The sequence below is a fragment of the Acomys minous genome (genome assembly GCF_964271855.1).
Source record: "Acomys minous genome assembly, chromosome: 2".
NCBI lineage: Eukaryota > Metazoa > Chordata > Mammalia > Rodentia > Muridae > Acomys > Acomys minous.
Window position 1 is genome coordinate 29,050 of NC_140484.1, and position 263,313 is coordinate 292,362.

Genomic DNA, 263,313 nt, shown 5'->3' on the forward strand with positions numbered 1-263,313 from the left:
ACCACATAACATCCACACACTTAACCATTAGAATTCTGCTGAACATTGGTAAAGATGCCAGTTCTATGGTATTTACACCGGCTGTCAGCGAGTGACCCAGCCTTCCCATGTCCCAGCAGGTTAGGGTTAGGGTTAGGGTTATTACCATGTCTTCAAATGCAATGTAACTAAGTATCATGCACAACACCTACCTGAACAAAGTAACTCTTTTTTTTCTTTTCTTTTCTTTCAGTTTTTTGAGACAGGGTTTCTCTGGGTTGCCTTGACTGTCCTGGACTCACTTTGTAGACCACACTGGCCTCGAACTCACAGCGATCCACCTGCCTCTGCCTCCCAAGTGCTGGGATTAAAGGCGTGCACCACTATGCCCAAGCTCAAAGTAACTTTTCTAAAGCTAGAAGTGTAGACTGTTGACATCAGTGATTCACTGAACTAGGATGTAACAATCATTAAAGGGGACGATATCCCTCACAGCAATTTTTCAGTTCCTATTAGGACCACCTTCACATATGTGGTTTATCTTCCATCAAAGCATCAGTGTCTGGCAAATGACTACAGACTAGCTTAATCTTTAGAAAGTTTAAAGCACTAACAGATGTAAAGTGAACAGCATAGGCAAGTTGGCTTCTGCCCTAACTTCCTCTACAGGCATGTTCCTTCTCAGTCATACCTGTTCATGCACACAATTCATACACTGCATGGCTCAGTGTTCTGTTGAAAAGACCAATTATTTTCTTGCTCTCTCTCTCTTCCTCCCTCCCTTGTCCCCCTCCACCTCCCCCTGCTTTAAAAGTAGTAAATCTACTGTCAAGAACCTGGAAATCTGTGCCAAAGCCTCTAAGAAGAAACACCATCTTCACAGACCCTCTATGTGCCTTGGACCTCTCCGGCCCTCCCCACTGGTTCCAAAGCTTGCCTAAATCTTGTGGAGAAGACAGTGAATCATTCGTTGTTTCTGCCCCAAAGAGCTACAGAGAGCACCTGACTCTGTTGTGTGTGTAGGAAACCTTGAGTTGAACTCCCACCTTAGGATTTGTAAACTTGGACAACTATCCTGAATGAACATAAATACGGGGTCACTGCCTTTCAACTACTGATGGGCCAGCCTCGGAAGTGCCCAACAAAGTAACAGAGCCAGGGAACAGACAGGGACGGCCCTCACACACATGCAAAAGGCTTCTCTGCCCCAGAGACAGGTGTCCCAGCTTTGAACAATTAAGTACAAACTGATAATACAACCAGAGATCGAAAGGAAGCACAGCAGAGACGCCAACCGTTGATGCCAATCAAGCATGCTCCCCAGGTTTTCCAAGGGGACCGGTGAGCGCAGACACAAGCTAGGGTCGCCTCTGGCCTCCCCTCCACAAAAGAGGGCAAAGGCGGTAGCTTGGCGGCCCGGGTAGCTCAGAGTTGGTCAAAGTTTGGGACCGTGGCTGCACCCCACCAGCGCGCTGAGTTCAGTGCGGACCACGCTCCTGGTGAGAGCTTCAGAGAACTGGAACTGTGGCTTTCCGAGCGCGAGTCCGTATCCCAGGCGTCGGCTCCACTGTGTACCGGAAGCCGCATGAGGATGTGGACCCCGAGGCTCTGCTTGCCAACCTGGGTCATGTCTAGCACAGCTTCGCCCCAATCGGCACCCGTCGGCCCCGTTTGGCTCCCGTCCCCTCAACTCTTCTCCCAGGCCCTACTCACCTGCGGAGTCGGGGGCTCTGCTTTACGAACTCTGAGTCCGGATGCTGGCGCCAGGAGCCTAAAGCAAAGCTATCCTGGAAGGGTCCCTCGGAAGCGCATCCCTCCGCCGCTCTTCTTGTCAGGCAGTATAGAGCCCGTGTCTCCCAAGGCCTCAGGGCGCCACCCTCTCATTCTTGCGGGGTCTCCCCAGGGAAAGGGTGCAGTGACCTTGGGGGCGGGGCTTGGAGGGGCGGGGCAAGGAACCAGGATGACCCAAGGCCTTTCAAGAAGAGAGTACTATAGAGTGGAAGGCAGCCACCGACCAGTAAAAGGAACCTGCCATAACAGAACGTGGTGGCGCAGGCCTTTAATCCCAGCACTTGGGAGGCAGAGGCAGGCGGATCACTGTGGGTTCGAGGCCAGCCTGGTCTACAAAACAAGTCCAGGACAGCCAAGGCTACACAGCAAGACCCTGTTTCGAAAAACTAAAAAAAAAAATTTTTTTAAGCACATATCATCCAGCCTGGTCTACTAAGTGAGCCCAAGACAGCCAGGGCTAAAACAGAAAACCCTGTGTCGAGAAACAAAAGAAAAAAAATTACGTATCATACTCTGATCAGCAATTCTTTGGCTGGCTGCCCCAACCAGTGATAGACACACCCTGTGGCAGAGGTGTAGAAGAGGTGCATACAACAGAACCCTGCTTCCTTCTAGATTGTAATATGGGCTTTCCAACGCGTGCTGTGCCATAGGTGCCACTGTGAAGAACCTATTTTGTTGGGACCGGGGAGATAGCTTCATTCCCAAAGGCACTTTCCTAGCAAGCCTCATGACCTGAGTTGAATCCAGAACACACGTAAAAATGACAACAGGTCCCAGAGAGATGGCTCAGCAGTGAAGAACGCTGGCTGCTCTTCCTGAGGATCCATGTTCAATTCCCAGCACCCACATGGCAACTCACACCCATCTGCATCTCCAGTTCCAAGGGATCCAGGGTCGTCTTCTGGACTCCTCAGACACCAGGAATGCATGTGTTACATGGAAAAACATACAGGCAAAACCCTCATAACATATACATTTTTTAAAGTTAGAGGTTGAAAATAGACTCCACAGAACTTTCCTCTGACTATGAGACACGGGCGCGCGCAAGCACATACACATACAAAGTACATGTTCTTATACACACACATACACACAGAATAAGTATTTTTTTAAATTTTTTATATCTTTTTAAAGACTTATTTTTATTATGTATACAATGTTCTGCTGCATTCCAGAGGAGGGCAACAGATCACATTATAGATGATTATGAGCCACCATGTGGTTGCTGGGAGTTGAACTCAGGACCCTTGGAAGAGCAGGAAGCACTCTTATCCACTGAGCCATCTCTCCAGCCCCAATAAGTTCTTAACATGCTTTAAAAGACTGTGTGTGCTCTAAGTCTCCTTACACTGTTTGGGTTTATCATGTGCTGCTAGAAAATGAGCTGATGTTAGGTGACAAGAGTGCAGGGCCATTTCCAACATGCTGGACTTTATACCACCCAGGAACTTGGTCTCTGGGGTCTTCACTTTCTTCAGCTGAGGAGACATGAAAATACCCGTTTGCAGGAGTGTGAACTAAATAATACAGTCACATCAGTGCCACATTAGCCACACAGCAGTGGCGCCTAGACAGAGAGAAACAGAGCATGTTACTGCATTCCCCTAACTGTAGCAAATAGCTGAGATAAGAAACACACACATACACACACAAACACACATCTATATACAAAGGTTTCTTTGGGCTTGCAGTTTTAGAGGTCTCAGTACATGATTATTTACCTTTGTAGTTTCTGAGCTTGTGGTAAGCCACCACATCAAAGCTGGATGGCAAGGAAGGAGTGGGGAGGGGTGCCAGAGTCCCTCAGGGGCTCCTCATCAATGACTACAAGACCTGGTGCTAGATCCCAATCCGAACACCCCAATAGCATCACATCCTGGTGGGTCTTCTCTCTGCCAATATTTCATTTGTTTCATTTTAAAGGTCATTTAAAGGTCAATTTAGTTAGTGCATGTTGGCAGAAGCACATATGCTTCGTGGAGTGCACTCTTGTCCAGCAAGTGTCTTATCAGCCCCATAAGGTAGTATATATTTAAAACTAATTACTTCCCATCACTTTTTAAACACGCAAACAGTAGAGCACAGGCCCCCAACCCATCCCTGAAGGAATGGCATTTGGACCCCATCCTGAGACTACCAGATTTCCCACATGAAGAAAGTCACTTTTCCAGACAGAGATCTACATTCTCAATTTGCCCTGCAAATCACTTTGACAGACAGATTATCTTTGTCTCCCCAGCAAGAAAAACTGAGTTGTCATAGGACACAACACAATCCCCTTACGTGTGTGGACCTGATGTATCATTTTGAAGCCAAGGATCTGGGAAACAAGGCTCCTGCTAGCAGCCCATGCTGAGACCTTGTCTGTTCCCAGCAGCTCAGCAAAGCTCAGCAACATGCTGGCTCAACAGCCTGATCTGGCTGACTCACCGAGACTGCTCTCCTTTCATTTCATACACTCTTTAGCAGTTGTTCAGTAAACCCTCGAGGTAATATTGCTCTTTTCTTTTCTGTGTGTTTGTTTGTTTGGGTGCTGAGCAAAACTGTACAAACTGTACAAACTGAAGTACAGACTTGAGTTTGCTGAGCATGTGTTATCTCACTGATAAACATCTCCAGGCTTAACATTCTATTCTCGATACAGGATGAAATAAGAAGCAATAACACAACTTAGTTCTAGTCCTTGGACTGTGTCATCTTTGATTCTTTGTATTTTGTCTTCTTGTTCCTGACTGAAGCAGGGGAGGAAATGGAAGCATGTCTGTAAAGGTCTTACAATATCTTTGAGCAAGAGGCCGTTTTAAGAATCTCCTTATAGCAACACTCGATATGAGTGACCTTTGGTTTTGGTGTTGCAGATTGACTCCAGGGCTGTGAGCGAGTAGGTATATGCTCTACCACTGAGCTTCACTCCCAACGTATAGGTGACCTTCTAATTCCCTTCCACCTTCCCTCCCTTGATTCTTCTCCCTCCCTGCCTCCCTCCCTCCCTCCCTCCTTCTGCCCTTCTCTTCCTCCCTCCCTTAATCACTGAGCTATATCTAAGGAGGCATTTTTTTTTTGGCTTTGCGAGGCAGGGTTTCTCTGTGTAGCCTTGGCTGTCCTGGACTCACTCTGAAGACCAGGCTGGCCTCAAACTCACAGTGATCTGCCTGCCTCTGCCTCCCGAGTGCTGGGATTAAAGGCGTGCGCCACCACGCCCGGCTAAGGAGGCATTCTTGCCCAGTATTTCTGGTATCATTTGGCCTGTAATGTGTGGTTCCCCTCCCCACACCTGGAATTCTTCTCCCCTTACCTTGTCCTTCTCCTCCTTCATTTTGGGAGACAGGTTCTTTCTATGTAAACCAGGCTGGTCTTGAACTTGCATTACTCCTGTCCGAAATGAGTTCATCTTCCAAATATCAGGATTATAGGTATGTACCACCACACTCTACTCCTTTTCTTCTCTTTTGGTTGTCTAGCACCTGGAGCATGTGGCAGGGATGGGGATGAAAGAGAGTGGCAGGCCAACGAAGATGCTGCCTTAGTCCAGTTTTTAAATACTATAGAGATACTTGCAGCTGGGCAATAATAAAGAAAAGAGTTTAATTGAGCTTAAAGTTTTCAGGGCTGATGGTTGATGGTCATGTGGTCCCAACTGAAATTGGCTTATAAGGCCACACATGGGAGGCTACAGAGTTGTCTCAGTGCTTAGGATGCTCTTCTCCCAGAGGACCACAGACTAGTGCCCAGCTCTTGTATCTGGCAGCTCCTGACCTCCTGTAGCTCAGCCAAAAGGGATCTGATGCTGTTCTTCCTAAATGGTGGCCGAACCCATGGTCTTTAATGAGTCTACATTTAAGACAGTGGAAGCCAGATTCAATAACCTTCAGCCAATCTCCTCATGGAGAGCACAGCCCTGTGGTCCCCTCCTCCAGGTAAATCTTATGTAAGTGATTCAGTAGAGAATACGTTATGTTTATGAACCAAGCTGCCTCCCACTGACTCCAGTATGTCCACCTATCAGATTGTGTTCAGATCTGCACACATAAAAAAGTCATTATGTTTGTGTGTGTGTGTGTGTACTGCCATTCTCCTCTTCCATTGTGTGGGTTGAATGCAGGTCTTCAGGCTTGGTTGACTTCATCAGCTGAGTCATCTCCCTAGCCCCAGTTCTGTGCATTTTCGAGAAGACACCCCACACACCTGCAACATCCTGTCCATTGAGGAAACTGCCCTGCTCTGCCATTTCTTATCCTGTAAGTGCAGTGCTGCTCAAGCCCACAGTTCATCTTAATTTCTCCAAACTAAATTGAAAGGCTCCGCCATGAGGGATGATGGGCTGTGCACCACATCTCTCACAGCACCTAGCAGGAAGTCTGACAACACTCAGGTTCCATGTTCTACTTAACCCTGTGATAGCTCTGACAATGATTCCATCCATGAGGACTGGAAAAACTGTTTCTATAAAACAGGCTTTTTCCCTATGAAATCTCCAGCACCATGAAATATATGGAGTCAAGACATGCCAGCAACCTTTACACAGTTGGGCTTGGACAAATGGCCACAGAGACTGCATCTTGTTTTTTATTTCGCAGTGCTGTTAGTTCACATTCATCTTCCATGGGGGCAGTTAAATAAGAGCTATCAGAACTGTATTCTTGAAAATAGAACTTTATTCTTTTTTTAAAAAAAATGTTCAGGCATGATGGCACACACCTTCAATCTCAGCACACAGGAGGCAGAGGCAGGTGCATCTTTGTGAGTTTAAGGCCAGACTCTAATACATAGTGAGTTCCAGGACAGCCAAGGCTATAAGATAGATAGACCTAGAATGTTCTTTAATTTTAGTTTGTCTGGCTTTAACTGATGCTTAGACTAGTGTTATGTGCTTGGAGGAAGAACCAAAATAAGTATCTTTGCCATCGCATCATATGAGGTAGTACTTAACAGCCATGGGATTTCTTGAGGACAACATTTTGCTTTGCTGCCTAGACTGGTTGGATGAAACATGAAAAGCTCCAATGAGTGCATTACAAAGACAGAATGAATTGTTTTGTGTTCTTTATCGTTAAAGTGTGTGTGTGTGTGTGTATGTGTGTGTGTGTGTGTGTGTGTGTGTGTGTGTGTGTGTGTGAGAGAGAGAGAGAGAGAGAGAGAGAGAGAGAGAGAGAGAGAGAGAGAGAGAGAGGTCTTAAAAGAATCACACATCTCAACTTTAACAAACCATTTCTAGCCCGAGGTGCCCATCTACTCATTAACAAATTTTGTTTTTGTTTTTGTTTTTTCAGAGACAGGGTTTCTCTGTGTAACAGTCCTGGCTGTCCTGGACTCACTTTGGTAGACCAGGTTGGCCTCCAACTCACAGCAATCCACCTGCCTCTGCCTCCCAAGTGCTGGGATTAAAGTCGTGCACCACCACACCCGGCTCATTAACAATTTTTATCAAATCACGTCAAGGAAGCTGAGGGCAAAAATAGGAATAAGAAATCAATCCTCTAGAAGTCCAGCTTCCGTGACAGAGTCATGTCAGCTAGTGGTAGTTAGGGCACTGTTTTTGCTTGTAAGACTCAAAAATTCTCTAGCTCAGCTATTAAGAGTGTACTTTTCTGAACCTCAAACTTGCTAAACAATCAGTTTTGCCAAATTCTTTGTAAGGGCAGTGGTCATTGCTAACAATCTACATCTCTGAGTTCTATCCTTTGTTTTTATTGTTGCTGTTGTTTTGGTTTTGGTTTTGTTTTTTTATTTTTTGGGTTGTTTTTGTTTTTTGTTTTTTTGGAATTGGTTTTTTTCAAGACAAGGTCTCTCTGTGTAGCCTTGGCTATCCTGGACTCACTTTGTAGACCAGGCTGGCCTCGAACTTACAGCGATCCGCCTGCCTCTGCCTCCCAAGTGCTGGGATTACAGGCGTGTGCCACCACTCCCAGCTTTTTGTTTGTTTGTTTGTTTCTGTTTTTTATTTTGGTTTTTCAACACAAGATTTCTCTGTGTGTCCTTTGCTTTCCTGGACTTGCTTTGTAGACCAGGCTGGACTAATCTGCCACCATACCAGAATCTCTAAATTCTTTCCAAGGGTGGTGGTCGAATCATGAATGTGCTCTAGCAGCAACACCTGAAAAAAGATCAAACACTCACTTGTTAATGGCCGCCTATGGCTCTGAAGAGGTTCAGGGCGGGGTCTCAGGTGCTGGACACAGATGCCCTTCCAGTTTGCTTCATCTCTTGGGTGGCCAGAGCTGATGGCTCAGGCAACAGATCAGGACTGAAAGAGAAAGGAGGGAAGGGGAAAAGAGCCCAAGGTTTCGTCTCTAGTGACTGGCTGTACTGCGGCTGAGGAGAACTTGAACTGACCATAAATTTTCTATGGCCGAGGCTGTAAAAGTGGCTTCTGGCTAGAAATTGCACAGGGGGGTCATAAAAGGAAGCTCTTTCATCTGTAGATAGGCCTCTTTGGAGATCTCCAATAAGTTGGCGTAAACTGAGGCTTATTAGCAGTAGAAGGCTGAAGGCCTTGAGTCTGCTAACTTATTTGTGAATCTACAGAGAAGTAAGAAGAGAGCGATAGAAAATAAACCACTCACACACATGCATTTAAGAGAAAAGGAGGATGAAATTAGGCATCTTGACTTCAACTGAAGTCAGGTTTCCCAATTTCAGCACATACATTCAAGAGAAAAGTTTCAAGAGAAGAGGTGGATGAAGTCAGGCATCTCAACTTTGACTGAAGCTTCCCAATTCTCCAGGCATGTTTATTGTAGAAGTATTTATACTTCTGAGAAAAGAGGATTATCTCATAGTCAAAAGAGTACAATTAATCACAAAAACAGATGAATTCTAAAATATAACAGGTTACATGTTTTAAAATCTAAACATTTCTTATCTATGTATCCATTACATAAGTTCATAGTGAGTTCAGGATGACAAAGGTTGACAGGGTCTAAGGTTAATAGGGTCTGAAACCTACAAGAGTATACAACTTATCGATTAGGAAATGTAAGACCTGGGGGCTAGGTCCTACTTTCCAGAGCCCAATGAGACACAAGAGTCCAGTCTGAAGCAAACAGCAAGGGATGCTTTATTGATCCATCGTGATGGGATCTACCAAGCTCTATTGAGCTGGAGACCCTGAATAAGCAAAGCTTGGATATTTTATACTCTTACAGAAGCAGAAGTGGTGGTTAAGCAGAGTTGTTGGTCCATGGTGGGTCTTAAGAATGCCCTTTAAAATGATTGGTTACTAGTTATTTTATCCCTAAGGGGGCAAGAGCTCAGCTTGGACATCATGTGCTGTCAGGTGTTCAGGACAGGTATGAGGGTGTGGTTTTTCTCAGAAAGTATAGAACAGCCCTGAGGCCATCTCAGAAGGTACCGAGTGGCCGGGGTTGAAAAACAACTTTTCTATCTTTTCAGACAGACATAACTATACATTATCCAGCTATCTCTTAGTTCATAATGAGCTCTGGACAATAATTTTATCTGTCTTTCATTTTAAGAAACAGAGTAAATTCAGACATCTCTAGGTGACTTTATTCATACATGAGAAGTTTAAACAAACTTGCCTATATTTATGGTGAAATTACAAGCATTCGTGGTACCATCTGCAGTGGAGGCTTATCTGAAGCCACACATCTGCTAGTAGGCTATCCTTAGCAAGGCATCCAGAGGTCCAAAAGGTATTTATTGCAGCCATAAACTAATTTTAACTTTTAAAACTATTTGAATCAAATTGGAAATTCCATATTCATCTGAATCAGGGATTAATTCTTCTGAATAACAAACAGTACATCTTCAATAAAGTCATGTAGGAAGTTTGCTCAATTATAGCTGGTCAGGACTCAGAAAATAACAGTTCACACCAATGCCAGATGTATTTACTTTTGGTTTTTCAAGACAGGGTTTTTCTGTGTAATCTTGGCTGTCCTGGACTCACTTTGTAGACCAAAATGACCTTAGACTCACAGTGATCCACCTGCCTCTGCCTCCCTGGGTCCTGGGATTAAAGGCGTGCGCCACCATGCCTGGCTCTAATGCCAGAATTTAGAGAGATGCAGCAAAACGCAATTGACAGGGTAGTCAGTGGTTGGAAGCAATTCTGGGGTGCATCACGATACAGACATTGCAAATGCTGCATCACCTCCAGAGATCTCTCATGCCTACTGGACTTACCCAAACCAATGGCTCCCGACAGCATGTCAGGGGCTGGAAGGAGTTTGGTGGTGCATTGTGGTACAAGACCTTGCAAACACCAGATCACCTCCTAGACAGCCCACATGCCTAGTGAGCTCCCTTAACGGGGTGGCTCTTGGCACTCACTATTATTTATTGTAAGTGCCAATGATACTGCCCCTACAAGTTTTCATACAAGTCATAGATTACGAGGGGGTGAAGACTGCAAGGGCAACAAGCAGAGTAAGGGATGCTGCAAAACAGCATGAACTCCTCAGGACAGGCAGTCCTCCAGGCTCTGCAGAGCAGAGGCACACCCTTTGTTGCTGTGGTAGCTAGTGGGGTGGGGCTACAGGGGCCTCAATGAAGGGACAATTCTCTCCTCCCCTCCCCCCACCCGTCCACACCAGAGACAGGGTTTCTCTGTGTAAAATCCTTGGCTGTACACCAGGCTGTCCTCAAACTCACATAGAGTCCCCCCAGACCTAAATTCCCCCTCCCCCAGAGTCCACCTGCCTCTGCTTCCCTGAGTGCTGGGATTATAGGCATGCATGCTCCATCATGCACAGCTGTAAGGGATATTTCTTTATTGCAATATCGTCCTTTCCTTCAATTCAAACTGTAACTGAATCATAGGCCAGGTTGGCCTTAGAGTTCTGCTTGACTCTGTCAATACTGTTGTGAATTTCCCTACTTTTGAAAACATTTATCTTACCTGTGAGATCACTCAGCTCATGATAAAAACAAACAAGCAAACGAAGAACCAAAAACAAAAAAACAAAAAACCAACCAAACCACACCCTCAGAAATTCAAAAACGAAACAAAAGGAAACAAAGCAAAAAATAAGTAAATAAATAAATGAAAAGGAAAAATAAAAAAAAAATAATGGAACCGAAGGCCAGGAAAAGAAAAGAATTTTCTCTATATATAAGCAATCCTAACTTGTTATATCATTCCTTCTTCGTAGTTTTGGTTTAACTTTGTGTTACTAAGGGAAAATATACAGTACTGTCTTCAAAGATTAGCCAAATGGCTCTTTGTGTGCCTGATTTAAATTTTTTTCAAAAAGCAGGGCTTGTGGGCAGGGTAGGGTGGCACACACCTTGTTTGAATCACAGCACTCCGGAGGTAGAGACAGGCAGATGACTGTGAGTTCTAGGCCAGCCAGTCTGTCTCAAACAAAACAAAACAAAACAAAACAAAACCAAAAAGCAGGGCTTGCAGTGGGTTGGGCCATATGAGGACAAGCCTCTTTCTCCAATGGAGTCTCACAGGGTGTGTCTATAGACCATAATGAGTTTGGGAATAGGAAACTATGATTGGAATGCATTGTAGGAAATAAAAATTCAATTAAAATAAGAGCCCACTTCCCCAAACCTAATCGACCAAACAGTCAGTCAGTCAGTCTTGAAAGTCTCAGGTAGTCTCTATAGGTCAACTGTATACTTTCATCAGTTGGGGTGTGCTTGGTTAAAAGAAACAGAAAAAATAAAGAAAAGAAAAACAAAGATGGGGGCCTGGAGAGATGGCTCAGTGGTTAAGAGCACTGTCTGCTCTTCCAAAAGACCTGGGTTCAATTCCCAGCTCCAACATGGCAGCTCACACCTGTCTTTAACTCCAGTTCCAAGGTATCTGACACTTTCATGCATGCAGCACCATGCCTGGCTCTTATGCCAGCCCTTAGAGAGATACATGCAGCAGTGAGTGGTTCTTGGAGGTTGGAAGCAGTTCTGGAGGTGCATCATGGTACAGGATCACATCCTAGAAAGCCCACATGCCTAATGAGCTCTTTTAACAGGATGGCCCTCGGCATGCCTGGCAGTTGCGTGCAGCTGAGCCACAGAGTTTCTTATTGATTGAACAAAAGCCCAAACCCTAACGCTGAGATGATGATGTAGCTGATGTGCCTGAAATAAAGATATAGTTATGTGACCCAACAGGAACAGGTCTCAACAGCAGGGGAACTGAACCTATCTTGGTCTCCACTGGTAAGGATCCCCACCCCCGCACCCAAACTGTGAGCTACAAGGGGCAGCTCTCTCCACACACCTTGCACCTTAAGATGGTGGAAAGTCTAGCCAGCACTCACTCTGGAGGCAGAGACAGGCGGATCTCCATGAGCTTGGTCTACAGAGCGATTTCCAGGAGCTGTCACACAGAGGAAACCCTGTCTTGAGCCCTGCCCCCTCCCCAAAAAGGTGGAAAAGTTCACTCCCACTTTTTTCTTTTTTCTAAAGACTTATTTATTTATTTATACTGTATACAGTGTACACCTGCACGCCAGAAGAGGGCACCAGATCACATTCTAGATGGTTGTGAGCCTGGAAATTGAACTCAGGACCTTTGGAGGAAGAACAGCCAGTGCTCTTAACCTCTGAGCCATCTCTCCAGCCCCACTCCCACTTTTCTTTGGGAAGAAGTGGACACTAACCAGTCTGCAAAAAGGTGTGTGTGTCAGGGGTGGGGGGCGAGGGGCTCCTCTTTACTTCTAAATGAAACAATGAGTCAAGCAAAGCCTTCCATTGATTTCTATTCTCACACAGTGGGATTAAATTGCAAGAGGACGACTAGAGGAGCCAGAGGTTCTTCTAAGCCCAAGTAAACGTTGAAGACCAGATCTTCAGCTGGAGCGAGCGCATTTTGGGGGGGTTGGTTTTTTTGTGGTTTTTTGGGGGGCATGTCTAAAACATTCACTCTGAAAACAAACTGAACTCATGCAGACAGACATCTTGCACCACAAGAATCACGTCTCAGCAGTTAAGAGCACTGGCTGTTCTGACACACTCCTCATGGTCTCCGTGAGTACCAGTAGTCCACAGACAGATGCACGCATGCACACACACACACACACACACACACACACACACACACACACACGCCACACACAAGCACAGTCATGCAGAGACAGCCAGCAGCTCAGGACAAGCCGAGAAACAAATACATAACTGGAAACTAATTCTTCATCCATTTATTCACTTTATTTTATTGAGTCAGGGGTAGTGAAAGAGGGCAAATGGGCTGGGAGGTAGGGAGAGTACCACCTGTGAGTCAAGAGGGAAGAGTTGCCTTCTTATGCTGGGAGGATGAAGTTTCTTCTTTGGGAAAGAGGGTGGTCAGGGCTGGGGCAAAGTTCTGTGGCTTTTATCTTCAAAAAGAACCTTCCTTCTGGCCTCCCTCTTGCATGGAGGCAAGGAAGCAAGCAGAGAAAACAGCCATTGAGTTGAGACCCACAAAGCAAGCATCCATTCCACAAATGCTGACAGTAGAGAGAACTGAGTCTGGCACACACAGTCATTTCACAGCCACCTTCCTTCCCACCCAGATAATAGAGCACTCCACTTGGAGTTTTAGGGAACACAATGCTTCCCAATGTCTGTCTCCTCCATGTTTCTCTTCCCAACCTTCAGCAAACAAGGCCGCCCCTTGCCCTGCATGTCTAAAGAGAGAGAGTGTGATTGCATGTCTGCGATCAGACCTGGAACAAAACACTGGACCGCTCTTCAAGGTGATCTGGTGTCCTCTTCTGGCCTGCAAGTGCACCTGCAGATAGATAAACATAAGTAATGAATAAATAAATAAATAAATAAATAGTTCCAGAAGAAGTAGAAGGAGGAGGAGAAGGAGGAGGAGGAGATCTGGTGCCTTCTTCTGGCCTGCAAGTGCACCTGCAGATAGACAAACAAAAAAGGAGTAGATAGGTAGATAGCTAGATGAATGAATGAATGAATGAATGAATAAATAAACAAATAAATAAATAACTCCTGGAGAAGAGATCTGGTGCCTTCTTCTGGCGTGCAGGTGTGCCTAAAGTTAGACAAACATATAAATAAACAAACAGATGAGTAGATAGATACGTAGATGAATAAGTAAATAAATAGCTCCAGAAGAAGAGGAGGAGGAGGAGGAGGAGGAGGAGGAGGAGGAGGAGAAGAAGAAGAAGAAGAAGAAGAAGAAGAAGAAGAAGAAGAAGAAGAAGAAGAAGAAGAAAAAGAAAGAGATCTGGTGCCCTCTTGTGGCCTGCAGGTGTACATGCAGATAAACAAATAAAGGAGTAGGTGGGTAGATAGCTAGATGAATGATTAAACGAACGAATAAATAAATAAATAAATAAATAAATAAATAAATAAATAAATAGCTCCTGGGTGTCATTTTCACAGAGAAAACCCTGTTTGGGGAAAAGAACAAAAATAAAACAATTAATCTTCATAAAATGACTGATTACGCAGTTATGCAAAAGGGACAACTGGTCGACCTCGACAATTCTTAGGACTCAATTCGCCTTTTTATAAGAGAAAGCGACAGACAAATGGTCTACTTACTGTTTGTTTATAGTTTAGAAAGTCCGGAGTAGACATCTGGTCGACCTCTGTTCCACCGTTCCAGGGAGGAGGCCTGGGAGGGACATCTGGTTGACCTCTGTTCTCCAATGGAAAAAAGTTTAGGACCAAACTGGACATCTGATCGACCTGGATCCAGGATAAAGCACAGGACTCCCCGTCAGAGTACTGGTCTACCCGGCCTCTTGGGAGGTGGTGGGAAGAGGGACCACCCAAGCCTCACCCAGAAGGCAAGGGCAAGGCAAGGCGTAGAGGGGCAGGCTGCTGAGTCCCCGTGTAGTTCCGCGCTGCCAGGGAGGCTAGAGAAAACACAGCCCCATGAAGGAGGTGCTTGTCAGGCTTCCACCGGAAAGAGAGGTGAAAGGGGGACTGGCGTGGGGAAAACCTGAGCGCCCCCTCGCCCAAACAAGGACCGCTGCGCTCCTCCCACCCTGTGCAGGGAGACTCCCAAACTCTCGTACCTCCCGGGCCTCCCATGACCCCAGGGAAGAGAACGAATGACCCCTCCGCGTCGGGGCAGGAAGCAACGAAGGCACGAGCGAGTGAGGCACGGATGGAGAGAGAAAACAGAAATTTCACTCTACCCCATCCCTCCCCTCCTCCTCCAGCGAGAGCTCCCCTGGCCTCTCCAAATTAATTCTTAGTTTCATTGTTAATACAGTTGTGTTAATGTGAGTAAAGATAACAAAAGGTTTTGTTGAAACCAGTCAGATTATATTAGGAAAATCCCCATAATTTGAGATATACTGTGTTTTGAGTCTTTTTGAGATAGGCTATCTCTACGTAGCCATCTTAGAACTCGCAATGTGGACCAAGCTGGACTCAAACTCAGGAAGTTCGCACTGCCACTGTCTCCCAGGTGCTGGAATTACAGGGATGCGCCCCTAATTCCAGCTGAGATGCTTTTAAAAAGACCTATCTTTGAATCAGAGAGTGAAAGGACAAAATAAAATTTAAAATGTACATATAATGGTTCTTGAAATTGTACAATAATAAACTGGCAAATCATTTCATATGTTTCCAATAACTGGGTTATTTTGCTTTGTTAAATCCATCCATTTACAAATGTTTGAACTGTGTTTGTGTGTCATGTGTGTATGTGGCAGTGAAAGGCCAAAGTATTGCTGTCTATTATCTACTTCCCTATGTGAATTCTAGAGATGAAACCCAGGGAATTGATTGGTTCAAGTGACTTTATTGGCCCATATTTGGGTTTAAAGAGTATTTAAGTGTATGCTGGAGTGTGAGTGTGCATATGCCACAGCCCAAGTATAGAGATTAGAGAAAAATTTGTAGGAGTGATCTGGGTCTCCCAGAGATTGAACTCAGGTCATCAGGTTCATCAGTGACCAACCTTACCCACTGTGACAATTCTCTGGCATTCATTTATGGTTCTAAGAAAGTATAAAAGCAAATATCTACTGCTATGAGTAAATTAACACGTTCAAAAAGAAAAAGAAAAAAGATAGCAGTATAACATTTTCATTTGCAAATATAGTTTATTATTCAAATTATCCTGTTTTATGCCATCCTTAGATGACAATGTTTACAATAAAAAATAAGATAATATTTTACTGATGTAAAGTTTCAACTAATCATATTTGAGCATCAGTGAGATGGCTCAGTAGGAAATGTCTGTGATGTGCAAAGCTGGCAACCTGACCTTGATAACCATATAAAGATGGCCAAAAGCAAGGCCCATAAAGTTGTCTTCTAGTCTCCACATATCTGTCATGGCCTAAAAACCTATAATTACATCACACACACATGAAACTGAATTGTTTTAAAAAATAAATATCATTGCTGCTACATTATCTAATATCTCTAGATAATTACCTTAGAAGAGATACTTCAAGATGAAGCACCAAATTCTACCTAAAAATGGGCCAGTTTGGATGCAGGCAGAGTTGATGGCCAAGCTCTGTCAAGACAGGATAAGCAAGTCCTCAGTAGTTTCTGCCTCATAAATATGTCTGTCAGATATATTGGGCCAGAAGGCTGAAGATGATGCTCCAACGTAATAGGGAGTTTTAGGTGACTGTTCAGGCAGCAAACTCTCTATCATTTTTTTCATTTTGGAAGCTGCTAACCTGCACTTCTGGTTTACTCAGGTAATTAACTTTGATTCCTTCTCAAGTTTCTGATGGGGTTGAAGACCAGTTAGTTTAGTTTTACAATTAAGATTAGTTATTTGGGGGTTAAGATGTTTTTAGGTATAGGTAGATGTTTTAAGTTGATAGAAATGAGATGTGATAGATATTGATTTACATTCAGAATTTTAGACTTACCAAGATCGGAAAGGTGGGTTTTTTTTTTAATTGCCAAATACAAATAGCCAAAACACTATGAATGTAACATTTATATAATTCCTGATTGTTTCATGGTTCTTCTTGATGTACATAGTTTATTTTATTTATGTGTAATAATATAAATGTATATGTGAAAAAGAAATATAATAAAAAATTAAATGTTATCGCTTCTTCTGAAAAAGAAAACAAAAGATAAAGCATCAAATAATAATGGGAGCATGAAGAAACATGAAATAACAAATACATATCCATTCCAATCATGCTATGTTGTAAGATAGTTGACTGCTGGTTATTCTTGCTCATTTTATCTTTACCAGATGGATTTAAATGATGTTTTATGGGGTCCTTAATAAGCATTTTAACATTAACATTGTTAAAATGTGTTGAAAAACAGGGCACATTGGGGGTGCATCTTCTACCCTTATACTTTTATTCAGGAGGATAACACACAAGAATCAATAGTTCAAATGTAGCCTTGACTAATTACTGACATGCAAGCCAGGCTGGATAACAAACAACATCACAACATAATTTGTGAAAAGAAAACAGAAACCCATGACCAGGTTTTATCACATTGATTACATTTGTAGAATTTCTCTCCTAAATGTGTTCTTTCATGTATTCAAAGAAGACTGTGATATGCAAATATTGGGAACAAGCAAAAAAAAAATGAAAACAAAAACAAACAAAACAAAACAAAACAAAACAAAAAGACTTGTTTAAGTACTGCCTTTTTGTTATTAGCCTCTGTCTTAGTTAGAATTTCTATTGCTGCAATGAAATAACATGACCAAAAGGCAAGTTTGGAGGAAAGGGTTTATTCATCTTACACTTCCAGATTGTAGACTATCACTGGGACGTTAGGACAAGAACTCAAGCAGGGATGGAACCTAAAGGCAGGAGCTGACACAGAGGCATGGAGGGCTGGGTTCGCTTTAATGGTTTGCTTTCAATGGCTTGCTTAGCCTGCTTATGGAACTACCAACCCAGGGATGGCACCACCCACAATGGCTGGGCCCCACCATCATTGATCACTAATTGAGAAAATGCCTTATAGCTGTACCTCATGGGAGCATTTTCTCAACTGAGGCTTCTTCCTCTTTGATAACTCTAGCTTGTGCCAAGTGGACACACAAAACCAACCAATACGGCGTCTATTTAATCATAGTTTGAAACTAAGTTCAAGTTCCCAGGGAGCTGGGGACTTCCTAATAGCTCACTGTTATTCATCATTTGTCCCCAAAACATAATGACTGTTCCTTACCATGACTTCTCTTATTCACCTGTTTTGTTTTGTTTTTCGAGACAAGGTCTCTCTGTGTTAGCCTTGGCTGTCCTGGATTCACTTTGTAGGCCAGGCTGGCCTCAAACTCACTGTGATTCACCTGCCTCTGCCTCCCGAGTGCTGGGATTAAAGGTGTGTGCCACCACGCCCAGCTTCTCTTATCCATCTTTTGCTCCTCAAACATAACATCTGTTCTAACCACAAAAGAACAAATAGATATGATTGGTTAGACTATAAACCTTACATTTTGTATCAGTTGACATAGATCAACCACATAAGGAAAGCCCCTGTCCCTAAGTCCTGATTGGTGGAAAATGTAGCTGTTACAAGTTACAGCACACATGTTTATAGTTTTCAAGTTTAAAAGCTCTGTAACATTCTGGATCAGGGGTGAAGGTGTGTGTGTCGCAGTTCAGCTCTCAAGTATGTTCTGTGGCCCTGATCAATCAGTAGTGGCTTGGTTACAATAAATTCTTGTCATTTTCATTGACCTGGTGTTTGAGCTGTGTTGGATTTCAGTAGACCCCAAAACACAAAGGCCTTATCACATTCCTTACATTGACAGAATTTCTCTCCATCATGGATTCTTTCATGATAATGAAGACTATAGAAATGTACAAAGTGTATTTAATATGAGGAAGCCTTTGCACATTTCTATAGTCTTCATCTTTATGAAAAGATTTATACTGGAAAGACATGACGAATATATTTAATATGGTGATGCCATTGCACATTTCTATATTCTTCATTATTATGAAAGTATTCATACTGGAGAGAAATTCTATGAATGTAAGCAATGTGGTAAAGCCTTTATGTTATGGGGTCCACTGAGATCCAACACAACTCAAATACCAGGTTAATGTCAATTACAGGGATTTATTGCAATCAAGCCTCTACTGATCCAGCAGGGCCACACAAAATACTCAGAAGCTAAACTGTGACACATCCCACCTCTATGCTCCCTTCCCCACCCAGCCAGAATGTTATAGAGCTTTTAAGCTTGAAAACCACGCACACCTGTGCCAAGTTACATTTACATTTTTCCACCAATCAGGATTTAGGAATAGGGGCTTTTATTAAGTAGTTGATCTACATCAACTGATATAGAATGTAGGTTTTACAGTCTAACCAATCATACTCATTTGGGTCTTTGTTTGTTTGTTTGTTTGTTTTGGGTTTTTTTTGTTTTTTTTTGTTTTTGTTTTTGTTTTTTGCGAGACAGGGTTTCTCTGTGTAGCCTTGGCTGTCCTGGACTCTTTGTAGACCAGGCTGGCCTTGAACTCAAAGTGATCCGCCTGCCTCTGCCTCCCGAGTGCTGGGATTAAAGACGTGCGCCACCATGCCCGGCTGCTTGTTTGTTTTTGTGGTTAGGAACAGACATTATGTTTTGAGGAACAAAACATGAATAACAGAAGCCCTGGTTAGGAACACTCATGATATTTGGACAACAAAGAATGAATAATGAAAGCTGGCCTGCTTGAGAAATTGAGCTTAGTTTCACCCTATGATTAAATGGAGGCTGATAACAATTGCAGCAAACCCCATAAATGTAGGCAGTATTGTAAAGTCGTGCACTTCCTGATCTCTTTATACAAAAGTAAAAACCTTTAGTGTGTAATTAGTCTGTTAAAGCCTTTGCATATCACAGTAGTCTTTGAAGACCTGAAAGAACTCATACAGAAGGGAATCTATGACTATAAAGAATTTGGTAAGATCTTTAGCCAACACACTTACATTCAGTTACACAAGATTATTTATTCTGGAGAAAAAAAATGTGACTTGTCAAAAATCTATTAAAACATTATGATGCCCCTCTTTATGGACTAATATGGACAAAAGTACTATTTATTCAAACAATAGGTAACTTTTAGATTTCATAATTCAATTACATGAAATAATTAATCAAGGTGTAAAATTTTTTCCAAGTGTAAAACGTTATGGGTGTATATTAGTGCCTTTTCTGTTGCTGTAATGATACATAATGTCTAAGACAATTTATACAAGAGTTTAATTAGGTTTATGGTTCCAGAAAAATATGGGATCATTTTGAAAGTGGCAACACAAGTGTCACACATGGCAACTAAAGCAAGAACCTCAGTGCTCACATTCTCAACTGCAGCAGAAAGCAGAAATTGGGAACTAGAAATGGTGTGTGTAAACCCTCAAGTCCACAAGTGAAAAATTACCCCCAGCAAGGCACCATTTTCTAAATATTGCCAAATGGTACTACCAACAAATAAGGATAGATTTTTCTGACTTCAAGCCTACATGCTTGTTTTCTATTACCTGAGCCAATTCATGATGAAGAAAACTCTGTAGGTAAGCCTTTAGGTGCCTCAATACTTGAGTTATAGGAATGAATGTTTACCCAAGAAAAACATTCATGAGTAAAAATTTATTTGTTTAACATTTGTTTAGCTTTAATTATGTGATATCAGTGTGTCTTGTGTGTGTGTGTGTGTGTGTGTGTGTGTGTACATGCATGCTGGTTCCCAAAATTAGTCCCTTGGATCTTCTTGTAGCAGGAATTACAGAATTTGTAAAAAACCTGACCTTGATCCTGGTAATAAAGTTGTCTTAACTGCACAGTCATGTCTTTAGCACTGTATATATTTTAAAGCCTTTATATATCATCTTGATGTCAGGAAATATGAAAAAAACTCAAACAAGAAAAAAATTCTATTCATGTAGATGATTTGCTAAAGACTTTAGACATCATAGTTGTCTTCCATTTCAAAGGGGGGGAACCCTTGTTTCATCTCTTCTTCATCATATCCTTGAAGGAAGTAAATTGTTTACCATGTCCACTCAAATGCAATGGAAGCGATCACCAATTGTTATGTTTTGTATTTTGAAACATTTAGAGTAGGTATTGAAGTTTGCTGCCTGTGTGACAAATCCACTTACAGAAATGTATTAGGCAGTTCTTATATTCCTTCTGTGGCTTCTGTTAATCTTTAATGAGCTTTCACTTGGTGATAGGCATTCTTATGCTGCAATGTATAGAATGGGGTGTGTGGAGAGCCACAGAGCCCTTTGTGGACCTCGCCACAAGATGGCGCCTGGCATGCAGCCAGAGCTGCCTCGGTGGAGGTAAACAAGTCCTTATTTGGAAGACGCCCGCTGCTGGCATTAGCTCCGCCTCTACGAGCCTATCAGCGTGTGAGACATGGCTTAGTGTGATTGGCTGTTTGGGTGGTATAAATGAGCGTGACGGGAGTGGCTCGGGGGATTCTCCTGGAAACAAAGCCTGAGTAAAACTGCTTCAGAGAAGAACTGGTGGTCGCGTCTTTCTTGATGGTCGAGCGAAGTGTGACAGGGGTGCCCATCATTTAAGTCATTCATTGTTTATTTAAACATCAGGCAGTGTGATACTTCTCAGTTAGGGGTGTGTACAAAAGGGTAGCTGGTGGTTGTTTTTGTTTTTGTTTTTCATAATTTCACAAATTCATTTAAGATGTTTATGCTTGATATTCAGCCAGCTTGAACATCAGTAGTCAGGATTACATTTGAATTTTTGATTCTCATGTGTCAGCCTCCCGAGGACAAGTCCAAGAGTTGAAGATGTACCCCCAATGTGTCCTATTTTGTCAACACATTTTAACAATGTTAATATTAAAATGCTTAAATACCTCATATGTGTATCCAAAGCATTATTTTTATCTATCTGGTAGATATATAATGAAGTAGGATAATCAATCAACTCTACATCTCACAACATAACTTGATTGGTATGGGTATATATATAATATTTAATGTTCCACACTTCTTCATGTTCCTATTAGTTACCATTTGGCACATCATATTAAAGTACACCTTCTAAGGGGATTATTTAGAGATGCTAAATAATGTAACCACAGATGAGGTTTATTTTTGAAAATTTTCTGGGGCAGGTATGTGCATGTGTGTGTGTTGTAAATATGGATTTTTAGGCTATGACATATATGTGTAGACTGAAAGACAATTTTGTGGGGTCTAATTTGGCCATCTTTATACAATGATCAAACTCAGGTTGCCAGAGATGCACACCACAGACATTTCCCACTGACCCATCTCACTGTTGCTCAAATAAGAGTAATAGAAACATTACATTAGTAAAATATTATCTTTTTTCAGATTGTAAACATATTATCATCTAAGGATAGTGGAAATATGACAAATTGAATAATAAATCCTTCTTGTAAAATGAGAATGATATATTGATATATATTTTGGAATGTATTAGTTTATTCATAGTCGTAGAGAATTGCTGTTATACTTCCTTAATCACAAATGGATGCCAGAGAATTGTCTCAGAGGGTAAAGTTGGTCACTGCTGGGCCTGATGACCTGAGTTCAATCTCTGGAAGACCTATTACTCTTACAGGTTTTTGTCTAATTTCTACGCTTGGGCTGTGACATATGCACACTCACACTCCAGCGCACACATAAATATTCTTTAAACTCAAATAAGGGCCAATGAGGTCACTGTATCCAAATGCCTCCCTGGGTCTTATGTCCAGAATTTGTATAGGGGAAGTAGATAACAGACGGCAATGAGTTGTTCTCTCACTGCCACATGAACACCATGGCACAGGTGTGTACATACACACAAGCACAATCAAAAAAATTTTTAATCGATAAAATTAGTAAAGCAAATTATTGAGAACATATGAAAATATTTTTCAGTTTAAATTATTGTAGGATTTCAATAAGTATTACTTTTCATCAAAACAATGATGGCTCCTTCTAAATCTGATTCAAAGGTAGGTAATTTTGAAAAACATGTCAGCTGGGCTTAGTAGTGTATCCCTGTAATCTCAGCACCTGGGAGACGGTGGCAGGCCAGCTTGGTCCACATAGTGAGCCCTAAGACAGCCATGGTTATGATTTTTCTTAAAAAGTGGAAAATGTATATCAAATTATGAAGATTTTCCTAATATAATATGACTGGCTTCATTTTTTGTTATCTTTGCTCACATTAAGACAACTGGGCTGGGCATGGTGGCACATACCTTTAATCCCAGCACTTTGGAGACAGAGACAAGCAAATATCTGTGAGTTCAAGGCCAGCCTGGTCTACAAAGCAAGTCTAGGACAGCCAGGGCTACACAAAGAAATCCTGTTTCAAAAAAGCAAAAACAAAAACAAAGACAAGTGTGTCAACAATGAAAATAAGAAGCAATTTGGAGAGTCCATTCACAGAGAGATAAAAATCCAGTGAATCTTTCAACAAGCATCTAGCAAGATCACCTTCTCTGCAAGATCAGCAAGGCCTCTTAACTGCTGAGGCATATCTCCTGCCTTACATTGCTTATATACCACCAAGGTTAACATTGCTAATATTTTCATCTGTCCATTTATAACTGTTTAAACATGTTTTCTTTTTTAGTAAGATTTTATTAATATTACAGTGTAAACTGGGGCACTTCTGGTTTCTGTAAGATGAATACAGAACTGGAGTGAATGAATAGTTCTTTGTAGGAACTTCTTCAGTTAAGTGTTCTGAGTTCTTTATATGTTTTTTGTTTGCTTGATTTTTTCAAGAGATACAGGGTCTTAATATGTACCTCTGGTTGTCCTGGAACTCATTGCACAGACCAGGCTAGCATTCAACTCAATGAAATATACCTGTCTCTGCCTCCTGAGTGCTGGGATTAAAGGCATGAAAAAATACACTCAACTTGCCCATCTTTTTATTGTTAGTAATTATTCAAATAATTTCTTTAATATGTACTCACTACTGTTGATATTTTTTCTCATCTATGCTCATTAATAAGGCATTCCTCTTGCAAGGCTATATCTTAGTGAAAGGGCACAGAAGCAACAGGGATTAATGTCCTTTTCAGTTTCCCTCTAAAATGACTTGGCAATTATGTTATAACATCCATATTATGGAATAAGTAATTATATGAGTATAGTCAATAAAGTATACATTTACAATACTTCCAGTAACAATCTTTCTGTTGTACACACAATGGGTTATTTTAGGGTGCAATGATCTATGATGATGTGTATGTGAACTTCACTGGAGATGAATGGGCCTTTGCTAAATCCTTCCCAAAATATCTCTACAAAGATGTCATGCTGGAAAGCCATGGTAGCCTTAGTGCTGTAGGTAAGACTGTGAGTAGTTTTCCTTTGGTTTTTAAAATGAGAGGATAATTGATGCTCTTATGTAATATGGATTGAGAATAAGGAAGAATGTGGTGAATAAATCAAGTATAGTTCTAAGGTTCACTGAATATAGCAGTTTAAATTTCACATAATATATCATATATACATTTTCTGGTACTATATTTTAGAACCAGAAATTCAGAATATTTTCTGATATTATAATTGGGAAGGCCATAATATTGAAAGAACATTGTCAAAGTTCTAGAAGACATGGAAGGTAACTCATGTGAAAGCTGATACAAGTCTGTCCCTGCAGACATTTTAAGATGTCCTAGATGTTTTAAGAAAAAATGACAGTGTAAATAAGCACAGATTTAAGTATATTTATGATCCATGAATTCTCACAAAATCATGTACCTTAAAGTTGAGTAACTGATTTGTGATTGAAAAACACTCCTCTATGAAAGAAGACAAGGAAACAATGCCTTAACAGATATCATCGTTTGAATCATAGCCCCATGAGAGCTATGCTGTAGAATTGACAATATGTTTAATTGCCACTCAGGTATCACAAAGGGCATGCATGTTTAATAGATTATAAGTATATATCCAAAACCTTCTAATAAACATGTACTCCATAGTAAAGTTAGTTATACTTGTAGTGACTTACCAAACTTTAGTGAGAGAGAAAATTTAAGAGAATCAAGATGATTGTTCTGGAGAAATCTTAGTATCTGTACCACATCTCTACTAGGAACCAAAAGTTAAACTATGTGAATGCAATGTGAAGATATTTTATTTGTTATTCTGTCATTCTGTTATTCTGTCATTATGACCATGTGGGCATAAAGGATTAGGGAAGAAACAATGCACCTCTGTCCCTCCTGTTGTGGTTAATTTAAAAGTATGGCCTAATAAATGTTATTATTAGGCTAATTATTATTATGGCAGTATTTTCTAACCCACTAGCAATCAATGAAAACACAGACACCTGATGTATTTAGAACAAGCCTTTTCCTGGGGCAAGGCAGATAGTACCTCCTAAGCCATCCTCCAATAACTCCCGATCTCCATCTCATGCCATCTGCTTCTAATGATTTCTATTTGGTTTACCTCCCACCCATAATCCCCAAATAAGTGCTAATGCTCTGCATCTCTTTCCATGTGGAACTTCAGCATCCCTTCTCTGGGCCATGTGGCTCTATTCCTCTCCCATGGCGATTTTCCTCCTTCCTCTTCCTGTATCTTGTCTCTTCTCCCAAGATTCTCTCCCCACCCCCCACCCCCAAAGCCCAAGGAACCTTCACTCCACCCCTTCTGCCCAGGCATATTTACTTAGCCAATCAGGGAGGCAAAGTTCAGGCCATTAACAGGATCTTGTGAGCCTGCAATTAGCATCAGAATTCATCAGAGCAATCTCTAACACCCTTTGCAGAACAATTAGAAAGGATATAGTAGTCCTACGTCTGAGTAAACCTTCTGAATGTGATACAACTTAGAAAAGCTCCAGAGAACGCTTCAAGTTACCAATTCCACCTGCTGCAGTTGCAGTCACCTTTGCTCAATGGCTGGTTTGCTGTTTAATGAATCTGCTGGAATTCTGACAATGCAGAGTGGAATTGCTACAAGGAACTGAGTCTGAAAAGGTCTGCTCCTCCTCTTCCCTTAACCTCTTTTCTCTTCTCTCTAGGGTAGGTGGGTTGGAAGGGAGCAATAAGTATGAAATGACCCCAAATAAAGGAGGTTTGAAAAAGTCCAAAGCATACAGGTGACACCCATACGTGGCTTGGGTGTAATGGGTAACTTAACTTCTAAAGCTGTAGGGGACATTACAGGCTTTGAAGGTATAAAGATACTGTTTCATGGTGTTAGCAAAATGACAGCTTCTAATGCAGGGTTTTCTCCTGCCTTGTACCCAGAGAGAGTTTTTGGTTTTTGCTTTGTCTTCTTCCTGTATTCTGTTTTTAAAAAAAGATTGGAAAATGACTGATGAGATAAAAACCAGATGTGTCACTAAATTCTATAGTTCTGGAAAAGATTTCATACTTGGCAATATAACAAAACAGTCTACAGGTACAGATGGAAGCAATTGGGAAGCAAATAGCACCTCTGATAAAGGGAGAAAAAAAAGTGTTCAGATCTGGTGGTAACTAAAAATGAGAGTTCTCTGCTCCTGCCACCCCACCCTGTTCCATGTGCCAGGTATTCAGAGCACCTGCATGTGGAAGGGGGTGGGGAAGAATGGGAATCCAGGCAGGACAAAAGGGTTTTAGTAAAACGGAAAGCTGGACAGGACAAAAGGGCTTTGAAACCAAGTGTGCCACTAGAGGAATTATCTAATGCTACACAGACACCATCAGCTTTCCCAGTCTTTGTGCAACGTGTCCCTGCTGCTGATGGTGGTGGGGCTTATGGTGAGAGGGCATGGCGTCCAATAGAAATGCTAGATTTAAAGCATTTTAAAGAATTTATTTTACATTATAGAATGCATTCATCTTTTGCTAAACAAATGCTATGTAATTTGACTACTCAGCATAGATTTATTCTCCAAGATTGGAAGGGATTGGTGTCAGCTGTGTTAGAAGCTGGTCAACAGTTACAGTGGTAATCATGGTGGAGAAACAAAGCCACAAAAATAGAACAAACTATAACAAGGGGGACAAATGTTGCTAAAGATCATTGCTTGGTGAAGGGCATAATGCTGACTTACGAGAACAAATCTAATCTGAATATGTAGTAATTGAACAATATCATGTTGCACCCTTAAGATCTTGGAACATGGGGCTGGAGAGACGGCACAGTGGTCTCTGCTCTTCCAGAGATCCTAATTCAATTCCCAGCAACTACATTGTGGCTCATAACCTCCAATAATGAGATCTGGTGCCCTGTTCTGGTATGTTGGCAAACATATAGGTAGAACATGGTATATGTAATAAATAAATCTATTTGAAAAATATCCTGGAACATGTTTGAGGAGCCTGGTAAAACAACCACCTTCATTTACTAAGGTAATTCAAGGCCCTGGAAAAGCCCTGGAGACAGGCGTTGACACAGATCATAGCATATGAGAATGCAAATACTGAGTGTAAGAGAGCAATTAGACCATTAAAAGCATGAGGAGCCCATTAAATGAGCTATTAAATGCACCATTAAATGATGCTCTCAGCAGCATCAAGCCAATATCACAGGACAAGCCATAGCTAGAGGTCTCAGATATCAAAACACCAGTGTTTTAATTGTGGTAAATTTGGCTATTTTTAAAGAAATTGTAACATTAAAGGCTCCAGACCAAAACTAACAGGTACATTAGCTCTGGAGAAAACAGTACTCGTAGAAGAGAACAAGGAGGTTCTGGCTGTGATGGTAAGGGTATGCTAAGACTTCCAGGGTATTGTAGCCACTGTGGGAAGGGAAAACATTGATCTAGGGATTGCCAATCCAAGAGAGACATACAAGGTAATCTCTTGCCATCAGGAAATGAAAGGAGGGGCTTGCCAGTTCAAGGCCCTGCCGCAAAAATACAAGCCACCTTTCTTTGGTCAGCCAGGAGGTAACAAGCTGGCAGGAAGACAAAACCTATTTATGATTTAATGCATGCTACTGAAGGCAGTGGGGTCTTGGATCTGGCCTCAGTTACATCTCTTACACTGTCTCCAAGGGTTGAATGTTACAAAATAACCACTGGTGTTTATGGTCCTTTACCTTCAGGATAGTAGGAATAATCTTTGGAAGAAGTGGAGTGGCCTCTCAAGGCTCTATTGTGCATGCAGGTATTATAGATGGGGATTGTAAGGAAGAAATTTAAATTTAAATCATGGCATATGTAAAAAAAAAGGAGGTGCAAATTAATGCAGGGGGTAGAATTGCTCAGCTGTTACTGTTTCCTTACATTAAGGGCAAAGCCACATCAGTAGAAAGAACAGGTGAATTTGGAAGTACGAGAAGACCGTTGTTCTGGAAAACAATGGTTAATGATCAGAGACCCAAATTAATTGTACAAATGAAATGGTGTTGAAATGGAAGATTTAGTGGATACAGAAGCAGAGGTCTTCCAAAGAGTCTTGGAATCCAAAATGGCCGCTTCAGAAGGTTTATACACAGTTTATGGTAACTTATCTCAAATAAGACAAAGGGTATGATGGATTAAATGTGTGGGACCAGAGGGGCAAATTGGGAAGTTGAGAGCCTATGTGGCTGATGTACCTGTAAATTTATGTGAGAGGGGTCTTTTACAACAATGGGGTACTCAACGTAAATATTCCTGCAATCACAGAGGCAGACAATGATGAAATTAGGGGTGAAATGGTAGATGCTCCTGGGGAAGGTATTGATATGTGTAATCAAAAACAATCACAATCTATGCCATTGTCCAAACACAAAACTTCACAGGTATTGAGTTTCCAAATTTATAAAGGTGGCCACTGCTGACATACCAACAGCCTTGCCCCTAAAATGATTATCAAACAGACCTGTGTGGAAAGAGCAGTGTCCCATAAGAAAAGAAAAAATTGCAGGCACTTGATCAACTAGTACAAAAGCAGCTGCTGATGCAACATATGGAAGAGTCTAGCAGCCCATGGAATTCCCCTGTATTTGTTGTTAAAAAAAAAAAATCAGGGAAATGGACGATGTTAATGGATTCAAGTGCAGTGAACATAGTAATTCAACCAATGGGTCCTTTACAATCTGGAATTCCTTTTTTACGTAGGTCATGGCCTATAATAGTAATTGACCTAAAAGATTGTTTTTCCACAATGCCCTTGCATGAGCAGAATAGGGAAAGGTTTACCTTGTCAGTATCTATTATGAATAATGGTGGTTCAATAAGGAAATACCATTGGAAGGTACTTCCACAGGGAATGAACAATATTTTGTGCAAAAACCATTAGAAATAATTCTTAGGCACTTTCCTCAATCTATCATTTACCATTACATAGATGATATTTTGTTGGTTGAGTCTGACACAGATACTTTAGAGAAAATGTTTAAGGAAGCACAAAGAATTCTGCCATGCTGGGGATTACAGATGCTCCAGAAAAAAATATAAAGAGGAGGTTCAATGACCTATTTGGGCTATAAAATAACTCAACACAAAATTTGACCACAAAAGGCACAGATCCACAGAGACCAGTTGCAAAAATCTTAATGATTTTCAAAAATTAATGGGAGATATTAACTATCTGAGGCCTACAATTGGATTAGCTACTTATGAGTTAAGTGATTTGCTTCAAAAAGTACAAGGAGATTCAGATTTAAACAGTCCAAGGTGTCCAACTTGGAATGAAGCAGAAAGAGTTAATTCTGGTAGAACAAAGACTACAAGATACATATGTGGATAGAATTGATGCTAAACTTGATTGTATTTTGGTTATTTTGCCTTTAGCTTATTTTCCTACTGGGCTCATTATGCAAAGGGAAGATAATATTATGGAATTGATTTTCTTAGCACTTACATAAAGTAAAAAATTGAAGACATACATAGAAAAACCTTCTGAATTAATTATAAAAGGTAGAATAAGACTATGTCAACTCTAACACGAACTCTGGTGCCCCATATTTGACCACTTCCCCTTGGCGGGGAGGCCTGGTGACACTGAGAGAAAGGATAAGCAGGCTACCAAGATGAGACTTGATAGCCTATGATCATATATGGGGGAGGAGGTCCCCCTTGGTCACAGACATAGGGGAGAGAAATAGGGTGAAAGTGGGAGGGAGGGAGGAATGGGAAGATACAAGAGATGGGATAATAATTGAGACGTAATCTGAATAAATTAATTAAATTTTTAAAAAGGCTGAGTCAACTGTCAGAAACAGATCCAGTTGAAATTGTAGTGCTTCTTTTTAATGCTGAGATTATGTCACTGTGGGTAATCAATGAAGATTGGCAAACAGCTTGTAGTAACTACGCGGGAAAAATTAATAGCATATACCCCCAAAGCAAATGTATACAGTTTATAAAAAGAACTAACTGGATTTTTCCACATATTGAAAAGAGAACACCAATTGCAGAAGGACCAACATTCTATACTGATGCACACAAGATGGGAATGGTAGGTTATAAATCAGATAAAATAAACAAGGCGATCAAAAGCCCCTATACCTCAATTCCAAAATCAGAATTGGATGAAATCCAAAAACAAACAAACAAACAAACAAAGGAAAAAGAAATCTGACCTTTGGGAAACAGAAAAAAAAAAAAGAAAAAAAGAAAAAAAAGAAATAAAACCCAAAACCCTTGAGAATCAGACTCTATGCCACAGGAAGGTACCCTGTGGAAAAAGTTAATCATCTTCACCCAAAACTCAGCCAGGATTTTTGGTTATTGCTGGTTATGCTTAGACACCTGGCCTCTGTATTACACAAGAATAACAACTAACAAGACTGTCAGGCATTTAATTGACTGACAAAATTCATTGTGACTGGAGGCAGCCCAATTTAATGTTAGAGGACTTATAAGAGGTAAGATGTGTCTAATATCCAAGATTTTTAAGTTAGGCACTTTCTCTTATTCTGATGCCTGCTAGTCTGCCTTATAGGCTAATTCATCTGGATAACAATACTCACAGGCCCCTGGTGCTATTTGGTGGGCATGTACCAATAGTTTGACTATGCCTTCTCTGATGCTTTCCAAACTAAATATACAGGTTGATCTGGACCTAGAGGTATTAAAACAACAGTTAGATTCCCTTACAGAAATTATCCTACAAAATTGGAAAGGCTTACTTCTCCTAAGATAAAGAAAACTATGTCTGGTTTTGGGGGGAAAAACTCTCTTGTTTCTATACTAATTGATCAGGAGTAATTTTTTTTAATGACATGATTGAGAAAAAACTTAAAAGGAAAACGAGACAAAGACATATATCAGATAACTGATACCAGTCCCTGTTCTTTTGGTCCCCTGGCTTACAACTCAGCTATTAGCATGGATGGGCCTTTAATTTTTATTCTAATTGGATTAACTGTGAGGCCCTGTATCTTACACCAAAACAGGATGAGTTCATGATTGGACTAATTCACTAAGGCCAGTGGGGATCTTAACTGGGACCCAGACTTAGTAGGCCCCAAGACCTTAGTCAACTGACTCCATGATGGAAATACCATCCAGGCTGTAAAACTCAGAACATAGATAGCAACACCTGCGAAAACTAAAACAAAGGCCCAATCTATACATTCCATAGTTCCTGGAGTGTCTCTAAATGTACTAACTTTGCCTTTTGGCTTCTGTAGTTCTGCTTCTGGCAAACTGTTCTTGTTAACTGAAGTATGTAAACCCAGAACATGGGTTTTGTGCTTAAAATTTTATCATTAGAAATGTTGGGCACTTTACTGGGATCCTGCACACCCAGTGTAGTCTCCAGACAGCTAATAAAAACTTTCTGTTGGCTTTAACCCACGTCCAAGCAGTCACCTCTGGTGAATGCCCCACAATGTGGCCATTTTTTTTTCTGTTAATTTAATGGTATAACCTAGTAAATGTTTTTTATTAGGCTTATAATTTATTACAGCAGTATTATTTAACCCACTTTCATAATCAATAAAAACACACATGATATATTTTAGAATAGCCTTATCACGTGGGGCTTGGCAGGGTAATTCCTAAGCTACCTTTCATTATATCCCAGACTTCATCCCATGCCATCTGCTTCTAATAATTTCTATTTGGCCTATCACCCATCCATAATCTCAAAATACTTGCTAAGGTTGTTCGTCTGGGCCTTTTCTTTCATTGTGGAACTTCAGAGTTCCTCATCTGGACCCACATGGCTCTTTCCTATCCTATAGCGATTCTTCTCCTTCTCATCTGGTACCTGTCTGCTTCTCCTTCCCAAGATCCTTCTTTCCCCAAGCCCAAGAACCACTGCCACACCTACCTTCCTCCAGCCCTGCCCAGGTATCAACTTTCTTAGCCTAACCCTAACCCTGAGCTGTCCATTGGCTATATCTGAACAGGGGGTCTAGGTTCTCTGCTTGCAATGTCCTTGGTTGGTGCATCAGTTTGTGCAGCCCCCATCTCAACCCTGGGTCCAGATCCCTCAACCTCAATAGTCTCCTTGTGGAGCTCCTGACAACCCCTGCCCCACCTCCATTCTATCATCCCCCAACTCTTCCATACAACTTGCAGCACTTCACCCAGAGTCCAGCTACAAGTCCCAGTATCTGTCCCAATGCCCTGCTGGGTGGAGTCTCTTAGAGGACATCTATGTTGGGCTAATATCCACTTACAAGTGAGTATATACTATGGATATCTTTCTGGGTCTGTGTAACCTCACTCAGGATGAGCATTTCTAGTTCCATCCACTTGCCTGCAAATTTCAAGATTTCCTTGTTTTGATAGCTGAATAGTATTCAATACAGTTCCTTTATCCAGTCTTCCGTTGAGGGATATCTGGGTTGTTTCTAGATTCTGACAATTACGAATAGAGCTGTATGAACATAGTTGAGTAAACGTCCTTGTTGTGTACTGGAACATCTTTTGGGTATATGCCCAGGAGTGATATAGCTGGGTCTTGAGGTAGAACTATTCCCAATTTTCTGAGAAAGCACCAGATTGATTTCCAAAGTGGTTGTATAAGTTTGTACTTCCACCAGCAATGCAGGAGTGTTCCCCTTTCTCCACATCCTCACCAGCATGTGCTGTCATTTGAGTTTTTGATCTTAGTCATTCTGATAGGTGTAAGATGAAATATCAGAGTTGTTTTGATTTGTATTTCCCTGATGATAGCATAGTTCTTTCAAATTCTTTTATATACTGACCAGCTGAGACATCCAGCCTCATGGACTGAACAACTACTCTGTTTTTCAGTTTTCCATTGGTAGACAGCCATTGTTGGACTAGGTGGAGCACACACCAGGAGACATTCTAATAAATTGACTTTCTACATACATAGAGAGATTCATTCTAATAGTTCTGTTCATGTACAGAACTTTAACTAATAGTGCTGTGTGTTTCTTTTCACCTACCCACTGAGTAAGATGTGCAGGCTAAGAATGGTGCTCATAAAGACATTCTTTCTTGTTCCATTTTTCTTTGAATATTTATTTTGCAGTGAAGATTACACTTTTTATTATTATTCATTTGTGAAAGGATTCCCGGAAGAAAACTCCTAAAGCAATGGAGCCATCATCCATCCTTCTGGTGGGAGAAAGACCTATCATCTTGTTTGTGGTCTGGCTCCTGATTTTCTCTCATGGTTGTCTGAAGTCTCTGTGGCTAACAGGTGAGAAGCACCTTCAGTTCACCTGACCTCAGTGTGAAGCCACAGAACAAACATCTCCATTTTTGTCCTAAAATTTCTCTTTAATTGTCATCCTTCCCACTCCATTCCACACTGTGTAATGGGCAGTGCATGCTAGCTACACTGTGTTCAGGAGAAAGGAGAAGTGCCTGTGGAGAGCAGAATAACAGCAGGGTCTGACTATTGGATGCCAGGGGTAAATGCGTATCTCTGCAGGTCTGGGAAAGGACTGGCCTCTGGTGAGAGCCACAGCCAGGAACCACTGTGCTGGGCCCTTTCAGAACATAATCCTAATGGAGGTGCTCTTGTCACTCAGTCCTCACTGGACATTCAGAGCCTCCACGCTGACCTGCCAGGCAGAACTGATGCCAGGCTGCAGGCTTGGCTTTGTGGCAGAGCAGGCATAAGTGAGTGCAGATGCAGGAAGCTGTGATGGGAGCATAGGTTTAGAAACCAGGGCATAGTGAACAAGGGTCTGATGTCCTTAGTGCATAGAAGAGGATGGTAAGCTGCAGGAGTCAGAGTGGTGAGTCCTCCTCAGGGCTAGATAGGAACCTGTGGCCAGATTCAGTGTCCTGTGAGTTCCCATCTGTCCTTTCAACTCCCTGGAGCCAGGTGCTGGCCTTTGAGTAACTTTGCTCTATGGACGTCATCTGTGCAGAACATTGCTAGCAGGGAGCTTTGTGTACAAACATTTTTGTTTTTACTCAAAGTCAACATGCTTTTGGTGTATCTGTGGAAGGCAAGTTGCCGAATTCAAAGAGGCCTAATATCTCTACTATCTGGCTTCAAGTGAATCTCTCCAATTTTGGTGGAACACCCTCCTTGGCCACCCCAGTGTCTACTATTAGCAAAGGAGAGAACCAGAGTGCACAGGATGAGTGCTAGCAAGTGATATCTTGTGTTTGGATTTGGGTTAGAATATTGTAGTTCTTGCTTACGGGACCATGGCATATTTGAAGGTATGTCTGTGTCTTGTCAGTGGTGCACCCATGCCATGTGATTTTATTACATATACTCTAATATAGTGTTATTTCTCTAGGAAATGATGGACTTACACAAATTTTGCCTTGTGGAAATTTTTCTGTTATGTATTCCTCGAGTTTTTATTGGCACGGGACACTTTCTGTTGGAGAAACAGTTTCATCTTTCTCTTCTTGATCTTAGAGGCTCCCCTATGCACATTTCTTGGTATATCTGTGTTTGTTTTTATAACCATTGTTTTTTCTACTTAAGTGATTAATACACTGGTGTTGAGTCTTTAAATTTTTGTTATATATTATTATCTCTTTGTCCTAATTAGCCTCATATGTGAACATGACATAGCCTACAGTCATCTAAGGGAACATCAACTGAGTGCATACACAGATCAGAATGGCAGGTTGTTATATTTATAAGATTGTGTTTATTGATGTAGGAGGGGTCTTACACTGAGTTGGCAATATCTCTAAGTAGGTGGGCCAGGAATGGATAAATGGCTGAACATTACACATAGACCAAGCAAGAGAGAAAGCTAGGAAAAAATGTTTCCCCATGATTGCTGTTTACAGTTGCTAGCTGAAGTTTCTATCATAAACTCTAACCCTAATCCTAACCTTAAGAACCCTAACCCTAAACCCTAACCATAACCATAACATTACCTCTAACTGTAGAACCTTAATCCTAACCCTAAACCCTAATGCTAGCCCTAACTCTAACCTTAAGAACCCTAACCCTAACCCAAACCCCTAACCCTAACTCTAACACTAAGAACCCTAAACCTAAGAACTCTAACCCTGACCCTAACATTAACCCCTACTTCTAACTCTAAGAAGCCTAACCCTAGCCCCTAACCCCAAGAACCCAAACCCTAACCCTAACTCTAACCTTAAGAACCCTAACCCTAATTCTAAACCTAAGAACCCGAACCCTAACCCTTAACCAAAATGTTAACCCTTAACCCTAATCCTAACTCTAATCCTAAGAACCTTAACCCTAACCCACTAACCAATGTTGGCTGAATGATTTTTCAAGGGTGGGGAGTGGCCAAAAAGCCTGATTTCACCCTCAGAAGCTATTGATCAGAAAGAAGTTGCCCTGGAGGAAAAGGTTATTATTTCTTTTGGTGTATGTTAGAAGCAAATCCATAAAATAACCAAATGAAGGAGTTCGCAGTGCTGGGGAAACTGAAAGGTCCAAATCACTTTATTAGCATTTTCTGTGGCTTGGCCTCTGGGTTCCTAGACTCTGCCTTTCTGGAGACACCTGAGGGCTGGGGTTTGGCACATACAAGATAGATCTTTTTTCAAAAGAAAAGACACACTGGGCTGATGAAGATAGGTTTATCTATCAGGACAGAAAGACACAGAATCTGAAAGCACAAAGGAAAACAGAAACAGAGAGGCAACACACAGTCAGCCATGAGGAGGAAAAGAGTGCAAGTGAGATGAGGAAGGGAACAGCCAGGAAAATGTTGAGGATCATCTTCTTAAGTTGTCCCTCTGAGCCAAGCCCCCACCCTAAATCAGCCTAAAGAGTCAGGTGTAGGGCTGAGGAAGTGAGGTATCTGGAATTAGCTGACCTTGGGATGCCCCCTGGGGGTGTTTGGGAGAATGACCTGCTGTCCATATCAGGAAAAGGAAACAGATTCCCTGCCTACCTCTATGTCTTCCCCAGAGGTTAATAGAGGTGAATGGATTCAGGGGCTCAGGGGTACCAGTCACACTGGTCTAACCATCTGCATCATTCACTGTGGTGGCTCCTAGGAGGAAGCAAACCTGACTGACAGAGGCTTCTCTCCAGAAGGCAGGTGTTAACCTCCAGGACCTAGCTGGTTCTAAGTCTCTTTCACACCTAGACTCACAGCAAGAGTTGTTTGGGCTCAGAGCAATGTGGCCCCAGGAAGTTGAGCAAAAGGGCTCCACATCTGCACCAATGATGCTTCCATATGGGGTGGGAGTTCTACACACACACACACACACACACACACACACGGCCCTTGAAGTTCTCAAGCCACCACAAGGGACAACTACTGTAGTGAAAGCAGCTGGACAGATGAGGCCCCAGACTCAGGGAAATTAAGACACTTGAAGAGATGGCTCAGTGGTTAAGAGCACCATCTGCTGTTCTAGAGGTCCTGAGTTCAATTCCTAGCAACCACATAGTGGCTCATAACCATATATAATGAGATCTGGTGCCCTATTTTGGTGTGCAGGTGTACATGTAGGCAGAACAGTATATGTAATAACTAAATGAATCTTTTTTTAAAAAAGTCTTTAATCCCAGCACTTGGGAGACAGAGGCAGATACATCTCTTTGAGTTCGGAACCTGCCTGGTCTACAGAGAGTCCAGGACAGCCAGGGTTACAGAGAAACCCTGTCTCAAAAAACAAACAACAAAAAACCCATCTCCCCCAAAAATAAACCAAAGAAAGAAAGAGAGAAAGAAAGAAAAAGAAAGAAACTTGCCCAAAGTTACACAAATGTTAAGCGAAGAAGACATAGTCAGAGCTTAACTGTGGAGTAAAAGAGGAAATGTTGTAGATGGGAAGATTTAGGTTTTAGGGGATGTTCTTGGTCTGTTTTTGTGTTGCCTAGAGTTGAGTAAACTATGAAGAAGAGTTTGTTGTGGCTGGTGGTTAGGAGGGAAGAAATTCCAAGCTGAGGCAGCCACATCTAGTAAGGTCCTTGTGCTATGCCATAAAATAGCACATACAATGACTGGAGTGCATGGGAGGTGGAATGTGGCACGCGTAGAAGAAAGATCACATGAAAAAAGATGAAGCCCAATAATGACAAAGCAATCTCTTTCTATTTGCAGCAGCTATTTTGAAGATAGCTGACTCAGTCAAGGAGACCTAGCCCATTCTTTTATTTATTCTTGTTGCTATCATCATCATCATCATCATCATCATCATCATCAGTAGTAGTAGTATGGATTATTTTCCCAAATATTTTACAAGATGAGCCATCTCCCAAACCCCTAACCCACACCAGCCAGTGGCATGATGCTTAGGTATCTAATATCCATTTATTGGTCCCAACCTCTTAAAGATGCTACCACCTTTCATTACCATTCATTGCACTGGGGAGCAAGCCTTCAGCACCTTGCAGTAACAAAACATTTAAAACAATAGGAACATTAGCAACTTGTTTCAGTCCATAGAGCCAATGGTTTGCAGAACCTGGGTTCACCAGTTGTCTTGGCTCAAAGGCCCATACTCAACACTGCACTAAGCCCCTGGTATTTCTTTTCTCTGGCCAAGAGTGTCAAACAGGCTTCTGCTTCTGTGTTTGCCTTGGCTTGCAGGATACTGACTGGGGTTTTCAAATGGAACTTTACTGAAAACCCACAAAGACCAAAGAGAAATAAACAGGGGAAATAGGATGACTTATATAATAAAGTATTGAGCTTATAAAGTATCATCTTTTCTCTTTTAAAGGAGTATTGCATTAGCTTCCTATGGATGCTCTAACAATTACTACAAATTTGGTAGCTTGCAAAAACACAAATTCATTTTCTTGGTCTGGAAGTCAGATTCCTAAAAAAATCAAGGCATTAGTGTTTGATAAAACACAAGTAAGAATGAAAATAAACTTAATTTTAGGCACAGTACTTTATCTCAGCTCCTACACATCAATCTTGCTGGCTTGAAGAAAGTGGGAGGGAATACAGGAAAAGAAAGTATGAAAAAAGTATCCACAGGCCAGTGTTGAGAACTAGCCCACTGTTATACTGGATGATACAGCCTTGGAAAAGAATATGAACACCATATGGTACCAGCTACATCATGGCACCATGTGGGACCAATTCCCTTTTCATCTTAGTGTTGTAGAGTATCAGACACTAACCACAACAGAACCCTCTCTTGGTTTGAAAATGAAATGCCCCCTATGGTGGTTTAAATGAAAAAATATCCCTCATAGGCTTATGTAATTGGAGACTTGGTCCCCAGCTGGTGGTGCAGTTTGGGAAGGTTATGGAACCTTTAAGAGGAACTATGTCACAAGGGGCGGGCTTACATCCTCGCCTCACCTCCTACTCTCTCTCTCTACTTCCTGTGTATGGATGACAGTGTGATGAGCCAGCTTCCTGCTCCTGCTGCCATGGTCAAAAAAGGAAATGTAAACTAGAGAACAACGTACAGGTTCCTGTGTTGGGTGCTTGGTCTCCAGCTGGGAGGTGTTATTTTGGGAAGTGCAAGGAACTTTGAGAGGTGGAGCTAGGCTGAGTGTACCTCTGAAAGTTGCATCTTTCCCTTCCCCTACTATTTCCATCTGTTTCCTGTTTATCTTGATGTTCATAGTTGTCTATATCACAGCTTTCCCAACACACATCCAAAATACCTGCCTCAGCTCAGACCCAATGCAATCCAGCCAGCCGTGGACTGAAACTTCTTCTGAAACTATGAGCCAAAATAAATCTTCCACGTCATGACTTATGGCATGGATTGCAGACGTTGGGGCCACAAGGATGCGTGCAGGCCCAGAGCAGAGAAGAAGCACTCCTATTCCTCCTGGTCTCAGAATGAGATTTTTGGGGTTTAAACAGGTATGGGTCTCACTCTTGCTCTGGACCAGCTTCTCTTGGTCACATGACTTCCTGGCCCCAAACTCGGCAATTTTCTTCTTGTTCCAGGAAAAACTCTTTTTCAGTTATAGATGAGCCTTCCATGCCACCTTATTGTTAGGCAGCACCTACACAGAGTTTTTGTCTCAATTCTTCCTTCCATTAGAAAGGTGTCTTCTTACAGGAGCCAGGTGACCAAAGTCTTCCATGGGTGATATGGACCCCAGAGCTCAGGCTGGGAGAGAGGAGCCTCAAATATGCACTCCCTTCTGTGCACTTCTACCAAATGCTTGCTGGGAAAGCCCCTAGTTCGGCTACAGAGTATGTGAACAAATGTGGGCTCTGCCACCATCCTCACGCAATATCAAAATGGATCCAGAAATAGCCAGAAGACCTGGTCCTGCAGGGCACAGGCCCATGGGTTGGGAATCCCTCAGGGTCCTTTAGGAGCCACGGGGTGTAGCTCTGACAGGTGAAGGCCCACAGCAGTTTGCTCAAGATCACATAGCAGTTAAGAAGCACTGGGCTCTAGATCTGGCCACCATACATAAAAGCTGAACAGTGCTCTCTACAGAGTCTCCCACTTGTGAAGTCTCATCAGGCAGCAAATGTAGGTGTCTCCTGGCCTTGTCCCCATGGCTAGAACCTGCTGAGTTTGCGTTAAAACCCAGATGGCCTAGTAAGAATTCTGCTGGCCTCCTTATGTACTGGGCCATGTGATAGCAGCTCTGGGTATGGTCAGTGTGGGGGCCAGATTTGGGTGGGGGGTGGAGCTGGCTTGAGAAAAGGCTAACCGAGAGAACGGTCACAGCAGTCAGTATGGGCATCTTTCAGGCAATTGTCACACAGACACAGAGGTCAGTGCCTCCACAGAAGGAAAGAATTGCAATGTATGTTCATTAAGGAATTTATTTCTCTTTATAAAACAGTGGTTGTGGCTAGACACAGTGGCACTGTGACATAGTGAACAGAACATAAGAGGTTCAGAGCAGCACAACAGAAGCTATTATCATTGACATTAACCTCCAAGATGGAGACACGTTCATTCTTTACTCCTAAAATCTCCCTGAAAAAAATAGGAAACTTTGGATAATAGAGTATTATAATAATGCCAGTAGCCACAATGCCCTTCTAATGGAGAACATTTACTTGTGATCTATTATAGAATGGTGTGTCAATGAACCAGAAAAACTCCCAGCACCTTCTTTTAGGGTGAAGGATACTAGGTGAGCTAGCCTGTCACATGCCAAATCATTGTCCTGAGTCAAGACTTTGCAGTTTGGGCCAGAGGCGGCACCTCATGTGCCTATGGGGGATCTGGCCTACCTACCTGTCAGCTTCAATAGCTGAGTGGCTGGTTGTGCAACAGGTACAGAAGGTGGCCCAAGGGTGAGGCTTACCAACTGTAGTCTGGAGGAAGATATTTTATACCGCCTTTCCATTAGCAAAACCTAAGAAGTTAGAAAGTCTTATCTCAGCTTATTGGGTTATGAAGATAGAAGACACTTGGAAGAGGATGAGGATACAGACAGAAAAGCAAGCACACAGTAACCCAGGAGGAGAGTCCAGTGTTGCTTGGATCAGCTTTTTCTCATCCTCTCTTGGGCCCTCTAGTTGTACAAGAAGCTGCCACCACCATTTCCTATGTGGAGGCTTAGAATGCCAAGGTAAGGAGGCTGCATTTACCTGCTCTATGTTGAGGTTAGTAGCTCAGTGAATTTGCTGGAAAATAAAGCCAGCCTTTCAAGAAAGAACATGGTCTAGAAGAAAATTACAGATTTCAACAGTGAGTCTAAGTTCCTTAGAGAAGCACGGAAATTTCCTGATCATAGCTTTCTCAAGGGCAGGTTCCTATCTGACTTGCATCTCTAATGCAAAGACGTATTATGCACATAAACTCATCAGAAACATCATGGGGCAGTAACACTGAGGCACGCTTGTCACTGGGGTCACCTGCCTTGTCTGTGTGGCAAGCCTCTTTCTGCCTGCCCCTCCAAGAGACCAGCCCTGTGGCTGTAGCCAGACTCAGCCCCTAGAAACCTAGTGATTCAGGCTCAAGAAATAGTAGCGGCTTGACACCATTTTCCTGGAAGGTGGGGTCATGTTTAGAGTCCCTCCATCCCCAGGGTTTAACAGAAAAGTGTAAGGCGGAATGATCATAGACGAGACCATATTGTTTACTTTGGACAGAGGCCTATCTCCCAAACAAGAAAAGCTGAAACGTTTCTCACTCCAAGTCACTGGACTTTTGGTGAGAAAAATGTAGGATTTGAAGAAAGGGTCTTTTGCAAAGAGCTCAAATGCACAACAGAGTGTCATATGCTCATTGTCCACATATAGTTTTTCTTGTTCTCTTGGACAGGTGAATGTGCAAAGGGCTCATTTTCTTTTTTTCTTTCTTTTCTTTTCTCTTTCTTTCTTTCTTTCTTTTTTTTTTTTTGTGGGGGTTCGAGACAGGGTTTCTCTGTGTAGCCTTGGCTGTCCTGGACTTGCTTTGTAGACCAGACTGGCCTTGAACTCACAGTGATCCACCTGTCTCTGCCTCCCAAGTGCTGGGAATAAAGGCGTGCACCACCACACCCGGCTTCATTTTCATTAAACAAACAAAAAGGTCTAAAAATGCAGCTATAGAAACAAAGGCAAGAGGAAGACTCAGTCAGGGAGGAGGGCTGGTTTTCTGGTACTGTTCTCTTGTTATGAAACCATGAGTGGGCCACAACAAACTGAAAGACTGAATCACGTGACTGCCCTAACCTCCTCAGGCACTCAGGTACATTTCCATGCACAGGCCTTTCAGGACCTGATGACGGGAAGACATGGAAGCCAGACTTGCATTCTCTTGTTAGCTTCCCGGGATTCTTTACTGCAAATAGACACTGTCTTGACTTGGAAGCCTAAGGAGATAATGCCTCCTGAGAGTTGCCCACTAGACAAGGGCCGATGGCTGTGGATGGAAATAGGAACAAACCTGTGAGGAGGAAAAGGTAGGGGTGTCTGTGGCTGAGGCTTATGACCATCCCAGGAGGATGACAATTCTTCTTTTCCTCCAGGAAGAAGCATCAGCAAGAGCTTGATGACCTGGAAGTACTGAGTGTCCTGGTCCCCAGCAGAACCTAGATTTGGTCATTTGTGTTTGCTTCATGCTCAGCCCAAGGAAAGTTCAGAAGCAGGCTTGAAGTTAATCTTGCTCCATGGAGCCTGGCTGTTTTCTTTCTCATGGTCAAATGACTTCAGGACGATGGGTCCCAAAGGCCGGGTTCTTTTCTAGCAGTGAACCCTAGGAGAACTTGGGATCAGAGATTAAGCTTGGGGTGTGGCCCAGGAGTCTGATTTTAACAGGATATGATTCAGGTAGCACCTGGTTCACCCTGCAAGAAACCCCAGTAATCGGTGGCTGAGACAAGTTTTGAGGCAGAGTCTTACTCAGAGCCTCAGCCTCCCAGGGAGCAGTGAGACTAGCTGCTCACTCAGCTCTGGTGGGAAGGTGAGGGTAAATCTGCACCTTGTCATCCCCTGGGAAATCGGGGGCTGGGCAGCAACTCCTTAGGGATGTAAAGGTTAGTCCATCAAGTAGTCTTATTGGAGTGACTTGTGCCTGTGACTTTGAGATGCCCAATTAGAACCAGCCTCTGGCCCAACTCTCCTGGAAAAGTGACAATGAGATTGTCTTACACTTCACCGGTGCCTGGGTTTCCTCTCAGGCATCCTATTTTCCTGGAGAGATGACTGCCTTCATGTCACATAAACCAACAAATATGTGGGGCCATGATCGGGTGACCATTTTACTGACCAGCCAAGGCCTACGCAGGCTTGGAGGTAAGCACTCAGAATGGACCCCAGTTCATCTTCTCCATAGTCCCATGGCTGGGAATACTAGAATTTCTACAACTGGTCATTATCATCAGTACAAACTCCTAAAAATAATATATAACAGAAACACCCAGCTACAACAGAAACCTCTTGAAAACCACTGGCTTTAGCAGCCAAGAGCTCTAGCTTAGTGATTTAAGATTCCTTGTCCTGCATGCTGGACACCCTACATCAGGAGGCCAAGTGAAATGGCAATGTCAAATGCCTGCCCATAGAAGTACTCTTACCAATGATGTCATAGCTCACAGAGACTGTTTGGGTGGGGGGGATGTCCCAAGTGCATTTTGGGATTTCATTCAGATTGTTATAAGTCACCAGGAGAGTGATAGCAATACTGAGGGGAAAGGTTAGAGAGAGGAATGCAGGTAGATACAATCAGGACTTTAAAGGTAAAAGGTGAAACATTTTCTACATTTAATAAAAACATTTTCTCTTTTGAGGCTCTGGAAGTCTAGAATCACATTTTTTATAAACCACCATCCCCCCATCTAAAATGTCTTAAAACACATGGCTTAACAGTGGCTGCACAGAAAATATACACCCTCAAAGTCTGACTTTCATTTAAATACAAATATACAAAATGTAAACAGAGACGATAGAGAAATTTACAAAACTTTCCTTTAAAAATAATAAAGACAAAATTCCATTCTACTTAGGATGCTATTAAAATCCGTGCAAGCTGTCTTATCCCATTGGGTTTCTATTGCAGTGTTCAACAAGGACAATTCTAGTCCACCCCAGCTTGGGGCCACCTTGGAAAACAGACCTGAGTGGAAATTTCTTTGAGAAGCTTGGAGGCTTGTTGGGGTGAACAGTGTCCTATCCTGGTTCCCAGGGGAGCACTCCAGGCCTCCCAGACACAGTGGAAGCTCCATTGGTTACAAGTTCTGCTTCCAAGGAGAAGGGTCTGAGCTGGTTCTGACATCAAGGCCAGAGCTGAAACTAGCTGCTTCCCGTGGAGTTTGAATTGATGTGGTTTGAATTTATGCGGTGGTTACAACCGGTCTTAGGAGTGGGTGAACTCTTGGAATTGTTCTGATGCTGGGGAGAAGAAAGGAGAGAGTCAGTTCTTGGTAAATTCAAAGCCTATGGATGCTATAGTAATGATAGCTATGGAAGTAGGGGAAGAAGAATCCAGAATGTTCCAACCTGCTTCTCTTTGCTTTTTTGCTTTTTTGCATTCTCCCCAGCAGACCTGAGTCTACAGGCTGCTCCTGGAGCAGAGGGTTTGGTCTGGTGCCTGGGAAGGTCCATGGAATTAAGAAAGCCTAAATCTGTGAGCAGAGGAAAAGGGTAATTTCTTTCTAGAACTTGTAGTTTTACTTGATGGAAACCTTTAAACATTTCATTGTATTATAAACACATGAACATATTACAGAGTAGGATATGAAACTTACATGAAGTTCTCATAGAAAACACACAAACTTGGCAGGGGGTGGTGTGCGGAGCTCAGTCTGCACTTCCCATGAGCCTGAAGATGCTTCCTGCCCTGTGGGGTCACCAGATGTGTGACCTAGGGTTAAGTTCTTTGGCTTCTCTCAGCCTCAGTTTCCTTAACTGAAATAGGGCAATGGAAGCACACACGTGTTCACACTTCACAAGGATACCCATAGGTAACCCCTCTCCTGGTACACGGAAGATGCCTAAGATACAGTGACAGAATGAATGCGTTGTTGGATGGAAGCCAGGGTGTGTAGTGTCTCATCCATATTGCACCTCTGTAAATAATTAACTTAATCCCTGCTACCTGAAGGAAAGAGTTAAGACTTCAGGTCAAGAGACCACAGGTGCACCTGGGGTCAGAGACAAGTAGAGAGAGGCCCTCAAGCTCCAAGGTGGGAATCATGGCCCAGGCCAAGAGGGTGCAACTGCAGCTGCCTTTGTAACCGTGGAGTGTGGAGCTTCTGGGTTCTTACAATCTGGCTCATCAGATCTTCCCCAGGGCTGTTTTTCCATTTGGTCCATATCAGTCCTTACTTCAGGGATAAGCTTTGAGGGGAAAAAACAGTCTATTCCCAAGGAGAAAACTCTTTAGGCTGTAGCTAGTAGTGGGGAGAGGGTGGGAACTGAACAATGGGACAGTGTTCCCAGTCAGAGGTAGTTTTGCCCCACAAGGGACATTTAGTGGTGACCATTTTGAGAAGAGATGCTGAGCTGGGTTTACCTCTGTGTCTAGTGGGTAGAGGTTGGTAATGTTGTTCAGCATTCTTCAGTATGTAGTACAGCCCTGTGATAAGAACCAGCTTCTCCATGTCAACAGTGTTGACATGGGATCCTGTCCCTTCTGCCAGAAGAGGATTCCATCACCAACAGGGATGTTGGGTTTTGGACAAGCTAACAATCCCAAGTGACCAAGCCACATGGCACAGAACATTCTGAAGCTCTGGTGCATGGGAGTGGGCTAGAGTCCTAGAGCTAAGGCCAGGCTGACTCACCTGACGCCTGAAGAGTCTGTGGAACAGCCCTTTCTTTGGTGGTTCTGGAGGCTGACTTCTGTTCAGGTCTGGTGAGAGGGTACCATTGGGTCCAAACACATTCAGCTCCTTAAAGCATTCTGTCTCTATCATCTGGAGAAGCAAAACAGAAACACCACTGTTACCGTGTGGGGCCTCCCCCTGAGACATTAACCCTGTCTGCTGGCTCTGCCCCTCCCCCAACAAGGCTCCTCTGTAACTTGCTGGGGAACTCCACTAAGCAGAATCTACCAGAGGCACACTCTTCCCCCTCCAAACCATCTCTTTATACCTTACTTGACCATTATCCCTTATAGCATTCTGATCAGCTGACTTCCTCAATTTGATGCTTGTGCCTCCAGAAAGCACATCGCTTTTCCTTCTATTTCAAGCAGACCTCCTGGGAAGGCACCTTGCTGCTTTCACTATGTGTTCTCTCTCAGATACACTTTTGGCTTCTACACCCACCCCAGAGCCATCGCTGCCACCATACCCAGTGGCTCTTCTATCACTCTTGCACTTCCATTCTCTGACTACCCATTCCTCTTGGAGAAAAGCTGGTGGTATGTTCTGCCCACCTCATTTTGCCATGGGATGGGCACGGAGCCTGTGGAGAACTTGGAGTAGAAGTCATCATCTGTATGGTCCAAATTTACACCTTTCACAGTGGAGAACTGCTCGATGTCCAGCACATCCTTGCAGTACACAGCCCGGGGCTACAAGAGACAGAGGGCTCCATCACATGGGCTCTCCCTGTGGCTGCCAGGTCCCCACGCCTGGCCCTTAGGCTTTTGATGGAGAACAGTGGGGTCATCTTCCCAAGCTTCCCACCATTTGGGTCCTCAGACCTGAGCTTCCCTCTCTCAGATCCTCCAAGGGGACCTGGTTCTCATAAAAGGAGAGCTGGGGGTGCCCAGATGCACAGCCCAGAGCTCCTTCTTACCACAGCTTTACACACAGACCTGTGGCCTCTTTCTAGGTAGGTCCAAGTGAATGAGAGGTTACCTCTGTGTTAAAATTCATGCTTTCTGGAATCTCTGGGCACTTTACCCATCAGCTGTCTTGGCTACCAGGAAGCCCACAGCATCAGGAAGGTAGCACTGTTTCATATATGCTCTCTTTTGGACGAGGGGTTGCAATGATCACAGTTTGAGATTTATGGTCCATTCCTCTACAGAGAATGGAAGCTGTGGATCCAGCACCAGAGCAAAAGCACCAGAGGGACTCTGCCTCAGAGCCATAAAGAGAAGACAGCTTACGGAATACACGGCACAGCCCTGGCAGGATTTTGTTGCGTCTCCTCATGCAGGACAATCAGTACTGCCCAGTGTGAAGCTTCAGAGCCTTGGAAAAAGCCACACGTGTCAGAGCCTTAGTTTTCCTCCTGCAAATGGGGGTAATGCAAACACCTGGGCCATAGTGCTGCTGAGTGTTACTGCTGTGTTGAGTATAAGCATCTGTGACAATGGTGGCCCTGTTTGTCCTCAACTGTCCATCCAGCAGTAGTTGGATGCCTATTCCACATACACACAGAAGCCAGCTTGGCTGGGTTCTGCCCTCTAGGAGGGCAGGTTGTAGAAAACTAGGGTATGGAAATGTGAACTTTAGGGGTGACTCCAGGTTGAGCAAAATATGTCTATCTAGAGATAGAGGCGGTTTCTATGCAGGCTCTTCAGGTCTGGCCTAGGGCCCAGCACAGATACCAGCTAATTAAAGGGTCATGAGTCACTGCACAAGCTTGACAGAGACTGTGATCCCTTAAGAGGCTCCACCTCAGGGCTTAGGCCTCAACATTTTCTAAGGTTTTTCATTCTTTATATGCAATGCATGAGCATGTGGTTTGAAGCCACACAGCTAGAACAAACCCCTGAAAGGTGGGTGAGCAACGGCAGAGGTCCTCATTGTGTGGCTGCGCCTCTTCTCAGTCTTCGTGACTGGGGGGAGTGAGTCAGGTGGCATTAGGACCAGCTGCATTATTTACAAGGTCAAGATAAAATAAAAACTTATGGTCTCCTACTCAGAAAGTATTAAGAGTTTTAAAACAACAATTAATGGGGCATTGAGTCAAATAGGGCCAGGATGTCTACACATGCCAAGCCCATGTAGCTGGCCATGGGACGTGTTCAGGCCCTCAGAGATGCTGTGCCCCAAGCCGGACAGTGTCCTGAAGCTGGTAGGCAATGTATATCTTCCTACATACAGTGAAAGGGACACCCTTTGAGACCCCTGACCAAGGAAAGGCTCGGCTTTTGACACATTGGGAGCAGATGGACTATGGACTATGGACTACAGTTTACCTCCTCCCAAAAGTTCCTCAGCATCTCTCCTACTGTACTCTACTTTCTGGCCAGTTTCTACACCAAGTATGATGCTGCTCACTTCCTCATCAACACTTCCTCAGTGTGCTGCTGCCTAAGCTGCCCCAGTTCCATGGGGTTCATTTCTTTGGAATCAACAAATACTAAAAGATGGGTTGAGAATACTTCAGGCGCTGAGGGAAGACACTGGAAGTAAGAGATATGATTTTCCCTCCTCCACACTATCTTCTGTGTCTTGGAAGCTTGAGACATAAGACAAACCTTGCTAAACTCCAAGAAGGAAGAAATTGGAAAACGGGGTTCCTGGGCCCAGCCTTCATAGGGTCGAGATTCTCTGAATCAGGAAAAGTGGACAAGGTTAAGGGCCGCACCATTTCCTCTCCTCTATCTAGCGAGAAGCCATCAGTGTTTCGGCAGCTTTTCTGGTGATTATGTTTTTCTGTATCTTCTTTTTTTTTTTTAACTTTAAAAATTTTTTTGCATTTATTATTTTACGTATGAGTGCTCTATCTGCACGTGCACCTGCCTGCCAGAAGAGGGCATCAGATCCCAGTATAGATGGTTGTGAACCACCATGTGGTTGCTGGGAATTGAACTCAGAACATCTGGAAGAGCAGACAGTACTCTTAACCACTGAGCCATCTCTCCAGCCCTTTTCCGTATCTTCTAAACTACCACCTTCAAGTTCTGTTTTGCTGTATATTTTCCTTGAAATAAAGTCTTTTCAGTTATTGCTGAAAATAAATATTTTGTGCTGATAAAAGTTTATCTTAACAAACCAAAGCCTACCTTCATATAGCTATTATTTTCTTAGAGAAGTTTTCTTTTGAAATACATTTATTTCAGTTTTGAGAAAAGTCAAATGAAGTGAAAAAATGAAGCCAGTAACCCTGCCTATGGGATGTGAATGTGGCTAAGACTTGAAGGTGATATGAGAGCCATGAATGAGTGGTGCAGACAAGATGGGGCAGGTCACCCTCAGGAGTCTGTAATGGTCTTCACTTTCTAGGGCCTACAATCTTCCCTCACACCTACCCCAACGTCTGCAAAGGGCCTCAGCTGCCCAGAACAGGGACCATATGCCATGTGGACCATAGGGTACTGAGGAACAGGGGTAGGGAAACGTTCACCTCCATACAGGACACTGAGGAATACTGGAGCCTAGTAGGGGCTTTGTCATACCCAGGGTAACCAACTCTCCCTGCCTGTTCATAAGACTTTCAGTGCTAAAAAACTGAAGACAGCCCTAGATGGCTAGTTGCATTGATTCCCAGAGATGCTGCCACCCACTCATTACTCCTTGACCTGGAAGATTTTCCTCTCAGCCCACCCAGCCAGTTCTGTGAGTATGCCTCTACTATCCCTCACCCAGTCTTTTCCTGTGACTTCTAATCCCACTTTAACTTAAGAGGTGTTTTCTGACATTTCACTTCTTCAGACTGAGATTTCCATAGTAGAAATAACCCAGTATCCTATTCATCGTGCATCTCCTGGGGCCTGGCTCAGAGCCTGGAGCATGTGGAGAGGCTGAGAAATACATCCTGCGTCATGAGTGATCTTACCCCATCACCATAGCAATAGGTAGCCCAAGGCCAGGAGGATGGCTGTGGCTCTTTTGGCAAGTCCCAGCCTACAACTGTTGTGTCCTTGCTGTTACTTTAGACATTCTCTAGGGATGCTAAGCAGGGGCTGTACCATAGCTTTCAACAAACTTAAAAACATCTACCAAACAACAAACAAAATTTGAAAACTTCTAATGGACCAGATTTGGTCCAAGACCATTAGGAACCTGGGTACACAACTGGTATTTCTTGTGGGGCAGAGTACTAGGGTACAACCCTGAGTGCCATCCGCAGGAACACCTTCAGTGATGGTATTACAAGCACAAATCCAACGTCATGTCCTCATGCTAGCAATTCAAGCACTTTACTGATGAGCCATTTCCTCAGCTGTTCTCCCCCACTTTTTGAGATAGGATCTCATGCAGCTTAAGGTGGCCTCTCAAACATGCAATATAGCTAAGGATAAATTTGAATTTCTGATTCTTCTGCTTCTACTTCTACTTGCTGGGATTACAGGTGTGTACTATCACACCTGGTTAGTATGGTGCTAGGGGTCAAACCCAGTATTCCACTCACGCTAGGGAAGCATTCTATCAATTGAGCAATGTCCTCAGGCCAGTATCAGTACTTTTCTTTCTCCATAAGTGATTGCAAATGGGCAACCAGTTTTGAGGGTCACTGCTATGATTGGAATTTCCTGCACCAACTGCTGAACTTCCTCTCATGTGGAGTTTGCAGCACTTACTGACAATCTTCCTAATTCCCTGGTCAGACCTATGACATGGACGTCACACCTGGGTACAGGGGTCTCCAGTGGGTGACTGTGGACACTGTTCAGCATCTAGCAGCTAGTCCCAACTCCCCACATCTGCTGCTGCCCCCCCAACCTGATGATCAGGGAACCTTCACCTACAGGAGGATGCCAAAGATGCAAGGACTATTCCTCACTTCTTTAGTGCTGTGCTAATAAATGGTTAGCAACTGGTTCTGGGAGTGGGGTTTCGGAAAGCTCTGATTTGTATTATTTGCCAATTGCTATGGTGTCAATATTCCCAGCCTTGTCCTAAGGTGACTGAGCAGGGGGCTGGGAAGAGATGTGCACCACATCTGTCAGCTTTCATGAGCTGAAACAAGGCAATTCCCATCCCCAGTGTTCCTGTAGCTTCCACAGTTCTTGGCTCAACTTCCGGGTTCCAACAAGGGTCCTTAATCTGAGGTGACTTTGAAAGTGCAGAGGCACAAGAAGACATTGCTGCGTGGGGCTCCCTCTGTGGGTGAGCTGAGTGTGAACCTGAGCTATCCAGATTGGTGGCGCATTTCCAGGGAGAATTATAACTTAACTGGACAGTAGATGCTCAGTTAAACCAAACTGAATGTGGTGATCCTCATAACAGCATTTTCCATTTTGGTCTCATTTCAACCTTCAATATCGCTGGCAGGTTCAGGGAAGGGAGGTGTCTTGGACAGAAGAGGACCTGAAGGTTGTCTAGGCCCCTATACTGGAAAGAGTATCTAAGTCTCTGGACAACCAGTGTGGGGATCTAGGGCTCAAACCCCCATCTGTACATTCTGAAATCGAGATCTGTAGCATTGCCACCAAGTAGCCAGAGTGTAGGAAGGGGCAACTTGGCCCTCCAGAAGACAGCTGGATAGGCTAACTTGAGGCATTGTGTGAAGCACAACTCTGGGTCTGATAGAGAACATGGCTGGGAGAGACGACTTTAGAGCTGCTGGGAGCAGTGGTGGCTACTCACATCTGGAACGAAGGGAGGGTCCAACATCCCAGCCTCCAGGCGCTTAAAGTTCATGTTCCTGAAGAAGGGATGCCTCTTGACCTCGGCAGCCCCCTCCTCCTGGCAGCCCAGTCTCTGCTTCGAGTCTTTGGTGAGCAGCTGTGACAAGAGAGTCCCATGAAGCCCATGATGGAAGATTGGGCCATAAGGGCAAGGGAGTATTTGTGGCGGTAGCTCTTCCAAGTGTCCCTCCTCCAGCCTCCCCAGTGCTACCTCCTAAATTCCCAGTCTGGAGGGGGATGTATTCCCAATTAGAAGAATTGAAGTGGCATCAGAGCAGAGACCAGATCAGATCTTTGTAAAACTAAGTCATGTTCTCAGTTGCCTTGGGGTACGCTATCAGGCTGGTGGCTCAGGTTTGCCCACATCTGGGTTTCTCTTTTCTTTATTATTTTGTTTTACAATGTTGTTGTTGTTGTTGTTGTTGTTGTTGTTGTTGTTGTTGTTATTATTATTATTATTATTATTATTATTATTATTATTATTATTATAGTGTGGGGGTATATGTGCCACAGCATGTGTATGGAGATCAGAGGACAGCTTTGTGGAGTCAGTTTGTCCCTTTACCTGTCACATGGGTCACAGGATTTGAACTCAGGTCACCAGGAATACATTTTTAAAATGCTTTGCCTGTTGAGCCATCTCTGGCCCTGAGTTTCTCTTTTCTAGATGTAAGTAACTGGGCTATGCTCTATCTATTGTAAGAAACACCAAAGAAGCAAGGCTGTGCAGTAGCTGAGCCTGTCACTGCAGCCCTGAGAGCCTACAGTGCTGGCTAATTGGTAGCATCATCAAGGATAAGATGATAAAAGAAAGAATGAGAGGTAGGGCTGGGTTGCTTACCAGCTACTACTAGGAAGGAATGACAGATAAACAAGACTTTTGCATTCCAAAAGACATGCTAGAAAATCAGGGTTTTTTCGTATGAAATCTCTTCATTTGAAAAGGTTGGCTATTAAGTTAACATTTGACTATTTCTGAAAAACTAGTGGAACATACAAGTGGAACAAAACAGTTTGCAAGCATGCTATCACGTGTATGCTAACATGAAAGAAGGCGTGGGTGGGGTGGGAGAAGGCACAGTAGGGTCCCTGTGTGTGGACTACATGTGATGTAGAATGACTGGGGCATTCAAATGGCTGGAGGGCTCAAGGGCGGGTGGAAAGGGTACAGAGATGGGACTCAGCAAGGGACTCAGCTTCAGAATTGCAGCCAAGGGATAAGGAAGTTGGCTGCATGAACTTCTAGACTTCAAGGGGCATGGCTGTCAAGAAGGGCTGGAGAACAACTTCACTGCTCTTTGTGAGGCTACCTCCATTATTTACAGGCCAGGCACTGCAGTGGCCTGAATCAGCACCTGTTAGCCGAGTAAGAGCAGAGTGGCCAGACTGAGATGCCGTGAATTACAAAGAGGATGAGGTCCAGACCAGAATCCAAGAACCCAAGAGAAGAGAGAGCAAGACTTGAGGTTTCTGGTGATACTTCCATGTGGCAAAGATGAGGGCTCAATCATTTGGGACTTTTTAAGCCACAGAACAGAGTGTAAGGCTTAGCCAACACTTTTCCCTCCATGGCCACAAGAGGGCAGGAGAGGGACAGCAGTGGCCCTGGTTATTATAGCAAGAGCTCCAGCTCAAAGCATGGGGTTGAAGAGAATTGTGGGGAAGTTGGATGGTGGTCATAGTGATAGTGGTGCTAGAAGTGGGGGTCATATTTGCTTAATTCTCTCAGTCTATGACACAGAAATGGTCAAGCAGGGGTGATTGCAAGAAAGGGCTTCTCTGAGGGTGGGGTATCTAAGCCCAAGGGTTCCCTGGCTCTCTGAATGTAAACACTGAGCTACTTCCCTTCAAGTTTCCCTAATCTCTACCCTGGGCTATTTGTGTGTATACACTTGAACCTGCCCCAGGGCCACTCTCAGGGATGCGAGGAGAGGCCCCTTTCAGGCTGGACGTCTCTATGACCCAGGTGCAGTATGGCACCAGGGGAAGGTAGCCTATGGGCTTGCAAGTGTGTTAGAGCTAGGCACTCTGGTCCTTCCTGTCCCCACATGCTTGGCATCAGAGAGACTTGGGAGCCTGGAGCCAGACAAGATCAGGAAGTAGCTGACTCCACACAGTCAAAGGAAGGACCTAAGGACCAGCTATGGAACATGGTCTCCACCGAGGCTGAGAGGAGAGACAGCACTTCAGAGAGGACCTTCTGGCTCCTACCACTCTTTCCTCTCTCTAGCTGTTCAGTATCCATACTTAGCCCTCATCCACTCCGGCCAGTCTAACCTCCTCGCTGTGTATGCTGCCTATCCACAGATGCTGTCAAACAGAGCCTGAGCTGTGACCATTGTTCCATAGAGTGGACAGAAAACTATGAGAATATGTTCAAAGACTTCAAGAACATCAATACCCATCTTGCAGTTCTTGCCCTCAATCCAGTGTCTAGAATCCAGAGCTGAGGGAGCAGGAAGCCCAAGTTCAAGGGTAGAAACTTGCTTGTAAACCAACTTAGGCTTGGGGCTGAAGAGATGGCTCAGTTGTTAAGAGCACTGCTTGCTCTTCCAAAGGACCCTGGTTCAATTCCCAGCACCCACATGGCAGCTCACAACTGTCTGTAACTCCAAGATCTGACACCCCTACACCAAGGCACATAAATTAAAAATTAAAAAGAAACCAACTTAGGCCATCATCCCTATTCTTTGCTGACTTCTTCACAAAGCTACATACCTTCGTGGGTGTTTACCTCGACCCCCATTCCTTGATTCATGGGGTATCCTGCCCAATATGCTAGGCTTCCCCTAATTCCTTTCTGACCATCTCACTCACATGAAGGAGCACCGGCCAACCTGGTGTGGAGGGCCGTACTACCCACTTTTATGTACTGTTCCTGTCCTTTCAGCCTGTCCGGTGTTCTAGGCCCAGGCTGGAGCCACCCCTGGGCAGCATCTGGCTCACCAGGAGCTCACCATGTTGCAGATGGACTTGGCTTCCTCAGAGAACTTGGGGGAGTAGACCTCCTCAGTCTCCAGCACCCGGCGATCCACCTCTTCCCGCTTCACCTTCTCCTTGCGGCCTCGAAATGGTGACTGGCCCTCGATCATCTCATAAATGAGGCAGCCCAGGCCCCAGTAGTCAGGGCTCAGGCCGTATCTCTGGTTGTTCAAGACTTCTGGGGCTGAGGACAGAAGGAGGGGAGAGAGTGAGGACCAGCTGGCAGCAGAATGCAGCCTAAGCACACAGGCCACACTCCTCCTCCCCATCCCAGTGGTACCCAACAGTGACACCATTCTCACAAAAGGACTGGAGTTTTAGGCAGGAGCTACTTTCCTTTCAACCTCCAACTGCAACCCAGCAGGCGTGTAAACACTACTTTGTCCAAAAAGCCTTCCTTGATGGTGCTTCACTCTGCTCAAGTCTGACAATGGCTTCAGAACCCTGATTATGGTGTATGAAAATGTCTCCTCAGATAGAACACAACGACACGGTTTTCAATGCTTTGTCCCCATTGACAGGCAGGGCTCCCACACACAACATACACTGCATACATATTTATCTCAAGAAAGAAGGGTTTCTACTTAAATTAAAGATTATATTTAATCTACCTGGACTTTGGATCATCTTTTGGGGGGCAGGGTTGAAGAGATGGCTCAGTAGTTAACAGCACAAACTGGCTGCTGTTCCAGAGGACCTGGGTTTGACTCCCAGAACCCACAAGGCAAGTGATTCCAGTTTCAGGGGATCCAATACCCTCTTCTGTCCTCTGTGGGCACTAAGTACCCACAGGGTACACAGACATACATGCGGGCAAAACACCCATAAACATAAAATAATATAATCATCACCACCATCATCTCCTAAAATCTTTTACTGTATCTTCCCTACCACTTTGACAAAATGACTCATAGATTCACCACAGACATACAAAAGAGACAGCTACATGTCTTGAGGTCATGCAGAATAAGAAGCATGTACACATGATATGCACCAGTGGACACACGATAGAGCCTGTGTATAGACAAAGCAATCAGCATTGTCCAAAAGGAGAGCAATGCAAACATGTAAGCAAAGGGCTGGAGAGTTGGCTCAGTGGTTAAGAACACCATCTGTCTTTCCAAAGGACCTGGGTTCACATGTATACACAGATGTCCATGCAGGTACATGGAAGGTTTATCTATATCTATATATCTGCCCATCTGTCCATCCATCATATATCCACCACCCATTTCTCCATCTATCCATCCTTCATCTGAGAGGGTTCTTCCAGGTGTCATACGGGAAAATGAACCATGCAAAGAGATAAGAATGAAAACATGGTACAGATGGACTTCGTCAACCTGGATCAGCCTTCAGGGAGTCTAATAATAGGCAGTTTATTCCCAATGTATTTAATTTGGAAAAAAAGTTTCCTGGTGTAATAGAGCCGGTGCACAAGAAACATAATTACATTGAAACTCAACTCTGGGTAGCATCATTTCTTCCAAGAAGATGGGTTCTAAAGATAGGCCACCTGTACTAGCTTAAGGGCCTAAGGTTCTGGCCTGGTCTCAGTCACACAGATAGCGTAGAGGTCATTTGGGCTATTAGCCACCTCTGATCCTGGTTGTGGGGGCTTGGGGGATCCTCTGGCTTTAAGAGTCATCTAGATTACTAGCCACCTCCAGTCTTGGTTGTAGGAGCTTGATATGGCCCGACCCAACAGATAACAGAGGCTGTTAATCACTTCCAATTCTCAGCTTTCTGAATGGAAGAACAGGTTTTTCATCTTTCCCATTGGAACGACAACCCTGTGTGTTTAACAGTCCTGGTTTCTCTGGAGATCTGTGGCTGCAAGGACTTTTGTGCTATGCTCTCAACACCCCTCCATCTTCTATGTATCTCTCAGACCTGTCAGATCTAACTATCAGAATTCTCATAGTAAATACACATACACTCATGGACACAACCCACAGGTTGCCGAGTGCTATGTAGTATGGGCCCTCAAGAACCAGAGAGAATGTACTGAATGCTACACATCATCTGCAAGTGCAGGCGTGGGCAGAGGGCAACAGAGACAAAGCCTAGAACTTTCAGGGGTCCCCTACATCCCCTGGGGATATAACTGGGGACATATACAGCAGAATGTAGAAGGAAGCAAGAGATGCTCCTAACTGATAAGAGATTCTAAGAGTTCAGCTCTCGGTCTCTTCCCAGCATGTTAGTCTTGAAGAAGGCTGAGAGGAGGAGACAGGGCGGTCCCTAATTAGAACCTTGGAAACATGGCAGGTTTCTCTAATTTTAGAGCCCCTCTTAATGTCCTCTTTCTTCTCAGGGGTTTCCCCAGAGAACTCATTCAAGTAGGTCCTACTTTCAACAAGGGCTCCCCTAGAAATGCCAGTGTCAGGATATGGTCACTGAACCCCCGGGATGCCTTATTTTTGAGACCTACGTGGGTTTCTGGTTGAGGACTGCAGAGAATTCAGTTTAGGTCACACCTTGGCTCCCAGCATACCACCTGACTGAGGGAGGCACAGCAATTTTGACCAGCAAAACACAAAGAGACTCAGGGAACTTAGGAGTTGATGGCCTCAGGGAGTGCTCAGTGTGTGATGAGCACAAGGTATTACTCACCCATGTAGCCAACAGTGCCTACCCGGCCACGGATAAGGTCTCCCTCAGGGATCTTCACAGCCAGTCCCAGGTCTGAGATCCTGATGTGGCCTGTTGGGGACAGCAGGATCAATGAGTTTCTGTGGTCCATAGACTCTCAAGGCTTCTGTCCAGTGAAGACCTGACCTCAGTCTGCTCTCTCAGGGTAACCATATGACCATGGGAGAGAATAAGTGAGATGTGTAGAAATTGCACATAATAAGGGGAACATTAATGAAGACACAGAAGGATGCTTGGACGGGGCTGGCCACTGGCCAACCGGCCACATTTAATACCCCAACGAGCTTCCTGGAAGACTGAGGTCATAGAGTTTAAAATGTCCTGGCTGATTCTGGGATTGCTTCACGGAAAAAATACGAGGTTCTTAACATTTTACAACAATTTGCTTAAGGGGATAAAATGTAAAGTAATTTGGGAAGCCACTCCCCACCTTCTTGACTAGCTTGTTTTTGTTTTGTTTTGCTTTTTGTTTTTGTTTTTTCCTCTTTAAAAAGAAGGAGAAATTAGAAGGACAGAACCTGGCCTGGAATATGAGCTCAGAGTCCAAACTGCCCCTCAGATGCAGGCAGCACACCCTGAGGGTTCTACTTCTGCCTCTGACACACTTACTAGGCAGGATCATGGCTCCGTTTCACATTCAGGAAGGAACACATGCCCTGTCCATCTGTCTGGCCTGAGTGGCTAAGACGGCCTCCAGCTCAGTGGTGTCTGACAGAAACCGGTAAGAGAGTATGTGAGTACCAGTAGTGGACTGCTTCTCTGGGACTTCAGTGTGAGGAGTTCAACGAACACACTGTGGCCCAAACCTCTCAGAGGACCCTGTGCTCCCTACACAGCTCTCTCCAGGTCACCAAAAGAGTGGGGGATGGGATTTGTGTGTCCCAGGAACATGCAGAAAACTTGGTAGCACCACTGCCAAGGTCAGGCTGGTTCCTCTGAACCTCAGGCTTATTATGTGCCAGATAGGCACTTGGATGCCACCTACCCTTCTGTGGAGATGGGAAAATCTGGTCAGGTGCATGAGAAAACTACTCTGTAGGTGAGAGGGACTGAACTGTGTGAGGGGCTGCTACCCACACGTTCACACCCAAGAGAAAGTAACAATGATAGCTAGTGACATGTTCACAACTAGCTGGAGTCAGCAGGCTGCTTTCTGTGGGCCGTCATGTAGGACCCTCACTTCACGGTCCTCCCCATGGTGGCCAGGGCAGTCCTGGGGTTTCTGCTTCACAAATAGAACAAGGAGCAGGACAAGTGACGTGGACATTCAGTGTAAGCCAGAGCCTTTACATGTTAGGGCCTTTAGTTGGCATTCTCTGTCACTGACACTGGCTCTGATCTCAGAGTCAGCTGTCATCAGGGTAGAAGCCTCCCTCGGGCCCAGGAGTAACGAAAAGGAGTGGGGTCCTCTACCCTCTGGGTCTCCATCCCTTCCCATGGTCATGGCCCAACCCCCTCCATTCCTGAGAGTCTCTGCAGGCCCTTGTACTGGGTAACTTGGGACATTAATCTCAGATACTGTAACAGAAAATGTCCCATCTTCCAGCCCCTGACTTACCATAATCATCCAGCAGGATGTTTTCAGGTTTCAGATCTCTGCAAGGTGAAAACAACAGGCATCTGAGCATGGCCATTCCAGGCAGCAAAGACACACTGCATCTGGCCTGACCCTCTAGTGCTAGTCATGCCCAGGTACCACAAGATGTCTGCCTCCTACCTCTAGGCTGGGGTAGTCTGGTCTGGTCTCTCTGGGTCAAGACCATTGTATGCTCATCTCTCTCCTCCAAGTAATTTAACACAAATGCTGAGGTTTGCCATTGGCTTTTTTCTTTCTTAGAGAGTGACTAGGAGGTTAGGAAAGGCCAGTTCTGGTGCTTATCCTCACACAGGTAGTCCATGGGACAGAGGACACTGGCTAGTACTGTCAGAGACTCCCTGGAAGGCTGGGAAGACCTGACATCACAGAATACTCTGTAGGCAGAACAAACCGTGGAAACAAAAAGAGGTCACCAAGCCCACAGCATTAGTTCTACTATTGGGAAGCAGGTGTGAGATGGGCCAGTGACCCCTGTGAATGGAGTCCCAGGAGGCTGGCACACCTAAGTCCTGTTGTGCCAAAGCCTGGGGAGAAGCTCAAGGCAGAAGGAAAAGCTGCAGCAGAGCTGCTTCTCCTCATCCCCAGTGTCTCATCTCTTCAAGAACAGCATCTTAGTCACAAAAGAAAACAGAGAGGGAACAAGCAGAAGACTGGATTTCCCAGTGAATGCTGGGTAAAGGAAAAGCTTTAGCTCAGGACGTGTACCATGTTGTCACATCCCAGGTATGACAGTGCTGACATCTGGACAGAGGCTCCAGTTTGCACCAAGCCAGCTTTGCTTAACTGGTGGCTGCTGTCCTTGTGGGGTGTGATACATGTACCCAAATCCTGGGCAGTTTCACCAAATGAGATGGGTATTTGAATACCCTTCCTTATTTACAAACCATCTTTGCTTATTTTTATTATTTACATGGATTTCTTTTGATGTTCTAGCAATTCCAAATAAGGGCAAGAACTTTCAGCTCAAGAAACCAGTGGCCACGGGTTGAAAACAACAGCTTGCTACAGACTACTGGACAGGATCAAACCCATAGACAATATAGGCCAGGTGGTCAAGACAAGGAGGAATACCTAGGCCAGTGGTTATCAGCCTGTGGGTTGTGACCCCTTTGGGGGAGAGGTGTTGAATGACCCTTTCACAGGGGTTGCCTAAGACCATCGGAAAACACAGATATTTATATTACAATTTATAACAGTAGCAAAATTACAGTTATAAAGTAGCAATGAAAATAATTTTATGGTTGGAGGTCACTACATGAAGAACTGTATTAAAGGCCATAGCATTAGGAAGGTTGAGAACCATTGCCTCTAGGTCTTTGTTGCCCTAAAGGCAGAGAATTTGGAACTCCAGGGTTCCCCACCCTCACCCCAAAACACTTTTTTTAAAGTGAAAGGTAATCAAGGATGTTCTCTGTTTTTAGCCTTTAGGGGAAATCTTCTGACTACTTACTTCAATTACAAAAAAACAAAACCACAAAAAACAAAACCACAAAACCCACAAAATTAAAACAAACAAACAAACACTAGCATTTGAGGTAGGCGCTATTGAGAACATTCTTTTATCTCTGAAAACCTCCTGCAATCCCAAGATAATCTTTATCCAGTAATCCATGCAGAGTCATCAACTAACTGACTGTGGGTCTGTGAGGACTGACAGGGTCCCACATGCTGGCCCTGCCTAGTGTAGAGTTCCTAACATCAGTCCTTATCTTTCAAGCACTTATCACAAGTTTTTTTTAAACAGATGATGGTGGAAATCAACTTGCTACAACAATTAGATTCCAATGAGTCCCTTGGGAAATATGATGTAACTGGCCAATATCAAACATCAGCACTTTCTCCTGAACATATAAGAGAATAATTCAATATTCATTCAAAACACAGGAGGGGAGGCAGAAGAGACAGCACTTAATACTCTTCCAGAGGACCTGAGTTTGGCTCCCAGCACCCATATCGAGGTAGTTCACAACCACCTGCAATCCCAGATCCAGAGGATTTAATCCCAGTCCTTCTGAATTTAGCAGGCACGAATACAGACAAATCCACAAACACATATGTATACATGTAAATAAGAATTTTTTTCTTAAAGTGCAGCTTTTGGCAATCCTATGCATGTTATGAAGATAACAAAGTCCTGCTCACTGTGAGAAGCATCTTGGCATGGGGTTCTGTAGAGTCCAGGCTATGGTGGGAGTGAGATGAAAGGGAAGGAAGGTGAAGGTTACAGCAGGCTCGAGATGGGGTTGGGCAGGACATGTGCCAATGCGATGCCCTTGGACAGTGACTCTCTCTACATCTTGTTGGGACTGGTTGCAGATAGTAGCCACCAGGATCCACTGAGTGTCCCTGGGTACAGGGTGACAGGGTGGCGGTGATCAGTCTCTCCTTGGAGGAGGAACATGGAGAATACCATTTTATTGGCTTCTCTAATCATTAAAGGCCAACGACACCACAAGGAGAGTGGTCCATCTCACTAGCTGGGTTCCTGGGAGCCCTGTATTGCTAGAGGAATGCAGGAGCCCAGCCCGACTCTAGGAGAACAGCTCACCTGTAGACAGTGTTCTCACGGTGTAAGTCTTCCAGGCCACAGAGGATCTCAGCTGCATAAAACAAGGCTCGCTCTTCCTCAAAGCCAGGGTTCCCCATGTTGTAGATGTGAAACTTCAGATCACCTCCATTCATGATGGTCAGAACCAGGCACAGTGCATCTTTGGTCTCATAGGCATAGGCCAGGTTGACCTGGGAACACAAGAGCAGCACTGTGGTAAGGTCACAGACATCTCCTTAGATGCCAAAAAAGCATTTGACAAAATCCAACACCTGTTGATTTTAAAATTCTTGGAGGGATCAGGGATACGAGAAACATACCTAAACATAATAAAGACTATATACAGCAAGCATGACTAATATTCCTTTCCATGGGATCATTAAAGCTGGAGGGCATGGCGAGAGGAGGGTATAAAGTAACTCATACCTTATGCCCAGACCTCCTCTCAATGATCTTGCCTGCGTTCTTTCATACCCAGTGAAGAACTCATGCTCATATCTTCTGACAAGTGGCTCAAAGTAAAGGGCTGAAGGGAACATGGGCAGGTAGAACCCTGACCTTACAGCTAGTCTAGCAGGGTGATGAAAGCTCCTATACCACAAAGGCACATGCATGCATTAGTTTGCTAAAACTGGATGTTGCCTAGTTGGACAATCAAAAAAGGAAGGCATAGTGGCCCTTCATGCTACAGAAGAGGCAATGAGGATTTGGGGGAATAGAACACAGCCTGGAAAAAAATCTATGTGGGATATGTCAACAAATGTGTGTCTGGTAGATTCCTAAAACCCAAGGTGCAGTGGATGGGCAGGTGGCACCGTGTTGAGGCAACTTACACTATGCTGTAGTCTCCACCTTGCACAAATGAAATCTGGCCACTGATGGCCAGGCTTGGGATAGGCTGGGCTGTAAAACTTGGATGTAAACATCAGGAAGAACATATTTATTCTGGTGTGAGCTCCAGGCACTTAGTTCCATTGCCAACTGCTGAAGTTGACCCTCTTCCCTCCACACCTGGCCAGGTGAGCCCCAGGAAGGGTCTAGGAGGTGTGTCATGTTTTGTATGGTTTCTTAATTTGTTTTTTTTTGTTTGTTTGTTTATGGCACAAATTAAGCAACAACAGGGCTGCTTGATGTCAGATGGGAACCTCCAGAATTGGAAGCCAAAATAAACTTGTCCTTTTTATTAGTTAAATGTCTCAGGTATTTTCTTATGGTGGCAAAAGCTGACACCAAGTGTTACTGTGGGAACTCTCTACCACAAGTAGTGGATGAAAAAGGTCTAACTATCAAAAGCAATGGACCTTGAAGATGTGCCAGCCCAGGCTTGTCAGACATACCATGCTTTTCTGAGTAGGACCCACCAGCACCTCCCTCACAGATGGGGGCTCCGCTGGGTATCATCAAGGTGACAATTCAAAGTCAAAATGGCCCAGGCCAAACCAGGCTGGTGTTAACTTTGTCCAAGACCTCCTTTGAAGATCACTGAATTCTCTACTCCTCTCTAAGGACAAAGATAGCAACTGGGGCAACCTAGAATGAGACCCAAATACCAAAACTTCTGTCCTGTTTGAGTATCACTTCATAAAGCAACCCTCCCCTGAGGAATGACCGAAGGTTGATGATGGTATCCCTTCCTTTGTCACACAGTTGCTGGGAAATTAATTGGAGCAAGTCAGTTGGGAAACAACTGTCAGCAGAGCCTTTAGTATAATGATCCCTCTGCTATGACTCGAGACCCTGGCTATGTTCACAGAAGCACACCAGGGGATGTTTGAAAGTGGACATCATAGCATGGTTGGTAGAGGTTCACAAGTAAGAAACAACTTCACTTTGTGGGGATGGGTTATTCAGAGCAGTGATATACAACTTTTTTTAAGGGAAGAGCTAAGCTGTAGTTCTAGACAGAGAGGGAAAAATAAACAACCTTAGGGTAAAAATCATCCTAGCATAAGATGTATAGGATGGTCCTGTTTGCTAAAAATAAAAGCATATACATGAATAGAGCATGACTGAAATGACTACTCAAAGAAAACTGTATTTGCTTTTATTGTGTATCATTTTGTGTCATTTGAATTTTACCTCTCACGTATATTAGCTTTTATAAGACTGGAGAGAAGGCTCAGTAGTTTAGAACATTGGCTGCTCTTTCAGAGGACATGGGTTCAATTCCTAGCACCCACATGGCAGTTCACAACTGTCTGTAACTCCAGCTCCAGGGGATCAAACACCCTGTTCTGGTCTGTACATGCATGCACTACATGTAGTGCATGAAGGTAAAACATAAACACCCAGAAGATAAAAGTATTCGTTTTTTATAATAACATGCGGAAGAAGCATTTAGAGCTTACCAAATATCCACGCGCCTCCATGCTCCCCAGCCTCCTCTGCAGGAAGCGTGTCCCTGAGATGACAAGCTGTGACCAGTGGACTATGGGTGAAAGCATGGAATGCCAGTCCAGCTGAGACAGTGTCCCCCCACACCCCAACATTCTTTCCCACCTTTAATTGGGGAAGCCAATAAAGTGAAGAGGGTGGCTCAATCTGACTGGACTTGATGTGGCTTTTGTTGTGTGCAGCTACATAAAGTTGGGGCTAATTTATTACTTGGGTAGAGCCTAGTCTAGACTGAGCAGGAGGCACACTAACAAAATAACACCTCTCTAGGAAACTCCACCATGATGGTCTCCATCACAACGAATCAGCCAAGAGCATCTGTGGAACCCAGAGATCCTAGTCTGGACCTAGAGTGGCCTTGTTCTGTGCATTGAGGAGTTTTTAAGGTGGCCATATAGAACAGAGATCCCAGAGGAGGGAACTAGCTAGCTATATGGGAGGGCTATCACTACTTGCAAGGGAAGAAAGTCCCAGTCACCAGAATAATGGGCCTGTGACGGGGCCCTGAACACTCACCACAAACCGGCTGTTGACCTTCTCAAGAATCTGCTTTTCATTGAGTGCCATGGACTCTCCTTTCCTCTTTTTGATCCTCTTCTTCTCTAAGCGTTTGCAAGCATACATTTTACCAGTGGCCCGAACCTGGCAGGCACAGACCTGCAGCAGAAGGCAGACACTCAGGTCACAGGATACTACAGTGGTCTACCCAACTTCAAGGCCTGACATCCTGGCAAGGACAGAGCAAAGGGATCCTTCTGAAATCACTACTGCTCTAAAAGTGGTGGGTAAGGGGAGCAGAGGCCTAGTCCCTTCGATGGAGACATTCACTCACCTCTCCAAAGCCCCCTTTGCCCAGAACTCGATACTGCCGGAAAGTGTTTTTGGTCACTGGTTGTCTGAAAAATATCAAGAGTCCGAATTTTTCTTTTGAAGTAAGATTTAAGATCCATAAGAAACAGACAAGAATGTCTGGCAAGGAGCAAGCCCAGGGCGTGTAACGTCTTCCTCTGAGGCTGTGTTAGGAGACCCAGACCTCTGGCTCTGGGTCCTAGGAAGCTAGGGGCTAAGCCACTCTGGTTTGCTCACGAGGGGAGGAAGAAGGTTTGGAGGAATAAGCCCACAGTGCTTAGCCATGTTGAGTAAGGGTTCTCTCTTCCCTCTGCAGGAGCTCAGCCCAATCCAGGCAACTAAAGGGTGATGGCAGTTACCCTTTCCCTGACAACATCCCTCTGCTCCCTCCCAATTGACTGACCCTCTCTCTTGCTGCCAGACCTAGAAGGAAACTCTGCCTGGGGTGTGCAGGGAGGGGGTGGCCTCTGAGGCCATAACAGAACATACAGCCCTCCCAACACCTGTAGGGCTCAGCCTGCCTAGCAGATGGTCACACTCACTGTTCTAGGCACCCAAGAGTGAGTGCACCTCACTTAGAGCAAATGTCCAGGTACTCTAATCATGAGCTCTTAACCTTTTCTTCAAAGGGACTACTTTGTTATATTTCCATACATCAAGGATACCAAAAGATCCTGACTGGCTAAAGAGCTGGTGATAAAATATCCATCATTTTCTGTCTCCAGCTTCTCAATTTAATGAGAAGAGCCAGTGAACATGTCTGATCAGACAGAATTTCTCATCAGAAGGCATGGATGGTATTCCCGAGAGTCAACAAATAAAGTCATCTGGCTCTTTGCCAAGAACTCCAAGATGGAGTTTTTAAGCTCTAGTTTGGTTAGCAAAAAGCCATCAAGGTAATATTGGAAAGCCACCTCTGAGGTCACAGAAACTATTTCTGAGAAGAGAGAGAGAGAGAGAGAGAGAGAGAGAGAGAGAGAGAGAGAGAGAGAGAGAGAAGAAGAAGAAGAAGAAGAAGAAGAAGAAGAAGAAGAAGAAGAAGAAGAAGAAGAAGAAGAAGAAGAAGAAGAGAGGAGGGGAGGGAAGGGGAGGGGAGGGGAGGGGAGGAAAGGAGAGACTAAATCGGTTAATTTGAGGAGGACCTACAAGCCTCCAGCAACTCTTGAACATTCATATCCTCTCAAGAGCTTTCCTGCTGACAGACTTGGATTTCAGTGAAACTGACTTTTCATACTATAGTTGCCCTTCGGATAACCCTGAAAACCCAGAGAACTCCAAGGTCTTCATGTGTGTGACACACTTTTCTCTTTGCTGATCCCCATCAGATGCACAGGGCACCCCACCACAGAACCCCTCAGTACCTGGCTTCCTACTTAGCACTAAGGCCCCTCAGGTGTCACAGAGAAGCCTGCTAAAAGCTAGTATCTAACACAGGGCTGATACAGCCACAACACGAAGGCAGAAAAGGTTATGCTAGCATAACCATTAACAATACACTGAGAATAAACAGTCACTACTACTGCAGATCTCCTCTGCTAGAAAAATGACTGTCCTGCAATTTCCTAGGAAATTCTTGGTTAACCCAGGGAGGGGAAATCCCCTAAATTTTTCGGTAGCACAATGTAAATAGGTCATGATTGAGGGGAAAAGCTGGAGACGTGGGGAATTCCTAAACTAGGATCTTATCTTCCTGACTCTAAGAATTTACTACCTTCCAAAGAGTGTATTCTTAACTTGCAGCAGTCAAAATGTCCATTTTATGAAGCTAGCACAGATAAGTAAAAAGAAAGGCAGTGAACACAGCCAAGAGTCAATTAGAATTGGACTGCTGGGTAGATTGAGGACCAAGGATTTGAGTGAAAGATGTTGGGTTTAGATTCTGACCTTTGTCAGGCCTTGGCTGTGTGACCTAGGGCCAACCTATCGACCTCTCTAGGCCTTCCAAATTTAGTGAAATGGAATAATGAGAAGGCAAATATGTCATTATTTGTAATAAAGAACATGGCTGCTCTGCTGATTTCAAGCTGACAATACCTGCTGCTGGATGTTCCTTGCTCATTGGCTCTTGCTCATTGAATGCAAAACTGTGACCTCAAAGCTTACATGTTGAAGGCTTGGATCCCAGTGCTGCCATGATCAAAGGCGAGCCTCTGATCAGGTCATTAACACTGGTCAGTATAGAAAAACAGTGGCTGTAAGTAGTTGCTTTCCTGCAGAGCATCCTGAAGTGTGCAGAACAGAATGTACCTGGAGTCTTGAGATGGCTCCTGGCCCATGGCCTTTAAGTATCTGCAAGGGACATGATCCATGAGTGCTATACATGCGCAGGCCACAGAATAAAATGGCTTCCTGCTCCAAGCATAAAGCATACCACTGGGGTACCAAGCTTCGATGCACAGGGACCCCTGAGCTAAGTATGCTCAGGCCAGCATGCTTTAAGCCAGGTATAAGCTCTGGCAATCATAAAATGGTCCTGGACTATCTCCACCACCCCCTTAATATTGACCGGCTTACTCAGAGACAGATAAGTCATATCTCTTTCATGACTCTTGCTTTCTTATCAGTCAGAGAAGCTACATCTGCCCAAGTGAGAGCCACCCATGAGAGCACTTTGAAGAGACCAAGGCAGCAAATAAACCACCGACAGATGCCCAGAGAGCCACCTCATAATTAGTGAGGTGGAAAACAAGGAGCAAGGGTACCCACTGCTCATTAGTGCGGAGGAAAATGAGAGCAATATAGGGCACAAGGAGGAGGGGACTCAGGCACTGGCTGGGAACTGGACTGACTATTTTGGAACTGAGGGGCAACTGAACAGCCCCTCACAGGTTATAATTGGGTGCCTTTTGAGACTGTATTGCCAAAATTACACAGAGTTTTAGGTACAAAGTTATTCATTCCTTAGGGAAGGGTGCAAACAGACTTAGGACTAAGAGCTGGGGGTGTAGTCAACATGTATTTAGCAGGTGTAGCATCTGATCTCAGACCAGGTGGGTGGAGGTGGGTGTTATCCAATAGAGAAAGAGAACCAAAGAAGCATGAATAAAATATGTATGTGGGCACAACACAGAACCTGCTTTCTTGAGCACATAACATTTTTAGAATACCCAAAAACTTAGTGGGAGGAGGATGGCTGATTTGATTGTTTTCAGGGGTCCATGGAAGGTATCTGATCTCTGTATGAATTATCGTACATATGAACTGGGTACCCTCCCTTGCAAACATGCAAACTCTCATGTGATGAGTGCATGGTACTCACCTTTCTAACCACTTCCACTGCAGAAAACGGTCGAAATACATGCTATCCAGGTACTCATGGAAGGGGTCTCCCTTCAAGTAGTCATGGACAGACCTAGTCCAGCGTGACAGAAAGATGAACATGTTATAATTCCCATCTTGAAGAAGCTAGACAGAGTCTAGTAGGCTACTGTCTTCAGACTGCAAACAAGCCAGGCCTTGCAACAGACACTCAACATCTGGACAGAGGCCTATTTGTTCTGCCAATGGTTGTTTAAACTGGATATGAATATTGTAAGTATTCATAATGTCCCTGCCATGGGCCAGCATTTGTTTCTAGTCCTGTAGGGACTAGGGTTGGATACTCAAGGGGGGACATAAACAGAAAACCACGAAGTTTAAGTTAACAATTCCAGAGATGAGCTATACTAAATTAGAATTCAGGAACAACTTTCTGAAGAGACCATGAGCTGAAGTGGGATTAGATGCAGACTCACTGCAGTAGAGGAGGGGCTAGGATTCTGAGGTGGGGAAGGACAACGTGAGATACAGTCCTTCAGAACCTGCGCTTTGGGTTTGCTCTGGAACCAGCAAAATCACTGTCTTTCAAAGAAGACAGGGATCTGCCCAGGAAGGCATGATTTGCCTGTGTAGGTGGGAGTCTGTTTGGGTAGGTAAAAGTCATCCCAGGCAGGCAAAGGTCTGCCCAAATAGGCATGATCTGCCCAGGTGGTCAGGGCTCTTGCTCAGTTAGGCAGAGCCAGATGGCAGAGCACTTACTGAACACAAGCAGAGAAGAGTTCTTTGCCAGGCCTCTGCAGGAGCTTCGTCTCTGTCTGGGAGGCCAGGTCCTGGCCAACTTGGGCAATGAAGACAGGGGACTGGAAGAAGGAAAGGATTGTTGTCAGTGAGGGGGAAGGAACAGGATGGCTCAGGCTTCCCCCACAGATTCAGGGTCAAAGACAAGCCAGATACCAGGTGATAGTAGAAAGATGTAGCTACCTGTCCCCACATATGGCCTCCTGCCCTCTATCTGCCCCTGCCCCTCCCCTAACACACAACTGGTGTAGGATATATGGGCAGTGTTTAGTGTTTCAGGGAGGTTATTAGACTGGATGGCAGTAAATAAACCCAGGCTTAGTGTGAGGTTTCGGGTTGTGTGACTTCATGGAGGTTTTTCAGCATTTTAAAGTCTTGTTTCCCCAGCTTAACCCATCTCCTCCCTGCCATTCACCCTTGGCAACGGCTCCTAGGACTTGACTCACCAGCTAGATGTCAAGTTAGGATTTTAATAAATTACAGGGAAAATTTGAGAAGACGGCAGGGTGTAGACCCCGAAAAATGTAACGTGAGTTATGAAATCAGCTACAGGACTAGGAGACTTGCTATGGACCATTAGGCAGTGCCTCCCAGGAGTGGGCCTGGGGGGGTGGGAGGGGCAGAAGCAGCTGAAATGTCCCTATTGAATAAAGGTGGTGTTCTACTTTCTGCTCTTTACAGTTTCAAATGCTGGAATCCATTACTTTTTTCCCAGCCCTGCCCTTTGTGTGGGCTCATCCCCCTTGGAGACTCTCTCCTCAGCTGACTGGAAAGGCCCCAACCCTCATGGAGATGGCCTTTGGTGTAGCTACAAAGCCATTTTTACCAAGCTCCAGCTGGAGCACATTTTCCACCATGAACTGTCTTAGGTGGTAGCAGTTTCCTCTGTCTACTTCGCACCCTGCCTGGTCCATTCCTGTCCTCTTCCCATTCTCTGCTCCAGGAACCTACAGTTGTATCCTCCAGAAATGTTTACTCTCCTGTTGGAGCCTATACCACAGCCAGGGGCTTAAGCTACTTTTCACCTCTGACTTTGCCATCCTGTGGCTCCATCCCTTTCTATGGAAGGAGGGAGGTGCTCCAGAAATGCTGTAGTCTCCTTTGAACTTTGAGAATTGATGATTTCTTAAAAGTTTCCCCCTATGAAGCATATAAATTTGTTTGGGGGTACAGATTCTGGCAGTTAAGTCTCTTCAGAGACAGTAACCACAGGCAATGAAACAGGACAAGCCATTAGCTGGACACAAACCTGTCTGTGGAGAAAGACAGCTGACTGTTAGGCCACTTGGATTTGTGGGAAGGGATATGCCTGGCAGATGGCTGCTCACTGCAAAAGTGTCAATCATTGTGGTGACAGAATGCCTAGTGTCATGGTATGATCTTTGTCTAGTGTGAGTCAGCAAAAACAACACAGAGATGCTGACTCTGGGAGCTGTGGGGAAGAAGGAAGCCATGTTTTAGCTTCACAGAGGAGGGGCCCAAGTTGTCAAACTGTCTGTACAAGGTGCACACCTCTGCCAGGGTCCATTGCTTTTTACCTACACAAGACCCAGCTTGTTCCTTATCTGTCCAATTGACAGCTGGCATGAGAAGCATGGGAGAGAAAAAGGTAAATAAAGCCAGTGTGGTCTTGACCTCAAAAGTTATTCTCCAGTTAAGACATGCAAATGCTGTAACGTAAGGTAGCACCCTACCAGAAAAGTCCCAGTGTCCCCTGGTTATATATAGTGATATACAAAATAAACTAACACCAGAATTTGATGGCCTTTAAATTTCCTTAGCTCCTGACTATTACTTATTTACAAATGAAAATTGCATACAGATCTAACATTGAAAAGCAAAGAAAAAACAAAAACAAAACCCCAAAGCCCTTTAACAATGTTTTACATACATTAAAATGCAACCCTTGTCAATAATGAATTGGAGGTAGGGGGCGCAGAGAAGGAGGCATAGGTTTGTCCTAGGATAAGGCAACCAACTGGAATTTAACTCAGCACACACACATTATTTTATTTAATTTATACCATGTCTCTGTGAGGTAGGAATTACTATGCCATCCATCTTGCAGAATATGAAAGTTCAGAAAGGTTAAGTAATTTTCCCAAGATCATTCGGACAAGAAGTGGCAGAGAAGGGATTTGAACCCAGGTTGGATTATTCTTGGTTGAGATATGACTATAAGATCATCTGGTACCATGTTCCACCTCCCAGTATGACCTCAGCCTTTGGGGGCTCTGCCAATGTAGAGGATAAGACACTGTAAGGTCTGCTATCAGCCTATAAGTTCATCTGGGAAAGACTTTTGGGAAGATGAAGTCAGAGACAAAACAGTTCCTAACCTGAAGCCTCCTCGTCCCTCTTCAGCCTTTACCTGTTGATGGTGGCAACAAACAGGGTTGTCAGGGATGAGGTGACCCATCTGTGCACATGACGTCAGCAGCCCTCATAACTGGGTGTGGCTGCCCACAGGCAAAGAGCCTTGGCAGGGAAGCCACAGAATAGCCTGATAAAAATGTCTTGGCTTAGTAACTATGGCTTTAAATTTAGCTTATGGTTCAACATGAAGAGATTAAGTTATTCAAACCAAATCCTCTTTCCAGTGACTCCAAGAAAAGGCTTTTGCCAACAAGAAGGGACAGGTCTAGACTGGAAATCTGAGCCAGACAGAAGATTCAGACAGAAGATGCCAGGTCAGTATGCTCCTCGCCTGGGGACGACCCCTTCTGCTATGTTCCTCACTGCCTTTTCTGCCCTGTTGATTACTATTCCTGAGGTTTCCTCTACTTGTTCTTCAAAATTCTAGCAGCTCCCAACGCCTAAGTTTATCAGAACATATCTTTCCAGGCAGAAAGAGAGAAAAGATTCATGTAAGAGTTTTCCTAGTCACTACTATGCAGAGAAAAACTCTACTCTGTTCTGAACCAAGGCAGGCCCCTGACGATAGGTGGTCTTGTCCCTTCATTTCTATCTAGGTCTCTTTCCACCCATTTATCCTTACCTCCTATGCCATCCACTCTGTGACCCTAAGCTTCAACATGCCAACTAGGAGCACGGCCACTGCAATGCTCAAGTGTGGCACTGGTGGCCAGTCATGCATGATGCAGGGGCAACAGGCCTTGGGATGTAGATGGCTGAGGTAGTGATCTGACTGGATGGAAGAGTTGGGGGATCCCGGAGCTGTGTAGGTAAAGCAATGAGTCTGGAATGAGTGCATGCTTGGTTGGGGGTGGGGGGAGGTGGAAAGTATGTAGAAAGTTTACAACTTACCCCATCCCAGTGACCTGGGAATTGCTCTGTGCAATGCTTGGCCCTCCAGAGTCCCGCCTGTGGTGTCCCACCTGTGGTTATTATTAACTCATAGCAGAAGTAAGCCTGAGAATTTTGAGGACTGAGGAAGGCTGAGGAGGAGGCGGGGCGCAGAGAAGGAGGCATGGGTTTGTCCTAGGATAAGGCCACCAGCTGGAATTTAACTCAGCACTCAATCCAGGAAACATGTTTAGATCACCCCCACACCCAAGGCCTCTGCTGACACATGCCCACTTCCGGATGACCTTATACAGAGATAGATCCAAACCCAAGGGCAGCTAGCAGCCAAGCCAGTTCAGCTGAGGCTAGCAGTCTAGCAGCTGGTATGAAGGCAGTGCTATTGAGCCCCTCCAGTACTGCTTCCTAATAAAAGGGAGAGGGCACAGGAAACACCACAGGACCAGCCAGCTTTTTATCCTCAGATGTGGGGAGGCCTGAGGAACACACTGGAAACAGTCACCCTAGATCACTTTCACCCCAGCAGTAGAGCCTTTACTGTAACAGTGAAAGGGAAGAATAACTGATCAATTTGGGAAGGGGATATTAAGTGGTTTACGATAAGAGCTGGACCTCAAGGGAGACAAAGGATTTACCAGATAAAGAGGGAGTGCATAAAACACAGACACAGAAAAAGAATGGTGGGCAGGCAGAGACTGCAGAATCTTTAGCCTGTAGAGGACATCCTTAAAGTGGAGCCACTGATGACCTCAGTGGTGCCATGGTTCTCCTGAGCACTATCCCTAGAGACATGAGTAACAAAAAAACAAAAAAAACCCAAACAAACAAACAAACAAAAAACAACCAACAAAACAAAACAAAACAAAAAAGGAAAAGACTGCATTTTTCTTATCGGAGAAGGTCCAAATGACTAGAGCTCTCATGATCAAAGCCTTGTCCCTCCAGCAAAGACTTTTGTTTCAAGAAGTTGAAGTGGAAAGGAGCTCATAAACAAGAATGTGCTCTTTATCGTCAGACTCCTTTACCCATATCTCCTCAGTGATCATTAATAGTCTTCTGCTCCTCTCTGGGTCATCCTAGAAATATACATCCTACAAATGGTGTGAGAAGCTTAGAAGAGCCCTTGAAGGAAGACACCCCCCCTTGGGGCTCACTCTTTAATCCACCATGGCAAACCGGTATAGGAAAACTGAGAGAAAAGACCCCTACTGTCCTGATGTCTGCTTGTGGTAGAACTAAGGGGCATCCCACTAGGCCATGGACTTTAACCTCTTAAGTCCAGTTTCATGGGAAGGACAAGACTTTGACTTCGTCATCTCTACTCAAAACCAGATTGTCTGCATTGTACAACCCCAGCCACACAGGTCCTAGTGTCTCTCCTCCTCCATCTTAGCACTCTGGTTTCCGGAAGTCTCACCCTGTAGACTCCCCCTAGATTCCTGCTAATCACTTGTCCCAAGTTTGACATCAAAGCCCTCAAAGGAGTTTTCTTATACACCACAATATCTATGATCCTTGTTGTCTTCAGGACCAAGTAATGAACCTTTTTGGAGCTGTCCCTAAAATACCCTTCCAGACCTGCTTTCTCTTTCTGGCTTCTCTCCCAATCCCCTGGCTATTTCCTGAGTGAGCTCTGGACTTCCAGCCACTGGGCCTTTGTTCCCATGGACAGAACTCTTCTCACCCATCACGGTACCTATGACTCCAGAGAGGCTTAAAACAAAAAATCCTCTGAGCAGCTAGGGCCACCCACGCAACCACACCTCACAACAGTAACTATCAAGGTCATTGTCCTCACGGTGACAGCATGATGAGGGTACCACATGCCAGGTATGGGGGCTGTCTACAATGTGATCTTGTATAACTCTCTCAAGGCAAGTTTTATTATTACCGCCACCTCTAGTTTACAGATGCAGAAACAGCTCAGAAGTTAAGTGACTTCCCCCAAGGTCATACAGCTAAAATTTTAAAACTCAGTTTAAAACCTGACAATTTGGCCAGAGAGCTCTGTCTCTAAACAGTAACATGATGTGAAGGCTGCCAAGCTCCTTCCTAGGTAGTATGTAAGAATGTGACTGTGCCCATGAAGAGCAAGCCCTGTTAGCAGGCCCATGGTCACTGGAAAAGGAGGCATGTCACATTATATGAAAGTATCATATGTAGTGTGTTTATATGAACAGACATGCAAGCACACACACACAAGCTAACATCCAACATATGTTTTGCTTCAACATAAGGAAACATGCCCCTGAGGAACTTAGTGCTCATTAGCAGTGGTTCTGCCAGTGGGCAAAAGGTCAGCTGGGGAGACTGTCTGCTCTATCTCCAGACGCAAGTACTTAGGTTTTAATGATGTGTATATTTTCATATGTGGGTGGCTGACATTCCCCACATAAACTATTTGCAATCTCCCAGTTTTCTCAGGAAAAGTTGAGCAGCAACAGCGAGGCAAGACTCTGAAACAAAGGGGTCCTCGGTGTCCCCTTCTTTTTCAACAAGAGAACTGGTTTGTTCTGCTGGACAAGGATGAAAGCAGCTGTTTTGGGGATCCTCATTTCTCCTCAGGGAGGGGAATAAGGGATATCACTCCCACAACTGTATCCTGAATGTCCTTGACATGAGAGGATTTGTATTAGCTAAAGGAGGGCTGGCTCCAGCGGTGGGAATCAGGCTCCCAAGCAGGAGCTAGGTTTGGAGGCAGTGGCTATGGGCACCATGGGGAAAGCCTGGCTTGACAATTGTTGGTCCTGAGCAGAGGCTACTATATGCTGGGCCCTTCCTGTAAGTTTTCTATCCATTTATATTTCTGCTGTTCTTGGAAGGGATGATGTATAAAGTGGAATCAATGGTTCCAGGATCATAGGCACGTGTGCTGAGAGCTAAGAAAAAGCAGGTTAGTGTTTCACTCCAGTCACCCAAAAAGGAGTATTCCATACGTTTCAGAAAGGACCAAATATCCAGGAAGTGGTGGACTTGACACTTGATTCAGGTCTACCTCAATTCCAAATCTGAAATCTTTCCAATCTGCTTGGTGTAACAAATGGGTGAGGTACTCACCATGCTTGCTAAATAATGGTATATGTACATACATGTTAGGGCTAGGAGTAACTCAATGGAAGAGTGCTTGCATAGCACCTGCAAGGTCCTAGGTTCCAAGTTCAACATTACATTTTTGGAAAAAAGAATTCCCTCTTTGGATACCAGAAGTATCCTTATGGGGTCATCTGGTGTACCTCTGCTTTGGTAACAAGCTGGGACAATTTTCTCAGCCAGAACTAAATGAAAGGTCTGTATTAATTTCAGGCAGATACTTGGGGTTGAAAGCTAGGGAGTACTGATCTGCTTTGGGGAGATATTTCTTAGGTTCAGGTACTTCCCAAGTCAGCCCAAGTATCACCATGTCTCTTATCGGTGCACCCGATGGGATGGGAGTCCCTCCCTCCAGCAATCTAATAATTTCCCCTGTGAGCAGCTGGAAGATATCACCTTGTCAGTTGCTAGAATAGAGCCCAGGGTGGGGGGAACAAGCATATGATGAAGACTTGTTCCAACTTGGACAATTGGCTCAAAACTGCACAGGCTGTCTAACCACAACCAGAAGACAAAAGGCAAGGTTGGTGGACTGCAGCCCACGGAAAATATTTCCTTGTTTGGGGGCTGATTTAAGTCCTGGCCGACAGGAAGAAAACATGCCTTTTTTTTCTTTTTTTTTTTTTTTTTTACCTTTTAAATCAAAACCTTAGGCCCATGTGTTAGAGCTGCTGCCACCTGCCCTCAAGTCTGTCTGCAGCAGTTCCTCCCTGTTTGTGGTCAGGCAGGAGATACAATCACAAGCCCCAAAACAGGAACAGATCAAAGGAGAATGAAAGGTTTTCTTTTCTGAGTCACCAGGGAGAAAGAAATCAGTATAGCCCATGAGCAAAACACCCTCCATACTGGATCTAAGGTTCATATCCAGTAGCTCATGGCAGGAACATCCCTTTCCTCACTCTAGGCCCCTAAGGTCAACCCAGCAGGTCAGCTACAAGTCCTGAGCACTGCCATGGTGTCTTAGTGGCTATTGCCATGCAGAGGAAGCCAAGAAAGGTAAGTTTCCTCCATCAGGTAGCTGAAGTTCTCTGGGAAGTGGTACTCACTGCTTGCCAAAGAAGAGTCTCCAGTCAGGAGCAGAAGCACCTCCAGTAGAGAAAGCTTGGGGCTCTCTACTGGCTGCCCCAGGGCAGCAATATTACAGAATATATATAGGATATACAGAAATAATATAGAATATTCCAGGTGGGAGGAGAGGACACTTTCAGTGGACAGGATTAAGCAAGCAAGCAAGCAAACAAACAAACAAACAAAACCACTTCCAGTAAACAGAGATGGCACTAGGAATTTGATAAATTTTTGTTTAATTTTCAGTATTCACTTTTGTACATAATGTGCTCTTTTTTTCAAGTCCATGCTTTTATCATCAGTTACATGTTTTACAGAAATGTGCAGTTACATAGTTGTAACAAAAAGACTATGTTTCTACGCATTGTTCTATTTGCAGGCAGTTGTGGGGACGCCCCTACCTTAGGTGCAGCAGATGCACTTACCCGAATCTTCTCAGGCACAGTCCTTGGAGCACTTTGCACAACCCACAAGAGACTGGTGTTTTTTGAGTGCTAGGAGAAGGCTAGATCTAAGGTGCTCTTTTTCTTTTTAAAGGAAGCTTTACTTTTATTTTACAATTTTTTTTTACCTACAGCATGAGTGTGCACCATGTGTATACCTGGCGGCTAGGGAGCAGAGCAGAGCACTAGATGCTCTAGAACTGGAGTTACAGGTGGCTGTAAGCTGCCATGTAGGCACTGGCAACCCAACGTAGGTCCTCTGCAAGGGCAACAAAAGTGCTCTTAAACTCTGAGCCGCCTTTCTAGATCTCCTTTCTAGACCTCATGTGGTGCTCTTTTCTTTCCTTCCTTTCTTCCTCCCCTCTGAGGCAGGATCTTTTCCTTAATATTTATTTTATGGGCATGAATATTTTGCCTTCTTGTATGTATGTGCACCATGGGCATGCATGGTGCCCTAGTCAGAAGAGGGCATCCAAATTCCTCAAAACTAAAGTTAGGATGGTATGAGCCAAATGTGAGTGCTGGGGATCAAATTCATGTCCTCTGAAAGAACAGAAACTGTTCATAATAGCTTAGTCATCTCTCTAGCTCCATGAGGCAGGATCTTGCTTATAGCTCAGGATGACCTCAAACTAACGAAATGATGTTCCTGCTGCCTCAACCTCCAAAGTGCTAAGGTGTGCATGACCATTCCAAACTACTACTCATTTTCTTTTTTAGTTTAATTAAAATTTTTTATTATAATTTATCCACATTACATCTCTATTGTTTTCCCCTTTTATCTTCCTGTTCCTATCCTCCCTCCCTTTCCTGCCCTATTCCCCTCCCCTAGACAGCTGATGGGGGCGGGGAAGGGAAGAGGGGGCGTGTCTCTCCTCCATCAGCTGAACACAGCCTATCAGGTCTCACTCTGATAACCTACATCCCTCCCTTCCTCTGTGTACCCACAAGGCCTCCCTGCTAAGGGAAAGTGACCAAATCTCAGGCACCAGAGTTCATGTCAGAAGCAGTCCCTGCTCCATCCCCCCCCCCACAGTTAAGGGTGAGCCACCCATAGGCTATATCTGAATAGGGGGTCTAGGTTCTTTGCATGCATTGTCTTGGTTGGTGCTTGAGTAGGTCCCTTGGGTCCAGATCTACCAGCCTTGATGGTCTCCCTGCATGGCTTCTGAATCCTCTGGGTTCTTCCATCTCCCAACTCTTCCATACCACTTTCAAGGGTCTGGTCTATATTGGGCTAATATCCACTTATAAGTGAGTATATACCATGCATATGTCTTTCTGGGTCTGGGTTACCTCACTCAGGATGATTGTTTCTAGTTCCATCCATTTGCTTGCAAATTTCAAGATTTCCTTGTTTTTAATAGCTGAGTAGTATTCCATAGTGTAAATGTACCACAGTTTCTTTATCTAGTCTTCTGTTGAGGGACATCTAGGTTGTTTCCAGATTCTGACATTTACTAATAGAGCAGTATGAACATAGTTGAGTAAGTGTCCTTGTTGTATGATGAACCATCTTACTGGTATATGCCCAGGAATGGTATAGCTGGGTCTTGAGGTAGAACTATTCCCAATTTTCTGAAAAAGCATCAGATTGATTTCCAAAGTGGCTGCACAATTTTGCACTCCCACCAGCAATGCAAGAGCATTTCCCTTTCTCCATATCCTTACCAGCATGTGCTGTCACTTGAGTTTTTGATCTTAGCCATTCTGATAGGTATAAGATGAAATCTCACAGTTGTTTTAATTTGCATTTCCTTGATGACTAGGGATGTTGAGAATTTCTTTAATTTTCTCAGCCACTGGATATTTCTCTATTGGTAATTCTCTGTTTACCTCTGTACCCCATTTTTAAATGAAATATTTTTGGTTTAGTCATGTTTAATTTCTTGAGTTCTTTATACATTTTGGATATTAACCCTTGTCAGATGTAGGGTTAGTAAAGATCTTTTTCCAGTCTGTAGGCTGTCATTTTGTTCTGTTGACAGTGTCCTTTGCCTTCCTGAAGCTTTTCAGTTTCATGAGGTCCCATTTATTAATTGTTGATCTTAGACCCTAAGCTATTGGTGTTTTGTTCAGAAAGTTTTTTTTCCTGTGCCAATGTGTTCAAGGCTCTTCCTCACTTTTTCTTCTAACAGACTTAGTGTGACAGGTTTTATGTTGAGGTCTTCGAGCCATTTGGGCTTGAGTTTTGTGCAGGATAATAAATATGGACCGATTTGTATTTTTCTACATGTAGACATCCACTTAGACCAGGACCATTTGTTGAAGATACTATTTTTTTCCCATTATATGGTTTTGGCTTCTTTGTCAAAAATCAAGTGTCCATAGGTATGTGGATCTATTTCTGGGTCTTCGATTCCATTCCATTGATCAACCAGCCTATTTCTATGCCAGTACCATTCCCTTTTTTATTTCCGTTGCTCTATAGTACAGCTTGAGATCTGAGATTACTCTGGAAGATCTTCTGTCACACATGATTGTTTTAGATACTCTAGGGTTTTTGTTTTTCTATATGAAGGTGAGAATTGATCTTTGTAGGTCTGTAAAGAATTGTGCAGGCATTTTGGTAGGGATTGCATTGAATTTGTAGATTGCTTTTGGTAGGGTTGACATTTTCACTATGATGATCTTCCTGGTCCAGAAGAATGGGTGATCTTTCCATCTTCTGGTATCTTCTTCAATTTCTTGCTTTAGAGACTTGAAGTTTTTTTTTTTTTCATACAAGTCTTTCACTTGCTTGGCTAGAGTTACACCAAGATACTTTATATTATTTGTGGCTATTGTGAAGGGTGTAGTTTCCCTAATTTCTTTCGCAGCCCATTTGTTATTTGTATGTAGGAGGGCTACTGATTTTTTAAATTAATCTTGTATCCGGCCACTTTGTTGAAGGTATTTATCAGTGGTAGAAGTTCTCTGGTGGAATTTTGGGGGTCACTTATGTATACTATCATATCGTCTGCAAATAGTGATACTTTGACTTCTTCCTTTCTGATGTGGATCCCCTTGATCTTTTGTTGTCTTATTGCTCTAGTTAAAACCTCAAGTACTATATTGAAGAGATATGGAGTGGGCAGCCTTGTCTTGTCCCTGATTTTAGTGAAATTTCTGAGTTTCTCTCCATTTAGTTTGATGTTGGCTATGGCTTGCTGTATATAGCCTTTATTACATTTAGGTATGTGCCTTGTATACTGCTCTCTCTAGACTTTAAATATAAATGATGTTGGATTTTTGTCAAATGATTTTTTGGCATCTAAGGAGATGATCCTGTGGGTTTTTTCTTTCAGTTTGTTGATATGATGGATTACATTGATCGATTTCCATATAGTGAACCATCCCTGCATGCCTGGGATAAAACCTACTTGGTCATGGTGAATGATAGTTTTGATATGTTCTTGGATTTAGTTTGGGAGTATTTTATTGAGTATTTTGTGCCAATATTCATAAGAGAAATTAGTCTGGGATTCTCTTTCAGGCCCTAGGCTTTTTTTGCCCCTTTGGTTGGTTGGGAGAATTTTGATGATTGCTTCTATTTCCACAGGTTACATAGCACTATTTAATTTATTTACCTGGTTTTGGTTCAACTTTGGCAAGTGGAAGCTATCAAGAAAATTGTCCACTTCATTTAGATTTTCAAATTTTGTGATCTGTAGGCTTTTGAAATAAGAGCTAATGATTCTTTGGATTTCTTCAGTATTGGTTATTATGTCTCCCTTTTCATTTCTGATTTTGTTGACTTGGATAGTGTCTCTCTGCCTTTTAGTTAGTTTGACTAAGAGTTTGTCTACCTTGCTGATTTTCTCAAAGAACCAGCTCTTGTTTTCTTTGATTCTTTAAATTGTTCTCTTTGTTTCTATTTTATTGATTTCAGGCCTGAGTTTGATTGTTTCCAGCTGTCTACTCCTCTTGGGTGTATCTTCTTTTTTTCCAAGGGCTTCCAGATGTGCTGTTAAGTTGCTTGTATAAGATATTTCCAATCTCTTTATGAAAGCACTTAGTGATATGAATTTTCCTCCTAGCATTGCTTTCATTGTATCTCATAACTTTGGGTATGTTGTACCTTCATTTTCACTAAATTGTAGGAAGTCCCTAATTTCTTTTTATATTTGTTCCCTGACCTAGTTGTTATTATGTAGAGTGTTGTTCAGTTTCCATGTGTGTGCAGGCTTTTTGTTATTTCTGTTGTTGTTGTTGAGGTCCATCTTTAGTCCATGGTGGTCTAATAGGATATCAGGTATTATTTCAATCTTCCTGTATCTGTTGAGGCTTGCTTTGTGACCTACTATATGGTCAATTTTGGAGAAGGTTCCGTGAGGTGCTAAGAAGAAGGTATAATCTTTTGTGTTTCAGTGAAAGTTTCTAGATATCTGTTAGGTCCATTTGATTCATGACATTTGTTAGTGTCATTATTTCTCGGCTTAGCTTCTGTTTCATTGACCTATCCTTTGGTGAAAGGGGGTGTTGAGGTCTCCCACTATTAATGTGTGGGGATTGATGTGTAGTTTAAGCTTTATTAATATTTCTGTTAGAAATGTGGGTTCCCTTGTATTTGGGGCATAGATCTTCAGAATTGTGATGTCATCTTGGTTGAGTTTTCCTTTGATGAGTATGAAGTGTCCTTCCTCATCTCTTTTGATTCATTTTGGTTGAAAGTCTATTTTATTAGATCTTAGAATGGCTACTCCAGCTTGCTTCTTGTGTCTGGTTGGAAGACATTTCCCCAGCCTTTTATCCTGAGGCAATGTCTATCTTTGTGGCTGAGATGTGTTTCTTGAATGCAGCAGAATGCTGGGTCCTGCTTATGCATTCATTCTGTTAATCTGTGTCTCTTTATGGAGAGTTGATACCATTGATGTTGAGGGAGATTAATGAGCAGCAACTGTTAAGTCCTTTGATTTTAATGTTGGTTGTGGTAGTGTATTTGTGTCTTTGTATGGTTATCTATTTCTTCTGTTTTCCCGGGTGTGGTTAGCCTCTTTGGGTTAGAGTTTTCCTTCTACTATCTTCTGTAGGGCTGGATTTGTGGCTAGGTACTGTTCAAATTTGTTTTTGTCATGAAATATCTTTTCTCCATCTACGGTTATTGAAAGTTTTGCTGGGTATAGTAGTCTGGACTGGCCTCTGTGGTCTCTTAGGGTTTGCAAGACCTTTGTCCAGGCTCTTCTGGCTTTTATAGTCTCTGGTGAATAGTCAAGTGTGAATCTGATAGGTTTGCCATTGTATGTTACTTAGTCTTTTTCTCCTGCCACGCTTAATATTTTTTCTTTGTTCTGTTCATTCTGTGTTTTGTGGCAAGAAGATTTTCTTTTCTGGTCTCCTCTATTTGGTGTTCTGTAGGCATCTTGTATGTTTATAGGCATCTCTTTTTTAAAATAGGGTAAATTTTATTCTATGATTTTGTTGAAAATATTTCCTGGGCCTTGGAGCCAGGCAACTTTTCTTTCCTCAATTCCTATTATTCTTATGTTTCATCTTTTCATGGTGTCCTTGATTTCTTGAATTTTTTATGTCAGGAAACTTTTAGATTTAACATTTTCTTTGATGGTTGCATCAATTTCTTCCATTGTATCTTCTACACCTGAGATTCTTTCCTTCATCTCTTGTATTCTGTTGGTGATGCTTACCTCTGCAGTTCCTGTTTCCTTCTCTAAGTTCTTTCTTTCCAGGCTTTACTCAATTCATGCTTTTATTATTGTTTCTATTTTCATCCTCAGACATTGAACCGTTTCCTTGATTTCCTTCACCTGGTTGTTTGCATTTTCCTGAATCTCCTCCACTGATTTCTTCATTTCCTCTTCATAGGCCTCTGTCATGGCCTCTCTAAAGTCCTCAATCTGTTTTGCTGTATCTTCCTGAATTTGTTTATGGATTTTATTTGTTTCCTCCATTATCATCTTTATTAGGAAAGATTTGAAGTCATTTTCTTATGTTTTAGTTGTGTTAGAGTTTCCAGGGCTGATTGCTTTGAGATAACTGGGTTCTGGAGATGCCATATTATTTTGGCTTCTGTTGTTTGTGCTTTTACACTGGCCTTTAGCCATATTGCTATCTCTGGCATTGGGTGTCCTTCTGGTTTCTGATGTCCTTTGCTGGCTGTTGAGAGAGTTTGTAGGTGAATGGCTACAAGTTGAGACCTCTTTACCTGCAGGAATCAGGGACCCATTCAGTGGATCGGGCAAGTGACCTGGGTTCCGGCAACTTTCCATGAATTGGCCGTGTAACCTGAGGTCAGATCCACTTCTGCTCTATACCATGAGGTCTCCTCTGGGCTGAAAGACCCAGACACTATTGCCTTGAGGCCCACAGTTTCATCTGAAACAGAAAGCACAGGTATTTCTCGATGGCCAGCATATGGTTAGGCTTTAGAGACTGTGCCTGCACTTGCTTGGATCTGGGAACTTTTCATGGATTGGCTGGGTGACCTGAGGTCAGATCTACCCATGTTCCACACTTGGGCTAGAAGACCCACATACTGGTGCCTTGTGGCCCACTGCTTGGAATGACACAGAGAGCAAGGGTGCTGGGTACCTGCTTGCATGAAACCAGGGTTTGGGGACCACTCCTGTGCCTTACCCTGCCTGGACCTGTTAACTCTCCATGGATTAGCCAGGTGACCAGAGGTCAGAACCAACCATACTCCATACCCTGAGGTCACCCCTGAGCTAGAAAACCCAGACGCTGGTGCCCTGCAACCCACAGTTCAATCCGAGACAAGAGTGCTGGTGTGGCTAGCTGGAAGGTGTGTGGCTAGCTGGAAGACCTTTGGAGACCGTGCCTGAGCCTACCTGAACCTAAGAGCCTTCTGTGGATTGGCCAGGTGATCTGAGGTCAGATCCAACCATGTTCCACATCCTGGGGTCTCCCCTGGGCTTGAAGACCCAGACACTGGTGCCCTGCAACCCACAGTTCAGTCTGAGACACAGAGTCCGAGATGTAGAGCGCTGTTGCAGCTTGTAGGCGGTCATGCAACCAGACTCTGGGGACTGAGCACACGCCTGCAGGGACCCAGGGATTCCTCTGTGGACCAGCTAGGTGGCCTGAGGCCAGACCCAACAGTGCCCCACACAGTGTGGACCCCTCTCACCCAAGGCACTCCAGCTCTTATACTCTGTAGCTCCTAGCCTGGTCCCTTGGCTCAGTCCCACCGATTAGACGCAGTACATGATTGGTGCTGCCATCTTGGATCTCCTCATTTTCTTAAAGAGGATATTTCCCACATTCTTAAAACTTCTGCCCCCACAAAACCTGGACTTTCCCTTGCCTCCACTACAGAGGGATAACGCTCAGTCTCACGGATTTTTCTCCAGAACATAGCTCATGCCTCAGCAGCCTCCAATCCTCTAGGAAGATGTGCCTAACATGCCACCTCTCTCTCTATTTCACAAAGATCTGAAAGACCCAGACACAGTCTGAACCCCGTGGAATATCATGTGGTTGGGTATTTGAGCAACTGGAAGGCAGCACACCTTGCTACTTTCCATCTGAAACTGGGTTAGATTTTTCCACAGTGAAGATTTTTTTTGGTTTTGTTATTCTTCTCTTTTTGAGACAGGGATTCTCTGTGTAGCCTTGGATGTCCTGAAACTTGTTCTGTAGATTGAACAGGCCTCAATAGAGAGCTGCCTGGCTCTGTGCTAGGATTAAAGGCATATGCCACCAAGTGAAGACTTTAATTTATGAGTGCTAGTGATTAATGAGGGATAGCAATCTTCAAAGGTGGAGGAATTCAACCAGACCTCCACTCCCATCAGATGTCATACCCCTGCCCAACACCCACAGGTGGGTGTGGCACACAGGAAAAATTTAGACTCTAGTTTGGAAGGAGAAGCATCTTATATGAGGCTCCTAATTCCATCACAATGCAGGCATGTGGCTACCAATCTGGTAACTAACTCCCTGGGTGGTAACCTCTTGCACCTTCTGGGTGGTAGACCTGAGGACAACTGAGGATTCTGTCAGGCCAAGAGTAAGCAGAGGAGGGCTGGTGAAATGGCTCGGAGTTTGAGAGCACTGGCTGCTCTTCCAAAGGTCCCAAGTCCAGTTTCCAGCAACCATATGGTGGCTCACAACCATCTATGATGAGATCTGGTGCCCTCTTCTGGCCTGCAGGTGTTACATGCAGGCAGAACACTGTATATATAGTAGATAAATCTCAAGAAAAAAAAAAGTAAGCAGAGGTTAAGGTCACTGTGTGATCATTCAGACACTTTTCCAGCTAGGGTCTGAGTCAACGTTATCTGCTATCCATAGGCTCCCTGAGTGTCCATCCTGTGTCCATGTCACAGGACTCAGCACAGTGACTTAAAAGTCAACTCAATTGCCAATGGTAGTAGTTACAAACCAATGAGGACTATGGACGGCCAACTGTGGGCAGCCTCTCAGTGCCTAGGGAGAACTACAGAGATGATCTCATCAGACAAATGTAGCTCAACAACTAAGGCAAGACATGACCATACCTAAAGATAGAGGGATTGATCAGGCAGTAAAGATGTCCCTCCATCTTTCCATTTCTAGTGTTTGTGCTCTAGGAAGTCTTCAAAGAAAACTGAAGTTCTTGACAAATTCAATTTCTCCTTAGGGAAAAACTGATATATTTATAGACAACTTTCAGATGATAAGGTAGCCTACAAGAACGCTGACTGACAATAGGTGATAAGGTGAAGGCAAGAAAGCCTGGAGCAATCCCTACTGGGCCAAAGGACCCAGGGTGTCCCTTTGCATCAGCCAAGCAGAATCACAGAAGTCCTGAGAAATAGCCATGGCTCTCAGATGGACACTCACTGGGCTCAAGAGATCTAGACACACATTTTCTTGGCTTTTCAAGTGGCTTCAGAGAGATCAAGATGAAAGATTCTTGAGTATGGGAAGAGAGACAGAGAACATTTTAAACAGCATTGGAATTTAGCCAGGGATGCTGGGAGCTAGATAGCTCTAATGAAAAGAAAAGAAAACCACAGTGACTCTGACCCAGACCTCGACCCTTTACGTCAGAAGCAAAAGAGGATAATTAACAAAATGCAGTGTGCCCAAACATGGAATGAGAGGCCAGCTGAGCTCTGTCAATTTGATAATCTCCAGTTGTGACCTGTGAACCAAAGTGTGCAACCAGAGATATTTATACAGGCTTTGCACATGGGGCTTGCAGCCACCAGAGAAGTTGCTGGGGCAACTTCCTCGTAGTTTGATCCAGCCAGCTTTGTTCTGCATGAGTCAACACCGGGATATGCAGGTTCTTGGCAATTGGCACGCTGGTCCCAAGGGATTGAAGTGTAGAATGTTCCTACAGGAGAGCCCCTTAGGCTTTGTATGTGAGAGGCGAGAACACAGCCAGCTGGTTTTCTGTCTTCTAGAATATTCACTGCCCTACTGTTCCTTAGCTCCCAATTTAGGCTCCATCTAAAAGTATGCTCGATTTTTCTCTAGTAAATATTTTAATATATGGATCTTGGAGACGAAGTAGGGATGGGAATCCCTATGCTTATTAGATGTCTTGTCAGTGCCCAACGCCTAAAATAGGAGTGGGAAAGTGGGATATTCAGGGAGTCAGCCAGGCACAAGTACTTCTGAGACCCATGTCCTTCCCACCTAAGACAGCTGGGGCAGGGATGCCCAGGAAGCAGTCTTTGATTGCAGATATCCAGAACAGAATTCTGGGCAGGAAATACATAGAGAATAAAGGAGGTCAGAGGCAGGGCTGGCTCCATGGCTATCAAAGGAATGTCCAATTTTCTGACCTGAAAGGGCACAAGAAAGGAAAAGGGGCTTAAGGGACCTGCTTCATCTTCCTGTGAGAAGCTAAAATGAAATGAGGCTATAGAAAAAAGACAGTTCTGTTTCTAGGAAAAGCTGTTCAGGAGTCAGAGATATATCTTGGTGCTGGAACTTATAATGACACACTACAAGTACAACAGATGACCAGACTTAGGGCCAGGGGAGTCCAACCAGCATGGACATGCTGTGGACGCCAGCCCCACCCCAGGAAGTTCATTCATGGAGCGTCTTATGTCATATTCTGAGATGATTATAGAGTAGAGAGACCACAGCTCTACACTTGGGCAGAATAAGGTTACATGTCAGCCTCACTCTTTTACATGGCAAAACAAAAACATGACACTTTAATCATTTTTAGGTGCACAGTTCACCTTTTCCTAAAAATTTTGGTCACCCTAAGTCCTCCTTCCCCATTATCTGACCCCATCCTATAAAAACTCATTAGATTGCCTGCATCCTCTTCCTCTGTGGCCCGGCAAGGCCGCCACACCAGGAGGAAGTGATCAACAAGTGGGCACTGAGTCCACGTCAGAGATAGGCCCTAGTCCTGGTATTGTGGGACCCACAAGGAGACTGTGCTGCCTATCTACTGCATCTGAGCAGAGGGTCTAGGTCCTCACCATGCATGGTCCTTAGTTGGTGCATCAGTCTGTACACGAGCGCCCCCGCCCCAGATCTGTTGGCTCCATTGGTCTCCTTGTGGAGCTCCTGTCTCCTCCAGGTCCTTCTATCCCCCAACTCTTACATAAGACTCCCTGCACTCCCTACCCAGATCTAGCCAATGGACAGGACATTCTTCACAGTTGAAAGGAGAGTGGGGTCTGACTTTCACACAAACTCTGGTGCCCCATATTAGACCATGTCCCCCGAATGGGGAGCCCTGGGGGCACTCAGAAGAAGGATAGCAGGCTACCAAGAAGAGACTTGATACCCTATGAGCATATACAGGGGGAGGAGGTCCCCCTCAGTCACAGTCATAGGGGAGGGGAGTAGGGGGAAAATGGGAGGGAGGGAAGAATGGGAAGATACAAGGGATGGGATAACAATTGAGATGTAATATGAATAAATTAATAAAATAAAAAAGATTATCTATTCAATCACTTATTTAAAAAAAGATCCCCTGCACTCCACCCCAAAGTTTGGTTGTGAGTCTCAGCACCTGTTTTGATCCCCTGCTAGGTGGAATCTTTCAGAGGAGCTCTATGGTAGACTCCCATCCTGTCCTTCTCTACAACTCTTCTGATGTCTATTCTATTTGCCCTTCTGAATGAAAATTAAGCATTCTCCCTAGGGTCCTCTTCGTTATTTAGCTTCTTTAGGTCTGTGTATTGTAGTGTGGTTATCCTATATTATGTGGCTAATATCCACTTATAAGTGAGTATATACCATGCATGTCTTTCTGAGTCTAGGTTACCTCACTCAGGATGATCATTTCTAGTTCCATCCATCTGCCTGCAAATTTCAAGATTTCCTTGTTTTTAATAGCTGAGTAGTATTCCATTATGTAAATGCACCACAATTTTTTTAAATCTTTTTTTTTTTTTTTTTGGTTGAAGGACATCTAGGTTGTTTCCAGATTCTGGAGATTACACATAAAGCTGCTATGAACATAACTGAGCAAATGTCCTTGTTGTATGGTGGAGCATCTTTCGGGTATATGCTCAGGAGTGGTATAGCTGGGTCTTGAGGTAGAACTATTCCCAATTTTCTAAGAAAGCACCAGATTGATTTCCAAAGTGGTTTAACAAGTTTGCACTTTTACCAGCAATGGAGGAGTGTTCTCTTTTCTCCACATCCTCACCAGCATGTGCTGTCACTTGAGTTTTTTTATCTTAGCCATTCTGATGGATTTAAAATGGAATCTCAGATATGTTTTGATTTGCATTTCTCTGATGACTAGGGACGTTGAGCATTTCTTTAAGTGTTTCTCAGTTTAATATTCCTTTGTTGGTAGTTCTTTGTTTAGCTCTGTACCCCATTTTTAAAATGAAATATTTTTGGCTTAGTCGTGTTTAATTTCTTGAGTTCTTTATACATTTTGGATAGTAATCCTCTGTCAGATATAGGGTTGGTAAAGATCTTTTTCCAATCTGTAGGCTGTCATTTTGTTCTGTTGACAGTGTCCTTTGCCTTCCTGAAGCTTTTCAGTTTCATGAGGTCCCATTTATTAATTGTGATCTTAGACCCTGAGCTGCTGATGTTCTGTTCAGAAACCAATACCAATGTGTTCAAGGCTCTTCCCCACATTTTCTTCTAACAGATTTAGTGTGTCAGGTTTTTTTGTTGAGGTCTTTGAGCCATTTGGACTTGAGTTTTGTGCAAGGTGATAAATATTGATCTATTTGCATTTTCTACAAGTAGACATACAGTTAGACAAGCATCATTTGTTAAAGATGCTAGTAAACACAAATATGACTTTTTGCCTTCTAACTTCCTATCTGTTGCCCCACTAATGGAAGAAGAAGAGGCCTACCCACACTGGGGCTTCTTGAATGACTCTAGTTGTCTGGGGTCCCATAACCCATGAAGTGCCCAATCCCATCTGATCCTGGAAGCTAAGCAGTTCATAGCCTGCTTGGCAATGGATAGAAAGTGACTTCAAAAGTCCCACCCTCAAGCTTTCTTTCCAATCCTTTTCTGCTCTCAAGTCTCCTTCCAGTACTGTGGCATGAAGCTGAAAAGCCTGGCATATGGCTCCCCAAGCCTTCTACCCTAGCCAGTCACCTGGACAGATACTTTACTCAGGCAAAGGTGGACTCTGAACTCATTTCATTGATTGACAATGGGTAAATACCCATTCCTATTGCTGGGAGACAAGAACCAATAATCTCAGTAGAGGAGAAAAATAAGGCTTAGGGCTAATAGTTAAAGTCCAAGGTCTACAAAGAAAGATAGAGTCCTTTTATAGGAGCAACTCTAAGGCCTTGGTTGCCCTGGAGACCATAGGTTGGTTAGATGGTGTGATACTTCATATTGAAAGTCAACATGACAAGATTGAGAAATGCATAGAAAAATCAGTAAACCATAACTCTGGGTGTTTTCGTGAGGGTTTTTTCCCCCCATAAACATTGAACCATGAGGGCTCTGACCCAAGATTAATCAGTTGACTGGATTCAGTATTTAAGCAGACTACCAGGAGGTGGAGGAACTGTAGGAGGGAAAGCCCGGTTAGATGAAGCTGGATACTATGAGTAAGTACCTTTTTACAGGTGACAACTTACCCTGGTCTCTTCCTATTGCTTCCATCATGAGGTGAGGGGAAGAGCCACATATTCCCACCACCATAATGTACTTACCCAAACACATGTAGCTGAACAACCATGGACCACATCCTCTAAAACAGTGAGCTTTCCTTCATTAAATTGCTTCTACCAGGAACTGCTCACAGCAACAGGAAAATTATCTAATACAAGTAGATTCTATACTGCCTCCACCAGGGTTGTGTCACTTGGTCTAGGAATCCTTTATCTTCAGAGCCATCAAGCCAGCAACCCATATTGAAATCACTAGCTAGGGAGCAGAGAGCATTTCCTAAGATAATTAATGGTCTTATGAGAAACCAGGGTGACAAATGACATTGAAGCATTCAAGGAAAGTTCAATTCTTGTTCAATTCTTCTTCAAGCCTCATCAAGAAAGTCTCAGCAGTGCTAGTAAGTCATTAGCTCACTCCTGACACATGCTAATCTCCACACAGTGAGAAAGGTTCATCAAGTTCAGAGCATTACTCTCCAGTTCTCCCTATGACATGTGCATACTGGTTTGTTTACCTTACAGCTCATTCAGTTAAAACACAATTTGACTCAAAAGAAAAACACTTGCCGTTGTCTTCATGGTTTGCCAATACGGTGAGATCTACGAACGCTGGTGATGGTATAAATCCAGGTCTGCACTCACTCCCTTTGTTCTACACTCAGGTGACTAAACCAGTGTGCTGTTAGGGTTGGGATCAGAAAGGGTCTCCATGGGTTAATATTTTAGTGCTTGGCTTATAGCTTGTGAAGTATGTTGAAGGCTGGGGAAGCTTTAGAGGGCAGAGCCTGTGAGAAGGTTATGCCCATGCCCTGGTGCCAGCCTGTCCTCCCTGTTTCTTGGCTTTCCACCACATGAAGAATTTCTACCCTGTCCTAATTAACACTAATTGTCAATGTGACTCAGCTTAGAAATACCTAGAAAAAAAAGTTTCAGCTGAGAAGTTGTCTTATCAGGTTGGTCCATGAGCATGTCTGTGAGGAACTGTCTTGACTGTTAGTTGACGCGGGAGGGCCTGCCCACTAAGGGCAGTATCATTGCCTGGGCAAGTGACCTGGCTTCTATAAGGACGCTAACCAAAGAAAAAGCCAGCAAGCAGCATTTCTCCACCATGGGTTTTGTTTCAAAGTTCTCCTTGAGTTCTTAACACAACTTCCCTCAATGATGTACTGTGACTTCAAAGTATAAGCCCCCAAAACCCTTTCTTCCCTAAGTTGCTTTTGGCCAGAGTGTTCTATCACAGAAACAGAAAAGAAACAAGAACACACTCAAGGTTCTGCCATGCCTTCCCCACTGTGGTGGGCTTTGAAACTCCCTAAAACCCTGAGCCAAAATAACCCTTTTCTCTCTGAAGTTGCTCTGCCAGTCATTTTATAACAGTGATACAAAAGGCTCTAAGGAAGCATGCAAGGCTTGGAAGTTAGCAGGACTGGTCATCTATGTGGTCCTGACAAGAAGGAGTAAAGGCAGCCGACTGCTCTGAGGCCAGAGCTGAGAACCACCCTGATGATCATTGCTCAACATCCTGGTGTGATTTATAAGGCAGAAAAAAAGGTAGTACTGAGTTGGTGCAATGAGTAGGGTGGGGATTGGGAAACGAAGGAAAAAAACCTTGGATTCATTATTTCTTTTCATACAACTCCTTTTCTTTTTTTTCAACGGTGTCTGTTTTCCCAGAAAGCTAAACAAGCATTAGGGATAGATTTCTTTTGTGAAAAAGTAAGCTGATAGGTGCTTCCCCCATAACAGGAACAAACTTCCCTGTTTTACACTGTCATTGTTTATAGAAACAAAGAGGCAGCCCTATGTCTGTAGAGGGCACCAAGAACAACATCCTGCCTCAGGGCTTCTAGCCAAAAATAAACTCCAAATACTGCCTGGGCTGAGCATTCCCAACACCCCACAGAGGAATATTACAGTGGTTCACGTCAAGTCTGCCCATCCCACCTGTCTACCCTTCCTGTCCAGGAAGAACCCCACATAGGCAGTGAGTTCCTGCTCTACCTTCCCTCAGTGGTAGACAGTGATCTGCAAAAGTAACCAAACAAACACTTTTCTCTTCTAAGTTGCTTTTGTCAGTGATTGTATGTATGTGTGCTGGGAGTTTGGAGGTAGGGGGTTTCTATGTCCCAGAACTGAGCTTCATATAGATCCACTGATATTTCCTAGCAAAATTACAACTTAAGTAGGAACCACCTGCCAAGTCTTAGTCATTACAATTTCAATAATGGAGACACAGCACAATGGTTTGTGAGCCTGGCTAAAATGAACCACAGCAAAATGTCCTACAGATAACACTGCTAAGGCGAACTAGTAGGGTCTCCATTCTGAACTAGCTCCTCTTCTCGGATCTCAGCTGCCAAATCAATAAAGTGGATGCACAAATGCATCTTTGAGAGTTTCTGGGAAGATCCACACATCTGTAAGAAGTCAGTGCAGAGCAGTGTTGTACTCCAAGGGGCTGAAAGGCTGTAGAAGTCTGTCACAACAGACAACAGAACCAAGTTGGTGTGGAATGGTTATGAAGGCCTGGTCTTGACCTTTCTGACACACATCAGAGCTTTGGTTCTCCAGAAAAAGAGTTCATGAGACATCATGTACACCATGATTTGTTCATTTTATCTCTACACACACCCTGTTCCCAGAGGAACAAAGGACTTCTTAGAAAGACATGAAAGATAAGGCAAGCGCAAGTCATTTGAAAATAAGTAACAGGAATGAAGTATAAATTTCACCAAGAAATTAAAAATGTCTCAAATGACACCATCAAGAAAGTGGAAAGAAGCCAGATGTGGTGGTACACACCTTTAATCCCAGTACTCAGGGAGGCAGAGGCAAGTGGATTACCATGAGTTTGAGGCCAGCCTGGTCTACAAATCACAGGACAGCCAAGCCTACACAGAGAAACCTGTCTCGAAAAACCTAAAAAACAAACAAACAAACAAACAAACACACATGTAGCCCACAGTGGAGAAAATAGTTGCAAATCACATATTTGAGAAGAGACTTACAAAGAGAACAAAAAAGGAACTCTTGCAAGTCCGTACCAAAAAGACAAAACAACTAGCTTTTAAAATGGGCAGATGACACGTGTTGTGGAAGTTTTGGTTTATATGCAAACATGTTTTTGTTTTCATCTCAGATGTGGGATATCTGTTTGTCCACAGCTGGCAACTGCCACCTGAGAGGGCACCTGATGATTGTCAGCTGTGTGGGGGCGTGGACTTTGTCAGTGAGAATAAAAGCCAGACCCATAGAGAGACTGGGGGCACTGAGAAACAAGGCTGCTGGTGCTCCCTAACTACCCCCAACCCCCACCCCGCCATTGCTTCAACAGGAAGTAGCTAAGGAAAACCACACCCCCTTTCCCACTGACCTTCTTTCTCCCCTACCTGGTATTGGAAGGGACTGGGGTGGAGTAGGGAGAAAGAGATTTAAGAAACCCAAAATAAAAATAGTGTTTTAAAAGAAACACCAACAGATATGAATAGACCTTTTACAAAGAAAATATATAGATGGCCAATAAGCAGAGGAAAAGATGGGCCATTATCAGTGACCAGAGAAATGCAAATCAAAATCATACCAAGAAATCACCTCATACCCACTACGGTTGATAAAATTAAAGACAGAACACTGAAGGCTGAGGAGATGGCTCAGTGGGTAAAGTATTTACTGCTTCTGTATAAGCATCAGGACCTGAATTCAGATCCCCAGAACACACATAAAATCTGGATATAATGGTAATTCCAGCATTGAGAAGCAGAGTCAGGGAGATTGTAGGGCTTATTGGCCAGCCAATCTAGTCAAAATGCTGAACTCCATGTTCAATAAGAGACTCTGCCTCAAAAAGTAAGGTGGAGAGCAATATTGGAAGACTCATAAATCAAACTCTAGATTCCACACATGTATACACAGGTAAACACACACACACACACACACACACACACACACACACACACACACGGAGGGAGAGAAGGAGAGAAGGAGGGAGAGAGGGGGAGAGAAAGAGAAAGAAGAGAGGGAGGGAGAAAAGGGAGAGAGAGAAGTACTGATGAAGATGTAGATAAATCAGAGCCTTCAGGTGATAGTTGCATGAGCCAATACAATTCATTTCATTTTATTTTATGTGTATGAGTATTTGCCTGTATGTGTGCCTGTGCACCACTTGTGTGTCTGGTGCTCACAGAAGTCACGAAAGGTTCCTCCTCCTCCTCCTTTCAGATCTGCCTCCTAGAAGCTCCCCTGGTTAACTTGCTGTGCTGGCAGCTTCTTGAGACTCGCTTCCCTGCGTGGGCTCTAACACTCCTGCCATCATAAACATTCAATTGATTTTCAACTGGGCTCTAGAACTTTCTACTATCAGCCAACTGATCATCTAACTGGGCTCCTCAGAATCCCACACTGAGGCACAGAAGCCCAAGAAAAGAGCAGGTTACTCAGCACCAGATCAGAGCAATGGACTGGCCAATGGCAAAGGTGGCCTCAAGTAGTGGAAGACATGAGAACCAAACAGAGAGAGCAGTATTCTTAAAACAGCAGGGAAAAGATCAATGGGACCTGAATATCAAAACGGGCCTGGAAAGGCTGAGGATAATACCTGAAATGTACCTTAAGTGGAGCGAGGGCGGGGAAGTAGCTCTGGGGCAGCTACTAGCTTAGACCCTCACCCTGCACCTGGGGTCTGCACCACTGAGAAGTGGAGCAGGCTTTTGAGAAAGATCCTCCAGGAAAGGCTGAAAAGGTAGTTCAAAATGTGTTATAGGAAAACACTCAACCCAGGGGACGGCCTCCCCAAGGCCCCTGGACTGCAGCAGATGGTGTGGCTTAAATTTCAGAAACTGAAGAGTACTTAAGAAAAAAAAAATGTTGGCAGGCATCAAGGTACTTATAAAACCATCTGAGCTGATGAGGGAATCCAGGCCTCATGACTCTAGGAGACAAGACAGCATGAACAGAGGTAGGGAGCCTGAAGGGCTCAGATGAGGATTTTCTGACAGAGGCTTTCAGACTGAGGAGAAAGAAGGGGCAGCAAGGTGAGAGAGAGGCACAGTCCCAGTGATTTCTGACACCCTACACTGAGATAGGCCACAGAGCCTATTCATTTTGGAGCAAAGGAAACTACTTTCGCCAAATGACTAGGAGTGGGGCATACTGAATGAGAGGAGTGATAAACGGCTCCAAGGGAAAGATCTAGAACTCCTGGATCAACCAGACTGGGCTCAAGTCCTGGCCTTGCTACTTTCTAGCTGTGTAGCCCAGGATCTGACAGCAAGGGGAGCTGGCAAGCCTCCCTGTCCTCGGCTGTAGGATGGAGGATCTATAGAAATAACAAGGACTTTGAGCTAGTGGTTGACACAGCAAGTGAACAGGACTTGTCAGCTTCCATTGCTTTGGACAGACACATGCAGGTGGCACCCTCATTAGTGGTACAGATGGAAAACAGGACTAGGTCTAGTACACTTGCAATAGCAGATGCCTTGGTATAAAGTGATAAAGACTCCATAGGCTGGCAACATGAGTTCTGAGCTCTTCAGTCCCTGACAGCCTGGCTGTGAGTAACCTGGAAGCCTGGCACACTAGGAGCTCAGCCAGGAAGCTGTTGTCATAATCATCCCTCAGGGTACTTCCTCCCCTTAGGAACACCACCTCTAGTCTGTTCATACTCACAGTCTTTGCTGTGTTTTACATGGTGGCTAGACCAGAAAAGCAGCCACTTTCAGCTACTTCATATGCCGTGACTGTGGGTCAACAGGATAAACCACTTGCATGCTGACAGGGATAGCATGTGTGGAATGAGACAAGGACGTGTTATTCCGTGGCTTGCAGATGGAGGGAGTAGCTACACTGTCAGGTCACACACTGGCCAGAGCAGGCTGAGCGGGTTTTGCTTTGAGGTATTTTACCAGCATTAAGTCTGCCAGTTTTGAAAAATGATGCCCGCAGGTCCCATTAACAGAAGTACATGGTTAGGATGGAAACAGAAGGGAGGAAGAGCCAGGGCAGAGCAGGAAAATGAGATCTGTTATATGTCAGAAGTGGCCACTCATTAGGCATTTGGAGCAACAGAATGAGAAAGGTCACACATTTGGCTGTCACGCTGAGCTTAGAACGGAAAGGTCACAGCCATGACAACTACAGTCATGGATGAACACACCTGCGTGAGAACAGATCCTAAGTATTGGGAGAGGATCACTGTATTCTCTAATATTCTTTCTATGCTTTAATGCTCTGGAATTATTGATGAATCTTCTCTAGATCTGGGCCAGCCCTCTCTCTTACTCTCTGCTAATCCTTAGCCTTGCTATTTGGGAAATGGTTGTCATTGTTTTCTTCCTTTGAAAAAAAAAAAAAAAGGTGGCTAGGAGTTTGTCCTGCAAGTGTGGTGACTTGGTCTATCAGTAACCTGGGGCATCCACCCAGGAACTGTACCCAATGTCTAGAGGCCTGAACAGGATGGTCATTATCCCTAGGGGGTAAGGAAGGGCTCACAAAGAATGGCTCTCATCTTCAGAGTTGATGGCCTACAGCAGGTGAGTCCAGTGGGAAAGCTACTTTTCTAAAAGGGAAACTAAAACTGGTTATAATCGTACATGTCTATAATCCTACCAAGTTGTATGTTGAGGAAGATTAAATATTTGAGAGTTGGTGAGACGGCTCCATGTGTAAAGTCACTTGCTACCAAGTCTAATGACCTGAGTTTGAGCCCCAGGTCACACATGGTGAAAAGAGAGAACTAATTCATCAAAGTTCTCCTTTAACCTTTACACATGTCATGGCACATGTGTGCATTCATGCATGCATACATATGTATGTATACATACACCACACACACAAAATGAAAAACTTTTTAAATGTTTGAGGTTAGACTTACAGTGAGTTCTTGGCTATCCTGGAATAGTGAGATCTTGTCTCACACACACACACACACACACACACACACACACACACACACACACACAGGTAGGGGAAGAGGTATTTCTAAGGCCCACTCAGCTAAAGCAGCTTGACCAAATAAGTAGAACAGCTAGGACCAGACCAAGTGGGTCAAGTCCGTCTGTCCCTCCCTTGCCCTGACCTCACCAAAAGCATTTCATTAGGGTTGTTTACAGGAACTTGGGTGAGGGTGTGTCTCCCTTACCCAGCAACTGTTAACTGGCTACAGATACTCAGGGAGGAGTGGGTAAGGACTCATGAGCCCTTCTTTATCCATGACAGACTCAATCTTATTGCAGATCTTCTATAGGTAACTACAGTGCAACTGTGAATTCAAGAGTCCAACAGCTGCTGGGCAGTTAATCCCAGCAATTAGGAGGCAGAGGCGGCAAATCTCTGTAAGTTCCAGGCCTTCAGGAACTGTGCCTGGTCTACAGAGTGATTTCCAGGACAGCCAGGACTAGACAGAGAAACCCTGTCTCAAAAAACCAACCAAACAAACAAACAAAGAGTCTAGCAACTATGTCAACCAAGTCATGCCCAAAAGACAGTGCTCCATAAACTCTGACCCTTACATTCTTTCCACTCTTTCTTCCACGGTGTGCCCTGAGCCTTAAACAGAACCGTCTAGATGTAACCCTCAACCATCACTTACTCACAACACTGACCAATTCTGAGTCTCAGGAGTATGTTTCTCCACAATATTGTGTCTCAAGGCAACTAGAAAAGATCATCCTGAGTGAGGTAACCCAGACCCAGAAAGACACACATGGTGTGTACTCACTTATAAGTGGATATTAGCCATAAAGTACAGGATAACCATGCTACAATCCACAGACCCATAGATGCCCAGTAACAAGGAGGGCCCAAGGGACGATGCTTAAATCTCACTCAGAAGAGGAAATAAAATAGACTTCTAAAGTAGACGGAGGGAGGGACCTAGGTGGGGGACAGGGACGGGAACAGGGATGGAAATCAAGAGTGTGGAGGAGGGAAGGCTGGGAGAGAGAACTGAAACTGGGACAGGAGAGGCTTCCAGGAGTCTATGGGGGTGACCCTAGTTGAGACTTCTACCAATGGGGAATACAGAACCTGAAGAGGCCCCCCGTAACCAGGTGGGACTTCCAGTGGAAGGAGGGGGCACCAGCCCATCCACAAAACCTGTCCCAACTTGAGACTCACCCCATGGGAGAGAGCCAACCCCAACACTATTAAGGATACTCTCCTGTGCTTGCAGATAGGAGCCTAGCATAACTGTTTTCTGAGAGACTTCGTCTAGCAGCTGATGGAAACAGATACAGAGACCATAGCCAAACAAAGCTCGGGGGGAGTCTTGTGGAAGTCACCGGAAGGACTGAAGGAGCTAGAAGTATTAAGGACACCACAAGAAGAACTACAGAGTAAACTAACCAGGGCCCATGGGACCTCACGGAGACTGAACCACCAACCAAAGAGCATGCTTGGGTGGGGCCTAGACCCCTACACATATGTAGCAGATGTGCAGCTTTTTCTTCATGTGAGCCCCCTGACAATTAGAGTGAGGACTGTCTCTGACACCATTGCCTGCCTTTTGATCCCTTTAACACAGCTGGGCTGCCTTGTCTGGCCTCAGTGGGAGAGGATGTACCTAGTCCTGCTGAGACTTTGATGTACCAGGGTGGGTTGGTAGGCATGGGGGGCCTTCCTCTTCTCTGAGGATAAGGGGATGGGGAGATAGGGGGTGTGAGTGTGAGACTGGGAGGAGAGGAGGGAGGGAAGCTGCAATTAAGCTGTAAAATGAATAAAAGAAAATAAAATAGCCAGCAGATGCTAGAAAATCCACGTTCCCTGACCTGTGGGGGCAGTGTCGTTCTGGTTCCTTCAAGAACTGGTTAGGTATTAAGGTCATGGTGCATTCTTATGCTTCAGTATTCCCTAGAACACACTTCAACCACCCCCCCCCCATATTATTACAAGTTTTCCATTGATAGCCCAGATCCAAGTTGCTTGACCTACCTCTCCCTCCTGGTCATTCCTGGCCATGGCCCTCATCATCATCTTAGAACTGCCTTTTGCTGAGTCCTTTCTTTTCTGCACTTCCACCCCTAGTTTTGGTGAGACACTCACTTTCCTGTCTAAATATATGTGCAGTGGGCAGTAAGAAGATCCTTGGAAGGGACCAGGTTTCCTACCCTATGCCAGTGCTATCCTGGTCTCTGTGAGGCTGAGGCATGGTCTAAGTGAAGATGGAAACTGTTGCACTCTGGAAACCACAGGCAGCCATCAGCCCTGTATGTCAGGGCTGCCCACATTCCTAGACAGGGCTTCCCATACCTCCCAATGAAAAGTGTGGGAGGACTCTTACCTTTGGAGTGAGGTACTTGGTCATTATTTCCTTCCCTTTCTCTCCAAGATTTTCATCTGGAGTAACTTCATACTCTGCCTAAAACAGAAGAAGGGGAGAAAAATAAATAATTCCTGATTGTTTCATAGTTTTCTGTGTTGTAGATAGTTTATTGTATATATGTATAATAATATAAATGTATATATAAAAAAAGAAAAATAATTTAAAAAAAGAAAAACATTCTTTTTTTAAATATATTTTTTATTAATTTATTCATATTACATCTCAGTTGTTAGCCCATCCCATGTATCCTCCCATTCCTCCCTTCCTCCCACTTCCCCTCTGCTCCCCTCCCCTCCCCTAAGTCTGTGTCTGAGGGGGACCTCCTCCCCCTGAATATGCTCATACGGTATCAAGTCTCTCCTTGGTGACCTATTATTTTTCCTCTGAGTGCCACCAGGCATCTCCATCCAAGGGACATGTTCAAATATGGGGCACCAGAGTTTGTGTGAAAGTTAGATCTCCTTCTCCACTCAACAGTGGAGAATGTTCATCGGCTAGTCCGGGTAGGGGTTCAAGGTTTACTGCCTATTTTTTCCTTGGCTGTTGCCACAGTTTGCGGAGGACCCCAGGGCCCAGACTCGCCTGTAGTTTTCCAGGACCCGCTGGATCCTTCTAAAGAAAAACATTCTTAACAGTAGCAAAATTGCAGTTATGAAGTAGCAGCCATGAAGCCAGAGGTGGCATGGCGGGGGCTCCAACGTCCACACTCAGAACTCTTTCTTGGCGCCATTAAGAAACTTAGGACTCCAGGTTACTAGTCAATCCAAAGGCTTACAAATTTTGTTATGGCAACAAAGTAACTAAAACAAAAACTCAGTTAGTACTGAGAAAGGGGTTCAAAGCTGTGATATCCATAACCATGTGGTCTGTAGGCCTTCAGGAAATCCCCAAACAATCAAGGTTTTACATTTTCCTTGAGCCAAGATGGTCTCATTTACTCTTCCAAAGCACTTGCTAAATGGATCAAAGGTCTCATGTGTAACAAGAAGCCCAAGTGAGTTTACCCTTTTCATTTAGTCAAAGCAACTAATTGAATATGATTTCTAATTACTTCAAAATCTACCACCTGAGAATGTGTCAGCCTCTACACCAAAGCATATCTCAAAAAGGCACAGGAAATGACCAACACAAACAGGTCTTCGCTCTTCCAGGCATTCAATGGTACAGTAGACATGAGGCCCTCCTTCCCAAACTGAAGGCAGCTCCCAGCTCAGGGTCTAAATTCTGTTCCCCCTTTGCCCGCCAAAAGACCCTCCTGGATGGACACACACAAGGCCAGGAAACATGTGGAAGGGCCACAGAGGGCCCTGCACTTCTCTATCCAAGGCAAGCAAGTTCCCTTGCCTTGCTGCATCCCTTCTATCAAAAGAGCCAAGAGCCACAACTCTCCAATGTAGAAAAATGAAGCCAATGACCATCTGAGCTATGGTGTGGTAGCTCTAGAAAGAATTCAATCATTTACTTTATAGGCTAGGAGCAGAGGGGCAAAGAACTTGCCCAAGTGCACACAGTGCAGTGAGGACTGGATTACTAGGCCCTGGCTCCCACTCTGCTACTAGGTCACGCATCTCTCTCCTACAGCCAATTCCTCCTCACCAGCAAAAGGAGGCTTGGACTACTGAAACTTTCATGGTGAGATGATTTGACCAGTGAGTTTTTGAGATGCTTTGAGAAGAGGCAGTTCTTTCTTTTTTCTTTCTTTTTTTACTTCTTCCTGTTACTTCCTTCCCTTATATTCCCAACAATCTCCCCAAAGTTCAGATAGGTACTGTGCACACATGTACACACACACACACACACACACACACACACACACACACACACACACACACTTCCACATGGAGACTGATGACAGACTTGCCCAACATGGCAGGCATGACTGTTCCCAATATACAGAGGAAAATACTGAGGTTCCAGGCTTTAAATATAGCAGAGCTGGTAAGCACCAGAGCTTCAACACTAAGGCCAACCCCCCTTTTCCAGAGAGAGCAGAAAAGCACCTAGTACCCTGTGTTCCTGGAAGCCTCACCCTGTGGTCTGGCACATGGTCATACCCAGACTGCTTTATAGAGCCAGGCCCCTGAGCAAATGGCTGAAGACCATTTGTGGTAACTCAATCCCACTATGAACACTGAATTTGCACTGTCCCAAAATATATCTATGAAGGCAGTTCTATTTAACCAGACAGAGGCCTAGGACTCACTGATCAGGCTCAGTGACCAGCTGAAAATATTAATGCTCTAGGATAACATCACATTCAGGTCAACTGTCTCCCAGCAGAGGCCAGATGGGTGCAAAGCTCCACAGGGAGGCAGCTGGGAGCACTTGGGGACAGGCCTTCCCACTCCTGGACCAAAAGGTCTTTCTTTGAAGACTATGGCAGGCCAACACCACTTGAGAAGCATTAGTTTTGGGAGGCAGAAAACCAACAGAAAGAGGCCAGCTGGGTATTCCACACTGATTAAGTCACCTAGAGTGACAGGTCTTGTCTCCAGAATGATCCCCGTTCAGGCTGGGGCTTGTGGGGACAAGTATTGAGAGGCCACCTAAAGAGAGAAGGAAGGTGCTGTGATAGGTGGGCTCAAGGCAGGTCACGTGACACAGGGCTGGGAGCAGCGCAGAAACCACCTCTCTGCCAATATCCCGCCCAGTGGTGGGGAAAAGCTTCAGTCAGTTTACACCAGCTTATAACAGCAGCAAATGGAAGTTTGTGCCAACAGCCTAGAATTTTCAATCAGATTTGGTCCCAAAAATGGCAGGCCGACAAAGACTTCAAAGAAGAGAGATAGCCATGTGTTGTGGGATAAACCCATAATTCCAGCACTTGAAGGTTGATGCAGGGGAATCCCTGAGTCAGCCAAGTCTCCATAGTAAGATTTCTAAAAGATGAGGAAAAAAACCCGACCAATTTAAAGAGTATCCTTTGAACGCCATCTGAAGATAGTCCCTCCCACCACAGTGGTTAGCACGCCATGTCCCCTACCTCAGCAGAAGAGATGCCAAACATCCTCTTTCTTAGCCACTTCAGTCTTTCCCACTTCAAGCTCAGTGCCCTTCAAGGCTGTTTCTCCTTGTATTTCACTCCAGGTGCAAACAAGGCAGGCAGTGATTTCACCAGCTTCTCTATGATTTATGACAAATGAAGGATCGCCTTGGGGAGCAGGTGCCGCCCTAACACCAGGAGCAGAATGCTCTACTGAGTTCAGCCAACAAAGGATGAGTCATCTAGCTGTACTGCCAGAGAGCACCAACATCACTGGACATGCCAGCTTATAAACCTACCATTTTATGCTCTGGGCTCAAATTGTATCATCAATCTCAGAAAATGCCAGGGAAAGCCCTTCTCCCTCAGATGATTTTTTTTAGAACCATGTTGAAAAGAGCATGACTGGATCAAAAGTAGCATCTAAGCTGGATGTGGTGGCATACACCATTAATTCCAGCATTTGGGGGCCAGAGGCAGGTGGATCGCTGTAAGTTTGAAGCCATCCTGGTCTACAAATTGAGCTCTAAACTAGCCAAGGCTGTGATCTTGTCTTGGGGAGGGGACAGCAGAGTCCATTCGAGTTTCTGCTTCACCTCAGCTGACTTAGTGCCCCCTTCTCTAACACTGAAAGAAAGATTAGGTCAGATATGCCATGAAGCTTTGCTACCTCTACTTTCTGTAATTACTGATGCGGTCAGCTATTCCAAAGCCTGTGATGCAGAGGCCTGAAACATGCCTGGTCAGCAGTACTGGCCCCAGCAAACCTCTCTGGGAAAACACCAAGGTCCACCCACACTGGCCCTCATTATCTGCATGTGCTGCCTATAGAGGCCGTCCCTCTAAGGCCTTCCCACCCAGTAGAGGGGGAGGACAGTGTGAAACGAAGTAGTTTTCTCAACTCCCTTCCATGTTGGCATCTCCTTGCCAGACCTTCTTCCAAAGACCCAGCTCTTACAGGCCAGCCTCCTGCGTCTGGCCCTTCCCTCATCCTAGCATGTCAGAGCACGGTGAAAGCACAAGGGAAGCACATCAGCTGATCTTCTCACCTTGTGTGTCCTTTGTAAACTTCCCTGCTCTGAACCACATTCATACTTCAAGTGAGTGTCCATTTCCTTGTGGAGTCCCAGGTGATAGTCTGCACCATGATGCAGTGGAGTGGGCCCAACCTGACTTCCTTTCTACTCTACAGGTACGATGTTGATCCAGGTACACTGCATGGGGAACACCCTCAGAGGTCTAGAATCAGATGGATCTGGCCTACCCCAAAAGCTGTGCCTGCCTGTCTTATGCTCCTCATTTGAACAGATCACTCAGGACCCCAGGTCAGAGATTCAGTGTGTCATCCTCACACAACACATGGGATGGGATCAGTGAAGAAAGGGAAGAATGGTCCATTATCTGTGCTAGGGTATAGGCTGAAACTACCAGGAATGACCTTTGGACCTCAGCCTGTAAGTAATGGCTGGGCTAGAGCAGGTACTGAACAGAAGGGAAGAGGAAAGAGCCACTGCATCTCCCAAGGTGGAGATGCATAGTCCCAGTGTCAGCGAGTCTCGTGTCAGAGGAATTTTGGTGCACCAGCTTCTGTCTGTCCCACATTGCTTTTCTGAGACTCAACTCCAGATGGCTCTCCACCTTCTCCCTTGCTGGCTGCTTCTCCTTCTCTCCCTAGAATGAGTTTCCCACAACCAAGCTCATCAGGCCTCCACACAAAAGCTGTCCAGGTCACTCTTAGTTCTGAATGAAAGGACCTCAGACTAAACCAGCTCAGGTAAAACTTTGCTTTCTTGGCTCCTGGAACCAAGGAGCAGTTGAATGTCAGGCTGCAGACTGAGTAGAATGCAGCTAGGCCCAGGAAACAGGAACTAGGGATGTGCTTCCCTGAAATTCCCTCTTCTCCTATGTAGAAGTGTACATATGTGTATGTATGTATAGATTTCACAGTCAGCCTCAGACTGACTGACTGGCCCACTTATATAAGTCATGGTAGAGAGCACAGCAGTTATTTATTTGCTGAGTACCCTAGTGTAAGCCTTCCTTAAGTTCATATATATATATATATATATATATATATATATATATATATATATATATATATATATATTGTGTGCACATACACACACAGTCCCATGCATACCACAGCAAGCATGTGAAGGTCATAGAACCACTTTGGGAATTAATTCTCTTCTTTCATAGAGGCAACTGGGAATGAAAGTCCAGTCATCAGGCTAGGAAGCAAGCACTTTTACCCTCTGATCCACCTCAACAGCTCCCTACTTTAAGCTTCGTCCATGTGAGAAGCACTTTCCCTCATTCCACTGACTCTACAGAATCAGAGGCTCAGCTCTCCTCCAATAATCAGCTGTAGTCTAGGGTGGCATCATTTAGATCTCACATATTCTAGCACAGCCATATAATTAGGGATATAAGTGGGAAATCTATGAGACTGCAAAGTTTAAAAGTGTCTACTAGACAGCCACGCTTTAGAAGGAGCATTCTTTTCAGATGACCTTGAGTATAACTGGCTTTGACAATTGTCCTGCAGGTCTCGCTTTGTGTCTAAAGAGGTATGACTCTCAGGCTGGGCATACAGCTCAGGTTAGGAAGAGCACTTGGCTGGCATGCATAAAGCCACATAACACCACACAAAGCCAGGCTTAGTGGTGCACATCTCTAATCAGAGCACTTGGGAGCTGGAGGAAGGATGATCAGAAGCTCAAAATCATCCTCAGCTACATATTATGTTTGAGACCAGCCTAGGTTACATAGGTCCTGCCCACCCCACCCCCACAAAGAGAAAAATAGGACCCTCAAGAACAGTAACAGAAAGAAGGAAAAAAAGCCCAACTAGGATACTTAGTGGCCTGATGGGGTAGAAATGATCATTTTACAACAAAATTCCAAACTAACAGGCATAAAGCCACTCATTATGTGTGCTCATCTGTAATTTTAGGCCAATGAAAGGCTTGGCTTCACTCTTTAGCATTTCCTGATTGGGAGCTTCATTTGTCATAACTTCGTCTTTGTAACTGCCAGCAAACAAAATGGGCTTAGTAACCCTTGTCTCTGGTTCTGGAGAACTTTCTTTTCATACTGACCCATGCTAACACATGTACCTGCTGACAGCAGCACAGATGCACTGAGACCAGGTTGCAGCTCCTACTATGCTATTGTATTTCTTATTCCAGAGAGAGTCAGCCATAGTGTGGAGATGCTCAAGCCACCCCATGAAGAAAGCTGCCAGAAGAGTGGCTGAACCTCTTGTCAGCCATGTAAGTAACCAAGGAGCAGATCCAGCCATCACCTTTGTGACCTTTCCAGACTCTTGAGCCAAGAACACCTGCTGCACCATCCCAGAGCACCTGACCCACAAGACTAGCAGCTAATAGGCTGAGTCTTACTCTTTTTTCTTTTCATATTTTTCCTTATGAAAATAGATTCTTTTTTATGCAATATATCTTAATTACAGGCCTCCTCCACTACTCCCAGTTCCTCCCCCCTTCCCTTCCCTCTGGATCCACTCCCTTTCTGTCTCTTATTATAAAACAACAGGCTTCTGAGAGATAACAACTAAACATGCAAAATAAAATATGAGATAATGAAAAAAATCCATCACATTGAGGCTGGAGAAGGCAACCCAAAAGAAGAAAAAGCCTCAAGGGCAGGTACAAGAACCAGAGACTCACTTTAATATGTTGGTTCTTAACAGCTCTAAACTTACAGCTGGTGGTGCTTGCTTCTTTTTGCTGATTTTCTTATTTGCTAATTTTTAATCTTTTCTTTACCCAAAAAGGTAAGCTCCAATGCTATAAAGAATTTGTCTTTTCCATTTACTATGCAGCCCCCAACTACAAAAGACAGCCTCCCTCATAGGAAGCATCTGATAAACACACACCAAGCAAACTTGGCTCAATATCCACCAACTTTCCCTCACCCACAAAGAAGAGACTAGCAAACTTTAGATCTTATTCAAATATGGGTTTTACATGAGTGGCCAGCTAGTGGTTAAGGTCTCTAGAGAAAAGGTTTAAGGACCAGCCCATCCATCTTGAAGATGCTCATGGCAAGAGCCTCTTGGCGTATGGGGTTGACACTAGCCTGAGCCACCATCCAGTCTCTGGACAGATAACCAAACCTTTTTTGCCTTCCAGAGATCAGACTTAGATTCCTGACTCTGACTCTTGAGGACAGGATGGAAAGCTCCTTCACAGTCCAGACCAGGGTGAGTTAGCTACACTGTCTGATGAGCAGTACACATTCTTCCCCCAAAACCTCTGGGCCCATTTGAAAACAGCCACAGTTTGTACTTGACCCGAGAAACACAGATGATGAGACAGCAGAGAAGAGCACTTGCTGGTCTTTGCCACAGCCACGTAAGGACAACTTATTTTTAATAAGTTCCACTTGGTGACGATGGCACTGGCTGAGGCCCTAAGTATCAGGGGTGGTAATTAACTGCCAGGATGCTATTACCTCCCACTTCCTCCATTCAGTCAGGATGAGAGAAAAGATTTCAGATGAGAAATTTTGCTGGCACTGGAAACTCAGCAAAGGCTCCAAATGTAAAGGAGGAATCCAGAAGTTGATTATGACAACAGGTGACAATGAAAGGAACTTAATTCCCAGCTAGAAGTACCAAGGGTACAGTCTCTCTAAGTGAGGGGCTCTGTCAGGGTGTATGTAGGGCATTTGACTCAATAATACAAGAGTCAGAATCCTACTTCTTGCCTAATAAACAGTTCTTCACACTGGCCCAGTAAGAAGGGAAGAAATGTACCATCAGAATAAAAATGGGCATCCACTGAGTTTTATTTTTTCCCTTCTCGTGGATTAGATGCACCTAAGAGAACACAAGGCTGGAAAATTCCACCAGGTCCCACTCCTTCTAGTCTTCAGGCACATGAACGCCCGTGCTGACCATTCTTCTCAGCTCTACAATCACTTTAATCTGCTCTGATTTTTTTTCACCCCACGTCCACTTTTTAGGATTGAGAAGCACTGTCCTCATTGCTTATGGCACATGGCACGCCCTTTCCTGGCTAGACGGTAACAACTCAGCCTCATATCTTTGAATGTTTGGTTATCAGGGAGTGGCACTACTTGCAGAGGATTAGGAAGTGTGGCCTTGTTGGAGGAAGTGTGTCAAAAGCCCATGCCAAGCCTACAGCCTCTCTCTGTCTGCCTACATATCAGATTTTAGCTCTCAACTACTGCTCTAGCACCTGTCTGCAAGCTGCCGCGCTTCTTACCCCACCATGATGATAATGGACTAAGCCTCTGAAAGTGTAAGCAACGCTCAGTTAAATGCTTTCTCTTACAAGAGTTGTTATGGTCATGGTGCCTCTTCACAGCAACAGAACACGATTACATAAACCCTTAGTCGTTTTGGGTTTTGTTATTGTTGTTGTTGCTGTTTGGTTTGGGTTGTTTGTTTTAAAGAGTATCTCTTTAGAGATACATAATGACAATTTCACAGATGAAACAGTTTTGATAGGTAATATTTGCCTGTGTGTGGAAGTCTGAACTGAACACTGCTGAAGTGAGGTGAAAGGCAAATGGGAACTCATTACATTATTCACTGACTTTTACTTTTTTAATAGTCTGAAACTTTCCATAATAATAAGTTAAAAAAAAACACACCAGACCCCACTCTCAGAGATCCACATTCATTAGTCTGGGTTTTAGCTAGGGCCCTGGTAATCTTTAAGGCTCCCAGGTGTTTTTAATCCTCAGTTATGGTTGAGAACCAGCTCGATGACTTGAGTAAAAGATGTCAGGGCCAGTGTCTGGACCAGGACTGAGGTAGAAACCACAGTGATGGTAAGGGCTCAAGAAGTCAAGCAGCTAAGCACATGGTCCCAGAACATGGGGGAAGAATGAGGAACAGGGAAGAGTTAGGAAAACTACAAAAGACTTGAGCGTCCAGTAACTGGGGAGCAGGGGACAATCTTAGGGTTGAGAGGTTTGGGGACCTGGGAGAAGTGGGTGCATATGTTGGGTATGTTGACCTGGTGGTGGAACTTTAAAAGAGCTGTCTACCCCAGTAGCATTGCTGATAGGTCCAGAGACCACAGGAAAACTCTGAAGAGACATATAAATTGAGCCCTTTGAGGAAGCACCCTAAACAGCAATAGAGGCCAAGTGAGTCTCTAAGAAACAATATTATCTTGGTTCTACTTTTGAGAAGCTATCCCACATGACCCCACTTCCATTAAAGGAGTTCTCTGTTGCTCTCCCTTGCTCCCTAGGACCCTCAGGTAGAAATACAAAAGGTTGTTTGCCAGCCCATAAGCCTGAGGGGCCATGACCATCCTCATCAAAGACTAAGGAACTCCTGAGTATTTTTATAATTTTCCTAAAAACTCATGCATTTGTTAAACAAATGAGAGACAACACAGCTGAAGGAAGTCCTGGAAACATCAGGCACAACCACCTGACACAGACACAGCGAGGACTGGCTTGAAACTGCCAATGGGCACTCGCTGAGCCAGAGTTTACTGATGGTACCTGTGTGTTCAGCGAACTCTGCTGGATGGGGTGACCAAGAAGCTCAAAGGTTTGCATTCCCTGGGAAAATAAACAGTAAACTGGTAAACAAAGATGCTAGCTGTGTATTTTATCTGAAGTATTTCAGCTGGAGGAAGGGCAGCAGCACCGAGGAGCTACCTCAACATTTAGAATCTTCCCAGTTTCTCAAGAAACAAGAGTTTAGATTCTTCAGGTTTCAAAACCATCTGGCTTATTTTTATTTCCTCCTGACAAAAACTAATTGCTGATCACAGAAGAGCCAAGGGCCACTTGGCAGGGACTTACCACTAAATCCAGGAACTGAATGTAGCACTCCAGCCCAGGCCTGGTTTCACAGAACTGTCGAAAAAGCAGTCTCCCAATTGGTTGCTTGTCACATAGACTGTAGTAATCTCTGTCTGGAGACAAGACAAAAAAGTGTGGTGAGACCAGAAGAGCACCAAGCAGTGCCATCAGTTACTCTACAATTGGGCCCAGAATCCTGGTTAGATAGAACAATATAATGGTGAACGGAGGCCATTATCCTGTAGGGTGAGCAGACCCAGAGAGAGAGAAGTCTAGAACAGAGGGTGCCAGGCCACACCTGGCTCTGTTTTACAGTGCTATGGATTCTATATGGAGACATCAGTGGTTCTGGTGACTATGGTGCTATTCCCTGTCGGGTCAAACAACATGAAATATAGCCTGACCCTAGTGACTGGGTGAAGGTATCAGGCCCTCGCTCACTCTGGGGGGCCAGTGCCTACAACAGTGTCCTTGACCTTGTAGAAAAGCTGCTGTGAGATTGAGGCTGAACCAGGAGGTCAGAACGGAGAAAACAACAAGAGGCAGGTTGGTCCCTGGTAATGTCCAGATCTCTGGATCAGACCATGCCTGTATTCTCCATACCACACCTGGAAAACTGATTTAAGGGAACACATTCCCTCTGTGTAGGGCAATTTGAAACAAAAATCCTAAATTACTTATAATTCAAAGCATCCTAGTGGACAATTTTGCATTGGGTTTTTTGTTGTTGTTTTTCCCCCGTTCCATTTCTACCTCATTGGAGCAACGCCCACTCTTTGGATGCCTCTAGTGAAAACTGTGCATTTCCCAGAATGAATAAGCATAGAAACAAGAAGTAACCAGCCTCAGTTACTAAGCCACCAAAGAGGTTCTCAAGAAGAAACAAGGCGAGCCATCCAGTCGAAGGCCAGGAGCTGGAGCACTACCCCTGGCTGTTTTGTTACTTCAACAGGCTCACCCTACCCTCTCTTTGACCCTCTTTGTCAAGTACATATTTGAGGCTAGGACCAGGACTTTTCCCCCTGCAATGACACTACAGCTTCTTTGAGCTTTTTGTGGACAGAGGCTGCTTGAGGCACTGACTAAGGCATGTTGTCTCAGATGCTCCCCAGTACTGGGCATTCTGGCCTTTCCAATCTGCAGCTGCCCCTCAAACTAATAGAGCTTGGAATCAACTTTGTGGAAAGGAAGGGCTTAGCTGTCGGGGGGCTGGAGAGATGGCTCAGTGGTTAAGAGCACTGCTTGTTCTTCCGAAGGACCCAGGTTCAATTCCCAGCACCCACATAGCTCACAACTGTCTGTAACTCCAAGATCTGACACCCTCACACCAACACACATAAATTAAAATTAAATAAAATATTTTTTAAAAAGCCGGGCATGGTGGCACACACCTTTAATCCCAGCACTCGGGAGGCAGAGGCAGGCAGATCGCTGTGAGTTCAAGGCCAACTTGATTTACAAAGCAAGTCCAGGACAGTCAAGGCTACACAGAGAAACCCTGTCTCGAAAAACCAAAAAAAAAAAAAATTATTATGGCAGTTATCATTTAACCCACTACCATATCAATAAAAGACACACACCTGATAGATCTTTGTTTTTATGTTTTTGTTTTTGTTTTTTCGAAACAGGGTTTCTATGTGTATTCTTGGCTGTCCTGGACTCATTTTGTAAACCAAGGTTGAACTCACAGAGATCTGCCTGCCTCTGCCTCCCAGTGCTGGGATTAAAGACGTGTGCCACCACGCCCAGATACCTGATAGGTTTTTAATAAGTCTTATTTCACCCGGAGCTGGGCAGATATTAGCCTCTTAAACAACCTCATCATCTCCCAGTGCTGTTTGTTCTAATCATTCCTGTCTGAGCTACTTCCCATCCAAAACAATATAAATACTTGCACATGCTCTCTATCTGGGCCCGTTCTCTCCAGCCATGCCAACCTTCAGAATAAATTCCTCCCGGCCACATGGTTCTTCTTTATGCTACCCCATGGTAGGCTTTCCCTTTCCTCACCTGCTGTCTCCTGTGGCCTCTCCCATCCCATCCCCATGATTCTTCTCTCTCCAAGCCTTTGAATCTTAGCTCTGCCTACGTCTCTTCTGCCCTGCCCAGGTGTAGGTATTTATTGAGCCAATCAGGAATAATTTGGAGGCAGGGTTACACAGCAACATTTATACAAAGCACGAGGCCATGCTGTAGCACATGGGCCTGAGTTTCTACACCCCAGTTTCTCATCTATAAAATAAAGGCATCAGAATGATCAACTGCTGAGTTCCTTCACAGACTGGAGCCCCCCTTGCCTGCCAGTTTCACAAGCAATTAGGTCTCAGGATACACTACAAGATCAGCACTAAAGCTCACTTTTACCCAGTATTCCAAAGTTCTCCTTTTGTCCACTCTGGGTGGCAATAGCTGGTCTGGTGTCTCCCTCCCTGAATCTAAGGCAAAGGTTGGCAAAATTTTGTAAGACCAGTAGTAAAAATTTTAGCTTTTGAGGCTATATGGTTTGGGTCAGTTACTCAACAATTGGGTTATAATGAAAAGTCCCCCTGGCACTGTATGAACTGTCTATGGGTATGATATGTCTAATAAAATTTTATTTACACAAACCAGTGGAAAGCCACAATTTGATCACACGCTAATTTCTGTTTTCACGCCCTTGGGCCTCCAGCACCTTTACAATGTAATGGTGATGCTGAGCTGATTCCTCTGATACAGCTGTCTCCTCCCTAAGGCCAGAAAATATCTGCTGTCTTGAAAGATCTAAGGAGGAGCTACTAAGTACTGAAAACATGCTTGTCATCTGAGCATACAACCAGTAGTAAAAAAAAGCAGGTCTGAAATCAGAAAAGCCAAATCCATTCCAGGTAAAACCTAAGCCCAGTAACCCCTGGAAAGAAACATATATCAATAAACACACACACACACACACACACACACACACACACACACACACACACATGATTGATTTCTGCAATCGAATACCACTAAACATTCAACCTACACAGATAGAGATCAGGAGCAAACACAGCATGGATGAATCCAAGCAACATTGTGTGGGTCCAAGACCTGGAAACAAAATATATGTATGCAATTGATCCCATAAGTCTAAAAATCAAAAAAGGCAAATCCACAGTAACCAAAATCAGAACAATAGTGGGAAAGTAGGGAATTCATGACAGAGGTGCATGAAGGAGCTTTGGGCATGGTGAACATGATGGGTATGTCAAGACTCTGGTGATTACATGGCTGTACATATTTTATAAAAGTTCATTTCATTATACACTTAAAATTGGTGAGTGCACTGGAGGTAAGCAGTAACATTTCAATAAAGAGAATCAAAGGAAAGAAAAGAATTAAGTCACACAACCTGAGTTATCTAAGCTTGTTTCTTCAGCCATAAAATAAGAAGATCCTAATCGTGGCCTTTCTCGAGGACAGTGTTACTCTAGGTAGGGACATGTCTGCATCCTCCAGGAGCTGGACATCTCCAGGCTCCTTCTGACTACTGGACTTAAATGCCCCATGTGGGGTCCAGATTTGTGTTTGAACACGTTCCAGTTTCTAACAGTTGCTCACTCCTAAGAGGAGGGACACTCTTACACTTCTAGCCCATCATGGATGGAGACACACGTATAAACTACACCACTAGCAAGTCCAAGAACACCTAACTGCTTAGCATGTGAGAGGTCTTCTGAGTATGAACCTGGGTCCACACCACAGGAACTGGTTGTGAAGGTCAAAGTGCGTCTATGGTTACCACAGACCAGGGGCAGCAGAATTACAATGAAAAAAGAAACTGTTTGGTCTTTTCTTTTCCTAAAGTCTTTTTTTGTTTTGTTTTGGTTTTTTGAGACAGGGTTTCCCTGTATAGCCCTGACTGTCCTGGAATTTGTTCTGTAGATCAGAGATCAGGCTGGCATTAAAGGTGTTCACCACCACATTAGGACTTCTTTTCCTAAAATCTTTTACCCTTAAGCTAACTTATTTTAGATTTCAGTTTATTACAACAAAAATGGGCTAATTAATAACCCTTTCAGCCCCAAACAGTATTTGGATGACTCAAAATGAAAACCTGTATCCAAAATCTTTTCATGTTCCTAAGTGCTCTGTTACAGCAAGCTCCTGCATCGTTCACAAGCAAGTACTGCTTCCACCTCACCACAAAGCTGCGTCTGCACAGAGATTCTAGAAACTACGTTGTCACTGCTGATTAGTCCAACAGCTCAGAAATGTCCAAGCACCCTATCCTTCTTGTATCCCAGAGGAAGACAGGGCTGCTTGACTGGGTGAGAACTCCTATGGAGCTAGTGATATGCTGGGATCTGAGTCCTACCTCTATCCTTTGGCTCGGAAGTCCTCAGCCAGGTGTGGACCTAGCCATGCCTATATAATGGCTGTCTTTCACAACAGGTAGTTACAATTGATATTAATGTGTAGAGACTATAGTGCCTGAGACAGGCCCTCTAGAACAGGATTACCCAACTACCAACAGAAATAATAACGACAGTCAGCAACTGGCCCTGGGTGACTAGGTTGTCTTGGGTAAATCCTTTTCCTGAGGCTCAGCAGCCCCATAGAACATTCAATCAAAGTTAGACTGCTGCCATTAGGGCTACCAGCAACACACAGGCCTCAGCACATGGTCTGACCTGTGTGAACAGCAGCCAGGAAGACCGATGGTAGAAATGATGGCTTTTAACACTTTGAAGGCTCAGAAAGATAAGTAAATGGAACCAATGAAAAGAGGTTTGACTTCCCGACAAGATGAAAGCAGGCTCTTGGGCTGAGTTGCTTCTCTGTCCTTGAGCCACTGTCCAAGCTCTGGGAGGGCTTGGCTCTATTACCAGCTTTGCCTTGCATGGAGAACCTCTGTCTGAAAGAAGCCACACATCTCTCAATAGCTCATGCCTGAGGTTAAAATCTTACAACCCAGATAATTCCTTTAAGACTCAGAAACAGGAATGATATTGATAGTGAAAATAAATAAATGTTGTCATTGTTTTCATTCTTTTCCAGTTACATGAAATGGGAACATATTTTCTTAGTTAAGACTCTGTGGTATGTGGGCACTTAGAAAGCAACCAGATCTCCCAACAAAAGGCCAGAACACAAACATAGAGGACATCAGGGCTCCCCTCTGATGGCCACAAGAACTGAGTGCAACACTATGGCCACCCAACACCCTCCTGGGCTCTTGAGAATTGGTGGCCATCGTTCTAAACCAAGCAGGGCACACCCATGGGTGGCGATGTAGGAAGGGGTGACCATGACTGAAACCTGCTTAGGACTGTTTTCATTGTTGCCCCAGGCACTCCTTGAACTTGGGCCAAAGAAAATGTACGTTCCATTTCAGGAATAAGAGCAAGAATGAAATGTGGCTTCCTGAGGAAATGGAAATGTTAACACTGGAGCCCTCTGAAATGAAACCACATGTTATGGTAAACTGGGAGGGGGGTGGTCTAGAAAGGGTTCCTGCGGCCATCTCTCCACCAGCTTGATCCCCATCTCATTGCACTTTATTTAACTGTGTTTCCCTGAAGCACCAGGTTATTGGCAAGGAGGTATGTTCCTCATGGTCCCCAGGACAGTATAGAAAACACATGCAGAGACTGGTGGGTTAAAGTCCACAAGCCTCCATTCTGCCATACTCCAGGTCTGATACAACAAACAGAAAATGTGATTTAGAATAAGCTCTCTCTCAAAAAGTCCTGCCAAAGCTAGAAAAAAGCAGTCTGGCTTTTGCTCCGAGGAAAAATAGTCTGTGATGTTGGAGAGGAGAGATAGCATCCTGAGTAAGGGCAGTTCCTCACAGTTCCTCACAGTTCTGCCCTTTGGAAGGAACAGGAAAAAGGAAACATTTGGTATTTAGTTAGCAACAGCTGAGCAGGTTCTGGTTGCTTCAAGAATGATGTTTTATGTTAATAAAAATTATATATGGCACATTACACAAACACACCCTCAACAAATGTCATCTTTCTGTGCCTCTTATCCCCTCATTCTGGCCTATAGTTTTAATAACTCCTCACGCTTGTCACATATCTTCTAAATAACACAAATAAAAAGCCCGGGGCTCACATAGTTGGTAGCAATTAGACAAGCTACATGTCAAAACCAGGACTTTCGGAGCCCAGGCTGCCAGTAGGAGGAAAGGAAGGGTGCCTGCCTGTGATTTTGAGGAAAGAAGATCTAAGTGACAGGGGTTCCAGGGCAGGGTTCTGGCTGTCCCCCTCAAGTGCATCAGAAAGGTACTTGGAAGTCTAGGAAGGGGCTAAGGCTGAGCTTGGCATGGGGTGGAGATATTGCATTCCGATTTAAAATACCATAAGCTCAGAGTCATGCAATGACCTCATTATTTTTTTAATGACTATCGATGATATTTTTTAAGTTTTATTTATTTATTATTATGTATACAGAGTTCTGCCCACATATACATCTGCAGGCCAGAGAAGGGAATCAGATCACATTATAGATGCTTGTGAACCACCATGTGGTTGCTAGGACTTGAACTCATGACCTCTGGAAGAACAGGCAGTGCTCTTAACCGCTGAGCCATCTCTCTAGTCCATGGCCTCATTATTAAAGTACAAAAAAAGCAGAGAACTTGGATATTTTCTCACAGTGACAATGGGATGAAGAGCTGGTAAATTAAGGGGTGGGGTGAGGGAAATGGAAGAAACAGCTAGGGGTAATGGGTCCAGAATCCTAGGAAGAGCTGGAGACAGACTCAGGATCTGGGTTACAGATCTGACTTTCTTATTTGCCAATTTCAAAAGGGTAAGTTGGAAGCACTTAACTCAAACTGTTCTCCTCTACCCAAGAACTTCTCAGTGACTGAAAACCTCACTTCCGCAAACTACTCAGAGGACAGGGTACCTTGTGGCAGAAAAGTCACCTGGTGTGTCAGTGCTGGTTCTTTTGAATGCTGGGGGCACATAGGAAACACACAAATGCATGACCTGTGCTCACTTCTATTTTTATAAATGTTGAAATTTTCACAGATGAAAGAAAACAACACTTCTAAAGGCCCGACTAAAAAGTTAGTGAAGAACCTGTAAAGTAGAGATCTGTGACTTCCAGCCACCCAATTCTGTGCAGGGAGTAAGCAACATGTAGTGCTCAGAACTCTGTTTCACTTTGCAAGTCTGAGACAGAACCTCCCAGTGATTTGGAGCTAGGCCTGCCACAGAGCAACCAGGACAGCCTGGCTTAGGATGACTGCTGCTTTCTGGTGCCCTGCTGCAACCATCCACTTACAAGGGCATTCTTTCATGTGTTTGTTTATTTGGGAGTTTTTGTTAGTTTTCTCTCAAACCCTTACAGTTTTAGAAGTGACAATACCCAGGCCACACCCAGACAGACTATATCAATACTGGGACAGAATGAATGTTTTATGAAAGTTTACCAGGTGGTTACAACTCTACATCCCCTAAAAAGTAAGGCTCAATTCTGTGCACCTGCAGCAGCACTTGGCCCAAGCACCAGAATAGGTATGTGCATAAAACGAATGAGCAGTGACGCAGCAAACTAATGGAAGCAACTATCCTACTTCCAGTCTCAGTTCATTCCCTCAGTCCATGACACCCCACCATGGTCAATCTGCCAGAAAAGAACCAGGTGATGGTTAATTGTTACCAACATGTCTCCCATCCAACAGCAATGGAGGCCCAAGTGACTCACTGGATTCTGGGTACCAGTCAGAGCTACAGCATCCCCAACCCTGACCAGGTGTCCCTGCTTTTTCCTGGACCACTCAGCAGTATTTAGTGAGGCAAATAGCTATACATCCAAAAGTATATGTAAATGTTCGAGAAGTAAATATTTGAGGAGGTGGAGGTAATGATGGTATCCCAAAAGCTTAGATGTCTCTGGGTTGGCAGTCCCTCAGTCCTCAAGCTGATTTCCTCCAACATGCTTCCCAATGGGACAGCCTTAGCCTGTATATTTATGGCAGGCATTTCACCAATGGTGCCCAGGGCTCTTTCTCAACCTGGTGCAAAAAGACAGGTCTTAGCATGAAACTGCCCTTCAGCTCTAAATCTTGGTATGCAGAGAAAAAAATGTAGGAAGACCCTTCTCTCCAAAAAGCATCTATTTCTTCCTGCAAGCCACCATGGGTTTGGCCTGATGGAATATAACCCAGATCTCTGGTGAGAAAAAATCAAACTACATCAAGCCTTCTACCTGTGATTAGACTGGTTTTAGTCTCATGAGGAGCTGGAGATGCTAAACAGGTGTGCACACAAGGACAAGAGCTTACCCAATGTCCATATTCCAGACAGGGGTAAGGATGGGAGGAAGATGTTTTACCAGGATCTAGTACAGGGGATCAGGGACATACAGTTAGATCTTGCTTAGAGTTGCCATCCATTGATGCTGGGACTAGACATCTGAGCATGTGCATCTGTGTGTGTGAGTACATATACATGTGAATGAGCATGTGTGCAAAGGCCACCACTGGGTTTCTTCCTCAATTACTCTCCCCTGTATTTTCTAGCACATCCTCATTGAACCTGGAGCTCTCCAATTCAGCTACACTGGCTGGTCAGAAAGGTCCACACAGCTCTGCCTCCTCAGTGTCTCTTGGTGCCAGGAACAGAGACATGCACTATGCATCCAGCCTTCTGTGTGGGTGCTGGGTTCTAAGTCCAGGTCCTCATGCCTGTACAGTAAGCACTGTATTGATGGAGCCATCTTTCCAGCCTCTGGTGTCAGAATTTAGGTAAATATTTTTCTAAAACAGGTTCTGACAGAAAGAGAAAAGGTTTAGGTCAGACAGTGGCCTCCCTATTTTCTACCAGGTATATAATAATAATAGCTGAAGAAAATAGGAAACAAAAATAAAGCTACCTTGCTGTATGACAAATACCATGCTAGGCACCACGTGCCTGTCTTGTGTTGTCTTCATAACTGCCTATGGGATAGGCACTATAACCAGTCTATATTTCAGATGCTTGAAAACGAAGCCCTAATCAGAGTCGGCATGAGGCCGAGGAGCCTGCAAGAGGCAGTGCTATGGTGACCACAGTTCCTGATGACTATAGAACTAGCTTGCATTTCTTAGCTTCTTGGGATCCACAGTAACAATAGACAAGGACCTGGGAGTCTAGAGTTGACATTATATCAACGCCACCAGGTAGCAACCCCCATGGGAACAAGAGGTACCCAAGTGTGACAGTTAATATGTTAACTTAGGAGACAAAGCTCTGAGTATGCCTGTGAGGGAGTCTGGATTAGGTCAGCCTCTCAGCATGTCTGTGAGGGACTGTGTATACTGAGACCGAATTAAAAGGAGAAAGTGAGCTGAGGGAGCAATTCATTCCCCCACTTCCTTTTTGCAGATGCGATGTGACCAGCTGCCTTCCCTGCCATCACAGGTTGTACCCTCAAAATATGTGCTAAGATATTTTCTCCTTTAAGTTGCTTTTGTCGGGGTATTATTATCATAGCAACAGAAAAAGTAACTAAGACACTAAGTAATCCGGATTTCTTTTGGTCCATTTAGGTCTAGGCTGCCTTTGCCCTGTCAGTCCAGAGCAACCATCCTCCAGCAGATGAGGTCTGGGAAAACAGACCTGAATGGCAAATAGGTGCCTTCATGCACTGACCAGGCCAACTAAGAGAATGACTGGAAACGCCCCTCTCCAGTCTTGCTAAAAGCTGGATCTGACTTCACCTCCTTGAATCTTCAGCTCTGCAGCATGCACTACACAGGGCTTATAACTTATATTTTGTCTCATGCCTTTGGCTACTGTCCTAAGAAGTGGCCTTGCCTCCTCAACTAAGCCATAAGTCCTCTTTGTCTTATTGTCTCTTCCCTGTAGTGTTTGGGACAGTCTACAGTCTTATGAGATCACCAATACATATAATAATAATTAAAGAAGTAGCAGCCCTGAGAACAGTTATTCACTAGGATCCTGTTTATATTTTTTTTGTCCAAACAAATCTGGTGTTCCTTTAAGGAGGGAGTCTTCAAGTCCCCAGTGTCCCAAAGTGAATGCTTGGCTTTAATAGGATACTGTAATTGCATTTCACAGCACATTCCTATGCGGGTACCTACATGGAGGACAGTCTTAAGCCAACAGGACAGAAATATAAACATGGTTGGCCTGCCTTAGAGCCAGCAGGGGACTCACTTCTCAAACATCCAGGCACCTAACATAGAGCCAGACACAGAGCTATGAACAATAACTCTTGCTGAGCCAGTACATGAACAGATTAAGATCTATTAGTCCCAGCACTTGGGAGGCAGAGGCAGGTGGATTGCTGTGAGTTCGAGGCCAGCCTGGTCTACAAAGCGAGCCCAGGACAGTCAAGGCTAAGAGAGAGAGACCCTGTCTTGAAAAACAAAACCAAACAACAACAAAGATCTAATTATACAGGGCCAGACACTCATGTGGCTGAGGCAGGAGATTGTCACTGAGTTCAAGACCAGCCTAGGTTACACAGTAAGTTTCAGGTACAGTATGAAACCTTGTATTTTAAAAGGAGGGGAAGCTAAAGTTCTAGCTGAGTTGGTGTTTGTCTAGCACTACACGAGCCAGGCATGTTTGTGCACACCTGTAATCCCAACACTTGAGGAGTAGAAATGGGAAATCAAAAGTTAAAAGCCCATCTTCACCTACATACCTAGGTTTTTGGGGCCAGCCTCGGCTACATGAAACCCAATGCAGCAGTAGCTAGTGAATGGCTGCATGCTAACACATGTAATTCCAAATTTCTCCCTATGCTAGGCCAGGCTACACTCAGCCTTATAGGAAACAAAGTCCCTTCCATATGAGCAGCCGGTGAGTAAGGCAAATCCTTTATTAAAACGTCAAGACCCTAGGCTGTCCAGACGGCTCAGCGTGTAAAGACACCTGTCAACAACTCTGACAAGCTGAATCTGGTCCCTGGGATCCATGTACAACTGTCTCCTGAAGGTAGTCCTCTGATCTCACACTTGTAGAGCGGCACATGCAAACCCCAACCCCTACATAAAATGTCATTTTGAAACTTGAAAAAAAAATCCAAGGGGCTAAAGGGATTGCTCAGCCATTGAAAGTACTAGTTGCTCTTGCAGAGAACCTGGATTTGGTCCCCAGCACAGAAACAGAGATGTATAACCACTCCAGTCCCCGGATGCAGCTCCTTCATCCAGCCTTCACAGGGACAAGGCATATACACCGTGCACTTACACGCACACAGGAAAAAGACTCATGCTCATGAAATAAAAATAAATATTTTAAGAAAATAAGTTTTTTATGTATATGCTAGGAATTGAACCTATATGCTGTGAGAGCAGACAGAGCTCTTAACAGCTAAGCCATCTCTTCAGCCCCGCAAATAAACACATCTTTCTTTCTTTTAAGTCCCAAAATCTTCACTTAGGGACCCCCACTCAAGCTTGGTACAGAGACTCCACTGGTCTTTAGCCATTCTAGCCTCCTCTCTGGGACCTGACACTTAGAACACCACAGAGCAGATTTGCTCTGTCAGCCCAGAGGCCTGTGATGGATGCTACGCAGGTGTCTCATATAAATCTTCAAGGGCCTTCTCTGCATGGAGCCAAGTAGACACTTTAATCATCAGGAGCAAAGAAAACAAAATGCCTCATGCATTTTCATTTTTATCTCAGTAAAAGAGCACAATCAATTTGTCAGCATGCAGTAGCACTTCTTGCCAAACACCACTTATTTTAGACTAAAGCTTTCTCAGCTATACAAACACTGAATAGACACAGGCAGAACCCCAACACGCTTCTCTTTGCCTCTTTCTGTTTTAAGAGTCCCACACATCGCATAACTGTCTAGACCCCATAAGCTGCCTCACAGCTAGAGCGCCGCTCCCTAGTTCCGCTCCTTTCTTTCCTTTGACAATCATTCCTGGAAACAGATATTTAACTGATGAGAAACCTAAAAGAAGCCCTCCTGGGTGACTTAACATGAGTGATAACTGGGAAAAAGAATAAAGTAACTCAGTTAATAAAATACATGGTCGTACTGAACACCTCATTTCTAACTGGTTTCAAAGTATAACCCATCATGGCTGTTTGTCACTGAAAAACTCCATACTGGAACTGTCCATGTTTCTTGACTTTCCTTCTAAGTAAGTAACTGGAGAGGGGATTTGCTCACGAAAATGTAATAACAAGGGTGAATTCAGAGCTTCTGAAAATCACCTCGTCAGATTAGAAAGCTCCCCAAGCAAGCCCTCACAAGCCTGGGTTCTGAAAGGCTGAGCTATGCCTATGCTAGGGTAGGTGGCTGGTGCTCAGCAGTGGAGAGTGTACAGCACAGCCTAAGTCACTAACTCTAGGAGAGATGATGCTCTGGGAATCCACTTCCTCCCAAAAGCAGCTTGAACCTGAATCTCCATCATGAAAACACAATTCACATACAATGCTCAAAGCTGGGGATAGGGCAGAGGAACCATCAGCTCATCCTGATCTCTAGGCTCAATCCAAGAAGTTACAGACCTCTACCCCAGAAGAAAACTGTTCTAGACCCACTGCATGCTGGTTGTTAACTGCCTCAGTTTCTAGCTCACCATATTGGCATCCCAGTTTTCTCAGCTTGTTTGGCTGGAGGTGACTTCCCCATCCCTTTGTGTGTATGTATGTATGTATGTATGTATGTATGTATGTATGTATGAGTCCACAGGTGTGTATGCATATTTGTGTGTATGTGCATGCATATATGAGTGCATGCATGTGGATAGCAGATGTCAACTTTAGGTATTCCTCAGGATTTTTGCCCTTTGTTTTGGTTTTTAAATTTTTTATTACATTATTTATTGGGAGATTGATTTCACACTGGCACAATGTGCATGTGGAGGTTAAAGAACAACTTGTTGAAAATGGTTTTTTGAAACAGCATCTATCATGTGAACCAGGGTTTTGATAGCAAGCCCCAGAGATCTCTCCTGTTCTAGGATTACATGCCATCTCATGCAGCTTGTTACGAGGTGCTGAGAATCATACTCAGATCTTCATGATTGGTCCCTTTAAAACCAATTTACAGCCAGGCATGGTGGCACACACCTTTAATCCCAGCACTTGGGAGGCAGAGGTAGGTGGATCACTGTGAGTTTGAGGCCAGCCTGGTCTACAAACCAAGAGCCCAGGACAGCCAAAGCTACACAGAGAAACCCTGTCTCGGAAAACAAAAATAAAAACAAACAAACAAAAAGAGTAGTTCATTAAGAGAAAAACCACAATTTCTAAAGCCAGGAGCTCACAGCTTCCTGATTAGACAGACGGCTGACCTCCCTCCTCCCTGCACAGTGGCAAGGCCTTTAGCCAGCTGCAGAAAAAATACAAACCCCAGACAGGCAAAGCAAACAAACAAACAAAAAAGTGACTCTTTAAAACAAGCAAGCTTCTCAAAGCTAGACTTTCCTAATCAAGGCAGGAACCTAAATTCCTTTGAGAAGGCACTCTTGCAAATACTTGTGGACCCAATAACTTATCAGAGTGGGGGAGCTGCCAGGATCCCTTGAGGAAGTCAGAAAAAAGGCCTCTCCTGGTAGCAGGAGCTAGCGACGGACTGAGAAGCCTCAAGCCTCTGAACTCGGAAGGTCTAGAAGGGAAGCTCAGTCTAAGAAAGTCAAGTCTTTGGGGAGAGGTTTTGAGATTAAAGACGATTATTTTCTATGTTGAAAATAGAGGAAGACACAGTGACACAGTGCTTATGGATTCCATTTGAATATGTTTCTCTTAGCATACAGATAATTTTTCAGTGACGATTTTGGTTTTGTAAACCCTCTTTGCTAGAGATCAGAATGAGGCAGACTTGGAGAAGGAAGAGTCTGAGAAATTAGATGCTAAATTGAAGGCCACAGGGCAGAGGTTGGGGGAATCTTTGAGTCAAAATAGGGAAGCTTCAGAGACATCCAATCTGGAGCTTACAATAGCACCAAAGGAAGTATTTCCAGATGAAAACAATCCACAATGGTTTGAAGAAATTGCAGAATGGCAGCCCGTTGAGATGCTGGCTAGCAAGGCTTCAGCTACAGGCCAGCATGGCCAGACTGCGTACTGTTTGTGCACTGTCAGGGTTCAATTGCTGGATGAAGGTCTACATGCTAAAGTAGAAATGTGGATCCTGTTTGGTGTTAGAACAAAGTCATACAGTGGCTTGCGTGTTCCATGTTACACAGATTAGAGAACTGAAACATACACACCAGGCCATAAGTTCATATTCAGAATTCCAATGGGCTTTTGCCTTAAATTCTGGAGAGAATGATTCTAAAGTTACACATTTGTTAGAGCTGGTGACTGCCTTGGAGATGCATTTGCAAATTGGGGCTGATGGTGTTTCAGCATGTGCATCCGCTGGAATACAACATTTTTAAGACATGTTATAGAATTAACTTATAATCCTATATGTCAAACAATCATGGAAAGATCTAACAGTAATTTTTAAAAGATGGTCATAAAACAGAAGAGGAATATAATATCTCCCAAAAATAGATTAAATAATGGTATATTGGTTTTAAATTTTTTAAATGAGACAAGTAGCACCCCTGCTAGAATACACTGGATTTTAGAAAGGATTGCTGTATTAGATCAGCATATAAAGGTCCTAATTCCAAAATGGAAGACAGAAAATATGTTGCATTAAGGAGGATAATATTCCTTCCCCCCCTCCCACCCTCTGAGACAGGGTTTCTCTTGTAGTCCTGGCTGTCCTAGACTCGCTTTGTAAACCAGGCTGTCCTTGAACTCACAGCAATCCACCTCCCTCTGCCTCCCAAGTGCTGGGATTAAAGGTGTTCACCACCACGCCCGGAAATAATATGCTCTTATCTCAACAGGAAACAAAAAGCCATGTGTTCCATCAAAACTGATAAAAATAAGATTTAACAGGGGGAGACCTCCTGAAGATCTTGGCTGCAGACAGAAGGAAAGAAAACAAGAAGACCAAACAGAACATTGTTGTTCTGGTAAGAGATCACATCCAAAGATCTTCTAGGTCTGCCTGATCCGGCTAGAATACAAACATGCCTTTAATCCAGGAGACACAGGCAAAAAGACCTGAGTTCAAGGCAACCCTGATATAGAGCAAGTATCAGGCAAAGAAAAGCTTAGGTCCAGGCATTTAATCCCAAACGAAGGTAAAGTTAGTTTGTAAAAGGAAGCACCCATGTTTGGAAGTGAGTGGCAGAAAAGGTGATTTGACAGGATAGGATACTCCCAGCTCTCGGGAGAAGAGAGAGGAAAAGGAAGCTACTTAAGAGGCAGTTTTACCAAGGGAGGAAGCAGTTTTTACCAGGACAGTAATAGAGAGATGGGTTGCAGAGAGAGAACTCAGGTGAAGACGGAAGAGCCAGAACGTGAGAAGTTATAAGATTAGAGCAGATTGCTGAGATTGAGGCCAAGCAGAGCAATTCGGGGCCAAGAGAGAAGCCAGATTAAATAAGTCATCTGGAGAAGAGTTTGAGCAAGAACAGCTGAGTTGAACCAGCCAGCCAGCCCAGAGCGCAGAAAGAACCAGTAAGGGTGAGCTTATTAAGCAGTTACATCTCAGAGAGGCTAAAACATAGTAGGCCTACAGAGGCTAGAAGCTTCCAGGACTCAGCCTAGGTTAGCAGGAGGCAGTTAGCCTTCCAGACAACAATTGAGCCAGGAGAATAAAATTACTTTTACAGACAGGTAACACAATTTGCTGATCCCTCCACATGGGAACAGCTTTGAGACTGACTGAGACATGAAAAATGTCTCCAGCCAGGACTTCAGCTGTGCACGGCCAATAAATCTTTGGCTACAAAATCCCCAGGACTTTCCATGGTATTCTTTTAAATAGCATAGATAAAAAAATTGTTTTTTTTACAAATAATCATCTTTGATTAACCTGTGTTCAGTGCACAGCATGTACATATATTAATACAAAAAGTATAATACCTTTGAAAGCTAATATTTTGCAGAGCAGGAGGACCAGACACCAAAAACAGAAAAGATAAGTTAGCCCAGGTGATCCTACCTCATGGATGGCCTCAATGACAAGGTTTCCTTGAAAATCTTCATCTGGGACAATCTAAAAACAGCTATTTAGATTGCCCAGCATCACAGTCTGTCCCAGTCAGGACTTCAGTTAACTTTTTCAACATGCAGAGACTGGACAGCAAAAGTTACAGGTAACTTTGTTAAGACCGGACAATATCCCAATTTCCTTGCCCCCCCCCCACCGCAAAAGAAAACTACATGCCATTCCCATGGGGGGGTGGATGGTTTGTGGTTAGTCAATGGGTGATAGATCTTTTTTATTGTTTAAAGGGGTTGGTTACATGAATTATAGTAAAAGTGTTGATTATTGAATCTACATTTAGACCAAAGAAAATTAATAGCAAAAAATATTGCATTGGTATAGATCTGTGTATATTAAGATAGATATAAGATGATGTTTGGGTACAGAATGATAAGGTGTTGAACCTGTGTAATTCCTAAAATTGCAATATTTAGTTCTAGTCATTTTGAAGGTTACTATTATGAACTGTTTAGGATAAGTAAGAAATGTGTATTAGTCAGACCATCATACTCATGTTACGTACTAGTTAATTACAAAAACATATTTCCTAGATTGGCAGATAAAAAATAGCTAGAGGCAAGCAATTCAGATAAGATAAATGCATAGATGGTCTTCAAAACCTCAGAGATCTACAGAATATGGCATTTTAAAGATTGTATTAACTTAAGGCGGCTTCAAAGAACATCAAAGGCTTCATTTGAGGCAAGCTAGCCACTGGGTGATAAAATGTCCTGGTGTCAATTACAGACAGAATACTGTCTAAACAGGACAAACTGGATGCTGAAGAGCTGACTATCAAGCTTTTCAAGGACAAAGTAGGCAAGTCCTTTATAATCCCTGCTTCACAGAAAAGTCTGTTAAATATTCCGATCCAGAAGGCTGAAGATGCTGCTGCAATGCCATAGAAAAAAATTTAAGGACTGTCCAGGCAGCTCAATATCTATGTCATTTCTATACTTTTGGAAGCTGCTTGCTTGCACTTCCTACATATTTAGGTAATATTTATTACTTCTTAAGTCTCTGATGGTGTTGAAGACTAGATAATTATAGTTTCAGTTAAACTTAAATTGTTTAGGATGACAGAATTGATAGACAGTAAAATACTTTATCCAAGGACTTCCAAATATACAAATATAGCTCTTATGTAATAATTTTCATAATTGTTATATTACATATAGTTTGTTAATGTAAGTAAAGGAGGCTTTTATTAGACTAAAAGGGGGAAATATAGGCATAAGGTTATTGTGTAGTTTAAATTCTGATTTCCTGTCTAAATGTTGTATAAACTCTGCTCCCCAATTGTCCTCCTGATATGTGAATAAAACAGCTTATAGCTAATCGATGAGCAGGGAGAAGAATAGGGCTGGACTTCCTGCTAGTCAGGGGAGGAAGAGTTAGAAAAGGAAGTAGAGATTCAGCCAAGGGATTCAGCCACCAGTAGAGGTCCAAGGAAGATCAAGAGGAAGGAGGTGGAGCCAAGGAAAGCTACAAAATGCAAGTATTACTGAGATGTTTGCTGGGAGTAAGACAAAATAACATAGAGGGTTAAGAATAGACTTAAATTGCTCAAGATTGTGTTGTGAAGCTCATTTTTAAACAAAAATATGAGACTCTCAATTATTTGTGTGATAGCTGAGTTAAGAGAGAAACTAAGATAATCACAGTTGTATAAAAATAAAAATAACAGAAGGTTCACCTGCTTACAGCTACTAAATCTAAACAGTTCTAGGTGTTGCTTCAAAATGCAGTGCACCCACTGCCTTCTTTGCACGTGATCGAAGATGCTATAATAGTGCGCCAACGTCTCATTCCTCTCATGGTGCAAATAGAAGACTGAGGAATTAAGGTACTCAAGTCTCGAAAAGCACATATTCACCTCAAGATGGTAGAAGTGCTAGACATTTTCTTTCCTATAGAATACTACTTAGTCTTCCTTCCTGGAGGTATCCTGAACCATCTTTATTTGAAAAACATTTCGCTAAGAGTTACAGTTTAGACACTTGGAGGTTCTGACATTAACAGAACTAATTCTGGGGTACAGAACATAAAATAAACACTCTGGTTCCAGGAACTTAAGGCAAAAGATCAGAGATACATTTTGTTTTCCCAAGATGCCAGGACTGTACAAGACTGTCTTGTCCTGGCCATGTCCCCAAGGGCACAAGAGGCAATGCTGAGCTGGTCATCCAGGATCGACTTTACTCACAAGGGACAGGAAGCTTGGTGTGTGTATGTGTGTAGAGGCCAAAGAGCAACCTCCAGGAACCATTCACCTACTTGGTTGGTTACTTAGTTTGCTTGCTTGCTTGCTTGCTTGCTTGCTTGCTTTTTGAGAAACAAAGTCTCTCAGTGGCCTGAAACTGGCCAAAGAGAGTGGGCTGGCTTCCCAGTGAGCCCCAGAGATCTACCTGTATCTAGCTTTCTGGTACTGGGGTTACAAATGCACCATCACACCCAGCACATGGATACTCAGGTCCTTATGCTTGTACAGCAGCACTTTTCCAAACTGTGCTATCTCCCCAGTTCCCAAACACTGCTTTCTAAAATGTGTCACACCTCCTTCACCCTATCACCATCTAGCCTTCACTGCCATAAGCCAGGATGGACCTGCTAAATCCTGATCATAAGAAAGTCATGACAGCTTTGGGGATGGGGGGGGGGGGGTCCGCCTGCAGAGACTGATATACCAACCAAGGACCATGCATGGTGAGGATCTACACCCTCTGTTCAGATGCAGTCAATAGGTAGCAGTCTCCTTGCGGGTGCTATGTTATGGGGAGTAGGGGCTGCCTCTGACATGGACTCTGGTGCCCACTCGTTGATCACTTCCCCCATCAGGGCAGCCTTGACAAGACACAGAGGAAACAGATACAACAAGCAGTCCAGATGAGACTTGATAGGACGGGGTCAGATGGTAGGGAAGGATGGATCCCCCTTTCTGAGGGTTAGGGGAGGAGAGGAAGAGGAGATGAGGGAGGGAGGATGGGACCGGAGTCAACGACGGAGAGGGCTGCAATCAGGATGTAAGGTGAATAAATCAAAACTAAAACATTGAAGAAGGAAAAAGAAGAACGAAAGGCAAGACAGACTTTCAATTTCTAGAGCAGAACATCAACAGTTACCAAAGGGAGGCTCTGCAGGACTTGCCTTAATGGCAAATGAACCTGCTGTAATTAGCATATTAATAGCATTTGATTTCTAACACTCCAAGAAATATCTCTCCAACCTCCTTACCACAAGGCTCGGGGTAATCACAGAACAAAGAGCACAGGAGGAGGACTATGTGCCCCACCCACCCACCCACTTCAGGTGCTGGTGCTCACACAAGCTTCTCCTAGCTTTCTTCCCACAGACCAGCATCCTGTCTCCCTCCAAGTGGAAAGAGCTCATTTCAGACCCACGTGGAAACACTCTGCTGAGAAAAAGAGGCTTTCTGGGAGCAAGCTTTGTGTGTGGACTAGTCAGTCCCCAGAAGAAGACTGGCAGCTCTGAGGATCAGCCAGCATGAACTCCTGAGAGATGAGAAGGCCAGAGTGAATGCATGCCTTAGTGCAGGAGGGAAGGGGCAGAGAGGGTGAGCTACCAAGACCCCATACTTGCCATGGGCTGCATTAAAAACATCCTCCCACTAAGCCGGGCATGGTGGCACACACCTTTTCACCCAGCACTCGGGATGCAGAGACTGGCGGATCCCTATGAGTTCAAGACCAGCCTTGTCTACAAAGTGAGTCCAGGACAGCCAAGGCTACATAGAGAAACCCTGTCTCAAAAACAGAAAACAAAACAAAACAAAACAAATCCTCCCACTAACGACGGGGCTAAACAAAACTAGGTGGCAGCTGGCCCAAGGTGCAGGTGTGAGCTAGCTCTGAGGCCTGTTTGTGCTGCTCCAGGGAACGGTGTCTGGAAAGCTAATTAGATCCAAGAGTGTCTCTGGTCTTTTCAGAGGGCTATGGCTATATGCTATAAATGTAAATACCCACCTGAACAAACAGAAACAGACACATGAGCTCTAGCCCTCATTCCCAGACTTACCTTCTCCACTTAACTACCAAGCCCTTCAGTAGCCATGCCACAAAAAGCATTTTAAAGGCAGGGCTCTCGTTATCCACATCCACACTCCTGTATTGTATGGACAGACTCCTTAACAACCAGGTGGCCAGTGAACTGAAAAGATGGGTCATCAACTTCCAGAAACAGTCTCAGGGTGGCTGCTTGTTGAAAGAACTGTGAAAGAATTTTTTTCTTTTTTCCTTTTTTCTACTTCCTTGAAACTATGTGGTAGCTGGAAATCTGGGTCTGCTGACATAGAAAAGTCAATGAATAGCCTAACTGGAGATATTATTCATATAAGAAAATATTCAAGGTACTCACACTCAAACTATCCAGCCAGTGGGCACAATGGAAGTCTCCATCCAGAGAATATTCTATGTTACTTTCAAACATCTCTTACTACAGTCTACCATTCACCCACAGTCACTTCGCCCAGGAAGCTTCCTAGGAGTACATCCGAGGCCAAACAGAAAAAAATTCTTGTATTGATGCTATATGGGTACAGTAGTTAGGATAAGGAGTCCAATGGGCCTAAGCTTCAACCCAACCTCTCTCAGTTCATAATCACATTACATTAGGAAATGATGTCACATCTGTAAGTCTCAACTCAGCTCACAGCAGGGAGGCCCAAGATTTCCTGAGGGTTAGATGACAACACAAGTAAAGATCCCCTACGCATGACACATACCTGACATCTTTTCCAAACATCAGCCACACATGAGCCACCTTTACCCAAACCAAAGCCTGTAACTGTGACAGTTGTCACAATACAGTCATGTCCTACATTAACAGATTCTAGCAGACACACAGGATCCCACTCCCAAATGACAGCCAAGTCTTCTCAGTGTGTAAAAGCATACTCTTTGTCTGCACAATGATGAGACTGGCTAAAGAACTGTCTCTTGTTAAACCGGCGTGGCGGTGCACATCTGTACTCCCAGCACTTGGGAGGCAGAGGCAGGTGGCTCTCTGTGAGTTCTGGGCCAGCCTGGTTTACAAAGCGAGTCCAGGACAGCCAGGGCTACACACAGAGACACCCTGTTTCAAAAAACCAAAAAAGAAAATTGAAAAAAAAAGTCTCTTGTTAAACAACTTGGAATGGTACTGACTTGGTATCTTTCCTTATTTTGGGTTTTAATCAAGTCCCCTTCATATCTTTCAACTTAGCCTATCGCAGCTGTAACATATGGAGCTTATGCTATAGTTGTGATTTTCTTTCCTACAGAGAATACATTAAAACAAAAGGATAATATATGCAGTCACTGCTAAACCACCGTAAATCATATCACACACAAAGAGGTATGGCTACCACCCCTATGGTTCTGACATAAACACTGAGGAGCAAAGTACAAGTTCATTAAGATGTCTTGTGAATATCCCAAAGACAGGAGCACAAGGAACACATTAAACATTTGCTTGGTTAGTGCTTAAACGTTCTTGCCCAACCATATCAGAGACCTGGAGAGAAGACCTAGCCAAATTCCATTCTAGCACATTCTGAGGGCTGTCCAAATTCTTCTGTCATGCTTGATGCATGCTCTAATCAAAAATTACATGCTAGGGGTGTGGAGATAACTCGGGTTAAAAAAAAATGTTGGGTGTCTGTAGCATATGTTTGTAATCCCAGCACTAGAGAGGCAGACAGAACTGCTGGAGCTCACTGGCCAGTTGACCTGGGTGAGTTCCAGGCCAGTGAGCGATCCTGTCTTAAAAATAAAGACGGAGAGCTCCTGAGAAAGAACACCTAAGGTTTCTAAGCATGTCTTCTAGGCCTCAAATCTACACCAAGCATGTGCATATGTTAACACACAAACACATGTAGACATACAAGAATCACATGCTAGAAGTGACCTGTCTACAGAGAAATCTGCAGCTGCTTGTACAAAGGCATCTGTGAAACCCAAATGGATTTTTCTATGATAAGATTTGATTCATTTCATGGATTCCTGGCAAAACGAGTAAAACCTAGCAAGGACTTCACACAACAGGGATTCTTTTCTCAGCCAAACAAAGAAACCCTTCGAAGAGCACTGTGCCCCACACTGGCAGCTAAGAACGGTCTTCAGCAGGATTTCCATCATGATCCTTACACGGAGCTGTGGTGACACCCTGAAAGTGGCGAAGCCCGGATACAGCATAGTCTGTAACAAGGATGCTATGGCTAGCTCCTGTGTCAGCATCACTTTTGAGAAATGGAACCATTTCAATAGAAAATCATTGGCTTGGCCCATTAAGAAGCAACCATGCAAAATGCCTTTCCATATTTATTTCTGATTTGGCAAATTCATAGTAACTCAGACCAGAAAGCAACTTACTTCTCCCAGCACCTCATCTTCCTATGGCCAAATGTGAGGCTGGGGAAAAATGAGGCAGGTGTGTAGGTGGCAACTGCTTGGGACCAGAGACTTGGAGACCTACACGGAAATGGAATCTTAGCTAAGCAGGAGGTCTACCAGGCAGGTAAGGACTGAACCCTTCAGCTTGCCGAGGTTTGCAAATCTTAGGCTAAAAATGACAGTGATCTTCCTCTGGTGAGAATTCTGTTTAACTCTGTACCCCATTTTTAAATTGGATTATTTGGTTTGATGGTGTTTAACTTCTTGAGTTCTTTATATATTTTAGATATTAGCCCTTTGTCAGATATAGGGTTGGTGAAGATCTTTTCCCAACTTATAGGCTGTTGCTTTGTTCTATTGACAGTGTCTTGTGTCCTGTGCCAATGAGTTCAAGGCTCTTCCCCACTTATTCTTCTAACAGATATAGTGTGTCTGGTTTTATGTTGAGGTCTTTAATCCACTTGGACTTGAGTTTTGCGCAGGCTGATCAATATGTATCATTTGCATTTTTCTACATGTAGACATCCAGTTGGACCAATATCATTTGTTGAAGATGCTATCTGTTTTCCATTGTACGGTTTTGGCTTCTTTGTCAAAAATCAAATGTCCATAGTTATGTGGATTTATTTCTGGGCCTTCAATTCCATTCCATTGATCAACTGGCCTATTTCTATGCCAGTACCATATTTTTTTTTCTCTGTAGTACAACTTGAGATCAGGGATAGAGATTCCTCTAGACGATCTTTTCTTGTACAGAATTGTTTCAGCTATTCTGGGTTTTTTGTTTTTCCATATAAAGTTGAGAATTGATCTTTCAAGGTCTGTAAAAGATGGTGCATGTATTTTGATAGGGATTGCATGGCTGAGAGACACTTAAAGGAATGCTCAGCATCCCTAGTCATGAGGGAAATGCAAATCAAAACAACTCTGAGATTCCATCTTACACACATCAGAATGGCTAAGATCAAAAACTCAAGTGACAGCACGTACTGGTGAGGATGTAGAGAAAGGGGAACACTCCTTTATTGCTGGTGGGAGTGCAAACTTGTACAACTGCTTTAGAAATCAATCTGGCACTTTCTCAGAAAATTGGGAATAGTGCTACCTCAAGATTCAGCTATAGCACTCCTGGGCATATACCTGAAAGATGCTCCACCATACAAGGACATTTTTTCAACTATGTTCATAGCAGCTTTATTCGTAATAGCCAGAATCTAGAAACAACCTAGATGTTCCAAGGAATGAGTAAAGAAACTACGGTACATTTATACAATGGAATACTACTCAGCTATCAAAAACAAGGAAATCTTGAAAATTTCAGGCAATAGACAGAATTAGAAATGATCATCCTGAGTGAAGTAACCTAGACCCATAAAGACACACATGATATATACTCACTTATAAGTAGATAATAGCCCAACATTGATGTCATCTGAGAGACTCCACCCAGTGTGGGATCGGGACAGATACTGGGACTTGAAGCTGATCTCAGGGTCAAACAATGAGAGTTGTAGGGAAGAGTTGGGGGGATGGAAGGTCTGGGAAGGAGCAGGAGCTCCACAGGGAGACCATCAAGTCCTGTGGATCTGGACACAAGGGGCCCGCACAGACTGATGCACCAGCCAAGGACAATGCATGCAGAGAACCTAGACCCCCTGTTCAGATGTAACCCATGGACTGCTGATTCTCCGTGGGTGGGGGAGGAGAAGGGGTGGACTGCTGCTGAACCTCTGACATGCACTCTTGTGCCCACAATTTGGTCACTGCTCCTTGGCAAGATGGCCTAGCGGGCACACAGAAGAAGGGGATGCAGGCTATCCTGATGAGACCTAATAGGCTGTCACCAGAAAGTTGGGATAGAAGGGCTCCCCATCAAAAATCTAGGAGAGGGGAATAGGCAGAAGAAGGAGGGAGGGTAGGAATGGGAAGATAAGAGGGAGAAGATAGCAATCAGGATGTAATGTAAATAGATTATAATAAATAAAATAGACATTTTGAAAAACTGACATTGGTCTGATGAGCAACTAGGAACTGAGGCAAGCCAGGCATGTCCTGTAAATGGGTAACTGAGGCAAAAATTTAGAACCTCATTTGTAAAACAAAAGTGAAAAGACCACCTACTGGTTTCAATAGTTGAATGTGACCCTGCTCAGTGCTTGCACAGCATGTATCTCACAAGGCCCTAGGTATCAACCCTAGAGCTACCAAAAAAAGGAGAAAAAAAAATAGCACTTCACTAGCAGTGAAGGACCACATGAGGACCTTTATGAGCTCAGGGAGGCTGCCACAGTCTCCACTGGGAGAAAAACACACCTAAAAGAATAGCCCATGCATGGGGTCTGGGTGCTAAGACCCACCAAAGGTCACAGAAATCCCAGGGATCCTGGAGTAGTGATGGCTACTGAATCCGTCCTGGGTGGGAGAGCTAGCTTTCAGATGAAGGTCTGGCTAAAAGTAATCCTAGAAAGAGCTGTGCAGAGGACTGATCCAGCCCTAAAGCCCACCTCTTCTGTCCCTCCTATACATGATCTCACCAGGCTCCATGTATAAGGACCCTCCTCACTGCAACTTGGCTGATGTTCATGAGGACTCCTGAGAGGTAGGAGTTATTTGCCCCATGGTACAGATGAAGAACTAATGACAAAGGCCAGCCTATTCCTAGCCCAGGACTCACTTAGAAGCCATTGCATTCCTTCCAGAGCTCTGCAGCAAAGTCTGACACATCATTTTATCCCTGTGGTTGCTTCCAGAACTCATACTGCTTGGCTGCTGTGTTTCCTGCACCTTCGTAACAGTTAAGCTACAATGGCTGTAACCGGGTACAGCAATAACTCCTTGCCTCCATCCTTAAGGACCATGGAGCCTTCTGCCCTCTGACTCTTCTCCCTCTGGCCAAACAATAATCTCTGCCTGACTACGAGAGTGACCTACACTGAGCATCATCCTGCTCCCAATTCAACTTTATAATGATAGACTACATAGGCAGCTGAGAAATAGTAGTAGAAGTTGTCATTCAACTCTGATTGCTCACCAAAGTCTTAAATAATGTCTCCTAATGGTGCCCAGGACTTCAACAACAGCCCTCCAGTGGTGGCAAAAGTAGGCAAGGCCAGAATCTGTCACACCCTCAGGATCCTTTGGTCAATGTCATCATCTTGGAGGACTTAGAATCCTCAGTATCTACCAGGGATGGAGATGCAAAGCATCAGGGCCATGCACCTGTCCCTAAGGTTTCTACTGTGGTACCTACCTTTCTTCCAGGGCACTTCACAAATGCCTGGGTAGCCAAGCCTTCACCAGTTTTTCCAGAATGGGTATCTAGCCAACTGCAGCCAATTCCTGTGGCTTCTTCAGGGTTCCTTTTCTGATACCTAGGGGTATATTATGTCTCCTGTTTGAGTAACCAGTTCTCTGGAGCCCAAGAGGGAACAAGCCTGGCAGTGTCCAACATGCTGACCTGTCAGAACCTATTCTCTCACTCGATAGCAACATGGTAGATTCTCATGAACACATTCTTCTGTGAGGAAGACCAGATGAGACACAACTGCTCTCCAGCTCTACATGGAGCCTTGGTTATTTTCCTTCCTCATGTGTACATTTATAAGTCATTCCTTACTTCCCAAAGGGATCTACAGCATCTTCCCACAAAACACTGTCAATTGTTTTTGTCAATTGACAAAACATGGTCAATTGTTTCAGAGAGGAGAGGGGAAAGTCAAATGATTTCCCCCAGTACAACTTAGAAGATAGGGGCTTGTGGACGTGTAAACAAAGAGGGAGCAGGTGGGTAACCAGGGGTGGAGCACAAATTCAGAGCCTTGGCTCCACAATGGCTCCTTAAACACCCCAATGTGTGCACAGTTCACTGAGACCCAACCTTGTGGTTAAGAGGAGACAAATAGAAAAGACTGCTGTGCTCATCCATGAGGACCCCTGAAAGGTAGGGGACCTCATTCTACCCCTCCCTCATGGGGAAAATAGGAGCAGGGACTAAGGCAGAAATAGCCATGTATTCTAGGCAGGCAAACACAGGTTTAACAAGTAACATTCCTTGTCTTTTTCTGGTGCGCAGTCTCTGTCTCCCAGGGAAGGTTTAGGTCCTAGGAGGAAAGGCCTTAGTGGGCCTTCTTGCCAAGCAAGGAGTTGACTGCAAGGCAGTATATAAAGAGGCCAGAGTGGGCTCGAAGACAAAGAGCTAGGAAGCAGAGACTAAAGATATCTGAAAAATCTCCAAGTATGTCCAACCTGTGGCCTGTGGGATCAATAGAAGACAATCTGATTTTTTTAAAAGCTCAAAAGGAAATCCAGGTATTTATAGCACACACCTTTAATGCCAGCACTAGAGACAGAGGCAAGTGGATCTCTGCAAGTTCGAAGCCAGCCTAATCTACAGAGCTAGTTCCAGTACAGCCAGAGCTACACAAAGGAACCTTGTCTCAAAAAAACAACCACAACAACAACTAAGGTCATAAAGTTGGCTTTCCCAGAGCCCCCACCTCCACAATGAGCCAATACCCCCCTTGCTGACCTTTTGGAGTCTGAGTCATTTCTCATCATATCTTTGCAGGTGTACAGGACTCAAACAGCCAGCAATTTTGCCTTCTGAACACCCAGTCTAGTGGTGCACATGTGCTTGCAAGCAATGTGTGTACAGGCACACAAAACACACACGTCTATAAGCATATATATGCCACACTGGCATACTACTCAGACCTACACAATATTCAGTAGGGGAACATCCGCAGACTCTTCTAGAAGGACAGGAGTAACACATAGCACAAACCAGTCTTTCCTCAACTAGGTGCCACTTTGCTCCTCAGCCCCCAGTTCAGAGTAGTCAACTAAACTAGTTTGAAACATAACCACACTCAATAGGCAGAAGAACAGGCCAAACACGACAGGAAATTGATCCAAAAGATTGCCTTCCTTCCATCCCTAAGAGATTGATGCCCCACTCCCCAGACCTATGGGGATGCTGGTCTGCTATATCCTCAAAGAAACCACTCTTGGGAGATATATCAGGAAAGCCTAGCTAGCTTATTCTATAGGCTGGCTTCTCCTTGCAGCCTCCATCAAGAAGAACCCATAAGCCCCATAAGATATTCCAGGAAGGCTCAGAAATGGGCCAGTCCTCTCTGTTGACACTCAAGTGGTCAACGGATGGTAAGAGACACCACCCCAGCTTGAGTTCCCAGCCCACACGACTCCACAGAGAGCACAAGGCATCCAAGAGCAAGGCCAGCAATGTTACGGGCAGAAGCCAACTTTAGAAGGTATGCTCATCCTCCCAAATCTAGCCTAGAGGTACTTTGGCTTCCCAGTCCATTAAAGATAAATTTGGCCCAGGGAAAGAACAGTCACAGACAGCTGAATAATGTCAACACTACACCCAGGGAAAGTGCAAGGGCCCCATGCTAGACAGAGCAGCCCCACAGAGCCAGAGGCCAGCCTGAGGCCTTCTGCATGCCCGGGTACCTGGCTTCCACTCTATCCCATCTTTCCTCTCTTCTCCTTCCTTGGGGTACCTACCTGTCTTGCTGATGTTATATGTTCGTCCACAGCTCCCTAAAGCCCCAGTTTTGGGTTCCCAAAGATAAAGAAGGCACAGACTTGGGAAGACAGATGCTGGGCCTCTTGATAGTGTGTGTCTTTGGGCAAGGAGCTTCATAATGACAAACCCCAAATTCCTTTCCAAAATAAGACATCTTCCCTAGGTTAGGAAAAGGGCACAGTGTTAGAGTTATTTTTATATAACTGCATTTGTTTCTCAGTTTCTTTCTTTACCTGGCTATCACATAAGTAACTGAGGCTCTATTATCTTATTTTAACAAGCTACACAGCCCAAGAACTGAATAGTTATTACTCTATTCTTAACCCTCTAAGCTAATTTGACTTCCTCCCAGCTTACATCCCAGAGACACTTATACTTTGTAGCTTTCCCTGTTCCAGCTCTTTCTCCTGATGTCTCCTGGACCTCTCCCATGGCTCAATACCCTAATTTCTCATCTTACTCCTCCTCCCCAGGAAGTCCAGGGCTATTCTCTTTCCTGCTCAGTGAGTGGCTATGAGCTGCTTTATTGGCATATCAGGGGGAGTCAATTGGGGAGCAATATTTATACAACATTGAAACAGGAGATTCTCAGAACAAGCATTTGAACTACACAATAACCTTATGTCTACAGCACAGAGAAATACAGTGTCTACCATATAAGACCTTAATCAGTGGTAGTGATAATAATCATCTTTATTCTGTTTCTATAGCTCATAGAGGCTAACCAAATTGTCCAATGCTTCACAGCTCTTAAACAGATAAGCAAGGATGTGATAAAGTAACTTGAAAGCCAGTTTGTGAGTTTACTCACAATCATAAGAAACCTGCATATTTATGGCAGAGTGCAGATAGAATACATGGGACAGAAAACAAAGGCATTAGACTTATGTATCCTAGGAGTCTCCACTTTTCACATCATCTGAGAAGTCAAAAACTTTCTGAATATAAATTACAAAGAGCCAGAAGGAAAAAAAGGGGGGGCGGTGAGGAGGGAAAAAAGCAGGTATGGTTTGGGGACACAGCTGAGCAGTTAAGTGCTTGGTGTGAGAGTGTAAGAACTGGAGTTTAGATTCCTGTAAGCCCACTTAAATGCCCGAGGCTGTGATGCCCACGTCAGGGTGAGAAGAATGGGAAAACCCATGTGCTAGTCCTCTCTGGTTGACATTCAAGTGGTCAACAGGTGACAAGAGACAACCCACCTTGACCCTCCAGGCCACATGACTCAAGCCTTAGACGGGACAGACAGGGGATCCCCAAGGCCAGCTGGCTAGCAAGACTAGCCATATTGGCAAGCTCTGGGTTTGATTAAAAGACCCTGCTTTGGTGAATAAGGTGGAAGAGTGGTGAAGGTTGATTCCCAACATTAATCTTGGGCCTCCGCTTGTATGTACACACACACATATACCTGCACCAATTCATATGTGTTGCCATACACATTCAAAAACATGCATATATACATGCACAGTGCATTACATACAAACACATGAAAAAAAGAGGAAAAACTGGAAGGAGACAATGAAGGAGGAAGGGAGGGAAGTGAAAAAAACACCTAGAAGCAGAAGGCCAATGGAGAGGCTACTGTACCAGTCTGGGCAGAGTGGCAAGTATGAAGACAATGAGGTGAAAAAAGGGTAAGGACCCAATTACCATGAGAGACAGGAATCCAAGAAGGGTTCCAATTAAGAGGTGGGTGGGAAGCTCATATAGATAAATGAAGCTAAAAGCCATACCTCTCCTGGTCAGATGGTAACAAAGAGCACCAGCAGCCCCAGAAGAGAGAATCTCGTGGCTGGCCAGACAATGGGACCATGAGAAGTGAGGGACCTCACTAGGTTTATGAAGACATCTCACCACTCAGGACTCCAAAGGCCTTGAGTCAAACTCAAGGGTGGGGTAACAAAAAGTGCAGGCAGAGACAGACAGTGTGGCATCCATGCCCATCTGCCATCTTCCAAGAGGCCCTGCAGGAAGAAAAGAGTGAGAGGACCAACAGCAGGGGAGCAAGAAACCGGTCCTGGAAAGGAAGGGAAGAGACAGGTGGGCAGTAGGAACAGCTGCTAGCCTGGGGACTTCTGACAGGTGGTGCCACAGGGCATCCTGTAGCAGGTGTCATCTCCACTGCCCTGACTGTAGGTGAGAATCAGCTCCAGCTGCTCTGCCTCCTCTTTTGCTACCTGAACCCTGGGAAAAGCATCATCAGAAGTAGAAAATGTCTGTGGTCCTGTCTATATAACTGAATTGTGTCCCTTCCTTTCAGACATACAGTAAGCCAGTCACAAATATGCGAAGAAGGCCACGCGTGGTGGCACACGCCTTTAATCCCAGTAGTTACAGGCAGAGGCAGGCAGATCATTGTGAGTTCAAGGCCAGCCTGGTCTACAAAATGAGTCCAGGACACCCAAGGCTACACAGAGGAACCCTGTCTTGAAAAAAAAACCAAACAAACAAACAAATATTTGGAGAGGAAATGAATGTAGCTTCTACTCCTGCATGTCAAGCCTACCCTGCTCACGCATCTTTTGCTATCTACTCTCACCCCAAGGGCAGCTTCAAAAGCTCTCAGAGCTACACTAATCTTTCAGGCTGGAGGCACTCTTGATCCCCGTGGCCTGATTCAGTCTCTGTTTAACCTTCACAGTTTTGTGCAGAAAGTCCATCAGAGCAGTATGGATGGTGACCTCCCAAAAGTGCCCAAGGTTGTCCACATCATGGAGAAATCACAGGCAACACAGACATGACTTTTTGCTTTGGGGCTGTATTTGAATCTAGATTTTGCTTTTGCAGAGCTCTGGGACTCTGAGAAACTTACTATTCTCTCTGAATCTCTAGGTCCTTATTCCCAAGGCATCACTAGAAAATGGCCTCAGGCCCACAGGGTTTTGCATTGATAAATATGGCCATCAGAATTGCCTGGTTAGATGACGCTGACAATGCTGAGCCTACTAACCTAGCAGTTTCCTGTTCAACCAGTGTCCACAGGTCTGTCTCTGTCCTTCTTGCCCTTGTTGTTTCTCGGATTCTTGATACTGGGGATGTACCTCTGGCACCTGTCCTACTACCCACGTTGTGACCCAGTGTCAAGTGTGTTTTTACTCATCTTCCTGGGAGGCTCCACCATGGGACAACCTGGGACAGCTCCACCATGCCTAGAGTAAAAGCTGGCTACAGACCAGTGGATGGGATTGGCTAGCCCATTCATGTGTATGGTAGATGAAGTCTCTCCCAGCTAGAGGCAGGAGGATGAGGAGATGGGCTTGGAGATACCACCCAGGCCCTCCAAATCTGCAGAGTTAGTGAACACAGATCTGAAGGGCCAAATGGACTGAGGGAAAGGGTTACATAAAGGAGAAGAATGCTGCCTGATCCAGGTTGCCAGCAGCCACTGCCAAAGCCAGGCCCTGCCACCTGGCAACTTCCTAGGTTCCTGGAATAAAGAAAGGGCTTAACACATGAATGAAGGAATCAATGAATCAATGACTGAGCAGCCAAACTTTACAGCAGAACTTGGCCACCAGCAACCAAGAGGAGCAAGAAACATAGCACTTTGTTGAACAAAACAGCAGGGTTCACCAAAACAGTGACCACCATGATAGTGGAGAAGTGGAGAATGAAGTCAGCCACACTTGGGCAGTCTTGCCCTCTGGTGCTGTTAATTTAATTCTCCCAACACTCGCAGTCTGATCTGGCAGAGAAGAAGACAGGCTCGGGGAGTCTAATCACTTGCTCACAGTCACTGAAGACAGAGCCTGTTGCAAACCCCAGGCTCCTGCCACTGTAGTTCTGTTTCTTGCTGCCCCCTCCAACCTCATTGCTCAGGCCTGGCTCAGTGGCTCTGTCTTCCCTGTTCTGCAGTCCCAAGCCCCAGTGGTAGGGCCATTCTGTGCTGCTCCAAGCAGGGGTTTCCCCCAAGGACATCTAACAACAACACCCCAGCATGTAGCTCTGCTGGCAGAATGTCCTCTCCTACAACTTAACCATGCCTTCCCTTGAGGCATGCTGAAACCCAGAACTAGAAAAGTGTCCTTAGCAAGCAGTGCAGCTAAACATGTATACCTAGGCCATTTCTGACAAAAGAAGAAAAAAAAAACTTCAAAGCTGATAGCAATAGCTTCTTTCAGCCCACATTTCCAGGCCTTTTGAAAGAATTTAGTGCAGAAAACAAGATCTCTCAGCAATCAGTCTAAGACTAGGGAGGGGTAAGTGATTTTTTTCCTCTCTGGAGGAGAACAAAGATGTTCAAGCAAAAATTCTGGGGGGAAAAAAGGCAGAATTCTGTGTTAGGGAGCTGGCTCAGCTGTTCAAGGTCCTTGCTGTACACTTCTGGTGACCTGAGTTCAATTCTTAGAAACCAAGGAAAGGAAAAGAAAAGAATTGATTTCACAAAGTTGTCCTCTGGCCCCCGGCAGCCCCCCCAACGTGTGTACACACACACGAGGCTAGGAGGGGCACACATGTGGTCGGGCATGGGAACTGCCCTGTAACCCCAGCTGTTGAGAATGACGAGGCAAGAAGAGTACACATTCAAGGCCTATTTGGGCTACAGAGTAAGTGCAAGGCCAACCTGGGCAATTTGATAAAAGTCTGTCTTGTGATAAAAGGGAAAAAGATGGGTGGTAGAGTCCTGGGTTCAATCTGCACCACTGAAAAAAACTAAAATATGACAAAAAAATCCCCAAATATTAAAAAAATCACAAACTGAAAACAAGTATCTGGCTTCTAAGCGGGAGACACTAATCTGCTACTAGTGTCTACTACCTTGGCAATTTAAAATTTCTTCTTTTTAAATTGTTTTGAAATTTCATTCATAGACATATTTTAACGTGTGTGTGTGTGTGTGTGTGTGTGTGTGTGTGTGTGTGTGGTGTGTATCTCACATGCATATCACTATGCAGTGAAACTCAGATTATAACTTTTGGGAGTTCTAACTGAGGCCGTGTCTCTCTTGTCTCTGATGCTGCCCTTGTATGTACTCCAGGAGAGCTGGCCTATGAGCTTCAGGACCATTGTCCTGTCTCCAGTCACCCTTAGGAGCTCAGGAACTGCAGGTACATGCCAACATATCCACATTTTTCATGGATTCCAGCGATGAAACTCATGTTGTCAGGATTAAGAGGCTGGCACATTTACCTATTGAACCCTAGCCTGTGCTCAGTTTTCTTTGTTTATTTATTTTAATAATGAAGAGGAAAAAAAGAATTAAGGTCTACAGAGATAGCTCCAGCAGTTAAGAGCACTGGCTGCTCTTCCAGAGGTCTTTGAGTTCAATTTCCAGCAACCATATGGTGGCTCACAACTATCTATAATATAATCTGATGCCCTCTTCTGGCATGCAGATGTACATATAGACAGAGCACCTGTGTACATAAAATAAATTAATAAATCTTTAAGAAAAGAAGTAAAAGATTACCGAAAACTAACTTAAAAAGAGAACACAAGGGGGCTAGAGAGATGGCTCAGCGGTTAAGAGCACTGACTGCTCTTCCAGAGGTCCTGAGTTCAAGTCCCAGCAACCACATGGTGCCTCACAACCATCTATAATGTGATCTGATGCCCTCTTCTGGCCTGCAGGTGCATCTACAGACAGAGCACTGTGTACATAATAAATAAATAAATAAATAAATAAATAAATAAATAAATAATGAACCATTAAAAATTTTTCTAAAAAAAGAGAACACAAGGATAGCACAACTGGGAAAAAAAAAGCAGCACTCAAGTTCTCTGGATTATAGATTTCCTTTCTGTGACTGTCTGGAAAGGGCTGCAGCTAGCAGCCAGTAAGCACCCAATGCCCACTACGGCTCTTTAGAGGATCATCCAGTGGTTGTTGTATTTCATTTTTAATTTGAAAAGTTCCTGCATCCCCCAAATATCTTCTGTCCACACTTTTTCTTGCTCCTCTCTGCTGGGTGCAAGCTTCAGGTATTCAAAAAAAGGGATGTTTAATTTGCTGAGGCAAACACCAAGGGAGGAAGGTGCAGTGGTTTGCTGGGCTTCACTGCCAAGATATTGCCATTCACATGGCCCTGGGAAATAAATTCCATAAATAGTATCTTGGCAGAGACCATTAAAGTGTTGGTCCAACATCACTTTATAGGGCAAAATGCTGACATGCTTAGGCCACTGCAGGTCGTCTGGCCTTTAGTGTTGGTCTGAGGTCCCTATTGATGCATAAACCAGCTTATTTTTTTTCCCCATTTTCAGTGCAGAGCCCTAAAGCACACAAAAGGTCTTTCTTGTGCCTGCTAACTGCAGGGGATGAGGGACAGGGGTTGGAAAGACAGAGGCTGCTCACATGTCATCTGCCTCCTGGGTCCTATCCCAGGCCAGGTTAACAGAGAGAGACAGAACATTCCAGAGAAAGTGAAGGCAGGAGAGAGAATACTGTATATACTGCTCTGGTATAGTTTAAAGAGCAACACTGAGAGCAGGAAATGTGGTTCAATGTTACAGTATTTGCCTAGCATCAACAAGGCCTTGGGTTGAATCCCAAGCACTGCAGAAGACTGAAAGGCTACAGTGTAATGCAAAGGCTTCATCTGAACAGCATGTAATGGACAAATGTGAAGGGGAGGGGGTGAGGGACAAACAAGATAGCTCAGCCAGTAAGCCTGATGACTTGACTTCAATCCTTGGGATCCAAAGATGGACGAAAAGAACCCATTCCTCAAGATGTCCTAACCTACACACACACACACACACAAACTTGTAGATTTCTACAGGGCTTTATGGCCAAGGGCTTATGCTCAAGATAACTTGAAACACACACACACACACACACACACACACACACACACACACACACACACGTGATAGGGAGGGAAGGAAGGCTGGGCATCTGTGTTGATGTTGAATTGTGGGTAATAGGTGAGTTCCCAATACTCTGCTGATATAGTCACTCACCTACAGAAGGGTCACTGTGAGAACATGGACACTAGGCTTTGTTCACTAATACGTCCCCAATGACAGATACCTAATACATTTGACAAATTGGAAAGGGTTGTAATGACAGGGGAAATACTTTTATATCGTGAAAGAAAGAAGTGAGAAGCAAGGCTAGGGGACTGGGGTAGAATGCTAACCTTGTAAGCATGAGTTTGGCCCCCAGAGTGGTGAAGGTGTCTTCTGGCCCCTATACACACCGGTATACATGTACTTACACGCACATGAACATGAACAGTACATATGGGCATGCCCAAAAAAGGAGTGGGGTGAAGAGAGAATTGAAAAAAAGAGAAATACACAGAGAACACATGTGTAGGTGTAGCTTGGTGACAGGACTCGCTCAGGAAGGCCTTGACTCCATCCCAAGCACTACAGTGGAAGAATAAGAACTAAACTGCATGTAGGAGAAACAAGGAAAAAGATAGAAGATATTACTTAAAACTCTTAACTATGAGCCAGGCAGTAGTGGTGTACACCTTTAATCTGCACTTGGGAGACAGAGGCAGGTGGAATTCAAAAATAGCCTAATCTATAGAGTGAGTTCCGGGACAGCCAGGATTACACATAGAAACCCTGTCTCAAAAACAAACAAACCATCAAAGCAAAAGAGTCTTAACTATGGCTTGATCTGAGTGGTAATAATTCAGTTGCTATCACTGAAACAACAAAATGAGGAACCATGCAACATGGCTAGGGAAATGTCCTCTGACAGCATTCCTATGGCCCAGTGAGGACACATCAGCTAGGGCCTGTAAGAGGAAGGAAGGAAGGCACCACTCAGACCTACAGAACCAAGATCTTTCAGACCCTCTTCCTTGAATCCCATGAGTCCCAAGAGAAGGTCTGGTGTGGTTTCAATCGAATCTTCTCAAGAAGGCAGGTTGGAGTCCTAGCCTCCAGTAACCCAAGATGTGTCTCTATTTGGAAATAGGGTTCCTATGAAGTAATGAGTTTTAAATTGGATAGAGTCTAAGCCAAAAGGACTGGCACATTTATAGAAAAGGGACACTTTAATACTCACACACCTATTCAGATGAAGAAGCAAAGATGGCAGACAGGTCTGCGAGGCAGCACAAAGGTCAGTAAACTGCCAGAAGCTGGGAGAGGAATGTTTATAGGGAGGACTCAGGCCTGATGACACTTGAAATGTAATTACCCAGCCTTTAGACCCTGTAAACTGGGCAGTGTGTGGTACTTTGTTACAACATCTCAGGCAAACCGACAGAGTGAAGGAAATTTCCCTCAGGGTGCCTTAGCAAGTCCCTTGTTTCCCTAGGGCTCAGCTAAATGTGAACGGTAGAGTTTCAAATTTGTCTTCAGTTTTAGCCCTGCAGAGTAGCCTCTGTTTTGTTTTGTTTTGTTTTGTTTTGTTTTGTTTTGTTTTGTTTTGTTGGTTTTTCGAGACAGGGTCTCTCTGTGTAGTCTTGGCTCTCCTAGACTCACTTTGTAGACCAGGCTGGCCTCGAACTCACAGCGATCTACCTGCCTCTAACTCCCGAGTGCTAAATCCAGATCATCTAGAAACCCATCCCCAGAATTGCCAAAGCAGAGAGCCACTGGCCAGCAGCACAGGCATCTCATGAGTGCTGAGCCCAGGTTGTTCCTTCAAGAGCATTAGGCCTCTCATGAAGGGCATAAGAAGGGCCTGGTCCACCTTAACCCTCCAAGTGTGTCAGCTGCACACAGGTCACCTGATGCTCTACACCTACCACATCTAAAATTACCCTCCAAGGACAAGCAGATGCCGTGCTTTATCAGAGCACGGTTAAGTGGTAGATCGACAGACTTAGTGCGCCCTTATCACCCCAAGGTTGGCAGTGACGTCCACAGACACTTGGTTACCCTGGTAATGAAATCAAGGGCTCACTTCCAGTCTGACAGCCTGAAAGGCACTGGGACATAGGGACATGCGAGACTCACGTGACTGTCCACTCTGGCCTACAAACCCCTCTGGGAGCACAAAGCCACCAAGCAGCAAAACAGCAATTCCTTACAGCAACTGTGGAATACAGCCTTTGTTCACTGAGTGTTTGGGGACTTTGATGAGAATTTTGTTGTTTTTTTCTGGTGGATTGGTTTTTCTTTTTCTTTTCTTTTTTTAAATTTTTTTTCTTTTTTCTTTTTTAAAATATATTTTATTAATTTATTCATATTACATCTCAATTGTTATCCCATCCCGTGTATCCTCCCAATCCTTCCTCACTCCCATTTTCCTCTTACTCCCTTCCCCTGTGACTGTGACTGAGGGGGACCTCTTCCCCCTGTATATGCTCATAGGGTATCAAGTCTCTTCTGGTAGCCTGCTATCCTTCCTCTGAGTGCCACCAGCCTGCCCATCCAAGGGACGTGAGTTTTTCTTTTTCTTAAAAAAATTTTTTTCATTAACTTATTCATGTGTATGTATGTTTTGCCTGCATGTATGTCTATATATCACATGCATGTCTGGTACTCAAGGAACCCATAGGAAGGGATCAAATCCTCTTGAACTAGAGTTACAGCCAGTTATGAAGCTGCCATGTTGGTGCTGGGAATTGAACCTTAGCAGGCAGTGTTTTTAGCCACTGAGTTATCTCTCCAGCCCCAGGCTGTGTTGCTTTGTTTTGTTTTAGCTGGGTGTCACTGGATAGCCCAAGCTGGTCTCCAACTTACGGCAATCCTCTCCAGCCTCTATCACTTGAGTTCTGAGATTGTAATGAGCGCTATCAAATCTGGCCAGGTTTACTTAGTTGTAATTATGCCAATCACATGCCTTTTATGTGACTGTAAACATTCTGCAAAATTACCTTACAAATAAAATTGAGTCTCTATGTGCCTGCCTCAGTGCTCAGGTTTCTGAGACATATACATCCTTTCAAGGAAAGATACCTCCTAGCCAGAAGAGGGGTCTGGGCAGGGTATGATGCTTTCTATAGTCTTGTGAGGTATGTTTTGCAGTTGATAGGAGGCAGGTACATGGTGACTCATGGATGTAGGGGAAGGTGCTCTAGGAAAAGGATGGCTCAGATAATTCCAGTCCCTGGGACATTGAACCCACTCACTCACTCACTCACTGGTGTCAGTCAGAAACTAACAGCCCCATTCACCACTTAGATGCAATGCAACTTTTCTGAGAAATTCAGAAGTCCTCTCAAAAGGTCCTTAACTCAGCACCACCGTGATGATGGTAATGGGTATGAGACTATCTGTTGCCTACCTAATGGCTCTACCAAGTTGACAGAAATGTCTCCAAACAAAGAAATATAACTCGAATAAATCAGCAACTTGTTCTATACCCCCCACAACTGGAAGCAGCAGAGCAACTATTTGACCTTCTCAACACTGATCGGACCATCCCACCCAGCAACATCACTTCAACAGATGGCCAAGGACCCAGTGCTAGCACGATAACTCCCAGGTCACATTATTTGTTGACTGAGGTTAAATGAATAGCCAATGAACAGGCTAATTCAAAGTAGTCAATATGCTTTGGGGCTTTCCTGACAGTTAACCTATCTTTTCCTCTGGGAATGTCACCAGCTAAGCCCTGTTGCTCCTAGGAAAACTTAACGTGTTGGTATATATGGCTCTCTCCACAGGACAACTCCATTTCCCTCAGCCAGTGAGGGCTGCAACACATGGTGACACACTAGGCACAGCAGCCATTCTCTTTCAATAGCTTCCTCACAAGTGTCACTCCTGATGGGGTTAGGGAGGGCTTTGATTTATTATATAGCTTTTGGATACTTCCTATAGAAAATAATCAGTCCTCTCACTTAAGCCCCATTTTACTTTTAAAAAAATAAAAGAATAAAGTATGAAATGATCCTGAGATAAATAAATTAAAATGTCACACTTTTGCCCAATAGAACCATTAGAGTCACTAAAAAATATCTGTAGTCCTCAATAATCTTTTACCTTTATGATGACATTTCCAATCTTTCAAGGTTTGGACATTCTGAGAAATTCTTTGATTTGAGTCGTCTAACAAACTTACATGAACAGTTATCCTATTAACTAATAAAGTTGTGGTTGGGCTCTATCCTTTTCTCTCATGCAACTGTGTCTGTAATCACTTAACTCACGTCTGAGGCTCACATGAAAAGTCGATTCAAGCAGGAAAGATTCCCTGTCTTCATACTTATTACTGCCAGTAACTGCTCCGGTGTCTAGGCCAAGGGAGTAAGACCCAGCCAGCCACCTTGCCTGCCCTTCCTTCCCGCCATCCATCTGTTCTTTCCTCCATCCACTTCACTGTGCCACAGTGAGGACTGAAATGGAGAAGTGTGACTATAGCCCTTGAAAACTTCTCATAAAGATGTTACAGGAGACTAAAATTCATGCTCCTTCTTCCAGGAAAGTTCCAATGGGTGGAAATTGCTGCCATTATTCTCCATCTGAACAACTGGCCCCTCATCATCATGAAATGTTCTCAGTCAGGTAATCACATCTCTATGTTAGTCACTGTCTTGTGCTCAGCCATGATTAAGCTCTGTTTTGCATACCTGGTGGGTGACACACAGCAAATGCAAAATAAATATTACTGACTAAGTAGATGAGTGTGCAATGCACAAATAGAAGACACAGTATAGAAAGAGAGAGAGAGAAACATCTGTTCTTGGAGTGAATAACGAGTCCCTATGATTTAGTACTGGTTGGAGCGTGGGGCCCAAATGTTTGTGCTCAGATAGTGCTGGGTAGTGGGAAGCTGTAGTTCAAAGCCAAGGGATAATACTGTCTAGGTGGTCATTCAGCTATGAAAGTCTGCCCACTCATTTATTTAACTGGAATTTATTTTTTATTTATTAACTGGAAAGGGGGTTTTAGACAATATGCTTCCAATTCCTTGAGACACGGATTCTCTACAATGCTACCATAACTGTGCTAAGTACTCGAGTTGTAGTTTTACAGGGTCATGGGCTGATCCAGGAGCCCAGACTTGTCTTCTTAAACAGTGCAAAAAAGACCACGGCTGGGTCTTATCAATATGCTGATATTCCTTATCTTGGAGGATAAGAGTGGGTAAAGGTGTTAAGTTTAATACTTTCAAGCTTAAAGCCCTAAATCGAAACTATCATTACTTTAAGTCAAAAACATTAGCTAAGGTTAAATTTAGTCACAGCAAATAAATGTCATGAATGTTTTAAAAAGAGCCCTAATTTAAAATATTTTGTGTCAATCCTCATCCAGCCAATATTTAATAATCCCTAGTATGTGGCAGGCAGTACTTAGGGAGTGAATGAGGTAAAACACAGACACTTCTAACCCAGAATAGTTGGCCCTGTAGAGAAACAGAAAATATACAAGTAAATGAACAAATGAAGATGACTTCAAATGGGGTTATGAGCAAAGACCATTCAATAAACAGCTCTGCATGAAAGAACACAATTATAGCAGGCTCTGCCTTAGATGGCTCCCCATTGGAGCTGATACTTAGTCTGGGACCTTAAAGTCCTCTGGCAAAACAAAGTGTAGGAAAGGACATTCTAGGTGGAGGGAACAGCAAGAGCAAAGGCCCTAGAGCTGGAAACAAGCTTGAGGAATTCACAGGACAATGAAGTGTCCAGAGCACCTGTGAACGGAGGAGGGAGTGACCTAAGGACACTCAGGGTGGACTGAAGAAGGCAAGGCAGAGACAGCGCTGCCAAAGACCTGCAACTTCCTATTGATATCACCTAGCCTTTCACCAAGGTCTACCTAAAAACTCACACTTCCTTTGACTACAAAGGTACACATGCCCACAGTGATATTAGGAGTGCCTGGGACTTGTTATCAGCAAACTGTAAATCCACTCATATCGTGATTGCTGCAGATATCCAAAAATATCACTTACGCCCATCACAGATACAAAATCATAATAGCTATTAACCAGCTTTTAGGCCTGGTTTATTTTAAGTATTAATTTAAAAAACCATATATATTTCTATATTTTACATTTTTAAAGTATTTAATAACTGTATTTGAAAGTAATTGGTTTCCTTGGTAATTCTGTGTGTTCCATTTTGCATATGAAAAAAAGTATTATTCTGAAAAGGGGTCCTCAGGCTTCATGCCAGGCAAAACTTTCTGTCACCCATGACCTATGACCTACAGGTCAGAGTTAGAGGTTCATTCCAAGCAAAGTAGAAAAGCGAATGTGGGTTGGAGGTTGGGTGTGAAACAGAGGAATAATTGTCATTTTCTAAAGTCATCTGGGGGCTGGGCAGGGAGGATTTGTGGCTGCCCAAGGCAATGCTGAAGGCAGGAGAAAGCTGTGACTTTCAGCAATCACTGTTCTAGGTGACTCTAAGGAGGTAGCGTCTCAGGGTCTTTGTCAGCCTAACTCCTCCTGTGTGAGGCACAGCCTTCCCACTGTGCCGTCCAGTGAGCCTTTCTCAGAGCCTGTCCTGGGACATCTTCTCAGGGAGCTTCAGAAAATGAGCTCATCTGTCCACAAGAAAAACAAACTTGGTGTTTGCCACTGTTTGGTTTGTGTATTGGTCTAGAAAAGAAATGAGATTTTTATGTAAGAAAGTCTTCCAGCAGGACCCCAGCAGCGGCTAGGCAAACACCACAGCGACAGACTATAAACAGGCGGCAGGCCCAACCCCTGGCCCAGGCCCATGTACGGCAGCCCCTCTGCTTACATCAGCCTTCCTGTTTTCTCCAGCCTTTTCCCTACTGCATCTGCACACAGAGGCTTTTCAATACTCTCTCAGAGAAGCAAGTCATCGTTCTCACACAGCAGGCCTGGTTCTCAGACCAGCAGATACAGGCTCCACCAAGAAACCTGTGAAGGGACTTAAACTGGGCTGGTGCGGTTGGGTGAGGGTCCATTGTGCAGGGGACTCCAGGAGCAGAGTCTTGTGCTCCTAGCTCTCCAAACCAGAAGTAAACAGAATAGGGAAGGTACAAGGGGAAGAATCAGGAGGAAGTCCTCTAAGAAAAAAGGGTTAATGAAGGCATCTGGCCCCCTAAACTTGGATGAAATCTGGATATTGCAAGGTCTTCCCAGCTGCACTGTCTGCTCCTTTCTGAACACTTGCTTTTGGAGTTGGGGATTTAGCTCAGCGGAAGAGTGCTTCCCAAGGTTCAGTTCTCAGTGCTGGAAAAAACTTTTTACTTTTTAACTATTTTATTTATTTTATGTAATGGGTATTTTGTCCGCATGTATATACAAACACCATGTACATGCCTGGTATCCAAGGCAGCCAGCAGATGGCTCGGGTTTTTGGAACTAGAGTTGTGACCTATCATCTGGGTATTGAGCCTGGATCCTCTGGAAGAGCAGCCAGTGTTCTTAACCACTGAGCCATCTATCCAGCCCTATCTGCTCCTTTTTAGAGGGGGAAAAAGGTTCTTTCTTTCTTCCTTCCTCTTGAGAAGAAGTAAGGGCCTTTTATTTCATTAGCAATAGCATATAAAGCTTTGTTTCCCCTAACGCCCTATCAAGGGCATAATAGAAGCAAAAGGGAAAACCTTTGATTCCTCACATCTCAATGTCCTCACTCATCTGCTTTCTCTCTACCTTCCAGAATCTTCTATGCTTCCTAGAGTTTTCAACTGCCCTTGGTAGAAGGGACAGAGAACACTGCATCTACTTGTTTGGAACCAGAAGTCCCTGTACATTTTTATACTCTTAAGAAGCACATAAATGCAACACAGCAAAATATGCAGACTTCTTTCATCTGGACGGTAGCAATGTGCTGTGTTCATCAGACCTATTTGGTATGTTTGCTATGTCTCCACAGGAGCTGAGCCCTTGGCTGTTGTTGGAGGTGGCCATGTGGGGGCTAGATAAAGACAACTAGGCTAAATCAATGGGTTAGTGGCTCCACCATAAATATCAACCTCCGAAGTGAGAGAAATAATGAGCCTAAAACAGAGCTGCCTCACAAGAGCAGGATGCATAGGATCCAGGAAAAACAGGGAGTTATCTCTGGGGATTCCGGTATCGTGCCCAAAGTACCCTGTGTCATTTGCCTATGGTTACTATAAAAATTATCATAAACTAAATGGATTGAAACATCACATACTATTTTGTAGAACTAAGTGGATCAAAACCTTGCACATTTATTATCTTACAGTTCTGTAGGCTGGGAGTCTGACCCGGGCCTCACTGAATTAAAAACAAGGTGCAAGCAAGGCTGGCTTCTGCTGGGTTAGGGTCCAGAGGAGACTCTTCTTGGGGGACTCCAGCCGGTCCTGGCTCATCTTCTCTGCTCTCCCTTGATTTGGAATACTGTGAGCAGGTTAAAGAGCCACTGTGCTTCAGTTTCTCCTACTGGAGCTAAATAACAGCCTCAAAGGATACCTGGGAAGTAACAGTTCATCCTGGCACACACCAAATAACGAACAAATGCTGGTTGTATCTTTAGGCCATTAGCAAAGATGTAAGATGGAGCCAGAATTCCTGTGTTTGCTTAGCTGAGTTGTGCTGGCCTGGTTGTACAGAGGCCTTGGCAGTTAATGTGTTCCTTACCTATGGTCCTTCGGAGGTCTTCACACTGGCTGATGTGAGGAAACTTCAGGATTTCCTTCCACTTCTTGCTTTTTCCTTTGCGTTTTCCTCCACCCCCTGCAGAGATGGAAAGATACCACTGATGTTGGTGCTACCCAAAGCTCTGGAGCTTGCATCCTACCCCCATGAATTTCTCCACCAGCTTCTGGACTTTAGATCAAGCCAAAACGTGTTCTGGGCCCAACACACACACACACACACACACACACACACACACACACACACACACTTCCCAGACATAAGGATTCAGCTTCCAGAACAAGGCTGACAAATTCTGGAAGACATAATAATGTTCTCCAAAGATGTCCTAATTCTGGGAATGTATTAATACTTTAAACTACTTTAAAGATTAAAGACAGAATTATAGGCAACAATAGAGACATTTTCTTGAATTACCCAACTTGGTCTATAATGGCTAATCATTGTCAATTTTACTATATTTAAAATCACCTAGAAACAGCCAGGCATGATGGCACACTTGGGAAGCAGAGGTAGTTGGATCTTTGTAAGTTTGAGGTCAGGCTGTCCAGGACAACCAGGGTTGTTACTCAGAGAAACTCTGTCTCAAAAAACCTAAATAAATAAATAAATAAATAAACAAACAAATAAAATCAGATTAGGTGCACTTTCAAATGTTTCTGAAGGTATTACCTGAAGTGGAAAGTGTTACACTGAATAAGTATGGTACTGTTCCATGAGCTGGGGGTAAAGAAAAATGAAAAATAATAAATCTAGCTAAGTATCAGCTTTCTCTTTTCTCTGCTGCCTGGTTCATTGTGATGCAAAGCACTCCACTCCACCACATTCTCCCAGACATCTTCAAAGGGTCTTACCCTCTGAAACACTGAACTAAAATAAATTAATCCTGCAGGAATTTGGTCTCAACAACACAAGAACAACCAATAAAAAGGTCCAATGGAACCAAGGGAGGTAGAAGCATCAGATCTGAGTAAAGAAATATGAGAAAAGGCTGGTCTGGCCACTGTGATGGAAGCAACCTCAAGTTAAGGAACGGAGATGCCAGAGAAGGCCAGAGAATAGAGTCTCCTCTGGACCCTAACCCAGCAGAAGCCAGCCTTGCTCACACCTTGTTTTTAATTTAGTGAGACCTGGGTCAGACTCCCAGCCTACAGAACTGTAAGATAATAAATGTGCAAGGTTTTGATCCACTTAGTTCTACAAAATAGTGTGTGCTGTTTCAATCCACTTAGTTAATGGTAATTTTTAAAGTAATCATAGGAAAACAATACAAGGAACTTTGGGCAGGTTGCTTTCCCATCACCACCACCTCCTAGAAAAATGACCTCCACACCTACATTGGCCCTTAAGTTCCGCTAAAGTCCCCACAATACACCTAGCCTTCTATAACTCAGGCAGGCTGGAACAATGTCTAATGTCTTAACAAACAAATCTGCCTCAAAAAGATCACCACCCCAGACAACTAGCACAAGTAGGCTGTTGGGTTGCTATAAATTACATATTTAATGACTGAAAGTGTTGACATTCTTTATTTTGTCAACAGAACTTGATTTTTTTTGGTTGGTTGGTTTTTCGAGAAAAGGCTTCTCTGTGTAGCCCTGGCTATCCTGGAACTCACTCTGTAGACTAGGCTGGCCTTAAACTCAGAGATCTGCCAGCCTCTGCCTCCCAAGTGGCAGGAGTAAAAGTATCTTGAGATACAGGCAAGTTAGGCCCAGTCTTGTTACTGTAGAAATGCCTCCATCATCCTGGCCACAGCTTCCCCCAGGCCTACTGCCCCACTTGAGGGGGTTGTGAGGCATACAAGGGAGGTCCCGATATCTGACCTGCCTGCTTTGTAGAGCCCAGACAGGATTCTGGGTTATTTCCCAGGCTTAAGCACCTGGGAACCCATAGGCTTGGCGCATTTTCCTTGGCGACATTCAACCCTTGGTCACTGGCTCCCTTGCCTTATCTCTTTCTGGACCACTGCTCTCAGGGCCTTTGCACTGCTCTGCCAGGAATACCTGCTTCCTGCTTTTCTTATGTTTCTCACCCCTGCCTCTAGTCTCAGCTCGTACCACGATCCTGGAGACCTTCTCTAACCTGGTGAGATTGGATCTGCTTTCCACTTTATCCACACGGCTTGGCAGAGTTTGTGGAACTTTGGCTGGTTACTCAGATTGTCTCTCGAACACACACATCAGCTTAAGATGGCTCATCCATTCTCTCAGGACATTTCCATTCACTCATTTGAACTGCATGCGAAGTGACCACTAACGGTCAGGCCTGTACTCACAATGTACAGACATTGTTCTATGCGTGGTGTGTCTGCCCACACTGACAGCAGGCATACAGTAGCAGAGACCTGGTCTTGTATTTTCTGCCATTCTCTCCCAGCCTGTGGTAAGTACTCAGTGTCTGCTGATTGAATGTGAATGCATGCTTTGTCTCAGGCACCTGCACACATCACGTTACTTTGCCAACTCAAGTCTCCGTCAGCAATGGCCTTTCCTACCCCTCTATCTGCCAAAGCCCCATCTGGACTTTCAGGTATAGCTCCAACAGCCCCTTTCCGTCTGGCCCTTAGCCTCCTCAAAGGGGTGAGGGGAGACAATGATGCAGTTAACACAATACCCGGCAACTGTAAGTTTTCTTCATGTCAACTGATGGGAAAATAAGAACGACTGCTTGCAGGGATCGGTTACAACCTCTCCTGTGCTGTAGGCCTCGGCACTAGCTGGACCTTGAGTCCCACTCACAGATGAAAATTCTGAGCTCAGTGAGATAAACTCACCAAACTGACATTGTCAAAACTACATACAAGCACTAGCTCACAGCCATCTAGGGATGCAAGCAGCCTTGAGCCTCTCTGGCTTTACTGCCTGCTCCACTGTAGCCTCAGAGCCTGTAAAGACAACCCAGTCTCTTGTCACTATGGCAGTAACCACTCATTCCAAGCAGTAAAGCTCAATGAAACACGAGAGATGTATGTTTATTGGTGTGTTGGAGGAACCAGTTGCTAAGGTTGCAGTCCACCATGACCAGGTAGCCTTTCTAAGCTGATGGAGGGCTCCCTTTGTCTGCAAAGCCTCCTATTCACTGCCTGACATCATCTGGAGAGAGTCTCTAGGCACAGATGCCTCTAACTACAGCCTGGACATGACCTTTCACATAGTTCCCTGAAAACCTCTCCCCTTGCTGCCCATAGGATAATTAGGTACTGTGTTCCCTCTTCATATGATAGGACCATACTGCCAAATGCAAATAAAGTATTCCTGGCACACTTAGCCCCAGAAAATGGTGTGCACCTACCCTGGGACCCCTCCCCACTCCCCAAGAACTATATAACCTTTATTCACCCCAACTAAAGTTAAGCTATCTCACTTAAGTGCTTCCCAGAGGTTATGGTCCATCTGAATCCTTGCCTGCCCCTCCCTCTACTCCCTTTGTCCGCAGGGACCCATGGTCATGGTGCTGAGGGGTGGGGATCAGGGAGAGCCACAGTGGTGACTAGAACCAGAGAAGGAACATGGGAGAGGGTGGCCTCATACAGGAGAATGACCTAGAGATGGGCAGGATGGTTCATAGAATAAAAAAGGACAAGATGTAGGGCTGAGGTGCCAGCTGAACTTTGCTTGTTCATGGCTCTAGGAAAGGCCCCAACGGTCCAATGGGATAGGCCTTAAGCTTGAATGGGAAAGAGGACAGGGCAAAGCCTGGAGGAGGGGGACACTAAGAAAGTATGTGTGTCTCTGAACCTAGGAGCTTCAATTTCCTGCCAGGTCCTTCCAGCCCAGTCTCTTGAGACACTGCTTATCAAATATCACCTTCTTGCTTCTGCTTTCTCAGCTACCAAGTAATAATCTCCTCTTCCTCTGAGTGGCAGGAGGAAGGAAGGAGCCAACAAAGGCATGAAACCTTCAATGGGAAGGCATGCCTCAGCAGAGAATACAATACAGGACCTGCTAAGTAATAGCAGCCACCCTTTCTGACTCTTTTCCTTTCTTTAGTTATTTTTCCTTTTAGACAGAGCCTCACTATGTAGCCCTAGCTGGCCTGTAACTCTGTATCAGTTGGCCTTGAACTTTCAGAGATGGGTTTTCTCTCTGCTTCCTGAATGATTGTGCCATCTCACCCAGCTATTTGATTTAGAAGTTAAAGAAATGTGTTTCTTACACACTCGGGGACAGGAAACATGGTAATGTGAACCCACCCTCTTTATATAACCCTAGTGATAGATCCCAGCTATTTAATCCATTTTGCTGATGGGGAAACCAAGTCATGAAAAGGAAAGACCCTCAAGTCATAAATGATGTGTGTTACAACTCCAGCAAAGGCTCAGGTGATTTACTCAGGCTAAAGTTTATTTCCTCTCTTTAAGAAATGAGTGAAAGGGGAAGCTGAGGAAAGTGTTGTGGAAAGGAACTCTCATTTGCTCTTCTTCTGTATCACAGCACTTCTTAGAGCAGAGCCCAAAGATGTGGTCAGACACTCATGTTTCCATTGCTGACATCAGTGGGGCCAGAGGCTTGTGAGACTGAGGAATAGCTCTTAAGCAGTACCAGGGATATGGAATAACCACTTGCACTTCCTAGAAACTTCCTATTCTCTGATTTCTCATCATCCTGCCTACTTCTTTTTCTTTTTTTTTTAAGTATATGGGTGTTGTATCTGCATGTACACCTGCATGCCAGAAGAGGGCATCAGATCATATTATAGATGGTTGTGAACCAGCATGTAGTTGCTGGGAGTTGAATTTAGGACTTCTGGAAGAGCAGACAGTGCTCTTAACCACTGAGCCATCCCTCAAGCCCACATGCTGTAGAAACATACAGGAGTTTGAACGTGTCTACTGAAAATATTCCAGTTCCAAAATTTGGTGATCAGGCTTGTGGCTTGTCATGATAACAGTACCATTTTTCTGTGTCTTGCTTGCCTTGTATCACATGATACTCGGCAACTATTAAATCCAAAAAGTTCTCACAACCTTTCACCAGCTCTCTGTCTTCCTGTCATGGCTATAATGTCTCTGAGGAACAAATCTGACTGACTGGCCCAACTTCTCTCTTGAGGCCATGCATCATGGTCTTGCCTGGCATCTACAACAGTCTGATAGGTTCCATGCAAGCAAGTTTGAACAAAAGTACCAGTGGTGGCAAGTATGACAAGAGGTGACATGGGAGAGCCACAGAACCATCAGATCATCCTCTAGGGTTGTTTGGAATACTGTTGATAGAGATCCAGTGTACACAGACCCAAGACTTCCTGGCAGGGCCCTACACACAAATGAAAGGCTTATCATTTGGTAAGGTCTAAGCTATGCCTATGCAAGGAATCAAGTTTGTTATACATTCTCATCATGCTGAGCCCTTCTATCTGCTCATCAGAGATGAGCATATCAGAGATGTTCTCAAAACATTCTGGCCATGTCCTAAGAGGTAAATGACATGTCCTAACTACTGTGTCATAGATAACTCCATTGTATTTACAGGCACAAAAGGCCAATGACCTACCTGCTCTCAGCCAACACCTAGACAGCAACGCTACAGTGCTGCCTGAAAAGTGTGTGTGGCTAGACTCTGCTTAGTTCTTTCCACTTAGATGAGTTCTCAGGACTTAGCTACCCATACACCAAATGGACGTATTTAGAAGAAACCTTCACAAAAGGAGCTGCCAAAGGCAATCATGAACCAGTCTCCTAAGTAAGTATAAACCATGGGCTCTGGGTAGCTAAAGTCCATTCTCCTTTGGGCAATGACTACCAGGAGCCTTTAGGAGCCATGGCCTTTGTCTTACTTACTTTTCTATTGCTATGATAAAACACCATGACCAAAGGAGGATATAAAAGAAGGCATTTAACTTGGCTTAGTTTCAGGGGGTTAAAGTCCATAATGGCAGAGCAAAAGCATGGTAAGAGGAACAGCTGAGAGCTCACATCTTGATCCACAAGCATGAGGCAGAGAAAGCACATTAGGAATGTTTCAAGTCCAACAAGACCACACCTCCTAATTCTTCCCAAACATTTCCACCAATTGGGGACCAAGAGTCAAACTTATGAGTCTATGGGGGCTATTATCATTCACACCACCACCATCTTGGTGTCTGAGTGTCTGGGGCTTTCCCAGCTGGGCATACAACTCCAGAGATGGGCAGGATAAGAAAATAGAAAGGTCCAGGGAGACAGAGCATTTCATTCATTTCAAAGCCTAACCCCACCACCAACTGTATCAGATGGCAAGGCCCAACCCTGGGTACCTGGAAGAGCCAGCTTAGAGACTCAGGAAGGGCTTCAGGTCAGATAAAATTAAGTCATTCACACTCCATTGATATTCTTAATACTCTGATATATCAAGAATCAGGCCAGGGAGCAGTCTGACAAAACTCAGCAAGACAGGGATGGGGCAGGTGGGTCGAGAAGTCAGAGTAGCTACAGACAGAGCAGACTATTTCTAAGCCAACTGGTCTGTCTAGTATTTTACCTTTTTAAGATTTATTTATTTATATGAATGTTCTATCTGCATGTACATTTGAAAGTACTTTGCTTTTTTACTTGCATTTTTATCAGAGGGTTCTGTTGTAACAGAAGATCTCAATGAACAGGCAGAAGCAGTGGTGGGACCAGGCCTCCCAGCAGTCCTTGCTTCTGCAGGACTGGATGAGATGAGACAAAGACACACAGTTCTAATACCAGAAAATTCCATGGTGCCGCAGTTTCCAGCTAGAAGAACCGAGCCTGAAGAGGCATGGTGTACCGGCCAGGGCATGTGGAATCTGTGGTCTGTAACAGGTTCCAGCATTGCTAGGCCCCACCTCATAGCCACACCACAGTTGGTGTTTCCAGGGCAGAAAAATCTCAACCACAACCAGGGGATCCCACAACCTCAAATTAGAAAAACCAAAACTAACACAAGGCCTGGTTACTGGTCACCATGGGGACAAAGAGGCAGCCCTCCTCAGCACCAGCACAATGAGCCCGAGAAAAGATTCTGGCACAACTTAGAAGAGATGCAAAGCTGAGGATGGCCTCCCAGGAAACACTTACCGAAAGACAGTTGTAGTGGTTTCCCTCCAGGCCCTAAGCTCCCGGAATAATGACTCGTGAGACTCAAAATATATACACAAATCCCTGGTGCTAGTCACACTATCACACATCAGCTATCCCACAAAATAAATGGTGCCACTGTGCTGGGTGTACCACTGTTAAGTCACTCAGTGTTTTGGTTTTTTTTTTTCTACACTGCTGTTACCACTTCGCACGGTTGTGTTGAGAACCAGCACCTCAAGTTCAAAGTACCTGGCACAACAAAGGTGCCATTCAATGTGGCAGCCAGCATCACCTCTATCTCCATCATAGCTATGCTCATCATTACTACCTCCATTATCACCAGCATCCCCCTCAACTAGCAGTAACATCATCTCCATCACAACCATCCCCAACATCACCACCTCCACCACTACCACCATCCCTTCCCACCATCATCACCATCACTACCACTATTACCTTCATCACAATGGTCGCCATTATCATCATCATCACCATCATCATCCTCACATTCTCTTCACTATCACATTTACATTTTCATCACTATTTATTCAAGCTGTTTATTAGAGCAGAATTGAGGACTCAGAGCTAATATGAGGCAAACATTAGGTCTCAAATTAAATATTCTGATCCTAAGTTTATCCAACCAATTCCCTACTTCAAGCTTGCCTTACCATGAACCCAAACACATTCCATCATCATTGTGTCTAGATCAGTCCCAATACTGCCAGAGATGTCACAGAGTCCGGCAGGTACTATACAGGGTACCTCACCACTTCTCAGACCTCACCCTTTGTAGGTACTCACTCCACTCCAGCACCCTCTTCTCACCGTCCTCGACTTCCTGAGTGTGCTCCCACCTAAGGACTCTACTGTGGCTCAAGGGGTCAATGAACTTTCTCTCTAAAGGGTTACAATAGGTCTGTAGATCACAGAAATAACATATAATCAAGCTATTAATGAGGCTATAGACCAATAAAAAAACCATAAAAAGTAGCCTCAAAGGGGGGGGGGCTAAGAGACAGAGGAGCAGGGGTTTTGCTGTAAGATTGTGTCTCCCAAGAATGTCAGATGCTACATCCATGAAGTCTCACCAATAGGACTACCTAAAAGGATAGCACCAATAGGCATGCGAATGTGGATAAGGAAAGGTTCAGGGGCCTTAACTGCCTTATAGCATATCACATCCTCAACTCACACATGTATACATACACACAGGCACAAACCCACACATACACATGCTGCCACACTACCACACACATATTTTCTCTGTTACACACTTAGAGTTTCTTGAGAACAGGGGCTGCTAACAGACACCCATGCAACTTCTGCATTCCCTGGCCTCTATCAGAAAGGTGCTCTGATAGTCATCCACTCATTCCTTTGGTCAGTAAATACGTATTCCAGGCACTGATACTAAGAAGGGAGACACAGCCCAGTCCTTATGTTCTGGGTTGGGGGGATTGGGGGCAGGCATGCTAGCATCAGGGAGATCAGGCTCTGGGAATGCAGTGTCCACGAGAGTCAGGAAAGGTGTGTGCCAGGATAAGGAGAGTGGCTGGGGCAAGAGGCCCAGCAGAGGGAACAGCATGTGCAAGAATTCCATAACCCTGAGTGTGACTGAATACAGTGTAGCTCAAAAAGTGGTAAGGATCCAGGATGTGGTGACACACGCCTTCAATCCTACCACTCAGGAGGCAAAGGCAGGTGGATTGTTGTGAATTTGAGGCAAGCCTGGTCTAATAGCAAGTTTTAGGATAGGCAGAGTTACATAGAAAGACCATGTCTCACTTACCCCAAAAAAGTGGTAACAAGGGGGTGCAGAAAGCAAAGGTCTGGGACCATGGCAGAGCAGTAAACCAGTTTCTAGAGGCACCCTGAGGGAGCAGGACTAAGTGGTCTGGGTAACAGGGTTTGAAGACTCCAGGCTATTTGTGAAGACCTAATGAAGAAGAGCAAATGTACAGAGAACAAAACCCAAACTGCATCAAAAATGCTAAGTTTAGGCCTTGGAAATGATTCAGTGGGTAAAGCGTTTAATATGCAAGCCTAAAGACCCGAGTTCAGATCCCAACACCCACATAAAGGCAGGCATGGTAATGTACAGCTGTCACCCCACTGCTGGGGGTATAGACACAGGTGAATCATGTAAGTTTGTTAACCAGCCAAAATGGAGAGCTTTGCATTCAGTGAGAGATCGAATTAGTTAATTAGTTAATTAATTAGGTGGTGAACAATAGAGGAAGACATATGATATTGCTTTCTTGCCTCCACATGTGAAAGTGAGTGCACATGTGCTCTCTCTCTTCTCCTCTCTCTCTCTCTCTCTTTCATACACATACACACACACACACACACACACACACACACACACACACACACGCACGTGTACTATATACCCTTAGGAAGGAAGGAAGGAAGGGAGGGAGAGAGGGAGGGAGGGAGGGAAAAGAAAGAAAAAGTGAGTCAATGCTAAATTCAGGAAGCCTGTGACACAGGCAAAGCTAAGGATATTCATACAGTTGTCTAAGTGTAGGCTGGAGGTGGACAGCTGCACATCGCGTAGGACAGGCCCTTCTCTCTGCCTACAAGGTGGGACTAGATAAGAAGCCCCAGCTCTCCCTTGGCGTCCCTTTATATTGGTTAATTCCCATTAGCTGCTGGCTCCCAGAGACAAGAACACCTTGCCTTATCCAGCCCTCTCAAATTATACCTGCCATCTGCCAAGTACCAAAAGTATTGTCCTTGGCTGCATTGAGAAGCTAAACAAGATAGATGCAGTATTCCCCATAGCATGCACACATAGTAAGTGCTCAATACATGTAAGCGGCAGGTATCTCCTGCAATGCTACAGAAGAGAAGCTAAGCCCAGGGCTGCAAAAATCTGAGAAAGAAAAAAAAAACCACTAGCCATGTAAGGGGCCCTAGGAAATAGGCAGGTTTCATGCAGACAGCCTGTCACCTTCAAATGCTGTGGAGAGGGCAAGCAGTCAGAAGGAGATGCTCCTGTAGGCTCAACCAGGAAGCCTGTCATCAGAGCAGACTGTGGGTCACAAGAGATAGATGCTTACCCTCTTGCAAAGGGAAGAAGCCAGAACCCTCATGCTGTTGTCAGCTACCAGGCTCCTCCCAATGTCACTGGGATGGCAGTGGTAATGACAACATGTGGAATAAATAGTACCCTAATGTTAGCTAGGCACTTTCTAGATGTTCTGTTCTGTTCTCTGCCACCATGATAGCATTTAACCTTCTTGCTGTGTCTTTAAAATGACACACAAGGAGCTGAGAAATGGCTTTGTATTAAGAATACATAACAGACCTGAGTTCTGTTCCCAGCACCCATATCAGGTGAGTTACCAGGGCTTGTAACTCCAGCTCCAAAGGCTCTGACACTCTCTACTGAGATGAAGGTAACTACACTCATGTGCACAGACTCACACACAAATATACAATATATACATGATTAAAAAATAAAATAAATCTTTCAAACAAACAGTGACACACAAGGAAGAATGAGGTCTCCCGTGGCAGCTTCTACTTCCAAGTCTACAGCAGGGTCCATAGAAGTACCATAAAGCATGCAAGAGGAATGAGCCCTATAGACTCTTGAAGTCCCCCTGGGACCCCTGTCACTGTCTAGAAGACTCCCTTAGAAGGCTGTACCACACCCAGTCCACACAAGGACCAGGTGACTTGCATTTGTCTTGCTGTTCCTACTTTGGCTGAAAACATGGTCACGAGATACCAACAGAAAATCCAGTTTTTGCAGGTCAGGAGATTGCCCACAACACAGGTGTGTTTCCTTTTATGAGGCAGAAGCATCATGGAGTGGCCCTACACCCACACTCACAGTCATTTCACTTCTCGGAACTCTAGCTGCCTGCTACAAAGGGTTGTTCGGAAAGCCAACAGGATGAGGGGTGAGCCAGTAAGCTGGGTCAGAAAAACACGATATCAAGCCTCTGAAGGAAGCTCAGCAGAATCAGCTAGACATGAGAACTGTGTTTCATCAGCTGACAGAATCAGTGATTTTCCATGGTCTCTTTGGTGACTGACCTGAGATGGGTCGTCCTGGGTTCTCTCCCAAAAAAGGCTCTTCTGCCACCCACCAATGATGAGGAAGAGACCTGCCTATCTCCTCTGGCTGCTGAGGGGCTTTGTGTACACACTGAAAACTAAAGACTCATCTGCCTTTCATCCTTACATATAGAGCCAGTGGGATGATTCCTCATAAAAAAAAAAAAAAACAGAAGAGAAAGTAACCCTTCCCCAGCTGGACATCAAGTAGGAATGGATATAATGCCGGGAACTGGTGGCCATTTTGAGACAGAAAAAGGCATCTAAAGACCAAGTCAATGCGATGAAGATACTTCTGGGGAGAGATGGGAAGAGCCTAGTCCTGGGTAGCACTGCTGAACTGGTCCTGGGATCACGCAGGTCTACACTGTTACGGAACGAGATGATTAGCACTTGTTACTATTTCTATCACTTGTAGTCCAGCTCTGCTCTTTAAAGCCCAAATCATCCTGACAGGTTTTTCTGCTGTTTTATTCAACTGTTATCTCTGGAGTCCACTGTGTCCAGCCTAGAGCTGAGTCTAGGACCATATAAATGAGATATGTTCTCTGTTGTGGTTATCTTCTTCCTCTTCTTCTCAATCAGATCTCATATAGCCCATGGATCTATATAGCTCAATTTTGCTATGTAGTTGAAGGATAACTTTGAACTTCTGATCCTCCCACCTCTACTTCCTTAGTGCTGGGTACAGGCATGTACCACCAGGCCCATGTAATGTCATTTTGAGCACTGAACCCAGGGCTTCGTGTATGCTAGGTGAATACTATACCAACTGAACTACTTCCCCAGCCTCAAGTTCTCTGTCCTTATGAGGATTATGGTCCAAATCAAGGGTTATCAAACTTTTTGTAAAGGGCATCTATAGATCAAAGAGTCTCTGTCAAAATGACTCACCTCTATTGCTGTAGAAAACAACAACAGACAATGCACAAACAAATATAAACAGCTGTATGCCAAAATAAAACTTTATTTTTAAAATCAGGGGTTTGGGCCAGATCCAGCCTGAGGGCCACAGTTCGTCCATCCCCAACCTACATTCTGAAAACTCCTAAAACTTCTCTAAGCTTCTCCCTACCCATCCAACTGTAACCCTAGCCCTGTAAGCTAAAGTGACAGCTAAGCCCTTGTCAGATCTGGAACCCAGCTCCTCTGTTGCTCTCATTTGGTGTTCTACCTGTGAGTCTTGGCCTTTTCCAAAGAATAAGAGTGTCAAGAGAACAGAGCCTGAATTTTGGGCTGGAAATAAATGAGTTTCCCACTTGAGGCCAAAAAGAACAATTCCCATACCCCTCACCTTCAAGAGCCTCCTTCCAATGCAGCCCCATCCCCCAATTCCTAGTCCAGTAGGGAGGAGGGGTATTCAGGCCTTGAATCTAAGAGCATCTCCTAGATCCATCCAACCATCCAAAACAGGCATGGACTCAATTTGCAAAAAAACAAAAACAAAAACAAAAAAACAAAGACTTAGAGAAAGACAAAAGATAAAATGTACCTAAGGGCAAAGCTAGGATTCAAACCTAGGGCTTTTGTGGCACGACACATAGACACTCAGGCCCAGCTGCCCTTTCCCACTCCCAGGAAGTGTCAAGAGCAAATGTCCTACCCTGCACCCAAGCTAAGAGCAAGAGGAATAGCAATCCTCTGCTTTCAGTGGCTCCCCAGCTTTACCTTCAGAGGTAAGACTGGGTACTCACAGCTTCCAGACCCTAGGGATTAGCAGGTGGTTGTCAAGCCTCTGAAAAGACAGAGTGCTCTTGTCACCATTAGACCGTAACAGATTCACATGCACCCCTCCATCTCTCGTCTATTTCAGGTTTAATGTAACAATAGAGTATTGCTCCAACCCCTCTCTGGTTTGCTGCCCTGCAGAGTGCTAATGAGTGTCACGCACACACTCACCCCTCTGGAACTGATTGCTCCTCTAGACAGAAGACATACTGTCCAGCTTCCAGGCCATTACACACTCCCATCTAACACCAACACCAACCTGTCCTGGCAGCAAGGAGGCGGGATCCAGAAAAAAGCAGATTCTCCTGACACCTTGTCCCTGGCACCTGACACTAGCCCACAATACCCATGGTCATACAGTTGGCAGCTGAGTGGGTATTATGCCAAGAGGATGAGAGGAAGACAGGGTAGCTGGAAAACATCAGAGAACATGTAGTATATGTTTGGTAGGAACCCATCACTATGCCACTGTTGAATGCAAACCTTCCAAGGTTCAAGTTTTTACAAGTACCTCAGGGCAAGCCTAGCATGTATCAGTCAATGAAATAGGCAGTGTGCAGGGAACATACAGCCTCTAATCTGATCGGGACAGGAACCTAGGGCTGGGTGACAACTCAGTAAGAAACAACACTCACCTGGCATACGCAAGGCCCTGAATTACATTCCATGAGGGAAGGGATGGAAACAGAAATAAGTGGGAAGAGGGAGAAGAGACCCAGAATAAAAGTGAAAATCTTAGCCTCGGTGCAAAATGGGTGTATTTCTGACTTCTACTTTCTCATCTGATAAATGGGACATAAAACTACATCCATGCACAGGGGATGCACAAGGTTAAAGTAAGACTGAAAGAGACGGCTACACAATGTCACCATCTTGAACACTGAACATGACTTCTTCGGGACTTAATTTCTTCTACTATATAATAGGCTTCCCCTCGCCCATGAGACTTCCAGTAAGTGAAAAGAGGTGCTAACCTGGGCTCCAGAGCAGAGCCTGGCCTAAGAGGTGCCATCTTGAGAGAAATGAGAATTTTCTAAAAAGACACTGTGCCCCATCTTTGTTTATCAGACTATGAAGATAATGGTGCCTAAGGATTAAAATCTTATTCCAGAAGAGGAAAAGCCTGGAACCCTAGTACCAGCTGTAGGGGGAGGCTTGTTTCCCAGAAAGAGATTTCACACAGTTCTGACAATTTGTCAGACCATCTTGCAAGGCAGACTAGAGCCAGATAATGAAGGGGCAGTGATGAGCAGACCACACCTTGACCAGGACAGTTAGACATACCTTTCGCCCTCTAAACCTATACCTCATGTCAAGAGCCTGAAGATGGACTTAAGGGGTCACTGGACCTCCTCCTTCATTGTCCCAGGGTGGCTGAACTGAGTAAATCGCCTTTCTCTGCTTTTTATTATGGCTTGTCTCTTTAATGTCCTCATAGAGGGCAAACGGAGAGTCTGCCTTTTAAGGCTGTTGGGACCAAGGTTCTAACTAGGTTCTAACAACTCTAGTAACAAGGAACTCAGAGACACCCGGGGCCAAGCGATCAAAAGATGCCTGCCAAGCATAACACCAAGACCACCTGAGAACAGCACTCTTGACCCCAGCCTATCCAACAAATAGCAGACCAAGAGTTTATGCACACACTCAAAATATTTTCCCCTAAGAGTAGGGAGTAGGTTTAGGGCAGTATTTTATTTTTGTGTTTTAAAATTCTCTAAAAGATTCTCAAGCAGCTACTAACCTAAAGACAATGAGGTGTTGAGTAAGTCTTGAAGCCAAGATACCGGGTGACGTGATGAGGCCAAGGAGAAGGGGGCATGCCCTGAGCAGGCAACTGCTTCCTGTGTGTCCTGATACTGACTGTGCAGATGCTACACAGAACATAATCCTGCTGTCACTAAAAGGTGGACTTCACTGAGCTTCTGGATATGTTGGTGATACTGCAGAATCTCCAAGAACCTTTCTGTGTCTCTAATGCCAGCTTCCAAAAATGAAAAGAAAAACTGGAAAGTCATGGAGGCAAAGTGGTGCCTAGCTGCAGCCCAGCTGCATAGCTCCCATATGCCCAAAGCCAGACAAGGCATTCCCACCACTTTGGTCCTTTGGTCCTCTGCTCCCATCTAAAACCAACTTAAGGTCTACTCATTTTTCAAAAACCAACCCAAATATCAACCTCCTGCAAAGCTGATTGCTGTGGCTAGGTACCTTTGCCTTTCCTCCCTTCTACCCTGGGCTCCTTTAGGGATCCACCTCACTCTCACTGCTAGGAACAGAGGGAGGGAAGTGGCCCACCCCAGAAAGACTCAGTGCAAATGGCAAACAAGAAAATGATGACCAAGTCCCAAAAAAAGCCTATAAAACCCACTAGAGCTGGGATGACAACTGACAAAATCTAGGGAGATTCTGCCAGGGTACTAGCAAGCCCCGTGAAGAGGGTTCCTTGAAGACAACCCCAAGAATGAGTGGGAAAGGCATGAGCCAAGACCAAAGAAGACATGGGACAGGGACAGAAGACACTGAAGGGAGACACCAACCACAGGGACAGCTAGAGTGGGGAAGCTGACTCCCACTAATCCCCCTCCTCTGTTAAGCACAAACTGTCTGACGTCATTCTTCATCCACAACCCCTGCTAAGCTTCCAGTGTTAAATGCTAAGCACAAGCCGACCCCAGGCCCTAAGACAGCTAACCAGGAAGCAGGCTGCAAGGATGGAGAACAAAAAGAAGCATACCTAGACTGTCTGGGTCATGCCAAAGGGGTTGGTGCTGAAACAGCCTTCAAGGAGGCCGTGAAGAAAAGTACTAGAATGCCAAGAACACAGGAAGCCTTTCCCAAGTAGTGAAACTACGGCCAGGTTACCAGCCCTCTCTGGTCCTCACACTTTCTTCCACTCTACCCTAATACAAAGACAATGAGCATTCCACACTGCATATCAAAATGTTTTCTTCCAGCACTTGTGGGCCTAGTCCAGTCGTGGGTCGTAGGTCGTAAGAAAGAACATGAGGGAGGGAGGGAGAGAGGAAGGGAGGGAAGGAAAGACGTACTCAGAAATCCTCCATCGTGACAATGAGCAAGACAGCCACAAACACAGGATGCAGAAAGTAGTGAAAGAAGAAACAAGAGCACTCACTCACAGCACAGCTCTGAGTAACCCCACAATACCAAAATAAGAACCAAACACGCCGTAATTGTTCATACTCACTGCCAACTTCATTCGACTTAGAATCACTATGGAAATATTCCTCTTGGATATTCCTATAAAAGATTTTACATAAAGGTGGGTGGCTGAGATCAGGAGACACATGAGACAAAGGAAAGAGCACCATCCCATGGGCTAGGGTCTGGGGCTAAATAAAAGGAGGAAGCAAACTGAGTACCAGCATTTCTCTCTCTCTCTCTCTCTCTCTCTCTCTCTCTCTCTCTCTCTCTCTCTCTCTCTCTCTCTCTCTCTTTCTCTCTCTCCCTCTTTCTCTCTGCTTCTGATTGTGAATGCAATGTGACCAGCTGCCCTGAGTTCCTGCCTTTCCTATCATAATGGATTGTGCCCTTAAACGGTTAGTCAAGATAAGTCCTTCCTTCCTTCCTTAAGTTGCTCTGTGAGGTATTTTGTCATAGCAACAAGAAAAGTAACTAATACATACTCTTAATCTTCTCACTCTACCCCAGAACTTGTTTTTATAAGTAAAAAGGATTTGGAAAAATGATAGTTTCTGAAAATAAAATCTGTTCCCTTCCCATATTTTCTCATGAAGTTAAAAATACAAGTATTTGGGGGGAGGTTATTAAGGTCAGAGGAGGGGTGGGGGAAAGCATGCTTTCTGAAAAAACAGCCTTGGCCCTCATCAGCAGACTCTCTGGGAATGTGACCCAAAGGAAGGCTGGGGGACAGAAAGCCTTGTTTAAAGAAAAGGCCAAAGGCACACTCAAAGTATGGATGAGTGACCCAAACACTGCACTCTCCTCCCATGACTGGACTTGAGTGTCCAGGAGATGGAGAAGCACAGACCAGGCGCCTGAAGAGGGCCAAGAAGGATAGAGAACAACAGCACATTGCCTGGCCATGGATTGTCCCAGACAGGGAGGAACCCATCATGTCGTCAGAGTAGTAACACTGTGAGAGGCAGTAGGGTGGCTGTCCACTTCAGGCAGGACCCTGCATGATCCTTGGTCTGGCCCACCCACCTCTCTACAGTAGTACTAAGACAACTCCCAACCAGGCCAACATTGGGGAACTAGGGTGTAGAATTTGCAGATTTCCTAACAATCAACACAATTATTAAGCACCTACTGTTTACCAATTCCTGAAATAAACAGGAAGTTCAATTAGCAGACAGGCAAACCCAATATACATAGATTGATAATCAGATGCTCAGAGCTCCTTCACTTTTTCCTTTCCCTGCCCTACTAGACTCTACAGCCAACCTTGCTGGCCACCAATGTGTTCTGAGCCATCAGAGGCAATAGGCAAGCCATGCCTTTGCCCCACAGTTTTGTAAAGTCCAAGGACAGGGAGCAGATCCACATGGCTGACTATAATAACGAGCATAAGGTGGAGGAGGCACCCTGGTTTGACAACTGTACACCAGATACTCAGCTCCTAGCACCAGAAACACACTGAGATCTGGAGACACAGGAAAGGGCACTCCCAACCAGGTGGACAACCCAGCCCAGAGAGAGGACCCAAACCAGAGGACCAGAGTAGGATGCACATAGGTGTGGAACATCTTGCCATAGTCCCAAACATCTTAAAGATAATCTTTCATTTGAACAAGGCCTGAGGGTGGTAATAAACTTCTCCAGGAAGAAAAACAGAGTTAGAGACTCTAAGCCAGAAAACACTGGCACTTTGAAATGGATCCCTCGTATGGTATTTCCTCATCCTAGTGGACAGTTAGTGAGGTTTCCCTTCCTTCCATCCTATTACCTTTATTTTTTAAAGTTTTAAATATATTGAAATTGCCATGTAGGTGTACATCTTTGTAGGGTATGCGACATTTCAATACCGTGATACAGTGTATAATGATCAGATCAAGGAATCAGAACATGCATCGTGACGTTGATTATGTGTTGGAAACATTCAAAACCCTTTCCATTGGATTTCTTAAAACAACTGATTGTTGTCAAACCAAACATCATAACACATACCTACAAATCCCAACATTTGGGAGGTGGAAGCAGGAAGATTAGGAATTCAAGGCCAGCCTTGCTACACATTAAGTCCCACACCTGGGCTACATAAGACCCTATCACAAAAAAGAAAGAAAGAAAACCAGGCAACGACAGGTAACCTAAGCAATATCACAGCAGAAGCTATACCTCTCTGCATCCCTACCACACCTTTATAAGCAATTTCTTGCTCTCCACCTCTCATTGGCTATTTTTGTTTCCACCCATGAGTGAAACAAAATCATGTGCTATTGTATTTTACGTTATCATCTACATTGCTGAAAATGGCATGGTGGCACTGTTTTTATGGTAGAGAAGTACTCCAAGGCATGTGGGCCTTTGTCTTTATCCATTCGTCTTTAAATGAACACCTAAGTTAATTCAACATTTTGGCTATTGTGTGTGGTATTGCCATACACTCCCCTTCTTCGTACTCCTTTATTTTTAGCTTCATCAATGTATGCAATGTACTGTGCCCATATTCCCCATTACCCTTTCTTATTTCCCTCCCACTCATGCTGCCCCCTCTTCTGCTGGTTAACTAGGATCCCTCCTACTTTATCTTCTTTGGGTATAGGCCTTGGGTAGGCAGCCGGTGTTACTATGTGTTCATGATGCCAAAGGCCATGACAATTTTTTAAAGTAGTTTTGTTTGTTTAATAGAGTGCCTGGTTTGTTTGTTTGTGGGGGTCTATGTGTGAGCACACATGCCATGGAGTACATATGGGTGCCATAGCACAATTTGTGAAGTTGGTTCTCTCTTTCCACCTTTAAGTGGGTTCTGGGTGTTGAATTCAGGTCACCAAGCTTGCACAGGACACACTTTTACTCAATGAAACATCAAAAAATAAATGTTTTGTGTGAGACAGGATGTCATGTAGCCAGGCTGTGCTTGGGCTTCTGGTCTTCCTACCGCTACCTTCTCAATGCTGAGAACACAACATGTATCACTATGACTAGTTTGTGCTGTCCTAGAGATTGAACACAGAGCTTTATTTGTGCCAGGAAAGCGTTCTACTAAGTCACATGTTCACCCCCATGAAAGCTTTTTAAGTTCTAAAAGACCACCATGCCTAGAGCCTATACAATGAATAAACTTGAAATACAATGAAGCTATTAAAAATAAAAATAATCTCCTGAGCTTATGGGGTACTTCCCACTGTTACTACTTCCGTGTATCCTATCTGAAAAGGAAAAAAACAAGGACTAGTGTCCCCTTTTTGCAGATAAAGAAACACAGACTCTGGTGTGCCTAAGCCTCGCTGGAAAACTATGCAGGGCCTACTGTATGGACTTAATCCCAACCTGTCTAGGCCCAGCCGTGGTGCTCAGCAACTCCCAGATCCCTGCTCCTGCCCTGTGGATTCAGCCATAAAATAAAATGGGCTGTTGCCTTCGGAGACTCTTGCCACCATGCCACCCCTCTTACATCTGCATCACAGTGCTGGGTTGTAGGAGTGGTATCCTTGGGCCCAACCGGCTATGCCCAGCACCCATCGTTAATGTTGGATCTTCAGATGCACGAAAGACTTGCTGTCTTGTAAATCTTTTTCGGACTTCAATGTTTCCAGCACAAAGACTCGGAATGGAATGCACCCTCTGTTCCATATCAGCCCACCTCTCTAGAACCATGTCTGGCAGGGCCTTGCTAGGGACTGAAGGTTCTCTAGATCTCTGTCACAATGTGTGGTGGGGAAGGTGGCGTCCCTCAGGAACTCTGTTCTCACTGCCAACTTACAACTGAGAACATGGCCCTGGAATGTTTTAGCCAACCCTTTTAACCTCTTTCATTCAGTATCTGTTTGAAGAAACACCACTCACTGTCTACCCCCACACCAACATTTCTTGTCACCCCAGCCCTAAGAGGCCCTAAGAGGCAACCCTCTTGTGGCCCTGTGATTGATGGATCTGATGACTTCACTTCCAATATTATCCCTGAGCCTGGTTCTTCATATACTGAGCTCTATATCTGAGGCTCCCCTTAGCTCCTAAAAACCAGCAATGTCAAGAGTCACCTATTGAGTAATGTGATACCGATAAGCACAAACAGCCATTAACTGCTTGAAATTCAGTTAACAGTCAACATGCACTCAAAATGGTGCTAGAAGTGGAGGGTTTGGGAGTGTGATTCAGCAGCAGAACACAGGCTTAGTATTAGCAAGAAAGTGACCCTGGTTTCAATTCTCTGCATATAAAACAAAACTAAACGTACCCACTGATTTTGAACACTTAGCATGAAAAAAAGAACATAAAATACCTCAGTAGTTCTAGATTGATGATGTGTTAAAATGATAATCATCTGCATATGTTAGGTCAAATAAAATGCATCATTAAAATTATTTCAGCTGTTTCTGGGTTGTTTGTTTAAATGTAGCTACTGGGACTTTTTTCAGTTTCAGAGGAATTCACATTAACTTCTGTTAGACTCTGCTGGTATAGACAGCAGCTAATATAAACTTTGGGATCTAAACCTACACTCTATCTGCTGCCTAGATTCTGGGCAAGTTTCTCTTTCTAGCAGCAATTTCCTTCCTCACTGGCGCTTGAGGGAATCAAAGCATCTTATTTGTGGGAGGGGCTGGCAACACATAGATTATTGTAATTGCTACAGTTCCTGGTTTCCATTTCCCAGTAGGCCATGTCAGGCTCTATTTAATCCCAATGATGTTGTTTGAAACATTTTGCTAATAGAATCATCACCAACCCAGACCTTGAAGATTCAGGTTCATAGCCCAGCATGGTGGCGCACATCTGTAATTCCAGTACTCAGGAGGCAGAGGCAGAAGAAGCTTCCTGAGTTGGAGGCCAGCCTGGTCTACAAAGAGAGTTCCAGGACAGCCAAGGCTACATAGAGAAACCCTGTCTCAAAAAACAAAAAATATTCAGGTTCATATTTTTGGTTTGCTATGACTTGAGCAATTCATATTGAAATAAGATGCATGCTCCAGCATGCAGTGGCCCTTGGTGATTTCCAGATCACATAGAAGCCATTAGCAAAACATCAGACCCCAGGGGGCATCTGACCTATCTCTACCATAAGGAGAAGCTTCCCTGGCTATGGAACTGTTTGGTTTATTTTTTGAGAGAGAGAGAGAGAGAGAGAGAGAGAGAGAGAGAGAGAGAGAGAGTGAGAGAGAGAGAGAGAGAGAGTATGAATGCAGGTGCCCACAAAGGCCACACACACCCCAAGAGCTAGAGGTATAAGTAGTTGTTAGCTATGGTTTGGGGAATTGTGCTACCGTCCTCTGCAAGAGCAGTATTCACTTTTTTTTTTTTTTAGGACTACGTAAACAGTCCTTAATGAGAGCTGTGTATGAGAGAGGCCTCCACTCCTGCAGCTTCTCGGTTGTTCCTTCCTTGTATTTGCCCTTCTCCTTTCCTACTTTTCAGGATGATCATCTTCTGATCTTTGTCCAGCTTTAGCCAGGTGATGACCACCTTGCTGGGGTGGATGCCCACGTGGACAGTTGTGCCGTTAGCCTTTTCTCGCTGCACTCATTCAATGCAGATGACATATTTTTTCCTGTATACCTGGCCCGCTTTGCCAATCTGCTGGCTCTTGTGGTGTCCTTGGACAACCTGAACTTCTTTGTCCTTTCGAATGGGCATGGACCAGACATTATACTTCTGTCTCAGCTCTTTGGAAAGAGGGGAAGACATGATCTTTCTCCAAATGTGAGAAGGTGCATTGAAATAGTGTTTGTGGTTCTTGCTGCAGTCAGAAGTCATTAAGGGATTGAACTTCATTTTGGCGGCTGCGATCCAGCAATGGCCACAAAAGGAAACAGGGCTACACGTGACTTCTGGTTCCATAGTATTCACTCTTTAACTACTATGCCATCTTTCCATCCGATTTAGCTTCACTTTTTGTTTGTCTGTTTGTTTGTTTTTGGTTTCGAGACAGGTTTTCTCTGTGTAGCACTGGCTGTCCTGGACTCACTTTGTATAACAAGCTGGCCTCGAACTCACAGAGATCCAGTCTTTCTCTCTCCTGGGTGGTGTCATGTACCACCACACCCGGCTAGCTTCATTTTTTAACACTTGTTTTTAAGATGAAGTCTAACTAAGCAACCCATGCTGGTTGCTAACTTAAGGTCCTCCTGCCTCCACTCTTCAAATGCTAAATTACAAGGGTGCAGTTACCATACCCAGCTTCAGTAGACCTTTTCTGACTAAGGCTCCATAGCACATAGCAAGAGTGAAGATTCCTAAGACTTAGCAAATCAAACAAGCAACAGGTGGTGTCTTGTCTCTACCTCAAGTCCTGGAAAAGGAGGAAGAAAAGGTAGAGGGTGCAAAAAGAGAGGTGTGAATCCCGTATCATCTCCAATAGAACTATTTGGGCTGCTAGTTCAGCCAACACTTCTGTCCTAAAACAGATCCACCTTTCTTGGGGCCCATTAGGAATTAGGGTTTCTTAAACATCCTATCATTACTTTGTGGCTCAAATAAATTATATTACTATGTAGTGTTTATTTTAAAAGCTTCAAATTGGTAAAAGTTACTAGTTTAAAATAATATATTGGGGGCAGAACAACCTCTGCCCAGCACCACTTGGAAGATACCCAGAGGTCCCAGGCACCATTAAGATGAATAAATAAGTGGTGGAGAGATGGAAAAGAAAGAGAAGCAGGTGGTATATGCACAATGAAAAGAGGCAGAACTGGAGACTCAGGGGTAGTGAGAAATAGCCTGGTAAGGTCTTGGCCAGTGCTGCCTCTTAGGGGTCACGTGTAGGTCTGTGGCCCTGTAGCGCCAGGAGGATGGGGGGCGGGGGTCAGTGTTGATGCCCACGTCCATGTTACCACCAAAAACCTTGCAAACATCCCTGAGCTGGGCTGCTGCCTAGGGCCATATTGATATCCAAGGGCTGATGCAGAGCTGGCCCTACCCCTCACTTGGACACTGCAGGAGAGCTGGCCCAAAAGCATGAGAGTGGGTGAGCCAGACCCACCCCTTGCCAGCTACAGCACTCAGGAGAGCAGGCCCTGCACCACCTGAGCAGCACAGTAGAGCTAGCCCTGGTGGTGTCAGTGTGGGAAGCTGGCCCCAAGGATGTGAGCAAGGAGAGCTGTCAGGCTGACCAGCTCAGCTGCTACCTAGGCCCGGAGCCAGGGCTTTGAGTTGTCCACTCCAGTATCTACACCATGGATGAACTGCTGGAGTGTGTGAAGGGGCTGGTCCTCCATAACTAGAGTTTCAGGGTCTTCTCAACACAGGGCAACAACAAGAAAAACTGACACATCACAGTTTCCATGTGAAAAAAATTTTTTTCATTTGTTTGGTTTGGAGGGGCAGGGCAGATGTGGATATGGGGGAATGGGGAGATGAGTGGAACTGGGAGAGCACGACGTAAAATCTACAAAGAATAAAAAGTTTTCAATACTATATTATTATAGCCTTATCCCTGAACTTCATACACACACACACACACACACACACACACACACACACACACACACACACTCAAAACACCAAAAACTAAAAAGCAGGTCAGGCAGCTGGGCGTGGTGGCACACACCTTTAATCCCAGCACTTGGGAGGCAGAGGCAGGTGGATTCCTGTGAGTTTGAGGCCAGCCTAGTCTACAAAGCGAGTCCAGGACAGCCAAGGCTAACACAGAGAGACCCTGTCTAGAAAAGCAAAACAAAAAAAGTATAAAGGGCTGGAGAGATGGCTCAGTGGTTAAGAGTACTGGCTGCTCTTCCAAAGGTCCTGAGTTCAATTCCCAGCAACCACATGGTGGCTCATAACCATCTAAAATATGATCTGATGCCCTCTTCTGGCCTGCAGGTGTACATGCAGACAGAACCCTCACACATTAAATATGAATAAATCTTTTTTTAAAAAACCACAAATATATTGGGCAGGAGAGATGGCTCAGTGGTTAAGAGCACTGGCTGCTCTTCCAAGGGTCCTGAGTTCAATTCCCAGCAACCACATGGTGGCTCACAACATCTATAACATAACCTGATATCCTCTTCTGGCCTGCAGGTGTACATGTAGACCACTGTATAAAAAATAAATAAGTTGCTTTCCGGCGGTGACGACCTCCCTATGAGAACATGCCTCTCGCAAAGGATCTCCTTCATCCCTCTCCAGAAGAGGAAAAGAGGAAACACAAGAAAAAGTGCCTGGTGCAGAGCCCCAATTCCTATTTTATAGATGTGAAGTGCCCAGGCTGCTATAAAATCACCATGGTCTTTAGCCATGCACAAATGGTAGTCTTATGTGTTGGCTGCTCCACTGTTCTCTGTCAGCCTACAGGAGGAAAAGCAAGGCTGACAGAAGGATGCTCCTTCAGGAGGAAGCAGCACTGAAAGTACATAATTCAAGATGAGGAGGAAAACACCCCAATAAACACATTTTGGATATAAAAAATAAATAAATCAATCAATAAATAAATAAGTCGGGTGTGGTGTCGCAAGTCTTTAGGGAAAAAAAGGCAGGTCAGGCCTCTCACGCTCTTTGAGGGGACTCAAAACATGTCTAGCCTTACGAAATTGCCCATCCTACACAAGCATGCCCCCACAAAGTCCTACTGTCTATAAGGACACAGCTATCAAATGAGAGTCATTCAGAAAACATCCCAAAGCCCCCCAGGACCTCTGCAAAGACTCTGGGGCTCTACAGGCAACTCCCAAGGACTATCTGGGCCAGCCTTTCCCATACAGGATAACAGAGCAGAACCCAGAGGGGAAAGGGCCTCATTCAACCCCCACCCCACCCGGTGAAGTTCAGGGTTTAGAGGTAAGACCCAGGTTTGGCTGGGGAGAAAAGGGTCCTGAGGGTCAAGGTAGATCCTAAGGGGGTGGGGGGAAAGAGTGTAGTTATATTGTAAACAAGAGATAAGGGCCAAGTTAGGGATGGACAGGGACTATGGGCAAGAGTCACCAATGGGCTTAAATAAGCTCTGGGCACGAGGTGGCTCTGATGAGACAACCCACTAGTGTCCACTGAATCTGTCCACACAGCTCAATAACCAACTGCTTGCTTCTCTATCAGTCCAACATGGTGGGGGCCTGATGGCCTGAATCAGGGGTTGCAGCAATCAAAGGCAAGCTTCCAAATGGGCAGGAGCCCAAGAGGGGAGGTGGCAAATCACCACCCCTGGGAATCAAAGCAGGCCACCATGAAAGCCTTAGCACACAGGCACCTGAGGACACCCAGATTCTTCCTTGTGAAAAGGGTGACAGCACAGGGGATGCTTCTTGTGTACAGGTAGCAGTCGTTGGCATCACCACAGTGAGCAGGTGTTCCACACCTGAAGAGCAGGGGACAGACCAAAAGCTCAGGGTTAGTAAGGACAATTGAGGCCAGTGGCAGTACCCAAAAGATCTGCTTGGGGTGGCAGGGAGGAGCAACTCCTTCCCAAGGAGTCATGAAGGTTAGACATGCTCCAAGTCCCTCGGAGGGGAGTTAAAGAGTGTCCCAAATGAAAGAAATAACCTGACCCAAATGCAGGCAACCTGAGGACACCAAACAGTCTGAACAGGGCAGAGAGGCCTGCATGTGAGAGGGAGCCTGAGCAGGCAAGCAGCAGACACCACATTCTAGAAAGAAAATGGTAGAGCAGCTCCTCAAAACAGATCTCTCTAGGGAGCTCCTTTCTAGGAAGACATCAAAGAATGTTTGCTTTTATTTGGTTAGAGACATGTTTAACTGGATTCCTCTAAGAATGTAGGCAAACAGGAGTCCTTGATTTTCTGTCTTAGATGTCTTAAGTATGTCAGATAAATATGGGATGGTTATTTAGTGACAGGGAATGCTATGAAAACCCAGAGACACAAAAGTAGGGTTCTGTCTGAAGGATCACTAGCCACTGAGGAGACAAACTGCATTCAAAATAGTATAGAAAGGCTTGTTCAATTGATCCACAGGCATCAGGGGCACAGTACCTGTATTCCCCACACTTTTAGAAATCCATTAATGGCCAGGTGTGGCAGTGCAGGCCATTAATCCCATCACTCGGGAAGCAGAAGCAGGCAGATCCCTGTGAGTTCAAGGCCAGCCTGGTCTGCAAAGTGAGTCTAGGCCAGGCCAAGGCTACACAGCAAGACCCTATCTCAGAAAAAAAAAAAGAAAAAAGAAAAAAGAAATCCATTAAAAAATGTTGAGGGTAGGTTTTGTTTGTTTGTTTTGAGGCAAGGGCTTGCTATGTACTTTGGCTGGGACTCACTATGCAGACGAGGCTGGTCTCCAACTTAAAGTTGTGCCTGCATCTGCCTCCTAAGTTCTGAAGTTAAAGATAAGAGCCACCATTCCCAGTCCATAACATATTTCATTTTCTTAAAATCTGAAGAAAAATTAATAAAATTTCTCTTTCTCCTTTCCTTCCTTTTAAAAGCTAATTTCTTTGGGGCTGGAGAGATGATTCAGTGGTTAAGAGCACTCATTGCTCTTCTGAAGGTCCTGAGTTCAATTCCTAGTACCCACATAGCAGCTCACACCTGTCTGATGCTCCCTTCTAGTGTGCAGACATACATGCAGATGAAGTACCCATCTATATAAAAACATAATTAAGTCTTTGAAAAAAGTTAATTTATTCTTTAACAATATCTAGTACATTCTAGTCACACTCATCCTTCACCCTCTCTTATCTTCCTTTCACTAAGTACCCATCATACGTTCATGTCTTTTGTTTGTCTAAAGAATTGAAAATTAGGGCTTGAACAAATACTTACACATCAGTGTATTCCCATCTTCCTGAAGCTCCTACGATAGTAGTAAATGAATAAAACAGGGAGTGTAGATGTAACTCAATGGTAGAATATATTTGGCAGTATAAATGAGGCGTTGGATCTAACCCCTAGTATACACACACACACACACACACACACACACACACACACACACACACACACCACACACACATACCACACACACATACACACACTGAGCAGGATGTGGAGAAATAGTTATGTCCCTACAAAGGCAAGGTCTAAAGATGATAGCATAGCAGAGTTGTCAAAACCATTTCTGTGTGATGGGAGATCAACCCTCCAACATAGGCATCAGCTTGGCTAGCTAGAGAAAGCTGTCACTTATATTCCTACAGGTAGCAAAGCCAGCAAGAAAACCCCCATTTGTGAGCTAGCTCTAATTACTTGCCATCACTGCCAGTGAATGGTCAGACAAAACCTACTGGGAAAAGTAAATGTGACTTGTCACTCTACCAAATTTTGAGTCCTTTTCTTTCTTTACTACAGTTGTTCCCTCTAGGGTCAAGGGTTCAAGGACTCTACAACTGTGGGTACAGAGCCAAGACTTTGGGTTGCCTATAAGTAAAGTCTCAACATGGCCCACATATGCATTCAAGGTTTTCCCCCTCTGTCCTAGACACAACACTCACAGGAGTCAAAGAGCCAATGCTGCAAGGACGTGGGACTCAATAGCCCCTCTTCCACGAGGCATGTACAAGACAGGTAACAATTTTTCCAGCAATAAAACAGACTTCACACTTCCCCATGGCTGCATAGAAATGGACATGATTCCCCAGTGAGAACACTAGCCACAGTTCATGCAGACACGGACATGTACACCAGCATTATCACACAGTCACACAGTCCTCTTTCCTCAAAGGCTAGAGCTGGCCTTAGCCACAGGAAGGTCAGTAGGCTTAAAGCTCTGAAGGTAGTCGGTTGAGTATTTGCCCAGTATGCAAGAAGCCTTGGGCTCCATCCCCAGCACTGTGTACACTAGGCATCTTGGTGCTTTGAGCCTGAGATAAAACACTGTCTCAAAAAATAAAAATAAAAATAAAAATCCAGGGGGCTGAAAACCTTAGGGTGCCAAGTTTGCCGTGCCCACTTCAGGAGCCCCCAGCCTACATGTTCATTCTGGGTCTTCTCTCATGAAAAACACTGGGTCCTCATGCTACTGCCGCCACCCCATAACCTCCACTGCCCTAACGGCAGGCTCTATCCATGACAGAACTGCCCAGCTCATCTTTCTGTCATGGCACCTAGCCAGGCACCTGGGATGGCTCGAATGGTGTCATCCCAAATTCATATGCTCACATCTTAACCGGAAGTACCTGAAGATGTGCTTACATCTGGAAACAAGGCCTTCAGTAAGATTGTTAAAATGAGGACACCAAGGTGGGCCCTAATCAACAAGACTGGTGTCTTCAAGAGACAAAGAGATGAGGACACACATGAGCACCAAGGAAGATTAGGTAAGGGCACAGCAGGAGAGACGCTATTTGGAAGCCAAGCGGAAGAATTCTGAGGCAGCCCGATACTGCGAGTGCCCTGAGAATATGGAAGCTAGCCATGGTTAAACCTTAGTTCAGATCCATGTTCTCTAACTGTAGTATTGATCCCTCTAAGAAACTCTAAAGGATCTTGACATTTTTATAGCAAATTTCTCATAGTAAAAATAACCATCACGCCTTTAATCCCAGCACTTGGGAGGCAGAGGCAGGCAGATCTCTGTGAGTTTGAGGCCAGCCTGGTCTACAGAGTGAGTTTCAGGACAGCCAGGGCTACACAGTGAAGCTCTGTCTCAAATAAACAAACAAAAACAAAAAGTTTGCAAACTACAAAAGCCAGCAGCCTTGCCACCCAGTAAGAACAGGAAACAAGGCTGGGACCCTTGAAGACTGACTGAAATCCTGTCATTGTTCTTGGGGCTACAGCCTAATACTCAACCCAGAGGGTGCCTACTCTATTAAGGGATGTGAGAGGCCATCTGTCAAGGGGACAGAGAAACCCAGTAACTTTATTCTGCAAATACCTTTTCAGTACACAGCTTGCACTACAAGAGGCATGACCCTGTCACCCTGTCATAAATGAGAACCAGAGAACAACCCCACAGACAACTGTCAGGGGTCTGCCAAGCCTCAGACACCCCAGACACCTTTCAGAATATCAAATCAACAGGTAGAGATAATAGGACAGTTACTTTAGAAGATAATGCCAGGAAGTGACTCACCAAAGCCAGGACACGCATGAAAGCAAATGTCTGGAGTCTTGCTCCAGCACCCATATGTAACCCACATTCAACATCTGTCACTGGTTAGATTTTCTCTTTTTTTCCCCTTGTCAAGGTCAGACAACTCAGTTTGTATTTCTGTGGCCATGATAGTGGGCTCTAATTCATCTGTACTCTCCATGTGCTGCTCAGTATGCTAAGTGTTATAAATCTGTCTCCATCCCTGAAAGTGTGTCTAGCAGACCTCATTCCCAGTTAGCAAGCTGCCAATGACTTATCAATCTTTTCTTCACACCAAGAACACAGGGCTCTTTCACATGCAGGCCTTGCTAGTTGAAGAAACCCCACAAGAATTGAAGGAGACATTGTTTAAAAACAAGAAGCCAGTCTAGAGCTCAGCCACCTTCCCACTACTACACAAATCCCAAATCAGCACTGAAAAGCAAGTAGTCAAGGGAGACAAAGCCTGGAGAAAGGAGTTGTGTCCTATAGTCAACCTGTGCCCTAGAGTGCCAATGCTGGTACTTTGGGAAAGCTAACACTGCCCCAAATATCCACTACACACGGAGTAACCCATTCTAGATTAACGTATTCAAAATCTTTTGGTAAAGGCTCTGTGCATCTCCAGACTCCACCTCCTAAGACCTCTGACTTGATATACTAAGACTTCTACAAAGGAACTCCATTTGGAAGGGACCAATTTTAAATCTCTTTTATATCAGTAGCAACAATCATGACCTCCAACATGACCAGCCTAAGAACAGACCCAGGAACACATCTCAAAATTAGTCCTTTTGCACTTAGAGCCACCAAGGCCTCCATTAGGAATCTACAAGTAAATGCCTCCTCTTTAACTGAGTCTCTCAAAGATAAAGCCACTCGCAGCCTAGCTGTGATCATATTCTGGGCATAGGGAATGTACTTGATATCAAAAGGAATCTGTAGAAAAATCTTAGAGGCTGGAGAGATGGCTCACAGGTTAAGAACACTGCCTGTTCTTCCAAAGGTCCTGAGTTCAATTCCCAGCAACCACATGTGACTCACAACCATCTATAGTGAGACCTGGTGTCCTCTTCTAGCCTGCAGGCAAAATATTGTATACTTAATAAATAAATAAATCTTTTTAAAAAAGAAAAATCTTAGAAACACTAGAAAATGGCATTGAAGTTCATAAGAAAGGGACATTCCTGTCACTACCTTGCTCCTCCATGAAGCTATACGCAGTCAGCTTGAGGTCTTCAGGTAAGCAGGCCATCCTGGGTCTATTCTTGGGGACCACAAAAGACAATATGAAACAGGATCGCCCGTCTACTGTCCCTCTAGGTTCTGAGGCACTGAGTGTCCTGCTTATCACTGAGCAGCACTTATCACCGTGATGTGAGTTCACCCTAGTTTGCCGAAGCACCTCACAGACAATGATGCACATAATACTCTTAGCTGCCCAGAGAAGAGGGCTCTCATGTCTCAGATTCATGCATGAGAACTGCCTTGGAAGTTAAGTAGTCAGTCTAGCTCATAAAGCTAGAGAAAGCTGGGCATGGTGACGCACACCTTTAATTCCAGCATTTGAAAATAGAGTGAGTTCGAGGCCAGCCTGGTCTACAGAGCTAGCTTCAGGACAGGCAAGGTTATACAGAGAAACCCTGTCTCAAAAACAAAACAAAGCTAGAGAAAGCATAAGCCTGTGTGAAAACCCACGTCTGTCCCATTTGACATCTGTACCCTTGGCTATTAGTCCTTTTGAGCAGGCATAGAGCCCCATGTAAAGAAGTCCAGAACATTTGGAACCATTTCTGAAGGACAACACTGCTACATCCACACAGATCATCACATCAGCCTATGGGAATGGATGCCCAGTTCCATTCTGGGTTAAGTAGATACTCAGGAAAGTCCTTTCCAGCAACATCACTGAGACACAGGACTCATATAGACAAAGTTCAACAGATATGACACGCTCATACCAAATGACTTCCAAAGATCATCTTTGACTTCACAACAATCCATGGGGCTAATTCTGTTTTCACCAAGAATATTCATTACTTGAGTAGCTTCTACAAAGTCACAGAGCTTATAAATTACGGGGACTCAGACCTGAACTCTTGAAAGTCAAGTCCAAGGTTCTTAGCTGTGCTTCATCATAACCAAGGACTCAAGCATCTTTCCCCCCTGGCTATTCAGGGGCTAGACACACACACACACACACACACACACACACACACACACACACACTGCTGCAGCTGGCAACAGAAGCCCCCACACCCCAGCTCAGCACTCAAATGCGTCATTAACAAAGCTCTAGACCATCCAAGGTCTTCAAGTTCAAGGAATAAATGACTCAGTCTGTTGAAGGCTCCAGATTTCTCTTTGTCAAGTACACAGATCTGTGTATGTTAAATGTCTGTTTACTAAAGCAAAACAAAAAGGCCGGAGCAGGCAAACAAAATCTGTAGGAAACACATTGTTTCAGGCATCTCTTCGGCCCATATACAATAGAAGGGAAAGGGCCCCAGAGAGCTCTGCACAAGAAACTACCCTGGAGTTCCCAAACCTATAGACTATATTGTATCTTAAGCAGAAAGGATGAAAGCCTCCAGGAGACTGTGCAAGCGTTTGCTGGGGCTCCAGGCTTCAGCTGACCAGTGTCCCAAAGGCAGTAGAGGATGTAGCTGTACATGAGTGGGCAGGGTGGGGTTTCCTGCAAATACTCCATCCTTCACCCTGGCGCCTCCCCAGATCCTCAGTGCTAGCTGCCCCTGATGGCGTAGCTTACGGAAGTGTCTGTCTACCATTTAGGTGGGTCTTATTATTATTAACAAAGATAAGATTGACTAATAATAACACTGGTGACATTTCAAGGGGTGTTGCCCTCTCCTTCGGCCTGGCTCTTTTGAGGTAGGGGAGAGTTCAAATTCCACAACTGTGCTCCTCTGGAGGTCCAGCATGCCAGCTCACTCATCAAACACAGATGTAATTTCCACAGATTTCTTAAGAGCTCAAGAGGCTTTTAAAAAAATATGCCAATCACACTGCTGTTGAGCTGCTGGAGGGAAAAGGCCTGTTGTTTTACCTGAACTGTACTTAACCTCACACTAGTCCCAAGAAACTGCTGAAATCTGGAGACCCAGCCCAACTAATTCACATATCCAAACACCTAGCGTGTGAAGAGCTTCAGTAAAGAAGGTTGTGGGAAGTGTGGAGTAAACTACATGCAGCAGTGAATAAGCCGGCGTATTTGAAAACTGGAGAAAAAGAGGGAAGAGGCATGCCAAGTACAAAGGGAATATACCATGTGGAACTGAGTATTGGACAAGAAAGGAACAGGTATCTAACTATAAGGAAGAATAAAGAGGATAGGATACTCAGCATGCTAATGCTAATGTCCCTGAAAGGGGATGTCTGTGGTAACCCCTGCAGGTAAGTGAGCAATCAAATGAGAAATCAGGGGTAAAAATGTGGTTTTAAGCACATTCAAAGAAATCAAAGGCTAATTAGTGGCAGGAGCAGAGAAACCAGGAGGCTGCCCTAGGGAAGGCTGACCTAGGGCAGCTGTCTGTCAAAAACCCAGGCTAGGGCAAGAGATCTGGAGAGCAGAATTGGCAGTTCCTGTCAGCCTGACAGAATCTCCAGAATTAAAGTATAATACCATATGAACAGGGGTAGCCCATGGGAAGCCTACAGAACATGAGCTCATGCCAAGGCTTAACACATATATCACTACACCATCTGAGGAATCCTGGCACACATGTTAAAAGCTCAGGATGCTCTCAGGAAACCACTTCCCAGGGGACAGTGACTCTAGCCACCCACCTGCACCCATTCTTCCCTCCAAAGGAAGCTACACCACCATTGTTTGTTGTTCTGTAAGTCGGCTTAATTGTGAGAGGAGAGGCCACATGCTTTAACACCTCAACAATGGGGAGCATGTGTTAAGTCATCTAATTCCCTGCAACCCTCCCCCATGATGAAACAAATACAGCTGACAAAAATAAAATAAAATAAAATAGAATAGAATAAAATAAAAAATTTAAAACCCTGGAGGCACACAGAGGCGCTAGGTAGGAGTAAAGGTGAGACTATCAGGAACAAAGACTGAAAGATTACCACCAAGTGACTGACATACCCAGGGGTCCAAAACCTTGCAAGGTCTGAAGGCCACTTAATTGGAATTAATACCAGTGACAAAATTTTAGCTTCTCTCTCAGGTCCACAAAATCAAGTTGGCTATGAATGAAAATGAGGACATGTCCACTCCTAAGCATGGTTGAGGAAAAAGGTTCTATTATAAATATGAGGAAGAGTATAGCCATAAGCATTTGAAGAGTCCAGACTGAATGCGGCCAGCACAGTAGACAGACTGGGTCATGAGAGGAGAGAAGTGGGTGAGAGTGAGAAAGGAAGAAAAAGAGAAGGGGACAAAAGAACAAGAAGGCAAATAGAACCAAGTGTGTGGCCAAAATGGCTGGATTACATAGGAATCAGAAGTTGAGGGAAGATAAGCAAAGCTCAAGGGCTGGAGAGGTTTAGGATGGGGGCAGGGGTGAGGAGTGCAGAGAGAAGACAGGACTCTATAATAGGTACTTGTAGAACCTGGAAGCCATTTGTTCTCAGTTTCTTTGGATCTGAAGAGGCTGCAATTCTTCCTGGAGCCACTTCCTGCAAAGCAGCACCTGGTTGGGGGTGGGGATAGTTTTGTTTGAAGTTAGTTTTGTTGGTTTGTTTTGGGGACAGGGTCTCTTGTAGCCCACTTAGGCCTCTGGTGATTAGAATGAAAATGGCCCCCATGGTTCTGGCACTATTGAGAGGTGTGGCTTTGTTGGAGAAAATGTGTCATGGGAGTGGTCTTTGGGGTTTCAGAAGCCCGCTCCCTTCCTGCTGCCCACTGTTAGCTACTCTCCAGCACTCATCTGCCTGCATACCTCCATGCTTCCCACCATGATGTTTCCCATTATAATATTTCCCATGGTTACAGTGTCCCTTCACAGGAATAAAACTGTAAGCCCACCTCCAAGTCACTATATAGCTGGAAATACGTTTAAACTCCTGATCCTCCTGCCTCCACCTCCCAGGGACTGGGGTTTTAGGTATAGACCACTATGACCCAGATGATACCTCAAAGTTTGGGACCTAACTGGGTAGTGGATTGAGAAGCACTGGTGGCTGAACAGGTCAACTCACTGCTTTCAAACACTCCCAAAGGTCATATAATCTGACCCTTTAATTTTGTGGAAGACATGCTGGCCTACAGAGAGTAGTTGTTCAGACTATTGCTGTAAAGCCAAGACTGAACCAGCTCCTGTGGGTAAGGCTGCTGGACCCAAGATAGAAATCCCTCACCTGGCCATGAGAAAAAGCCAGGAGCCCAGGGTACAGCCTGTTTGGCAACTATAGGCCAGTCACCGTATCAGTGCCACATAGCATCTTCCCAGCCCACAGTGCCCTTACCATGTCATCCCACCACATCTACACCCTGTGGGAGACTAACCAAGAAGATTCCCTCATCTGCAAGCCATGAAGGCTTGTTTCACTCCATTCAGACTCCACCTTCCCTGCCTCCTGCCCCAGCTGCAAAGCCAGATAATCTAGGGCCCTGATCTGACCAATTCCTGCTTTACTACTTAACTTCCTCACCCTGAAAACATTCAAGTCATGAAAGGGAAGTAAAAGCTTATTGGACAGTGGCTGAGCATAAGCAGCATTGTTCTTAACAAAGGGTAAAAAAAAAAAAAAACCAGATAGCTAATCTCAGCACTTGGGCGATGAAGGCAAGAGGATCAGGAACCAAGCCCATTCTTTGACGTACATAGCGGCCAGTCTGACTTACATGAGACCATGCCTCAACCCCTAGCTCAACAAAAAAGAAATTAGACTATTTGGAGCCACATAACATCCTCAAATAAACTCCTCTAAAACAACAATTAGAATTGTCCTCTCAGCCGGGTGTGGTGGCTCACGCCTTTAATACCAGCACTCTTGGGGGCAGTGACAGGTAGTTCTCTGTGAGTCCGAAGCCAGCCTGTCTACAAAGAGTTATCTAGGACAGCCAAGACTGTTTTTGTCTTTAAAAAAAAACAATTCCTCTCTCCAGGTGGTCTCAATCTCAATGAACAGGGGCAAGAAAGCCTCAAAGGATCTCCCTACTGGGCCCAAAAAAGGATGGCAAAGCAGCTCAGCCCCTGAGGGCAGGACTCTTGACTTGAGTCCTAGGCAAGAACACTTAGACAGCTTCAGAGAATTCCTCGCAGCACACGCAGCAAAGAGGACTTGTGGCCAGTGCTTCAGGCTGGGATCTGTGCCTAGTTGTATCTGCTAGAGATACAACTACACAACTACCTGATGGGCCAGGGACGCCACACTTCAAGATCACCAGAGCCCAGGCACTCCAAAGGTAGCTAGCTGTCAGTCAGCTCTCAGCTGCCTTAGTCACCAGGGCTGACCTGACAAAGCACCACAGTCAGGGAGTTCAAAAACAGGAAGTTGTGGCTCACAGTTCCAGAGGCTAGAGCCCAAGGTCAAGGTTTAAGGACATACACCAGCTGGCCATCTTTTCCATGATGGGGAAAGTGGGGTGGGAGGGAAAGAGGCCAACACAACAGAAAAGCAGAACCAGAAGCTCTCAAGAGAGGGAGGGGAAACCAGAGACAACCGATGACATCACTAGCCCCACCCACAACTAAGCAGGAGCCAAATTCCCTAGAGTTGTTTGTTTACTGAAGCCAGATGGAGTTGAATTCCTGTCACTTCTACAGGGACAAACCCTACCTAATGGCAGTCATCTCGCTGGACTTCAGGAAAATCAGGCTGTGAATTGACACAGAAACAAGATGCAGGTGCTCATAGGAGGCAGCATGGAAGCAACTCATTGGAACAGCATTTCAGAGCATCCACCAGCCTGTCAATTTTGAGAGTATTGCTATCAGCCTCTCTCTCTCTCTCTCTCTCTCTGACTTACCGCCCTCCTGCCATCTGTCTTCTCTCTCGTAATGCCCATAAAGAGCAGACCCACAGGACTTCACCCATTAGATTAAATATTTAAGACAAATTATGAAGAAAAGAGGCTGAGCCTGATCCAAAGAGATTTAACATCCTCCTTGACCAAGGGCAATTGAACCTTTAAGCTAGAAAATTTGACTCAGGCCTGGTAGTGCATTGCATGTAGGGTAGAGGATCTAGAGTTCAGGAGTGAAAATGCTTCAAACAGAAGAAGGAGGTAAAGGAGGTGGAGGAAGAGGAGGAGAAGAAAAAGTAGTAGTAGTAGTAGTAGTAATAGTAGTAGTAGAAGAAGAATTATGAATCCTTCTTTCCCTAGCTGGTAAGCCTATCAAAATTCAGTTCCTTGGTGCCACACTCCAAATATCTAGGAATTATAGCTACCTGGTGGTTTCCTTAACAATCGGGGTGGACATGGAAAATTCCTTCTTTAAGGATTCTATTAAGACAACACTGTTCTTAGCTCTAAGACATAGCTCCCTGGTCCAGCCAATGGACCATTATAGCTACAGAGAACATCAACTGAGGGCTCTGCCAAGAACAAGGACTACCACCACCGATTTCTCCCCTGGGAAAGTCATAGAAAACAGTCAAGGGGGAGCATGGGATGAGAAATAATGAGAAAGCACAAGTAGTGGACAGAGCCACAGCCCAATGGTAAGTTTGGAGAGTAACAGATGAAGGGAGCCATCCAGCAGCTGGAGAGAGATCCTATCCAGCCACACCTGAGCCAGACTAGCAAACATACTTCAACCATGAGTAGTTGCCAATGCCATCACTCCCCTACACAGGTGTGCCAGGGAATAAATGACAACCTCTTGGCAGGCTCAGCTGACAACAGTGAGGGCTGGTGTACACAGACCCAAGTCCATGGACTCTCGGTTGGGAGAAGACTCTAAGGTTACTTCGCAGTTCCCAGGAAAATAACGTGACAGTTACTCAAAAGGTTAACAAACTTGATTAGGTTAACAAACTTTTTACTAGCACCCTTTCTTTTCCTGTCACTCTCCAGTCCCCTACTGTAGTTCGTGTTTGGGCAGTCATACTGGGGAGACTGTAGTACCTCCAAATACAGTACTTACAGTCACATTTTCTCTGAGTCCCCACCTGGGAAACCCAAACAAGAACAGATAGTATAGGCAGAATGCATCTGTGTACTTGCAACTAAATAACCAAATATAAGTTGGTCCTGCTCAGTTTGGGGAACAGGAAGATAATAGATGTATTTCATATATCACTGTTGGACATGAAGACTGAACAACAACGAAATAAACAGCTTGAAAGTTCCTTCCAAAGTTAAACATCCACCTACTACCCAACCAAGCATCCTACTCCTAGGCATTTAACCAGTCAAAATGTTTGCAATGTTTATAACATCTTTATTCATAATCACCAAAAACTTGGAAACAATCCAAGTGTCTTTCAACTGCGAAAGAGATAAACACTGGACTAGCACTCAGAATCCAAAAGGAGACAGCACAGCAACATAAGCCAACCTCAAATGCTGTGTGGAGTGAAAGAAACCAGACTTAAGACATATTCAACAAGAGGGATTTCAATGCTAGTGAAATCATGGCTATTGGAGGAGAGTCGACCTCTAACTTACTAACCAGCATAATCCCTATCAACAGTCTATAAACATCTGTCCTTAGACCCACAGAGAAATGTGGCCTTCACCTCATTTATGAAGCTACTCTTTGAGATAGACAGAGATCATTATGGGAGACCACAACCAATCAAAGTGCAGACTTGTGGAGTCCAGTCCCAGTGGTGGCATCTACAAAGCATTCCTATACCTAAGGCTCAGGGAAAATCGCAGAGGGGCAGAGGAAACTTTGTTAAGAGACAGAGGACCAGGCAGTTTGCAATAAGACTGTGTCTTCGAATAACATCAGACTTCTACACCCAGAAAGTCTCCCCAGCATGACTGCCCAAACACAAGCTGGACAAGAATGGCATGAAGAGAAATGCCAAACTGGACAGAGGAAGACCTGTAAGTCCTTAACCTATATAAAGAACTATAGAGAACTGAGGAAAGAGGGCATAGGAAAAACAGTCTTCCTCAGAGGACACCAATTAGTCAGTCAGTGCCAAATGATCAGCCCTAAGAACAGACATACAAGTAAGTAACAGTATAAAAGCTGGCCAGGTGTGGTGGCGCACTCCTTTAATCCCAGAACTTGGGAGGCAGAGGCAGGTGTATCACTGTGAGTTCGAGGCCAACATGGTCTACAAAATGAGTCTAGGACAGCCAGGGCTACACAGAGAAACGGTGTGTGTGGGTGTGGGTGTGGGTGTGGGTGTGTGTGTGTGTGTGTGTGTGTGTGTGTGTGTGTGTAATAAAGATAATACATTTTTTAAAAGTGGCCGTGAATTTGAAGGAGAACAGGGAGGGATTTGGAAGAATGAAAGGGAAAGGAGAAATGTAACTATAGTATAATCTCAAAAACAAATCAGAAGCCAGGCACAGTGAGGAGACACAGCTGTAATCCCAACATTTGGGGAAGCAGAGGCAGGTGGATCTCTGTGAGTTCCAGACTACCCTGGTCTACAGAGTAAGTCCAGGACAGCCAGGACTACAAGAGAAACCCTGTCTGGGGGGTGGGACACTAGATAACGGTGAAAGCAGTTCCCCCAGATACTCAGCATTATGGGAGTGTCATTTCAGCAGGCCCATACGTGGCTCATCCTCTCCCATCATGGTATGGTCTGAGTTAAAGGAAGCTGAAAGAAATTTACTGCCCAGCTAATGAAGCCACAAGATTTTCTATCAGGTGTCCCGCTTCCTGAACTTTATCCTTTTCCCAGGAAGCATCTGCAAACCACTGTGCCCAGGAAAAAGCATGCCCACATACACATGTGTACCTACATGCACAAGGCAAAGAATCTCCAGGAACTGGAACGCCAAGCACCTGGGACCCCCTCTCCACCACAGAAGACTCCCAGAAGAGGCTTCTGGGAGCTGCTGCATTTTCCTTAGGACGGGGCTAGTTGGTCTAGAGCCACAGTGAAGTATGGACTACACAGGGACAGGCCTGGGCTGCTGGCCCAGCGTGGCCCAGCTGCACATGGGAAACATGTAAGGGTGTGTGGCCCAGTGGAGCCTAGCTTCAATCAACTGGGCACAAAAATAGGGCGGTTGCATCAGTGTGTGCAAGCGTCCAGCTAAAAAGAAAAAAGAAAAGATAAAAATTAAAGTAAATAAAAGGGGACAGATAAACGTGCCCCCTTTTCCCACAGGCACAGCCAAGTCCAGAGAATGTGAAACATGTTGTACAGGGAAAAGCAAAGGTCAGTGGCTTGACATGATACTGAACTTGACATCAGCCATGAATGTTGTCTCTTGGAATTGTGGGACTCTTGTCAGGGAACCATAATCTCAATACTTCCCCAGAGCTGTGCTCAGAGAATACTAGGGAGTAAGAACACCACTGTGTCACCCTATACTGAGCTGGCACTGGGATCACACAGCCAAGGAAGTCATGTCTTCATCAGCAGGCCAGCAGAATGCTATTACTGAAGCTTCCTTGGTAGGCACACAATCATGAAGCAATAGCCACTGACTGACCCTCACCAATGCCTCAAGTCAGGAACCAGAAACTGAAAGCGAAGGCATCCAGTCCACATTCTCACTTCTTACTAGGACACTTCTGACTGTGAATCAGGAAAAGGATAGAGAGGAATATCGTCCCTGAAAGGAGACCTGGGCAGCAGGGAGTCAGAGTACAAAAATCCATCACCTGCTGATACCTCTTGAATATCAACAGAGGCAGCCAAGCTCCACCAGCCACCCTCCAATGACCCTTTCCTAATCTTTTCATTGACAAGATGTGGTCTCTAGGGTAGTCTAGTGGTATGCTTGTGTGGCCATGTGTATCTGTGTATATGTGTTTTACATGTGTGTAAGTGAAATATATGCACATGGATATAGAGGCCAAAGATCAATCTTAGGCACACTTCCTCCAAGGATCTCCCTATTGTTTTTGAGACAGAATATCTTAATTAAACCTGGAACTCATCAACTGGCTAGGTTAGCTGGCCAATCAGTTCTCCCAGCACTGTAGTTACAGACACATGATGTCAAGCTTTACATGGGTACTGGAGATCCAAACTCAGACCTTTATGTTGACTTTACTGACTAAACAATCTCCCCAGTCCCTCCAGGACAGTCTTGCTCCCACATATCCGCCATACAACCTAGCCTGGTAGGTCACTGGCTGACCCACCCACCACATACACACAATACACTTCACTTTATTCTGCCAAACCAGAGCCCACCTAGCACAGATGCCCAGGTATAGCACTAAGATTGTGAGAGCGAAGCAAAGGACAAATGGCCCAACACTTGTGGGAGGGTAAGGATTGGAAAATACAAATCAAAGCCAGAGGTTCTCATCTCCCACCCTGAGTGTTCTGCCTCCAGGGGACATTTGGCAGCATTTGCAGTCAATCTGGGTTGTAATAATGAAAAAGATGCTCCTAGAATGCAGTTAGTAGGCCAATGGTGCCAATAAACACTCTACAACACAAGACCAAAGAATTCCACAACCCCAAATAGTAACACTGCCCATGTTAACACATGCTTTATACGTATCTATCTTCTGGAAGTTTTTTTTTTCTTTTATTTATTTCCTCAGATACCTTTCCTCATCATTCTGTAGGACAGCAAGAAAATAACATGGTAGTACAACAACTACTGCTGCAGATAAATATTCAAGACCTGATGAGGCGCTAGCTTTTCCTTAGTGGCTGGTCTGTGAAAGGGGAGGGTGCACCATGAGGGAAACAGATAAGCACACAAACAGGCTTAGGCTGACATTCCAAGGCATCCTTAATAACTAAGGGAACCCAGAATGGCCATAATGCCATTGAACCCAGAGGCCCAGGCTGCCCTCAGAATACAGTTAAATGAGGCACTAGCCTTGGGTGTGCAGGATGTAGTCTGCTTTTTGTTTTAATGTGGTTTTAATCGGGGAATCGTGATACATTGTTCCTCCAGGAAATTCTGTCAAATGTTTTGCATTCCTCATAAAGAACTACTGTCTATGCAAATTAAGAGTCCAAGTTTTAAAACAGACAGGGCAAGTAACATTTTCTTGTTTTCTTAATATCACTGTGGGGGGGAAAAAAGACAAAGAGGAGGAAAGAATGCAAATGTTCTCTGAAAGTACACACAAACCCAGAAACATTTTCCCCTCCTGCCCAAGGTCAGGAATGTGGGGGAAATTTGTTTTGTAGACACGCCGTTGGAGCATGAGAAGGGCTGTTGAAAAGGCCCGAGACAGGGCACAGGGACAAACCTAAGAATAGCCTTTTCCCTCAAGAAGGGTTATCTATCAGAACAGCATCTTTCTCAGCATGATTGAGCAGCACAGACTATGTATGACATGGGGGACCCAGAAAACACAGCAAGAAGAACCATTCCAAATCCTCTTGACTCAGAACCAGGGGAAGGAACTAAGCCACACCCTCTGACATTCACTGCTGCTTTTTCACTGGCTCTGACCCAGTTATCAAGATGCTGATTTGGAAACTATGCAGATGGAAAATGTAGCGTGTCTGACACCTCCTTCAACCTTTCTGGAAGCAGGGTGGGTGGCTTAGAAAGCATCACAGCCCCCCTCCACACACCCAGCTTTCGAATTTAGCTTCCAGACCTCTATTGAGCTCATGTACTCTGAAACCCCTCAGTTTCCTCATCTATAGATGTTTTTAAGATTACAGGGGCTAAGCAGAGATCTTCTCTCAACAAAAAAAAGAAGCAAGTCAAGCAGTAGAGGCACACATATTTAATCCCAGCGCTCCAGAGCCAGAGGCAATGGGACCTCTGTGAGTTTGAGGCCAGCCTGATCTACAGAGGGAGTTCCAGAGAAGCCATGGCTACACAGATAACCTAGAGAGAGGGAGACAGAGGAGAGAGAGAAAGAGAGAGAGAGACAGAGACAGAGACAGAGAGAGGGGGCGCGGGAGGGAGAGAGCGAGAATCAAGTTCAAGTTCTGGCTAGAGGAAAATACTTTCAGAAGATGCACTCAAGGTCTGAGCATGAAGTTCTGAAGGGAACTATGGCTCTGAAGAGTCAGATAGAGGTCCAGACCCATCTCTGAAACAGACTTGTGGACAGGAACCTGCAGGACTGCTTCTGGGTGGGTGTTGGTGACAGGCAAGCCTGATGGTCTGAAGAAGAGCGCAATGAATCCTCGTGCTCAGCTCTATATATATACAGTCCACAATCTCCACCACGGGAATGTTCCCAACTTCACAGTGACAAACACAGCCAAGACAATCCTCCGCAGGCACGCCCAGAGGCCCATCTCCCAGGTCATTCTAGACTCTGTCAAGTTGACAAGTAACACTAAATTACAAGTACTAACTTGTCCTAAGTATAAGTGGGCCATGTGGTCTCTATACTGACTACTCAACCCTTATTCTGAAACTCATAGACAGCACATCAACAAGTAAATGTGGCTCTGTCCCAACAAACTATACTTATGATGCTGAATTCTGAATTTCATGCATAGAAAAGTTTGTCTTTAATTGGCGTTTCTGTTGATATAACCATTTAAAAATTGCAGGGCATATGAAAACATGAGGAGAGTGGACTTGACCAGAAGGGCTAGTGTGTCAAACCTGCTTCAAAGGCAGGCAGTCCAAGCACTGGTGTATCGTTAGCATAATATTCTTGTGGACTGTATACAGTTTACCTTTGTTCGTTCAAATGCTGATTCCTCTACCCTACTAGCAGGTTCCAATCCAGACATTGTATTGTAATGTTTATTCATATTCTCTCTCTGTCTCTCTCTCTCTCTCTGTCTCTCTCTCTCTCTGCCTCTCTCTCTCTCTGTCTCTCTCTGTCTCTCTGTCTCTCTCTCTGTCTCTCTCTCTCTCTCTCTCTCTCTCTCTCTCTCTCTCTCACACACACACACACACACACACACACACACACACACACACACACATACACACGACAAGGTTTCTCTGTATAACAGCCCTGGCTGTCCTAGACTCACTTTGTAGATCAAGCTGGCTTAGAACTCACAGAGATGGCCTGCCTCTGCCTCCTGAGTGCTGGGATTAAAGGCGTGTGCCATCACGCCCCCAGTGTAATGTTTATTCTAAGGATCTCCTGTCTCAAGTTTGTATAAATATGTCACCATTTGTTCTCTGCATTGTCAATAAAGCCCAACTAGCCAATGCTGTGCAATAACAGAGGTCCTAGTCCAGTGAGACTGAGGAGAAAGAAGAGGAAGGAGAGGAGGGATACACAGTGGGTAGGACCAGGAACCACCAGGAGGAACAAGCCAGAACTAGGACATGAATAAAAAGCAAGTATAATGTGGGAACTCAGAATGGCAGGAAACTGTACTTACTAGCTTGGAGGATTAGGATAGAGTAATTATTGTGTAGCATTGTGCTCTACGCAAAATATATAAATAAACATAACATAGGTTATTTGGGTATACCTGGTATATATACCTGGTAACTGCTGATTTTACTAAAATAATTCAATATTAAACATTAATAATCTTTCAACAGTACATGTACCATTACTTCATTTAATAGCAAAAAAAAAAAAAAGGAATAAAAGACAGCCAATAGATATAGCTAGGGATGTGACACCATAATGTCTTAAATCTGAAATGCCCTAGCACGGGCTTACGTTTTGAATGCTTGTCCTTCAGCTGGTTGCACTGTTTTGGTAGAGTGTAGAAACTTTGGGTGGTGGGGGATAGCTGGAAGGTCAGATCCCATTTCTCCCCTATACTTACTCCTAGTTCCTGGTTCTCTATCTTCATTCTCCATGGGCTCCTACCTCGATAACACTCTGCCTAACATGCCCTTTCCAACATGACGGACTGAAACCCTCTTGAAAACTATGAGCCAATACAAGTTGTCAAGTATTATGGTCACATAGAAAAAAAATCATCCTGAGTGAGGTAACCCAGACCCAAAAGAGAAATATGGTATATATTCACTTACAAGGGATATTAGCCGTTAAGTAAATAACCAAGCTACATTCTGTAAAGGTTAGGTAAAGAGGAGTCTAGGAAGAACACAGGGGGAAATAGAATAAATTTTATGGGAGTGGGGAATCAGGTGGGGAGGATAAGATGGGGTGAAGGGAGAGGCGGCTGGAACTGGGGTGGTACCTGGGGTGTGGTGTGTAAATCTAACACAGTGGAAACTTCCTAGAATCTATGAAGGTGACCCTAATGAGGACTCATAGTAATGGGGATATGGATTTTCAACTGGCCATTTCTTGTAGCCAAGTAAAGCTTCCAATGGCGGGACTAGGTTGCAATTAATTGAGTTGTTGGCCAAGGAGGTCCCATGTGTAGAGGAATTTTAATTCAGAACATGGCTGCTCTGGCAAGATATCATATCCAAACACCTTCTAGGTCTGTGGGATCTGGCTGGAATACAGCACACCTCTAATCCCAAAAGACAGAGACAGAGGCAAGCAGATATCTGAGTTCAAGGCCAGCCTGGTATAGAGCAAGCTTCAGGTAAAGAAAAGCTTACATTCAGGTGATGGTACACACCTTTAATCCCAGCACTCAGGAGACCAGGAGACAAGAGGCATGCAGCTCTCTGAGTTCTAGGCACTGCTGTTCAGTCAGTTTGGTTGAGCCAGTGTAGGTGTTGAGAGACAGTGCAGTAGAGCTGAGTTTGTGGCAGTTCAGTTCGTGGAATTCAGAGGCAGTTTTACAGAGACAGGTTGAAGAGAGAACGAGCTAGACACAGGTAAAGACAGAGAATGAGAAGGAGCCAGAAGATTAGGACAGATGGCTAGAGTTAGTCTGAGGCCAAGCAAAGCAACTCAGTCAGAAGCTGAGAGAAGCCAGTTTTGAATTAGTCAAATAGGAAATGAGTTTGAGCCAGAACAGCTGAATTGAACCAGCCAGCCAGAGTTCAGAAAGAGCTGAAAGGGTAAGCTTATTCGGTAGAAAGTCTCAGAAGCTAAAAACATTCTAGGCCTAGATTAGATTGTATGGAGGCTAGACACTTCCAGGACTAAGCCTAGATTAGCAGATAGAGGCAGTAAGCCTCTCAGATAATTACATCATGTGAATAAAAGTTACTTTTACACCCCTGGAAATCCACAACCAATCCAGGCTGTTGCTCAGACAAAAGAGTGCCCTCTGTAAACTGTCAGTGGGGCCCCATTGCTGAGGACAACACCCACATGACTCATTGAACATGAAGAAGTTGAGCTATTGCCTATATGGAGCCCTCACACCTATGTTCTAATCTCTATGTTACAAGAAAGGTACTCTTTGAACTACCAAAAGAGAAACATGGACCCAAGCCAGCCACAAAACCTTTGACCTATAATCCGTCCTACCTGCAAAGGGCACAGAACTTGTAGGAATAGCCAACCAATGTCTGATTTGACTTAAGGCCCACTCCACAAGAAGGAACCTACAACCAACACTGCTTCGGTGACCAAGAACCAGAGACTAGATAGCCCAGAGACTAAGGGTAAAACCAAACACTACTGGTCTTTAAAAAAAAAATCATCTGATGGTGGTGATGCATGTCTTTAATCCCAGTATTCAGAGGTAAGCAGATCTCTGTGAGAGTTCAAGGCCAGCGTGGTCTACAGAATGAGTTCCAGGACAGCTAGGATTACACAGAGAAACCCTGTCTCAAAAAAACATAAAACAAAACAAAAAAATCAATAAGACAATTCCTAATGATATTCTGCTATACTCATAGATCAGTGTCTTATCCAGTTATCATCAGAGAGGCTTTCCCCTGGCAGCAGATAGAAACAGATGCAGAGACCCACAGCCAGAAATTATGGGGAGAGTCTAAACTGGAGGTCTCCATCAAATCTCTCCCCTCAGACTTTAGGGAATCCTTCAGAAGAGGAGGCAGAAAGAATATAAGAACCAAAGCAAATAGAGGACACTAGGAGAACAGGCCCTCTGAATCAACTAAGCAATGCACATATAAGCTCAGAGACTGAAGCAGCAAGCACAGGGCCTACATGGGTCTGCACCAGGTCCTCTGTATACATAGAATAACTATTAGCTTAGCACTTTCAAGGACTCTCTGGTTGGTTGGTTGTTGGTTGGTTGGTTAGCTTTTTGAGATGGTTTCTCTGTCTAACAGCTCTGGCTGTCCTGGAATTGGCTCTGTAGACCAGACTGGCCCCCAGTGATGGAATTAAAGGCATGTGCCACCATCACCAGGCTCTTTCATGGGACTCTTGACTGTGAAAATGAGTAGAGCGCAGACTCTTGTGCCTGCTCTTGGGAAACTTTTCCTCTTGTTCCCACATGATAGTTTTTGCTTCAGTATGAGAGTTGTTGTTTCATCTTATTATATATATATTGAGACAGGGTCTCTCTCTCTGTGTATCCTTGGCTGTCCTGGACTCACTTTGCAGACCAGGCTGGCCTTGAACTCACAGCGATCCACCTGCCTCTGCCTCCCGAGTGCTGGGATTAAAGGTGTGCACCACCATGCCCAGCTCATCTTATTATATTTTATTTTGTCACATTTGGTTGTGATATTTTAGAAACCTGTTCTTTTCTAATGAGGGACAGAAAGGGAGTGGATCCAAGGGAGAGAGGAGGGGAGGGACTGGAAAAAATAGAGGGAAAGTTATAATCAGGGTATATTGTATGAAAAAATATATTTTCAAATTTTAAAATGTAAATAAGTAAATGAAGAAAGTGACAATGAAAGGGGAAACAAAAGTATTGAGTCACAGAGACACCAAAGTAATATGATGATAGAACCCTCAAGTAGCATGTGGAGGGTCCTGGGTTTAATCTCTAGTGAAAGAAGGAAGAAAAAGAAGATGGTGGAAGGGCAAAAAACAGGAAGGAAGGAAATGGTTTAATCAAGGATGAATATAATCCATATTATGAATGCTATGCAATACTAAAAGTCATGCACACATAGGCAGATATGATGGAGCTCTGCATCACACACCAGTTCTGCAAGCTTGTGAGCAACACACACATACCAGGATCCTGCTTATGTTTTTAAAAATAAAGGTAAGGCTATGGACTTAGCCTTAGAAAAAGAGGACTTCCCTGACATGTCTGAGGCCCTAGTTCCATATCTAGCACCACATGCCATGTATGCATGCATGAATGAATGAATGAATGAACACTAATTGTGTATGTATATAATATTTATACACAGGCTCTCACATATTAAAACATACAATGTTTATAAAAATGCCTACAAGGCACACCACCAAATGTCAGCAGCCACAGGGTACTGAGAGTCCTTCATGAGTGCTTGGATGCAACCCTAACTCTCATGCCTTTTCTATCTCAAACGCATCCTTCTTTTTTCTTGCATAGAAAGAGAGAGAAAAAATATTGTTTCTGGCTGTAAAATCAAATTTAGGAATGTATTTGGAGCACTCTGAGCCATTTTTCACATACCCCAATTTGAACAAAGGCTGGTTACAATTAATTACACAGGACAAAGACATTCTTCCCAGGGGGAAAAAACAAACAAACGGAGGTAGTATGACAAAAAAGGAGCACAGCTAGAATTCTCTTCTACTCTCTTCAGTAATTTTTAATTGCACTACGTTAGACCCAGCATTCTGGAGACACCGTCAACCTTCAAAACAAGGTTATTAGTCCTAAACACAGCCAATGTTTTCATGTGGGGCTTGATAGCTCAGGGAAAACCATCTCCACTGCATAAACTCTCATTTTGGAAGTTACTTTGTTTTGTCCCACAGGCATAAGCATCGCTGGGAGGAAAGTCATTCTAGTAGAAATAAGATTTCCCCTCAGTGCCAATTTTTAAATCCAGCCTTCGGGTCCTGGTAAGACTCACACACTCACGTTTTTTCATTTGTTTGTTTGTTTTGTATGGAAAAGCACATTCCTGCTGGCCAGGTTTGCCATTTTCCATTGCTCTTTTTAAATGCATCTTATTCAAATGGAATGTTCTCAGAGTTTCCATCCTTCCTGGGCCTGGAGTTGGATGACTTAGGATGATCACATAGATCCCCAAGCTTCAGGGTGCCTCAATACACACCTAATCACAGCTGCAGAAGATTTCACAATGCTGCATACAGGCCACAACATTTAAGAAGGTAGATCTCACTGTTTAAAACTACTCTATTTATGCATGTAAAATAAATTTTATAACAGGTTATTCTTTTCTGGAGAAATGGTTGCTGAGTTTAAATACCGGAACTCGCCCAAAAAGCCAACCATGGAGGTGCATGCTTGTAATCTCAGTGTTGAGAAGGCAGAGACTAGTGGATCTGGGGCTTGCTCACCAGCCAGCCTAGCCTAACCAATGAGCTCATGTTAGTAAGAGACTGCCAGTGAATCCTGGGAGCGGGGAGCAAGGCAGGAATGGCCAGGGGATGGAGACCCCAGGCCATACAGAAACAGATGCCTTGGAGACAGCTTCAGTGAAACAGCTGTCTAACTGGGGGGAACAAAGGCTATTTAAACTTTTGGGGAATGGGTAGATGCTTTCAGAGTGAGTGGACATCATTGGTCAGGGCCAAGGGACTAGGAATGCCTTGTTTGCATTAAGAGGAATTCCCAGGTGCTTGCAGGACACAACCTTTTAAGGAGAGAGGAATTTTAACCTATAATCTGGCCACCAGAAGTGGGGGGGCATAAGGCTACATGCACCAGGACATGTAGGCCTAGAACAGGAAGTGAACAGTGCTACTCCTGCCAGTCTCAAGACGAGATTTTCGGGGTTTGGACACAGCTCAACCTTACTCTTGCTCCAGGCTGTTTCCTCACTCCCAGGGTTCCCCTGCCCCACAAGAGACTGTCTCAAAAAACAAGCTGGATGACAGCTGTGGTTGCACAGGACCAGTACCCAGATCTGACCTGAGGTGTAAGATTAAGTCTACACTCTGATCTTAAGAGGCACCTAGGGGTTCTTAGCCAGCTCCTCTCTGGGCCAATGACAATAGGAGCTAGCAGGGAGGTAGTCTAATGGTGTTAAAATGCAGCCCTTCCCAGGGAACTCTCCAAACCCTCCCATCAGAGCTGTGAAGGCCTTCTGTGGACTAAACAGGAAGTGGTTTCAATCCCCAGCAATACCTGGTCAGCACAGTGCAGACAAAAGCTTTAAACCTAGGTGAGCTAGTCCAAGGGCCAGGGTCTCCTCCTTATTCTCTCTCTTCCACCCAGTAAACCCCAAAGACCTGATGCGCCCCTGTAAGAACTCTTGAAACACGTCCTCTGGCCCAAGAAACGCTCTCTGGGCTTAGAAATCCAGAGTCCAAAAGCCAGACCTTCATGTACACATAGCAAAACCCCCTACTTCCCTGATGGACACCCAGTCCCAGCTCTGTAAGCCCCATACAGACTGTAAACAGCAACAGGAAATGTGAGAGACAAAGCTCTACTTCTATCCCTAACCCAGCTGGCACTCAGTGTGCTCCTTACAGACAGACGTGAAGGTTTTCTGGTAAGGACCAGTACAGAGATCCCCTCCAGCTAAATAAATATATTACCCCACTCCCACTGCCGTAATATGGCGTGGGGGGCAAGAGGAATCAGGACACAACTGATGGGAAGGCCCTCTATGGTCTCACTACCTTCCTCCCTAAACACTATACACCTGGAGTTCAAACTCACATGACCTCTGAAGGAAGCCACTCCTTAAGGCTTAAAGTCCGAGGTGATGCCTAGTATCCCTTCCACCCTTATATTCTGCCTCTTAGCATCCATATGGGGCTTAGATGTATTCTTCATGTTGGAGGAGCAAAATCAGTGACCACAGAAATGACATTTTCAAGGCTGGGAAATATACCGAGGAGGAAAGACATCTCTGAGACTTGATGGCCAGTCAGCATAACCTACTTGATGAGTTCCAGACCAGTGATAGACACTACTCTGCTAGTGGAAGAAGAGTCAAGTTTTCTCCAAGGATGCAGCCAATGTTCTAGTAGATTTCCTACACTCACGCAAATACGTGTAGCACTGAGACTCCGTGGGTTTTAAAAGAGAAAAAGAAAACACAAAGTAGGGAAGGAAGGAATAGTGGCGGGGGGGGGGGGGGCAGGAATAGGAAAGGAACTGGAAATGGATTATATGCACATGTGACATCTCAATAAAAACAAAAGGCAGGTGGATGATGCACATCAGGCTCTGGGAGCATTGAGGAAGAGGAAGCAGAAAGACTATAAAAGCCAAGGGAATGGGAAGTCTGCCACGAGATCTTGTCTCCTAGAAATGACAAGGATGCTACACATGACACTACAACAATATGGCTCCTTAAGACCCAAACAAAGACCCCACCAATAGACATGCTGAAATGAAAGTGAGAAATCTCATGATGCCCCACAGCTACTAGAGAGAGAGAACTAGTCTTCACCAGGGAGTATGGCCCCAACTAGTTATTCAATACCAAGTGGTCATCTCTGAAATCATGCACATACAAGTAACACTAAATGAACTCAGCAGGTTGTATTTATATAATTATGAATGTACACACCCACACACAAAATGGTCATAGAAAAAGAGACCATAGCTGGGCCTGGTGGTACCTGACTGTAATCCCAGAACTCTGGGAGGCAGAGACTGGTGGATCTCTATGAGTTCCAGGCCAGCCTGGTCTCCAAAGTGAGTCCAGGACAGCCAAGGCTACACAGAAAAACCCTGTTGGGGGAGGGAGGAGAACAAAGAAACAAAAAGAGGCAAGGCGTGGCGGCATGTGCCTTTAATCCCAGCACTCGGGAGGCAAAGGCAGGCAGATCGCTGTGAGTTCGAGCCCAGCCTGGCCTACAAAGTGAGCCCAGGACAGCCAAGGCTACACAGTGAAATCTTGTCTCAGGAGCAAGGGAGAGGGGGGAGGACAAAAAAACAAAGAAATGAATATAAGAGATTATTGGAGGGGACACAGGAGAGGCTAGAACAGGAGGATACAGGATAGGTTGGAAAGAGGAAAGAGAAGAAGTGATATAATTTAACTAAAATAAATTAATTAAAAGGAAAATGGTGTCTGAGGAATGACACTTGAGGTTGTCCCCCGGTCCCACATACAAGTAAGTATACTTACATACATACACACTCACACACATTCACACTTAAATGCATACGTACTCACACACATTCGCACTCATACACATTCACACTTACGTACATATACACTCACACACATTCACACCTGCACACACTACTAAAATAATAGCTCCAGCAGGCTTATGCCTATCTAAAGAAGACTGTGCTCATTTTACACCAAAAAAAAAATTTTGTAAGATATATATATATGATGGAAGAAGCCAGGTACCCAAAACCCAAGACTCATCAGGTGATGCTAATGAGTAGATGTGAGGCAAGGGTCATGGGGAAGTACATGGTGAAAGGAAAAGCTAACCTTGAACCTGCTAAAGTCTTGCCTCAACAAAGACAATGAATATTAAACTGTAAGTCCTTAAAGTTGCAGGACTCCTACGTCACAGGCACAAGCCATTAAAACCAACTCTTCAGCCATTGACAAATATTGCTAAACAAGAATTTTGGGCTGAGCTGTGGTGGCCTTTAGTCCCAACACTCAAGGGGCAGAGACAGTGGCAGGTGGATCTCTGAAGCTATCCTGGTCTATAGAGTGAGTTCCAAGACAGCCAGAACTACACAGAGAAATCATGTCTCAAAAAACAAAACAAAAAAAGAATTTTGGGCCAGGAGTGGAGGTGCACACCTTTAATCCCAGCACTCAGAAGACTGAAGCGGTCAGATCTCTGAGATCAAGTTTAGCCTGGTCTACAGAGTGAATTCCAGGACAACCATTGATACAGCGAAACTCTCTCAAACAAAACAAGAGTACTGGCTGTTCTTCCAGAGAAACATGGCTCAGTCCCCAGCACCCACATGGTAGCTCACAACCATCTCTAACTTTAGTTCCAGAGGACCCAAAATCCTCTTCTGGCTTATATGGGCACTGCCTGCATGGGGTGTACAGATGTACCTGCAGGAAAAACACCCATTCAAATATTTTTTATCCCCAAAAAGAAAAACTCTTATAAGTTAGAGTGATGAATCAGTGGCTAAGAGCACTTTTGCTCTTGCAGAGGACACAGGTTCAGTTCCCAGCACCCACATAGTAGCTTATGACCATTTGTAAATCCATTTTCAGAAGATCCAAAACCATCTTCTGACCTCCATTTGTAATAGCCACACACATGGTGCACAGACATATATTAAAGGCAAAATACCTATACATATAAAATAGAAAATTAAAAAAAATGTTTTTTGACAGGGTCTCTCTGGAAAATAGAAATCTTTTTAAAAAATCAAAAATTATGAGCTAGGTATAGTGGTGCACGCCTTCAATTCCAGGACTTGGGAAGCAGAGGCAGGAAGATCTCTGTGAGTTCAAAACAAGCCTGGTCTACACAGTGAGTTCCAGGACAGTCAGGAGTATGTAGAAAGACCATATCTCAAAAAACAAACAAGTAAGTAGATAAACAAATATTTGCCCCATATTGCCCAAACCTACAATTTTCTAAAACACTGTAAATCAGAGAAGTCATATGAAATTTCCTGATTTCACTTTTTCTAGGTTCATATCCTCTGGGCTAGACAACAGTAAGGAGTTCCCGCTACCACCCAGGGCACTGTTACTATCTGCACAGTGAACACTGTCCCAAGTGCATATACATGGCCTGGGGAGACCGTCGTAGGAATAAAACATGAGGCCCTTCACCCCCAATGGCTCACAGCCTAGCTCCTCTGAAGGCTGCAGCTTTCTGGGATCCTTTTTAAGGGCAATCTTATTTTCGTTAAGTTGGAAATAATACAAAAATAGGATTCTCTTCACTTATATTCATTTTACTCCCATTCACTTTCCAGAAATTCCCTTCGCAACCAGCTTTTGAAATAGAGCTCTAGGAAATGTGACAGGCAGTTGGTTTCTCCCAGGAGAAATACGCAAGATACACTAAGCACAAGGCCTTCCAGTAGTTCACAGGTCCCAGTGGCTGAGCAAAAGCAGTAATTCAGGCAGAATGGATGGCCAGACAGAAGTGTATCTCACACCTTCCTTCCAAATCTCACACCAGGATGTGGGTCCCAGACAGAGCAGGAAAGAAAAGATCAGAAGAAAAGGACTTATAAGAGTCATGCTCCTACAGGCATGATGGTACACACCTGTAAAGCCAGCACTTGGGGTGTGAAAGCAGAAAAGAGCACCAGAAGTTTGATCTTAAAACATAAAAACAGCTCACATACCTGCCCTGAGTTCTGACAACTGAGAGGATTCACAGTACTGGGCCATTTGCCACTTCTCTCTAGAACTCAGTTTCCTCTGAAGTAAAACAATCATTTTTTTGTTTTTGTTTCATTTTTGCTGTACAATTTTTATGGGTACATGAGCCACAGCGTGTATGCAGAGATCAGAGGACAATTTGTGGGAACCAGTTCGCTCCTTCCACCATGTGTGTCACTGGAATCAAACTTAGATTGCCAGGCTTGGTGGCAGGTGCCCTAACCCACTGAGCCATCTCAACACCTTTTTACGTTTTTAATTATCTTACTTATATATTATTGTGTATATGCATGATGTGGGCATGGCAGAGATGTGCACGTGGAGGTCAGAGGACAGCTTTGTGGAGTTAGTTCTCTCCAACCACCTTTACAGGGATTCTGAAGATTGAACTCATGTGTCCAGACTTCCTTGGCAAGAGCCATTTTCAGGGTCCTGTTAACATGTGGTCGCCCTGTTAGAAGGAAAGAATAAAGCCCCCCCCCCCATGCTGAAGAAAGGCTACAGTACATTTGCCACCTCTCTTAACAGAATATGAAACCCTATCAAGGGAAACAAAGTAACCTGTTCAGCAAACAATTTTTTGGAGAACGAGTTAAGAATTGCAACTGAATAGCCCTTCACAGTGTGAGCCATGTCAACTTGGAGGTTTCATAGAATAAAAGAAATGTCTCCATGCCACAAAGCTCTGTAAGCACCAAGGCCCAGCATGGCTGAGATGTCATTGCCGTCGTCATCGTCGTCGTCATCATCATCATTGTCGTCATCGTCACAACCACTACCACCACCACCACCATCATCATCATCATCATCACAGCTGCATCTCCTTGGCCCCATCTTTTCCTACGAGAGGAATTTTGGGCCTTTTTGTCTGCATGATAAAAACCAGGCCCCAGAGGCAGAAGGTGTTTGGCCTCCACAGTGACCACCTTATCTGGATGACCAGAGCCTCCAGCAGCTGCATCCTCACTCCAGGCTCTCACTAGCCTCTGACTATATTCCAGACTCTCAGAACATCCCAAAAAGGGAGAAGACTTGTTACAGGGAGAACATAAGAGTCACTGGGGTCATTGTTTATTTGTAACATTTAGTTTGTGCCTACTCTGCAGGCATAAAGGGCTAGAGAAATGACTCACACTGAAAATACAAACTGTTCTGGCAGGGGACCCAACTTCTATTCCCAGTACCCATGTTGGGGAACATAAAGTCTCCTGTAACTCCAGCCCAGAGCACCTGATGCCTTCTTTAGGACTGCACAGGCACTTGCACTTATATATGGGTAGAAAACACACACACACATACCACCACCACCACCACACATACACACATATAAATAAAAAAAAAAAAGACTGTTCTCACAAAGCTTATCGGTCATCAGGTCCAAACTCAGCTTATAAACAGCAAATCCTACATGTAACACATTTTCAAAAAGAAAGGAAAAAACAGCATTATAAATTATTCAGGGGCTAGAGACATGGATCAGAGGTTAAAAGCACTGGCTGTTCTTCCAGAGGACTTGGGTTCAATTTCTAGCACCCACATGTCAGCTTACAACTTTCTGTAACTCCAGTTCCAGGGGACTCAGCACCCTCACTTAGATATAAATGCAGGCAAAACACCAATGTACATAAAAATAAATAATTTTTAAAAAGAAAGAAATTATTCAGGCTGACCTCCCAGCACCTTCACTTTAAAATGATTCATGCTTTTAGTTCTTGAATCAATTCATAAGCTTAAAAGAGCTAAAGCATCTGAAATGTCTTATAACGAGCTCTTGATATAGTTAAAGAAAAAAAAAGCCCACATCCTCCCACTGCCAGCCACTTGTAACACATGCAGACATCCCACAAACAGTAGTGCTTTTGGTTTCTTCACTCAGGAGCCAATTTTCACAGACTTAATGGTGTGGATTTGTTCTTGAACCTTTTGCTTTCAACACTGTCCTATTCCTTATACACTGGTGAACTCCAGGGCACAGAGAGATCAACTCCTGAGTACTGGCCCACTGCTGATCTGGTGCTTTACCATAAGTCTACACATGAAGAACACTGGAATTGATGATAGCCAGCTTTAGAAATCACAGTTATCACCCACCCTAGCCTTCCAAATTAAGCTGAAGACACTTCAGCATTTCAATTCCAGCTGGGGAAAAAAAAAAGATAATCCTAAAATACATTTCTGCTTCCTACCCACAATGGAATCTGGGAAGATTCCTAAACTGTCTGTGCCTCAGTTTCCTCATTTACTAAATGAAATTAACAGTTGAAGCTACCCAGACAGTTTATGGCAGAGAGTAAATGAAGATGTAAGGCTGGACTGAAAACATGGGCCAGAGGTTGAGAACATCTGCTGTTCTTCCAGAGAACCTAAATTTGCTTCCCAGCACCTACATAAGGCAACTCACAACTGTTTACTACTGCAGCTCCATGAGATCTGACGCCCTCTTCTGGCTTCCAAGATATTCACAGACATGGTATATACTCAAAGACACATTCACATACATTTTAAAAATACATCTAAATAAAAAAAGACATGTAAGGGAACACTACTTGTATGTGTATGAGTGTGTTCAAGTGTGCTCATGTGTATATGAGTGTTTGTGTGTGAGTACAGTGCACCTGGAGAGGTCAAAGGACTACTTTGAGTGTCTGTTGATTCTCACCTTCCACCTTCTTTGAGAAAGTGTCGCAGCCTGTTACACTGCTTTCGTTTTCACAGGTTTGTTGCAAGATATTTGATCTTAATGTGATCCATGAGACTGTGAACTGTAAAAACCTATCTTTGATCCCGTTGTGATCCCTGAGATTGAACTGTAAATCCCTATTCCTTGTGGTTGAGCCCTTACACACCTTTAACCCAAGAGCTATCTATGCACAGGATTTAATAAAGTTAGCCCTAGCTCAGGGCAGAGCAAGAAACCAGCTGACAGGGATTAAAGAGCAGGAGGGACTTTGAGTTGAGGGGTATTTAAAACAAGTGTACAAGTAGAAGCAGTCTTTGGCACTTCAGCTCTTTAGCTCGGGATTTTAGCTTAACTCTCTAGCTCTTGAGCTCCTCAGCTCCTTGGCCTTTGGGGGCCTTGGGCTAGCAAGCCTTTGGCTTTGGGTTTTTTGGCCTTTTCTTCCTGCGCTGTCTGCTGAGCTTGGGAGCCTTCTGGGCCTTTTCCATCGGGACATGAGCTGAGCAGGAAGTTCAGCTGAGTGCTTTCTCTGCCTCTGCATCTGGCTCCTGAGTCTTTATTGGTAAAATAGAACAATCAGGGATTTTTAATTAAAACAGCACCGCACTCCACCCAGTCACCCCACTGAATGGATTCTGCACATTCATAGGCTGCAGAGCCACAGCCAAGCTCAAACCTTCAGTGAACAAGCACTTCAGCCTCTGATGGATCTTCAATGATCACTAATCCGTCGAACTGTAGGGAAATTGACACCAATCACTAGGAAGTCTTGCTCATGCGCCTGGCAGCAGGTCTGTAGCTGGTACATCATCGACACGAGCCCCTGGTATCCACTCCTCTGATGAAGCCTCCGCTGACTATCCTGTATCACGTCAACAGCCTTTGTGATGAAGTAGCTGTCCTTCCTTCAATTACTGTGGAATGTCCTGAAGGGGAGGGCAGTATGCGTCTTTGCATTCCTGAAGTGCTTTCCCAGCGTTTACATTCAGAAGGTCTTCAATCTTAGCATGATTGGCTGACCTCATTTCAACATCCCAAAGCACCCCGATCATGAGTAATTCCTGAGTTTACTAGATAGCACTCATGAAACCTCTTCTCCATGGCACATTCTGGCTTCTTCATCAGCTCCCCAGCTTTACTGAAGCAGTTGCTGCTCACCTCCTACCAAGTGTCATTTTACTATAAAGTATGTGATGTTAGTTACATAAGAATAAGCAAGCACCTGCACACCAAGAGGAGCCCAGCCTAAGAAGAGTGCCAGGAGGCAATACTGATCCTACACACATCCCATCCATTCTTCATTCTTGGCCTCCACTCCCCAGTTTCAAATTTTCTCTCTGCCTTCTGCATAAAGGAAGACAATAAAGAATTTTCAGAGAAATGACTCAGTGACTTAAAATGTGGTTATTGTACAAGTCTGATAACCTTCGTTTGATTCCCAGGGACCCATGTAAAAAGCTGACTATGTGTTGTGCACCTATAATCCTGGCAGAGAGGAGAATCCACCAGCAGCTTGTGGGCCAGTGAGCTTATACACAGTACAGCAGAAGAAATGAGATTTTGCTTCAAACAGGGGGGGAAAGAGAACTAACTCCCCACATGCATGTCACGCCACACCATTCATTCATTGAAGGACTTTCCCAAATTCAACTGAACACTTGAAATGTAAAGGCCTGTTCACGAATTCATTCAACCCAGCTAGTCAACAGTGAAACCAAAAAGATTCTCTGATTCCTTGGCTTAGCAGAGATGAAATTATCATACAACACTCCCATGGCAAGATGCTAACGACAGCCCTTGCTCACATCTTGAAGATTTGCTTTACTCGGTGCTAAGCTTTTGCTCCCACTTAGGTCTGCATCCAGATGATTGCATTCCTGTTGTTATTGAATGCTATGATCAACAAGGTACCACCCTGAGTGATGATGAAGACAAGAGGCCATGCCTTCAGCCTGTAGCCTTCCTTAGGCATGTCATCAAGAAAGCTAGAACTGAGTGATTTCCAACCACAACTTCCAGCTATAGAAACTAAGTAAAAGAAGCAGCAATTCTGTCTCAAGAGCCTGAACTGAAATCTGTGTCACCTACCAAAATGTTTGGAGTTTTTGGGTTTGTTTGTTTGTTTGTTTTGGGAGGATGGTTTGGTTTTTGTTTGTTTTGTTTGGGGTTTTATTGTTGTTGCTTTAGGGTTTGGTTTTGTTTTTTGTTTTTGTTGTTGGTTTTTGGTTTTTCAAGACAGAGTTTTCCTGTGTAGCCCTAGATGTCCTGGGACTTGATCTATAGACCATGCTGGCCTCAAAATCACAGAGATCCACATGTTTCTACTTCCTGAGTGCTGCCAAGATAAAGTAGTGTCTAGAATGGGAGGAGCCTCAAGAGTGCTCTGTAGTACCATTCAAATTACTTGCTTCTTCAAGAGTCCCCAACCAGCCGGGTGTGGTGGCACACGCCTTTAATCTCAGCACTTGAGAGGCAGAGGCAGGTGGATGCTGTGAGTTTGGGGCCAGCCTCGTCTACAAAGTGAGTCCAGGACAGTCAAAGCTAACACAGAGAAACCTTGTCTCGAAAAAAACAAAACAAAAAACAAACAAAGAAACCAAAGAGTCCCCAACCAACTTGAAAGGCAAGCAAAATACCACTTTATCTCTGAGTCTTTGGCATTTTTTTCTTTAGTGCAAGAATTTTCCATTCAGACACAAGCAACAAAAACATAGCCATGTAGACTTAAAGACATCCCAAAGAAACCGCACACCTGTAATACCAGCACTTGGGAGGCAGAGGCAGGTGGATCACTGTAAATTCGAGGCCAACCTGGTCTACAAACTGGTTTACTAACTGCTTTCTTTAGCCAAATTAAGGGTTGAATACTTTTTAAATTTTCCAGGAAGACAGATTATTAGGATAACACAGTGCAGAACAATCAAGCTGTTCAATTTTATTTAATTTTCCCATCTATGATCCCCTAAAGAAAATATAAGAACCATGCTGGTTATCTGTCTGCCTCCCAAGTGGTGGGATTAAAGGCGTGCATAACCACACCTGGTTACATTTCCCTTTCTTAGAGTGCGGGTGGCAGTAAGTGGTGGCGCACGCCTTTGATCCCAGCCCTCAAGAGGCAGAGGCAGGTGGATCTCTGTGAGTTTGAGGCCAGCCTGGTCTAGTAAGTGAGTCCAGGACAGCCAAGGATACACAGCGAAAGCCTGTCTCAAAAAAACAAGCAAAACAAAACAAAACTAGCAGCAGTAAAGTTTAGCTTGTTTCTATTACACATGTAGCCCCTCCTAACTCTAACTGACCTCAGGGATAATTTTCATTCTCATGTATAATGCCTGCTCTTCAAATTCTATTAGCTCTCCACTGTTTAATTACTATCAGTGAGGGAGGGAGATACCGCTCAGTGGTTAAGATCACTCTTCTAGACTATGGAATTTCAGTGCTGGCACCCACTTGATAGCTCAAATCTGTCTGTAAATCCAGCCCCAAGGGATCTGACACCCTCTTCTACCCTCCACAGACACACATGCAGGCAAAATACCAAGCAGTGTTTTAAAAGTTAATAAAACTATTACTAAAAGTGACCACAGTAGATTTCAACTAACAAATTCTCAAGACTGGGAAATTAAAATGAGTCCCTGAGACAAACAGATCTGACCTGTACATTTATAGAACTAGGATAAGTTTGGCTCAGAGAATTGAAGCCATATGCCTGCAGCCACACAACATGCTGGTAGGACATTCTCCCTTCTTCAAATGTTCACAGAGCCATCAGTGGGGATTGAAACATTAGCTGAGTAAAAAAAAACTTTTTTTTTTTTTTTAGTTTTTCAAGACAGGGTTTCTCTATGTAGCCTTGCCTGTCCTGGACTACTCAAGAGGCAGGCAGATCTCTGAGTTTGAGGCCAGCCTTGTCTACACAATGAGTTCCAGGAATCCAGAGGTACACAGAGAAACCTTGTCTGAAAAAAACAAAAAAAACATTGCTACTCTTACAGATCTGAGTTTGATCATCAGCACTGTTGGAGTATGGTCTGGTGCGCTGCATTTGTTACTTGCTTGCCCCCCACAAGAGATTCTTAGTGCAGACTGTCATGTTACCCCAAGTATTACTGTTTAACTTTGCCTTAACTAATAAAAAAAAAAAGTCAATACCTGGGCAGGGCTGGAGGAAGGTAGGTGTGGCAAAGGTTAGCAGGCTTTTGGGACAGAGAGGATCTTGGGAAGGGGAAGCAGATGGTAGCAGAGGAGCAGAGGAGGAGAAGGAAGAGGATCATTATGGAATAGAAAGGAGCCATGTGGGGGGTCCCATGCAAAAGAGGTGGCCCAGATGAACAACCAACCTTAACAAGTATTTTGAGATTGTGGATGTGAGGTAGCCCAAACAGAAATTATTAAAAACACATGGCATGGGATGGAGGCTGAGATATAATGAAAAAAAGCTTAGGAGTTAATATCTGCCCTGCCCCAGGTGAACTAAGGCTATTTTTAAAAATACAACAAGTGTCTGTGTCTTTTATTGATTGAAAGCAGATTAAATAATACTGCTGCAATACTTATAAGCCTAATAATAAACATTTATTAAGCCATACTTTTAAATTAACAACATAGCACCCATATTGGGAGCTTTATAACCACCTGTAATTCCAACTCCTGGGAATCCAATGACCTCTTCAGGCCTCCACAGGTAGCTACCCACATATACATAAACATACACACACACTGACACACAGACACACAGACAACACACACACACACACATTAATAATAAAAATAAATAAATAAATAAATAAATAAAGTCTTTAAAAGAAATGGCCTGGGCATTAATGACAAACCTTCTGAGTGTCTATGAGGGCATTTCCAAAGAGGATTAGCTGAATGGGGTATGAGGTAGATCTCCCTTGAATATTAATGTTATCATTTTATGAGTTGGGATCCCAGGCTGAATTAAAAGGGGAAAAGGAGGCAGCTAAATAAGCACCAGCACCCTGCTCTCTGCTTCCTGAACCATCAAGATGTAAAGAGTTCCAGCCACACACTTCTACCACCATGACTCTGTCACAACATTCCCATCATGACAAATTGTACCCTGAGTCAAACCCTGAACCAAAATAAAGACTTCTTCCTTCCTGTACATTGCTTCTATCAGGTATTTTGTCATAACAAGTAATTAATACAGTCCTCCTCGAGCAGGCATGATAGATGTTTGCTCTTAGAAGGTACCTTCAGCAAAGGGTAGAGCACCACCTGGCATGTTGCCAAAGAACAAGATCAGAGCCTAATGGTTGACTCTGTGCCTGATATAACTGGCCTTCACAGGTAGACTTGAAAAGTTTTAGTACCTAGTAAGGCCAAAAGAGACATATACTTTTTAAAGTCACAGTCCCAGCCTTCAGGAAATTTTTGCAATTTTCTGGGTAAAGCATTGGGTTTATTTCTTTCTATCTTTTTCTTTCTTTTTTTTTTTTTTCTATTTTTAAAGATTTGTTTATTTATTATATATACAGTGTTCTGCCTGCATGTACACCTGCACACCAGAAGAGGGCCCCAGATGTCATTATAGATGGTTGTGAACTACCATGTGGTTGCTGGGAATTAAACTCAGGACCTCTAGAGGAGCAGTCAGTGCCCCTAACCTCTGAGCCATCCCTCCAGCCTCCAGCATTGGGCTTTTTTTTCCTTTGGTTTTTTTTTTTTCGGTTTTTCGAGACAGGGTTTCTCTGTGTAGTCTTGGCTGTCCTAGACTCGCTTTGTAGTCCAGGCTGGCCTCGAACTCACAGCGATCCGCCTGCCTCTGCCTCCCGAGTGCTGGGATTAAAGGCGTGCGCCACCACGCCCGGCTGACATTGGGTTTTAATCCAACAAAGGGATGTTCTGCTGAGAAAGGGTGTAGTTTCCACCCTAGGGGAGGTATAAGCAGACAGTAGGCATGAGCTGCTAGTGGCATAAGGTTATTGTACAATTCAAATGCTGATTTCTGTATCTGGTTGCAAGCTTTGTTCTGAGAGTCTCCTGTCTCAATGTTGTATAAACTCTGCTCCCCAATTGCTCCCTTGTATGCCAATAAAGCAGCTTACAGCCAATCACTGAGCAGGGGAGAGAATAGGGATGGACTTCCTGCCAGGTATGGGAGGGGGAGTTAGAAGAGGAAGTAAGGGATTCCACACAGGCAAAGGTACAAGAAGATGAAGATGATTCATCTGGAGCAAAGAAAGAACTAAAAAACAAATAACTTGGGGATTCTGGAAAAGATGGAGTCAGGATAATATAGAGGGTTAAGAACAGACTTAAACTGCTCAAGATTGTGTTGCGAAGCTTTATAAACAAATATAAAGGAGTCTCAGTTATTTGTCTGATAGCCAGGTTAAGAAATAAACTACACGGCAGGAAGCCCCTCTGGGCAGGATTACTGCTAGCTTCCGGAACCACCTTATTCTGCGCCATCTTTTACTACCGGGCCCTGAGTGGAGACACAGCATCCAGACCTTGGGGCTTGTTGGAGGGAGCCTGCTAATCTTGGGCTGATTGGCCTTGGCTTTTTGAGGGCTCTTGTTTCAGTGCCCAGCCCTGGCCTTTCTGGGTAACTAGATGCAGAGGGGGAGGGGGAGATATTGAAGCAGAAAGGAAATTAAAAGACAAAAAGTAGATTTAAGAAAAAAGAAAAGAAAAGAAATAAACTAAGAGAAACAAGCACAGCTTTGTAAAAAACAATGGCAATAAGCTGCCCTCTCAATGCACAGGAGAGTCCTGCTACAGAACCAAGCTAGATTAGAGGCTCCAGAAGGGTCTCAAATAATATTCAGGTTCCCTGGTAGTGGCTTCCAAGCCTGGTTCCTCACAGAACCTGCTCTCCCCATCCCTACCCTGTGATGGAATCAAACACAGGTACCTGGCTTCTCCAATAGCTTCTAACATAGCACAAGCGGCAAGACCCTAACATGGGTTCAACTATGCTCCCACAAGATTCATGTGTCCTAACTCCTAGAACTTTAGAATGTATTCTTATTTGTAAACTGAACCTTTAGAGAGGCCAACAAGTCCCAGTGAGGTCTTCAGTGATCCAGCATGACTGATCTCCTTATGAAAGAGGGAAACCACACAAAGAGGGAGGTCATAGGAAGAGTCACAGGAAGAAGATGGCCATCTACAATCTAAGGAGAGGCACCTGGAACCTTCTAGTATCTTCCAGGGGAGGGTGGCCTCTAACTCCAGCAACTTGAAGGCTGAACCAAAAGCATTCTGAGTTCAAGGCCAAGCAGGGCTATGTAAAATTCAAGTCTACCTTGGGCTACACAGTAAATCCCTACCAAAATAAATAAATAAGAGATATGTGATGGACCACCATGAAAAGCTGTAGGTCCAGGGAAGTGACTTAGTAGGTAACACAAGCCTGACAATCTCAATCAAATCCTCAGAATCCCCTTTAAAAAGATGAGTGCAGTGCCACTGCAATCCCTGTACTCTACTCCAAGATGAGAGGCATTGAAGAGAGGAGACTTGGCAGAAGTTCATGGCTTGAGTACACACTGAAGCAGAAATAACAGGTCATGCCTCAAAAACATAGTAGGAGATTATCCTCCTTTCCACACACCTGTGGCAGTCTCAGCCCCACCACACACACACACACACACACACACACACACACACACACTGAAACAACAAAAGTTGCGAGCCTGTTTTCCAAGCTTACATTTCCTGTCTGTTTACACACTCAAGTCATGGGCAAGTAATCTTTTAACTAACTCAACCTTGACTTCTCTAATCCAAAGATGACTGATTACACAGAGGTGAGGGATGTTAAATCCCTAAATGTATCACTCTCCTTTCTCATAAGAAAATGTGCTTTGAACAACCCTCAGGTCACGTAACTCCATTACAGAAATTGCAACTGTTCTTCCCACAGGGGAGGGTGTTGCTAGGCTGATATTCCCATGAGGTGGGGGTGGGGTGGGGTTAAGTCTTTAAAATGCAGAAGGATACAATAGGCAAGCTATTCCTACACTGTTGAAGCTTGAAATTTGGAAAATCCAAATGGAGCTTTAGATACAAAATTAGTCAAAGGCTTCTTTAGAACTAGATAACCCCTAGGGGTCTGTTAGAATAAACCCAGAACTCCACTGAAACATTCATATCTAAAGACAGCTTTTCCCAACCCATTAATTTAATGAGAAATTGAAACACAGAATGAGAAGTCGTTACAAATGCTGTGATTGACAACAACTGCAGAATAGCATGAGTGAGAGGAGCCATTTGCATGAAATAGTATCTCCATATTCTATGTATAGAGAGAGCTGGGAACAGAGCCACCTAAGAGCTGCCTTTGGGTGAATGGATCTGAGGAAGATAACTTCATCCGTAAAGTATTTACCTTGAAAACATGAGGACTGGCACTCAATCCCCAGAGCCCATCTTTTAAAAAGCCAGTAAAGGCCAGGCATGATCAGTCCTTAATACCAGCACTGAAGACGCAGAGGCCATCCTGGTCTATGTAGCAAGTTCCAGGACAGCTAGGCCCACATAGAAAGAGCCTGTCTGGGGGGCTGGAGAGATGGCTCAGCAGTTAAGAGCACTGTCTGTTCTTCCAAAGGTCCTGAGTTCAATTCCCAGCAACCGCATGGTGGCTCACAACCATCTGTAATGAGATCTGGTGCCCAGGCATATATACAGGCAGAACACTGTATATGTAATTAAAATAAATAAATCTTTAAAAAAAAAGAAGAAGAAGAAAGATCCTGTCTGTTGTGGCAGGCTTATCTGTCGTTTATGATATGTAAAGACGTTTTTGTTTTAATCCCAGGTGTGATAATGGGGCTACTCCAGTTTGTCCACAACTAATAACTGCCCTCTCAAGATAGAGCATGTGATCTTTGTCAGCTGGGAACTGCCTCGTGCGGGGGCATGGCCTTTGCCAGTAGGAATAAATGCCAGAGCCCAGAGAGATGTGGTGGTGGTAGGGCTTTGAGAATGAAGAAGGCTGCTGCTGCTTCCCCTGCTGCTCCTGGTTGATGTTGATGCAGTGTGGTGAGAAGAAGTCGGAGACCCTAAACAGCAGGAAGTAGACAAAAAGAAATACTTCCCCTTTCCCCCCGCCCCAGCCTTCTTTCTCTCCTACCTGGTGTTGGGGTGTTGGAAGGGATTGGTGTGGAGAAGAGAGAAAGAGATGTAAGAAACCAAAATAAACATAGATTTTTAAAAATACACGAACACTGCCAGGCAGTGGTGGCACACACCTTTAATCCCAGCACTCGGGAAGCAGAGGCAGGTGGATCACTGTGAGTTCAAAGCCAGTCTGGTCTACAAAGTGAGTCCAGGATAGCCAAGGATACACAGAGAAACCCTGTCTCAAAAAACGAAAAAGAATAAAAATAAAAATATATCACCAACACCTGTCTCAATAGATAGATGATAGATTAGATAGATAGACAGATAGATAGATAGATAGATAGATGGTAGATGGATGGATAGATAGATAAGATAGACAGACAGGCAAGCCAGTAACAGTGGCACACAATTGTATTCCCAGTGCTTGGGAGACAAAGATAGGAGGATCACTATGGTTTGTGCCAGCCAGCCTACCCTACTTAGTGAGTTCCAAACTAGTAAGAAACCCTGTTTAAAAGCCATGATGGATGGTGCCTGAGGAACGACACTCAAGGCTAACCTCTGACTTATACATATACATTCATACAAGTACAAACATACAAAAAAATTTTAATAAAATAAAAACTATCTAGTATCACCTCTGCATGGCCTGAGTGAGGAAGTTTTAATCCCTTTGCAATGTTGTGCCTCATTTAAATGTTCATGAGAAAGCAAGTATTGTCTAAAACCGTAAGAGTGAATTAGAATGGCTCCCATTTCACAGTGAGTGACAACTGTACACTCCAGGCAATGTTTAATGCCCCATGTAGGATAGCACTGATGTCCTGAATAGCTAACCAGGTGACTGAGTCAGCAGCTGTGACAATACAGGAATAAATTGGACACGGAGGCATAGACTCCAGGCTCTGGACTAGGCTTTGGGTGTTCTGGCATAAATAACTTACCTCCTGAGCCTCAGAGTCTTATCTGTAAGGATGGAGAGGAGTAAATCAGAGGATTCATGAGACAAGTAAGATAAACAAAAACAATGGTCAAAGGGGCTAGGTAATTTTGTTTTGTTTGAGACAGGGTTTCTCTGTGTAGTCCTGGCTTTCCTAGAACTCACTTTGTAGAACAGGCTAACCTCTATTCAGAGATCTGCCTGCCTACCCACACCTCCAAAGCTGGAATTAAAGGTGTGCAACATCTCTGCTGGGCTGGGCTTGGTAATTTCTGGCTGTTCTGGACTCTCTTTGTAGACTAGGCTAGCCTTGAACTCATGGCACCTGCCTCTGCTTCCCAAGTGCTGGGATTAATGGCATGAGTCACCACACCCGGCTGGGCTTGATAATTTTTTTTGGGGGGGGGGGCTTGGTAATTTTTAAATAACAGTATTTTAATTACTTTTCTCATTGCCATCATTAAATACCTGGCAGATGGGAGGGTTTGGTGGTTTGCTGTTATTCGATTGGTCTTAGAGTTTGCTGTGTAACAAATGACACTGAACTTCTAATCCTCTTGCCTACACCTCCTTGATTGGGGGATTTCAGGTGTGTGCCACTACATTCAGTTTACTGTGGGTTGGGCTTAACCCAGAGCTTTGTATGTTCAAGGGTTCAGTCTGTGGCAGATGATGGCAGTGCAGTCAGGCAACAGAGAGAGGGATGCTGGTATTCAGCTCGCTTTCCTCAGCCCATAACATGGCACCACCCACAGTGGGCAAGTCTTCCCACTTCAATTAATCTAACCTAGAAATGTCCTTACAGACATTCCTAGATGATCCTAGATGCGATCAAGCTGACACTAAACATGAGCCATCACATCTTTAGAAAGAAGATTCCCTGGGCTCTGGTGATGGCTCCATGGGAAAGGCACTGGTCGCCAAGCCTGACAACTTAAGTTCTATTTCCCAGACTCACATGTTAGAATGAAGAGCACTCACCTAAGTTGTCCTCTGACTTCCACATGGTACACACACACACTAATAATAATAATAATAATAATAATAATAATAATAATAATAATAATAATAATAACAAATAATAATAATAATAAATAGATATATATGTTGACTTCTTAGAAGGAATTATGCCTACTGTCCACTCTCTCCTTCCTTCAGAGGCTATGACTGCCTAGAGCACAGAACTCTGCTTCCATTACCCTCCTGCTTTTCTATCCCAGGAAGGTACTTAGTGCACAGAGGCAGCCAAAGTTCACTTATCAGCACTTAATGAGGAAGAATTTGATCCAGCCTGAGCCCTTCAAACCCTCCCTCCCAGGCAATCATTCCTGAAATGTTTTTAAGCTGACCCAAAAAGAAAAAATAAATAAATAAAGAGCAAGCACACCAAATACCATATGAAAGCACAAGCTTTCTGACAACTACTGAAGAGTAACCACACAGGTGTGCTTTGGTGGTATCCAAAGACTCGCTCTCACTTTAGTAGCACACTCTGCCATCTAAAGATACCCAGCTTTTCCCTCCTGAATGGACATTTTGCTATCTGTTGAGAAAACTAAGCTTCGAGGGTTTTAGGTTTGGTTTGGGGTTTTCCACTTGTTTGTTTGTTCAAGACAGGCTCTCCTTTGTAGCTTTGGCTGTCCTAGAACTCACTATATAGACAAGCCTAGCCTCAAACTTACATAGCTCCGTCTATCTCTGCCCCCAAGTCCTAGAATTAAAGGTTGTGCCACTAGGGCCAGCTTTGTTTTTGTTTGTTTCTTATTTATTCCCTCTAATTGGATACTACTCATGGGAAGACATCTGGGGCAAGCACCTAGGGCCAGTGCACTCCATCCCGGGCAATGGTTAGTGGTTTGGGAAATGAGTATGTGGTGGAATAACTGGTGGTTACTAATTATTATATATCACAGGGTTTGGCATCACCCATAAAGCTTCATCATGCTGGCCTCCTCCTCTTCAGAGAGATTACAGAATTGACTGTTTAGAAAATTTTCCTCTGAGTTAGCATACATTTTCCTAGTCTTAATTGGCTCCAGCCTCCCTGCCCATGAGCAGAAAGGCATCCTTCAAATACCAGGTCCCGGCCACCCTGTATGTAGACGAATGGCTGCCTAGCTTCATTTTATTTCCTATCTACTCAGTCTAGTTCTAGCAGCAACAAGAAAAGCATGTGAAGATCCCATCCTAGGCTACCTTTGATCTGGCCAACAGAGGAATGAAGTTGTCAGCATGAAGCATCTTCAACGAACACAACCTCAGAACCAGGAACAACTATTTGCCCTGAACATTTGGTCGAATGCAAATATTTATTTCTGAGAAAACAACGAAAACAAACCACTTCCAACTCAGGGGGAAGGGCGAGTTTGCCAAACATTTTTAACAGTTAAGACAAACATTTGGAAAACATCTTCCTATTTGTCCTCTACCCTTACGTAATCTTTCTTTGCCATGCTGAGGTGTTTCCTAATTTATCATCTACTATGCTATGCTATGACATGGAGTCTTTTTGTTTGTGTATCCATGTGTGTGTGCGTCTGTGTGTGAGTGTGTGTGTCTGTCTGTCTGTCTGTGTGAGTCTATGTGTGTGTGTGCGTGTGTGTGTGTGTGTGTGTGTGTGTGTGTGTGTGTGTTGTGTGTATGTGTGTGTAGAGATGAGGTCAACCACACCTTATTTCTTATTTTGTTTTGTTTTGTTTTTAAGATGGAGACCTCAAGATGTAGCCTTGGCTGGCCTGGAACTCTCTATGTAGAACAGGCTAGCCACCAACTCATAGAAATCTGCCTGCCTCTGCCTCCCAAATGCTGGGATTAAAGGTGTATGCCACCATGCCTAGTCTATCCACCTTTTTTTTTTTTTTAAAGACAGGGTCTCATACAGTCCTGGAACTTATCAGTTAGGTTCTGCTGGCTGGCCAGTGAGCCTAAGACCTACCTGTCTCTGCTCCCTAGAACTACTCACCCAGCTTTTCACCATTTTTCACACAGGTTCTTGGATGGGAGTCCAAGCTATTCCCACCATCGCTACCTACTTCCTGTAGGGTCTCTACTCTCCAGGTCTCCTCCCCACAGCAGAAATACAGCACCATAACTTATTCTAGAAATTCTTTTGAACACCAATGATGCTGCAGACACACCATCGACCCTCCTCTGATACTAGCCCCTACACACACACACACACACACACACACACACACACACACACACACACAACATGAACAAAAGCCTATGAGCATCTATTCACAACACTCAAGCCTGAGATAAGGAAGACACAGAGATGAACTTTGCCAAGCACATCCCAATTGTGCTCCACTCCCCACTGTTCCTAGGGCTTGGCTCCTTTTCACGGATGTTGTTTGCATGACCTAATGTACTTGTTCTAGGCACATTAATGGCAGCATTAGGACAAAGCAGAACACATTTCAGCATCAGCCCTTGGAAGCTGCTTTTCAGCTTTCTTGTTGACCCTTCAAAAGTGCTGCCAAGATTCAACCAAGATGGAATTCCATTTCATGTGATGTTTCACAACACCTTTTAACAACTGTGCAGGACAATTACATTGGCCAGGCTCCTTCTGCCCTATACTTGGGTAATTCCTCACCTTTCCTCTGCCTGAGTGGATAAATTCAGAGCTACACCTCTATACCCAATTAAAGGCAAAGGCATGGCTTCCTGTCCCCTCATTATTTAGCGGTGACATCATAGTGCTTCCACCTAGGATTCCAAGTCAACATGGCAACAAAGAAGAGGGAAGGACAGAGGGAGAAGAAGGGAGGGAGGGAGGAGAGGGAGACGGAGATTGACAAGGACTCTGGATACAAGTATTAATAAAGTTGGTGCTAAAGAGTACAAAAGAGATTAACCCTGCGATAACTTTGCTAGGGCAAAGGCCACCTTATGCTCCAACGTCAGGAAGGAGAGGGGGTACTCACCTCCCCAACTCTAGCTTCCACTTCTGCATTAAAGAAAACTGCTGGGACCTGAACATGTGCCCAAGATGTCACCCTCAGGCAGAGTCTGCAGACAAGCATGACCAAAGTAGGAAAGATGTGCTGGGCAGGCTTGGAACAGGGTAAGACCACAACCTCTGGAACTAAGCTACTCACTGGCCACCTCCAAGCCTTGCCAAGGACATGCTGCTGCCAATGATGTAGCTCTCTTATCACTGCACCCATCTGCTTTGATGCCCTGTTCTTTAGGGACAAATATTTAGTAATTAGTCCCACCAGGAGAAAGAAAAATACCACATGGCTAACCTTATATGGTGGTTTTAATAGGTATGGTCCCCATAGACATGTGTTTGAGAGCTTGGCCCACAGGAAGTGGCACTTTTAGGAGATGTGGCACACAATCTCCTTCTGCTCTCTGTGGATCAAGATATAGAACTCTCAGCTCCTCCAGCACCATGTCTGCCTGCACGATGCTACGCTTCCCTCTATGATGATAATAGACTAAACCTGTGAAACTGTAAACCAGCCCCAATTAAATGTTTCCCTTTAGAAGAGTTGCCATGGTCATGGTGTCTCTTTACAGCAATGAAACTAAGACACCTTGATGGACTGGAGAGATGGCTCAGAGACTTAACAGCACTGTCTGCTCTTCCAAAGGTTATAAGTTCAATTCCCAGCAACCACATGTTGGCTCACAAACATCGATAATGAAATCTGGTGCCCTCTTCTGGTAAGCAGGTATGCATGCAGACAGAATACTATATACATAATAAATAAGTAAATAAATAAATCTTTAAAAAAATAACTAAAATAAATAAATAAATAAAGACCCTGTGATAATCTGAAGTGAGTAGGCAGAACACAGGCAGAGGGAAAACACAGGTAGAGTCATAGCCATAGACATACACATGTTCATGTTTATGTGAGCATGTACATATATGTACCTATCTCACTCACTCTACAACCATAGAGACCACCCTCAGCAAGGGGATGCAATTACACTCTTACTGGTTATCATGTGCATGCACATATGTTTACAAATGCCTGTGAATGTGTGTGCTTGTGTATATAGAGGCCAAAGGACAGCCTTGGGTCTGATCCCCAAAACCACCTTTTAGACCCAAAGCCTATCAATTAGGCTAGACTAGGGTAGCAAGCCCCAGGGTTTCCACCTGTACCTCCCCAGCTCTGATATTAGGAGCACATGCCTTCATACTTGGTATTCTTACATGGGTTCTGGGGATTGAACTCAGGGACTCATGCATGAAAGAAACTCTTTACTGACAGAATCATCTCCATAACCTTCAGTTATACTTTTCAACTGGAATCACCTACTGCAAGGATTCCTCCAATCAGCTACTCACCACCTAAAAGGAATAACTCAACCCAGGTAATTTCTTTTTTGTTTGTTTATTTGTTTGTTTTTGTTTTTTTGAGACAGAGCTTCTCTGTGTAGCCTTGGCTGTCCTGGACTCACATTGTAGACCAGGCTGGTCTTGAATTCACAAGGATCCACCTGCCTTTGCCTCCCAAGGGCTGGGATTAAAGGCGTGAGCCACCACCACCCACCAACCCGGGTAATTCAAATTGGCACTAGACTAACAACCAAGTCTAGGTGAGAAGTTATGGTTCCTATTTTTTTTTTTCAGGAAAGCCAATAGACCCACTTTGTGTCACCATTACAACCTTGTGGGCATTTACATTTAAAAAAAAATACCTTGAGCTGTCAAGATAGCTTAGCCAGTAAAGGAACTTGCCACCAAACCTGTCAACCTGAGTTCAATCACAGGGTCCACACAGTGAAAGGAAAGAACTGATTCCTGTAGGCTGTCCTCCAACTTCCACACATGCACACAGGCAGGCACACACACATAATAAAGGAAGTATAATTTTTTTAATGTCTTAAAACAATGAAGCCAAGCATGAGCTCCTTAAAAAAAAAAAACAGAAATCATACCACCCCAAGAAGGCAATCTGAGGGTCAGAGTGGTGCATGCTTCTAACCCCAGTATTCAGGAGGAAAGGCAGGCACACCTGAGTTCAAGCCCAGTTCCAGGACAGCCAAGCTACACAGAGAAACCCTGTATCAAAAAAAAAAAAAAAAAGAAAGAAAGAAAGAAAGAAAAAAGAAGGAAGGAAGGAAACAAAGAAAGAAAAAGTCAGTCTGATTTTTTGCTCACATTTCATAGAAGAAAAGAGAGATTTGTTTAGGAACATGGTAGATCTACTTGAAGTTGCTGCAAAGTCCATAGCTCAAGTAACTTGTTTGGTCTAGCGATACCCTTTCTTGACTCATTTTCCCAAACATCAACCAGGAATGACTGTTCTGGAAAAGAACAGTCAAACAGAAAGTAGGTCGCTGCCACTTAACCAGGTTGAAATGTTCTTATCTGTTTACCTTCTTTTGCTTTCTGGGGGTTTTGTTTGTTTATTGTTTTGTGGTTTTTGTTTTATTTTATTGTTTGGGTTTGGGTTTGATTTTGATTTTGATTTTTTTTCCAGGCAGTGTTTCTCTGTGTAGCCTTGACTGGCCTAGAACACACTCTGTAGACCAGGCTGGCCCCCAAACTCTGAGATCCGACCGCCAACTCCCGAGTGCTAGGATTAAAGGCATGCACCACCACTGCCTGGCTCCCTTTTTCTTTCTGAACAGGCCTTGGATGCAGTCCCTACAGGTTCATTTCATCTTTGCCTCTCACCCCACATACACTCCCTACCCCCAACAGGGTTTCTCTGTGTAGCCTTGCCTGTCCTGGACTCAATATATAGACCAGGCTGGCCTCAAACTCACAACAAACCATCTGCCTCTGCTGGGACTAAAGGCGTGCATCACCATGCTCAGCTTCATCCTTGCCTTAAAATATATATATATTGATTGTGCTGGGCGTGGTAGCAAACACCTTTAATCCGAGCACTCGGGAGGCAGAGGAAGCTGGATCACAAGCAAGTCCAGGACAGCCAAGGCTACACAGAGAAACCCTGTCTCAAAAAAAACATATATTGATCTTCCACAGATTACAAATTTCTTAGAGCCACAGAAAGCCCTATCAAAAATGGCCTGATTTATGAGTCTCTGTCAGGAGGATGTTCCTGGTTAACTCTGGCACCATGTCAAATAGAGTTCCTGGCTTCAGACAAAAAAGAAAAAGTAACTAATTGTTTTATTGTTTCAAATGCTTTCCTTCCTTTCCAAGTATGTCCCAACTGAGTTATTGTTTAAAAGGTTTAAAATCTCACAAGAACTTGTCTTTAGGGAGAAATCACTGTGAAGTAGATGCAAGCAGTCTGACTTTGACATCTTTATCTTCTTCCTTTTCTCAGTCTAGTCAGTTGGGAAGAAATAGAAACCCTTCAAATTGCTTTGCCCCATTTTCATCTCTATTTTAGATCACTTCTTTGACATCTATGTAAGTTTCTTTTTTTTTCCCTTATGCCCTTGAGTGGTGTTCTGAGAATGGCCCCTATAGGATCATATATTTGAATGTTTGGTCCCCAGTTAGCGAACTGCTTAGGAAGGATAAGGAGACGTGGTCTTATTGAAGAAGAAGTGTCCCTGAGAGTGAACCTTGAGGTTTCAAAGGCTGATGGGCAAGCCCAGTCTCCCCACCTTCAGTTTGGGGATAAAATGTAAGCTCTGGCCAGGCATAGTGAATGGCATACACCTTTAATCTTAGCACTTGGGAAGCAGAGGCTGGCAGATCTCTATGAGTATGAGGCCAGTGTTGACCACTACATAGTAAGTTCTAGGATAGCCAGAGCGACATATAGAGACTGTCTCAAAAGAAAAAAGTAAGTTCTTAGCTACTGCTTCAGGGCCACACCTGCCTGCTGCCACCATACTACTAGCTATGATGGTCATGAGCTCACCCTCTGAAACTGTAAGCAAACCCTCAACGAAATGTTTTCTTTTATAAACTGCCTTGGTTACACTGTCAATTCCCAGCAATAGAACAGTAACTAAGACACCTTACACAACATATTGTTTCCTCTTGATAAAATGACTGTTTCAATACATAGTCACAAGAAAGAACATGACGCCAGACATGGCATGGTAGTACAAGCCTATAAATGAGCCCAGCATTTGGGGAGCTGAGGAAAAATGATCATGAGTTTGAGGTCAGCCTGAGCTACATAGTAAGATGTTATCACAATAAGGAAAATAAGTTTTTAAAAAAATTAAAGGAACGTGGGCTCTGCATGTACTGATAACATACTCTCTATTCCAATAAAAAAAGACAGTTGCTCTGATTGTGTCATGGTTCTTCTTGCTATAGGCAGTTTATTGTATATATGTGTAATAATATAAATGTATATGTAAAAAATAAAAAATGTTTAATTAAAAAAAAAAGAGAGTTGTTCAATTTAGATAAATTTCTTACCAAGATGTGAAGTGGGATGGGAGAATATGACGGCTCATCACTTCCACTATCTCTATCCTTGAACTAAATAAACTGAGTCAGCCCCAAGCTCCACATATCTACCTGGAGCTGGCCAGCCCACTCTCTCCTTTGTCTCCCTTTCAGTACCATGTCAGAGCACACAACTCAGTCCCAACAGAAATCCAGAAAGGAGGGCAGCCTCTACCTTTTTAATCTAGAACTGCAACCAAGAGTTCCAAGAGGCCTTGTTCATCCCCAACCAAAGGGTTTTCCTGTTTTGTTTTTTATGATTTTCATCTGAAATAACTGATCTTTTGGGTTTTTTTGTTCATTTTGTTTTTATTTGCTGTCCATTTGTGTTTTGTTTTGTTTTGTTTTGGTGGTAGTGTTTTGTTTTTGTTTTTGTTTTTGTTTTTCAAGACAGGGTCTCTCGGCTGGGCGGTGGTGGCACACCCCTTTAATCCCAGCACTTGGGAGGCAGAGTCAGGCAGATCACTGTGAGTTCGAGGCCAGTCTGGTCTACAGAGTCAGTCCAGGACAGTCAAGGCTACACAGAGAACCCTGTCTGGAAAACAAACCAAAAAAAAAAAAAAAAAAAAAAAAAGAAAGAAAGAAAGAAAGAAGAATTCATGGCAATTACAGATATGAGCCTCATCTGGCACAAATGTAGCTTTAAATCATCTTTGAATTACATAGGTGCCCTTCAGGCCATAGTCCAAAGTCTACACACAGCAGAGCCTACAGAGTCCACTCATTTGCAGAGCTGGTGCCCTAATCAGCCTCAACTCACTGTGTAAAAGAAAACATTCAGCTCATATCTAGTTTTCTAGTTTAAACAGCCTAAAAAGGGTCAATGATGTATCTCAGTGGTAGAGTATACGCCTTGCAAGCATAAAACCCTGAGTTCAATCCCAAGCCACTACCAAAATAAAAATAAGCTGGACATGCTGGCACATACATTTAATCCCAGCACTTACATAGACCAAGCTGGCTTATAACTCAGACATCTGCTTGCCTCTGCCTCCAGAGTGCTGAGACCAAAGACATGTTCTTCCACCCCTGACCAAATTGTCTCTTTTAACCCATTTCTAAATGTATTTATCCAAGGCTGATATCCAAAGTATTACTTCTGCCAAGGAGCCTTCAAAACTCCAGTGATGAATGAATGTGTGCACCAATGTTACTTTTGTAAGTATCCAGAAGACAATCAAGACTTTTTAAAAAATGAGAATGGGAGTAGGATTCAATCAGGAAGTGATTGTTTTCTTTTTTAAAAAGTAACATAATTTATACAAATGGAATGTGTCCTCTGGTGTCTGAGTAGTTAAAGGAACAACTGGTCTTCACTTTCTAAGAACAAATCTCAACCTTAGCCTTTTTTGTTTTTTTTGTTTGTTTGTTTTGTTTTTGTTTTTCGAGACAAGGTTTCTCTGTGTAGCCTTGCCTGTCCTGGACTAACTTTGTAGACCAGGCTGGCCTTGAACTCACAGCGATCCGCCTGCCTCTGCCTCCCGAGTGCTGGGATTAAAGGCGTGCGCCACCACCACCCGGCTTCCTTAGCACTTTTTAATTAGGAAAATCTAGATATAACGAGATATGGAGGCTCAGACCTGCAGTTTCAGCATTTGAGAGGCTGATGCAAGAGGACTGCTGCAAGTCTGAGGCCAGCCTGGGCTACACAGGAAATTCTAAGCAAATCTGTCAAAAAAAAAAGTGTAAGTATTATAATGTGTTATCTTGGTCCACAAATTCATTGGCAACAAATATTAACTTCAAATATTGCCCGTAGGCCTAAATGGTTTCATAAAAATGTTGCCAGTCCCCAGGCATGGGTTGAGAACTCAACAGTGCTTAGAAAAGGAAAAGGTAGTCATTTATGACACCTACCAAAGGGCCATCACTTAGCAAGCCACTATAGGAGCTCTGGCTCTTGAAGACATGACTCAAGCAAGGACTGGTTTGAAAGATCAGGCTCTTTTACAGGTTAGAATCTGACAAGCAACAACTAAGCCCCTGAAAGATCAGAGTCTGTGGGCCTTTTACCTGATGCTTACAAAAAATAAACAGCTAGATGAAGCACAATCATCATTTTTAAATCTTCTGTAGGAGCTGGGTGTGCTGGTGCATGCCTTAATCCCAGCACTCAGGCAGGCAGATCTCTGTGAGTTCGGGGCCAACCTGGTCTACAAAATTCAAAACAGCCAGGGTTACAAGTGATGGGATAACAATTGACTTGTAATCTGAATAAATTAATGTAAAAAAAAAAAAGAGAGAGAAAACAAAACAGCCAGGGCTACACAAAGAAACCATGTCTCGAAAAACCAAAATTAATTAATTAATTAATTAATTAAAAAATAAATGTTAAAAGAAAAGAAAATCTTCTGTTGGAAAGCCAGGCCTTCTGAATGCTGCTTTTGGTTTCTCTATGTTAGTAGTACCGAAAAGGAAACTATATGAAGAGGCAGTTTCATTTAAGAGCTTAACAGCACTGTTTACCAGGCTAGGCTGCTTTCACCCACGCCAGCCGCCAGAACGAAAGCTGTCACTCTTCTGTATCCTCAGGTTGAAAAGAGAAGCTTTGAGTAGGACTGTGTCTCCTCAGAGCTGTGGTGGACTACAAGCTTCAGAGAAAACTAGTCTTCTGACAACTTAGTCCAAGCATGTTTCAGCTCCAGCATCAAAAGCTAAGGACTCAAGGGAAAAGCCGGCTTCCAATCTGCCGTGGAATGCCATGCCAAGCCTACCAAAAGGTTAGCCTACCTTCTCCCAGCTCTAGATGGTAGCTCATTTTCTCCTGTTAGCCTCCTTGGCCTCTCCCAGCCCCCAGCGTCCTTCTCCCGGGTCCCTAATCTTGATAATCAGCCAGATACAGACAAAAAGTCTCAGCCTTATCTATGAAAAGTTTCTTGTACATTCTGGTTTTCAGAAATTGTAACGAATAGCAGAGTCATTCTGTTCCAACTCTTGCTAGCCTCAAATCCAAGAATATATGGTCAGTTCTCCTGACGTCTTTATTGACCAAACAGGACCCTGACTACTAGCCTAGGAAGAAAGAAAAGGTAAATTTTTTTTGCATTGTGTTCCTCTCACCAGTACTGCTCAATAGCAATACATGACTGTAAGGAAGTGAAGAAAACTTTTACTGCAACAATAAACCTAAAAGAAATATACAAAAAGCATTCTGCAAATACTCTCACTCACTACCAGTATTTCAACAGGAGCTTGCCTGCCAATTTTCTAAGATTCAGAAATGTAAATAGATAGAAGACTTGGTTTGGGTCACTTTTTCATTACATGCTTAATCACTTCACACATTTCATAAATTGGCATGAATTCTGTCTCAACATATTTCTTTGTTCCTTAACTATTTCTTGGAAAGCTAAAGTTCCTAACAGAGATCAAAACCAACTTGTTACTTTCTCACACAATCAGGACAAATAACAAGTCACACAATATATTTTACTAGCTTGAACATTTTGAACTTAGATCTCCATATTTTGTTGGTTCAAAACAACTATCACAAAAGTAAAACAGATAGAGGCAGACAGATCTCTGTGAGGCCATCCTAATCAATATAGTCAATTAGCAGGGATACACAGTGAGATTCTGTCTCAAGCTGGGCATGGTGGCGCACACCTTTAATCCTAGCACTCGGGAGGCAGAGGCAAGTGGATCTCTGTGAGTTCGAGGCCAGCCTGCTCTACAAAGTGAGTCCAGGACAGCCAAGGCTACACAGAGAAACCCTGTTCCAAAAAAAGGGGGGGGGGGAGGAGATTCTGTCTCTAAAAAAACTCAAGCCAGGCAGTGGTGGTGCATATCTTTAATCCCAGCACTTGGATTTGGGAGGCAGAGGCAAAGCAGGCAGATCTCTGTGAGTTCCTGAGGACAGCCTGGTCTACAAAGTGAGTCCAGGACAGCCAAGGCTACACAGAGATACCCTGTCTTGAAAAACCAAAAAACAAACAAATCTCTGTGAGTTCAAGGCTAGCTGGTCTACCAAAGTGAGTCCATCTAGGAAACACACACACACACACACACACACACACACACACACACACCAAAAAAAAAAAAAACCAAACCCACAGCAATGAAGAATAATTAGAGGAGGAAGAAAAATAAACAAAAGAAAAAATAACATTTAAGTTCATTTGTTTGTTTGGTGAGAGGGATGGTAGAGATGGTGCCTCACTAGGCATAACCCTGGCTGGCCTAGAACCCTCCACATACCCCAGGGAGGCCTCAAAGTCACAGAGGCCAGCCTGCTTTTTATGTGCTCAGTTTAAAGGTATACACTACTACACCCAGCTTTTCACTCTCACTTTTAATAAACTTTCATTATTTAAGAAAAAGGAAAAAGAACCATGGCATGGTAGCACTAGCCTGTAAATCCCAGCACTTGGGAAGTGGAGGCAAGAACACCGAGAATTCAAAGCCAGCCTGGTTGGAAATCTAAGGTCAGTGTGGGTAACATAGACCTTGTTTCAAAGGGGAAAAAAAGAAATCCCAAAGGTACTCACTAACACGGACAAATTTTTAGAATATTTACAAAGTGTGTCTGTCTTTAAGGTCTGTACTCTTTGAAACAAATGTCACTTTTACTTGAAAGCTACATTTAAAACTGTTTATAATGTGTTTTGCTGAGAGAACTTGCTTAAATTTCAGTCACCAATTATATTTCTCATCTCTAACCATTCAGAAGAATCTTCAAGAAGTGTTTTAAAACACTTTAGACAGCTGGGTATTTGGGAGTTTGTTTGCTTGTTCTCTGTGTGTTACAAAATTCATATCAGTTATGTCACTAACCTGGCTGGAACTCTCTCTCCTCTGCCCCCACCCCTCCCTCTCTGTCCCTCTCCCTCTCCCTCTCTCTCTCTCTCTGTCTCCCCCCGCCCCCCCCGCGTCTATCCCTGTCTGTCTCTCTCTCTCTCTCTCTCCAATAGATTGGATTTGAATTCCAAGAAAGCAAGGCTGAATTTACACATATGTGCAACCACACCCATTTACTCTCTGCTAGGGATCATCAAACCCAAGGGGTCAGGTGAACACTAGGCAGACACTACGTGTCTATCCTGGCCTTTTCTTTTATGTTTCTCTTCCTCCCTTTTCCATTCCCTCCCTCCCTTTTTTCCCCTTTCCTTCCTTTTATGTGAATGGAGCGCTAGTGCTAGGACCAAATCAAGGCTTTTTGCATGCTAGAAAGAATTCTACCTCTTGAAACATTCATTTCTGATAATACAGCTAGATAATAGTTATTTGGAGAATTAGCAAATTCAATATGACTTTAAGTAGAAAACTTAGAAGAGAACATGTGTTTTATTTCTAGACTCTTCCATGTTAATTAGGATAAGCTCAAAGCTTTAATAAAGTCCCAGCCTTTATTGAATAGAAGAACTTAAAATTGTAGGGTCTCTTTAGACATAAAAGGGGGGAAAGTTAAATACAAATTTTAAAATGAAGCTTTCATGTACATGATTACTTTATCACTCACATGTCAATCTCTGTTTCCTTGCAGGCAAAGTCCTCTCAATTGGAAGGCATTCTCAAAAGCTGTTTCTCACCAGGAGATGTCTATGGAACTCTCACAGGAAAACTAAAGGACTTTAAAGGGGAAAAAAGGGGGCCCATTCTTGATCACTTCTAATCACAGTAATTCAGCCCCAATGGGAGTCCATCATTCCACATACACTTCCAGTCTACAGTTCTCCTCTCAAAGACTCCGGCAAAACCTATATGCTAGCCCAGCACACAAAAATACCAGTAAGTTCATTTCAGTAAAAATACTTAAGGTAATAACTGGGAAAGGGGAAGTGACATATCTGTCAGTGCTGAGAGAAGAATAAACAAACGTATAGCATAGTGAATCCTAGAGAGCTGAGTCCCTAGGCAGCAGAAGTAATCAGTAGAACATGCAAAGGCCCTGGAATAAACAGTTTCAGAATCATTAACAATTTGCCCAACCCGGGGGTCCTGAGATGTGCTATTGTGTCCCACCACTAGGTGGCAGGCTGCAAAGGCGTGCAGGCAGGAGCTTTCTCCTTCACCTCCAGGTGCTGCCCAGCCCCAGAAGAGCTTGCCTTACCTAGTTCTATCTACTTCATTAAAAATGCCAGGTTAAGCCTTTAATCCCAGCACTCGGGAGGCAGAGGCAGGCGGATCATTGTGAGTTCGAGGCCAGCCTGGTCTACAAAGCAAGTCCCCGACAGCCAAGGCTACACAGAGAAACCCTGTCTGGAAAAACGAAAAAAAAAAAAAAAAAAGCCAGGTTAGAGCCAGCTTGGTGGTTATCCCAACACTCGGTGAGGCAGAGGCCAGGGAATCTCTGTGAGTTCAAGGCCAGCCTGGTCTACAAAGCACCAAGGCTACACAGAGAAACCCTGTCTTGAAAAACAACAACAACAACAAAAGGCTAATAGAGGTGAGGAGAAAAATCTCAGGTCTTAAAACCCAAAGTCAACGAATAATAGCCCACCACAACCTCGTAAAAATAAATAAATAAATAAAAATAAAAAGAGTGAAGGGCAATAGAGGAGAGAGGCCTGAATATCTGAAACTCTACTCAGTTTTCAGAGCAGTGCCTTCTTTGGGGACATCCAAAACAAGCTTTCCAGGTGGCTGCTTTAGGGTGACAAGTGACCTGAAAGTGCCAAGATGAGTTGCTGAAACCTAGCCCAAGGTAGGTTGTATATTACTGGCCGCACACCATGTACTGAGCCACAAGGTGATGGAATGGGCTGGATAAACATGAGTTGTTTTATTGCTGGCCAGAAAGTCTTCCTTCATTCATCAGAGTGGGTGAATGAAAATATTAAGAAGTAGGGATGGCATTTTCACACCCTGCTTACTGAGAATCTTTCTAAAGGGAAAAACCTTACTCAGTCTGCCCTAGATATCAAATACAGCCTCCTCCCAGGAAAGGAAATAACACTCCCCCTTCTTATAAAATGGTTGCAAAAACACCAGAGTCCAAATCTTGGCAAAAGAGATTTTACATAAATCCAAGTTTTCCTAAATATGTATGTTTACATTCATGCAACACAAACCTTTTAGGACATCTAAGTTTCTGACCCCCCACATTTTTCCAACTCCAGTCAAATGGTAACAGGACAGGTATTACTCACTCATTAAGATCTTACCCATTCCATTTGGATGCTATTTCCTGATAGCTAAACGCAGGAAATTTAGTGAGATGCATGCAAAACACATCTAAACAGCAGCACACTTGCCTTTAACTGAGCCAAAATGGAACAATTACTTACCGCAGGGTGGGGGTTGGAGGTAGTTAATAACAACAATCCACTCTGAAAAACTGAATTATTTTCTCAGTGATTTGTTGAGTCGCCCTTTCATTATTCTATAAACTGGCTAATTCCTCAACATCTTACTTTGCCTTTAAAAGGCTTCCTTCAACACGACGACGGGATTTCCCTAAGAAATTTTCCCAGAGGATGATTTCCACCAATACACTTTATCAACTCAGCCTGCGCACGCAAAGACTTGGCTTCTGCTAATTTCAATCCCACAACACACACACACACACACACACACACACACACACACACACACACGGGGAGTGGGGGAGGAGAGAGAAAGAGTTCACACTCTCAAAACCATCCCGGGCCAAGTCAAAAGCTATTTTATTGGCACGTTTTCTTGCCCCTCTCTCCTAAAAGAATGCTTTTCCAATTGCCCTTTCAACAGCTGCGGAGATCGCACGATTTCTAAGGCTCAGCTGTAAACTAGAGGATATTTTAGCATCATAACTTGTCTCTGCAAATGCCTCTACCCCAACCCTAACCTTCTGAGCCCAAAAGGCAGGATCCCCTCAACATCTGCAGACAGATCTCCAAGCTGAACCGCTCGCACCAACTCACTGCGAGCATCCTGCACGCCCGCTGCCCACACGACACCCGCACCCCGGCCCGCGGCGAAACATCCGAGCTTACCTTCCCGGGCTTTCAGCAAGACCGTATTGGCCACGATGTTTTCCAGCTCCATTGACAGTCGGCAGTCAGCGAGGGAGCCGGCCGGCGGGGCTGTCAGCGTCTAGGGAGATGCCGCTGCCGCTGCCGCTGTTCGGGCTGCCTCCGCTGCTGCTAAAGCCAGAAGCAAGCAGCCCGCCTTGCTACCGCATTATTCTTGCTCCGAGCCCGCAGAGTTTCCCCCAGTGCACCGAGGAGCCGCCGCCGCCGCTTCTTCCTCCCTCTGTGTCCCCCCTCCCCCCTCCCTCAACACTTTCCCCCCCCACCCCCCACCCTCCGCGCGTCTCTGTCACTCCATTCTCCTCCCCTCCGGCTCCCTCGGATGCTTTAATGCTTCGGATGCTTCAACCTCCCCTCGTTTCCCTCCCGGGGGTGTGGTACTCCAGGCTCAAGTAGCCGCACCGCGCAGGCGCCTGCCCGGAGGCACCTCCCACCGCGAGCTCTGGGCGCAAGGACTGCTAGGAATTGTAGTCCAGGGTCTGACGGGGCGGGGGCTCTACTGAGCGGAGACTACGGACGGAGACTGCGACTGGTGTGGCGCTGAGACCAGGCGGCCCAGCCTCCCGGACAGGAGAGTCAAAGACGACTCGGCCAAGGTGGAACCTCACACCCGGGGCAGAGAGTCCCGTTCCTGTCCCGCCAAGATCCCAGAAAGCGGAAAGCACAAGCCACGGCTGCGGGACGCTGGTGTGGGAGGACCAGGAGTGAGCTGAGACCCGGGCGAAGGCCCGCCGTCTGCCGCTCACGCGCGCCAAGTCGCTGACAAAGGTGCACTTTGTTTTGGGCAGCAAGGGGTTCGGCAGCCCGGGGCGACCCGACGATGGCCTGTGTCAAGCTGCGGAGCCTGAGCGCCCCCTGGCGACGGCGCGTCTAGGAAAACCAGAACGCGGGAGCCTAGGACTCTCGAAATCCTCATGCACAGAGCAGTTTCTCAAGCCTGGGAGCCCAAAACTCCGGGATTCTCATTATAACCAAACTTATTGTAATCGAGTTACTAAAAACACATAAGGAACCGAGTCCGCTGTGGGAATGTTAATGAGTAACAGGCCAGCGCCAAGCCGGCGTGGAAAAGCATTCAAATTCCAGGCTTGTTTATCTTGGAACACTTGGCTCCTTACACTTTCAGAACGTCGGGCTCCAGATCTGATCCCAGCTCCTCTTGCCCCAAAGGTCCTAGTCCTGGGAAACTGTCTCTCCGGTCACCTGGGGTCTTTGGAGGAGAGTCCTAAGGGCTAGGGGCGGGGCTGCCAGGCCCCAGGGAACAATGAAGCCTTTGCCTCCTCTGGGCCTTGCCGGATATCCGTTCTGAAACTAGGTCTGAGGCTTCTGTGTCCAAAAGAAGGAAAAAACCGTATGTCCCCAGAGCTGCCAGGAAGTAGGGAGGTGCCAAGAGAAGTGGAGAACGTCATTAAGCATTGAAGCTAATGGCGTTTTCTGATTGTGGTCACCAGACCAGTGCTAGTTCTAACAGCTCATGATAGTCTTTCCTGATGGGTATATCTGCCACCACCACTTCCTTGAATATGGATTTTCATCAGTGGGCCTCGCACTTGTCTACAAACAGAGTTAATAAATTTGCTTGTCAGAAGGCAGAGAGTTGAGCAAACAACTTGAGCACCTGGCTCCACAGGAATTACTATTCTCAGCAACCCAAGCTTAGCCTTTGGTACAAACTCTCATGCCCAGAACCCTAACTCGTGATGAAAGGGTTTCTCTCAAAAAGAGAAGACTCTTAAAGTGGGCAGGACCATAGAGCCTAATTACAGCGGCCATTAGTCAGGAGCCTAGGCCTGACTCGGGCCAATGCTTGTTTATTTCATTGACATATTTTCACCTTAAAAGAGAAGGGGGGAGGGTGTTTCACAAAACCCAGGCTGACCTGGAACTCCCGACCCTGCTGCCTGGGTCCTTTGGGAGAGCAGTAAGTGCTGTTAACCACTACGCCACATTTCATCTCCATAGCATTTTGTTTTGTTTTTCGAGACAAGGTTTCTTTGTGTAGCCTGGCTGTCCTGGAACTAGCTCTGTAGACCAGGCTCTAGACTCAGATCTGCATATCTCTGCCTTCCAAGTGCTGGGATAAAAGGCATATGCCACCATTGTTGGTGCTTCATAACATTTTTTTAATGACTAAATTTGACTGCTTTTACATAGAAACCTGTCACAAATGTCCTAGAGATCTTTTAATAATGCAGATTCTAGTTAAAATGCAACTGTAGTTCTATGGCAAGTCCTGAAATTCTGTTTTAGACAGACTCCAGTGTTCTGTCAATCCTGAAAGGAAATAGACCATCACCTTGTGTCTGTTTGTTCATTTGCTTTTGTTTTTTGATTGTTTGTTTGTTGAGACAGAGTTTCTCTTTGTAGGCTTGGCTGTCCTGGATTCTATTTGTAACCAGGCTGGCCTCCAACTCACAGCCTCTCTGAGTGCTGGGATTACAGACTTGAGCTACCACACCCAACGACCATCACCATCTTGTGTAGCAAAGTTTTACTAACTGTAATCCCCACCACTCTTTACTTTCTTATATCAAGCCCAAGTCAACAGTGGTTTTACCTCTCCGGTAGGTAGAAACACTCCTGTTTGCAACTCTGTAAAGCCCTGCCTATCTCATTTTACAGATATGAAACAGATCCAGAGAGAGTCCCAGCAGATACAGCAAGTAGGTAGGTCTTAGCCTGTCCAGTTCTTTGTCAACTACAGGGTAATGCATCCTTTCTACAAAATAAATGGTTGTAGGTCAAGTTATCTGTGCCACTGTGAGGAAATTAGGACATTCCAATGCGAGAATGGAACAGTGATAGCCTTTACTCAACCCTAGGTGGGGACCAGGCCTGTGCTAGCTGTTTGACAACTTGAACACAACATCCGGATTAGATAGGGAACATAGCTCTATTATGTAGATAAGAAAAGGTTTTATTATGTTCCTGGGGTTAGACACTAGTAAGTAAAAATCCTAGAATTTGAGCAAGGCAGTAGTGATGCACACCTTTAATCCCAACACTCAGGAGGCACAGGTAAGTGGATCTCTGAGAGTGGGAGGCCAGCTTGGCCTACAGAGTGAGTTCCAAGACAGGCAGGGCTACACAGAGAAACCGTGTCTATCTATAAACAAACAAACAAACAAATAAATCCTAGGATTTGAACCTGGCAGACAGATCAGAGTTCATGAATTGATCTCGGCCTATCAAAGACTGGATGCCATGACTAGCATCTGAATGTTGTATTGTTGCCAGAGTGAGCTTGTAAAAAGGCAAATCAAGGCTAGGCATGGTGGCGCACGCCTTTAATCCCAGCACTTGGGAGGCAGAGGCAGATGGATTGCTGTGAGTTCGAGGCCAGCCTGGTCTACAAAGCAAGTCCAAGACAGCCAAGGCTACACAGAGAAACCCTGTCTCACAAAAGAAAAAAAAAATGCAAAGCAGGAAGTTTACTAAATGGCTAAGATTTTAGGGAGTTTTCTATTCCCGTTCATATTTCAGTGGGATCATTTTATTCCTTTCAGCTAACTGCAATAATAATTAACAGTCCCCCTTGAAAAATAGGTTTGTTTTGAGAAAGAGTCATCAGTTAAGTATCAGTAACTAATTAGGGAGTTGTTGACAGCCAGCTGAGAACAAGAATGGAAATGGAAGTGAGGATTCTGTGAGGGAAAACAAAAGCTGACAAAAGGCACACTGGATCAGCTGAGCTAAAAATGTAAAAGAAACAGGCACCCCTATCTCCCATGGATAGAGCTGCTGGGTCAGAGTGTTTGTAAACAGAAATTGCTATTCCGGAAAACCACACTCTGTCTTTATTCCAAAGTGTATATTCCTTGTTCCTCAATAATCACACTGGCTTTCTGAATCCTACTACAGTTGAAGTCCTGACCTATCAACCTACAGGCCCTCGGGAAACAGCTGGAGAGAGGAGTTACTTTTTAAGTCTTTTCTTTCAGGGTTTACTTTCAAGCACTACAGGCAGTGCAGGCAACTTCCCTCACCACCAGCAGGAAAGGAAGTGGATTACAAACTCTGGAGTAAAAGCTAGCATATCACCAGCCAAGGACAATACAGGCGGTAAACTTTAAACCCCTACCCAGATCTAGCCAATGGACAGACATTCTCCACAGTTGAGTGGAGAGTGGGGTATGACTTTCACATGAACTCTGGTGCCTCATATTTGACCATGTCCCCTGGATGGGGAGACCTGGTGGCACTCAGAGGAAGGATAGCACGCTACCAAGAAGAGACTTGATACCCTATGAGCATTTACAGGGGGAGGAGGTCCCCCTCAGTCACAGATACAGGGGAGGGGAATAAGGGGAAAATGGGAGGGAGGGAAGAATGGGAAGATACAAGGGATAGGATAACCATTGAGATGTAACAAGAATAAAATAATAAAAAATTTTAAAAAAAGAGCTAGCATATCAATATATACAGAGGACTTTGCCAATGGAAAAGAAATGGTCTCAGGCACCATGACAATTCCAAGAAAGAAATGTGAATTGAAAGGGACTTGTAAGGCAAAAGGTTCCCAGTAACATCCCTCCCACTCTGAAAGGACCCTATGGTCACCAAATTTCACATTTAAAATATTGCCAGGGTCTGTCACATCATGTGTTTCTATTAATACCTTTCTTTGAAGTAGGCTCACTTTTTATTATCATCTTTTATTAATTGTACAGAGTATGATCATTGTAACATTTTTGTTTGTAGGTTGGCTTTTTGTTGTTTTTTGTTTGTTCGTTTTTGAATTTTTGGGACAGGGTCTCTCTGTATTAGCCTTGGATATCCTGGACTTGCTTTGTAGACCAGGCTGGCCTCGAACTCACAGCGATCCACCTGCCTGTGCCACCAAGCCTGTGGTTTGTTTTTATGTTTGTTTTTGTTGTTTTTATTTCTGTAGCCCAAATTAGCCTTGAATTCGCTATGTAGACGAGGATTATCTTGAACGTTGAATCCTCCAGACTCCAGCCTTCAAGTTCTTAAATGGACAAATAATGTCATACTAACCAATAACAGCTTTGAAACATGAATAAGAAATTTCTTTGTGGTTTTTATCAGTAAATACAATTTATATGCCTTTACACCCATGTTACCTAAAGATTTCTTGGACAAAAAAGGAGCCAAGTAGAAAAGTTAAGAAGTACCAATATAAATAAGTTCTGCCCTCTCAGAGCCTGAGGGTACTACTTAGATCTTGTTTGGTAGCTCTCCAAATCCCCACCTCCCTTTGAGATCAAAGTTTAAAGGGGGAGGGTGGGGCTGCACTGGCCTCTGGATCCAGGGTTACAAAAGGGTCTGTATTTAGCCAGGCATGCATGACTTTAGTCCCAGCACTCAGGAGGCAGAGGCAGTTAGATCTCCGTGAGTTCAAGGCCAGCCTGGTTTACAAAACAGTCTAGGACAGCCAGGGCTGTTAGACAGGGAAACCCTGTCTGGGTGGGGGGGAGAAGAGGTGTCTGTATTTTCTAGAAAGACCAGCTCTCTGGTTGGACCTCTGTCCTCTGAGCTGTCTCTTGCTAGTAGTTCTGTCACTCACCCAAGTTTAGAACTAGGAAACAAGATAAGCTGGTTTTAATTCAATCTTCAGCCTGAGAGAAACAAAAGATCCTTACCCCCAAGTGGTTTATAGAAAGTTCAATATTTTTCATCTCATTAAGTGCTGGACAATCAATACATTTAGGTGGAGACAAAATATTCATATTACACAGTAGAGGCATAAACCTTAATTCTGTGCATTTAGAATCATGGCAGAAATTGTGCTTTCTTCCAGGAATGTACTTTTTGTTTGGTTGATTTGTTTTTGGTTTTTGGTTTTGGAATTTTTGGTTTTTCAAGACGAGGTTTCTCTGTGTAGCCTTGGCCTTCCTGGACTTGCTTTGTAGACCAGGCTAGCCTCGAACTCACAGTGATCCACCTGCCTCTGCCTCCCAAGTGCTGGGATTAAAGGCAAGGACCAACACCACCCGGCTCCAGTAATGTACTATTTTTTTAAAAAGTGATGTTTCTATTAGTGTAGATAAGAATCTGTATCATCAGCCAGGCGTGGTGGCACATGCCTTTAATCCCAGCACTCAGGAGGCAGAGGCAGGCGGATTGCTGTGAGTTCGAGGCCAGCCTGGTCTACAAAGGGAGTCTAAGACAGCCAAGGCTACACAGAGAAACCCTGTCTCGAAAAAAAAAAGTCTGTACCATCACCATTTATCAAAGGATTGCGTTTCTATGATCAGCATCAGAAAAGAGCTAGCCCCACCAAAACAGGTCCACTTGTTATTCTTAGTACCAAGAACTCTTAACAGACAAATGTATCATAAGAAATATGGGACCTGGATTAAATGATTGTTTAAAACTTGAAAAAACAAACAAACAAACAAACAAACAAAAAGAAATATGGGAGCTGGAGAGATGGCTCAGCAGTTAAGAGCACTGTCTGTTCTTCCAGAGGTCCTGAGTTCAATTCCCAGCCACCACATGGTGGCTCACAGCCATCTATACTGGGATCTGATGTCCTCTTCTGGCCTGCAGATAGAGCACTCATAAATGTAAAATAAATAAATAAATATTAAAAAATAGTACCTAGAAAGAAATAGGGCTATTTCTCTGTCTTGATTGTTTTTACATTCATTGTGTATATGCATGTGGAAACCAAAAGACAACTTTGAGGAGTCTTCTCTCCATTCACCATTTGAGTTTCAGTAATCAAATAAAGGTCATCAAGTTTGGCAGCAAGCGCCTTTACGTGCTCAGCCACCTTGCCAATGCTATCTTCTTTCTTTAAAGTCAGGGTCTGGCTACATAGCCCTAGACTCACTGTATAGACTGGACTGTCCTCTGAAACTCATGGAAGATCCTTCATCTTCCCTCCTGTATCTGGAGATTTCAGACATGTACTACCATGCCTGGCCAATAACTTCTTCTAAAGAAAAAGGCAAGCTAAACTGAATGGGACTTTAGGCTAAGCCCTTAGAACTAGCTAGCTGACTCCTAGGAGTAGCAGGCTGGAAGGGCAACCTTAACACTACAATAATATAAACATTCTTTTGTTCCAGACTCTAAGCCTAGTGATCTTAGAGACCTTAGTAAAAAGCTTTTACTCATCTAAAATGAGCCATCCTGTGTATATGAATATTTTATATGTCTCAGGAAAAAAGAACCTATTTCTTCCCTCATTGAAGCCTCAGCTACCTAGTTACATGCTAAATGAAATCTATGGAATATCTAGGATATTGAATAACACAATGCTTTATACAGACTGACTTTTCTTTTTACAGTAATGTACAATAAATAGGCCACAGCTTTTAGCCTATTCATCAAGTTGACTTAAACATCTATCCCTGCCAAAGCAATATCTCAAACCCCAGCTTTGGACAGGCAGATGTGGCTAGAGAGCTCATCCTTTGCATTTCCCTCTATGGGCAGAGGGTGCCATCTAGCAAGGACTTGGGAGTGGCAGGAATAAGCCTCAAGCTCCACATGGTGCAGTCTATACAATGTCTTGAATGTGTGAGGCCAGTTCCCACTTATTACAGAGAAGATTCTGCTCCTGGAGCGCTTATTGGTTCATAGAAAGTGTCTGTTGTTTATAGCTTAACCTTCATAACCCTGTGTGTTCAGGATCTGACCAGAAATCACTAAGTCTTCTCCCCAGGATGAATCTACCCTCTCTGTGTTTCAAAGGGAAGAGATTCTGTTTATGGTTGTCTTACCAGCCATGTAGGCTTCTGTAACAAAACCATAAACTGAGTAATTTGTGAACCACAAAAATGGTTCCCAACTCAGTCGTACATGCCAGGAACTCTGCAGTGTGTCTGATGAGGGTCCCTTCCTCTATAGATGGTACTTCCTTCCTGTGTCCTCACATGGCCCTAATCTCAAGCATACTCTGTCTTTATAACCTACTCACCTCCAAAAAACCCTGCCCTTTAATATCACATGAAATTTCAAAGGACATAGCCAGCCAGAATTTCGTGGGTTTGGGTTTATTGTTTTAAAGCATTTCTTTTAGAAAATGTTTTCAAAGAAATTATTTTTACATTTTTGGGGGGTGGTAGAGGTCAGAAGACAACTTGCAGAGTTGGTTCTCTCCTTCCACCATGCCAGTTTCAGAGATAAAACTCAGACCATCAGCCTTGGAGGCAAACACTTTTATCCACTGAGCCATTTGGCCACCACTTGTTTTCTGAAACAGGGTCTCAAAAAATGGAAGCACAATTTTGCCTTCATGATACACTGTCACAATCAATTGTGTGTGTATGTATGTGTATATGTATATATGTGTGTGATATATATGTGATATATACACATATTTATGTACACACCCACACACACACACACACACACATCACTTAATGTTCTCTCAGAGGACCTAGGTTCAACTCCCAGCACCCACATGACAGCTCACAACTGTCTGTAACTCCAAGACCTGACACCCTTACACAGACATACAGGCAGGCAAAACACCATTGCACATAAAATAAAAATAAATTATTTAAAAAAGAAACTCACATTATGGTGTACTCCTCTAATCCCAGTACTTGAGAGGTAGAGGCTGGTAGATCTCTGTGAATTCAAAGCCAGCCTGGTCTACAGAGTGAGTAGAACAGCCAGGGCTGTCACACAGAGAAACTCTGTAACCTCCGCTCTCACATCTTTTTGTTTTTGTTTTTGTTTTTGTTTTTGGTTTTGGTTTTGTTTTTTTTTCGAGACAGGGTTTCTCTGTGTAGCCTTGGCTGTCCTGGACTCACTTTGTAGTCCAGGCTGGCCTCGAACTCACAGCGATCCCCCTGCCTCTGCCTCCCAAGTGCTGGGATTAAAGGCGTGCGCTACCACGCCTGGACCACTCTCACATCTCTTTCATTCTCTCTTCTCTCTGAGATATGTCCTTTTTCCCACTTGGAAGATGAGGCAAAAAAAAGGTGCACCTTCATTCTCAGCAAATCTTACCTCAGCTATACTCACACTCTCCTCCTCTGAACCTTCTGGAGAACAAACTTTTTCTTCACAAAATTCAGGGCCTTCATATGATTCACAGAGTAACAGGATGGAGACCATAAAAAGTCTTTGAAGGGCTGGAGAGATGGCTCAATAGTTAAGAGTACTGCCTATTCTTCCAAAAGTCCTGAGTTCAATTCCCAGCAACCACATGGTGGTTCACAACCATCTGAAATGTGATCTGATGCTATGCTCTCTTCTGGCCTACAGGTGAACATGCAGGCAGAACACTGTACACATAATAATAAATAAATAATCTTTTTAAAAAAAGTCTTTGAAAATAGTGTTTGTGTTTGTGTTGTGTGCTTTGGGACTAAGCACCAACAGCTCTGAAATGTAGATAGCCAATTGTAGATAGTTCAATTGTAGGTAGTTCAGTTTTCTCTTCATCCTCCAAGGCTTCTCAGCCCTCCTCCATAATAGGAATGGAAGAGAGCTCAACTGAGGAAAGGCTAATCTGAAGTTCTTTTGCTTGGAGAAGAAAAATTGGAGGGTTTTTAATTATTTGAATATCAAGCCAACTTATTTTAAATAAAGTTGGGAACTGAGTACATCCCTCATTGTGGGGAGGAGGGTTGCTGCACAGAGAAATGGCCCCTGAGGGGCTCCGAAGGAGCTGGGAAGATCACATGATTCCAGATGATATAGTTCACATGCTGCTCCATGTTTGCCTGGGCCGCATTATGGTTCTGTTGTGCAGTACTCACTGGAGGAGACTGCTCAGACGTGGGTTTTTCCAACAGTGTCATTAGATTAGAATACAAGCAGAGTTAATTTGCCCAATGCCACCTGTTCTAAGAGGTAGAGCTAATGATTCTCAACCATTCTGTCTCTAACGAGCCTTAAAATGATGGATCTTGTGTTTTAGTTGTCTTTTTTTTTTTTTTAAGATTTAATTATTATGTATCCAGTGTTTTGCCACATGTACACCTGCATGCCAGAGGAGGGCACCAGACCTCATTATAAATGGTTTTAAGCAGTCATATGATTGCTGGAATTGAACTCCGGACTTTTGGAAGAGCAGCCAATGCTCTTTACCTCTGAGCCATCTCTCCAGCCCCAGATTTTAGTTCCTTGTTTTGTTGTTGTTGTTGTTTACTGAGTTATGTAAAATTAACATAATCTACAATTATCTAATGTTCTACAATTCTCAGCTCTACTAACCACATGATGGTGTTGTTGTTGTTGTTGTTGTTGTTTGTTTTTTCTCTGTGTAGCCCTGGCTGTCCTGAACTCACTTTGTAGACCCAAGCTGCCCTCTGACTCACAGCTGCCTCTGCCTCCCAAGTGCTGGGTTAAAGGCGTGTGCCACCATGCCTAGCCGCATGATGTTTTCATAACCACAAAAGCGAATTCTACCTGACAGGTATTGGGTTCACACTTGTAATTTCAGCACTAAGAAGAGAAGAGGCAAGGACAGGCAAGAGTACCACTTCTAGTTCCAGGCAAGCCTGAGCTACACAGTGAGTTCTAGGCTAGCCTGGGCTACAAAGTTGAGAGACCCTGTCTCAAAAAAGAAAAAAAAAGAAAAAAAAAAGCCATCTCCAGAAGGAGGTTCATTGATGCTCATCATCTTCTTTGAGGTAGGCTGGGTGTTGCCAGGAGTTAACCTATCCTATTGTCAAATAATCCTTAAAACAATAAAAACATATTTAAATGTCATATTCTATAGAACTCTGAGGTTTTTGAAGACCTTATCTAATTGTTTTACCTTATCTATAGAATCATATCTACTTGTTACACCTAGGATGTATATTCTTGTGATAAAAATAGACTAGTAATTGACATGACCTGACTTGATCATCTAACAATTAACTTGTACAATTTACTATCCTAAACAGCCCACAATAGCACTTTCAAAGTATTGGAAGTAAACCTTATATTCTACTTGAGTTGTGTAGGTACAATACATCATATTAGAGTAGAAATACATATAATGTGTGAAGAATAATCTTAAATTTGAATTCTATACCAATGTATCAAAATTAAACTTATTTTGCATCAATATACAAAATTCTATACCAATGAATTAAAAATAACCTTGTGAGCAACAATTAAGGCCTTGTGTTGAAGAATAGATTCAATAATCTACTTTTTGTCATATCATCTCTATGTTTCTATATTCCCCCTTCTTTTTCTTCAGCCCCTATCCCCAAACCTTAGAAAGAAAGATAAAGGAGAAGAGAGACGTCCCTGAGTCCAACCTTGTTTTCTCTCTGGATGAGACCAATAGTAACTTATAAGCAACACCCAATGAAAATAAGCATCTATAGCCCAAGAAAGCAACCAAATATCTACCCAACCCCCTTTAAGGGAAATGGGGCATTGTTCTCTTAAGGTTTCTTCCAGCTGATTGGGGACAAACAATACCTTTGTAATGGCCTAAATAAAATTGGGAAAATGATTTAACAAGCTAGGAATAGCATTTGTGGTCCAGCTTTTAAATGTTGAGAAATTCCAGGCTTACTAAAAGTCCTGTGTGTGACAGTGTGAAATGCTAGACCAGTTGGGATCGGAAGCTTTCTTCGAAGTTGTCCTGGGAGCTGTTCTGTTCTGATGAGTAACAGTAACTGAAGTACTTGAGACTGGAACGTGAAGGATGGAGGATGTCAGCATCCAGCATACTGAGAGGAATGAATCCTGTCAGGTCTGATCCAGCTTCAATGTCCAGTTATTTTATTCTGAAAACATAATTTCTCACAAGCATAATACAGTCCTAAAATTATAAGTGTATGAGGTGAGCATGATGCACATAGCAATTAAGGCTGGTTCTCTGCTCTTTGTATGAACAGAAGAAAGACATCTGTAAATATTCATTCATACCATACATAGAATAGCATCTAATAAGAAATCGCATGGATTCTGTAATCAGCAAGAAACATTGTCTATGCGTAGACATTCATGTCTCAGCCAGTCTCAGAGCTATTCCCATGTATTGGGATTAGCAATATAAATTATCAATTTGTTCTGCAATTTAAATTTCTTACATCCCAGCTGGGCATGTTGGTACACACCTTTATTCCCAGTACTCAGAAGGCAGAGGCAGGCAGATCACTTTGAGTTCGAGGCCAGGCTGGTCTACAAAAGCAAGTCCAGGACAGCCAAGATTACACAGAAAAACCCTGTCTCTGACCCATAAGGAGACTGTACTGCCTATCTACTATATCTGAGCAGAGTTTCTAGGTCCTCGCCATGCATGGTCCTTGGTTGGTGCATCAGTCTCTGCAGCAACCCCTTCCTCCCCCCGGAATTTTTTTTTTTATATTTATTGTGCCAGGCATGGTGGCACATGCCTTTAATCCTAGCACTCGGGAGGCAGAAGCAGGTAGATAGCTGTGAGTTCAAGGCCAGCCTGGTCTACAAAGTGAGTCCAGGACAGCCAAGGCTACACAGAGAAACCTTGTCTAGAAAATCAACAAAAAAGTATTTATTATGTATATAGTGTTGTGTCCACATGTACAACTGCATAACAGAAGAGGACACCAGATCTCATTATAGATGGTTGTGAGCCACCATATGGCTTCTGGCAATTGAACTCAGGACCTTTGGAAGAGCAGCCAGGGCTCTTAACCTCTGAGCCATCTTTCCAGCCCCTTGCCCAGATTTTTTAAATATACATTTTATTTATTATAATGTATTCACACTACCTCCCTATTGTTATCTCCTCCCTCTAATCTTCCCATTCCCACCCTCCCTCCCTCTTCTGCTTGTCCCCCTCCCCTAGACCTCTGGTAACAGCTATTAAGTCTCCTCAGGACAGCCTGCATCCCCTTCCACTGTGTGCCCACTAGGCTGTCTTGCCAAGGGGCAGTGACCAAATCATGGGCATCTGAGTGCATGTCAAGGGTTCAGCAGCAGTGCCCCCCTCTTGCCTCCACGTGGAGAATCAGCAGTCTATGGCTACATCTGAACTGGGGGTCTTGGTTCTCTGCATGCATGGTCCTTGGCTGACGTATCGGTTTGTGCAGGGCCCCATGCCTTGATGGTTTCACCGTGGAGTTCCTGCTCTATCCATCCACTCTTCCCTACAACTCTCAGCACTCTGCCCAGAGTTCCAGTGTCTGTCCCAATCAATCTTATATGAAAGAGAGTCTTGTAGCAAAGGCTAGCCTTGAACTCTTGGCCATCCTCCTGCCTCAGTCTCTCAAGTGCTGAGATTACAAGTATGAGCCATTAAGCTCAGCTTTCATTTCTTTTTTATGTCTGAATTATAGTCCATCACAGATTTGAGCACCAAACACATACACTGGGTACCAGTTAAATGCAAGGCTGGTGCTGTGAGGACCTGGTTGAGATCTCTCCCCACCACGCCCCACCCCTCTTTCACTCTTTCTCTCAGAGCACAAGGTAGGTATCCTGGGTAGCACCCCAAAGTGCGTGAACAGCTTTATGAAACATACTTCTGGAAGAGTGGGGAGCAAAATAAATAAATAATAACACCAAATCTAAGCTCAAGAAAGTCAAAAGATTTTTAATTCTCTTTCAGTCCTCTGGCCACACAAATCAGAAGGTTCTCTGTGAGGCTAAAAGAGATTGTCTGTAACTGTATCTCTCTGTTTTTAACAAAATTCAAACTTTCAGCAGATAATTGTATCTAGCTGGAACTTTGCAGCATTTTGCTTCCATGTGTTTATTTTTAATTATCTTCTATTTATACTGTTATAAATAGACGTTTAACTTTCCTGTTTAACATTTCTTTTCAATAAGATCATTTATGTTTTATAAAGTGATCTAGCTTAAGGAAAATATTAAGTGTTATTTAGATGATATGCAGATTTGAGAAACTATATTAGAGCACTCAGGGAGGAGGCAGAGGCAGAGGCAGACAGATCTCTGTGAGTTCAAGGCCAGCTACACAGCTACACCCTGTCTCGAAAGAGAGAGAGCAGCGGGGCATGGTGACACATGTCTTTAATTCCAGCACTCAGGAAGCAGAGGCAAGTGGATCTTTGTGAATTCAAGGACAGCCTGGTCTACATAGTGAGTCCAGGACAGCCAGGGCTAATACACAGAGAAACCCTGTCTCAAAAAACTAAAAAAAAAAAAGAAAGAAAGAAAGAAAGAAAGAAAGAAAAGAAAAGAATGAAAGAAGAAAGACAGAAAGAAAAGAACAGGTGACTTGTAATCTGAATAAATTAATTTTTAAAAAAAGACAGATTTCCAACTCAAAAAAAGAAGGAAAAAGAAAAGAAAAAAAAAAGAGTGCTAGAGGCTCATGTACTCTAGTCTAAAACCTTGTTTTTTCCAGTAAAAAGCTAACACCCCTGGGCAGGGCAAATGGGATAGGAGTGGCTAAGGTTGGAGGGCTTTTGGAAGAGAGACCAGAGGAAGAAGAGTAAGAGGAAGGAAGTCAGCACCATGGCTTAGGTGGAGGAAGAAGCACATGGTCTGATGGATGGACCGTTTGGCCCAGACGGAGACAATTAACAAGTATTTGGGATTATGGATGGGAGGTAGCTGGATAGAAATTATTAGAAGCAGGTGGCATGGAATTGTAGCAGGGTATGAGATACATGCCCCAATATGGGAGGTAGTTTAAGTGATTGATATCTGCCCTGTCCCAGGTTAACTGAGGCTATTTAAAAATACAACAGGTATCTGTGTTTCATTGATTGCTAACAGGTTAGAAAATGCTGCTGTAATAATAATTATAGATCTAATAATAAACATTATTAGGCCATACTTTTAAATTAACTGGAGAGAGAGAGAGAGAGAGAGAGAGAGAGAGAGAGAGAGAGAGAGAGAAACTATATTATGCTTCGAAAATACCAGCTTAGATATGCCATATACTGTGAATATCATGTGTAAATTTTATTTTATTTTATTTTAAAGATTTGTTTATTTATTATGCATTACAGTGTACAGTGTACTTATACACCTGATGCATGTACCATATCTCATTATAGATAGTGAGTCACCATGTGGTTGCTGGGAATTGAACTCAGGACCCCTGGAAGAACAGCCACTGCTCTTAACCCCTGAGACATATCTCCAGCCCCATGTATGAATTTTAATCTGTGTTTGACGTGCTGCTTCAAAATCATGCCCTCTATAACTTATAATAAAGGGTCCACTTTATTTGTTACCTGTTAACAAATAAATTGATTTGAAATGTGTTCCAATTACCCGAATTTTGAGGAGAGGCCAAAATGGAAGCCCCCACACAATACCAAAGGTTTTCAAGCGTACTAAGCTTTGATTGTATCTAAGCCAGTTAGTTTATTTAAGAGCTCAAAAAACTAAATTTGGTCCATTAACCTGAGGTAGAAAGAGAACTGGGTTCTTTCACAGACAGCAAGTTTCCATCACATTAAGTTAACAAAACAAATCAACAGGAAATATGGAAATAAGTGTCTGCTTCCTAGCTTGAATTAGACCTTTATAGGTTGTTACGATAAATAGAAAAACAAACATTCAGGTACTCAGCAGATCAAAAACGGAATTTTCCCTAAGCAGGAAGTAGTAGTTGTTCGGCTTCTCTCCTAAGCCTCACCCACTCGCCGAGGTCCAACCCCTCCCCGTAAGCCCCGCCTCGCCCTTCGGGGCCCCGCCCCCGGCCCCGCCCCCAGAGGGAGGCCGGGTGCAGAAGCCACACACGCGGCGTGGCCAGGCTGCTCGCAGGTACGGTGCGTCCGGCGTGCACTGAAGATGGCGGCCGCTGCGGGAAGGTTGCTCTGGTCCTCGGTGAGTGACTGCCAGCTGGGCAGGCGCATGACACAGCAAACGACTCCGGCCCGCATCTGCTTCCAGGACCGGAGCGCACCCTCTTGGTGCTACTCGCCCTTATGGGAAGGAGTCCTCTGCTCGTGGACCGCGAGGCCTCCTGCCGCCAGGAAGGCCCCAGCGCCTGCGCAGGACAGCCTTTCCCCTCGACTCAGCGGGTGGCGCGCTCCCAGAGTCGTTTCGCTCTCAGAGCCGAGGGTCCCCTTGCTGCTTCTTCACTAAAGCACCCGAGGCTTGGCTTTGGAGACCAGCATGTTGGCTCCTGTGTTCTAGGGTCTGTCACCAAATGTGACCTTGGGCAAGTGACTGTGTGTGTATTTTCTAGACAGGGTTTCTCTGTGTATCCTTGGCTGTCCTGGGACTCGCTCTGTAGGGCAGGCTGGCTACGAACTCATAGACCTGCCTCTGTCTCCCTAGTGCTGGGATTAAGGGCGTGCACCGCCTGTATTGACTTCTCATTTCTGAACCTCAGTTTGCTTTCCTTTCTGTGCGATGGAAGGAGGGATGCCACATCTCGGCGTAGCTGTAGGATAACACTTAAATCTGAGTATGAACAAAGTGCAGCAGTAACGGGAGCCGCTTTCTACTCCCACACTCAGGCTGGACTCTGCCTTGGTATCTGCTGTTTGCTGATAACAGCCTATTTACTAACCATCCTCTCCTTCTTTCTCATCCTGGGGCTCAAGGCAGCCCCTACCTCCTCCCTGAGTCATGCTAGACACCAAGGTTGAGCAAACACTTCCCTAGAGTTTGAGCCAAACTCTTCTAGGCCATGAATTTTGCCCTGCTATTTGACTGAGAGCCTTGAAGGGCCTTTTTTTCTGAGAAAAACCTTGACGTGGCCACATGTGTAGCAGATAGCCCTGGGTGAGGGTGGGAAGGATGCCTAACTAACTACTCAACTTACCCTAGCTTTCCTAAATTTTTGGAGATTTTTATTCTTGGGGCTGTGTTCTTACGATTCCCTTGGCCTTGCAGTCTTTAACGAAGAAGAAAGCAAAAGAGAATGCATTTTTGTTTGTTTTGTTTTTTGAGATAGGGTTTCTCTGTGTGGCCTTGGCTGTCCTGGACTTGCTCTGTAGACCAGGCTAGCCTTGAACTCACAGATCCGCCCACCTCTTCCATTTGATTTGATTTGATATTTAGTTCATTGGGAAAACAGCTGAGGCCGCCATTCACAAACTTGCCACAGCAGCCAGGCTAGACTTCAGTCACCTTTCCAAAAAGTCTTCCTAATAGCATTTCTCTTTCCAGGTTGTTCGGCATGCTGCGAGTGCTACTACCCGGGGTATCTCTGCCTCAGCAGTTCTTAGGCCTGTTGCCTCTAGAAGACCCTGCTTGACAGACAAACTGTGGTCTGCCTCTGTCCAGGCAAAGTTTGCCTTTAGCACCAGTAAGTGTTACTGTGGTCTAGTTGCATCCAGGTAAAGAGAATCCATATCAGCAACTCTGGACCCTGGCTGTACATGAGACTTATCCTCAGCGCTTTTTAAATGCAGTATGAGAATGTGTAGAGATGGCTGGATCTATAAGGAACTGTTTAGGAGCAGTGAGTACTTAGCAATGTCAAAAATTTAAGATCTACTTTTGAGAAAAGAGATATAAAATGAGTACAAGCCGGGTGGTGGAGGCACACACCTTTTATCCCAGCACTCCAGAGGCAGAGGCAGAGTTCTCTATGAGTTCCAGGCCAGCCAGGGCTACACAGTGAAATCCTGTCTCAAAAAACAAAACAAAACAAAAACAAAAACAAAAACAAAAATAAAGTTCCAGGTCAGTCAGGGCTCAGTGGCTTCATAGTGTGAGACTGCAGGGAACAACAAACAAACAAAAACCAAAAAGACAAGGAAAGGAGTAGAAAAGGCTATAATCTAGGAAAAAAGGAAATATTTGTATAATATACTTAACAAAGGATATTCCTCTAAGATACCTAAATTACAACAATTCAGTAATAAAAAGACAACGGGATAAAATGAATACACACTACACCACTGAGCTGTCCCTGTTCCCCACCCAACCCCAGGTCCTGCATCTTGTTCTTATCCTTGCATCATTGTCTCTGCCAAGCCTCAGTGCCTCTCACTAAGATAATTACAGTCATTGCCTTTCATCAGTCTTATCCTCCTGAGAGCCTAATCTTTCTGAAAACAGCTGTCTTCCTGCATTCGGACCTCCCAGACTCTACAGTGAAGAGCTGATCCTGCTGCTTGTTGCTCAGGCTCTGCTTACGACTTGCTCTGGCCTTCTTTTAAAGTTGTTCCTCTTCCGTGTGTATTGGACTCTCTTGGTCAAGTCAGACTGTACCATGGGTGGAGCAAGAGTGCTTAGTGAAAGGACTGGAAATGCTGAACAGCCAAGAAGACCACTAGGGTGCGAGGCGAATGTAAGGGAGTCTTTTGAGGCATGTTGGGTAATTCTGACTGTAAGAAAACTGGAAACCCATGTAAAAGGATTCAAGCAAGCCTCAGGTCTGGATGCTATAAGTAGATTATTCTCCATCTAGGGAGCCATGTTTATCATTGTTGTCAGCTTTTTGTTTGTTTTTACAATGAAGAAAAGTAATAGGTAAAGGAAAGACAGCAGGAATGCAAAAATCCTGTGTCAGGTGTCAAACCAGGACCTGCTGCCCGCCTGTTTTGTATGAACCGCAAATTGGGAATAGTTTTTTTTCTTTTGTTTCTACAGTGAAATAAAATTGGAAGAAAATTTTTAAAAACAACAACACAACAACTGTACCATGGCGGTTTCCTGTGATAATGCACACCCGGTACTTGACTGCTGTTTAGCCCACCTAGACTTGACCAAGTCTGAGCCAGACTGCCTTCTGTGATTCTCTCTATTACGTTTGTCCTCTTCCTTATAGTTCCCAGGGCATTTTATCCTTTCTTTCTGTTTTTCATTCTCTTTAAAAATTTTTCGTCAGGGCTAGAATAATAGCTAAGTCAGTAAGCTAACATAAGGACCCAAGTTTGACCTTGAGAACCCACATAAAGCCAGGCATAGTGGTATGTGGTTATGATCTCAGCACTTAGGGAAGAGGAGGAGGTGAATCCTTGGAGCTCTGAGTTTATAAGAGACTCTTAAAAGAGAAGAAATTAAAAGAAAAAATAGTAGATGGCTTCTGAGAATCAGTACTGGAGGGTGTTCTCCATATTCATGCTAATGTGCAGGCTCATACACACATACACAGACACACACTTTTCCCTACCACTGAGTTGAGTTTCTATAATATTTATAGTTGTGCTGAAAGGAAAATTACTGTACCTAAGATGTACAGTTGAAATGAACCATCTCATTGAGTTATATTAGTAACAACTTATGATACCGGTTATGATAAATAGTAAATTTGATAAGTTTCAACAGAAGGAGCTTAAATAAAATCATGCAGTACTTGAGGTGATGATGACAAGCTACACACAGGTGTGTGGTCTTTTTTAGGTTCCTCATCCCACACCCCTGCTGTCACACAGCACGCACCCTATTTTAAGGGCACTGCTGTTGTCAATGGAGAGTTCAAAGAGCTGAGTCTCGACGACTTTAAGGGGAAATACTTGGTGCTTTTCTTCTACCCTTTGGATTTGTAAGTTGGATTCTACAATGTTTTCATGTCCCTCTGAGCACTGATGTTGACTTCTAACCCACACTGAAATTCCTCTTCTGTGAAGAGGAGGAGTCTTTCTAATTTTTGTCCCCTGACTAGCCATCTGTAGCTCATGTGAACTTACTGGGAGAAAATGGCCTTTTTTAATGGAGGATTTTTAATATGGTTCTGTTAGTTTTCCTGGGGTTGGACCCTGGGCCTTGTGCCTGCTGGACAAGCATTTGGTCACTAGGTTGTGCACTCAGCCTTTAATACAGCTCTGTCTTTTGATAAGTGGTTCTCTAAGCCAGTCTAAACTTTGCACCAGTCTTGGTGGAAAATGAGAAAGTAGTAAAATGGAATGAGTTTTTCAGCTGGGTGTGGTAGCACACTCCTATAATTCCAGCACTCAGGGAAGTAGAGGTAGGCGGATCTCTGTGAGTTCAAGGCCAGCCTGATCTACAAATTGAGTTCAGAACAGCCAGGGCTATACAGAGAAACCCTGTCTCAAAAAACCAAAAAAAGAAAAAAATTGATTTTTTTTTATAAGGCTACTTTATTTAAGTAGATTTTCTTTTGACTCTTCCAATGTGTCCCCCAAGTCCCTGCATTTATTTATTTGTTTGTTTGCTTGTTTGAGGCAGGGTATCTACATAGGCTGTCTTAGAACTCACTGTAGAGATCAGCCTGCCTCTGCCTCACCAGTTAAAAGTGCAAAACTACCACCCTAGACATGGTGGCACATGCCTATAATCCCAGCACTTGGGAGGCGGAGGCAAGTGGATCTGTGTGAGTTCAAGGCTAGCCTGGTTTACAAAGCAAGCCCAAGACAGCCACGGCTACACAGAGAAACCCTGTCTCGAAAAACAAAACAAAAAAAGTGTAGACCACCATGGCCAGAAACTACAAAGAAAGAAGCTTGCTTGCTTGCTTTTTTAATTTTTTTCTTCTGAGACAGGGTGTCCCTATGTACCCTTAGCTGTCCTGGACTAGCTTTGTAGACCACAGAACTCACAGAAATCCACCTTCCTCTGCCTTCCAAGTGCTGGGATTAAAGATGTGTGCCACCACACCCAGCCCATTACTTTTTTTCCCATTCCTAAGCAAATTGATTTAGATTTTAGACTACTTACTGTTTATATCTTAAATTTTTGTTTTTATATGATCTGATGAAACTCTTCTTTTCCCCAAGCACATTTGTCTGTCCTACAGAAATTGTTGCTTTTAGTGACAAAGCCAATGAATTTCATGATGTAAACTGTGAAGTGGTTGCAGTTTCAGTGGATTCCCACTTTAGCCATCTTGCCTGGATCAACACACCAAGGAAGGTAGGTTGGGTGACAGTCACCTTGCCTTGATCTTATTTTATTCTTTGGTTTCATTTCTAATTCACAAATAATACAGACCACAGAATAAAAATAAATATTATATAAGTTGGGCACACCTGTAATCCCGGCACTCAGGGTGGCAGAGGCAGGCAGATCTCTTTGAGTCCAAGGCTAGCCTGGTCTACAAAGCCAGTCCAGAACAGCCAAAGCTACACAGAAACCCTGTCTGAAAAAACCAAAATAAAAAATTACTTATGGGCTACAATGTGATACATGTGTACATTGTGCAGGTATCAAGACGGGCTATTAAGTACTTTTTCCTCGATCATTTCTTTGTGGTGCTAATGTTCAAAATCCTCTTTTAGCATGGTGAGCGTGAGTCACACCTTTATTAATCCCAGCACTCAGAAGGCAGAGGCATGAGGATTTTTGTGAGTTTTAAGCCCACCTGATCTACATAGTGAATTCTAGGACAACTAGAGCTGCATAGTGAGACCCTGTCTCAAACAAACAAACAAACAAACATCCTCTTTTAGTTAGTTTTAAAAATACAGTTTGGGGCTGGAGAGATGGCTCAGTGGTTAAGAGCACCGCCTGCTCTTCCAGAGGTCCTGAGTTCAATTCCCAGCAACCACATGGTGGCTCACAACCATCTATAATGTGATCTGATGCCCTCTGCTGGTCTATCGGTATACATGTAGGCAGAGCACTGTATACATAATAATGGATAAATAAATCTTTAAAAAAAAATACAGTTTGTTCTAACTGTGGTCACATATTGTATGGAAGAACAGAACTTGCTCTTCTTGCCTAACTAATCATTGACCAGCGTCTCGTCCTCATTGTCCAGCTACCCCTGCTGTCTGTACTAACAGAAGAGGCTTAAGACGAAGTCTAAGGTTATCAAAGCCCAGCCAGTCTGAAGTGAGCTCTTGCCTTCCTTCCTTCCCTCCTTTGTCTCCTGTATTTCAGGCTGGCTTCCTAAGCTGGGTGTATTGGCTCAAATGAGCTCCAGCTTCTGAGCCTCCAGCCTCTAGCCTCCAGCACCTGCTTATGCTGGGAACCAAACCCAGGTGAGCCACATTCCCCTAAAGTAGTCTCTGTAGAATCTATGGTAGGAACAACTCCCCAGACAGTGTATGTATCTTTACTGCTTATCCCATGTATATTTTCCAAGGCTCACATCGTACTGGAGATAGGCTCAGTGGGACAGAGGATATGGCTAGTGTGTATTGCCTCCTCTTGGGCCTGTACTTGGAACCTCTAGTAGCTTGCTGTACTGTTCTGTGTGATATCTGCAAATCTGCCTGAAAACAATAAATAAATAAATAAATAAATAAATAATTCACTAGGTGTGTCCTAGGGCTAGCAATAGTAACTTGAATAATCTGTTACTTAAATTATATATTTTTTATTTTACTCAATTATGTATTTTTATATTTGAGAAATAAGTTTTCATCTCAACAGTTGCTTTAACATTTGGTAAAAGATGGCAGGGTGTGCTTACAGCATTCATGTAATATGCAAGAAGCCTTGGGTTCAGACCCCAGTACCATATAACTGGGTGGGTTAGCATAGCCTATGAGCCCAGCATTCTAGAGATAGAGTCAGAAGTTCAAGGTCATCATTGGCTGCATAGTAAGTTGGAGGCCAGTCTTGCTACATGAGACCCTGTCTCAAAAAGATAAAGAAAAGTTGATCAGTCTCTTTCTGGCAGTATGCTGAAGAAGAAGAATCCTTAGCCTTTTTGGGCTTTAGTTTCCTTATCTTTAAGATAGTGGAACTGGGCCATTGAGGTCGTTCAGCGGGTAAAGTTCTTGCTGAGAAACCTGACGACCTGAATTCTATCCCTGGAGCCCACGTAAAGTCCCCCCACCCAAAACATACATGCTTCAATTAATACAACAGAATAGTAGGTACCGGAGAGATGGGTCATCAGTTAAGAGCACTGCTGTTCTTCAAGAGGACCCAGGGTTATTCCCAACATTCTTATGGCCACTCACAATTGTCTTTAACTCCAGTTCCAGGGGATCTGATACCCTCTCCTGGCCTTCTCAAATGCTGCATGCTTTTGGTACACTTACATGCAGGTAAAACACTCAGGCACATAAAATAAAAATAAATAAATAATATGATTGTATCTGCTTTAGGCTGTTGGCAAGAGGGAAAAGTAAATTAAACAGAAATCACTTTTGTGCATTTACTTTTACTTACAACCATCATTGTTAGTTTCAAACATTGGTACATGGTTCAGACCCTAGAGGACCCTAGAAAACCAGTCCTGTTTGCCTTCTTATTAGAATGGTGGTTTGGGCCACATGAACATCGCGCTGTTGTCGGATTTAACTAAGCAAATAGCCCGAGACTATGAAGTGCTGTTGGAAGGTGCTGGCGTTGCGCTCAGGTAAGAGCTGTTCTTAGAGATGAGATGGCTTTGTGTATTTTAGTGTCACCTTGATTTTTAAGGATTTATAAAGACTCTAGGAGAGCATTTTTTGTTTGTTTGTTTTTTGTTTTTCAAGACAGGGTCTCTCTGTGTTAGCCTTGGCTGTCCTGGACTCGCTTTGTAGACCAGGCTGGCCTCGAACTCACAACGATCCGCCTGCCTCTGCCTCCCGAGTGCTGGGATTAAAGGCGTGCGCCACCACGCCTGCCTAGGAGAGCATTTTTGTTTGACAGTTTTGGTAAAACTGAGGAAGAAATACAGGTTTGGTTTTTGTTAGTGTTTTGATTTTTTGAGATAGGGTTTGGATACATAGCCCCAGGTGATTCTCGAGTTTGTACTCCTCCTGATTTCACCACAGGTGTGATACCTGGATGGTAAAACTTGCTTGCTTGCATGCTTTATTTTTAGAGTTCAGAACTTGTAGAATGAATTTAGAATGTGTGTGTGTGTGTGTGTGTGTAAGATTTATTAGAGGCCGGGTGGTGGTGGTGCTGCACATCTTTAATCCCAGCACTCGGGAGGCAGAGGCATATGGATCGCTGTGAGTTCAGGGCCAGCATGGTCTACAAAGCAGAGTCCAGGACAGCCAAGGCTACACAGAGAAACCCTGTCTTGAAAAACCAAAAGAAAAGAAAAGAAAAAAAAAAAATCCCCAGCACTCTGGGAGGCAGAGGCAGGCAGATGGCTATGAGTTGAAGACCAGCCTAGTTTACAAAGTGATTCCAGGACAGCCAGGGCTATACAAAGAAACCCTGTCTTGAAAAACCAAAAAGAAAAGAAAAGAAAAAATCAGTAGGCAGCGGTGGGGCACACCTTTAATCCCAGCACTCAAGAGGCAGGTAGATTTCTTGTGTTCAGGGCCAGCCTGGTCTATAGAGTGGGTTCCAGGATAGCCAGAGATACACAGAGAAGCCCTGTCTGGGAAAAGAAAGAAAGAAAAAAAAATCCCTCACAGAAATGCCCAGTCATTTGGATTTTAGTTAATTCCAAATATAGTCAGGTTAACAACCAAGAAATAGACTTCACAAATATATTTTATGTGTATGGGTGTTTCTGCCTGCATATATGTCTGTGCAAGCACTGCCTTTGGAGGTCAGATCCCCTGGAACTAGGGTTATAAATGGCTGCCATATGAGTATTGGGTATCTAACCTAAGTCCTCTGCAGGAGCAACAAGTACTTTTAACTGCTTCCCAGTCCCCTGAAAAAGCCTTTTTGTCTACATAGGTAGACACTGATGAAATAGCTTCTGTAAGGATTGCAAATCTTCCAGAAACATCCAGGACATGCAGTGTCCACTCTAGAAAACTGTACTCGTGTCTTGATGATCCCGCTGATCCGTTCTCTTTATCAGTCCAGGAACCTTTCCATAATAGCTACTCCTGGCATTGAAGATACTGAACAGTTTGGAGAAAGGCTTTTCGAGTATCTCTGTCTGTCTGTCTGTCTGTCTGTCTGTCTGTCTGTCTGTCTCTCTCTCTCTCTCTCTCTCTCTCTCTCTCTCTCTCTCTCTCTCTCTCTCTCTCTCTCAATAAAGATAATTTTGTATAAGCCTTGGAACCAAACAAAACAGTGTTTGATTTCTTTTTAAAACCTGGCTTCTTAATTAACTTTTGGCAGGTTAATTGCCTTTCTGTGCTTCAGTTTTCTCGTGGATGAAATGAAGGTGACTCTGGTAGATGTGGAGGAGCAACCTCCCAGGCGGTTGTTGTCCTCTGGAAATGGGGAAAGTTCTCTTTCTTACACAGTCACCTGTTCAGATGCAGCCTGCTTGGGTGTTCATTCATGGGAACACGGTCATCTGAAGAAGAGGGCCATACCTTGGAATGCCCCACACTTGTAGGGTGGGGGTGGGAGCATCGGCTGCTAGCTGAACCCAACTCTTCCTAAACCTTATTGCTGATAGCCTTTTGGAAATCAGCCTTATTGGCTTCAAGATTACTGTTTTCCAAAGGTCCCTTAGCTTTGGTTTCAAAGCCAAGCTCCTTCATAGTTGCCAGTGGCAGGAGAAAATATAGTCTGTTATGGTTTTTTCCTGTGAGTCTTTTTCTTTTCTTTGCTTTTTTTTCTTTTTTTAGTGACTCATACCAGATTCCTTCTGGGGCTAAAGGGAGTTGGAGGGGGTGGGTGGGAGAGAAAGCTGAGTCTAGCGGATATAGAGAGTCTGTGGGCCCTGTTCCTTCCCAGGTCGGCCTCACTTCTCTCTAGGAACTGCAGCTGCCTCCCTCAAAGATCTGGCACAAGAAGGAAGGATATGGTCAGGCTTAAAGCTTGGATTTCGAACATCTGGCAGGGAAGGAGAAGCCCCTCTGTACTTTGTGTAGTTAACACTTGAAGTTCCTGGCATTGTGGAGGCAGAGACAAACAGATCTCTGTGAGTTCTAGACCAGTGTTGTCTGCAGTGTGAGGACTGTGTAGAGAGGCCGTGTCTCAAAAGGAAGTGTGAGGCTCTGTCAGGATGACTCAGCAGTTATGAGTGCTTACTCCTGTTAACAGAGGACCAGAGTTGATTTTCAGGACCCACATGTGCAGCTTACAGCCATCTGTAACTCCAGCTCTGGAGAATCCAGCACCTTCATCTGGACTTAATAGGCATTTGCATATGTACATACACAGTGAACACACATATGACTGAAAATTTTTTTACGAAGGGGAAGCTTTAAATATTCATTGGATGTACGTACCATATGTCTCTCCCTCTTACATGTATGTGGCCACTTAACCAGAGTCTGATACAGGAGTCCAGAGAATGTGTGCGAGGCCATTGAGAAAAGGTCTTTACTGTCTCTAGTTCATTCTGTTTAAATACAATCTCACATTGGGGGTACAGTTTTACAGTGTTCCCATAATGTATGCTTTCCATGGTGGCCTTGTATTACCAAAGCGTCTGTCATTACTAAAAGGCAACAAACTCTTTTATAATACTAATTACAGGTTTTTCTTTTGTCTTTTCATTTTTTCAAAGTTTGTTTTTGTTTTTTTCAAGACAGGAATTCTCTGTGTAGCCTTAGCTGTTCTGGCTTTGTAGACCAGGCTGGCTTCCACACTTGCAGAGATCCACCTACCTCTGCCTCCGGAAGTGCTTTGTGTCACCACGTCTGGCAGCTATTTTATTATTTTTTTAAAGATTTATTTATGTGCATGTGACTGAAAGTTCATAGATTCCAGTGCATTTGTCCTTGGAGGTTATAAAAGGGTGTCAGCTGGGCATGGTGGTACATGCCTTTAATCCGAGGCAGGCAGAGGCAGGCAGATCGCTGTGAGTTCAAGTTCCAGGCCATTCTGGTCTACAAAGTGAGTCCAAGACAGTCCAAGAGAACACAGAGGAACCATGTCTCAAAAAACAAAAAACAACAACAAAAAAGAATGTCAGATCCCCTAGAGCAGGAGTTACAGGCAGTGTGTGCTCCCCAACATGGGTTCTAGGAACTGAACTCAGGTCCTCTGGATAGACAGTACAAACTGTTAATTGCTAAGCAGTCTCTTCAGTCCCTAAAACTCCAATTTCAAGCATATGACAGCTTGATGAATTTTCTAAAGGGAGAACTAAAAGCATAAAAGGACAGAAATGAGTTCTTGGCTCTAGTCCTGTTAGCACTAACAAGGATAAATTCTGTGCAGAGGCCTCTTTATTATTGACCCTAATGGTGTCATCAAGCACCTGAGTGTGAACGACCTCCCAGTGGGCCGCAGCGTGGAAGAAACCCTCCGCCTGGTGAAGGCGTTCCAGTTTGTGGAGGCCCATGGAGAAGTCTGCCCAGCCAACTGGACACCAGAGTCCCCTACGGTATGTTGTTTCCTCAGAGCACCAGGCCCCACATCCTCTCACCCTCAGGGAATCTACCAAGGGAGGTTACAGAAGAGCTAGCTGAGTGTGGGTGGGTGACGCTGAGGTGGACAGTTTCTACTCATTCTGCTAGTTGACTTTCATCTACATTTTTTGAATAAAATAGGCTAATCTTCAAAGTGAAGAAATTTTAGTTTAAAACTGGGAACTTGGGCCATGCCTTTAATCTGGAGGCAAAAGCAGGTGAATCTCTTTGATTCGAGGATAGCCTGGTCTACAAAGTGTGCTTCAGGACAGCCAGAGCTACGCAGAGAAACCCTGTCTCAGAAAACAAGCAAAAAACTAGGAGCTTTAAGCTTTTGTTGAGCCTACTATCATGAAGTGCCCTCTTAAGTAATTTAATTTTTTTTTTTTTAATTTTCAGATCAAGCCAAGTCCAACAGCTTCCAAAGAGTACTTTGAGAAGGTCCATCAGTAGTTCATCGCAAGTCTACTGTTCACTCGAAGCTTCTCGTGCCACAAAGGAGTCCCAGCTAGAATCCTTTCAGTGCCCTGAGATTATTTATAGATTGGAAACCTCATTGAGCTTGTGTGTAGGAGTACTGCCCAGGCCCTGAAGGTGGCTAGCTTCCTTTGTAGCTGCCCTTACTAGGGGCTTGTGGAGTGCTTGGTCCCCGGTTCTTAGATCATGTCTTCAGAGGGTTGCCGTTCTCTCCTTCGCCTGCACTGAACCTTGGTCTACAGTGAAGGAGCACATAGTTCCAACACTCGATGAAAACTTTTCATCAAGGTCCTGAAATTTCCTCTTGGATTTCTGTGTGTTAAGCTGAACTCACAGTGTCCCTGTGTGTTCTGAGGTATTGATGAGGTATAATCATGAATGACTATGTCTAATCCAGTGGTTGCATTTTTAAAACACTGTAATCATTGTCTTTCTTCAAGTGCTGGATATAAAGTATAGTATAAGATAAACATTAAGATATTTGCATATTTGACATCATTAACTATTGGGTCAGTTTGTTCTGGGACACCACTCTTCCTTTGCTGACTTAGTTCAAGTATTTATTGAGCATTTGCCTCTGAAGCCACACAGGTGTAATAACCCTGGCTCCATTCTCAGGAAACTGAAATCTGGCAGGCAAGACTGGTACCTAAACTTTCATTCATTATTTTGGTAGCTTCTGGAACGCCAAGCATGTGCCAGGTTGGCCTTTGGAGGCATTGGAGTGAAAAACAAAAACAAAAAACCCAACCCTCATCTTTATGGACTTGGTTCTAGAGTAGAAGCCCAATAAACAGTAGAAATCAGGTAGCTGCAGGGTTGGAGCAGAGTTCTGAGTAGGGTTTTCAGGGAAGTTCATAGGGAGAAAAGACTAGGTCTGTTTTCTCATCTGTAAAATAAGGGTAATTATATCAGTCTTAGGTGGTGTATGAATCAAATGAGAAAGGAAAAAAAAAACAACAGGGAGTTAGCAAGTGTCTTAGTGACTTTTCTGTTGTGACAAAACATATGACCAAAACAACTTATAAAAGAATTAATTTTTTTCTTATTTTATTAATAATTTATTCACTTTACATCTCGATTGTAACCCCCCTCCTTCATTGCTTCCCAGTTCTCTCCTTCCCTCATTCCCCCTCCCTCCTCCCCTAACATCTGACCTCAGCCTATCAAGTCTCATCTGGACTGCCTGCATCCTCTTCCTCTTGGCGGGCGGGGGGGGGGGGGCAGTGATCAATGTGTGGGGACCAGAGTCCATGTCAGAAGTAGCCCCTGCTCCCCGTATTATGGGACCCACAAGGAGACTGTGCTGCCTATCTACTACATCTGAGCAGAGGGTCTAAGTCCTCACTGTGCATGGTCCTTGGTGCATCAGTCTCTGCAGCACCCCCCTCCTCCGCCCGGGAGAATTTAATTTCAAAAAAATATTTATTTATTTATTTGTTTGATTTTTCAAGACAGGGTGTCTCTGTGTAGCCTTAGCTATCCTTGAATACTTTGTAGACCAGGCTGGCCTGAAACTCACAGAAATCACCTGCTCTGCCTCCCGAGTGCTGGGATTACAGGCCAGTATCGCTACCACCCAGGACTAGATGAATTTAAGTTGGGGCTCATGGTTTCAGAAGATTAGTTCATGATCTGCAAGAAAGTAGGCAAGTACTAGAGCAGAGCGGTTAGCTTGCATCTCATCTACAGGCATGATGTCAGAGACCTAAGAGGGATTGGTGTGGACTTGTGAAACCTCAAAGCCTACCCCTGGGGCCTTGGGCCACACCTCCTGATCCTTCCAAACAGTTCCACCAACTGGGGACCAAGCATTCAAATATATGACCCTGTCAGGGCTCATTCGCATTCAGACCACCACAGGGAGTGAGGGGCCTCTAGGCAGGAGTCATGAGTAGTAACTGCAGAGGGCCAAAAGAGAGCTGAAGGAGACCATGCCACCGGAGCATTAAGGAGAACAGCAGTAAGGGGCCCAAAGTTCCTCAGACAAGCGAAGGACCGGATTCTAAATGTGATGGGGAATTTCCGTAAGACTTGGAAGGTGATGGGATGGGTATTGCAGCTCGTGCCAGTATGCAGGAAGATCATGGCTTCAAACCCAGCCTGGGCTACGGTATGAAATGAGACTTTGCTTCAGCTACCTTCCATTTCCCCTCAAAAAGAAAAAGATCATTCTGGTTCCTGACTGTAGGTAGGACTTCCAATATGGGGACGCATCAGGAGCCAGCTGGACTGAATCAGACACTACAATGTGCTAAAGACTATGGGATCGTGATTATTTCCGGGCATAATGAGAGTTCTGTGGAGGGGTCACTTTACCCAGCTGTGGAGAGAACTGCTGAAGGCTAGGCAAAGTGAGCCAGTGAGAAGTAAGTTACTGAAGAGCAGAGCCACGTGAGCTGACAAAAAGAAGGCCTGACTTCCTGCCTGGTAAAGGCAAGGCTTGGTAACTTCTAGGTGGTCGTCATGGCTACCAGTGGCCACCTCCGTTCAGGCCAGCTCAGTCATTTCCTTCGATCTTCAGCAAGCCCCCTAAGATTAGTACAATTACTGTGCCTTTTTCCACATGAGAAAATAGGCCTGGAGACACTGGCACATAGGTAAGTGTTCTGCCGGGTCTCCAGCTCGACCGTGGGTCCAGCTGAA

General features: G+C 44.1%; 3 protein-coding genes and 1 pseudogene across 6 annotated transcripts; 2 read left to right on the forward strand and 2 right to left on the reverse strand.

Annotated features, from left to right (window-relative positions):
* Nucleotides 1-39,624: 39,624 nt before the first annotated feature.
* On the reverse strand, nucleotides 39,625-233,557 carry GRK5 (G protein-coupled receptor kinase 5). 3 transcript variants are annotated; one of them, XM_084748798.1, is made up of 16 exons: nucleotides 233,288-233,557; nucleotides 151,141-151,236; nucleotides 107,818-107,930; nucleotides 97,977-98,054; nucleotides 67,774-67,874; nucleotides 67,016-67,108; nucleotides 63,740-63,803; nucleotides 63,424-63,564; nucleotides 60,514-60,704; nucleotides 57,927-57,964; nucleotides 56,330-56,419; nucleotides 53,689-53,897; nucleotides 50,691-50,828; nucleotides 45,635-45,772; nucleotides 45,039-45,170; nucleotides 39,625-43,644 (listed from the first exon to the last, which is right to left on the reverse strand). In XM_084748798.1, exons 1-16 carry the CDS (start codon nucleotides 233,337-233,339, stop codon nucleotides 43,546-43,548), a joined length of 1,773 nt encoding a protein of 590 aa, XP_084604924.1. In that variant the 5' UTR covers nucleotides 233,340-233,557; the 3' UTR covers nucleotides 39,625-43,545. The 3 variants fall into 3 exon arrangements, with proteins under 3 accessions (XP_084604924.1, XP_084604925.1, XP_084604926.1); XM_084748799.1 differs by lacking the exon at nucleotides 50,691-50,828; XM_084748800.1 differs by lacking the exons at nucleotides 107,818-107,930; nucleotides 151,141-151,236; nucleotides 233,288-233,557 and adding an exon at nucleotides 107,512-107,585.
* On the forward strand, nucleotides 156,025-175,802 carry LOC311578780 (small ribosomal subunit protein eS27-like). The gene is made up of 2 exons (XM_084748827.1): nucleotides 156,025-156,842; nucleotides 175,148-175,802. The coding sequence occupies exon 2, from the start codon at nucleotides 175,219-175,221 to the stop codon at nucleotides 175,471-175,473; it is 255 nt and encodes an 84-aa protein (XP_084604953.1). The 5' UTR covers nucleotides 156,025-156,842; nucleotides 175,148-175,218; the 3' UTR covers nucleotides 175,474-175,802.
* On the reverse strand, nucleotides 172,253-172,935 carry LOC311578789 (large ribosomal subunit protein uL24-like; annotated as a pseudogene). Its single transcript has one exon. The product of its transcript is annotated as a large ribosomal subunit protein uL24-like (transcript).
* Nucleotides 233,558-248,867: 15,310 nt separating the features above from the next.
* Nucleotides 248,868-261,165, forward strand: PRDX3 (peroxiredoxin 3). Its single transcript, XM_084748892.1, has 7 exons — nucleotides 248,868-248,986; nucleotides 250,280-250,418; nucleotides 252,464-252,605; nucleotides 253,798-253,933; nucleotides 256,234-256,337; nucleotides 260,000-260,165; nucleotides 260,590-261,165. The coding sequence occupies exons 1-7, from the start codon at nucleotides 248,951-248,953 to the stop codon at nucleotides 260,641-260,643; spliced, it is 777 nt and encodes a 258-aa protein (XP_084605018.1). The 5' UTR covers nucleotides 248,868-248,950; the 3' UTR covers nucleotides 260,644-261,165.
* Nucleotides 261,166-263,313: the final 2,148 nt, after the last annotated feature.

Excerpts from the sequence above, each read along its gene's own strand:
- LOC311578780 (XM_084748827.1), top strand. The coding sequence starts at position 175,219 with ATGCCTCTCGCAAAGGATCTCCTTCATCCCTCTCCAGAAGAGGAAAAG.
- GRK5 (XM_084748798.1), bottom strand. The coding sequence starts at position 233,339 with ATGGAGCTGGAAAACATCGTGGCCAATACGGTCTTGCTGAAAGCCCGG. Across the intron at positions 67,109-67,773 it reads CTCTTCTCTGCTTGTGTTCA|GTCTGTCCATGACTACTTGA; the intron begins GTAAGTGCTCTG and ends ACGCTGGACTAG. Across the intron at positions 57,965-60,513 it reads CGTGAGAACACTGTCTACAG|AGATCTGAAACCTGAAAACA; the intron begins GTGAGCTGTTCT and ends TTCACCTTGCAG.
- PRDX3 (XM_084748892.1), top strand. The coding sequence starts at position 248,951 with ATGGCGGCCGCTGCGGGAAGGTTGCTCTGGTCCTCG. Across the intron at positions 248,987-250,279 it reads GAAGGTTGCTCTGGTCCTCG|GTTGTTCGGCATGCTGCGAG; the intron begins GTGAGTGACTGC and ends TTCTCTTTCCAG. Across the intron at positions 253,934-256,233 it reads GGATCAACACACCAAGGAAG|AATGGTGGTTTGGGCCACAT; the intron begins GTAGGTTGGGTG and ends CCTTCTTATTAG.